This window comes from Rhinolophus sinicus, linkage group LG03, assembly GCF_036562045.2.
Source record: "Rhinolophus sinicus isolate RSC01 linkage group LG03, ASM3656204v1, whole genome shotgun sequence".
In the NCBI taxonomy this organism is placed as follows: Eukaryota; Metazoa; Chordata; class Mammalia; order Chiroptera; family Rhinolophidae; genus Rhinolophus; species Rhinolophus sinicus.
The window spans coordinates 8,314,369-8,602,726 of record NC_133753.1 but is presented as its reverse complement, the minus strand read 5'-3'; the positions used below and the strand labels follow the sequence as shown (position 1 = coordinate 8,602,726).

Sequence of the window (288,358 nt, the reverse complement as noted above, 5' to 3'; positions counted from 1 at the left end):
ATCCGCGCTTGCCAGCTCAGCCACCATCTTCTTGCTAGCCCCCATTTTTGCTGCTACCGTAGCCACGGCAGTTATATTAGTGGCCAATGGCTCACTGGTTTCAGCTGACGGCCAACTAGCCACAGCTGATGGCCATCCAATCACAGTTGATGGCCATTTACTACCTGAACCAGCACCTTTCCACGTGAGGCCGAGAGCCTGGAAACTCCACCCCTGGCTCTGTCCCCACAAAGCTTAGAGTTGGTGGAGAGGAGAAATGGACACCCCACCCCGCCCCTGCCCCAGAGATTCTCCAGAGAAATTGGGTGGAGGGTGCTGATGAGGGCCCCATTGCACCTGGGTAAGGGTTTAAACCATTCTACTTTAACTATTAAAAGGAAAGACGACCCCAGTGGCAATATTAGGGAATACCCAGGAGACTAACACTTGGTACATATTGGATGGCCATAAAGATTCAAAATAATTTATCCAAAGTGCTCAGAACATAATGGTGCCCTCAAATAATAGTAATTTGTAGGTACAATTATTACAAATAAAATGTGTTATCTTTTACCTCCAATTTTTCAGCTTACTTCTCTTCTCACTGTATAGTAACTCCTCAGAACGGGAAACTATCTCAGTCACTTCTGCACCCCCCCAGTGCTTCAACAAAGGCCTAGCACATAGTAGGTGCTCAGGACACATCCACCACAAACAGAAAAGGAGCACAGATTTCATGAAGACCATCATCTGCCTTCTGAGGGGAAACCTTGCTTTGATGAGAAGACATTTGCAGGCCCACAGTCCGGAATATATGCCCAGTTTCTCCAAAGCTCGTACCAAAAAATAATGTGACTCCCCTCTGGTCCCATATTTTCCAACCTGAGCTGTGAGGAACCCCAAGACATCACAGAGGGGCATCAATTACTCTTGAACCCAGGGGCAGAAGTCAAGCAGAGGGCAGGCCGAGCAGGCCTGGTTTAGGAAGCCCCACTCAGTGTCCTTCACTAGCAAAGCTTTGTTTAGTAGCTTGTTCATTGCAATGACAACGTAGGTATTAGTCAACAAAAAAAGCTCTTGGCTATAACTCAAAAACAAATAAATTAAAAAATTAAAAAAAACAAATGCATTTAAAAGAGAGCTCTTGGCTTCAATAATAATAATAAAACACATACTTCTACATTGTTGATATCCAATCACTTGATATCAGAGAGAAGAAAACAGAGATTCAGAAAGTGAGAGTGACATGACCAAGGTCACAAAGGAACAGACTTCCACCTAGAAGCCTTGTTCCACCACGCCACAGGATGGTCCCATGGAGTGCATCCATTTACATGTGAATTTTTTATATTGATTAGGATGGGTTAGGCTAAGCTGCAGTAACAAGCACTCCTCCAAACCTCAGGAACTTAACACAAAATTTGATTGCTCACTCACACAATCTCCAATGCATGTCTGGGTGATTCTCCAGGGCAGCCATCCTCCATGCAGTGACTCAGGATTCAGAATGCTTCTTTTGTGTGGCTCAACATTGGTCCTCTTCTATAACCCCCTCAGCCCAGTATGGGAGAGAAAGGAGAATCCATCACAAAAGAGCCCTTCCTTGAGTCAGCGACAATGGCACCTTTTCACTTCCACTCACACTTCATTGGCCAGAACCAGTCATGTGACCTTGCCTAACTGTATGAGTGCTACTGGGAAGTGTAGTCTTCATATGCCCAGGATGAAAAAAGAACCGGATATGGTATAGGCACTGCTCATTCTGACCAGGTGTGGGTTTTTATTCAGTCCTTAGAAGAGTAGAAAAACTTTGGGACCTGTAGTGAGAAAACCTGGGTTCATGTCCTGATTCCACCACTGTGTGACCGTGTGATCTCAGGCAAGTCAGTAGAACACCCTGAACCTCACGTTTCTCTCAAAAATGGGTGTAATAGTAATACCGCCCTTCTCTCAGGGATATTTTGAGGTTCAAAGGAGCTGAGGCATATGAAGTTGATTCAAAAATTATAATGTAGTCTATAAACATTGTTTATTCTAATTATTACCCAAAGGTTAGGCCCTTGTCAGAGCTAAGCCAGAGGAGTGCTAAGCCCAATTAAACCACATAGTTAACTCTCAAATGAGTTCACACTTGACAAAAAGAACCAGTGCACAGCAGGAAAGAAACCTACATTCCTATGGACGTCTGAGAAAGACCTGGAAGTGTATAGCCCACGAGAACTGCAAAGAACTGCAGAGACTCCTCCCTCCTCCTTCTCATAGTGCAGAGGAGGAGACTGAGCCCATCATTAAAACCTTGTCATTACAGATACAAATACCCATCTTAGGAAGATTGAATTAACCCTGATTTAAAAAAATAACCACTTGAGCCTTTCCCCATATATTCATCCTGGAGTTTCATGAAATGCTTAGCTGTAAGAAAAATGCAATTGTAAAAAACAAAACAGAACAAAAAAACCAAAAACATGGAGGGCATTCAGGGTTGTTGAGCATAAAATGAAATAGACATGCGTGTACCTTGTTGGTCGGCCTGAACATGAATCAGAACAATATTTTTAAATAGAGTTATGTCAATAGTAATACATCAGAAATCTTTAACCCAATAATTCCATACTGAGAAATTTATTTAAAACATACACAAACAGTTTTGCACATAGGTGGTCGCCATAACACTTTATATAATAGTGAAAATTTTTAAATTCTTTAAAAATATAACAATGGGAGACCAGTAAAGACTAAGTGGTAGAATATTATACAGCCATTCAAAGTAATAACAATAGAGAGTTTGTAATGAAATAAGATGTTTCTGATAAAATGTTATGAAAAAAATAGCATTTAACTACTTTCTTCAGTTTTAATGAGAAGCTGCTACGTTGCAGGCTAGGAACTGAGATAAAAAGTATTCATTTATTTCCTTACTTGTTCATTCAACAAAGATTTATTGACAGCCCAGTATGTGCCATGCATTCAGCTAGAAATGGGATAAAATATCACCTATTGACTTATCCATTCATTGAATGTGTTTGTTGGAGTCTTCCTAGACAGGCAGTGTGATAGACACTAGGAAGAAATTGAATCTAAGTATATAAATTATACCAATGTGTGGGCTGGCCCAGTGGCTCAGGTGGTTGGAGTGCTGTGCTCCTAATGCCCAGGTCGGTGGTTCGATTCCCACATGGGCCAGTGAGCTGCACCCTCTACAGCTAAGATTGTGAACAACAGCTCTCCCTGGAGCTGGGATGCCGTGAGCTGCCGTGTGCTGCTGCGGGCTGCTGAGTGCTGCCACGGGCTACCTTGTGCCACCATGAGTGACCGAGTGGGTGGCAGCCAGTGAGAGCTGCTGTGAGTGGCCAACAGATGACTAGATACCAACTACCTCGGGGGGGTAAGGGGCGCAAGGCTCATAATACCCGCATGGGCCAGGGAGCTGTGTTCTACACAACTAGACTGAGAAACAACGGCTTGAACTGAATTGGGGGGTGGGGGGAGGAAGGAGGGAGGAGGAGGAAGGGGAAAATAAATAAATAAATAAATAAATAAATAAATAAATAAATAAATAATACCAATGTGGGGAAAAAAAGACTGGAAGGAACCCACACTAAAATGTTTGTAGTGATTAACTCTAGGAATGGGATTCTGGATGATTTTGATTTTTTTCTTTATATCGTCCAAATTTTCTACAACAGACATTTATTGCTCTTGAAATCAGCAGGAAAAAAATGCTGAATAAAAGGGAAATGTTAAAACCAGAAGTGGGGCAGAGTTGTGAACATGAATTTGAAGAGAACGTATCGTAGGGAACAGTGAATTCAGAGGCAAACATTGTCCCCTGGCTCCAAAACTAAGTTCTGCTCGTCTCTACTTCCACCTTCTGACCCCAACCGCATTTGCTTCCTGAAGGTATGGGGTTCACCTTTCCCTCCAGGCTGAAGACACGTTTCTCTTAGAAACAGAAAGGTTGTGGAACTTCTAGTTAAATAGATCCTGATTTGAGCGCTAGCTCTGACACTTAATAATTGGAATACCTGGAAAAATTGTTTAAGCTGTCTGGGCCCTACTTCCTGATCTGTAAAATGGGGCTAATAATATCTACATTGTTAGCAGTTCATGATGGGTGGGGGATATGCCGTATGCAAGTCACCCAGTGCATATCTAAGAGATGTCCAGTACATGTTATTTCTCTCCTCTAATCACTTTCCATCCTCACCCACTCTGGGAAACACAGGAATTCTGATAATGATACTCTAAAATATCTTCAAGAATGGTAGACTAATGAGAAACCTTCCAAGGGTCCAGAGATCGGGTCCAGGCCTGACGACCATCTCCATGATGTCCTCAAAGGCCAGAGTCCATCTCTCTTTCTCCTCTACCAGCTTCAGGGGTGACTTCCTGGTCTCAAAACCATTCCTTTTTAAACCAACAGTTTTCCCAGTAACCTGAAGTTGCAAGCTGCTGTTTGTTTCTCACTGAGATGATGGCCAACACCAGCTGCAAGGGTACCTGGGAAAGTAATTTTCACGTCGCTACCTTGAACAGAATCTGAGGTGCGGTTTATAAGGACGAAGGGGGTAGTGCGTGGGCAACTGTGAATGCTGTGGTTTAATACTCTTCACCAGGAATGTTCCTCCAGGATTCTGGCCTAAAGAAATAATCCAGAAAGATTTTGTGCATAAAAATATTTATTGCTAAATTGTTTTTTAATAGTAAAAAGTTGAAGGCAACTTAGGTATCCAAAAAGAAGAGATTGGTTAATCAAGTTGTAAGGGACATTCACTCAATAAAATATTATGCAGCAACTAAAATTATTCTTAAGGAGAGTAGGAGGCAGCATGGAAAAATGCTTATGCTATTATGTTAAGTGAAAAAGCAGAGTATAACATCACTTCTGTTATATTACTAAAACTATGTAAAATATGTATGCATCTGGGAGAATACTGAAAGGGGCTACAGAAAAATGACAGTAACTCTAATGGGGTGGTCGTGTTGGGTATGAAAATTTTTGTTTCTTCATTTCAAAATGTTCTGCAATATTGTTAGATTAGTTTTTCCAATAAAAAAGGCTATACATAAAAAATTAAATTATCCCCAAAGCCTAGCAGAAAATACCATCAAATATTTGTCAGGCTCCTGGAGAAGTAGTTATTTCCTAAGCTTTGAAGCCAAAGAGAAAATTGCAAAAGAAAAGGCATGCAAGTCTGATGAAACAAAATAATAAAGATTAGGCCAAATGCAATCTTTAACCAATATACTTTATTTAGCAAAAGAAATCGTTTTAACAGGACACAAACTGATGGCAATGTTATTGTAACCCAGGGCCTTCTGGCAGGAGGAACTGGAATGACCTTTGTGGAAGGCAACTTGGCAAATCGCTCAAGAGCTGTAAGTAGGATCCCAGGTTTCAGCTGCTATGACCACCCTGGAGTCAGTACGCTGAAGACACAATTCAATAGAAGAAAGACCAAGCTACGTGCAGACAGATGTCCCTTGCAGTGTCTTCTAGAAATACAACTCTTGTAAAGCTTCTCATGATATGTCAGTAGCTTAGGGGGGCATGAACAATTGTCCACAGAATCCTTTTCAGCCTTTGGGTCTGAAGACAATGCCGCAAACTGGAAATGTGTTTTCTATAATAATAGATGTTGAAGAGTGGAATCCACAGGGCTGCATCGGCCACGTATTCAACAAGGTTTTATTGAGCACTTACTGTGTACTAAGGTGCTGCGGATAAGTGCAGGGCTCTGGAGGGTGTTTGAGGGAAACGTGACCAACTTAACACAGTCTGGTGTACACAATGGACTATGTATGTGTGTGCACGTGTGTATGACGAATGTGATGTAAGATGCATGTGGTGTGGAGGGTGTGTACAGGGGCTACCTGGGAATGTGCCAGGTAGAATTTGGGGTGATTGTTTTCCCCTCTGTTCAAAGTTTTCTTACAGCTGTTACATTGCTTTTAAAATACAATTTTAAACTTTCAAAATAAAATGATTCTGTTCTTGTTCTCTAAGCACAAGGAACTGAGAAAAGGTATGTGCCTAAATCATTAAAAAATGTAATCTTCATTCCCAAAGTTGGATGTTTAGACAGTTGAGAGCAAGGGCTGAGCCACCACCATGTGGAAAATGTGACTAGTGTTACTGAGGAGCTGAATTTTTTATTTTCTTTAATGTATTTAAATTAAAAAACTGAAGCAGTGTACAATATTTTTCTTTAAAGCTTTATTATACACGTTACATATACACATTAATTAAAACTAATTTTACCTGTTCCTTTTTCCTTTTGTATTTAGGCTACCAAAAATTATAAAACCACCTATGTCCCTTGCATTATATTTCTAGTGGACGGTGCAGTTCTAGATTTCAATCTTTAGTCATTTATGCTTTACAAAAATCTTTTCTAGTTTAGGCTTGTCTTTTTACTTTTCATGGAATCTTTTGCTAATCAGAACTTCAATATCTCTATGGCTTTGAGGTAGGGACAGATGTCCCAGAGATGACCCCCAAAATCACAAGCCTTGAAAGAAAGATTGATAACTCTGACTTCATCAAAATTTGATCTTAAATTTTATTCCAAAACTTTAGAATTTTTGCCTGTCATATTGAAATTTTTGATCCATGCTGTGAGGTAGGGATCTATCCCGTTTTTCCCATATAAATTTACCAGTTGATCTAGCCCCGTTTTTTACTGACCGATCCAACCTTCCCCCCACCCCCACTCTGCATGCCAACCAGTCCCATACCAAGTCTGCACAATGTGTTAATCTGTTTATGGTTATCTCTTCCATTCCTATGGTCTATTTGTCTATTCTTGTATATACACTACTTTACCTTAATTATATTCATGTTATAGTCTTAACATCTGCCAGGGAAAGTCACCCTGACTGCTGTTTTTGCTTTAGGAGAGTCTGCTATTCTTGGCCTTTGTATCTTTTGTATAAATTTTAAAATAAAGTATCAAATTTCTTTTCAAAAAAATAGAGAAAAAGCTAACTTCTGGAAATTTGATAGAATGGCATCAAATCAATAAATCAATTTGGAAAGAACTGATGTCTAAAAATATTAAATCTTCCTATCCACTCAGATGTTATGTCCCTCCATTTATTTAGATATTTTCAATGCTCTTCAACACATTTTTACAGTTTCCTACTTAGACTTGATCAATCCAAGATACCTTAATTTTTCTTCCCGCTGCAAATGGTATCTTTTTATTTCATCCTTGTTCATCGTTGATACATAGAAATGCACATCTTGCTTTTATATCTAGTGGCTTCGTCTGCGCAGGCTGCTGTAGCAGACTACCACAGACCAGCGGCTTAAACAATAGAAATGTATTTTCTCACAGTTCTGGAGGCTGAAGTCCAAGATCAAAGTGCAGCAGGTTTGGTTTCTGGTGAGAGCTTTCCCGTTGGACTGCAGACAACTGCCTTCTCCTTGTGTCCTCAAATTGCCTTTCCTGTGTGCATACATGGACAGAAATCGCTAGTGTTTTTCCTCTTCTTATAAGGACACCAATCCAGTCGGATCAGGACCCTGCCTTTATGACCTCATTTAATTTTAATTACTACTTTAAAGGCCCTGTCTCCAAATACAGTCACATTGGGGGTTAGAACTTCAACATATGAATGGGGGGAAGGGGGGCGATAGTTTTGTCCAAAACATATAGCAAACGTGCTAAACTCCCTTATTAATTCTGATAAATTTGTCCATAGATTCTTTTAGGTTCTCTATATGGACAAGAATATTATCTGTGAATAAGAATACTCCCGTTTCTTCAATATTTGTATTCTTTCTTTTTCTTACTTTCTGTATTGACTAAGACCTTGAGTGAATTTTAATGGGAGCAGTAATAGAAATTTTTGTCTTATTCTTGATTTTAAAGGGACAGATTTTAACATTTCACCATTGAGTAGGATGTTTGGTACAGGTTTTTGGCTGAAATTTTTTATCAGCTTAAGAAAATTCTCTTCATAGCTGCTAAGAGTTTCTACCATAAATCAAATTTAATCAAATGCTTTTTCTGCAAATATTAAGATGAGCATATGGCTTGTCTCCTTTAAGCTATTAAAATGAATTTTTCCAATATATTTTTTAGTGTTGATTCAGCCTCACATATCTGGAATACATCTAATTTAATCATGATTTATTTTCTTTTTTAAAATTTCTGGATCGGGCTCACTAATATTTTGTTTATTTGCATTTCTGCTTATAAATAATATTGACCTATAACTTTCCAAAACATAGCAGCTTACAGCAGTGAACATTTATTATCTCACAGCTCCTTTGGGTCAGGAATCTGAGCAGGCCTATGGCTGCAGTCTTTTCTGAAGGCTCAAGTAAAGGAAGATCTGCTTCCAAAGTCACTCACATGGAACTTATTCCTCACTGGCTGTGGCAGAGGTCTCCCTTAGTTTCCCTCATCAGAACCCTCCACTAACCTGCCTCAAATATGGCAGCCAGCTTTCCCCATAGCAAGCTATTCAAACAAGGGAAAGAACACATACCCAAGATGGAAGCCCCAGTCCTTTTTGTAACTTACTCTTGAAGGTGTCCTCCCATTACTTCTGCCGTATTGCATCTGTTAGCAGTGAGGCACTACACCCAGCCCGCTCTAGAGGAGGGATCACACAAGGGCGTGAATACCAACAGGCAGGCTCATTGGGCCCGTCTTGGAGGCTGACTACCACGAGGGGAAAAGGGGATCAATGGCCACCCCTTCCCCCCACTGTGCACGCTCACCAACAGCAGGGTCCCCCACTCTTCTCCCACCCCTGCTCTCAGCCACACAGCAAAGATCCTGGGTCTTAGTACCCCAACGGCATTCACTAGGTATGTGACTTGGAAAATCATTTAAACCCACTGTCTTTTCTGGGTAGAAACTACTTTGGTCTTTTGAAGAAGCACTTGAATGTGACAAATCAGCCTCAGGTCAGGTCTGAATAGAAAAGGCAGAGCAAAGGAATAAAGGAATGCTCTGCAGAAAGAAATGGGCTGGGGGTGGGGGGCGGCCAGGTGGCTCACTTGATTAGAGCACGAGCTCTCAACAACAAGGTTGCCGGTTCAATTCCCGTATGGGATGGTGAGCTGCGCCCCCTGCAACTAAAGATTGAAAACGGCTACTGGACTTGGAGCTGAGCTGCGCCCTCCACAACTAGATTGAAGGACAGTGACTTGGAGCTGATGGACCCTGGAGAAACACACTGTTCCCCAATATTCCCCAATTAAAAAAATGTTTCTTTTAAACGGACTGGGGGTTTTGTCCCTGAGAAGCAGAGGAGAAAAAAATGAGAGGTCTTATAAACAAGAATAACTAGTATCTAATTTTAAGTTCTTTAACAGATAAGCAACTCTGACTCAATAAAGTGTGACCCATTCAAAGGCCTTAGGAGGGTGTGTGTGTGTGTAAACCAAGGAAAGAGGCTGAGGTCCACGAGGGAGCCACGTGCATGTGAAGAAGAGACTCAATTTCTAAACTGGGACAACTCAGTCAAGGCAGCAGCTCGGAGCCTGACAGCAGCCCCCCTGAAGCCCCCCGGAAAACTTGAAGGGGGTACTGAGTTCACACAGAACATGGAAGGGGGCCTGGGCCAGTCTTTGTGGCTCTTCGGGGGCACAGAGTCCCAGCTGATACTGAGATGTTAGGGATATCACGCTTCAGTGTCTGAAGAAGGTGGCCTCTCACAGCTTGTTCCCTATTCAACAACCTTTCTGCAGTGAAAAGGAGAGACACGTGTGTCTCAGCATGTCTGAAGGAGTCTTCTTCCCCCCAAGAAGGAGGATCTAGGACCATAGAAGTACTTGGGAAGAAAGCGGAGGGTCTGGAGGGCCGAAGGAGATTCAAGTCATCTGTCAGGAGAAACCGAGTCCCTGATAGCTCCGTAGCCTGTTTCTGGCACCTTCTCGCCTCTCTTTCGGCTTTGGTTGTCGTGCACTCTTGGGTGCCTGCCGTTCTCTTCTTCTAAGACAAAGGTGGACTGGGCTGGCAGCCATCGAGTGGGGCACAGACACCCCAAGCTAGGGCCAGTTGGCCGCGCTCTGGAAATCCCAGCCTGCTGTCTTCAGGACAAGCAGGAGCCCCGTGGTAGGAAGCCTCAGGCTGGGCTCCCAGAGAGAGGGGGCTGATGCAATAATGGTGGTTGGGGAGCATTCTTGGAACGTCGCCGTTCCATCCGAGTCCTCAATTATGGCTGCCGGGGCTCCGTCTGAAGCCGTTCCAGGAGATGGCCTGCCTCGGTAATTGCCCCGTTTTATCTCAAGATGCAGAACTGGAGGCTGATCTCCCAGCCTTATGGAGTTACAACCAACGCGATGCTTTTTCCATTTGCATAATACAAATCTGAAACATACACATACATATATTTTGTCTTGAATTTGTGATCACGTACAAACCCCAGCCACTCCAGGAGGACTAGGCTAAGCTTCTAACTATTTTATAACCCAGGTTGTGCAACTCAGACCATCTGGGGTTTGTGGGGGGAGGGCTGTTTCAGTATTCCGGCAATTTCATGGGAACGTCCTTGAGGTATCAGGGGGTTTTCCCTACTCCAGCCACACACAATGGTGGAAGGTGGGTATGCTGGGGGCAGCCACCTCTCCCACCATGCCACAACGGTGCCACACAGGTCCCATGAGCTGACTTGTGACCTACACAGTGTCCCTCTTGAGCCCAGGACCTTATTATTGTTTCTTCCTTCTCTGCCACTTTGAAGGATTCGCAAATGCGAGAAACGGGGCCTGGGAACTGTGTTATGTAGCCCAGCACTTCCCAGTCATATTCCAAAATTGGGGTTCATATAGGATGCTAATTAGTGGACTTCAAGACAAAACAAATTGAAAGTTCTGATTAGATATTGGTTAAATTTTTTCCAAGCGTTTTTATCCTTTCCTGCAGGATGTCTCAGAGCCTTTCATACACCAAGGTGCCTTGTGAATTTCTAAGAGGGAGACTGTGGGGACAGAGCCCCAGAAAGCAGTTTCCAGGCTCTCGGCCTCATGTGGAAAGGTGCTGGCTCAGGTAGTAGATGGCCGTCAGCTGTAACCCTTGAGCCATTGGCCACTAATATAACTGCCACAGCTGCATTGGGGAGTGAAGTCGAGGAGAGTGGAGTCGGGTCTGTCGGTTGGCAGAAAAGCGGATAGCAGGTCGCACGTCATGTGAATCCAGCCTCCAGTGAGACTATAGTGGTATGACTCCCCTACCTATGGCTCCGTGGGTGTTCCTTTTTGGCCTAGCCACATCCTGCATTCTTATGTGGGGAGCGGGAGCTGAGACCCCGCAGGCTGCCCCGCATGACAGAGATCTAGTATGTAGCATTTCCCAAACTAAGGACCACAAAGCCCTTCCGTGGCAGGTGCAGTGGACATTTGTTTCTGCTTGCCCAGCATCCCTTCCCTCTTCTTCCAGTAACAGATTCTTCTTGTTCCCATGATGGTTTAGAAGGGACTGAATCTGAACCACTCCCATCTGCCTCATCACAAAAGTGGACAGGTGTTTCAGGTCTGGCCCCAAAGAGTCCTTCCTGAACGTTCTCTGCTGCTTCTATTTGGGAAGAAGTCCCCTTTTAGTCAGGGTTACTTAGCTGATAGGATGTGGACCTTGCGGCCGAGAGATACGACCCAGCAATATGACCAGGGTCTTTGGATCCAGCCATCCTTCCCCAGACTTGAGATTGGGTTTTGTTCCAAGGAGCAGGGAGAGCTGGCTGATACAGAGAATATCCTGTGGGCCAATATTGGAGAACATATCAGGGAATCCTGTGATGGGCAGGATGATGCTTCCAGCTACAGGAACAGAAACTTCTGCTGAGAATGGCTCCAGCAGTAAAGAACAGGGATTCTCATCCAAATAGAAGTCCCTGTGGGGTGGCCCCGGGGTTGGTGAACTCAGCTGCTCAATGATGCATCAAGAAATGGTTCCCTCCCAGTTTCCACTTTAAGAAGTGCCCCTTACACCAGTGCCTTAACCTTTCCAAGCTTTGTTTTTCTCATGAATAGGACGGAAGGAAGAGCAACCGTGTATGTTCCTCCCACACAGCGACGTCCACGTGCCTGTGTATTATCACCCTGGTCCCCGCTCGGATGTCTCCCATGCTGTTCACACATATCCAACCAGAACTCCCAGTTTTACCCCCAAAATTGATGCTGTTCCTCCTTCCATGTCAGTACATGGCTTGACTTTTTTAGGCCAAAACCTCAGAGTTACCTTTGACCCCTGTCCCTTTCTTTATCCATGCCCAACCCATTCCTGGGGTAAATTCCACATAGTCACGGTATATAATCCCTTTTTCATATTGCTAGGTTGGACAGTGATTGTTTTGTTGAGGATTTTGCATCCATATTCACAAGAGATATTAGTCTGTAGTTTTCTTATAATGTCTGTGTTTGGTTTTGGTATCAGAGTAATGGTGCCTCATAGAATGAGTTGGGAAGTGTTCTCTTCTTTGGAAAAAATTTGTGAAGAACTCAGTATCAATTTTTCTTTACATGTTTGGTGGAATTCACCATCTGAGTGAGTTTTTCTTTGTGGTGCATTTTTAAAGTACTACTTCACTATCTTTAGTTGGTAGAGGGCTATTCAGATTTTTCATTTCTTCTCGACTCAGTTTTGGTAGATGGTGTGTTTCTAGGAATTTGTCTGTTTCATGTGCATTATCTAATCTGTTGGCACAGTTATGCAGACTATACCCTTGTAATCCTTTTTATTTCTGTAAAGTCAGTTGGATGTCTCCTCTTTCCTTCCTGATTTTAGCCATTTGAGTTTTTCTCTTTTTTGTCCTTGTCAGTCTAGCTAAAGATATGGCAATTTTGTTGAATTTTTCAAAGACTCAACTTTTGATTGCCTTTATTTTTTTCTATTGTTGGTCTATTTATTTCCTCTCTGATATATATTAGTTCCTCCCTTCTGCTCGCTTTAGATTTATTTGCTCTTCTTTTTTCCAGTGAGTAAAGGTGGAAGATTAGGGAATTGATTTGAGATCTCTTTTCTTTTTTTAATATAGACATTTACAACTATAAATTTCCATGTCAGCACTACTTTAGCTGCATCTCCTATGTTTTGATATGTTGTATCTTTATTTTCATTAGTCTCAAGATATTTTCTAATTTCCCTTGTGATTTGTTCTTTGATCCACTGGTTATTTAGGAATAAGTTAATTTCCACATATTTGTGAATTTCCCTAATTTCCTTCTATTATTGATTTCCAATGCCATTCCATTATAGTCAGAGAACATACTTTGTATTACTCTAACCATTTTAAAATTTACTGAAGCTTGTTTTATGACCTACCAAAAGGTCTATTCTAGAGATTGTTCCATGCGTACAGAGAAGAATGCATATGTTGCTGCAGTTGGGTAGAGGGTTTTATGGGTATTTGTTTGATCTAGTTGATTTATAATGGTGTTCAAGCCTTCTACCATGTTTCCCCGAAAATAAGACCGGGTCTTATATCAATTTTTGCTCCAAGAGATGCATTAGGGCTTGTTTTCAGGGGATGTCTTAGTTTTTCATGTACAACAATCTACATTTATTCAAATACAGTCATGTCGTCTTCTTCTGGAACATCGTCATAACGTACTAAATGCGTCCGTCTGGCTGACGATCTTAACTGGAGCTTATTTTCGGGGAAATACGGTATATTCTTATTGCTCTTCTATTAGTAAAATTTCCACCTTAGGAGCAAGGTGGCATCTGGGGCCCCAGTGACCTTGGCCTGCCTCCCCTGGGTAGAGCTTCCACTGAGTCAGTGGGGGCTAACTGGAGGAAGACAGCCCCAGACTCCTCAGACCCTCTTGCCTGGAATAGAGCCTCTGCAGCACAGAGGTGGGAAAGACGAGAAATGCTGCTGGCCTGTCCCTCCTGAGGAGATACTGTAGCTTCAACTGGGAGCTGGAGAGAGAGGGAACCTGTGTCTTGGCTGCACTCACCCAGAGTGGAACTTCTGTCATGCTGGAGAGTGGAAAAGATGGAGTGGATTTCACATCCGGTGTCACAGGCCTAATAGATTTTCTTGAATGGCTGTTTTTTCACTTGCTATATGCCCTTAGAACAATTTCCAGAGATTTTTGTAGTTGCTTTTTAATCATTTTTATCAGTTATGATTATTTCATTGGCAAGAGTGTTTGCAGAGTCCCTCACACTGCCATTCCAGCTGTTTCTTCTCCCCTGGATTTTTGCAGCTTTCTTATAACCGGGCCCCCGATTTGCAACATTATTCTTTCACCCCTCTGCTACCCAGCAGCCAGAGTGACTCTCAAAAGACATAGATCATGTGGCTCCCTCGCTTATCACTTTTCAAAGGCTTCCCATGAATTTTAGAATATAAATGGCCTCCTAACTCCACTTCCGTATCATCAGGCTTCCTCCAGTGGAGACTCTGAAGCCTTGCCATCCTGTTTCCCACTTATTCTCCAGTACTTGGAACAACGCTGGACACACTGGAAGGGCTTAACATCTAGGTGAATTCAGCACTGGATTTCCTACTCCTTTTAGGATGTTTGAGACATGTGTTTGTTAATTTTATGTGTCACCTTGGCTAGGTTATGGTGCCCAATTGTTTAGTCAAACCCCAGTGTTGATGTTGCCGTGAAGGTATTTTTTGGCGTGATTAATACTTAAACCAGTAAACTTTCAGCAAAGCAGATTACCCTCCACAATGGGGGTGGGCCCCACCTAATCAGACGAGGGCCTTAAGAGCAAAACCTGAGGTTCCCTAATGAGGAGGAATTCTACCTCTAGGCTCCCTTTGGACTCAAGACTGTAGTATCAACTCTGGAATTTTCAGCTTGAGGGCCTGACTTGCAGATTTGGAACTTACAAGCCCCCACAATCCTATGAGCCAATTTCTTAAAATTAAAATAAATCTCTCAATAGATAGATAGATGACAGATAAATAGATATAGACGATAATATAGAGATACACACACACACAAACATATATATATATGTAAATACATGCACACGTTTATCTTACTGGTTCTGTTTCTCTGGAGCAGCCTGACTAATTCATTAAGGGTCAGTCTTGCTTAGGAGAGGACTGAGATTCTTTGAAGGCAGGAACCATAACATACCACTCCATCCATTTCTCTGTGTCCGCCCAGCACCTGGTGTGACACTGGACACACAAGAGCTCTTCCATGAGGACGTGACGAATGACAAATCAGCGAAGATCTCTGGGCCTCCTTGTATTTAGGCCCTTCACAGCTGTGCAAGAAAGGGAAAAAGAAAACCTATCTGTGCCCCAGGTTTCCAATCTGTTTCTTTTAAAACCAATGAAGTTTATGTTATACGGGAGCCTCTTAAAGAGAACAGGCTTTATCCCATTGAAATTGAGTCTGTAAATGCAAAACATTAAAAAAATAATGAATTGGTATTTGATATTCTTATATTTCAATATTCCTTTGATATTCCAATATGAAACTTAAACTGTTGGGGTTTTATGCATTCTTCGTTTTCCCTTTGATTTGGCACAACGCTTTGCTTTGAATATGTTTGCTTTAATCACTGGACCATGGAGCAGGAGGGGTGTGCATCTTGTTTGGGGAGGGGCTGGGGGGTGCAGCCATCTGGGCCCAGAAAATGACTGCTTTCTGCAAGTCACTGAATCTTCCTGCTGGAACCCGGCTGCAGGGGATTGCCAGGCCCACAGGGAGGGGCGGATTCTCCTGGCCTTGCTCCAAGGGGGACACTTGAGCCTCTACCTTACAGTTCAAAGGCGGAAAAGCAGAAAAAGCAGCTGCAGCAGGGCCCCTGGCAGGTGCCAGGACCAGAGACAAGTTCCCGGGACATCTGATTGGCAGCTGATCTGGAACAGAATTATGCTGAGTGCCTGCCTTCAAGTTCTGTGCAGGGGAGTAGGGAGGCGGGGTAGGAATATGGGTGAATCTATTAAGTTAGGCAGCCTGGTCCAAAGAGAAGGCATGACTTTGATGAGCACGGTGATGATGACAGTGACAGTGTCAGTGATGGAACAAGGGTAATGACATATGCGACAGTGGCCCGTATTTATTAAACACTAAACTGTACGCCAGGTACAGTGCCAAACTCAGGTACAGACTGTTTCATTCTACTTTCCACATAACTGTCTCCATTTGTATTCCCCAGAAGCAAACCCTGAGACCTGGTCTTGGGGGCAGCTGTTTGTTTGGAGGTTGTCCCAGGGGAAGCAAGTAAGGGATTGAGGAGCAGAGTGGGGCAGGAAGGTCAAGCTAACAAGTTAGTCCCCTCTACAGGCACTGGGACTCCAACTGGCTGGGGATTCCCTGGGAAATTAAAGACTGCACCTCAGAATTGTCCCATAAGAGGATGTGGAGGTGGGTGCGTTTGTCTACTGACCCCCACCCCCATGGATAAGGTTTCCCCCAGGGTAAGAACTCACCTGCAATTCTGAGTTGTAATTGCTGGCTAGGGACAAACCCTAGTGGTGACCGGGAGCCAGAGAATGCTCCCAGGCAGAGCAGCAGAGTGACCCAGTCCCTTGAGAAGGGGAACTGCCTTCGGCTGGAAATGGGCCACCACAGCTGCAGGTAAACTTGGACATGGGCTGACAAGACACGGGGCCAGGCCCCAACAGAATCTGCTACACTTTATTAAAAAAAAAGAAATTGTCATTAACCCCATTTGCCATTGATGAAATTTAGGATTAGAGAAGTGGCCAGATCTTGTCCAAGTCTGTCCGGTCTGGCAACGTACGTAAACCTCAGTGGGTGCTTACTACTGACGTGGTCCGAGTGTGGGGGAAACAGATATGATTAAGACACAGTCTGTGTCCCCAAGGATGTCCCCAAAGGTGTCGTGCAGGACGGAAGGAAGCAAACCCCCAGATACGAGTGACAAATATCACCGAAAATAAGCAAAGAAGTAACATTGGGGAAAGTGGAGGTTCTGAACCCTGCCTGTGGGAACAGCTCCCTGGAAGAGGAGGTGCCTGTTTTGGGGGGTATTTGTTGTACATAAATTTATTTATATGTAAAGCAGTCCTGTTTGTTAAAGAACAGTTAGAAAAGATCTACAAGCGAAACGCAGCTGGGACTCCGTCAGGCATGCCCTGACTTGGGCACAGCCCCTGCTGAGGTGCCCGTGTCCTCCCCAATCTGGGTGAGGACCTTTGGGCCGTCTGTGAAGTGGAACCGAGGGCCACAGAGGCCCCCCACACTTAAGATCAGGCCACCACATTTCTGAGCACAGGTCGTTCTCAGAGGGACCCCAGCCTGGGAGGCTGGCATGAGGGAAGCAGGCCGAGAGTTCCCCCAAAGGCCAACAACAAAGGAAGAGCAAGGATTACGCACGAGTCCTGATTTCCAGTCCTGGCACCTCCACTTTGACAGCCCCGTGACCCACCTGTGTTCTCACCATGCCTGGCCACCCAGCTCCCACTGCTCCACCCCAAAGGGCCTGCAGGCCCAGTACCAACTCAGCCCCCCACTGTACTGCTCAGGGCACCTGTGGGTGCAAGGACTAGAGTCCAACCCAAACTAATATGGGCCAAAAGAGGGTCAAACGGTGCCTGTAAATGAGTCCAAGGGTGGCTCCAGCCCTTGGCACAGGCTGACCTGGAGGAACCCAGCCTTCCATCTGGACTCTGCTCCCCATGTGTGGGCTCTCAGTCCACCAGTGCAGCCGAGCGGACAGCCTCCTTCCAGAAATTTCCAGCCGAAGAAAGACCTTTGGCCAAATGACCCAGTGGCCAAACTGTATCATGTGCCCACCCCTGCACTGTGGCCATGGCCAGAAAATTCCTGGGGTCCCTGGTGGGGTCAGTCCATGCTGAAATGTATGCACTGAGACTGGAGAGGGGCAGGTCCCCAAAAGAAACTCAGGTGCTGGTGCCAGGAGAAGGACGGATATGTCCTGGTCCCCAGAGGGGCTAGCTGGTGCTCCACAGGTAAAATGGTGGTGCTTTCAGGAGGCAATGCCCACCCTCACTCTTCCCTAGGGAGGGGAGGGGTGAGAAGTGAGCTTGTGGAGGTGTGTGTGTGTGTGTGTGTGTGTGTGTGTGTGTGTCCCTGGTAGCCTGTGGAACTGCGCCTGGGAGCATGTATGAGGGAGCGTGTGTGAGTGAACGGATGCGTGTGGGCTTAGTGTGGGGGTGTGAGTGCGTACCTGGGAGTGGGAGGTGCGGCCTGGTGGTGGTGGGAGTCTGGGAACGTGGGGGTGGGGGAGACTGAGAGAGGGAGTGGTCTGCGTGTGACTGCAAGTGCCCATGGCGGGTGGGGTCTGGCCAGCCAGGGGGACAGGAGGACACACACCAGGACGCCCTGCCACTGCCCCCTTTCCCTGAGGCCTCCAGAAGGCCTGGGGGTGGGGACTAGCAAGGGGAACCAATGTGGGACCAACAGGCTCCCCAAATGTTCCCATTAGACAGGCAAGAGGGGCCACGCTGCCCAAGGCTGCATGTGGGGAAGGACCTGGGCCATGGCCTGCTAAGGGGCTCATGGATGGAGACATGGCCCTTCTCAGGGAGCAGGCCCTGTGCCCACGTCTCCGTGACAGCGCCCCCGGGAGGGGAACCGGGTCATCACACATCCTATGCCAGAATGGGGACCCCGGAGCAGGCCATGCAGGGCTGGATCTCAGGGTCCCAGCCCTGAGGCCCCTGTTCAGTTAGTGCCACCACTTTTCCACATCCAAACCTTTCACTTTTCCACTGAGGGTTTCAGCCCCTGCCAGGAAGAGAAGCTCCAGCCCAAGTCCACCGCTGAGCTGGACACCCATCCTTTACTTCTTTTTAAATCGCGCCTCCCACGCCAGCGCGCTCCGCGAGTGTTTACAGGACAAAAGAAAAATCAAACAAACATTCTAGGAAAGGAATTTGGCTGGGGTTGGGGCAGGGGTCCCCAAGCCTTTGGCCTCCCAGAGAGTTTAGGAACACGCAGTGGGTGTGGAGGTGGGGAAACATTTGTGCTGGGGGGGGGTGCTGCACGTGACGGGGGGTGTGCACGTCAGGATGTGTGGCAGTACATGGAGGGGTGCAGGGAGGCTGGGGCAGTGGTCTTGGGACCAGACACCACCCTGAGCCCCCTGACCTGCTTCTCACAGCCCTGGGTCTGGACCCTAAATATGAGAGTGACACAGAAGGGCTGGGACGGACCACGGTGTGTGCTAGGCAGTCAGTTTACCCTGCTTGGCTCAAAACGAAAAGGATTCGGGGCAGCCTGAAAAGATATGGAAAATGCAATATAAAAATGACATGGAGAAACGTCCAAAGGGAAACAAATAAAGCCAGAGAAGCGAGAGGAAGCCCAGAGCCAGACCAGCAACAGGACAAGGTTGAGGTCCCAGACCCTTGGGCCGTGGTGGACTGCAGGCTGGGTTCGCACCTTCTGATGAGCCAACAGTCCTCAGAAGTCATTTCAGCAAGAACCGCAAAATAGGAAACAGATGGGACTGGGCAGCTCTGGGTGGGGGAGGGGAGGACTCAGGAGCCCGAGCTCCGCCCCCTTTGTTCCCCCCACCCCCGCAGCTGCCCTGAGCCAGCTCCTCAGACCCCCAGACTCCAGGTCTCACTGTCTGGAAACCTGTGTGCTGGTCAATTCAGTCTATATGCTCACAGCAAGCCCAGCTGGGGCCGGAGGCAGCCCAAGCTCTGCCTGGGACTGAGAAGAAAGAAAAATGTCCACCTTGGGTCCTCCTGGGACATACTGCCAGGTGCTAAACAGTGTCCTGATACATCTGACAGTATAAGAATTGCTTCTGGGGCTACTTCCCCGGCCTGTGAGGCCCCCTGTAGTGCCACGCCGCTGTCCATCCCACGAGATGGGCCCTGTGGTCAGAGGATATGGAGAGTGACAGTCCGGAGCTCAGTCCTGGCACTGCCACCTCTCTGAAGGGCTGTCCTTTGGGAAAGGAAGGGGCTAGTTCACTGTGTCCCCAAAACACGGAACTGAGACTGGGGCTGGGGGACAGCCTGGCAGGTAGCTGTGTCCACACGTCAGAGCTGCCCACAGACAAGAGGGCTCCCTTGTCACTGGGTGTCCAGCACCGCTGACCCGACGCGGCCCAGGGCCCAGGGGTTCCCACCCACCCTGAAACCCTGTGCACCCAGATCCCAAAGGGCTTCCCCCTCCAGCATCCCTCCACCTCCCCTTCCACTCCACACCTCGCGACACCCAGGCTGGAGCTCCCGGACTGGCTGCCCCGTCACGTGTGGCCTGTGAGGGCGTCTAGACCCTGTGTCACTCCTGAAAACACGGCCATGACTGTCACTACCAGGGACAGGGTGGAAAAGAGTTATTTTCCCCTGACTGCTGGACTTCCAATGGCCATCTCGCTTTTATGCACTTCCTACAGCATACACATCATTGACGGGAATTTTTCTCATTTAGTGGTTTGCGTTGTCAGCGGGTAAACTCTGATGCATAGCAAATGTCTCTGAGTTCACCAGTAATAACCCCCAGGAGACCACACTGAGGAAGTTATACGCTACCAAATAATAAAATACCTCCATTGACTTTCAGAAGCTTTGGACAGCAAAGAGAGACCGCCAGGGGACTCGGAAAACCTTCAGACAGGCTCTGTCTGGCTCGTCCAGCCTAATTCACAGTGACGTAGTACATCACGGGAAAGGGGTGTTGGGGCCAGGAGGCCAAGCACAGCTAGATTTCCTCGATATAAACTACCATCAACTGAAAGATTTAACAACAGTTCTGGAGGACAAAAATACACACAGATGTGTAATGTATCCTGACTTCAAACACGCTGGAAAGTAGGAGGAAAAGAAGGAACACCCATTTCACAGGAAGGAAATATGGTAGATGCCTGCCTCTTCGGACCTGCAAAATCTTCTTCTTCATCCCCTTTCCCTGGGGCATGCTTTGTAAAGCTTCAATGGCCATCCTGTAGTATGAATCACACACTCTAAAAAAGAAAGCGAGAAAGAAAGCTCCAAGTTCAACACATCAAAGGGCCCCAGGCAATGGAATCTGTCCCCTGAGCCTCTGTACTGCCCCCACCCCCGCACCCCAGAGCTCCCCAGCTCTGTCCATGTGTCCCTGGATGAAAACACTTCGGAAATTCAACGATGGGGAAGAAATTAACGACCCTTTTTGGAGCACCGGCCCTGTGTCGGGCACTTGCTAGGTGTTGACATGACCAGGCTAAATAAGACGCAACCCCTGCCCTCGGCGAGAGGAGATGGGAAGATGATTATAACTTACTGATTATAACTTGCCTCAGCTTCGGTGCTGGGCTCCATGCGTCTGCCATCCGATCTGGTCCTTGCAACAGCTCTGTGAGCTAGTGATTACACCCATCCTACTGATGAGGAAATAGAGGCTGGCTGACGCTAAGTCACCTCACCAAGCCCAGCACTGTAGCGGGCAACAAACAGTGGAGCCAGAATCTGAGCTCTGTGCAGAGCCTGTGTGTGCTCTCTGCCACCTCACGTAGCCCTTGCCCCATAACCTGCAACCCAGGGTGGAACTGCAGGTCCAGGATACTATCGTGCCCGACCTGCCTCCACCCCTCCACCCGCGGATCCCAACCTCCCAAATTATCAACCTCTCCAATCTGTCCACTTGTCTTAATTTCTACTGCCAAATGCTTAGACCAGTCCACCAGGGTCATGGTCACAGGAAGCCACCGTGACCTCCCAACAAGTCTCCGGCTTCCATTCTCACCCTCTAGGGTCCAATATCCACACGGCAGCCAGCATGGTCTTTGTAAAACACAAACCATACAATAGCACTCCCTGCTTAAAGCACTATAAAGGTTTCCCCTTGTCCTGAAGATAAAATGCCCCACTTATGAGGACCCAGGTGATCAACCCAACCTAATGTCAGACCCCTGGGCCACACTTCAGCACTTCTGCCTTCTGTCCATTTTTCCAAAGTGTGCACTTCTTTCTAGCCTCAGAGTCCTCGCACATGCTGTTCCCCGGCCTGGAATGCCATTCCCTTCCACGAACCAATGCCTCTTCATCTTGCTCAGAGGAGACGGAGGCAACCATGCCACCCCGTTACCTTCTTTCCCCGAACCCTGCTCTTTTCCTTAAAGCCCTTACCACAAACTAGAAGCATATTTTCTGTTCATTTCCTAAATGTTTGTCTCCTCTCCTGAGCCATAAGCTCCCTGACATCCGGAATTGGGTCTCTTTTGTTCCTGCTACGTCGCTCACACTGCACAGCGTTGGTGCCAAATACACGTACTAAGTGAATGTGTGAATTACTGAATAGGAGCAGCATTGCCGAGCACCACGGCGTGTCCCCCGCTGACCAGGACAAGGCTGAGTCCTTCCTTGTCACCATGTCTCAGGCAGCCGACCCCAACCGGGCAGACTTGGCGATGTGGATGGAATTCGGGTTAAACAAACTTTGCACATCCACACCATGGATGATACGCCTCAGTGATAAGAAGGAACAAACTTGGTTGGATCTCGACATGCATTCTGCCGAGTGCAAAAAGCCATTCTTAAGCGGTTACCTGCCATGTGGCTCCATTTATTGAACAGTCTCTATGTGACCCAGGTATAGAGACGTCGAAAAGAGAAGAGGCACCGGGGTTCAGAACCGGAGGGCGGGTGTGACGACGGAGGAGCGGCAGGACAGGGTCCCTTGAGGTGAGCAGTCTGGATCTGTCGTGGTGGTGGTTTTGACGAGTCTACGTATGGGACAAAACCTCATAGAACTATACACACAAGCGGACAAAAAATAAAACCACGTGAACGCAGGTAAACACGAGTGAAATCCAAGCAAAGCCTGTAGGCCAGGTCACTGTGTTGGGCTGAACAACGTGCTGGTTTTGATAACACACGAAGGTCACATGAGATGTCACCCCTGGGGGAAGCTGGGGGAGGGGCCTCCAGGCCACTCGGTACTCTTTTTGCAGTTTTCCATGAGTCTATCATTATTTCAAAATAAAGAGTTAAGAAAGGAAAAATACAAAAAGGAAAACGTATGTGCCAGCTGAGGCTCACAATCTCCGTGCCCGCCTGTCCTCCCGCCATCCTTGGGACGCCAGGTGACACCTACCCTGGGTGGCTACTTCTCTGCCGGGAGAACCGCAGATGACCCAGAGCCATGAACCCGCCCCGTTTCCTTTCTTAGCTCCCGTGGGTGGAAGGGCCTGGAACCCACAGGCCTGCGTCTCCAGCCGCGTCGGGTAACACACACACGTAAGACACACATGGTGTCTCAGTTTTGCACCAGATTTCGAGGGAGAACCTGCATGTCCCCAGTGTGATCTGAGGTTTAACAAGAAAAAGCGCTCGTCTGTTCAGCTGCTGCTCCTGCCCAAGGCCTGGCGGGCGCCCTGCTTCCACCTCTGCAAAGGGGCTTTCGGGGAGAGGGCCCCACACAAAGCCCACGCTGCAAATCTTCCTTGTGGAGCCAACCCTGACAATCTAGGGGTGAAGGCTCTTTACTTGGTTTGTTCCAAAGAGGCCGAACCTGTTATGGATCAACTGTGCCACCGGCCACAGGCAGAGAAACTGGTGGTTTTTGTTAAGGGAAGAAACCGAGCCAGTGTTGCTGGGTTAGACCATAAGATAGATACACAAGGAGGCTTGCTTGGGTTTGGCTCAGGGAGGCGATGGCAAGTCTGGTTTGAGTTCAGTCCAGACTCTGGAGGGGGGAAACAAAATAAAGAGAGAGAGAGGGAGAGAGGGAGGGAGGGAGGGAGGGAGGGAGGGAGGAAGGAAGGAAGGAAGGAAGGAAGGAAGGAAGGAAGGAAGGAAGGGGGGAAGGAAGGAAAAGAAAGTTCCCAACTCGTGGCCACGCAGTGCACAGGGAGTGCGTCTACACTAAGACAAGGTTGTGGACACGGTGATGTCTTAATCCTTGGCTACATCTGAGCACTGACTGTCTACACAGGCAAAGGGCTGGCAGAGGCCGGGGTCTCCGAGGAGAACGGGGACACATGGCCTGGTGTAGAGGAATGAGCACTGGATGAGGAGTCAATGAGGACCTGGTCTTGGCTCCGCCCCTGATTCACTGTGTGACCCAAAGTAACCCCTTCCCCTCCCTGGGCCTCAGTTTCTCCAGGTCCAAAGTGTCCTGACATCTGAGGCCCTCTTCAGAGCCTAGCATTGACCTACCCCAGGGCTTCTTAATCACAGCACTGGGGACACTCTGAGCCAGATCATACTTTGTTGGCGGGGAGGGTTGCAGCGGGGAGGGTTGCAGCGAGCACTGAAGGACGTTTAGCAGCATCGCTGGCCTCTACCCACGAGATGCCAGGAATAGCGCCCCCCACACAGTGTAATAACCAAAAATGGCTCCAGACCTTGCCCAGTGTTCCCCGGGGGTAAGATCACCCCTGTTGGAGAAGCACTGCCCTAGACTCATGGGCACTCAGATCAAGAAGGAGCGAGGAGTCCAGCCCCGCACCTGATGGAGGAGGCCCATCACCTTCTCCGTCAGACGCTCCTCCTTCCATCTCTGCTGCAACCTCTGCGTGGGAGCTCAGAGGCACATTCCTCCCCTGAAATGCGAGTAAGTCAGAAACACTGTACATGTGGGTGTGAGCCCTCCAAGGCTGTGCCATCTCCCCACAGACTTTATTGTGCCGAAAATCCCTACCTGGGATAAGAAATCGTCACAAACTACCTGGGACAGGTGGCCCAGGAAGTCCTGTATGTCAGCAAGAACACACCCTTGTTACGGGACCACTCCCAGCCCGAGTCCCACTCCCTCGCCCAGCTCCCTCTTTCTCCTTAGGGGTCTCTGTCACCTGGCTTGGAGTGAACACCACATTTCTGTGCCTCATTCATTGTCAGTCTGCTCCTTCAATGTCACCTCCATGAGTTGGGCTCTTTGCCTTGTTCACAGCTGTCTCCCAGCAACTCGACAGGGCTGCCCCCAGTAGATGCCAATACACCTGTCGCATGAGTGCAGGATGCTGAGTGAGTCTTCACTGAGGGACGTGGCAGATAGAAGGCGACAAAGTGACAAGGGAGGAGCCTGCCTGAGGCTTGAAGGCCCCCGGGAGCTGGTGTGGCGAGAATTGGGATAAAATAGACATTTAGAACGTTGACACTGGGCCGTAGGAGAAAATTAGTGAGCTCGCGTCAGCAGCAAACTTAGAGGTTACATGGGTCACCCTTACGCAGATGTGATAATCAACGTATTTATCGAGTGCTATGATAATGTAAATTACTACATTAAGCAATCTATACCTATATACAAATTTGAAGCACATTTGTTTGTGTGTGTGCACAAAGCAGATGACATTAATTATGGTAGAAATTGCTCAACAAGCCATTCTAAAACTTTGGCCGTGGATGGTTGGCGTTGAGCGATTGTTGGGTGACGCTTTGACATGGCTGCTGCTCACTGAGCCATGATTGACATGGGGCACCTCCTGTTTCCGTCTGCTCAGGCTGCTCTAATGAAATGCCACAGACTGGCTGGCTTAATCGCCAGACATTTATTTCTCACAGTTCTGGAGGCTGGAAGTCCAAGATCAAGGTGCCAGCACATTCAGCTCCTGGTGAGGCCTGTCTTCCTGGCTTGTGGGTGGCCGGCCGCCTTCTCACTGAGCGCGCACATGGCCCCTTCTCTGTGTGCGAGCAGAGAGAGAGCTCTGGGGTCTCCTCCTCTTCCTAAAAGGATACATCCCATCATGGAGGCTCCACCCTCATGACCTCATCTAAATCTAATTACCTCTCCAAGGCCCCGCCTCCTAATACCATCACAACAGATGGATTAGGGGAGACATAAACATTCCAAACAGAACACCCCCAAATTCTCCCAGTGGCCGGACCATTGAGAGCCCTTCACACCCTGACGCCGAGCCCCGTGCTGCAGCCAACAGTTGTACAGCAGCACCATTTGCATGACGGCCACATACCCGCCTGGACGCCGGACCCCGTCTGACCCTCCACGTCCATGACTTCATCCCCATCACAGACGCTTCACTCCAGACTAAAGCTCCCGGCCTGCGCCTTCCCTCAGCCTTTGCCCTGCTGTTCTCTCCTCTCAAATGCGTACACGTACTTTTACACGGAAAACTATTTGGGGTTTTCACTCAAAGGTTAATTTCTCCGTTCAACCTTCCTTGGCCACCCGCCCTAAAACATTCATGCCCCTGCTTGTGAGAGCCCACCCCTCTCCGCTGCCTCATTTACTCCCTGCACTTGTCCCCAGCTGGCATTCCACCCATTGTGAATGAATAAATAAGGAACAAAGTGGGGGAGACTCCTCTGGGCAGCCAAAGTGGACTCGATAAAGTGGCACATGACCTCCATCAGAAGGTCACTCGCCGAGAACTGTCAGGTCCACTCTAATGAAAATATCATAGGATTTAAAACGAAAGGGGAGGGACAGAGGAAAGGAACCTTCTTGAATGCCCAGCACCCTCTGTTTACTATCTCTTTAATTTCTCACAAGAACCTATGAGACAGGTATTTTCCCTCCCACGTTCCAGACGTAAAAACCGAGGCTCTGACGGTTGAAGCTCAAGGTCACAGAATCACTAAGCCCAGAACCAGAACCAACCTGAGGTCTGCCCAGCTCTGAAGCCCAGGTCCTCTCTGCACGGCTGCCACATCTAGGTGGCAACAAGAGCACAAGACAGAAACCAAACCCTCTAGGAGCCACAGCCTGGATCTCGGAGCGATCGGAGGGAGGTGGAGGCAAGGCCCTGACATTTGGGGGCCAGGAGCTTGCGTCCTCCCCACTGAAAGGAACCGAGGGCCCGTGCCCTCTCCATTCTCTTGCCCGTCAAGGCTGTCCGCTCCCATCAGGACGTGGCCTCTGACGTACAAAACCCAGGCCCTGCCTCAGGCTGCTCTCAGGTTTCTACAGCACAGTAAATCGGTGTGTTTTTATTTCTCCATCTGTAAACATCTCTCCATCTAATACGGTAACTGCTGTTTATACAGAGCTATAAAAACAGAGGTCAGCGCACAATAAGATTATAGTCTTACTTCAATACATCCAATCCATAATAAAATAAAATCTTACAAACGATCCCGAGGACCTGTTCGGGGGTTCTGTAAGAATTAATGTCTGTCGTATGTAAGGATTCTATTTGGGCATAATATTTTCCACAGCTGTCAGGACCGATTTAAAAGGCAATATCCTTTCGCTGGCCTTTGATTTAGACTCTGTTTATACCATGTGGAGGATTGTTAATTCTGCGACATCTGACTCGGGTGTCTGATTACACCACGGACACCGCCACGGGGACGACACATGATGCAGTGTGAGTTTGGGGCTGTGGCCCTGCTCTCACCAGGCCCCCGTCACTGATGAGGTGCGCCTGCGGGGATGGGACCCAGCAGAAGGAAATGAGACGTTTTATTTCCCAGGCAGCGTGGGCTGGTGGCAAGAACTTTGGCATGAGATGGAGAGGACGTGGTCCGACCATATGCTGGTGACGGGCCTTGGGTGAGTCACTTTTGCCTCTCGGTTGCCTCTCCAGTGAGTAGGTGGAGAACAAGCAAGGGCTGTACCTTTCAAGGTGTTATGGGCTGAATTGTGCGCCCCCCAAATTCCTATGTTGAAGGCCTAACCCCCATTGTGTCGGAATGGGACTATATCTGAAGATAAAGCCTTTAAAGAGGTGATGAAGTTAAGACGAGATCATATGGAGGGTTCTAATCCAGTCTGACTGGTGCCTTATAGGAAGAGGACACAGACACACAGAGCAGGACCAACTGAAGACACGGAGAACACGCCAAGGCCGCCGACAAGCCAAGGAGAGAGGACTCAGAAAAATACCAACCTATGCATTTCCAAGAGAAGCCTCCATGGGGACCGGGGGGGTAGCGTGTGAGGGGATAGGGCTTGTGAGCTCTTAGAAGGGAGGCCAGGTCAGATACCTCATGTGTGTGCATTCCCGGAGTTCAGCAAGAGTCACCGGTATGCTTTTTAAAAACATACAGAAGGTGCCAAAAAAAAAAATAAATATATATATATATATATACATTTTAAGAAAGGAAAAAACTGTATTAATTATAATACTCGCTATGCACAGATAACACAAGGTGAATACAAGTCACGTTTGACTTCTGCAATGACAAGAGGTGCTCAAAGCGGTTACCTTCAGCATCCAGACACTTCTGATTACGGCGAACTCCTGCTTGAGCATAGATAAGATTTCTTAAAATATGTATGTATTTTTCCGGCACCCCAGTATATTAAGTATCAGCCTTGCCATCTCACCTGCTTAACCGTCAGCACAAGCCAGCTGGGTAGCATTACCTCCCATTCTGTAGAGAGGAGTTTAAACCAGTCTGCCCAAGGTCACACAGCTAGAACTGGTAGAGGAGGCCCTGGACCAGCTCCCCTGTGGGTTCTGTCTCCACACCCCCACACCGATGGCAGTGAGAAGCAGGCCCCTAGCAGGTGCCTGCAGAGAGGCTGCAGGTAGGATGACGTGGGCCTTCATGGGGTTCTTATTTCTGCTCTATTCCTCTGGAGGTCACTGACTATCTCAGACTGGAAGGACCCCCAAAACCATCTGGTACACAGGGACACCGGCAAAGGGGGGTGGAATGGAAGCATTAGCAGGAAAATGGCTTGGTCATGGTCACAGAGCAAGCACAGGCCAGAGGTGAGCTTAGTCTCAGGTGCTCTGCCTCCCAGACACCACCCCTGTTTTCCTGCCCTGCTCATACCTGGCTGGAACCCATGTCACCCCTCACAGCTTCCTAGTTTGACCCCCATCTTGGGCCACACTGAATGCCAAGAGGCTCCATTCCAGCCAATTTCAGGTTGTCCAATCTTAGCCTCTCCCTCCGGCTGATGTCCACTCTTGAAAAGGTGTATTAGTCAGGGTTCTCCAGAGAAACAGAAGCAATGGAAGGATGGAAGGATGGAAGGATGGAAGGATGGATGGATATGGATGGATGGAGAGAGAGAGAGAGAGAGAGAGAGAGAGAGAGAGAGAGAGAGAGAGAGAGAGGATAGATAGATTTTAAGGAATTAGTAATTATGGAGACTAGCAAGTTAAAATCCACAGGGCAGGCTGGCCGGCTGGAGAACCAGGGAGAATGCCAAGGTTCAAGTTCAGCTGCTGTCTGCTGCAGAATTCCCTCTTGCTTAGGGGAGGTCAGTCTTTTGTTCCATTCAGGCCGTAAACTGATTAGATGAGGTCCACCCACATTAGAGAGGGCAATCTGCTTTACTCAAAGTCCCCCAATTTAAATGTCAATCTCATCCAAAAACACCCCCACAGAAACATCTAGAATAATGTTTGGTCATGTATCTGGACACTGCGGCCCAGCCTAGTAGACACATAAATTAACCGTCACAGAGGTGAGAATGTTTATGCAACAAGCAGCCTCTCAGATCCTTACACAGGGTCCTCCTGCTGCTCTGCTTCTCAGCAGCTGTGGGACCTGGGACAAGTCGCCTTGTGTGTCCGATGTCATGCCCTCCATTGGGGATGGGAGGAAGAGTCCTGCACCTTGAGTCTGGGGTGCACACTGAATGGGACAGTGTCCGTAAGAGCTGGGCAGAGAACTGGCACTCAGGGAAGCCCAGGAAATGTTCTCTCATGGTGACAGTGGCAACGGCAGCAGCGTGGCTCCCCTGGCTGTGGAGCCGAGGACCTGCTCTCACTCTCCTCTCCTGTGCCTCGCCTGCCAGTCCTCTCTGCCTCTGTCACACACCTGGCCTTTGCTGAGTCTTTAGCTTGACCCCTGCCCTCCTCCTCGGGGCAGGGCCACTGCTGTCTACCCTCTCCACTCGCTTCTGGGTGTCCCAGCCACGAGCTGGTGTAGCGGGCCCTTTGGAACCGCCCCTTGGCATCTGTCCATACGGCCACCAGCACAGCCCATCCTGGGGCTGATTTCCATTCCCCACCACACGTACACGGGCGTGAACACACACACAGTGCACCCAGCACATGCACACATAGGCACCCAACACACACATGTATGTACCCACCACACAAACAGGCACACACACTCTCCAGGACTGGGCAACTCTCCTGATTTGAAATGAGACTGTTTGGTGTGTAAAAATCTCTTCTGTCTGCAGGCTGACAGGAAAGCCAGTCACGTCCAGCTCTCTTACAGGGCCGTCGTCCTGGACTAAATTGTTCTAAACATTATACACTTTTGTTCCAAAATCGTTTACAGAGGCCACCACACTATGCCACATTCTGGGTGTGCGGAGACAACGCCGAGAACGTGTGACGTCCTCTTCTTGGCAGGGTGACATTACCTGCAGGGCTTATGTGGGTGAGGGGCCGACAGATGCCTGGCACAGAGCAGGGGCTGACGGCCCAGGCACGTCCCTTCCTCCCACAGTTACGGAGCCCCCACAAGTGTGCCAGGGGCTTCACTGACCCCTCTGAATACTTCCACCAGAGTGCAGTGTCCCAGCCATGAGCTGCCCTTGCACACGCCCCGTGGCTGTCCTGTCCCACCCCCACTGGTATTGGAGCCTTAACTCCAGGTGTGCTCATGACCCCTGGGAGTGTTTCTCTGCTGAGCCAGAGGGGGCTCCACTGCTCTGAGGGCAGCAACACCCTACCTCTGTGTCATTCGTCACCAAGTCCATGGAAGCCACTGGCTCCCCTGTGCCAGGCCCAGGGACACGAAGAGGCATCCCCATGGCCCTGTCCCCAGCAAGGAAAATGACAAGCAAACCCACTCAGCGGACCTCGTCCTCCCAGGGTTAGAGACGACACCTGTACACATGGCAAGAGTCACACAGAGCCCAAATACACACGCGCCACCTCCTTCCCACGCCTCAGGGAGCCCCTCCCGCCAGGCCAGGGGTCACGGCCACCCCCTAGCCAGCCCACCTAGCCCTGTCCCTCCTGCATCCCCACGGCACGCTTCCACACCTGAGCACCAGCCTACCAAGCTGGCTGGTGTTGGAGCTGAAGTTGAGGGAGAAGGGTACCTGAGAGTTCCTGGGAGCTGGGGCTGAGGCAGGGACAGTGGCCTGGCCACTGCTGCCCCCATCTTGGTCCCAGCCATTGTCTGTGGGCCTGGGGACAGGGAGGAATCACCTGCATTATTTAAATTGGTTTTTACTCCCATTCTTTCACTGGGTACATATAGTTGAACATGAATGTAAAATGAAAGTTATATAGTGTGACTCCCCTGTGAGTCCTGAAATCACAAGGCAGAGGGATGTGTTCTATGACCCGGATGTGGTTCCAGTGCATCTATGACGTGTTCTGTGATGTCTCTGTGCATAAATACGCACATCAAGAGCCTCAGTTGTGCAGCAGAGCTGTGTGGGCTGCGTTTATATAAAATGTCCACCTCAGGGAGCAAGGCAACCAGGACGGAAATGGAGGCCTGGAGGCCTGGCACCGCAGCCCAGCGCCCCTGCGCAGTGTGTGAGGCGCGTGTCACTTACCTCATCTGCGCCGCACAAGGAGCAGGTCACAGGAGGCCATCCTCAAGGCCTCTCCGGCTCTAACAGTCCCGCACAGATGGAATGTTCTGGGCTTTCTCTAGGCAGCAAGGTATCGTTGCAAAACTTTTCACAGGTAACTTCCTCTAGAACACTGCTGGAAACCATAGTGATGAGAGAGAGAGAGAGAGGGAGGGAGGGAGGGAGAACTCTGGGGCTTACCCCAGACTTGACTTAGGGCCTCAGAGGTGCACCACAGTGGGTAAGAACCTGGTCTCTGAAGTCAGACAGACCTGGCTTCTAATCCTGGCTCTGTTCCTCTCAGGCTGTGTGACCTCAGGAAAGTCATTCAACCTCTCTGGGCTTCATTTCCTTCATCTGCAAAATGGAACTGAGGACAATCGTACTGACCACAGAGGGTGGGCTGGAGGTGAAAACACACAAGAACTTACTGGCAAGCTGCAGAACAAATAGTAAGTGCTTCATACGTGTTTGTTGTCATTATTATTATTGAAATGTATTCCCGGGGAGCATATACACAGCCCCATCCCCAGCGGCCAGCCAGCCGCAGGGCCAAGCCACACACAGCAGCATTTTGCCTGTGAAAACATTTTGGTGCAATTTTCTGACCCGCGAAAATATTTTTACAGTGAAAACGCACGTCTGGCGTGGAGCTGCTCTGTCTCACCGGCTTGTTTAGCTTCTCGGGAAAATAAACAAAAGTGAATTTGTGGACACTAGGGGATGCACTCAAATCAAACAAATGTGGCACTTGCCAGCCACCAGCGTGCCCCCACCCCACAGCAGAGCAACAGAATCTCAGACCAGGTCACTCATGCCCGTCGCCTGAGAGGGCCCTGAGCACAGAATACAGCAGCCGGAGGGCACCCAGGACCGGGGCACTACCCACCTCTCGCTTATCACAGGAGGTGACAAAGCCCAGAGTGGGAAGGGGACCTGCCCAAGATCACACAGCAAGATTGTGCTGGCTTGTTTGTTCGTTTGTTGAGGTGTTTGACATTACTTATTGAACACACTAATTCTTTAAGGAAACCATTTCCATCACTGCTTTTACGGGTGGAAAATGCAGTCTGGGAAAATTGCCTGACACGGCCAATATCATCAGGCAGCAGGGTTCCAGCTTCCTTCCTCCCTCCCTCCTTTTCTTTCCTTCCTTCCTTCCTTCCTTCCTCCCTTCCTTCCTTCCTTCCTTCCTTCTTTCCTTCCTTCCTTTCTTCCTTCCTTCCTCTCTCTGCTTTTGGGAAAGCCTTCACTCTGCCCTAGATAACTATTTTCCAATTCACTTATTTGACTGGAAGGAGATAGAGAGCCAGTTTGGGGGCCTTTTGGCTGATTCTTAGCAAGTCTGTCCGACTTATCCAATGAGAGTTGAGTGTATCTATAGCCAGCTCACCCCAGAAGGCCCACGGGAAGCTGCCCTGGTTGATATCTAACCCCCGAGATACTCAGCAAAGAGGCACCCATAGAAACCACCGTCCTCAGTTTTTCCCAGCCAGAGGCCTCTCTCTCTGTGCCTCCAGTGTTTAAACATTTGGATGGGCCCAAACAGTAATCTTGGGGGGAACACAGGGCCCTGGAATAGAACACGCAGGGAGTCCCTTTCGCACAGAATGCCAACCGTGCTACATTTCTTTCTATGACCTGAGTGTGCGGCAGCCACCGTGCCAGGCAGGGCATGCAGCGAGCAGGCATGCTTGGCCTCTCCTTCCTGGCACACATGAGCCTCCAGCGAGCACACACAAGATGGCACCGTCCTCACTGGGACAACTGTATGCTGCGTGGACATGGACGTGGATGTTGGGGAGGCCTGGCTCGTCGGGGTGCAGGGAGGCCTCCTGGAGGAGGCGGCATCACAAGGATGAGGTAACAATTGACCAGGAAAGGGAGGGCATGGGGGAAAGTGTGCCAGGCTGGGGAACCTGCCTGGGCAAAAGCCTTGAGAAGGGAAGGCTTTGTGTTGACGAGTGACCAGACTGCCGAGCAGGGAGTGGGTGCCCAGAGCATAAGATGGGACAGGGCCAGCTCAGGCCAGGCCTCCACGCCTCGGCAAGGATTTGGGTCCTTCCATGAAGAGGGGCAGGGGACAGGGGGCTCGGAGGGTTCAGCAGGAGCCTGACTTTGTGAGAATTTGAGTTTTTACCATCAGGTAGAGAATGGCTTAGAGAAGGCAGGTCTGGAGGACAGGGGACCTTTCGTGGCTGTAAGAGTCACCCAGGCAAGAGGGAGGAGAGACTGGCCATGGCCTGGGAGAGGACAGACCTTCTTCCTTCCTAGGAAGTTCAGTCCCCAGGGCTTGGTGACCAGGCAGGGCTGATGGTCAAGAGAGGTAAGGATTCTGGGTGACGTTGGGTTTCTGCCTGGACGATGTGGGTGGAGCAGTGGAGGAAGGTAAGTCTGGGGGCCCCTAAAGTCCAGATTGTCCTCTTCTCTAGGATCAGGGAGCACAGACAGTTGCCGACCCTGGTGTGGAGTGGCACCCCAGCTCCTGTGGAACGACCAGCGGAGCCCAGAGGCACTGGAGAAGCACGTCCAGCTGTCACGTTAGGCTCCCTGTCCACAGCCACGCACTTCAACACCACGTACATGCAAGTCCCCGGGCACTTGGTAAATATAGGTTCTCCTGATGTGGGACTGGAGTAGGCCCAAGAATCTGCCTTCCACAGGCTGAAGCCATGGGTCCCTGACCACTCTGAGTAGCCAGGGGCCACACAAACTCTGCCCTGGCTCCGAGTCAGAGACTTGTGGGCCCCCTGCCTGGGGAGGACCAGCAGTGCAGTTACCACCCACCAGAGAGTTTTCCTGTCGCCTGTCCCCACCCTCGAAGGCAAGAAGAGCTCGACTTGTCTCTGCTGGTGCTATCCCCCGCTCTCCTGGGAGTCCTATGAGGTTGTCATTTGCATGCTTGGGACCATGTCCTCTGGACCACCAGTTGGTGTCTGCCATTTTCCTGCTCACCTGCTCTAGGACCCTGTGGTTTGGAAACACCGAGGTCCTGGAGACCTGCCAGGCCACCATCAGGGCCCAAGCAGGCCCGCCGCAGTGCAGCTGAAAGGGAGGGGCCAAGGAGTATCCAGGTGGACAGGCCCGGGGGGCACTAGGGTATGTGTGGGTCTGAGCCCAGAGAGGCCTGGGGGACCTGCACAGGAAGTGATCCTAGCGGAGGCCCTGGAGGTAAATGGGTACGTAGTTTTCCAGGGCGGCCATAACAAAGAACCACAAACTGGGTGTCTTGAAACAACAGCGATGCATTCTATCAATTCTGGAGGCTGGAACTCCGAAATCAAGGTGCCCTGTCAGCAGGGCACTGCTCCCTGAAGCTTCTCGGGAAGAATTCTTCCTTGTTTCTTCCAGCTTCTCGTGGCTCCTGACGATCCACAGATTGTGGCTGTATCACTCCACTCTCTATCTCCACCTTCACCTGGCTTTCTCCTCCCTGTGTCTGCACATGGTCTTCTTATTAGAACACCAGTCATAATTGATTAGGGCCCATCATCCTGACGACCTCATCTGAACTTGACTATACCTGCGAAGATCGTATTTCCCAATAAGGTCACAGTCACAGATATCTGGGGTCAGGACTTCAGAATGTCTTTGGATGGGACACAATTCAACCCCCAACAGGAGGGGACCCATGAGCGTGTGTAAAGTGAAGCAGGAGCCAGGAGCGTGCGCGGACCGCCCAGCAAGGTGGCCCTGTCCCTCGGGGCCCCTAACATGTGAGGACCGGCTAGATGTCTGCCCTCTCCGCAGCCACTCAGGCCGCCCAGCAGTGAAGTCCTTGCCTGGAAACTCTGCTCCATTGGCTATAAACTGTTTGTAAGGTTTTAAATAAACACCATAGCCCTTCTGAAGTCTGGTGGCTCACCGCTCACCCAGGGCTTTGGCAATTGTCAGCAAACTCCACCGCCCCAGGCCCTGAACACTAACCAATGGGCAGAGCCACCCACAGAGGCCAGTGGGGAGGGTCCTGGGGAGGCACTCAAGCCAGGGCACCTCCAACAGCCCTCTGAGGCCAAACCAGCTGTGGGGACACTGCTGCGCGGGCTGGGGAGGGGCGGGTTCCTCTCTGGCTCACATGTGGCCTGGGGAGTCGGAGCTCGGCGTGCGCCTGCCCTGCCAGCCTCAGTTTCCCCATGTTGTATAGGAAGGTCCAGTTCAGCCCCATATGGGGGTGCTCCAGTGAAAAGATTTTATCCCCTCAGGCAGCTGGGTCTATGAAGGGTCCCTTCCTTCACCATAATGGAAGTTGGGACCTGGGTTTCCCTATGGAGAAGACAGAAGGCACATGCCTTGCAGCTCCCAGCTGATGTCCCTTTACAACCAGAGTCACTCGCTGGAGGCCTGTGGGGGATAATTGGGCTCCCTAAAAGAGGGATTTAAGTGTTTTCTAATAGTAGCCAGTATTTTAAAATGGGAAATTTCATCCAGAAATCTGGATTGTGAGTTTTCCGTGAAAAATCACAGCTGGCAGCGTGGAGCCACGAGCATTCACCCTTGTGCTGCTGTGTCCTTCTAGCAAGTCGAGAAGATAGTGCGGTGTTTTGTGACCCATATCTGCATCCATGGGAAGTCAGAGATCAATTTAACAGGCAGTGCTTCAAAAAGACCGGTGACACATAAGGAATGACCTATTTTCTGGCCTCATAGGACTCTTAGCAGCCACCTGGCCTGCCCAGCATTCGAGTGAAGACCTCCTAGATGACAATCCACTGTACTTTTCCAGGGTCATGCTTCTGGATTGTTCTACCAGACAGCACCAACCAAAGTGGCTGCCTAGAGGTTGGATGGCGGACTCATGAGTCTCGAGCTGGAATCCCAGTGGCGCTCTCACCAGCTGTGAGGCCTCAGGCAAGCATAACCTGTCTCAGCCTCACGTCCTCATCTGTAAATAGCACCTACTGCTGGGGAAACAAGAGATTAGGTGAAGATGACTCCTGAAAACGATTAGCATGCTAACTGGCATCCGTTTTTGTTGTTGTTATGGTTGTTTTTCTTGCTATTGCTGTTGACAGACAACACCTGTCTTAGTTTGTTCTCCCAGAGGCAGACTCTGAGATCAGGAGGCAGTGTAGATTGTGGTTGTGAGAAGAAGGACCCAGGATACACCTTAGGGGCTGGGGAGACAAGACAGGGACAGGAAGGCAGCTGAGGAAGGGTGCATGGCCACGCTTGTTACCACTGTGGGCAACTGCCCCCCCCAATCCTGCTGGGGGCTCTGGAGACAATGCAGCCCACACACCTCAGAGCTTACACACCTCAGAGTTAAATACCTCAGAGCCCACACGCCTCAGAGCTGACATTCCCCAGAGTCCACACACCTCAGGGCTCACACACCTCAGAGCTTACACACCCCAGAGCTTACACACCCCAGAGCTTACACACCTCAGAGCTTACACACCTCAGAGCCCACACACCTCAGAGCTGACATTCCCCAGAGTCCACACACCTCAGGGCTCACACACCTCAGGGCTCACACACCTTGAGCTCACACACCTCAGAGCTTACACACCTTGAGCTCACACACCCCAGAGCTTACACACCTCAGAGCTCACATACCTCAGAGCTTACACACCTTGAGCTCACACACCTCAGAGCTTACACACCTTGAGCTCACACACCCCAGAGCTTACACACCTTGAGCTCACACACCCCAGAGCTCACATACCTCAGAGCTCACACACCCCAGAGCTTACACACCTTGAGCTCACACACCTCAGGGTCCACATACCTCAGCGCTTACACACCTCAGAGCTACTCAGCTACCTCCATGAGCATGGGAGCAGTAGCATTGATCAACCAACTCCAGCTGCTCATTGGTTGAGGGCTGCCACCAGAGGAGATTAATCTCCTGGTCCGCTGACCTGCATGAGGGAAGGAAGAGTGGCCCCACAGCCAGAGAAATTCTGGTGCCAGCAACTGGGAGATGAGTGGTGAGACCTGACACACTAAAGGTGAGGAGATTTGGGGGGGGGCAAGCCACCAATAATGTCTGCTAGAGCTCATGTTTCTCTTTTACACAGATGCAAAATTTGCATTGGATTCCATAATATGTCCATGTTTGTTTATAAAAATATATTGGATCAATCAATCAATCAATATTGGACCTTAAGAACTGAGTAAAACTGATATTATAAGAAAGTGCCTCATGTTTACACTGCAATTCTCCCTGGCAAGTGTACTCCCTGGCACACTGCTACACACACACACACACACACACACACACACACACTCTGAGACATCCATGACCCACCTTGGATATACCTTACTTCATTTGAATCTCACAACAATCTTGTGCATTAGGCACATATCCCCATTTCCCAGATGAGGAAACTGAGGTCTAGGGTCTCATGTGACTTGCTTAGACTTGTTTAGTCTGGTCAGTAGATAGAAAGTACAGGCCCTTCATCAGCAAGCCCACATAGAGCAAAGCTATGGAGACACCCCCTACAGACCCTACAGAGGGAAACAGCCTCTTAGAACCACAGGTCCCCTGGGAGGGAGGGGTGGTAGAATCAGGCTTGCATTTCAGAAGCATCATCATGGGAACTGTGCAGAGAAGGATCAGAAAAGACTGAACTGGGACGGGAGAGCAGTGGGGAGGATGCCGAGCCATGGCCCTGGCTGGGCTAAGGAAGAGAACCAAAACCAAGAGCTCCAACAGAAGAAGAATTGGTGGGACCTGGGGGTCACTGGCTGGGGGATGAGGAGAGGACGGAAGCGACAAGCAGGACTCCAGATTTCCGATTTGGACAACTGAATGGACGGTGGTGCTGTTTACTAAGCAGGGGAGGAGGAGAGGCTTTGGAGGGGCTGGGAGGATGATTAGTCCTCAATGAGTGGATGTTTAGGGACATTCAGGGGGACAGTCCAGGAGACGGATGGATATACGGGTCTGGGGTGAGGAGATCGGTCTGGACTGGAGACTTAGACCTGGGGAGCCACTGACACCCACAGTAACTATGGCCATGGGAGTAGAAGATACCATCCCAAGAGACTGAGGAAAGGCACAGGCGAGGGAAGGAGAGTGGAGCCCAGGGCAGAGCCTGAAGAGCCCCCACATCCAGTTGGCAGAGGATGAGCCGGCACGGATGACGTAGCTGTGGCCACAGAGGCAGAGGGAGAACCTGAAGAAAGAAGAACGTGGTGGCCAAGAGCACAATGTGAGGCTTCCACGGCCTCCCTGGGGCTGGCACGTGCTGGTTCCTCTAAGGAGACGCTCTTGGTTGACGAAATACATAGATGCCTTGCATTTCCTTAGTGCTTTGCGGCTTGCAAAGTTCTGTCACAGCTGTGGGCCCATTTGACCCTTAGAGGAGGCAAGCGAGACTGATTCCATGGTACAGGTCAAAAGCCTGAGGCTTCAAAAACTCCCACTGTCGGTGGAGAACTGAACTTGTAGGTGCTTCACAGAGTAATTTCTCTTCCCTTAATCCTGCTGTACACTTGGGCCTTTCTCTGGCTCCCCATGGCCCTGTCTGGCTCTGAGGGCAACTAATTAGTGCCCCAGGGTTAAGCACTTTCCCAGAGCCCCCTCTGCATCCCCCCCCCACATACACACACACACACTGCCTCTCAGACCCCTAAACACCAGGCTGGTTGCTTGCACCAAAAGGGGATATTTGGTGTGTGAGAGCTGATTGGTTTTTGACAAATCCAGCTTGGCCTCTTTTTAGCACCTACTCATCCCCCAGGGGCGGGAAACCTGATATTTTAATGATTTGCTCCAGACCCTTTGGGGGGTGGGGCGGAGATTTTGTGGAGCCAAATTCCCGATGGAGGCAGGCCTGGTAGATGTAATTAGCAGGTGAGGACTTGCTGGGCTGAGAAATCAGGTGCTGTCAGCGCACGGTGGGCTGTGCTGTTGTTCCACCTCCATTCCAGCCGTCTTCATCCCCAGAAGGGCAGGGATGGCCTTCCCAGGCCAGGGATGAGACAGACTTTAGGGGAGGTTGCTCTTTTGTCCTGTGACTGCACAAACGTTTCCCCTCTGCTCCTGTTTCTTTGACCCCCAACTTGCCTGTTCTCCCCCCAACCCTTTTTTTTTTTCCTAAAAAAAAAAAGTCTTCTTACATCCTTCTGATCCTTTCTTTGGATCACAGAATCTCAGAGGAGGAAGGAGGCTGAAGTTCCACCTCTTCATTTTATAAATGGAGAAGCTGAGGCTCAGGGAGGATGAAGGACTTACCCAAGGTCTCACGGTGAGTTAACAGGACCATGGCCATCATCACTGTCATCACCGCCATCCACACCGAACATTACTCCAAGAAGGATTCCATTAGCCACCACAAAATCTCGGGTCTCCAGCCTCCTTCCTTCGGGGTCCTCCTTCCCCGTCTTGCCCCTCTTCCTGCAGGCCTCCCACTCTCACGCCACCTCTTCCTCCCGATCATGCCTTCCCTATACCAAGAGATGACTTCTGTCATCTAGGATTTTCCCTCCAATTTCCTCTCCTACCCCTTCCCACTTATTTCTTATGTACACTCTCCTTTTCAAAATCCCTGTCTCTACTTCTTCCTTTTGCTTAGGGGATGGCTGACACAGAAGGATCCTGGAGAAGAACAATATGAAACATGGAGGATGGAGCAGGGGAAGCGGAAATGAAGAAAGGAGTATGTGGTATAAAGTAAAAGGGTTCCCGGCAAGCTGCTGCTTCAGCTCCACAGCCAGGTAGCTGGGCACCCAGAACAAGCCACTTCCCTCTCTGTGCCTCAGTCTCCCATTTAGAAAATGGTCTGCGGAGGGAAGGAAGGATTACGCTGGAAGACCTGAAAGCCCCATACAGCTCTCATATTGCACGATTCTCCGAGCATGAGAAGGGGGGAGGGAGAAGGAGGCCCCTAGTCCGGGCATTCCCTGAAGAGGGCAGAGGAATCGTTCATCCCAGGCCCCAGCCCCCAGAAGCTGTTCAGCCCCCAAAGCCTGGGCCGCATCTCCACGTCCCATGGCAGGCCACTCCTCTTCTGGATGCCTCTCACTGGAGCCTCCTTAGGTGGGGCCCGGGGGTTCACGCATGGGAGGTGCCACTGATCTCTGCAGGGACAGCCACACCCACCCCAGCGGCGCCACTCTCAGGCGGTACCCTCCTGGGTGAACTCCTGAGGTGCAAATCCCCAGCCTCCTCTCTTCCTAGCTACCACCTCTGCCATGCCCTCTTTCCCTTGGCCTTTGCATTGCAGCCTGACACTTTGAAATGAGGGGTGCAACTTCAGTGGGTTTGGCCAGAAAACACCCATCCATCACAGTCGCGTCTTTGGACTGAGAATGAAATTCACAAACCCTCCTCCAGAACCTCCCTGTAGGGAGGAAAACCGACTCCACTCCCCTCCCCAAAGTGATGAGCGAAGAGACATAGCTGATTTCCAGCCCACCGAGGGCCCCCATGAGTCCAGGGCAAGTGGCCCAGCCAAGGACTGAATTATGCCTGGCAGAGTGAATCTGACAACGCTGCCCAAGAAGACCCTTCCAGAGAACGGGGTGAGGAGGAGAGACCACAGCAACAACGACTACCATGGCACAAATTCAGTCACGGAACAACTGACCTTGCCGTGCCTGTCCAGCAACCAAGCCCAGCCTGGCCTGCAATTCTGGATGGCTCCAATGTTCAGGGTCCTTTGGGGAAAAGGAATCCAAGGTGGCCCCCAGATAAATGGGGCAGCCAATAGCAGTGCCCTGGGGGCGGGGCCAGCTGGCAGGGGATGTGTAATCATCTGTGAGGCACCAAATGCGACTTGTCGGGTGCCTGGCTCTGTGCTAAGCACTAGAACAACGATACTGTGGGGCTGTCATGGTCACGTTTTGCCAGAAGGTCATACAACTGGTGAGTGGCACGATCTGGGTTCGAACCCAGCCCTGCCAAGCTCCAAAGCGAGGCTATTCTCCAGTATGCCATATTGCCTCCATCTCGGACCATTCACCCCAACCAATCCACTCACCTTAGGGACACAAGAACCAAAGGTCTTGGCTAAGTAGCTTGTCCAAGGTCACCCAGCAAATGGATAGAGCCTAGTCTATGTGGCTCAAATGAAGGTGGTGGAGGGTCAGGAAGATGACATGAAGAAGGAAAGCTGGAGCCAGGTGACAGCTGGAACAGGCCAGCTGAGGAGCTCAGCCAGGGAGTGGGGAGCAGAGAGTAAAGGAGGAGAGAAGAGGAAGAAGCCTCGTGAGGAGGGCTGCGCAGGAGCTGAGCAGTCTTTGTCTGAAAATTCTGGCAGCTGCACAGGACAGGGATGGCAGGAAAGGAAGGCTGAAGACAGGCAGCCCCGCAGGAGCTATGAGAAAGGTCCAGGCAGTGCCAGGAGGACGAGCAGAGCCTCAGTGATGGTCATGGCAGGATGGCAGGAAAGGCATTTCTAAGGGAGGTGAGAGGGGAGGATGGGAGGGAGGGAGGGAGGGAACGAGGGGAAGGCGGCCTGATGGTCCTAGAGATGGCGTAAAGCAGGTCCATCAACCCAGCAAAGAAAATGGGAAACAATGGGTCTATTGGCCCAGGCTGGGTTGTGGAAAGCAGGGAAGGTATCGGGAAAATCAGACTGGGCTTAAAGTCAGGGCTGGAATGCAGATTTAGGAACCACCTGGCACATTCCCCATTCATTCATTCATTCATTCATTCATTCAATAAATACGTATTGAAAACCTCCTGTTTCATGCTCTGGCCTAGACACCGAGGGAGTGATGGTCCTCGCACTGCGGGAGCTCACACTGCCCCCTCCATGGGCACCAGGAATGACAAGCACAGAGTCCTCACCTTCTTCTCCTTCCTGTGATCCAAGATCCAGGACGCCCCCATCTCCATGCAGTCCCTGCATCTCCTTTGTTCCCTGTCTCCTTGTTCTGAGCGTCGCTCCCGGTCTCCTGGAGCGTTGCTCTGTTTGCCTCTGTGCACCACCTCCCGCTCTGGGCTGTGGGCAGCCCCACCACACAGGGCCCAGTGCCCCACAGGTGCTCAGATCACCTTGGTCATGACACCCAGTTATCTAATAAAGAGCCCACAGACCAATAACCATTAAACAGTCCCAAACTTTCAACTTTGGGGAAAAAAAAACAAATCAAGCAACTTAACTTCCCAAACTTGTGGACAAAGACAGCGCTTTGCGACCAGCTCCTCCATTTTGCTTTCTCATTCATTCAACAACAGACTGTGGCCACCCCGGGGTGACACAGAGAGGAATCTGACACCAGCCCTAGAGCAGCTCAGTGGGGCTCCAGGAATGCAAAGAATAAGACTGAGACACCATGATAGATCAGCATGGTGGGTGACCGAGGAAATGGTCAGTGCCAGCAACACCTGGAATCCAGGAAGGCTTCCCAGAGGAAGGGCTGCCTTGCGAGCTGGGCGGGGCCAGGCTGGTGGAGAGAGCGGACTGCTCTGTAGAGCAGAGATAGGGAGGTTGCAGCCATGACAGTGGGAGCATGTGGGAGGCTGGAGCGTGTGGATTTGCTGTTTTGAGGGTTTGGGGGCATCTGTCAACCTGTTCATAACTAAGGACCAATCTGGGCTATGAGGCTGATCGGACCCTGGGGTTTCCAAGTCAGGAGTCCTTCTGGGCCGCATTCCCAACCCTTAAAGTATCTGGCACTGGACTGTGGCCTTCCAGGGTCCAAGCTCTGCCTGGAACACCCTATTCCCACTGCTGCCCCAGAGTCCTGTCCAGACTCAGGGTTGACCTCCCTTCCAAGTGTCCCCCTAATTTAGCTTCTGCCCACTTCCCCCAGAATTCTTCTCTCTCTTTTCTAACTTTGGGACTCTTTTGACACCTTCCTTGGGGTACAAATTGTGTTGGGCTGGTCAGTCGAATGCTCAGGGGTTTCCTTCCCCCTGTAGGAGGCAACACAGCGCAGTGGATGACAGTGGGTTCTGGAGTCAGAACTCCTGGGCAAGGGAGGAACTGGAGAACTTCCTGGAGGAAGTGACCAAACTATGTCTTAAAGGGTGAACAGGAGTTTGCAAGATGAAGGATGGAGGAAAAACAGAAGTTCAGGCAGAGTAAATAGCACAGGCAAAAGGCTGGAAGCATGGAAACACTTGGCATAGTAGGTCACGGTAAGAAGCTGGGTGAGGCGGAGTGCAGGGTGCTTGGTTGAATAGGACGTGGAGTTCCTAGGGCTGGGCCGGGATGGATGCCTGTCTGGTGTCCGAGGAGGTAGAGACAGTCCCGCTCAGCCCCTCGAATGGCGTGCACACCAGAGGCTGCCAGCAGGTGTTGGCCGCACAGCCACCTGGATGACACACCTTTACCTGGCCCAACCCTCCAGAACAGCAAGGCGTCCATCTCCTGAAGAGATTTCTGACTGACCCTTCCAGTGAGGCGCTTTCTGGCGGGTTGCAGCTTAGCCCTCCTTCTCCCCTCCTTTCCCTGGGCTCCAAGTCTGCGATCCTATCAGCCGTCATTCTTGTTTTCTTCATTCATTCACTCACTGATCATTATCCTACGCTCTTCCGATGCTTCAGACAGGACGTCCATTTAATTTTGTAAAACTAAACAGCATGCTTAGTCCTTTCAGGACGCACTCTGAGCGTGATATGGCCTGGGGAATGTTTTTCAGAGCAGTGAAAAATTTAATTTTTTCCCCCAGCATCGAGATGTGTCAAACATAATTTATGCCTGGACATAATTCATCCCTAAAGATAAATATTGAAACCCAAGAGAGGAGAGACGGCTGCAGAATTTCCAGGGGCGGGTGGGGCGGGGGGAGGGAAAGGGGTCTCCCTTCCTGATCCCACCACTGGAGGGGTGAAAAAAGTGTAAACTAAACGAAAGGAAAGTAGCTAACTCCAGGTCTGGTCCCAGTCTCATTCGAGAACGGCTACAGACTTTTTTTTTTTTTTTTTTTTTTTTTACAGGCCTCTTTTGTGTCTGTTGAACTGTTGCTCTGTCTTGCATAAAATCTCTTGCAATAGAAGTCCTCAATTAAAGTCACCTGCTGGTCTTTGTCAGCTGAGCTTGACGCTGTCAAATCATGCAGAGCTCCTTAAGCCAATACAAGCCATTAGAGATCCGACAGGGCGGACAGGAGCCATCCATAATCAATTGATATCTTCCTCCGCCGGGGGGGCGGGGTCTCGGGGAGCCCCCTCCCCATTCACCTCATCCGCAGGGGCCCCTACCCCTGGATCTAATTAGGCTGAGGCTCAGCAGGGCCGAGGCAGCGCTGAAAGGCCATCAGTGGGCGAGCCCATTAATAACTCGCCAGTGCCCTGCGTATTGTAATTGTCAGGCTGCAATTTCCAGTAATCCTCCAATGCAAAAACCTAAATCGGGGCAGCTGATTGGAAATTCATACACCCATTTGAAAGAGAAAAACACAAGATGCGTGGGTTAAAGGGTCAAAGCATGCAAGTGTGTGTGTTGAGTGACAGACATTTTAGTACTAGCCTGGGACCATATTTTAAAAGGTCACTGAAAACTCTTGGCTTGGGCCCTCTGACAAACAATGAACGTTCCATATATTTATTTGCCATCTCTTTGTTTTTACAGCAAGCAGAATAAATGAGTGAAATGACGTTGTGCGGGCCTGCATATTGTCAGCACAGGTTATAAGTCATTATTAAACGCCATCAAATCAAACCAAACCCAGTCAAGGCAATGAGACTAAAAGTTATTTGCATTCCTTCTGTCATAAAAAATCATATCCCCTTACTCAAGACTTTCGTTTCTTTATTAAATGCAGCCACAGGAGTATTTCAGGTCTGGCAATATAAGCTCAGGAAAACCTTTCTCGGTATAACTCAGTGTAACAGCTTCGACCCGATTCCACTAAAAAGTCCCAGTTGAGCATATCTGGGCACTCAATCAAGACATACATATTACTTTTAAATAAGATTAGCCTTTATATTTTGCTGCTTAAGTTAAAACTTTTCATGTCATTCTCTACTTTTATGTAAACTCCCACATAATTCTGTTTTAGCAAAATACTTCAAACAAATTAAAAACCTCAAGTCGAATGTGTCCTTAACAAAAACTTTCTTAATGGCATCGCAATGTGTTTGCAGACACTAAAACACTTTTAAATAAGATGGATTTCCAGCCCATTTCCCTGCGTTTGTAACCACGGCTGTGCAGAATGCCTTTGGTTACAATGGCAAAAGCAGTTATCTGTGTTCCAAATAGTATCTGACTAATAACATACCAGTGACCCACAGCAACTGTGTCAAGAACCGTCTTCTCTTATCTGTGTCCAATTGGGTTCTACATTCATTGTGAAATGGAAAGTGAGCGGCGGGGACTATTTGGGCGAGGGGGTACTGGGAAGGCAGAGGGTAGGTGGGAAGGAGGGAAATGTGTCCCACGGCATGGCACTCATGGGCCATCATGGCGTTGTCCATCACAGTATCTTTCTGAGCGCAATGAATGGTTGGGAGGAGATGAGAGAGCCAGAGGAAACGATCGGACACTGCATCCATTCCTAATCCAAAAAAGATGTCGGGGTCGCTATGAAGAGTGTGGGGATGTGGAAAAGCAACTGTTTGGAAAAGTGAACTACAGTACAGGCCACTTCAGCGCCCATTTAGATCACTGGAGACATGCAAGGGAATGGGAGATTTGCCCGTGGTGTCTTCCTGTTTGCATCCACGCAGTGTATTCAGTGGTATCTTCAGCCCGAAGCAGAAGTGTGGCATTACTATACTCCCCACATCGTCTTTCACTCAGGTGCTTCCCACCTGCACACTATACCAGGGGCTTCCTGGCTTACGCCCAGATGTCCCACATATTATCTCACTGAGGCCGACAATATCCCTCCAAGACAGGTAGATGGTGATTCCTATCAAAAGGAAAGCTCCAAGAGGTGAGGAGATTTGTCTAACGTCACATCCATGATGTGGCAGGCAGAACTGTAAGACGGCCCCCAAGATTCCCACCCTTCGGTGTACTTGCCCTGTATAACACCTTCCCCTTGAGGGTGGGACAGAACCTGGGAAAAGGATGGGATGTCCCTGTTGTGGCCAGGGTACATTATATGGCAACAGAGAAAGGATTGTGCAGATGTAATTAAGGTCCCTAATCAGCTGACATTGGATTAATCAAAATGGATATTACCCTCGATGGGCCTGGCCTAATCAGGTGAACCCTTTACAAAAGGGTCCAAGCCTTCCCTGAAAAGGGAGACGGAAGTGGGAGAGCAGCTCTCCCGCTGGCCTTGCAGAAGCGAGCGGCCAGGAGGTCTGCCTCTTCAAGGAAATGAAATCGACCAACAACCACTTGAGCTTGGGTTCCTGAGTTGACTTCTTAATGCAGCCTGTGAGACCCTGGGTAGGGGGCCCAGCCAAGTTGTGCCCAGATTCCTGACCCACAGAAACTGTGAGGGAATGAATGTATGTGGTTGTGAGCCATCCAATTTCTGTGAATTTGTTGCGCAGCCACACAAAACAAATACCCAGGGCTAGTGATGAACTCGGGGCCTCCTGGCCACCAGCCAAGTGGGCTTGCCCCAACACGCACACTCTGCCCATAGTTCAACCCCATATATGGACTCCTTCCCAATATTTACAGTCAGAACATCAAATATAAGCTTACTTTTAAGTTGCTTTTAGCTTACCATTTTCTTCTCCTAAAATATATTCTTAAATATACTATTATAAAATTTACTTCTTGATTTGGCTTTCACTAGTAGTAGTATCTAAGAACTTTCTTATGATACAAAAAAAGAGACTACAAAACCTCTTCCTTTTTCATTTCAAAGGCCCTCAAACAGCAGAACACTTGACACCAATATGAAACTTTCTTGTTGAGCCCATAAAAGTTAGTACCTTATGAGAAAAGTCGTACCTTTAAAAACACCTGACTAAATATTTCATAAATGCAACACACAGCGAATTCCTACAGTAGATTCACTGGATTTACAACCATCAAACTATATTAAATTTACAATATCAAGATTTATCACCTATTAAATGGAGTCTCGTTTTAGTAATATCTCGCATTTGATCCCAAAGGATCTCAAATACTTTCGACCCTTCACCAGGGCACTCCACCGTAACTCATAACGAGGTAATCAAAACCCTCATTGTAATGCTGCCGCGGCCACATTTGGGGATTAGCTCACCTATCAAGGAAAGGTAGCCAGATCTGGGGCTGAAGGCAGCGGCTGCTGCACAGAAGAGCAGAAGTTGTACCAAAGCCCAGACCGCAGGGGAAATCCCACAGGGAACTGCAGATGTGGAGGTGGAGAGTCCTGACAGGTATCTGTCCCAGTTATTTTCAAATGTGAGATTCTGGCAGTAGAGCCCTTTCTTCCAACATAATGTCATAAGAAAGCTCAATAAATAGAACAGGTAAAATTGGAACAGCTCTGGCTGAAGCAGGAAGAGCTCCCTGCACCACGTCCCCGGTCCGGCCCATCAGCCTTCTGCAACGCACAGTGGGAGGCCCCGTTTCTGCTCCCCTGCTCCCGTGGTCCCTCACCTTGGCCACACATTAGGATTATCTGGCAACTCTTTAAAAATGCAGAGGCCCAGGCTCACCCCGAGATTCTGATTCTGCTGATTCTAACTCAGATTCAGTGGTCTGGTTGAGCCCCCATCTTATGTTTGCGGAACCCGAGACTCTGAGAGGGCAAGAGATTTGCTTAAGGAAGTACAAGTTTAAAACTACAACCCAGAAAAATATAGCCTGCTTTCGGAATGTTAGCAGGGATGTCATTATCCACATTGAAACTGTAAATCTGGGTTCAAATGGGAGTTAATTTTGAAGATTTATAGTGATCACTTACCGTAAATAATTCCTCAAAACCATTCCGGGCTTTATGACATGGACGAAGAACATGAGCCACATCGAAGAGTCCTCCCTGGACCCACCGTCTTAAGGATGGTCTATTGAAGAGACTGCAAACGTTCCAGGGCACCACAGACCAACCACACGATAGTGAGACATTCTGTAAGAACTGCTACTCACCCCTCAAAACCCACCTCAAGCACCACACCTTCAGTAAACACCCCCTTAAGCCCTTAGCCTTTTTCTACTGTGCCCAGATTAGTCCTTTATTGGAGGGGACACGGGACTGAAATTATTTAGTTATATATACACAATTATCCCACCATAATTTGAGGCTGGAATTCAGGGTCTGTGTTTTAGTCCTTTTCAGGAATGTCTTCAGCACCGCTGCATCTCTTTACTCATCTCTATAATGGGAATGGCAGCAGTACTGACTCTTATATGAAATGCAGGGGAAGTACTTAGAACAGTAAGTACTCAGTAAATGTTTTCTACCATTGTTACAGAAACTTGGCCATACCATCCTACCTGTCACTGGACTACACTGCCCGGCTTGTCTTCTTAGCAAGTATCATTCCCTAAAACGACCAGATTTAAGATCTGTCTCCCCAGCCCCCACTCCCACCCCTCGGGAATGTAAGCTTTCGTGAAGCTGATGGGCTTGTCTGTCTGACTGGTTCCTATTGACTCCACAGAGCCCAGAAGAGACTTGCCCATAGTGGATGGTGGATCACGTTCGTGGATGAATACACAGATGTTGAGCAAAAGAGCAAGAACATGACCTTGGCCTCTAGGAATTTAAGGTCATGACCAGCCACGATTCAAATCTCGATTACTTCTACATTCACAAATTATATTTCTGTGGCTTTGCATATTAACTATTAGTAGATCCCGTGGGCCAACTCCTTCACTGTATAGACAGGAGACTGAGGGTCCGGGAGGCCAATGGCTGCCAGGGAGAGGCAGATCAAGGCTGCCCTGTACGCAGGCTCCGAGCCCCAGCTGACCGGCTCCTGTCAGCATCCTTGCTTGGTACAGGAGGGTTAAAGTTGGATGGCCCTGGTGGCGTGTCGGGGACTCAGGAATTCCAGATGCCTAGAAATGCACAGACCACTCGTTGACAGTACCTCCCCTTTGTCAACAAAATTGGTTTGAGTGAGTTTTAGAAAGCCTAGATTTTCTATTTATAAACATAACCTCAAGTTGGAATTCTGGCTTGTTAAGAGGACTGATTCAGCCCTTTATTCCAAAATAGGTCAATGTAAGTAAAAATAACTAACCACCAAACAAAACACAAAGTGGCCTGACGGCTCTTAAAGAACTTAAAGCTCAAACACACTTTCCCATAAAAGCAACTTCTGTCCCACTGTGTCTGCCCACATTTGAGCCTGGGCTCTCAACAGGAGAAAACCAAGAACACAATGCCCCCTGTCACGTGAAGAGCCACTGCTGGCTGTCATCTCGCTTGTCTCCACAAAAACAGAGTGTGAAAACTGTGGCTGTGCCCACTTAACACGCTGGCACACGGGGACCCAGCAGCAAAAGCCAACACAAAGTTAAAAGCTGAGACTATAGAGTGCTACCTGCCTCCTTAAGCACCACCTTCTGCATCTAAGTCAGCTTCATGTCAAACACTTAGTGGCTGCTTAAAAAATACATTTTGGAGAGGTCCAAAATGGCGGAGTACATACACACTGTGCCTGCATTCATCCAGAACACATTAAAATTACAACTAAATTATAGAACAATCAACCTGGAGAACCATCTGAAGTCTAGCCAAACATGTAAGTCCTACAACTAAAAATATAAAGAAGCCATGTCGAGACAGGTAGGAGGGGTGGAGACGTGGAAAGAGGCCCAGACCTCCCTGTGGCGGTTGAGAATCAGGAGGGATATCTTAGCCGCCTTGGTTCCCCCAGGAGGAGCGAGGTACCCCAGCCCCCCACACCAGAGTACTGGTGCCAAGAGGAGCCCCCATAACATCTGGCTATAAAAAACAGTGGGGATTCCGACAATTCCAACAGTTCGGGTGGGCTGGAAGGCTGTGGGAAACCCAGACGTCCTCTTAAACGGCCCTCTCACAAACTGACTCGCTCGCAGGCACTCACCTTGGGCTCCAGCGGAGGGACAGTGACTCGAGGGGACTTGGAGACATACAGGGAGGGCAGAGTGCGGTGTGTGGCTTCAGAGGGAAGACTGGAAGATAGTTGGCATTTTCCTAGTGAGGGGCCTACCTACCAAGCAGCCAGCAGGCGGGCGCCATCTTTCTTGTGTTGAACCCGCCCCCTACGCTTACAATCTGAATCCAATTGGCCTCCTGAGCTCCTCTCTCTCCACCCTGCTGACTCACTGGGACCCCGCCCCACCCAACTCACACACAGCTGGAGGCACTTCATCCTTGAGCAGCCAGCCCTGCCCGCATTGCACTCTTTCTTGGAAAATTATTGGAGTCCACAGGCCCCAGGCAGGTGGTGTGCTCTTACTTTTGCTGAGTTGCTCCAGGCTCAGCACTGGCACCAAACCAGAATCTACATTAACCTGGTGACCACAACTCTTCCCTCTAGTGACTCACTGAGATCCTGCCTCACCCAACTCGCGTACCACACAAGGCTTTATCAGCGGTTGAATCTTAAGGGAGCCGGCAGGTGGCAGCAGGCCTCCAGGTGTCTTGCCTTTTTGTGGAGTTACCCCAGACCTGGTACTGGTGGCAGCCATCCTCGGTGGTTCACAGCATGGCCTCTCCCACGTGCCTCTAGGTGTAGCACAGTCAACTGGATTAAATGCTCCAATTAAAAAATATAGGAGGGGCCCGGCCCGGTGGCTCAGGCGGTTAGAGCTCCATGCTCCTAACTCCGAAGGCTGCCGGTTCGATTCCCACATGGGCCAGTGGGCTCTCAACTACAAGGTTGCCAGTTCAATTCCTCAAGTCCTGCAAGGGATGGTGGGCTCTGCCCCCTGCAACTAAGATTGAACATGGCACCTTAAGCTGCCTCCCGGATGGCTCAGTTGTTGGTTGGAGCGCGGGGCTCTCAATCACAAGGTTGCCAGTTCGATTCCTTGAGTCCCGCAAGGGATGGTGGGCAGCGCCCCCTGTAACTAAGATTGAACACGGCACCTTGAGCTGAGCTGCCTCCCGAATGGCTCAGTTGGTTGGAACGCATTTTCTCAACCACAAGGTTGCCGGTTGGACTCCCGCAAAGGATGGTGGGCTGTGCCCCCGCAACTAGCAACGACAACTGGACCTGGAGCTGAGTTGCGCCCTCCATGACTGAAAGGACAACAACTTGAAGCTGAATGGCACCCTCCATAACTAAGATTGAAAGGACAACAACTTGACTTGGAAAAAAGTCCTGGAAGTACACACTGTTCCCCAATAAAGTCCTGTTCCCCTTCCCCAATAAAAAAATCTAAAAAAAAAAAAAAAAAAATATATATATATATATATATATATATATATATATATATATATAGAGATAGAGAGAGAGAGAGAGAGAGAGAGAGAGAGAGAGAGAAGAGGGCTGAATGGATAAGAAAACAAAACCCTTACATATGCTGCCTACAAGAGACTCACTTCAGATTGAAAGACACACACAGACAAAGTAAAGGGATGGAAAAAGATATTTAATGAAAATGGAAATGGAAGAAAAAGAAGCTGTGGTAGCAATACTTAGACAAAATAGACTTTAAAACCAAGGCTATAAGAAGAGACAATGAAGGACTCAATAATCCCACTTCAGGGTATTGATCTGAAGAAAACGAATATGCTGCTTTGAGGGGACGTGTGCACCCAAATGTTCACTACAGCACTGTTTACAATGGCCAAGATATAGACGCAGCCTGGGTGTCCGTCAATGGAAAAATGGATAAAGAGGAGGTGGTACATACAAGTATATACAATGGAATATTGCTCGGCCATGGAAGGGAATGGGTTCTGGCCATCTGCAGGGGCATGGATGGACCTGGAGGGTGTTGTGCTGAGTTGAGTACATCAGACAGAGAAAGACAGATGCAATGTGATCTCGCTTATATGTGGAATCTAAGAACAAAATTAACAAACAAAACAGAAACTCCTAGATACAAAGAACATTTTGATGGTTGCCGATGGGAAGGGGTTTGGGGGTGTGGGTGAAAAATAAGGGGAAGGGCTTAAGTACAAATTGGTTGTTACACAGTAGTCATGAGCATGTAGGGTCCAGTATAAGGAATATAGTCAATAATATTGTAATAACTATGTATGGTGTCAGATGGGTACTAGATTTGTTAGGGTGATAGATAGAAGAGGGTTAGGGAAAAGGGTGAAAAAGGTGAAAGGATTAAAAAGTACAAATGGATAGTTACAAAACAGTCATGGGCATATAAGGCAAAGCACCGGGAATATAGTCAATAATACATTAATAACTATGTATAGTGCCAGGTGGGTACTAGACAGGGGATCACTTCTTACATTATATAAATGTCTAACCACTCTGCTGTACACCTGAAGTTAATACAATATTGAATGTCAACTGTAATTGGTAAATTTAAAAGTTGGGGAAAGGTAAAGCGGAGTAAGATCCAAATCTCCAGGTATAAAACAAGTAAGTCATGGGGATGTAATGCACAGCATGGGGAATATAGTCACTAATACTGTGACAGCACAGTGTGGTGTCAGATGGTCGCTGGGCTTCTCATGGTGATGACTTCTTTAGGTATAAATGTTGAACAACTATGGTGTACACCTGAAACTAATATAATATTGTATGTTAGCTATATTTCTCATTAAAATCTTTTTAAAAGAAAAAATAGAAGAAAAGATTGTCTAATGAAAAAAAGTATTTCGGACCAAGTAATATCAATGTGTTTGTTACAGCCCATCTCATCTCCTATAAGATCTGTGGCAACACTACCACAATGACTGTTCAAACGCTGTAACAGGACAGGATGGAATTAGGAAATAAGGAAAAGGGGAAATGAGAAACTACTAATACAAATACTGGGTTTTATTCCCAGAAAATATCTGTGGACTTGGTTGTGGCCTGTCTTCCCCAGTAGGATCCCCTAGGATGTAACCGCCTGAAACCAGGGCAAGAATTTCATGTTATTCACCACTCTGCCTCTTTTGTCTAGACATAGACAGTGATTCATAAATATTTAAGTGAATAGATGAACTAGAGGTCTGCTAGAAATCCGGCTCTGAGCTCCCTAGTAGCCAAAGCAAAAAGGGAAAAGATCAACTACAAGATTCAGTATCCACTCAAACCCAATCTTCGCAATGCACAGGCTCCTCCCGACATGCCTCTACCAGGTCTCCAACTCTACATGTACCAACTGTGCCAGACTGACCAGGAAACCCACCCTTCACCCAAGACTGACAACACTCAGGAGGGACTCAGTCCCATTCCCCTTGGTGAAGAAAACATTGTAAAAAGCAGTTTTCTTTCCTCTGCGCCACCCTCCCTCCCGCCCCAACTTCTGTGCTGACCCTGCACTTCGTCTGTCTCCTAAAGTGTCATTCACGTCTGCAGACAGCATATAGGGGACAGCCGCAATGACGTCAGACAGGCACTGAAAGTTTCTCCTGCAGCACAGCGGCATTTGGGACCCAGAACATGGAGTGTTCAGGACACAGTCCTTTGCATTCCAACAGCTCACAGACGTGGAGAGATGGTGACAATAGGGTGAGATGTGCTGTGAGCTGGGGAAGAGCCTGTGGTGGGGACCCAGGCTGAAGGGGGGGGGGGAGGCCTAGGGACTTGGCACAGGGCATGTCTGCAGGGAAGGGCGGTGTTGTGTAAGTAAGAGGTGAGGGGGAGGGCCGGGAGAGTTTTAGGCAGTCAACAGCACATATAAAGATCTCCCTAAAAGCAGCACATTTGGGATTACTGGGAGACAAGGCCCATCAACCCTCTGAGGGCAGCAAACTTCATGAATTGCGTCCTGCCCTAGGTCTGTCAGGGGCTAACACTTGGACATGCACGCAAAACTCATTTTGACATAAAACACATCTCAGTAAATGTTACTTTACGATTACTAATTGCAAGCCAAGACCACATAATCCAGAATCACCCACCATGAATGGGGAGCCAAAGTGACCCAGTGATTAGAAAACCATAGGGTTCCCTTCCAGTTGTTTATCAACTGCAGGGACAGCTGGTCGGTCACCTTCATGTGCCCTTGGGCCTGCTGGCTAATAGAGCAGTCGGCTGGGTTTCTGGCCAACATCAGAGATGCTGCTCACCAAATGCCCAAGACCATTGGTAGGGCAGGTCTTCAAGTGTGTTGCCCAGGATGCTGGTCCAGTCAAATCTATTGTGAAGGTATCTGTGGTCTGGTAAGTTTGGGAAATGCAGCCCTCCCTTAAAAAGCCCCAATGTGGGGCGGCCGGACGGCTCAGTTGGTTAGAGCACGAGCTCTGAACAACAGGGTTGCCAGTGCGATTCCCACATGGGCCAGTGAGCTGTGCCCTCCACAACTAGACTGAAGACAACCAGCTGCCGCTGAGCTTCTGCAGGGGCGGCTGGATGTCTCAGTTGGTTAGAGGGTGAGCTCTCAACAACAAGGTTGCCGGTTCAATTCCCGCATGGGATGGTGGGCTGTGGCCCTTGCAACTAAAGATTGAAAACGGCAACTGAACTTGGAGCTGAGCTGCGCCCTCCACAGCTAGATTGAAGGACAATGACTTGGAGCTGATGCTGGAAAAAACACACTGTTCCCCAATATTCTCCAACTAAAAACAAACAAAAAACAGCAAACATATTTTTTAAAAGTCCCAATGCAGTTTAGCATAATTAAGGACCTGAGAAGTCCTGCAAAGAATGCTTTCATTTTGTTTAACCCATGACTGCCCAAACTTAGATATCCATGGAACCCCTTTTTGCCTTATCACATCTATTTACCTCCAGCACTGACAGGAAAGTGGGGATGAGTGGGGAGCCTTACAAAGGAAAGGCAATGTTTGTTTGAAACAAATAAACAGGGAACGTTTGTGCTAGTAGCAGCTCATCAAAAATTTTTTCCTAAAATAGTTAGAAAAAGAATCTGAAGATACAAATAGCACCCTCATAGCAGTACATCACCACCTCCTAACTTCCTCGAGTCTCAGTTATGCACACACAAACCACCACCCTCTGTCCACCAACCGGGGAAAACTGGGACTAGGTGACAAGATCAAAAACATGGCCTTCACTTTGCAGGGAGAAAAAGCCACTACGGGCCATGCTTCTGCTGCAAAGCTGTGTGTGTACACACACACACACACACACACACACACTTTGGAATTGAAGTCCCAGCTTCACTCACTCATTTAGTCCTTTCTTTTCCAGTCCTGTTAGTGACACCTTAGACATACATTTTAATTATACCTTCATCTCAAAAAACCCACGTAAGTTAGAGAATTACTGAATAATGGTTAAACCTTTTCTATTTAGGTAGACATGGGTTCAAGGCCCAGCCCTCTTATTGTGATCTTGTTCAAGTTACTTCACTTCTCTAGGCCTCGGTGTTCTCACCTGTAAAATGGGATCGCAGTAACAATTAGCATTATTGGTTTGTGATGCGTAGGGCACTGCTCTCTCAGTGAATCCCAGTGACTCTGCTCCACACTGTGAAGGAAGGGTGTGAGGCTGAGTGGTTAGATGACTCCCCCAAAAACAGTGCTGGAGACCAGGTGGCCTGACTGCAGTTCTCAGTTTTAATCTCTATGTTTTAACTGCGTCCAAAAGGAGCCAGTTTCATAACTGCAGCAAGGCATAGATGGCGTAAGACGTATAAACTGTAGCACAGATCAGGCACCTAGCACATGCTTAATAATCTCAGCTCTTACAGGTCCAGGAGCGCTTGTCTGAAATCCTTGAAGCCAATGTGATTTGCAATTCAAAATTTTTCAAGAGAGAATTTTCAAGGGAGTAAAAAGACAACCCCACAGAATGAGGGAAAATGTTTGCAAATCACAATCTGCTAAGGGTTTAATATCCAGAATATGTAAAAAAACTCCTAAAACTCAACAACAACAATAAAACAAACAATCCAATTCAAAAATGGGCAAAGGACTCAACAGGTCTTTTTCCGAAGATAGACAAATGGCCAATTAGCACATGAAAAAAATGCTCAGCATCACTACTAATTAGGGAAACGCAGATCAAAACCACAGTGAGATGTCACCTCACACCCATTAGGACGGCTATGGTTAAAAAAAGCTATTACCAGGAAAACAAATGTTGGTGAGGATGTGGAGAAATTGGAATTCTTGTGCGTTGCTGGAGAATGTAAAATGGTGCAGCTGCTGTGGAAAACAGTTTGGCAGTTTCTCAAAATATTAAACATAGAATTACCGTATAATCTTAGTAATTCCACTTCTGGATATATAAACTAAAGAACTGAGAGGGGAATTCAAATACATACTGCACAGCCGTGTTTGCAAGAACCAAAAGGTGGAAGCAACCCAACATCAGCCGATGAACGGACGCAATATACAGTGGATTATTATAAAGCCTGAAAAAGGAACTTCTGACACATGGTGCAACATGGATGGACCTCGAAGACACTGTGTTCAGCGAAATAAATGAAATGAGCCAGATGTCAAAGGACAAATATTGTGATTCCAGTTATACGAGGCCCCTAGAAGAGGCAAATTCAGAGACAGAAAGCAGCCTGGGGGTGGGCAGGGACTGGCGCATGGTGGTGGGAGGGTGTTAGTATTTAATGGAGACAGAACTTCAGTTTGGCATGAAGAACAAGTTCTAGAAATGGATGGTGGTGGTGGTTACACAAGGTGAATGCACTTAATGTCACTATACTATACACTTAAAAATGGTTGTTTTATGTGTATTTTACCACAAAATAAAAAAGTAAAAGATGGAGGAGCAGTGGTTCACACACTGCCTTGTAGGCAGGTAGGTGAGGAAGCTGCTCCTGGCCTGCACATGTTGCCCGAGCACACCCCTTGCTCCTCATGTCTTTGCAAAAATCACACCTCAGCCCACAACTGAGCCGACTGTGAAGCGACACCTACCATTCCATCTAAACATGCATCATGTTTATGGAGCTACAGGAAGAAACAAACCCCACTTCCACCTGGATTCTTCTCAGGCGTATCAGGATCTGGACACTGAGATGCTTGGCCTGGCTGTGTTCTCTGCTGCTGGGCCTGGGAGGGCCGGGCAGGAAGAAGCTGAGGCACCCAGGCCTGGCCTGACCTAGCCAGTGACTTCTGGGCAGTACAACCAACACACAGGCATGGAGCGCTTAACCCAATTCCTCAGGATTAAAACACAAGGTCTGACAAGTACGCTCGTGCACTTACCCTAGAAAAAGTGCTACATACCTCACTGCTGAATGTCACTACGGTTACTTTCAAAGTCCTCCCCTTGGGAAGCTATGCACTGACTCCTGCGCCTACTCCACCCTTCAAAGCAATTCTGGAACTCTTTTTCTGGAATGGCCCTCAGAGCTGCCGTCGTATTACCCTTGATGTCCTGAATGTCATCAAAATGTCTTCCTTTCAATATTTCCTTTATCTTCGGGTAAAGAAAGAAGTCATTGGGGGCCAGATCAGGTGAGTAGGGAGGGTGTTCCAACACAGTTATTTGTTTCCTGGCTAAAAACTCCCTAACAGACAGTGCTGTGTGAGCTGGTGCATTGTCGTGATGCAAGAGCCATGAATTGTTGGTGAAAAGTTCAGGTCGTCTAACTTTTTCACACAGCCTTTTCAGCACGTTCAAATAGTAAACTTGGTTAACTAATTGTCCACTGGTACAAATTCATTATGAATAATCCCGCTGATATCAAAAAAGGTTAGCAACATCGTTGCAACAAGTTCACGAACTTAATTGTCAGGCCTTGCATATATACTTTTTTCTTCTTTAGTTTAAAGAAGTGAGAGGGAGGGAAAAGGAAGGGATTAATTTAAACTCTTCTAAAGGCAAACTAATTTTTTTTCTCGTTCTAAGAAATTTATACTTACCATCTTGTTTTCCCAGCCAAGTCATTCTATTAGTGCTTAGTTTACAGGTTACAAAAAGGTTGGGTCAAAGCTTGAAAAAAATAACATTCTTTCTTAACCAATAATTTGGAAGCGGGTCATAAAACCCTGGAAGCTAACATTCTGGCCACTTGATTTCAGAATAACCAAATTCTCTTAAGGAATGTGTCAAATCTATCATAAATAACCCAGGACCTGGATCATATCAATGTGGCAGAATTTCAGAAAAATAAACTGGGATTATTCAAATCTTGAAAAGAAAAAGACAATTGTTCCTATACTAACTCTAGAAGTAGATGTGAAGCAGAACTTGGTAAACAAGATTTCATCATGTTAAAATATGCATTTTCATACAACTGTGGAATTAAAAGTTTTAACGGTTTTAATGACTATTTATCACCCACTTGCACTGAATCAAATTGAGAAAAGAAAAAGATAAAAGGACACAAAATGAACAGACCATAACTTTATTGGAGATTTACTCAGCTACAATTATTACAAAAAAACGACTAAAGGTATAATTGTGACCCATAGGTGCAGACTGCAAGTTTCCGCAGCGCGCTTACTGTGTGAATGAGTTACATCGTGTTCCCTAAAAACAGCTGCAGCATGTGATGGTAAATACTGTATTGTCGATCAAATTACATGTTAGTTTTACATGATTTTAGTCATTCTCCTTCACTCTATTTACAGCAGAAAAGCCAGAAACGTTACTTCCTGTTCACCTTTGCATTTTTGCTATGCAACCTGCCGCTGCAGTGAACTCTGAACGCATCTATAAAATTGAAATTGTCTGTGGTTAACATCCAAATAAAAATAGACTAGGAAAAAAAAGCAATTAATGATTAAAATATATTTACAAGTTAGTTCTGCAAGGTCATTTTCACTGCTAGTGGAAAATACAATCATCTCAATGCAAATTTCCTAGATATTGCTACTGGCGTCTCCAACAACTTTTAAAATCATTTTAATATTCTTGGTCTTCGACATATCTTAAAAACTTTTCATGTACAATATAAAATAAAGAAATTTATTTGGAAATAATTAAATTCCTGAAAAGTAATCAGTGGTTGAAAAAATAGACCTATGTAAATGTAATTAAAATAACCATATAGGTAATAAACATGACATGAGTTTCTCTTCCACGGATAACACAAACTGGTTAAGGAGTCTTACCCTAATTTCAGATGCCGTTTAAATAAAAATATCCAGGTCTGTTTGGTGGTATAAATTTTGTATAAAGGGGTTAGATACCCTAACAGAGCAAGATATAAAGTTTTAAATCTGGGCCTTAAGACTAAACTGTGGTAGGTCTGGGTTTAGATTCTTCTGTCCTCTGCAGTCACCGTCTGATTTCAGGTGATGCTAAAAGAGCCGACTGATTGTGAATAATTGTATTTATGAACTGAACCAACAAAACCAAAGTAGCCTCAAGTCTCTTGCTTATTTAGGCAGGGTAATTTGAATCTTTCTGAGGGCAAGCTATTATTAAGAAAATAAAAATATTAGTATTTTAAAAAGATAATTACAGGAGTGTTAGAGGTCATTCTAAATTTAATTGTTTCACATAACGTAAAAGAAAGAAGAAAAAAAAGGTAACAAACACTTTTAAAACATAATTAAGAGTTCAGTTAACAAATCTTTGTCATACTTTCACAAACAGTAAAAATGCCACAGACAAAAATGACCTATTTAAGTTGTGCAAGTATGTGACACATTGCAGGCATTATAATTATCTTTTTCAAATTCGGTAAATCAAAACAGCAGCGAGGCCAAACCACATTTTTTCCTTTCAGTTAAGTATATTTTCCTTGAAATGAGGTAAAGCATGGTACCAAGTGCAATGGTCATCTGTGCTACATGAACAGGAGAGGGGGGACAAAAGCTATTACAAAACGCAGCATAGTTAGGACAGCTGAAAAGTGTGTTATAAAAGAAATTAAAAACATTTACAATGAAGGTTCACGCCACCTAACCTCCGCACAATCATCGTCAGGAATTGCTAGAGCTGCTTTCCAAGGCCCTTCCCCGCTCCTTCCTTCACGCGTGTGCCTGAAGCACGACACCTCCCACTAGGTAGGTGGTCCATTTGACATTCGGTCTCACATCGCAATCACAGCAACAAAAGGATGACACACACGGTTGGAAACTGGGGCGAAAGAGTGATTTCTTTTCCTTAATTAATGGATGAGAAACATTTCATTCAACAAGCTGAACTGGGGAAAACTTTACAGCATTAAACATCAGCAGCACAAGAGCGTTCATAACCGTTTCATAGTCTAACTCGTAGCTTTTATTTTTTCATGTAGGAACCAGGGGGTCAGAGAATGCTTCAAAGTGTGAGTCACAAAATAAAATCAGCTATATTTCTCCAGCCAAAAAAAAAAAAGTATGAAATAGCTAAAGTTTGCTGTTGATAAAACATTTTGAATGGTAGCAGGAAATTTGAACCCCTGAGAATGTATGACCTAATCATATCCAAGTCTGAACTTTTTAGTATTAACAAAAAATACTCTTCTTAAGGTTACAAAATATATTGAGGCATTTTTCTCCCAATGGGAATTTAACTGTGAAACAAACTGATTTTTGTGCCAGGAGGCGAGAGAATCCCTTAACACTGGGATCAGTGCCTTGGACACAATGCAAAGCCCTAAGCTCCTGGCATCAGGTAGTTTATAAATTATCAAGAGATCTGTGACACAATGGCATCACAAATCACCCTCCCTCACAAGTAAAATTCACATCCAGCCTTACTTGGTCATTGTTCACGCTTACAGTTATAGAATTCAAGAACTGCCTGGTTTTAACTTGCCAGATCTTACGTTGAGGTTTTTTTAAAAAAAAAACAAATAGAAATCTAAGGTTCCAAATCAGAATTCAGTATTTTAAAGACAAGGCCGCCCAAATTAATTTGCTCAAAAACTCATTTAATAACTCAGAGCTCAATTTAAGTTTAAGTTTGGAGACAACAAATAGCGTTGGAGAAGCTTAACAGCCCTTCACTCAGGTCTCCTTAGCAAGTGGAGCTGACAGTTTTCTGTATGACACGTGCAGAGGTGCTTCCCTGGGGGCGGGTGCTGCAGATAAAGCGAGAAGTACGTCTTGAACTTCAATTTAAACATAGTGCAGCATGTCATGAAGCGTCAAGTTCAGAATCATGTGCTGGAAAATATTAGACACCTCTGCTCAGCTTTCTTAAACTTCAAGCATAATTAATGGGGCAAATTGCAGCAAACCTCTACTGGTATGTTGGTGGGAGTGCAAAACCGACCCACAGCTTTTATAAAGGTAAATTAAGAGGTATTATAGGTACAGTGCAAAAAAAAAAAAAATTAAAATTTCAAGCATAATACATAAACATAGCACCAAACAGGGGAAAAAATGCATGCAAAAGAAAAGAAGAACTGAGGTATTTAAGTGAAGAGTGCCTATAGGTCTAATTAAAGAAACTTAGGCAAATGCCTAAAAATGTCTTTTTTTTTCCCAAAGATGGAAATAATGAGCTAGTTTATCTAAATTAATGAGCTAAATCACAGATGTATCAAAATTACGGCAGTTTATCGCAAACGTTAAACTTTCATGGCAATAACAGCACAGCTTTGGTAGGTGAAATACGCATGCAACACTGTGAAAAGTACAGTAAGAAATTTATGTGAGAAGACTAAGGGTAAAGGTGCTGGGTTCTGCTTCTTTAAATAAGTAACCAATCAATTATAAAATCTGCAGCATATTTTAGGTGTGATATGTCTAAAGTTTATTTTGTAAGAGAAACAGCCTACAGGGCAAAATTATTTGCCACAAACAATTTCCATCAGTGGCACTACCTAGCGGGAGGTTTTTAGTAAAATTGGGTATTTAGCTAAAGATCATTTTTATTGTGGTGTTTTAAAAAAAATCCAGACTCCATAATCTGGTTTTTAAAATGTCTTCAGTACACATATGACAGAAACTGTAATATCCTGTAATAAGTTAAGTTACAACTATACTAGTGAGTTGTAAATATCACACTGTCTCAACATCTAATGCATAATAAAATGAAGGGAATGTAAAACAGTTTGTTCCAAAAAGATAAGAAATTAAAGACCATCCACGAGGGTGTTACTTTTAAGGCAAGAACCTTTTTTATGCAAGACTGTGCGGCATGAGAAGACTAAAATCTGATTCACCAACATGCCAGCCAATGCGACTTAGAAACCTGTCCCTTACTATTAAGTGCAACAGCGACCGGGAACATCATCTTACACAATAGAACATGGAAAGAAAGGACGACACTGGCACACCTCTCCTCTCGGCAAACCGCACCATTCTATTCAGCTTACCGACTATGTGGGACTGGCACCACTGCACGGACATGGGGGATGGCAGGAGAACTCTAATACAATTCTAGGGACTGTGTGGTTTCAGCTCCGTGGCTTCCTAACACTAAGCAAAGGTGACAGAAATTAAACTAAAACAAACCAACATACAAACAAACAAAAACTCAATAATTATTTTGAACACTTGCTAAATGTCATCATTAAAGCACTCTTGTGATTTAAACAAAGCAGAAGTGAGGAAAGAAGACAAGATTGTGTTTGCGCAAAAAACTAAAACTACAATTAGTTCCAAAATTTTTATACATATGTTAAATGTTTTATTCTGCAATCTATCTTGTTATCAAACAAACTTTAAATTCTGCCTTCAATTCATTCCGCTCAGTATCAACTTTAAATCATCCTCTTCAATTTAAATATTTTCCACCTTAATTCTGCTTTTTGTAAATTTTAAAAAGGGTTTTCAGCTGTTAGGAACCTGAGGTTGATTAGCTTTGAGGCTTCGTAGGGCTCTTCTTGCTGCTGCTGATTTGGCGATCCTGTAACTTCGGCCAACACCTTTGAATTTCCCCTTTCCTACTACTTCCACGGTAACTCTGACCTTGCCATCGTAAGTTCTTTCAGCCGGGCTGTAAGGAGGCCAAACAGCTTGAATTAGAAGTCAGAAGTATTTATTATCATTGTCAGTCAGCACTGAGCGAGCAGTCAGCCGAGTCCCGGACACAAGCTGACACCACACAAAGGAAATGTGCACGGTGACTTTATCACACATCACCGACAGCATTTTAATCCAGCATCACTTTATAGAAACAAAGCCAGAAGTCAATCAGACTCCAAGTGGCAATTGCATAAGAGCACGCCCCAGTGTAAATATTTTCCAGAATCATTAGTTTATGGCATCTGTGAGACTCCCCCCCTCCCCTCCGGTTTTAAGTAAGTTAATTTTTTCCATGCACATTTTTGCTTACCTAAATTTGGCGGTTTCTGGCTCCATTTCAAGCAATTCTCGCACAGGGGAACGGGGCACATTTGCAGAAAATTTTTCTATAATCAAATGAAAGAATACTGTGAATAATATCCTTGAAGTTGCTTTTAATTTTGATTTTGCTGCTTTCGAAGGGGAGCCAACAGTACCTATTAGCGGCCGCATCATAGGATAGTACACCTGCCAGACCATCTCCAGTGACATCCCACTATCCATGTAAATGGCACCAGCAAGTGACTCAAAAATATCCCCCATGGCCTTTGGAACTTCAATATCCTCTTCCTTCTCTTCATCCTCCTCAGATCTCCGAAGCTATTACAGAGAGAAAAGTGACTCGTAAGCAAAAAGGCCATTTTTAAAGGCAGTCCACAGGGGCGTGTTTCTTTTCTTAGATATGACTTTTATTATATGTTTAACAAAGGTAACAATACCAACCATTTATGGCATGCCTACTACATTGTAACAAACATTACCTTATCTAAAAACACAAAGTATTTTCAAAAATTCCCTCCCATTTAACCTTCTATACCCAGCAAAGGGAAAAAGATTATTGCTAAACAAAAACAACTTTAACACAAAATTAGAAATAGTCAATAAATGTATTTTTAAAACTTTTAAAATTCCCTTGTTCTCAAAGAACTGCACGTTTAACAGTCCTACCCCCGGCATGGACAAGAACGGGGCAGAGTACTGATTAGCACAGCGCTGGGGAGGGTGTACGCTGCTCCGGGGAGTATAAACTGCCACTTTGGGGGCAGGAAATTCTATTTGGAAGATGTTTTCCTCCAAGTTCCCTTTTTATTAAACTACTGAATACATGTTAGCTATAGGCGAGACCTTGACACATAGCGAGTATTCAAATTAATAGAATAAAACCTTACATATGTATCAAAAGTCTTTCAAAAAATCCGTAATTCTTTGATGCAACAATCCATCTCTAGGAATTTAGCTTATGGAGGTAACTGGATATACAGGCATATTTATCACATCCATGTTTATTACGGTTGGTGCAAAAGTAATTGCGGTTTAAAAGGTTACAATTGCAAAAACTGCAATTACTTTAGCATCAACCTAATAAAAGACCTAACTACAAACAACTTAAATATCCAGCCACAAAAGACTATTTAAATACATTACATTACAGCTATGTATTGACTAACACACAGCTACTGAAAGACACAATGCCAATCAATACCAGGAAAGCCTTACACAATGTAGTAGCGAAAAGAGGAGGTTATAGTACATTATGCATAATATCATCCCATTTTATGTATGTTTACATCTACATACAATTAGCAATAATACATTACCAAATGTTAATTTTGGTTACTGCTGTGGTAGTATATTAGTGTAACTTTAATTAATTTTCTTTGTGTTTATTTGTATTTTCTAAAATAAACCAAAATTACTTGTGAAAGGGAAATAAAAAGAAGATAATTTCTGAACAGATTGTTTAGTCACACCAAGTTCTAACACATTTATAATGCTGACTACTGGAAAAATAAGGTAGCTATTGTTCATATTTCAGTTTTGAGGTAGGAAGGGATTTTAAAACTTATGAAGTTTAATTTGCTCCTTTTCGAGATGAGGAAACTGAGGCCCAGAAAGGTGGAGAGATTTTCTTAGATCAAGCAGTAAATTAGAAAAGCCAAACCATGCCATTTTCAGTTTTTGTTAACTTCTATACATATTTATATAAACAAAGGGAAGAATGAACAAAAACTAACAGAACCAGTATGTCCCACTATCATAAAAGGAGAATTGAAATCTAATTTTAGCAAATTCCTCAAATTCTAAGTTTAACTATTCCTACAGAATGAGGCTAGAATAATACTGAGTAGATATGAGATGGTTCTAATTCCTGGCCTCACTGCCAGCTGTGCTCCAGCCCAGACTGAGCCTTGGGAGAGCGGAGATGAAGGAGCACTGCCTAGTAACTTTCCTCGGCTCAGATTCGGTAGTTTCCACATGGGACACGTGGCCTCATGGCTAGATCTCAAAACCGAGAGTCTCAAAGTCAAGGAAATGCACCACACCCCCTACAATGCTTTGGTGCACTTAAAAAAAGGGAAGTTACAAATTGAAGAAAGAACGACTAAAATGGCTACCAGAGTTGTGAATAAATTCAACTCCTTGTAAGAGATCTACAAAAATAAGAAAAACAAAGGGAATCAGATGGGAAGAATAAGGAATGAGAGCGAGAGCGTTCTCCTGGGTACAAGGGATGCAGACAGATGTTAGTGAAGGATTGGGGGGGAGGGGGAAGATCTGCACAACAGCCTTCCCGACAAAACTGCAAAACACTTCACTAACACACTAGCATGAGCTCCACACCAGACAACCTTTGGCTGAACCTGCAGAAGCCTCTCCAGTCCAATGGTTAAAAATTTCAAAGTTTGGTTTTTAAATGAGATTTTCCCATTCCAAGCAGAAGCAAAGTACGTATTTGTGCTGCTTACCTGTGATATGAGCACATAGCACATATTTCGATCCATTTTGAAGCGGAGGCAGCAAGCAGCAGCCCTGCGGGGCTTTCCCTAAGGGCACGGCTGCCGGGGCCGGGGCCGCACTCCCTCGGCACGGCTAACTCTGGGCACCCGAGGTGGATGATGGCTCCTGGCACCTTCTCCTCAGGTGAACGACCACCCCACCCCACCGCAGTGCGGGCAGTAGGTGTAAAGGCCACCTGGAGACGCCGGCTCATCCCGTTCATCCCAGAGAACGTGCAGCGCACGTGTCCCGCTGGACAGCTGTGCAGCCAGAAGTGAGAACCCCCGTCCAACGGCTTAAACCCCGACTTGCACGTACTGCCAGGAGCACTAACCTCAGAATCCATTCCTTGCATCTCGTTCTTCTCCAGCTGGAACTGCACGAAGTCGTCGATGACGTGGAAGAGCTCAGGGGACACTGCTTTGAAGTACTTGTGGTACTCGTACTTCACGGCCAGGGACGCGAAGATGGTGTTGTTGACCAGCGCAGAGCGCAGGTCGGTCAGGACCCCCGGGGAGTGCTGCCGCGGGTCTTCGTAAAGGTGCTTGGTTATGAGGTAGTCCAAAATCGCATCCCCCAGGAATTCTAGGCGCTGGTAACAATCTGAGGGAGGAGCCAAAGTGGAGCCATGAGCTTGGGCAAAAACATTTCCACGGTTTCCACATAATAAATGACATAAAGGTCTGATCCCCAGAGCCACTTAAGAGACTTTTATTTGGGTTCATTTTCATATGCAGTCTTCAATGACAAAATTATCTGACGTATCATACTTACGGAAGCCTCTGGCAATTAAATTTTAATGGCAAATTAAGCACATTTCTTATACATAAATTGGGGTCATAAAATCTTTTAAGTGGCCCAAAGACCAATGCTTGTTAAGGAAAAAAACCTTTCCCAGGTAGTATCATTCTCACTGAACCCTTCTCCTCTGCTCTATCCTCACGTCTCCGTCACACGGCATCACTTCCGGGAAGCGGACCCTGCACAGATGCCTGCCACACGCGCTCCACTTTGCTGCCATCATTGCACACTGTCGCACTCACGTTCGGGAATGTGTGCGACACCATGCCTTGCCACGCCTTGGTTCTATCTGCCATACAAGGTGACAGGACAAGAAGACCCTCTTTTCAACGTGGATTAGAAATGTTGGATTTGACACAAACCAAGAGCTTGAGAAAGAAGACTTGTGGGAGTGAGCAGAGACGTTAGGCAAAAGCGGTCAATCATCAAAATGTGAAACGTTATCAGTACTAACCAGCACCTCAATTTTCTCAGAGTGATTAAAGAGCGTCATTCAAGTGAGGAAACTGAGGCAAGGACAGATGAAGTGACTTGTCCCGGCATCCCCAGTGAGGTAAGAGGCAGGGGCAGAGAGGGGCTAGAACACAGACGTCATTCCACAGCAACGGAAAACCGAGCCTCATGTCTTCTCCACCAAGAAAAAAGTAGGTTTTAGTTTCACCAGCATCTTTCCAGTCCAGAGTGAGATCACTTTTCACTGTTTGGTTTTACATTTTTCAGACCATCTTAACCTACATTGTTTTTCTTAAACTATGCTTTGGTATTCTGGATTCAAGCACTTGTTACTCTGATACAGAAAAACCATGCAGACTTTAGCTGCGTTTCAGAAGCTGAAGCGGATTTTAGCTTTTAGGCGCCTATTCTTCCTCCTAATCTAATGGGTCGGGAGCCTGTTAAAGAAGGGGAAGGAACACGGAGCACAATGCAAAGCAGAAGATGACAGGAAAGCCAGGGCAGGGACGGTGACACCTTCCGTGAAGTAGTTTCTTATCATCTAGTCCTCTTTAGATTTAAAAAGACCGTAAGAGAGAGGAGTCTTTTTGTTCACAAAGAACCATAAAAAGATGTGGAATACATCCAGACTATGCCAAAAAAATCAAGAACCAAAAGCAGCACTGAACAGGTATCAGAACGACACTGGGGTAGAATAAAACAGGAAAAACACAACAAAAGACTAAGGCTCAAACTTTTCCAATTATGCAGCTTACAAAATGATATACATGCGAGTACAGAAGATAGCTACCCTCCCAACTGTGATGGCAAGGAGCAGAGAACGCTCCCAAATAGATGAGGAAAAGAGGCTTGTTTCATTCTGCTTGTTTCCTCCCCCCACCATGCACAGGAGGCACTAAGCCTGTACATGCACAGGTCATTTCTTACAAGGCCAAAATAACGCGATTAACACACGAGCTCATTTTCAGAGGAGTGGAGTTGGGTCTGGGCTCCTTACCAGTAATAGTATTGTAGTGGTAGGAGGCGTGTGTAAACGCCTGCAAAAGGTAAGCCTTATTCTTGAATCTGTAGTTGATTTTCTTTTCAAAATTTTCAAAACCCGCTATCAGGTGATTCAGTGTTTTATCTGCGTCTGGATGATCAAACATACATCTTGGTGGAATCTTCAGACAACCGTACTCCAAGTCCTTCACCACCGGGGAGCGAGAGCTGGCTCCCGAGGCAGCAGCACGGCTCCCTGAAAGGGGCCTTTGTTGGCTGCTGGAATTCTCCCTCGGAGGGCACATGGCCTTTTCCCGATCAGTCCTTTTAATTACCGGGAGCACCTTCAGCCCCAGCGAGCAGAGGAAAAGCTGAGCAGCCCTCTCGCCACAGCTGGTTAAATAGCAGCCCAGCAGGGCTTCCACACAGTCGGCTATGCTTTTGTCAGCGATACACTGCTCGGTGTGCAGGTCGTAAGAAATGGACTGTTTGCCTGTATCAACCCCACAGTTCTCTTCCGACGGGTTCCAGAAGCCCACCACGAAGTCATCCTCCTCCACGGCTTTGCTGGGATCCAGATAGCACATTGCATCCCAAGAGCTATAGTCGAAGTCCTCCAAGTCGGGCGAGAACGGCATGCTACCTGCGGAGGCCTTTCTGGGCATCTTCCACTCATACGCAGAGTCAGCGGTTGAAAAAGGAGAGAGAGAAATTTTCTTCACGAAGGCTCCGGACCCCATCAGCATGTTGTCGATGAACTTGATGTGCTCCTGGTCGTACTCCAGGAGGTCGTCCTCGTCGTCGGCGTCCTCCCTGGGAGCCCTCCACAGCAGGGCCTCCTCCTCCTCGTCCTCCTCCTCCACGTCGTCCTCCAGCCTGCCATTAGCCAACATGCAGTCTTTTGTCTGCAACCGGGGGAATGGGGAAGGAGGGGAGACATAGCTGCTGTTTTTAAAAGGGTTTGAGACTCAATAAAAGCAAGGGTTATGGATAATTTCAAATGACAACCACAAATACTAAAAGGCAACTTTAAAATCATGGCCATTTGTTTTCAATTAACATAAAATAAGTTATTTAATCATATAAACAAAGTAAAACATGTTCTTTGAATGTTCATTTTCTAAGTTATAAAATGACCTTTATCCACTACGAAGCTTTAAGTAAAGGATTTTATACGTGGGCATAAAGTTAAAATTAATGTCCACAAGGCAAAACTTCAGCTAAGAATTCAAACGCTGGCAGGATACACAATGAGAGCTCTCATATGGCAATCACAGAGATCTTCGATTACGCTGACGAAGTTTTAAAATAGCTTCAAATTAATAAAATTAAATTCCAGATGTAGAAAAAGCATTATCTTTGCAATTAAGTAAGAGTATAACATGAAACCAGATAAAATTATTTTTTAAATCTTTTTATAAGAGTAAAAATGTAAACTAGAGTTTTATGATCAAGTTTTTGCCCCTATTTCTACTTCAAATCAAAGTATGTTTGCTGCAATGTAAAACTAAATTGTTTTGCTTGAAAACTAAAACTAAAAGTGATCACTGAATAAGCTATGAATTTGAGAAATTATGCTTTTCCCCGCCACTGAGCTACAGTAATCAGGGTAACAGATTATAGCATAACTGACAAAAATAGAAGAAAATTTAGACTAACATGAAACACAACAATCCAATTTCTGTCAGAAGATCTTTTCTAATTCCAATTTCTTTGGCAAAAGCTTATTTGTGAATGACAACCTTAATAATGGGCTAGGATTCAGTCATGATGTAACTTTTTTGCAATGCTAGCAAGATGCCAAATTTCTGTTGCACAATAAAACTGAAAAAAAAAACCAAAAAAAAAAACCCCACAGAAAAGAAGACTTTGCTTTGGAGGAAGAGACAGAGGATGTGCTTCAATTTTGATAGTTGACAACTTTCCAGAGCATTCTGACAAAAAGGTTTTCAATCTTTCTGTCAAGCACTTTTTAAATACTGCAAATATTTTCATTTTAAGCCAGACTCAAAAGAGATACACAGTGTATTTGTTTGAAAAGAAGAGCAGTGAGCCAAGCCATATACCTGTAACTATCTACATTTTTTTTTTTTAAGAAAAAAAGTTTATAAAACTTTTTCAAGAATTAAGAAGAACACCAAAAGAAATTAGTGGTAGACCTCGGAACTATTTCCTGTTAAAAATCTTACACTTTCACGTGGTAACATGAGATGTTTTGACTATCGTTTGGCCCTTAGGAAAAAAGGACCAAACTACAATTTAAAAAAATCAGACTGAATGAATTTTTTAATTAAAAAAATTCCTTATATATCTTTAGTTAAGATGCTAACATCAGGTAAAACTGGCAGAGTGCAAACAAAACAAAACAAAATAAACACACACACAATGGACTGCGTTTTATCACAAATAAGCTGTGTGATCTTGGGCAAAGTTCTTTAAGCCTCTAGGTTTCAGTTTCTTTATCTGCAAAATAGTGGGACTCTACCTCACTAAATGGTTTCTAAGAGCACTTCAAGCTCTTAAAAAAACAAAAACAAAAAATAAAAACAAAAACAAAACACCAGCATGAAACTCGTCTCTTACAGTGGACATGAGCATTAAACCTGAGTTCTTCCCACCGCCAGTATTTGTATGCAAAGGTTCCACTTACACCCATCTGCCTAGGAGCAGGGAGGGTAGAATAGGAATGGGACAAACATATGCTTTTCAGTATCATGTAAGGGCCAATTTCAACAAGTATAAATTATTCGGTGACAACACAAACAGTATTTTTAATGTATTTCAAGAACTAAAGTGCCAGGTATTCTGAAATGTCAAGAAAATAAGAACTTTGTGTTGTATCTTTTTAAAAAAGTGTTTTGATCAAAAGGACAAACCAATGTCAACTTCGTGCTAATTTTTAAGAGCCAATTATATTATGAAATAGTATTTGCAAGGCAAGATAATTGTTACTGGAATGTTTTTTGTAGAAATGAAATATTTTCTCCAAAGTTCTCAAAATCTACACATTTTTCTCTAAGGTTCTACCTAAATTAACAACAATGTAGTTTTTCTAACCCAACTTATATTAAAATATCTTCTTAATGCTTTTCTACATTAAGTTTAATTTCTGTAATAAGTCAAATACCACATGACTTAAAAATATACTCAATAAAGAGGTAAAAATCAAAACAGAGTCACAGAGCCTGGGACCTGAAACTAGGATGTCATGTCAGAAAGAAGAACACGCTGATTTAGAAAATATAACCTGTAAGAGAAACGGTATTCTCATTGTTGGCCTGAAGTGAAAATGAAGTAATAACGAGCCAGTTTCTCATTAATGAAAGAGAAATGTCCGAGAAATGAAACTGCGCCTGTCCCTCTAGGAGAGGTGCTGGAGGTTTCCAGCCAACCACGCACTCACAGCGCTCCGAGGCCCCCGAGGTGCCCTCTGGTGGCCTTCACGACAAGACAACATGAAGCAGCTCACATTTAGTCTTCTTAAATCATTGGCAATATTTTAACTCTTTCCAGAAAACTACAACACTTGTATACAGTGATTTATTAATATTATTATTTTTAGGTCACAGGAGGACAAACAATTCTGAGAAAACCCTGAGCTGCAAAAGCAAGATTTTACTGAAACTTCATTATTTCACAGGCAGACTGACGATCATAGGTCACTGAAGTCATTTCATTAAACAGAACTAAGGATCTACAAGAAATTATAATACACAACAGTAATGAGAAATGTTATGGGGTTTGGCTTTTTTTGGGGGGGTCACAACATGAGATACTCCTCTGCCTCTGGCTAAGGAAGATAACAGAAATTGTCCTCTAGCAGAATTGTAACATTGTTTCTGAATTCAATGAAAACACAGTCTATTCATAGTTACTAATTCAATATATCAAGTATCTATTATAAACATACCACAGAAAACAAAAAAATTAGTAGAAAATTCTCCCCCTCATCAAAAAGTAAGTCCTTCTAGTTACCAAAAACTTACCATTTCATCTTTCCCCCATTTATCTGTGCTACTTTTGTCTTGATTGACTACATAACCAGGCGGAAGCCAATTCACAGGCGGATCAAATATTGACACCACCATGCGGCTGGGCAATCCCTTCTTTTTTCCAAGCCGATACAGGTTACAGTTGCTGACCTTTCGCAGAAAAAAATTTATAAGACACTTAACATAAATGATTGCTGCTGGAATTATACAAGGCATATTAACATATTTTTACCTAAATGTTCTTCATATTACTAACTGGTCACCAATTATAAAGATTGCAGAGTTTTTCTACCTATTCATGATAGAAAATATTAAATTCCCATGTATTCTATATCCTTTAGTGTAGTTAGATGAATATGTCAGAACATTAAATGCAGATCAGAAAAAACGATGTATATAAATATGCAAATTCCTTATAAAGTCAGAGTAAACAGTTCAGACAATTTCAACCTTTTGAAAGCACAATATGATGATATAAACTGCAAATTGCTAATTGGGACGATCAGAGAACAGAATCCACACAAAAAGTCCAAGATGTCACAATATTCTCAATGAAATAAAGGGGGGAAACGCTATAAACTTTAGCTGTAAGTGAAAATTGGCATGGAACACAGCTAAAATAATTTTATATTTCTAGAACCTACGCCACAAATATGACTTCAATTGCAATGTTTTCTCAAACATTATTCCTTTGTTTTGGTTGGTATTTCAAGATATTTTTGTTTAACCATTTAAAAATGGAGCAAAAGGCAATAAAGAACAACTCCCTCCATGTTTATTTGCATAATAAAACTCTCGGGGTCTGTTTTTCCTAAGGCCCCCATCTCCTCTCTAATTTACTCAAATCACTGCATTTCCGTCTCGTTTTTTTCTGTGGAAACTAGGGTCTAGGACTGTCAATCTCATTTTCGTTTTCTAAAAACTGGGTTCCTTTGTATTTAAGCACAGGAGCCCCTTCTCCACCTAAGTCAATACCATGGAAGCAGCACCCATCACGGAAGCACTAGGTCAGGCATCCCTGAGAAGAGTCAGCGAGACAGACGAGTGGTTCCTGCAGGGGACTCAGCTGGGAGGGGAAGGGGTCTGCATGACACTCGCTACGTGCTAAAGGGCTTTCCCATGCCTTCTGAAAGTAACCACACAAACAGTAAATGCTAGTTTCCTTTTCATACCACGAGAACACATCACAGGTGCCAACAAGAGGATAAAGTGCAACAGAGACTCAAAAGGGATGGAAATCACACTCAAGATCACAGAAATGGATGGCAGGATGGAAAAAGAAGAACTAAGTAAGGACTCGTGTGAGGCTCCACATAGGACAGGCAGGAGTCACCAAGTAGAAATGGGGCGAGCGCCCTCAGAAAACGCACCAGCCGTGTGCGCGAGGAGTGGGGATGGAGAGGAGTGGGGCCTCAGCCTGGTTAGGGTACAGACCCATCTGGGCTGTGAGCACCAAAAGGCCTTCCACACCAGGCTGAGGGAGAGAGGATTTCTGTAGGAAACGGGAATCAAAGCTTCCTGAGCGGACGAGTGGATGAATTTTCAAAATATAAAATCATGTGTTTCTTACCTGACAGAGTATGTGGACCATTACTTTCCGCTCATTCTTAGCCTCTGATACTGTCTCCTGCAACAACCCCTGGGAGTCAGACTGCAACTATCACTCGTATGAACCCTACTCCCCCAAACCGGATCTAAGTCCTGAATTCTCAGTTATCTGAACGTTTCACTGAACATCCCACTTCATACTCCAAGAGGCCTAAGAACCCACCCCTAACCCTGATTCCTCCCTTTCTCTCTACCTCACCACAGGCATCGTCACTGCACCAACCTCCCGGGTTACACGGTTGCCATGACTGCATGACCTGGCTCCTGCCTCCCACCCAGACAGCGAAGGATATGGACTCTAGCCTCAGACAGCCCCGAATCTCCCGGAATAGCTGGATGACCTCACATGAGCTAGCTGAGCTCTAGGCAGCTCTCTCATCTGCAAAATGAGGACGTGTTATGTACCCCTCGGGCTCACCGAAAAGATTGAGAGAGAGGTCTGTAAAATGCTGTGTCGTGCTGGTGCTGACAGGGTAATAACATCAGAGGCAAGTCAGCGCGATGGTGAAGAAAGAGCAAGGTCTCTTAAGCCAGACTGGGCTCTGCCACCGACTAGCCATGTGACTGTGGGCAAGTTACCCCCTCCTGCCTAGGAGCCTCATCTAGAAAACTGGAGGGTAAAAGAGTAGTGTCTGGCTCGAGTAAGCACTTCGTCAGGGTGAGCTCAAGTTGGTATTTCCTGACTATCACCCCCCTCCCCGTCTTTTCTTCCCCGCCAGAACCCTAGTTGTACCCCATTTTCTGCTTAAGCTTACACTTCTTCAAAGGTCCAAGTAATTGCTCAGCTTGGTTTGGTTTTGCTTTTCAACTCAGGCTGCGTTCTGCTACCAGACTGACCACTGAAAACTACCACTGGATTAATCCTGAGGGACCTTCCGCCAGCAGCGCCTTCACGTCCAGCAGTGCGATGTGGGCTCCTCAGCCAGCACGGAGACCCTGCACAGAGCGGCACCAGCCGCCTGCTCGGACGTCTGTCCTCACGCATCCATCTGCACACTTCTGGGCTACCGCGGCCCACTCCCTGGCGCCGACTACTCATTTCGTGTCCACACTGCAAATGCACGGCTCCCACTAACACCTTCCCTGGTCACACGTGGTACCCGACCTGCCTGCTTAGGGTAATGAGCAGCTTTGGACCTTGTGACACCTCTTTTATTGTCATTTAAAGTTACGTTCCCTATGTTTCTCCCAAATCTTGATTCCACACTGAGTTTAGGAGCACGCCCTTTCTCTGGCCTACCCAGCACAGCTTGCTCGGGTCTCTAGGAGTCTCTCCTTACACTGCTGAGCCTCTGAGCTGGGGAAGGCCTGCTCTTCCCCTCCCTGACTCCAGAAAACTGTGAAGATGAGCGCTCCTTGACAGCCCCGTGTGATACCCGTCTGGAGGCCTTGCATGCCAGTACAGCACGCTCCCAAGGGAATGCCTAACTCATATATTAAGGCACAAGCTCCTGGAATAACTATGCTGTGTATTTCTTCACATCCTCCTCAGGAGCTAGCAGGGGCACACACGCTGACAAAGAGTTTCATTTGAACTGAAGTTGTATCAATAAATAAGGCACATACAGATCAGCTGGCCCCCCAAACCTGAGTGGTGCATCCGTGAAAAACAGCCTTGTATCAATGGGCTGGGTACGCTGTGGGCTTTAGCTGCACACGTCGGGTCGAGCAACCCCTCAGCGTGGTCCTTTCCCCATCCTCTGAAACTAGCCAATCCTTTAGATCACTTTTAGGCTCACGGAATGACTATTCGAACTGCTCAAACTAAAAGAACGACTTCTCACCTTTTTGCTTCTCATGTATGAAAGGCGGCCCTCGTGAGCATCAGGATAAGTGCAAAATAGATACGTGGTGATGGCATGCTTTAAAAAGGAGTCACCAAGCATTTCAAGCCGCTCCAGGTTAAACCCATCGCTGGCATTTGAAAGGGTCAAAGCCTGAAGAATAAGTCCAGGATTTGGGCCGAGAGTCCTCGAGGAATACCCAGGAGAAGGGCTCTGCTCAGAAGCCATGCTCTCCTTGAGCGCCGTAACAGCTTCTGTGGTACCAGGCATGGCGGCCACCATGGGACTTCCATCTGAGGTAGATTGGTTAGCATTTCCATCAAGGTATTTATTACTCAGTAGAGTACATTCATCGCTGGGCTTGGGCTGGTTCTCGTAATTGTATAAATTCTGAATGGGATATGAGGTAGTTGGTTGTACAGGTATTTCCTGCTTGTAGTAATTCAGCTGACTTCCTTGGCAAAAGTCTCTGTTAGCTAAATCGTAACTGCCATTGGCAAGACTTCTATTGTAAGAAAGACCATTAATTGCGGTCAGATCTGTTGAGACTTCCATGGGGAACTTCCCGGGTGCCTCACTGAGGAGCGCTCTGCAGGTCACAGGTATGTGGTCACGGGTTTCTCGCGAGGAGGTTCTGGTAGCACCCTGTTGTGCAGCATTTTCAGGGGTCGCAGCTGTGCTGTGCTTACAGTAATGATCGCTTTCAGCTGAAGAGCAGTTAGCAACTGAGATGAAAGATTTGCTGTCGATAGATTTTTTCCAACCGAAGTCTAAGTTAGGGTATCTGCAAAGACATTTTTGTAACTTTTCATCAGATCCTTCAAAAGGACTAGCTTAGGGCAAGAGCAATTTGAATAAAAAATATAAAGATTCTTATAAATATACTCCTACTTTAGAAGAAAAACAAGTTTCCAAGCACAACGCAAACGGTGACGTGGAGGGCGGCTCCCGGCCCTGCTTCAGCCCCTCCCCATAGTCCAGTCCAGTCTGGCGGTTGGGACACGGAGCCTGCCGGCGGCCTGCGGGACCTGGCCCAGGCCTTCTGGTTAACTAGCTGGGTACCTTCGGGCAATTCACATAACCTCGCTGTGCCTGAGCTTCCACACTTGGAAGAGGGGCTAACAACAATTCCTATTATTATATTTTAAAGTTCCTCAATCTCTAGAACCATCCCAGTCTTGCCAACTGGATAACCAGAATTAATTCGAGTGGTTAAACCAATAATTTTCTTAGAATGCAGAGACTATTTGTGGGAAGAAAATAATGAAGACAAAAAACATACTGAGGCACTTGCTTTGTAATATGTATTGGATTTTAGAAGAGGAAGCAGTTTTAAAATGTCAGCATAGTAACAAAGGACTGTTTGCATTTTCACTGTCATCACTGAGAGAGGGACGATTATTTTTGACCTTAGTATCTCATCTCCTTCTACAACTTTACAAAACTATAGGCCTCAATGACCCCAACATATAGATTTTCACTTGGGAATTAAAGGATGCATTTGTTTTCATGTATTAGACATGTTTTCTTTTTAAACTTTTAAGAGCCATTGTATATAAAATTAAGACCTGCACGTCATTCAGTTCTTTTCCAAATAGGATTTCATGGCCCATATTCTGTCTGGCCAATAACACAGGCATACCTAAAATCCACAGGAAGGGATCTGACTCCCACGCCAGCATCGCTGGCCGTCTGGGCTCTCAGCTCCTCCGCGGTCAAAAGGCAGTGAAGACGATAAAGTATGCTGGGGAGACAAACTGCTTTTCTCCACAGTGATGCTGGGATTGGGTGGATAGCACAAAGTTCTGGAACCAGTATCTTTGAATATGGAAAAATGTGGATAAATATAAAGCAAACACACAAAAGCATGAAAAACAAATTTAAGACCAATTTTACCAATGGATAAAGATAAAAATCGTAAGTACTACCAAAATCTTATTTTTAAAAACATTTTTTTAAATAATCCTTTAAGACCAAGCAGGATTTATCCTAGGATTTATAAGGATGATTTCATGATATAATTATTTCAATGGACCAAATATAAAAGCTAAATTGATGACTGCCAGATGGGAGGGCGTTGAAGGGCTGGGTGAAAAAGGTGAAGGGATTAAGAAGTACAAATTGGCAGTCACAAAACAGTCACGGGGATGTAAAGTACAGCACAGGGGATATAGTCAATATTGTACTAACTATGCACGGTGTCTGAGGGGTACTAGACTTACCAGGGCAATCACTTCGTAAGTTATATAAATGTCTAACCACTATGCTGTGTACCTGAAACTAATATAATATTGAACGTCACCTGTAATTTGAAAACTAAAAAAAAAAAAAAAATAATAATAATAATCCTCGAAGGCCAAATGGGACTTTTCTTAGGGTTTATAAGGGTGATTTCATGACATAATTGTATCAGTGGACCAAATATAAAAGCCAAACCTCTCATACTTAACCAAAAAGACATCAAATAAAAGTAAACACATAATATTAAATCAAAACAAAACCCAAGGCCCGGGCAATTTCCAAAATATTCACAAGTCACTTAGTTCAGCTGATAATATAAAACTCAAACTTATCTTTACAAATACTAAGTTATGCTAATATCCATTAACTCATTACCTGTTTGTTCTGCAGACTTTCCCATTTGGCTTTCCTCTTTTCAGCACTGCTTAAAGGAAGAGCTTTCCCCTTCTGATTCAAGTGGCGGGGTGTCAAAAGGTTCAGTCTATAAAAATTTCAAAATAATTTTATCAAACAGACAAAAACAAGTACACTGTCACAGTGATTCTCCAACTTCAGTGTGCATACAAACCACCTGAAGAGCTCACTTAACTGCAGAGCCCTGGGCCACACCCCGAGCAATTCTGTGTGCAAAGTACCTCCTGATTTCCCAGAGCTTACAGGTGGGCAGTGGACACAGTGACCATCTATGTGTGCTTACTGACCTCTGGAAAAATGCCTCAAAGTGAAACTGAAATGTCGTTTCTGAAACCCTTACCTTGAAGATGTGTGGTCCACATCCAGCAGTGGCTGGTTGAGATTGGTCAGGTCAAGGTTATACTTTGTTTTATAATATTCTGCAAAAGTTTCATACTCAGGGGATGGAAATTTACTCAGTGGGGTAAGATCAGTGTACACATCAGCTACATAAAATCTATGAGGCTGATCAAAATTTCGATATCTAAAAAAGAAAAATAATCAGTGACTTTTGGTTTAAATCAGCTATTCTCAAAACACAGCTGTTTTTAACATGGATATGCAAATTTTGATTTTAAAGTAAGTTCAAAAGATTAAAAATAAATAACATTAATGAAAACTTCAATTTCAAATAATATATTTCAAGTGGATTTGAGACAAGAACTAAATATTTGTATCAAATAAAAACTGACTAACTTACCATTCTCCCCTACTTTACTATTATTTTTTTCCTAAACATCTATACATTGATAACAACACATGAAAGCTAAATGGCACCTTTAAGAATCTATTAATTTTGTCAATATAAAACAGTATGGCAAACTTCCAATATCCAAATCGACAGACCCTTTGTGCATTACCAATGCTTAAACATGAAAGACACTTGCCACATGTCAAGTATTAGCTACATCACTGATGATAATGATAGTCTAACGAGAGCTAACATCTACAATATGGCTTTGAGGTGCAAAAAGAAAAACAAAATCAGAGAAAGACTGTACAGCCAGCACTCTAATTCTCTGAAAAGTACCTTTATTGAATTTTATTGCTAAAAATCTCCATCCCCTAAATTTTTACAAAATAAGAAAAGCATTCTGATTTACTATTTTCTTTGTAATTATAATATTACTCCTAGTAAAAAATTTGAGAAAGGAAATATTATTCATGATCCAATTCTGGAGGACGCTGGGGATTACCAGGATGGAGATTTTAAGAAGAAAGCCTGTAAACACCATTCAGATCACCTGACCTTCACAAAGTAAAATCCCTTCGCCTGCAGTGTTTAGGTTTGGTATTTTAAGGATGGAAACGGGAGAGAACAGGCCCACCAGGAAGGGAGACTGAAATTTTCCAGGAGGAACATCGATGACAAAATCACACACACCCACTTCCGTCCCCGAGTCAATAGTGAAGTCTTCTGAAACACAGTGTCATCACTACTTTGCTTTCTACTTCGATCCCTACCTTGGAATGATAACTGCATCCTGGTAATCTTCCAATTGAAAAACAAAGGGTGTTTCTTTTGAATACTTTGTACTGGGAATGCCTATGCGAGCTTCGGATTTCTCAATATCTTCCATGAATTTAAAGTCAATGTCCAAAGTGCTGGAGTCATTAACTTAGGGAAGAAAAAGACACTTTAGCTTGTTAAAATATTGCAATGCTGGGAAGATTCTTACGTAAGCTATATATTCATATGCATCTAATTTAGTTATCAAAGAAAGAGATGTCTGTGGTATATACAATAAGCTAGTTGTCAAGCACAACTTGCATTTTTTAGCTACTGTAAGTAAATGCTTCAGAGCTGGGGTCCTTCTTACCAACATTCAGAGGTAGAACACAGTAGGCTGAATCAGCGTCTGTGGGTTTAAATTCTAGTGCAGGTTTTTCAAGGCGAAGAATATGTGAGAATATATACTGGTGAAGTCTCGTAATCAACTCAAGCATTTGCAGAGACAATGTGAAACCAGACTTCTTCAACTCAATAGATATGGTAACCTCTCCAGAGCGAGTGTACACAGGAAAGTGCGGAATCTTAGCAAAAAGAAAAAGAAAGCACCCCCAAGGTTAACAGGTCGTTTATTTCTTTATAAATACTTAAGTTCAAAAGAGGAATGATGCTTTCTATCAGGAGACACTTCAATTTTTAAATATGAAACACACTGTGGTAACACAAGGCAGTTACTCTTAAGTAGTCTTTCCTTTTGAAAAAAATAATGTGTTTTTAACATAACTCATCATTATGAAGTATCTTACCTGAGGTATGGGTTTGGCTGTCAGTATTCCAAAGCATCTCGTGGTATCCTCAGGGGGATAAAGCTTCCGTCTTCTGAAGTTCAGTTCATCAGGTAATGGTGTCGTTAGAACCATTCCTATCACATACAGGTAACAGGGCTGGTCAGGTTTGGGATAGCTATCCCTCAGACATTCTGGAATCTGGAATTGGAAAGAAAAATTAGCATCAAGCTCAAGTATAGCCTCTTTTCCAGATGTTGACAAGAAAACAAATTTATTACTGGCTTTACTAAAAGCTGATGAGGAAAAGCTAAGAAAATAACGAAGGCATAAGACCTCTTAATTTCTGAGCAAGCATTTCTCAGGTCTGGGATAATGCTGTTGACTCTACACCTAACACCAAAATTATGCAAAACAAACACTGCAGGATCTTTAAAAACAAAACAAAACAAAACAAAAAAACTACTCATTTGATCTATTTCTTTTGACCAGGCACCTCTTTTCTTCGAGTTTTACTCACTATAGAATATGATAAAATAAATGTAGGTAAATTTTTAAAAATCCCACATAATACTATCACTCAAAGATAACCTGTATTCCATTTTGATATGCTATATCAACCTTTAGACTTTTTCCTAAGTATACATGTATATAAACATACACACATACATATTATTCATTACAAATGGAATCACACAACGAAGACGGCATCATCACCTGATTTTTATCTCCAGCTACTATAATAAGAATATCTTTCAGGGTCAATATGAATCAGTTTTATTTTTAATGGCTATCTCATTATATGAGGAAACCATAATTTAATTAATCTGAGACTGTTTCTAAACTTTCAATATACATACAATCCCACCCAACAGTCTTCAGTTTCTGAGGCTCAATGACATACATGATTGCATCTGTAGTTAAACGGCAGAGAAATGCTGGATAAGAGAGGGTTATAATTGACAGATAACCTTTATTAAGTATAGAATGTATCTATTAATTAAACAGGATGAAAAGCAGTACTATGCTTCTCAAACACGTTTTAGTGACAACGTCTATCATATGAAACTAGTCCAGTGATCTTTGGGATAAAATGTTAGAGCAGGAAAACTGGATATGAGGGAAAGAAGCATTTCAGGAAAATGGGTAACATTCACAATTTTTGAATAACGGACATGACTCTGAATCTTGAAAATGTTTAGCTCTGTGCAAAGTTTTCAAAAGTAGAAATGCAAAAAACTGCAAAAATAAAAGGACTGCACATTTAGGCTAATGAAAGCACACAGCAAAATTTTGCTTTTGTTTGCAGTTCTGATGAGGTAAAAGCATTAACAAATATTTTTAAATTAGGTACCTCAGCCCAGGGTGGCTAAGACTAGGAGTCAGACTCAGAGATGTTTCAGTGCACGAATGCCACAAAACGAGCTAAACATAACACAGGGAAATAACTGATTTTGCCTCCTAGTAGGCCACCTCCTAACTCCTGACAAATATCTGTACTGATACCTGCCAGTGCCCACCTCATCCTGAACGGACATCTTTTCACTTGCCTATTTTATCATACAAATCCTCTTTTGTCTTAGCCTCAAACAGAAGTAAAGCAAGTATCTTTACCACTACAGTGAATGAAACCAAGAACGTCTCTTCAAATGAAATAAACTCATTCTGGATAGACTGACAGATGACTCCCCCGAGAAGAAACACGAATGCAGTGTCTGAGGTGGGGAGGACACAGTGTCTGCACGAAGCGAAGGGGCTGCTCGAAGCTGTGCACGGGGGAAACGAGCTGAGGCCACAGCGCGGGCCACATCACCGGGGTCTGGGAAGCCAGAGGAATCCAGGTCTGATGCAGCAGGAAATAAAACGTCAGAAAGGCGCGTGTTGCCTTCAGTTCTAACCAATACTAACTGCTTTTGGGTAGCACTGTCTTCGTTTTGTGGAACCCGGTCTGCCTGGCACACTGGTCTCTTCCTCATCGTGTAAGTCAAGCTCTTCCTCATATTTAACGGTTTCTTTCCCGACTGGCATCAAATGGTCATCCAGTTCACCTAAAGAGAATTAACAAAAACAATCCAAATTTTGTCTCTCTGATGATTAATTAGTAAATAGAGAACAGCACTGTTAGAAGCAACTGGACGAGAAATGACAACCAAAGCATCTTTACTAATAAAAAAGGAATCAGATGTGACACTTAAGGCGAAGTCTACACATACGTTAGTATTCATATTTCAACGTGAGCGAGATTAAAACTCTAAGTTTCAAAAGTAAAAAACATCTAACCAGGAAAACAGCACATATCATCACTTCACAAAAGCCACAGAAAATGGATCTTCCCATTTTTAGAAAAATGGATTCATATGTACTAATACAGATTAATTTGAGAGACGGATACATTAAAACACACTCATGGTTCACAGTACGAGAGAAAACCTTTACATATTTAAAAGGGTCAGGATAGACAGTGGGAAATGACAGATGTTTGCAGTTCAGCTATGGAAAACCAAGCGCCCTGCATCCACACAGCAACCCGGTTACATCACACCCACACCCAGTCACCAGCGCACAGCGACGGCGAGGGCACAGCGGCACAAAACCCAGTGATCGCTAGTCCTCCATACGCTTGTTTCACATCTTTTTAACTTTATTTTTATTTGCATGTGCTTTTCAAACACTTACCAATTTTGTGCAGTTTTTCACAGCAAATGAGAGCTACCACTCTTTCAGCCAATCGTATACAGCTCATTGGTGGACCCTGAAAGTAACAAAGAACATTTCCATTGTATATACACCTAGCTATATTACCATTCAAACCTAAAACATCTACAAAACCTCTGCCCCAATCCCTTTAAAGTTAAAATTTACCAGAGCAAAGTTCTTTATTTTGAAAAATGTCAGCAAGTTAAAAAACAAAACAAAACCCTAATGTCCATATTTGAAATAGCCATCTTTAAAAAATCTTGCCCAGTAACAACTAAGTAAGTTATAACCAAGATTTGACAATTCTGGCTAATTTAAATTTCAGTAAGGCTTTAATGTATCTTATTTTCACTAATCTACAAATATGTAACCCCCCAAAAAAATAAAGCTGTATCAGGATGTGACTGTAACATATACGTTAATAGTACTGAAACTTGCTATGTACAATAGAAATTAGTTGTCTTGGAATGTCTGGAAATCAGCATTGGGACCAAGGACAGAAGTTACACAAAAGCAGATTTTTGAGTCGACAACAAAATAATTAGAGCAGCACAACTATACTTAATGAATTCTGTGTCACTGTCCATATGTAAGCCACAGCTGAAGATTCTGCCAGAAATGTTTACATTAATAAGATCGTAGAGGAAACTTCAGAGGTCATCTATTCCAATTCTAAGTGTCTGTAAGTTGTACAGTCTACTGAAGATTTGAACATGTAGTTGACTACAAAAGAGATTTATAAACCTGTTTTTTAAAATATTGTAAGCCAAATTTACCTATAAGTTGGCATAGACCTAGAGAAGCTGAAAAAAAAATCCATTAATGACAAATGTTAAAGGCACAATCATTTCTTTTTCTAAACTTACAACAATGGAGGCTCGAAGAGGTGAGTTAATTGGCAGATAAAGAGTTGAATAAAATGTACCATCAGGCAACTCTCGGGTTCTACATTTAGGAGCTAGATGAGTAAACGGATCACTTGGTAATCTAGCACAGTATCTGTGAAGAAAAAGAAATTCTGATGCTGAATCTACAACTGAGAAATAGATGAAAAAAATTTGTATTGATAGTCACATCCCAAAGTTTGATTTCTTATGTCCCTCTTCTCTTCTACTGGACCGGTACTTATATGTGTAGTTTGAACTTCATTGCTTCAAACTTTTAGTAAGATGGAACAGTGCTGTCTGCTAGAACTTTCTGTGATGATGTTCTGTACGTCCAACAGGGCAGCCACTGAGCACCTGAAATGTGGCGAGGGCAGCTAGGGAAACATTTTACTGTATTGAATTGTAATTCAAATGGAAATTGGAACGTAAATAGCCTCGTGTCTAGTGCTACCATACTGGACAGTGCAGAACATACTGTTCCTAACCAGTTAAGAGAACACATTGCCAGTGTTTGCTCCTTAATAATCTCACACGTGCCACCACTGGGGCCTGTGCCAGGCGGGCATCAGAAGAGGGTGGAAGGATAGCCCAGGACTGACAAAGGAGGGCGTGAGAACAAGATGACCCTGCAGCGCACAAGGAGCCCATCGCGGCAGGGCCAGAAGCCAGTGTTCAGGCAGCCAAGCCCGAGTCCGGAGGCTGCTGGGACACGAGGGTAACCCAGAGGGGCCAGGACGCATGGGAGGGCACTGGAATGGGGAGCAGCCCTGCAAGGTCAGGACATGCAAACATGGTGCCAGCCTTGCAGAGAAGGAGGCTGGCTACATACAGGGAGACTGAACATAAAAGTAAGTATCTGGAAGACAGTGAAAATCGTATTTCTCACTATTGAAGAAGTCAGGAACAAAGACGGGAAAAGAGGAAAGCTAGAATGAATCCCCTGGTGTCATACTAAAAACGGAGGTAACAATAGACAGGTAGTCAGATATAGAAATACATAGAGATATCAATGTGTATGTGAATATGCATATATTTTCTAGCGCCGTCTACTAAAGAGCCCAGTAGCAGCAATACTCCAGTGGCAATGATACCCCTAGCGTTCAGACCTTGGTTTTTAAACACCATTCATTCACCACTAAAAGAAAGCAGGGCCTTTTGGAGAAAAAGCCAATATCTAGGCTGGGGCAGGGACAATGTGAGTTGAGTCTAGAATGTCTCAGTACGCCATAAAATAAGGAAGTGTTCAAAGACTCATGATGACACGTTAAAAGTCATGGAAGCTAGCTTGCAGGGGGTCTCAACAGGCCAAATTTGAGATAATTTTAACATCAAAATAAATAAGTAATGATAGTAACAGATTATAACCCATTGAATAAAACTGGAGTCCACTAGTTCATATTGAATGGACAAATAAAAGGAATAAATAAAAAGCAAGAAAGCAAGAAAGAAAGCTCTTCCTTAGAGTAGAATGCTAACTACGAAATGCAGAAAGAAAAATGGAATTAGAACATCAGCATTCTGCAGAAATCACAGTGATAATCAATTCAGGCAAGAAATACCAACAGATATTTAAAGTAATGGGTGAAACTAGAGGGAATTTTATAGTCCAAAGTGTCTCCTCATGAAATTATTCACTAACTATAAAGGGGGGAAGGTAACTTTATGGTAGAGAAAGCTGGCAGACCTCACGGCAGTGATCAAAGTCACCACCACCAGTAAGAGCACAAATTGACATCAAGTGTCCCGAAAACATGAAACGAGAAGAACTCAGCATCACTTCTGTGAAATGCTGGCCAACCATGCATGACCTGGATCTAATCATGACAAGTATCTGATAAACCCAAATTGAGAGACAGGCTACAAAACAACGGGCCTGTCATCTTCTAAAAGCTTCAAGGTCATTAAATCCAAGGGAAGAGTGAAAAATGATTGGTTCCGGGAGGAAGGGGACGAGAGATGACGACACAATGGATCCAACCGTGATCCTCGACTGGATTCTTTCACTACAAAAGAACATTCTCATGAAACTCGAATGGGTCTCTCTGAAGTGTACGTGGGAGTTCTTTGTAGTATCCTTGCAACATTTTAAAGTTTGAAATTGTTTCAAAATAAAAAGTTAAAAAGAAAATCTCATGCTTGTTGCTCCTTTATATTGCCTCTGCGTGAAATTTATCTTGATATAGACATCACCCAGGTATGTATCTGCTTTTCTCAGTTCTTAGAAATGTTACTACCAACTCAGGACAGAAACAAATTAGAGCATACTCAAAAATACAAGTTAATTTATCATAATCTTAAATCATTGCTGATAGAAAACTCAACATTCCCCAATAGTCATGGCGCAAAACAAAGTTCAGAATTCAGAAAAACATTACTGAACTTTGTAAAATTAAATTAAATCTAATTAAAATAAACACACCTTCATTATATCGGCCTTGACAATGAGCACTAAATATTTATTACTGCACAATACTGCTTTTGGCTTTTGACCAAAAAGAAGAATAAATAGAAAAAGGCAACTTCTTTTCCTTCTGACATCAATATAGGCCATAAATGGAAAGATTGGTGACTGTTTGCAAAAGGTAAACAATACAATACTTACAAGTTTAGACTTAAATCTCGCAATACTCATAGGTTTCCCATGCAAAGGAGTTCCTACCGTACCTATTGATGTGTCCAATGGCCGTGTTGATTGTGACTCGTGGACCACCATCATCAGGCCTCAACACGTATGGTGGGAAAATGTCGTCATCATCCACAACAGGCTCAATGTCAGTCTCACCCGTATCAACTGACTTGGAACATTTGTTTCTCAAGATCTGAACATTTTACAAACAGAATTTATGATGAGGACAAATGCCTTCTTGGCCATATGCTGGTTGTCTACCTCTGTGCCTACAGAAAACACTCCCTTGACATGGAACCTCTCTCCTAACACGGCTCAATGCTCTAGACACCTGCTCCAGAACCTTCCTCCCAGCATCAATCATGTGGAGACACTCATTATACAGTGGCAAGGTTTACACTGTACTGTCCCTACATACACACACACACACACACACACACACACACACACACACGTGACAGTCTTTCATGAGTATAGGAACTATGTCATCACTCTCAAATTACTCCACAACTCAGTCAACTGTTACTACACTGTCCACACCAACAGTACACTTCCCAGGCACTCTTCCTCAATAATCCATCCAACCATTTTCACTATTTTATGGTGAGCTTTCACTTTGTAAAATACTGCTGGCTCTTTGTAATTATGTTCAACTTTTTAATTGCACACCCCTATTGAGACTGTTCTCTATACACAGAACTGTTTTTCTCTATTTCTATGCAGGTAAAAAAAAAGATTCTGCATTAATTTTTGCATCTTACCTTTTCAATAGCTTTGTACGTTTTAAGGTCTTCTTCAAAACTTTTTATTTTGTCTGTATCTGCTAACATTATATAGTTAGAGATCGGTGCCCTTGCTCTTCCCTTAGATTGAACGTAAGATCGATACTCTGTGGGCAAATCAAAGCGAACCACCAAGTTGCACTTTGGTATGTCAACACCTTCTTCCACAATACTTGTTGCAATAAGCAGGTTGGTCTCATGTGCTCGAAACTTCCTCAGTACCTGAAAAAAATCCACCAAAAAAAAAGGCAATCCTAATAAATTTTCCAAAGAAAACAATGTAATAAAAATAAGTGACAACTGTCATTTCTGCTACATACTCAGGGCATGCAAAGTCTTTAAAGGCCAGGCTAAAGAGGACATCAAACAAAATTCGAGATGCATGAAACTGTGAGTTAATGACAATTTTCAACTGCACATAACTTGAAAAATCAAAGTGCCTTTCAACTTTACAGAAGTGCCTGTGTACAAATCACAGAAAACGTTCAGATTGAAGGCGCCGGCTTCTTTAATGACCACAAGAGAATCTAACTCTAATCCCGCGTTGTGCAAGGGTCAACTGTATATTCCAGTGACTACAGCAGTTCCTAGTAGGTAAAAGTCACTTAAATATGTGAGGAAGCCAGGGACAAGGGCATCCGGGTGCAAAGCACAGGAATGGCTTGAAAGTTGAGTGAACAATCAAGTAAACATGTTTAACAAAAGTAATGACTCCACTTGACAGTAATGAATAATGAACTAGGGAAGAGAAATGAAGGGGGCTGAAGCACCTAACGTGCAGTTTATTATGGTATTTAAACGATCAATAAGAAAGAGCTAGTGTAAGTTCCAGAGCAGGTAGGTAATCTTCTTAAATTACCTCTTTTAGAGGTCCTTAACCATAAAGCACGGGTCTGTCTGAAGAATTACTTCTCGGGGAGCCTTAAAAAATTTACATGCTGAAATTATGTATCCAGTCCTTACCTCATTAATTCCACATTTATTGAATGAATAAATTATTTAATTAATCGATTCCAATTTTAAAACAATCTAACTCAACAAAGTGACGAGGTGAATCCACTTCTGCAGTCCTGCTGACATGCTGACCCCCATGATGGTGTTTTACGTGCGTGAGATGAGCCAACGTCGCTCCAAAGATGCCAAAATTCTTTCACTAAAATCCCTAATCACTTTGAATTAAAAATTACAAGCAAGGCATCACTTATTTTTTGGAATCTTGGGAATTTTCAATTTAAAAAATCAGAACTAATTAAAAAATAAAGTGAAAACTTTTTTCATACTAAATTTAAAATAACATTGTTTCCCAATCCAGGTTAAGTTACATAATGAAGTTAGATAATAAAGTAAGTTGGGTTTTACACAGATCAATCAGACTCTGACTATTGGACTCCCCAAACTTGGAATATTATCAAAAAGCTATGATGTAGAAAATGACATCAATGTGAATTATTCTGTTACTTTTAAGTTTAAATAACAAATTTTAAATGAAAAGTTTTTGTGTGTGAGCCAGAACACTAGATTAGGCTTTCGCGTCTTTAGAATGCTATTTCCTACATTAAACTCTTAAAAAGCATGAAAAACACTAAGCCAAAATCTTTATGAAAAACAAAACACTTTCTAGGAAAAACTTTCAGTTAGTTGCTTCAGCGTCATATGGAGTCGACAGGAGTTATGGTTACACATGCTGTTTTACTACAAAATGTAATTGTGTGTCATCAGTCCAACAAAGGAAAATGAAATGGTTGATAGCAGTTAAGACACAAAGTTGAGTTATCAGACAGCTATTCTAATTCTGAAATCATAAATCACTATACAGCTGCCTCGGAGGAGACGGCTACTCTAATTACAAGCAAGTATTCTGTACCAGAAGATGCTGAGGAGCGATGAAGAAAGGGAGTGCCTACAGGCAGAGCTGGTCTGCTATGTTCTGAAAATGGTCCCTGTACCATTATTTTAATGTAAGTTACCTCTTCCTGTTTTCTGAACTCCGCTTCCATCTGCTTGTTACGAGGCTGGTTCTTTCCGATGCCGTGTCCAGTTATGAAATTGCTGCTGATGTAAGCCAGCTCTGGATCTTGTTTGCCCGCTTCCTTTATCAATCTAAGAAAATTATATACATTTGGAAGTTAAGCATTGCTGAGGGAAAACAAATGTAAACCTTTGTTTGTAAGGTCTCCCTGAAAGTGGAAATACATGTATTTTTTGCCAACATACCTAACACAAAAGGGTCTTGGTATTTTTTTTCAACTGGCTTAAACAACAATCACTGCCACCCTGCACTGAGCAGATGTGTGGACCAAGTAGTACTCCTAACGCCAAATACAGGGTTTCTTTATACCAATGAATGAAATACTCATCGCACCTCAAACTTTCTAATTTGGCAGCGATGACTTAAGAGAAATGTGGCCCCGCAAGGGACAGAGCCAGGCAGAGAGAACCGTGGATTCCTCATGCGGATTCCTTCGGGCCACACACACTTCCCTGAAAGCTCACTGCCTTCTAGAAACGCACGCACACCTCGCGGCATCACTCACGGCCTTGTCCCGGTGGCCATGCTTCCACAGAAGAACTACCGAACACCCTGACAGCAAAGGGAGAACTTCTACAGCAAAAGAAACCTTCCTTCTCCCTCTACACGTAAAAAGCGAGTTCCAGCTGTGCGTGAAGAGGCGTGGTTAGCTCCTCCCACCTTACCCGACACCTTTATCACCCTTATGGATAAGTCGGAAGTGGAGCTCTAGACAAAGAAATGCCTGCATCTACTGATGACGATCTTCATGCCCAACACTTCCCTGTCCCTGTCCCCGGGCACTGAGCACAGTCCTGTGTAACAGAACACTGCCTGGACTTCAGCACAGCAATGCCTGAGTCCCCATCCCACCACGTGAGGAAAGAGAAAGACCCTCTTCCTGCCTGCTCCTCTCTGCATTAACTAGAACGCCGCCGTAACCTAAGGCTGGCCTTCTAGCTGAGAAATGGAAAAGAGCTACGGATGAGATCACATTACACGGGTACAGAAGGTTAACAGTTAGTGTTGCCATTACAGCTATTTTGGAAATATCCACATTCAAAAACTCAGCACACAGGATAAATGGTTCCACACCTGACGTAAGTGATTCCATATGGTTCTTCTGAAGTCATACAACATAGTATAAATTCCTAATAGAAAATTGCATTTTTAAGTCAAACCATTCTTCCCCTGTCCCTCCCTAAATACATGAAACAGACTAATATCAAAGAGCTGGAAGAAACCTTGAGTGGCCATCTAAAATATCTTCCTGTCTCCAGACAGCAAAACCCTGGCACGTCCAGGTTAATCTGAGACCTGTCTAAAATTCAAGTACTTAAAATGTTCAGAATCAGAAACTTCCTCAATATGTTCCAAGCTTGGTCTAGTTATTATAATAAACTTATGTCACTAACAGAAAGCTCTGTTACATGCAAATAGCATGTCCCAAAATCTAAAATATGAAATTCTTAGAATATGTACTTCTAAAATTTAGTTTATGTAAACAAGCACCAATTCGAATGCAACAGAGGTAACAAAAATGCATTTTGAGTTACTCTTAATTAGGCAAAGAATGTACTTTACTTTGCCAAAATGATGAATCTGGCAGACTTAATTAGCTGAGAAATGGAAGAAGCAGTAAATTTATTTCTCCTTAATGAAACTCGCATTAATACTGCAGAGAACAGAACAGACAACATGCATATTAATAAACAGTCTCTTATAAGCAATAATTAACTGCTATATACCTCGGCTGATAATGTTTAGAGAGAAAAAACGTATTTCTCTATCAGATGAATTGCAGGGATGCCTGAGCATGTGCAAACAAAGCCGCAGGCTTCCAGAGAAACGAAACAGGCCTACGTCGTCAGGGGCTTCCCAGTAGCCCAGACTGCTTGTCGATTTCATGGTACCCCAGAACTGGTAAGACAAAGTGTGACTTGTTTCTTTTGCCTCTTAACTGAATTTGTGTGAGTTATTTCACAAGCAAGCTGTCTGATAAACTATGCTGCTGTTCTCTAGTGCACAGAGCTTCTGAAACTATCTGCAGCAAAGAGCTGCAATTTCAAATCCATCAGAGACCACTGTCTTTGAAAATTAACTACTAACAAAATGAAACTTAAAAAGCATTATTGCTGTATTATATGCAGCAGACAAAACTAAGAGTTTCTGGATGCTTACCTTCAATCTCTGTACCTAACTCACCGCAGCTGGCATATCCCCACAGATCACATTGTGTGCAAATGCACGTAGCCTCCCCAGTTATTGGAAATAGCATGGCCCCAAACAGGAAATGTGTATGCTACAGTTCAAACACCAGTAAATGTACTATTGAAAACTGTGATTTGATCAAACGTGGTCATTTACACAGACCACCATAAGGGGAAAAAAATTCAAAGATACAAGCATTTATCATCTGATATGTCTGCCAGGTACTGACATATGTCATTAACAAGACGCTTAATAGTGTCCCTTATTCCTTATATTTTCTTATCAATGTGAGAAAAAATCAAATGTAATTCCTTTATGATCTTACTAAAAAACTATCACTGATAGTTATAATACACTGATACTGTATTCCCCAAACGTATGCATGAGAAATTAGCACCTAGTGTGGGTCAGGTGATAAAAGCCATTTTTATACTGTCGCTTATTAACAACCCAATGGGAGAGGGAGCTATTATTCTATTTTACAGATGGAGATGCTGAGGCTTTAAAAAGTAACTGTCACAAAATATACAACTAAAAAGTGGGTACAGATAAAAGGAACCAGGCCCCCTGGAGAAATGACTGACTTTTACAGCCAGAGCAGGGGAACCCCAAGAGCCTGACGCATCGTGGAGTGCCAGACAGGAAACGCTCCCAAATGAAAGGATGAGGGCATGTCAAGAGGGTTATCACTTTGTGAGGGTTATAAATGTCCAACTAGTACATTGTTTTGTACACCTGAAACAAACAAAAAAAGGGACACAGGAGCCAACTCAAAGCTCCCAATGGCCCAGGTGGAACAATCTGAGCAACAAAGCAGCGTAGCATTAGATTATAAGCCAAAGCACAAAATAAACAAACATGAGTCCATACTGATAAAAGAACATGATTCAATAAATATAAAATAAATAGGTAAATGGGATAAAAGAGACAGGTTTTCCTTAACAGAAGAATTTTAATAATATACATAAATATGCTCCTCTCCAGGAAAGTAGGTTAATCCCTCCCTCCCAGGATAAACTAGGCTTTGTGACTTGCTTCCAAAGAATAAAGAAAAGGGCAAAACAGTAACTTTACGGAGGAAAAGCCTGGCAAACACTATCATAACCATGTGATAAAAGTTTAACATCACCGTGATATTTCATGTTGAGACCATGACCCCTGATAAGATGTGATGGGAAAGACACCTCATCTCTGTGGTCGTCTTCCGAATTCTAAAAGCCCAGTCTAATTCTAAGAAAAACATCAGACAAATTCAAATTGAGAGGCATTCTATAAAATACCTGACTAGGACTCCTCAGGACTGTCAAGGTCATCAAAAACAGGGAAAGTCTGAAGAACTGTCACAGACCACAGGCGACTAGGGGAGACATGACAACTAAATGCAGTGTGGTACCCTGGATTAAAAGGACAGAGGACAGTAAGGGGGAAACTGGCAAAACTCAAATAAAGTCTGGAGTTTAGTGAATAGTAATACACCAATGTTAAGTTTCTTAGTTGTGACAAATGTCCCATGAGAACGTTAAGATGTTAGTAATACAAGAGATGGGGGAAACCAGGTAGGAGGGTATAGGGGAACTCTGTGATATATTTTCAACTTTTCTATAAACAAAAAGTTATTAGGGAAATGGGGGCAGGGCTAAGAAAGAGCATGTGAACCCAAGTTTGTCCATCGTCCATGTCACACAATACTTAGTAAATCACACAGTGAAAAGAGCACTGGACTTGGAGAGGGGAAGCTATTTTCTGCCAACTGATTATCAGTGTTATATTGGGAGGGTCACAAACTGACTCTTAGTTTCCTCATCTATAATACAGTAAAAATACCTACCTTCGCCCCTCATGGAGTGTTATAAAATTTTAAAATATAAAGATAAACCATAAAGCCCTGTATATAAGGCAAAAGGAAAACTATAAACCTAAGACTGCATACATGCTTAACATTGTATATAGAAGTAGCTGTGATTTAGTTTTTTAATTAGGAGAGGAGAAAATTGCCTGTGTATTACAATAGCTTATACTCCCATGAAACTGTTCACTGAAAAAGGGTCTTTCCTCCCATTAAATTGATGGAAGGAAAGAATCTGGATTTCAGGAAGTTTTTCTAAGCTTATTAAAAAGCTTAGTGGAACAAGACCTCTATTGTGTATTTAATTAGCTACTCATAAAGTCAACCCTCAAACCGCTCTTGCTTCATCATCCAACACTAAATTCCAGCCACATTTTATGAAAGTTGATCACAATTAATCTGATCCTTAAAGTCAACAGGAAGGACCTGATTGATTTTTGATAAACCTTTTCAGACTAATACTTCTGCAATGAAAACTGGCACACCTAAAAACTTACGTCAAGAGCAGCAAGGAAGACAATAAACCCCCATTTCTACTCTCCGAGCCCCAGAAAATGTATTTAATTCGTAAACCATCCTGTAAGGGGGCAGGGAGTACGTCTGTAACTAGGCTTAGAACTGCCAATATTAAACTCTTCTGACCGCTGAGATGCCTTTCCCCCATTCTAAGAAAGAATCCCACCAGACCCGCTCTCCCAGGTCTGTCTCCTGGCAGCCTTCCCACCGTAAAGCTCGGGCTTAGGGCTCTGTGGTGCCCAGGGGCACGATGAGTGCACAGTGGACTGGAAACTAGGAGGTAGGATGTCAGGATTCCTGAATTGTCTCTGCCACTGAGTAGCAATTTAACTCAGAGCAAATCACTTTTCCTCTGGAGCCCCTCTCTTTTTTATAAAAATAAGTGGGTTGGATTAGACAGTCAGTGACGTCCCTTTCTAACCTTAAACTTCTGATTTCAATGTAATTCACCACCTCAGGTTATGTTACTTTGTATTCATCGCAAGGACCAGGCCCAACGACTATGAAAATCACCAGACTGAAAACCACCAGATGACGACCCCAGAGTCCAATTTCTTGTTACTCAAGTAAGTTTTTAAAAATCCCAAACCAGTCAGAAGCAGTTTAGAAAAAAAATCCCAAATTACCTCAGGAAACAAAGCTTAATTTCTCCTCAGAGATCACTACTTGCAGAAAAGCCTCTTAGGGATCAACTTTGGCCAATTAATGGATCGCGTAGAAAAGTGAATTGTCTGAAGTACAAAATAAAAACCCTGTTTTTGGCCCTCATAAACAGAGCATCTATCTACAAACCAAAAGAACTAGACATTAGGTGACCATGTGACACCAATTTGAAGCATAGCTCCTTGGCTCTGTCTATATTCAGGAAAGAAACCTCTATTGAAAAGGGGGGTGAGTGAGAGAAAACCCACAACCTAATTTAGATTCACTCTCACCTTTGCCAATATTCTCCAAATGCTTCCCTAATATTTTTATTTTCTCCTGATTCAGAAAACTTTTAATATATAACCTGTGAACCAATCCAAATTGCAAATCCAGCTGTTGTAAACTTTTTTCCACTACAAATTTGCAAACTTGAATGGACATTTGTTAAGAGAAAAAAGGTAACAAAAAAATTAGCCACAATGACACCCAGACAAAACTCATCTGAAGATCACTTTCTGGAGAAAGCTTGGTGTGGGATGCTCACACAATGTCTACACAACCACATATTGATAAATATCTGAACTGAATCTAATAATTGAATACAAAACAAGGAATACTTTATTTTAACTTAATTTTTCTATGCCTGCTCTCTATTTTAGATGGATTAGAGTGGATTAGCATCCTTTAAGGAAAAACCAGTCAAAGCTAGCCTTATGGGGAAGCTACTGTACACACACATCCTCCCTGCCAACCCGTGAGACATTACACATGAACCTTACACTGATGGTGCCATGTGACGACACTTACACAACACTTCTGCCGGCTCTTAAAGCCATCACAGCGATCATTTCACAAAACCAAGTGCCTTGTTCTCCTACGGGAAGAGATGGTAATCCCAGAGGTTTACCTGTTTAAGACAACTGCTGTGTATCTTCTTTCCACAAAAATAATTCCGCATAAAATATTGGTAAATGGAGAAGGAAAATTTGTCTCTGGCTTCTCCTTTTCTTCAATTTCTTCATCCTCATCATCATCCTCAGAATCGCTCCAAGACACGTAATTATCCTGATTCCTGTTATTGTACCACTCAACGCTTTCAAACTGCTGTCGCTCATATGGTTTGTATTTGCGTAGGATTTCCAGCAGTTTGATTACTTTAGGAGTTACAAATTTCAGGTCAAGGGAGGCAGGTGAGAAGTGCTCTTCACATAGTGCATGGATTTTCCGTAGGAAAGTGTCTGTAAACAATAGAAATTTCCTGTGCAGCTCCTCTTGTTCGTGTTTGATGTATTTCTGCAGTTCTCTTACCATCATCCCAGCTACTTTATCTGCACACCAGGGTCCCAGAACTACCAACACCGCACGACAGTCTGACAGTATCTACAAAAAAATGCAAGAGCCAAACGCTAAATGATGATCATGTAGCATTTTCTGCTGGGGTTTCAGCTGTCTTCAGTCTGCCCTTCAAAATACATCTACCCCACCAATATCAACACTGGGGTTAATTCCCCAAGGTTGGGGGAGGGTCAGTGGTCTGTCTGTTCAAGTTCTACCTTTTCATATACCGGGGGTGCCAAAAAAATGTATACACATGATTTGTATTCATCTTTTGTTATTGGTATATATTGAGTATTACAATTTTAATACAGTTTTTTTTCCTTTCTTAAAATGTGTATACATTTTTTTGGCACCCTCTGTATATGTCCAGAACCATCCTTTTATTTGCCCCAGCAAAAAATTATCAAATGATAGAAATTAAAAGACGCAATTGTATAAAGTTAATAAAACTTAATTTTAGATCTGTGATTAGTTAGTTAGAAGTACAACTGAGTCATTTACTGCCAGGTAACTAGGAAAGGAATTATACAGCAGAGTCATTTTATAAGTCATTTTATTTTAGGTATCAAAGAGCAAGACAATTTTCCTTTAACTTTACGCCTAAACCTTACAACCCCGGCTCAGAACAGAATGGAAATCCATAGCTGGGCTATCACTAAGGAATCTTCTGCAGGCAAATGAAAGACACACTGGGTTGAACATGGACTTAAGAAAAATTCAAGGGCTGAGAAGTGTGTGGGTGTCTCTGGTTCAGAAAAAATCAGGAGAGAAATTGAGATGCAGATGCAACCCAGTGTGAACATTCACAAGGGTTGCCAACTCCTAGGACAAAGGTTCTTAAGTCTCAGTGCAACAGGATAACTGAGGGCTTGTCAATCTCAGCCGCGGAACCCCACCCTCAGATGTGCATTGCAACAAGTTCCAGGGGGGTCTGGGTGCACACTTCTGAGAACCACTATCCTAAGGGATCTCTTCTCAAAGCTGGATCGCATTCAGGGCTGACAAGTTCAGATCCAGTTATGCACCAGGAAGCAGCAGCAGAATTCCTTTAGCCCTAGGGTGTGAGCAGGAACTAACTCATCTGACCAAGAAATGAAAAAACTGGACTCACTTCTTTTATTTCAATAACCATGACATGAATCCTAACTCATCTCTTAAATCAGGGAGGTCCATACTTAATAATAGAAATGTCTGTCAGGTAATAGTAACCTCAACCTAACATATGTTCAATGAAGAATGTCCAAAGAGATAAGGAGGTAAGGCCTTAAGCTAACATATATAGAAAATAGCCTCATTAGAAGCATATGTTCCCTTCAATATTAAAAATAAACAGAAACCTTTTATTATACCTCCTATACTTACTTTGTATATGCTTACCTGTTTAGAAATTAAAGTAGAATCTCTTTCTTTCGAATGTACAGATATGTTACAGTCATTGATAAAATTAAGTGCTTCTTCTAATTCCATCAGCAGTCTCTCATAAAGCCCACTTCTGTCCGTAAATGGTCCACAGTCCACCACAATCTCACATGGCTGAGAAGTGTATCTTGAACATCAGAAACAAAAGTTGTCGACACTACAATCAATTCACTACAGAATTATGAGCCATTACACATCTAAACCATAAAAGAAACCTCTACATTTGGTTTGTACGCCCACTTGGCGTACAAGCCTTCCTGACACGGCGCTTGCTTTGCCGATACTCTGTTTGCCTGTTGAGGCTCAAGGAATGACTGCAGAAGGCTGATGGTCAAAGAATTTTGTGATTGCATAATTATCTCAGGTTTTCTATTTTATACTTTAGGTTCAGACTTTTACGCTTGCCCCTTAGGAACCATGTTGGTCAAAATACTCGAGAAACTCAATAGTGATTATTTCTCAGAAGCAGAAGTCAGGGATGGGGGGGAACGAGGCGGTGGGTAGATCACGGGGGAAAATGCCATCATTCAATTTATCCATTCCCATACTATTTGAAACTTTTAGCATTTGTAAATGTCAATTTTGTTTTTCATGTGTTTTTAACATATCCTAATTAAGAAAAGCTCCCCCCAACTTTCAATTAATTATGATATAATTCCTTGGATCTTTCATGCCTTTCATAAAATATGACAACCAGAATGGCACATAATATTCTAAAAGCACATACAATGATGAATGAAGGAAAAAAATACAGTAAAGACATACTTAAATACTACAGTTTTCATTATTCTCAACCAGAATTTATACTTAACCAAAGAATCATATTTAGAGAACTAGGTAATGCCAAATTCAACACATTACTAATCAGTTTTACTGAAATGCTCTAAGATGTAAATGCTTTACTTCGGAAGATGTCAGTAGTACAGGCCCACCATCCTCATTCAGGCCCAATAAAAGCAAAAGAACAGCCTGTTACTGCTACATCACAGGACACTCTGGGTCAGGACGTCAGAAAGGGCACGTCCTAAAGGTCATGAGGCCTGTATTTCATAGGCATTCGGACGCCTCATTTCCACGCCCCTGAAACGTTACCTTTTCCTCTCATTCTTCAAAGAGAAATTTCTCCAAATTCAACTAAATGACAGGCACACTGCAAGGTGTTTTCCATGTATCAATGTAATTAATCATCAAAGAATCCCCTGACTGTCAATGTCATTTTGGGGACAGTAAATGACTCACTTTAAGGCACACAGCTTACAATTAGTGGAGCGAGTATTCAAAACCCACGTCTGACTTAACTCCTGAGAAATCACTCTTCTCTATTTATTATTAATATCTATTCCAAGAACCACCACTAAGTAATCGCTAGCCTTATTAAAGAATACATCTACCAAGGATATAAAGGTATTTTAACATGAATTGAATTAGATTTATTTAAAAACCTAATTTATACAGGCTCCCTTCCACCAACTTAAACAAAAAAGAGAGACAGTGTGTGTGTGAGTGTGTGTGTGTTAATGAAACTCAAAATAGCAACCTCCTCAAAAAGAGACAAACCTAGAAATTATAAACATCTTTCTCAGAAAATTCACACCCATTTTCAAAAGTACAGGGTGTTTCCAATCGTTTTAAAGCACATTGTAAAACTGAATTCTCTTCATAATGTTCTTTCAAACCAAGCATGTGGGACATTTAGGTCAGAACGACAAAGCACACACACTGACAGAAAAGACCACGAATGTACGGTCCAAGCTCCCAGTCCTTGCCGCTATCAGCAAATACAAAGGGCCCGCGTTTATGCAATATCCTCTCTTAAGGCAGAAACACCTCCATCTGCTACTCTCTGTGGAAACAAGGTTAGATCTTTGCCTTCACTGTCCTGATGAAGAACTGTTAGCCTTGCTCATGCCTTTTAACAGTCATTTGTTCCCTTAAACAGGTACTATCTGCAAGGCTCCAACAAAGATACTGAAGGCTTAAACTCAGTTACAGCTCATCGCATCACAGCCAAGGCCTCTGAAGTGCATACCTGTCTAAGACCACCAAGTCAGTCGCAGTTTCAGCATTACTCTTAAGAATTTTCTCCAGTTTCTGAATCTTCTCTTCCAATTCCTCTGGATCACATTTCCCATTTAAAATGGAAGCAGTTAGTCCCAAAATACGAGGGCATGATGGACAACTTTCACAGAGCTAACATAATAAAAGATACTGACAGTGAGAAATTCATTTTGCAAAGGCATAAAAAGAGACATCACCATATTAAAACACGTCAAAAAGACTGACGAATACTAAAAGTATTACTTATGGTATTATTATAGCTTGTTTAAAAGATCCGTTTATCAAAAAGGCATATTTAAATACACTATGACATTATCCAATTCACTTGACAAAGTACGTAATTCATTTATTAATATTGTTTAAAATTTTATTACAGATAGAGATTATACATTATTTATTATAGTTTAGTATTCTAGATTATAGATATAAATTAACATTAATTTTATATTCATTCATTCATACACTGGAACCAAGTTCCCAAAACTGGTAACTAATGTTATTGTTTTGATATATAAAAACATGGCTTATACTCAGTAATTTGACATGAATTATTAAGACTAATAAAATCTAAAAACTTACCTTCATAATTTCTCGGTAGGGATGGTCTAGGATTGCAAGGTGACACTCATCAAACACCAAAAGGTTAATGTCTGATAGTGATAAGTAACCATTTTTCAAAACATTCAAGGCGACATAGCAAGTCATAACAAGAACCTAAAATAAAACCGACATCAAGATACAAACGTAGCATTCATCTGCCGATACACTTATATGAAAGGAGATTATGGTGCCATTGTACATACATGAAGACTAAAAAAATCCCTTAGTCAAAATTAAAACAAAAATTCTAAATGTCTGGAAGCTCATACTTTGGAACCAAGAAGTAGAATTAGGAAAACATAAAACAGATTAAGAGAAAAAATTCTCGATAATGGAAACCATGTTTTTATGACAAATCTATTAAATCTATTTCAGTGTTCAGGTTCCCACAGTCATATTTTGACAAATGAGACCTGTCAATTTAAATCACAAAACAATTCACACTACTTTTTCCCTTTTTTTCTGTTGAACTGACAAGGTTTCTGGAAGATGATACAAACTAAATGTTCTTTTTATAGCTTACCATTCTGTGGACCTCTGTATGCTTTTTTAACAAGGACTTTACCCAATATGGGAGGCATACTAGGAGACTACAGATGCTTATGGTTACTTAGGAAGCATCTCTTAACCATTTCAGATCCGCCAACACCAATACACAAGCCCCCAACGCATGCTGGCTACTTGGAAACGTGAAGTTAGAGGAAGTCTCTGGCAAGGACCCAAAGACCTCAACCAAGACATTATCTGCAGTTTCAAGACACTTAAGAGTAAATTTTCTCAACGCAGGTTATCTGCAAGTTGAAAATAGGTAGTAGAAATTTGTGCTTTTCAAGCACATAAGTCACACTATAAAACTGTTTCTTTCCTATGAAGTAAACAACACAAATTAGCAATTTAGGTGGTTTTAGGATGAAACTCACAGTGAGAAAGAGTCCATCACGGCTAGTTTCTAGATGACAAAGTACAGGAAAGTACGAGTTTTCAAACCTAACTCAGACAACCAAGGCAACAGGTCATCTCATAAACCAAGTCAAGAACTTGTAGGGCTTTATAGAGTGAAAGTCTCCACAAGTCTTACCTGGTGCTTAGCAAACTCTTGGTTCCATTTCTCTTTTGTCCAAGATGCATTTACTTCTAGGTCTGAGTACTCCCCAACCTTGAGATCTGAATGAGTTCTGACAGCTGACACTTGTTGAGCAACCTGGTTTGCTGATTACAAATATAAATTCCATGTAAATATGAGCAATCTTATGTAGTTGGCCCTCTGGACTACTAATGATTAAGACAGTTACGGAAACCCTTATTATTATATATTATTCCTAACCACCTGTTTGTTAGATAGCCCACTTAAAAATCACATTTCCAAGGTTATATCCTCCAAAATGTACTTGTCAGACTCACCACCCTGCCTTCTGCCGTTCACTTCAGAGAACCTTTTATCACCTTCCCTCTTTAGAGCTGATTTCCCCCAATCTAAGAACATAACTTCTAGGCTGGAATGGTAACTATTCCACGTCCACCCCTCCTGTTTTCTTCCATAAAATTAGATTGTTTCACCAAGAAACAAGACAGGCTAGTATGTACTTAAAGCACATGACAGCACACATGCTGAGACAATCTAAAAAAAAAGGAGAGGAGTGACATGGTTCTACTGGTACCCTCACAGCTCAGCTTCAAATTTTATACTTTTTATTTTAATATATAATCCCCAACACAGAAAAAACAGTATTTTAAACTATTAAGGAGCATCAACTTTCTTTCTACAGCTGAGGTAGCAAAATCATCAATCAAAAAGTTACCTATCTCATAATCAAGCACCTTTTGACATACACTGTGAAGCTAAAACATCAAAAACGAAAAGAACTGTAACAACTTAGATTATGTTCCAAAAGTCATCCATTCAAAAGCAATGCAGAATCAGAATTAAATGCAATTACACTGAGGAGAAAAGCTAACGTTTCACACCTGTGAAATAAAATGGCTAACATTTAAGAGACATACTATAAAGTTAAGAAATAAGACAAAGTTGTTATATTTCTGCTAGCAGAGCTTCCACAAGACATTACGTACACATCACACTCGCTACACTCGCAATAATTTTACCTAATGCCCATAGAGAAAATGTGCTCAACTATAAAATCCTATCTAGTCTCCTCCACGAAATCTGTAAAATAATTTTTTATTACCAGAGTTGACCAAGAACACCGTCCTCTTCCCATGTGTGCTGAAGTCTCCCCTGATCTGATAGGACAGCTCTTTAGTGAGTAGTACTGCAATAAACGTCTTCCCTGAGCCAGTGTTCAAACACACTATGGTATTATGATCCAGAGCTGCTTCAAGCAGTTCGACCTGGAAATACAGTGGAAAAGAAGATTACACACTTCTCACTGAAGTACAAAAGTTAGAAAATCGGATTTTGTTTGAATTCAGGAAATTTCACTGTTTTCTAAAATCTTCCTCCAATAAGTTTGCCAAAAACGATACTTTCTACATCTTTATATGAGAATCATCAGAGGCATTAAAGTGCCTGTTATATATAGCTGTGCTGCATAAACATATGTTGAAACACATTTACAGTTTAAGAACGATTTTTGCAGAGAGTGTTTCTCTAAAATTACACGAATGACTCAATTTACAGTAACTGTGATTCTGCCAGTTCATGGCTGTTCAAACCCATCTCCATTCTAACCCAGCTCATGAGGACAGACACATCCAAATGGCTGTTAAGGAACAACGGGGTTTTTAGAGGGGCAAAAATACGGAACTTCACAAATAAAACTATCAAACCAATTATCCAGCAGATGTTAGAAAAGAAAAGGACTATTAAGAACAAAGTATTTGGAATGAGAAAATTAATCAGAAGAGGAAAGCTTGAAAAGGTAAATGAGCTTTATAAGTTGTGTCAACTATATGCTAATTTATTCCATTTTAGTGAAAATGCTCCAGTATTAGTGTTCTCATTAGTACCTGATATTTTCTTGGCGTATAAATGTTATCATGAATTGCTTCTTGTTGCCATGGCAGTCCAAAGAAAGGACCCATTGGTGAGGAAGCAGGGGTCATGAGCTGCAGGCCTGCCATGCTGAGGGGTTGCAAAGCAGGGCTTTTCATTCATCCAGTGTTTCTTTCATTGCATTTTTGTTCTAGCACAGCTTACTACAAAAGGGAAAAAGAATACCATTACACAACCATGCAGGGTTAAAAACAAAAGAAAGCACAGAAACAAGAGAAACATCAGAATATCATTCCTAAGGGCCTTTTCAAACTCTTCCTATAATTGTTTTAGCTCTTTCTTGATCTAAGAGGATCGTTTTAAAAGTCAAGCATTCCATACTCTCCAACCCAGCAACCCTCCACCTAGAAACTTGTCTAAAAGAATCAGATAACTACTCGTATAGAAGACATAAGTACAAGAACATTTATTGCTACATTATTACTAACAAGACATAACTTTTAAATGTATTAATAAAAAAATTAGCTAAGTAAATTATGGTATGGCTATATAATAGAATACTTTGAATCCATTAAGATAATATATACGAGTATCAGTATTTACCTACATAGAACTGTGTCCGTAATATACATTTAAAAGGAAATATGTATAGTATGGTGCCTTTTAAGTATATGTATATATAAAACATGTATATATATGTATATATATATAAAAATATATTTCAAATACTATTTGTCAAGCCTATGATGCTATTATTGATAAAATGGACAACATGCAGAAGGTTCTTAGCACTGTGCCTACACGTAGGATTCAAATGCCTGCCAACATTTAGTCTCTTCTTCAAAAGACCAAGAACTCAGGCCTTTTTCTCAACAACCAAGCACAGATGATCAGATATCTAAATATGTATCTTTAAAATACACCATAGCCTAGATAAATTAAAACACAGCACACCATTCTGTGAAATGCAAGTTTTGTCATGGTATCTATACACTATTCTGTATTTCATGTATTCTTTCCCAAAGATAAATGTGATTATGTAAAATGACAAAATTAAAATTGGGTCCATCTAAAATTCCTAACCTGCAGAGAGGGTTAAGGTTTCAAAGTTCTACGTGAAAGTCCCCATCAGCTTTCCTGACTGTCAGCAGAATTTACTTGCTGGTAGAAGGGAATTTTCTCCCTGCACTGCTGTGGAGTGCTCATTGTTATTACTCTAGGAAACAGGAAAGAAAGAATACCGCTCTTTGTTCCCTGACAACAGAAACTCTGAATCCCCTGACAAATTAATTTATAACCATGGGACAACACAGTGACTTAAGTTGTTGCATCTAATGCAACAAGAAGTCTCAAGTGTAGTCCTTTTTCATGCACAGGCTGGACACCAAATTCGGATTCCAGAGATTAATTCAGTTGACCAGAATTCACCATCCAACTAATATAAATGTGATCTCTGCAGGAGTCAAGGACCTCGGCAAGGCAAGCGCATCTGGGCCGGGCTGTACAACCGTTCTCATTACCCTTCTTGGAGGAAGATGACAAGCAAAGCCATCTTCAGAGTACGATATGAAAATCTACCAAGTCATTAGTTTTGCTGGATCATTTCCCCAGCAACCACCGACTCGACAGCCACTCCCTTCACCCCACAGGAAGTGTTCACTCTTCTCAATCCTGCTGGCCCACAGGATGCACTCCCTCCGGTTCACCTTTCAAGCTGGTCACTCAACACAGTTGTCAAGAACCCGAAATAAGAACCTATTTCACCTAATTCCCTGAGATCCGCCAGATCACTGAAGGCCCAAGGCGGAGACCTGCAGGCACTTCCCACCTGGCCACTTTCACGTGAGCCCTCTATCCGTCTCCTTCCTTCCTAGAGGCTGCTTCCGATTTAGGATCATTTATCCGTAAGCCTGACCCCTCATTTCTCACCCAACCCAAATGCTAATCTAAGATCAATCATACATGGTAGAAGGTGTCAGGAAATCAGGCTAAATCCTGGTGGTAGATGGGAAAAAAAGAAGAGGGCAACAGTATAACTTCCCAAGTCCACCTTCGTCCACCTCCAGAGACGATGTACAGCCAGGAACCAGAAGCACCCATCCTCTTTACCACTATCACCATGTCACCATTTCTTCTCAGACACATGATGTTAGTCATAATTAATAACTCCAGAAAAAATTATCTAAAAAATAATGATCTATTTTTTAAAAGAGAACTGTAGTCTTCAAAAATATATCAGAAAATACAAAGAAAAACTATGAAAGCATTCCAGATTAAAGAAGACTATATAAAGAGACATGACGACTCAGAGCAGAGACTAACGTCAGACTGGACTCTGTACTGCAGAACCATGCCACAAAGGACATTCTGAAGCCCACTGAGAAAACCAGAAAACAGCATTGTTAACACGTTGCATACGGCAGGGTTGAAATCCCTCGTGAAGATTCTCGTGATCCGTACACAACGTGTTAAGTTCACTAAGTTCTAACTGCAGTACAGCTATGAGCTATGTAAGAGAACAGCCTTACTCTTGGGAAATCCACACTGAAGTGGTAAAGGCCATGATGTACGCAGCTTATTCTCAAGTGGTTCAGAAAAACAAACTACGTGTAGTGTAGACATACAGAGTGTGTGTGTGTGTGTGTGTGTGTGTGCAACTGATAAAGCAAATGGGGCAAAAGGGGTAAAGCACATATTCTTTGTTCCATTCTTAATCTTGCATCTTTTCTGTAAGACTGAGGCTATTTCCAAACAAAGAGTTTTAAAAAGTAAGTTTGACCACCGAGATGAGGAGTCCTTGAATATGTCTCGCACGTATCTGTATCACACACTGCACCAAACCACACCAGGACATGGCAAACATACGATGCAGGTTTGTGGAATGAAAATCATGTCCACGTGAGTGACATAAAAACCTTCCAACAGCCTCGTTGCCTCTCAGAAGTACTAGCACGTTGCATGCATTCAGAGAGCGAGACACACACCTTATTCTTTTACGGACACAAATGCTCCGTCAGAACAAGCTGTCTGTCTCATTCTCCTCGGCTCTTACGTTTCCTGATACAACGTCCCATACATACAGTTAAATAAGTATCTGATGAACTGAATCAGAGATTCATGATGTCCACACAATAACATACAGAACACATCACAGACAGTTCGAGAGATATTTCTATTTGGTTTGGAAATCCACAGCCACCCATTCCTACTCTCCTCGAGGGTGGTGCAGGAGAGAGGATTTGCAAGGACAGGGAGGACAGCAATTTAACCCTCCCCATTTTATTTTCCATAATGTCATAATATAAAATTAATTTTCATTCATTTAGTATACAGTGGCTGGCCCCAGTAATGTACTTCCTATTTAGGGAAATCAAACTCAAGATTTAAAAATTCAACGGGTAATCCAATAATGTGAAAACAGAAAAACCTATAATTTTGCCAATTCTTACTTTCTTTGGCATGTTGAAATAGATTTTTTTCCCCTTAACTTGGCCTTAATGAAAAGCTCTGAATCCCTGAAGGTGAGTAAAGTTCTACAGTTTCACAGATGAACTGACTACAGTTAACTGCTTTAGTAGCGCCAACAGTAACTCTACGTGACTTTTTCAATCACAGATTTTAAATTTCTGGTCAAACAACTTACACTCATAAAACTGGTGAGGTTGTTTCATAGCTTGCATATATTACTCACTTAGAAATAACTTTGTAAAACACACGAACGAACTATTTTCGTCTTTCCACATAGGATAAATTGCTGATTTACCGTTTTAATGTTTGACATCCCTGTGTTGCTGTTGTCTGAACTGCATTTTGACATTGTGATAGCAGTTTATTGGAAAAATCACAGCATGCCCAAGCTTCTGCTCTAAAAATAAATGCAAAAATAGCCAATTTTAAAATTCCTGTACTTAAACTGAATGCAAACACATCTATAAGAGTCCTACTGATATGAAGAGTTGAATAAAAGGCCATTATTTTTGTATTAAATTTTAAACAAAAGACATTTGAGTTATTTTAGGATACTAAGTGTTATCTAAAGCAAAGAACAAGAGAACGTAGTACAACAAGAGCGCGCCTAATTTCTAGAGATCTGGGAGAAAGAAAAAGAGAAAAGTTCAAAAAAAGATTTCAAAACAAATACAAGGAAATGAAACAAATAAACCCTAAAGATAGGGATTAGGAAAATTGAAAAGCATAAAAGTAAAAGGGTAAGTTATGTGTTGTTTCCTAAATTCACTTACACACACACAAAAATAATAAAGGTGAGTCACCAGAAGAGGTGACTTGGTTGAAAAATCCAAATCACCTGGTAATGAGTCTGCAATACGTGTATAAAATGTATGAGCAATTTCAATTTCTCAAAATGAAATTAAAAACACAAACTCAGAGAACAGTTAAATCCACACTATGAACTCTTACGGAATTCAGTAATAAAAAAAGAACTCAGGACCACAGTTCAACAACGTTAATATTGTGGAGAAATTTGAATTTAGGGGAGGTTCTCCTAATAGAGATTATAAACCAAAAACTAAGGAAGCATAAGGTACTGAGATGAAAGGCTTAATTTAATCAACAAGTGCGGATTCTGTTGGCCATGACACCTGATTCCACTTATGCTCGCTCACTGACTGCAATGCTTCTACTGGCACAAGCTCAGGAAGAACAAAGTGACAGTGGTCTCTTTTCACTTCTCTAAGTCCAGTCTAGTTGTTTACAGGACATTCCGCTGGAGGTTCAACTGTCTCATTTCACACACAAATTGCTTTGGCTAATAAGTTAACAAAGCAGAATGGGGAAACCTTAACACTATTTAAGTAGGTATATATTTACCTCAAAATGCTGATTCTAAGTTCTTTCAGTTTCCAAGTCTGTATTAATTCATACCCTAGGTAACCTAAAAGCAATCAGAGAGAATATTTTAGAACAAACAACTCATTTTTAAAAGCCAACTTTAAGAAATTTCCTACTTAACCAAATTTTCATATTTAACTTATCAGAGTAAGATCCCTGGTAAAATAATTTATCTTTTGGGAGTCAAGAAAACAGCACACATCTGAAAGAGCTGCCCTTTAAAATTTGTATTTATTATTTTCTAATACAACTGAAAAATTTAAAAAGTTGTTAGTACAATCCAGTAGATATAAGGGAGAATTCTTGGCAGTAAATTACATCCCCCCCCCCCCCCCAGTGAAATCTGGCTTTAAAACCACTTAAACACTATGGTAAGTTAGTATCATGCTTTACAGAAGCATACAAGTATCTCCCTCTCTATCAGTTTGTTGGTTCGTGTTTTCTGAAGATACCTCATACTCTGGCTTTTAATTCCATATATATTGCCACCAAGTAAGATGCAAATTCAATACACCACCATCGCACTCCACATTTTTTCTAATTCACATTCACCTCTTTTCCAGAAGCGCCATAACCAAAATAATAAGCTGATAATCCTTTACAATTCACTGCAACTCCACTATTTACAAAATAACTGATCTTATCCAAATCATTTCCCTGGATAATTCTGTATAGATGCATTAGCAAGTTAACATGCCAAGTCCAATGACAACTCATTTTAAATTCATAATACAGTGCAGTGCCAGTAGGGCACATTCTCTCATTCTGATGACCACAACTGAAATGACAAACAAGCACACTCCTGCTTGCTAGGCCCTTTTAAGATAACGCTGAAGAGATATTCCACATACCAGATATAATGTCAAGTTTTAGTATAAACTAAGAAACTTAACCCACATTAGCATCTAGCCCAGTACATGGCTGTACCCTTTCACACAAAGGCCTGTAACAACAGACGTAGCTAACCCTTTTGGTCTGAAGTTGAAAGGCATCTAGAGCTTCCTGGTGCACATTTTCCAAATTGGTAACAGAAAACTTCCAACTCATTCATGTTGTTGTGATGTGTCGCAGATTCTGACACTATTTTTACAGATATTATTGACCTGACTTCATTCCTACTCTTGTGAAGTCCAAAACATACAACTACCATAAAGTCCCACAGTGAACAAAAGAAAAAACATGAACACTGTAACCTTAAAACACGGCCAAAAGTGCTTCTGTAAGCTAACATATAAAACTGAGAAATGTCTGAAGAGTTTTTAGTTCCCAATGTTTGATGAGAAAAAAGTTGAGATGTTCTAAATTAAAATTACAGCAGCTAGAGGGAAAGAGAAAGAAGTTAGCCTGTGAGTAACTGAGCAGCTGACAAAAGACTGCTCACTCTCCTGCGTGTATGTTGGAATTTCGGATTAATTTCCAGGTGGCTATTTCCCAATTATTCTAAAGAGAGAACAGCGAGGCGCCTTCAAACCCCAGGAGCCTGCGCTTCGTGTTACACATGAACCACCCCACGTGCCTACCTGGCCAGGGCAGCACACACTTCTGCCTTGGACTCTGCTACCCCAGAAGCCCCACTTCACCTTCTCCCATCCCCTTTGTCTGCAGATAATGTAAATTCTTCCTGAGCAGCTTCCACCTTTCTCCCCACTACCTCCTGTATAAAAATGCTGTAAAACTCCTGGACAAAGGACATGTTTTCTTTTCTGTCTAGCCCTGTTGCTGGTGGTTTAGACACCATGCCCCACGACCCATCTTCTTTCTTGTTAACAATGGCTTAATAAACACTTTCTTTTAAAAAGACTTCTAGCCACTGACGTTAAATTTTTTTTGTTTAACCTAATAGAGGTGATCCAAGGCATTATTTTAACTCCAACCAAGCCTAAATTGCTCAATGCACCCTTGGCTCCAAATACGAAGTAACAGCTTTATATGGTTGTTTATATGCTTGTTGGTATAAGAGGAAATGAGAAACAAGAGGCTTAATTCTGCCAGTCGAACGTAAAGGGAAGACACTCCTCCATCCCTTTTTCACAGAATTCTTTCTCAACTCTTTTCAAATGTATGTGAATCTTTTTAAAACCTCAATAAACCGCTAGCCCATCTCACTTCTCAGGAATGTTTCCTAAGGACCAGAGAGCCATCTCTGAAATGTAATCAAGAAAGATAATGTCCAATATCCAAGTTTCCTAGGAAGAGATGGGTCTAACTTGTCACCTGTCAAAGCTCGCCATCAGTCATGACGATGTAAGAAAATTAGCAATGTTGTGTTGCAAACATGGCTGTAACGGGTTGTAACCACTTAGCTATGTAAAAGAAGAAAGATATAGACGCTTTCTTTCTGCCTTTGCCATCTCCTTAGGGCTAGCCTGTGATGCACACCACATTCTGGTTTAAAACTTTTCTTTCCTTCTACCTTTGTAGAGAGATTTTCTGGGTTGGGAGGAGATTTTGTTTTTAATTATATTTCCCCAACACTGGCTTTTAAAAAAAAAAAGTCCAATTCTCAAGTAGTAGTCATGCCAAATAACAAAATTCCACTTTTTGGAACTTAAATACTAGAGAAACCCTAAAATATACTGCCCAATTATACTGAGGAAAGGAGTTTTAAAAATAAAGACGGAGCTAAGTGGGCAAACACTTACTATATTAAAAAGAAATCTGCACATCAGAAGGATCCAAGTTATTTAAAAACGACTCCCACCAACCTCCCTTTTCAAAATTAAAGCTAGATACAGTCTCAACTGGTTTAAGCCACCTTCCTAAGTCAAATTAATGTCTCGCCTTTTAACACTTTCTGGTACACTGTGACTCCCTCCTCACACAGGCCCTCTGAACGCAGGAGGGGCACTGAGTGACGGCCACTCAGGGGACTTAGAAAGCAAAGTCTTTTTTTTTGTTTTGTTTTGTTTTAAGTCTCTTTCATTTAAAACCATCTGAATGCCAGCAAGGGTCCAGCGGCAGGAAGACCAAGGCTTATCAGACTCCACTACCACTCGCTACAGTCAGTGGTTTCCTTGCCTGGAACACCTGACTCATGAGGATTAAATAAGGTCATGAACGTATACCAAGCCTGGTGGAGAAAAGGTGCTTGCAACACAGAAAATTCTCACTAAATGGTCTTTTTTTAAAAAAACCACACTACCATTTCTATCTAGAGCCATGTTTTCAAACAATTCTTAAGACTATAATGAATTCCTTAAAGAAAGCCTGAACTGTTTTATTAATCCTAAAATTCAGTATAGAAAATGTATTCTCATATAAAGTACACAAGATTTTTTATACAGTATTTTAACCAGATGAACATGAAAAACCACAAACTCCAAACTACCCAGTCATTATGAATTTACAGTAGGATGAAATCCAAATTTAAATCATGAAATATGGTATGTAATATGAAATAAAATTAAATAGCTTTGTGTCCACTAGTTCTCTTTAAGAGCAAAAAACCAAAAAATACTATATGCCTTTTCTGTTTGGCTCCACAGACTGAAAACATTACTGAACTGTTTCTTAGGCAATGAAATGGTACACAAATGGGCAAGAAACCATCATCACCAAATGGACAAGTTTTCAAAATATAAAATATAAAAACAACCCCAAAATAGAAAATATCCAAAATTTCTAGAGTATATAAAATAAGGATTTCTCCCAAGGATTTATCAACTACTATTGGTGAATACAGATTATGAAAGGACTATGGTCAAACCAAATATTGAGACAAAAGGGACAATAACTTCAAGAATTTAAACACTGGTATCTTTAATTAGTTAAATATACAGCACAAGAGAAGAATTTCTAATTTTACTGTTGTCGTATCTGTCATTACTAATTAGAAATCCTTGCATATTAATCTAGCACACAAAAAACTTCATAGAGAAATGCTCCTCCCTTCAACATTACCATTTACAACAGCCCTTCCACTCACCCACCACCCCAAAATCTAAATGTCTAACAATGAAGGAGGGAACGGTTTGGTAAACCACGGTTCATTTTACATGATGCAATTCAATTGAGCCATTAAAAATGGTAACAGTTTATGATGAACGAAATGCTTATGTTACAGCATTCAATGAAAACAGCAGAACATTTTTATTTACAGTAAGATCATGATTATGTCTTCAAGTTAAAAAGTAAAGAAAAGGATGGAGGGAGAGAGAAAATACACTCGAAAATTAAAGATGTGATTACTACCAGGAGTGATTTCTTTTCCCTTGAAACTCTTCTGCATTTTAAAATTCCCTACAATTTGAACACTTTATTACTCTTAGAATTGGAAAAGAAACTTTAAAACTAAGAGTCATTTGTACAAAGACAATAGTTTAGAGATACGATTCCGTTTTAGGTATTGGGGAAAAAACAAACTTCTCCCTTCTTAAGCCATTAAATGTAGTAAATTTTACCCCAATTTCTGTAACTTAAACCACAAATTCACTAGCCTTCTTTTCTTGCACTACTCTACGAACTAAACAAATTTCTGGGTTTCTCTAAATCTGTAACATAAACATATTATGTTTACATTTCAATGTAATTATGCCTAAAATTAGATTTGTCCAAAATTGAAGTTGAATGCAGGTCAAATACCATTTTAACAAATCTCAGGAATCAAAATCTCCATATAAAAAGTATCTAGGCTGCCAGCCAATGGCCCACTTACTTGGAATACTTCTTAAAAAGACAACATTCCCACTCATCAAAATGGCATAGAAACCAGCCCCTCCTCTTCAGTTACCTACTGTGTTTCCCCAAAACTAAGACCTAGCCAGACCGTCAGCTCTAATGCGTCTTTTGGAGCAAAAATTAATATACGACCCGATGTTATTTTAATATAAGACCCGGTCTTGTTTTAATATAAGAATAGATATAATATAATATAATATAATATAATATAATATAATATAATATAATATAATAATATAATACTGGGTCTTATATTAATTTTTGCTCCCTAAGACACATTAGAGCTGATGATCCGGCTGGGTCTTATTTTCGGGGAAACACGGTATGATGACAGTTACCCTGCTGTTTTGTTTCAAGAGAGGTAAATACTTAACACACCACTAGCTCTCAAGGTGAATTTTAAGGTTAATGTTTGATTCCAGCTTTCTGTACTTGACTCAATAAAAACATTGTTCAACAAGTGCTAGAATTTTACTCAACTCACCACTATCTCTGCCTATCTTTTACATCAAGTAAGACCATCCATGAGGAAAAAGGGGCCACAATTTCTATGTCAAGTGATTTTAATACAGTATAACATGGACATTTTAATACCAAAGAGGGGTCAGTCCCGACAAAATGAGCCTAAGAGACTGCTGAGTATGATGGATGTTTAATCAATGTTGAGCCAGGAAAGCAAACATTAAAAGTTCCAGGCTGTGTGCAATATGAGTAACCCTAATGTTGTCTGCTTTTCCTAGAATACCATGACAGGTATACCCCAATCTTCACAGGGAAGCTTCTCCTTCTGGGGCCCCACCCCCAAGTTTTCCCTAAAAACCTCCATCATTTGACTGCACTCTGATCCATACACATGGGCTATCTATACCATCCAAACCAGGGCTTAATTATATCTTCTGTGCCTTATTAGATGTTCTTGCTATTGCTGTTCCCCCAACCCCAAACTTCTAAGATCTTTGAAATGAAAAATAATCTCATACTTGACTTACACTAAATTCAAGGAAAACTGGAAATATCCATAAATATATTTTCATTAATTATTCTATGTTGAGAATAAACCTAATTTATCTCACCTTAAATTAACATGTATCTTTTTGTAGGTCAAAGAAAAAAATTCAATTGAAATACTTCCTACGTTTTAAAGACTTTAAACAATCCAAATTATTTTGTTACGTTTAATGCCCCCATCGTGGTCCCCAACCCCTACAAAGAAAAGTTCAGGGCTGACCTGAAATTACCGACGCTAAAGAGGCGTCAATTTGTACAATGATGATTTTGAGATCACCCCACTACATTCTTCCTCCCACCCTAGTCCTTCCTGGTTAACTCCCAACCACTACAAAAGTGTCTTCTGTACTATGCAGCCTGTTCTGACACCGATAAAGACTAACTGGGACTTTACGCAAACAGAATCAGTTGGAAAGGTCCACGGGAGACGCCAGGGCTTATGCAAGTTCTCGCACTCTATGTAATCATGAGAACCCTACACAGGAGAACCCTATGGAAAAACTCTATGTACATAATAGAGCTCTGAGGTTCTACCTTCCCCTTCCTTCTTCTTCCTTTTCCTTCTATAAATACCCCTCCATCTTGGTGCGCAGGCCAGAGTGTGCACGTGGCTTGCCGTGTCCACAACAACTGGGTTGCAACCCTTTCGTTTCCCTGAATAAATCCTTCTTAGTGAGGAAACACCTAGTCGAGAACACTAACCTTGAAAACATTTCAACAACAATTTAAAGCTCTAATGTTTCAGGTACAACCGGGAAAATCCAAAGGCTTAAGTAATACTTCTCATCATTTTTTCATTGTAGAAACTATTTTCTTAGTTTAAAATCCAGATAAAACTCTATCCAATGACAACTAATAAATGTAGAAGGAATGACAGAAAGAAAATCACTATTTTTAACCATCACATTAGTAAAACTGAGGCAAGACGCATTAAATGGATGCTAAAACTATTGGGTGAAGGTTACAAAAAAATATTTACATCGTCTCAAAGTATTGCTGCAAAGATTACCTACTATTTCAAATGAAAATTACAATTTTTCACTGGAAAAACATGAGAGATACCACTTTACCTTAACTCAAGTGATAAAGTTAACATCACCAATAGAGACAAACTGACATGTATCTCCTAACGTGAACTGAGAAATATCACTTATGCAGTTTTCCCGACAAAAAAATGCAAAACCTGAATCTAATCATGGGAAAACATGAAACCCAAATCTGAGATTCACTTTACAAAACAACTGGCTTGTGCTCTTCAAAAATGTCAGCATCATAAAAGATAAACACTGAGAAGCTATTGTAAACTATAGGCAGAAAGAATAGGGCCGTGGGGACAGAGGGAGGAGGAAGGGAAGGGGGAGGCGCCGGGAGACAAAGGAGGGAGGAAATGAGGTCTCGCTTAAGAAAAGTTCAGTTACCAGAATGGCCAGAACCAGATTTCGGTGGCCGAGAGCAGATCCAGGATGCCATCTTGCCCCTCAAGGTGAACTTCAGCTAATTATAATGGATTATAATACCGTGTTTCCCCAAAAATAAGACCTAGCCGGACAATCAGCTCTAACGCATCTTTTGGAGCAAAAATTAATGTAAGATCCGGTCTTATTTTACTATAAGACCCAGTATAATATAATATAATATAATATAATATAATATAATATAATATAATATAATATAATACTGGGTCTTATATTAATTTTTGCTCCACAAGACGCATTAGAGCTGATTGTCCGGCTAGGTCTTATTTTGGGGGAAACACGGTATTATTAGCATTGTGGTTTAGCAAAATCTCCACCCCCTGTACCATGACAGTTCCGACCAAAGCCAAATAAAGAACAAGAGAATCCTACCTCCCAACAGGAAGGAAAGGTCAACAAAGACGCAGCTGGGAACGCCCGTAACACCACCCCTAAATCTTGACTATTTCCTGCCCTCATCTTGGAAATAATAAATTCCTAGGCTTCTCTGTTCTCCGGGGCAGGTGCTCTTCTCCCGCCCGGCCGCTCCCACCACCTTGGGAGTACACTGTCCTCCTTCTTTCAGTGACTTCACGGCCACTTGCCTTATGTGGTGCATCCTTGAATTCTTTCTGGCAGGGACACCAAGAACCTACTTTCCCGCAACACTATCAGAATTAAAAGAGCAAAGAGACAACTAACTGCAACGCACATTCCTGGACTGACTCTTGTATTAGGGAAGGAAAATGGCAATAAAAGACACTGGCATGAAGAGGGATCAGGACATGCCACCTCCCACTATGTCACTTTGGCATAAGGATTATTTTGAGCTGAAGGCAATACAGAAACAGTGGACACAGGAGGAATCCTCCGCCCTCTCCCTTTCTGCCTAAAAGCAGGCCATGAATTTCCCTTTGCGAAAGTGCTCCCCTCCCACCCCCCAGTACCAGGAAGAGGAGACGACGCCCATCACTGGACACCCCATGGCCAAAACTCTATTAATGCTGAGATATAATATTTGGCTATCAGCAGAAGACAGAAAAGCAGAACTTAGCCAAACAAACCTAACCAAAACAACCCCTACCTTCCATTAGTTTCCCTCCAAGGTTTACCTGCCACAACTGACCACCCCTACAAGTCCAGACTGCTTTTCCTTTGTCTGGTCACTTTTCCACAATTTATCACCCTGTATTAAAATGGGATTTGAGCTCTCAAGCTTAACTACTTCTTTGGGTTTTCACTTCTTCTTGTGACTGACCTTTGTGCACGCACAATAACCTTTTCTCTCGGTAATCTGTCTTTTGTAAGCCTAATTCACAGTCCCCATCCACTGACCTAGAGCACAGAGGAAAAGTTTTTCTTCCCTCCCCACAGGAACACTGGTGAAATTTGAATATCATTATCAACGTTAAATTCCCTGAATTTATTAAGTGTATTGTGGTTGTGTACAAGAATGTTCTTGTTCTTAGAAAATATACTTCGAATATTTAGTAGTGAAGAGTATAATGCCTGCAACTTATTCTCAAAATGTTCAGGAAAATAACAATGATATGCAGAGAGAGAAGACAAATGTGCTAAAATGTTAACTATTGGTAAATGTAGGGAATTCTATTCCTCAACTTGTAAGTTTGAAGTATTTTAAAACATAAAGTTAAAAACAAAACTCTATTAAATACTGATATATAGTATTTGGCTATCAGTAGAATACAGAAAAACAGAACTTACCCAATTTTATTTCAGAATAGTATAAAAAGTAATATTTAAGTATAAAAAGGTTTTTAATTCACTTAAAAACCTTTGTTCTACCTCCTACCCCTTAAATTATTCATTCATTTATTCGACAAATGTTTACTGAGCAGATATCCGTAATGCAAATTTGTGCTATGGAGAAAGCGAGAACGGGACCTGAGTACCAGCAGCACTAGTCAGGGAGAGGGAGGCACAGAGCACGGGGGACAGCACGTAGAACAGCATTAACAGACACGAGGCAGGTCAAGTTGAGGAAACTTCCAGCAGCGTGCTGGAGCACTTGTCTACAGAAGGGTGAAACAGTGAAACGTAGATAAGCAGGAGCTAGATCGCACAGGGCCTTATGTACAGCTGTACAGCAGTTTGAACCCAGTCCTGTCGGCTTCAAGCCACATGCGGGCCTCTGCTTGTTTATTCTCAGTACATATACCAAGGGTTCTCACCTAATTAACCTCAGTCCAAGAACCGCTAACTCCATATCCAAGGCCCACAGATAGGAACCTCGAAATACAACAAGGAAGAGACTGCCCCTGTTTGCGCGCCGGCAGTCCCTTGCCCCAGGAACCACCCACACACAGACCCCAACCCTGGAAGAACCAATCAGTATGGTCAGTGGCGCCATCAACGCGGATGTGCTATCCTTGCCTGCCTACTACACATTTCCACTTGAGAGATCCACACTTAGTAGCTGCCAAGGACTTCCGGTGTGCAAACAGGGACAGTTCCAGGCAAACCAGTATGAGTAGAGGCAGTGTTTGTAACCAAGAAAAGGAATGTCTTCTCTACAGGAAAGAGGAACATTTGTTACCTGCAAGACCTTGGACTAATGGCCTCGCCTTCTGAGTCTCAGCCTCATTTCTATAACAGGACCTACAAAGCTGTGGGCCCCTGGCTCCTCTTGCTCTCCCCTTACATAATCCACAACACATTCATTTAATTAGCAAGTCAAATATGCAAATCACTAAAAAAATTGATAGGCTGTTGGTGTGGAAAAACAACTGCAGGTATTGGAGGGAGCAGCTCAGACACTGCAAGAGCTTTACAAAACTACACTCTGAGGCCTCAGCTTGAAGGTCAAGGAAGAGTATGTTACTTTCTTACCAAATTTTGGGACTACAAAGAATGGGAAGAGAACCAAAACTACAACTGCAGACTCTCATCTTTCAGAATATTTATACCCTTAAAAAAAAAAAAAAAAAAAAGGAAGGAACCCATAGGACAAAAGTGGCAGCTACATATCCTGCAAGCTAGTATGTTTTTAACATCCTGTACTGCCTGAACGTGAGCAAAGCCACCAGGACGCCCAATGTGTACTTCAGAATTTTCCACATCTGCTTACACCTTATTGCAGAGATTCAAGTCTGGCATCTCTACGGGATCTACTCAGTAAGTGAACTGTCTGAATGGCAAACAGACACCGTTACACTCACAGGATGCAACACTAAAAGTGTAAGTATGAGGTGTGATAAAAAACTATACTGAATGTTTAAATAAAAAAAGTTTATTACAGAAAAGACACATTGCCATTAATCCTCCTCAAAATACTCCATCTCACTTTAAACACACTTATCCCATCATTCTTGCCACTTTCTGAAGCAGTTCTGGAAGTCCTCTTTCGTGAGTGTCTTTAGTTGTGCTGTCGTGGCTGCCTCCTGAATTGATTCAAAACGTTTACCTTTCATTGTCATTTTGATTGGGGAAGAGCCAGAAGTCACACAGTGTCAGATCCGGTGAATAATGTTTTTGTTTAACAAAAATTGTCATACCAGAAGTGATATGTGACACAGAGCCTTTCCTATTGTGATCAAAACATACAGTGAATGCTGCTGCCGAGTGCCACCCAACAGAAAGGCAGGGATCTTCAATACGGGAAGCAGTGCCTCAAACCTGAGTAAGTGTGTGACAAGTTTCAACTTGTTCAGTGCAGTCAGTCGGGTGTGAGCTATGGTTGAGAGGTGTGTTTTAAAGTGTGCCGTAAATCATCCTGCATCATGACAACACTCCATGTCACACATTGCTTCTGGTACAGCAATTTCTGTCAAATAAAAACATTATAGTGTGTCCTCATCCACCTTATTCACCAGATCTGACACTGTGGGACTTCTGGCTCTTCCCCAAAGTCAAAATGACTCAGGACATGGAGGCAGCCACGACAGCGCAACTAAAGACACTCACAAAAGAGGACTTCCAGAGCTGCTTCAGAAAGTGGCAAGAATGATGGCAAAGTGTGTTCAAAGGAAGAAGTATTTTGAGTACGTGTCTTTTACAGTAATAATTTTTTTTTATTTAAACATTCATTGTATTGTTTGATCACACCTTGTATATATTTGCTATTTGCCAGACTCACCCTCTTGCCAAGGACTAACAACAAGCATCAATGTGAGAAAAAAAACAAAGGAGCACTCGTGGGCTCAAAGCATCGTGCAGCTCTAGGTATGAGAAAGATAATGAATTACACCAGCACAGCCAGACGGCTCAAAACCATCAATGGATTCCCTTAGCACTTAGGACAAAAATCCCAAATCTTTACTGTGTATGTCCCTGCATCTCTCTCTCTCTCTGACTGGGCTTGTGTAACTCCACCACCTCCCCCCAGTCACAGGCTCTCTCAGAACCGCCACCAAGCTCTTTCCTACCCCACAGCCTCTGCCCATACCATCGCCTGGCTAACTGCTCCTCACCTGCAGGTCTCAGCTCCAGTGTCACTTTTTCAGAAATAGTTTCAGCAAATGACAGTAAATCCGCATATTCGGAACCAACTGGGGTGCCAGGAAGAAGCAGGAACTCTGCATAAATAAACAAATACTGACAATTCTCACCACTGATAGCTGACCCTTAAGTGGAGGCCATATGAATACTGATCGTCCCCCCACCCCAAAATGTTAAGATACTTCTATATTATACTTCACTTATTTTTATTTTTACTATTACTTAGAAACAATCCTTCAAAGACTAACAAAGAATATATTAAATTATAATTCACTAGTTGGATTAATCCAAAGTAAATTTTGGTCAAAGATAAAAAATTTAGCTTCCAATCTAATTACAGATTTTAAATACTTTTGAATATAATTAGTTTTCAGGGAACTAACTTTGTCTACGTAACTCATGCTTCTGCTTAACTTCTAAGAGCATAAAAAACCTAATTTAGCTGGCAATTAACCACTGTTTATTCTTCCATACACCACAACAAAGAGTATTCTTTATATTACTTAATGATCTCTTAGAAAGTTTAATTTTTCCAAATGGAATAAAGTTTTATGTGATTAATTTTAGTATCAATTATTTCTTAGTGGCCATTCAAGGAAATACTTTAGATGAAGTGGACAAATTCCTTGGGGAAAAAACACAATTTACCGAAGTTAACATCTAAAGAAAGAGAATATCTGAAGAAGCCTATAGCTTTTAAAGCAAATGGATTTTTAAGAATTGACTATTAAAAACTCCAAGCCCAGGCAACTTCACTAGTGAATTCTTCTAGCTATTGAAAGGATATCTCCAATCTGAAAAACAAACTCTTCAAAAGGACAGAAATGAGAGAATACTTCTCAGCTCTTTCCATGAGATCAGCATAAACTTGACACCAAAACCTGACAAGGACATTACAGAAAAGTAAAGTTACAGACCTATCTCTCAAACAAAAAATGTAAATATCCTGAACAAAATATTAGCAAACTAAATCCAGAAATATATAAAAAGGAAAATGCATCATGACCAGCTGTGGGTTGTCAAAGGAATGCAAAGATGGCTTAACATTTCAAAAAAAAAATCAATTTATTACGACTTAGTATAAAGCTACAATAATTAAGACAGTGTGGGTGCTGGCACAAGAATAGACAATGAAACACAATAAAATATGGAAGCCCATATATCAGGTTAACTAATGGCAAAAAACAATACTGTATAGTACAGGAGGGAAGAGAATGGTCTTCCAAATAAAAGCTAGGTTGAGTATCCAGATGGAAAAAGTAAATCTTGATTCCCGCCTCACATCACACACAAAAATCAATGCCAGTTAGATTATAGATCTAAACGTACAAAGTCAAACAATAAAGTTATTAGAACAAAAACATAGGCCAATACTTCCATGTCCTTGGAGTGAGCAGCAATTTCTTAGAAAAAATATAAAAACACTAATCAGAAAGAGAAAAAACTGACAAACTGGACTTCATCAAAATTAGATCTTCTGTTCATTAAATGATCTGATTAAGAGAGTGAAAAGGCAAGCCAGAGTAGGAGACATATAAACTCCTACAAATCAATAAGAAAAACAAGCAACTAGAGAATGGGCAAAAAGGATTTCACAACACAGGACATTAAAATGTTCAATAAACTTCATAAGCAATTAGAGTAATACAAACTAAACCACAACGAGCTATTACCACATGCCCACCAGAATAGCTAAAATGAAGACAACAGACGATATCAAGTGTGGGAGAGAATGTGGAGCTTAGAGAACGTTCATATATTGCCGGGAGAATCGTAAACTGGAAGTATCTGCTGCAGCTGAATATATACATAACTTGTATCCCAAGTACTTCCATTCCTAAGTGTATACCCAACTGAAATATGTACATACTCCCAAAAATATGCACTAGAATGTTCACAACCATAAATTCACAAAAGCCCAATGTCCCCCAACAATGTAATACCCAATACTGACATGTCCATATAAGAGGGCTAGATGATGCAACAAAATGTTAACTGAAAGAAAACCAACACAAAAGCCCACCACAAAATCACACTGTATGATTTCTACTCTATAAAGTTAAAAATAAGAAAAACTACTTAAGTGGTATGGTGATTACTCTTTCGGGGGTACCTGGGAGGAGGCATTGAGAGGAGCTTATAAAATACTGGGCAGGGTCAGGATCGCAGAGGAGAATATGATACTGAATGTCTATTGAAAAAATAAAATAATGGGCATATTTGCTCCTTGAGTTGGGCACTGGTTACAGGTGTGCGCACTTTGTGTCTCCTTAAGATTTATGCACTTTGCTGTATATGAAGTGAATTTGATTTCATTTAAAGATTATTTTAAAAGAGAAGAAAACAATCCTTAGCATAACGTATAAAAATTCTTCATTTACCATTTACTCCCAGAGTAAGAGGGGAAGGGAGAAATTTTACCTTTTTTGAGCACTTAAATTCCATTATCTGGGGGCAGCCAGTTAGCTCAGTTGGTTAGAACGCGGTGCTCTTAACAACAAGGTTGCCGGTTCGATCCCTGCATGGGCCACTGTGAGCTGCGCCCTCCACAACTAGATTAAAACAACTACTTGACTTGGAGCTGATGGGTCCTGGAAAAACACACTCAAAAAAAAAAAAAAGAAAAGAAAGAATTCATGGGGTGGCCGCTTAGCTCAGTTGGTTAGAGCGTGGTGCTAATAACACCAAGGTTGCCGGTTCAATCCCCACACGGGCCACTGTGAACTGTGCCCTCCTTAAAAAAATTCCATTATCTGGTTTAATATTTTTCTCACAACAACACTAAGTATCAACTCCATTTTATAGAAATTTAAAATAACTTACCCAAAGCCATTTGACTAATAAATGGGAGAGGTGGAATTCTACTTAAAATTTTGTCTGACTTCAAACTTTTATTTCCACAACATGTAATACACTCTGGTCTCAAAGGAGGTATCTATTTACACTGATCTGCCAGTCAAAATAAGCTGCACATCTGGATATGTTCCTTTTGATGTCACCAAGGGGTTGAAAAGAGTGGCCCCAATTCAGATTAACAGCAGCAAAACAGCGGAGTATTTTATTTTCAACTGAATCTCCATCTAAGTAAATATTGCTGTCATTGTAAAGCCTTAGCAACTGAAATGAACTCTGTCCACTGACTTTTCTCTTGGCCTTTCTAGTCTAGGGACATAGGTACTCAATAAATACACAGTAACTAACTATATGTCTCACCATTTTTTCCAGGATTTTTATTCCACTCAGCCAAAGACTTACTGCTTGATACAAACACTACATAATGACTTCTTTCTCTAGTGAAAAGTGCTACTTTAAGAGAGATTATCATAAAGGGGGTTCAGACACAGTGAAATGAACTAGCTAAATTAACAATGGAAACTACAATGTCCTGTGTAACTTTGTCTGCACTCAATACAGACAACACAGGTAAGCATGCTGCCAGAGCATTTGCTGCTGAGGCAAGACACAGATTTCATACATGTTAACATGTATGTATAGGTGTGTGTTATGTGAGTATATGTTTGTGTGCATGCTAAAGAAACTTTAAGAAAATTATTTTCCTATCGTTAGCCAAAGAATGGACCCAACTTATATATGTAAAACAACTTCTGGAATTCCCCTAATGTTCAGAAATGGGAAAAGCTAGAGGTTTATAAAAATTCAGTGTAAAAACAATATTCTCCTTCAGAATTCTCTTCTTATGTCAATGGAAAGGTTTTACAGAAGTATTCAAAAAGGAAAGCACCATTTGGCAATGCCTTACTTCACATATTCTATTGAAGAAGGGTTGCAAACTAAAATCTACATATTATATTATATAAGCAATAAAGAATTACTCCTTTTAAGATACTAATACAGTAGTATGTAGAAATTACAGCTTGCCTTAACTCCAGTTCAATTTACATACCGCAGCATTGAAATGTCTAATTTAGGTTGTCCTAGTACTAGTTCATATATTTTTTATCAACAAAATCCTGTATTTTCCTTAAAACACCCAAAACTGTATTTGGTCAAAGATTAATAAGCCACTTAAATTTATTATACAGAATAAAGATTTAGAAATTGGGTATTTTATTTCTTCTCAGTGTTTAGCTAAACAAGACTGAAAAAGGCTAGGTAATCTCAGTACAGTGTTATACACAAAGTAAAGGCTTTTAAAATTACACTCCGGGTGCCTGCCTGTTAGGCACCTTCCGTCTCACTAATGGTACCAGGCCTCTCAATGGGTTGCTTGAGCGTCATCGTTTTGACTTCAGTTTGTCAGATTCTCAATCCATTAACAAACATTTACCAAGCTGTACCAGATGCAGAGATAGAGGATGAAAGACCCAATTGTCTGAAAGATTCTGTCATCCAGTCAAGGAAAAATCTGCCTTTATCTACTTTTTAAGGCTATTTCCCAGAGTTTTCATCTTACTTTTCCTGCTCAGAACATCTCACAATTCATCATGTACTTTCTTTTGGTCACTATACATACAAACTTGAAGGCACAGCAAATAGCAGTCTCTCTTTTCCACGTCTCCTGTTTAGTTTAGATCCTCAGCTTGAAACGGAGAGGTCCCGGACTGATATGGGTGCTTCAAAGACTACACACTATAAGACAGCCTGAAGGCGTGTAAATCTTCTCATTTTACTAGTGAGAAAATTAAAGCTAAGTCTAGAAAGGCCAAGGTGGCCTTCCCGTAACACCTGGCTAGTTATTTACAAGTGAAACTAAACTAGCACACAGGTTTCCTAACCACTCATTATTTTCCACTGTTCATTCGGTTCCACCAATCACACGGAACTCATGCCTCAACTATCCGGCATTCTGTTGCTGTTCCTTAGTTAAACCTATTTCTTTATATGTGTAGACATAGCCTAAAAATCAAGTATCTATGGATAGCGTTAGGGGGAGTCCCTGTACCTCCTATAATTTTATACAAGATTATGAATATGTACATTTGGGGGGGGGTGTAAGATTCATATCTTTCATCAAATCAGTAGTCTCCAAAAAATAAAAACCACTGGCCCATAGCAAGTGCATCTGACACATAGATAAAAAGTTCAAACTGGTTCAAAATAGAGATTCAAGAATGATGCATTTATTCATGCATAATAGAAGAATAACCTAATGGTATTTGGGGAAAGTTAGCAATATTTAACGCACTATTACACTTGGTATCACTAAAACAGTTGGACCAGTGGATCCAGTATAGAGAGAGAATTCTTGATATAGAAAACTAGTCTATGGACTATTGCTCTCAAAGCCCTCTTTTCTTTTTCGTCTCCCATTATAGATATATTCGACATACATCTCAATAATAATTTGTGAGGAAATAACTGTAATATAATCTAATCACATTGCGACTAGCATAATTTTCTCTAGCATACATATTTAAATTAAAAACATCAGCCAAATTTTATCAAATGGTAGTTATGTGCCAGAATTAGGTTAAGAGCTTAATAAACTATTTTTTTTCTCACAACTTCAAGTGGGTACTATTATGACCCGTTTACCAATGATGAAGCTGAGACTCGAAGGGGCTGCCATACACTCATGTTCCTCAGCTATAAACTGGAGGAATCTGAATATGAACACTGGTCTCTCTGACACCAAATGCTTGTTCTTAAAGATCCCTATGGCGTTATAATAAAATATTCATATTTAATTTTGCAAAGTTGAAAAAGCTTAAAATTCCACTACTTGAAGCTACCCAGGAGTGAAGGCCGTGCAGCAGGATGCCTAAGAGGAGAGGCCATTCAAGTCTTTGGGGCCATGGTGCTCATCTTGCCCTCCTAGGCTGTTGCCAATAAAAGGAAGACAGAAATCCTGGAATCTCAAAAAATCAAAGAAGTCTACTGCCTTTCTTTCCCCCTTCAAAAAGGGTTATTGATCGAACTCCTTAATCAAAGAAGCTTTCTACATCATTTCAAGATCAGTTTTTAAATTGAGATCCTCCTCAAAAAATTTTAATTAAGATCCTCTCTTGATTTGCTGACATATTCAACCCCTCAAAGAATTTCCAATTGTGTTTTTAAAATCCCTACTTTATTGCACACATTGAGCTGTCAACTAAGAAAGAACCACCACAACTCTCAGGGTTAGCCTGCGTCAACAATGAGCCTAAAATACCAGTAACAACACCCCCAATTTTTACAGCCCTTTTCATCTATGAAGCTCTTAACACCTGTCTTGGTCTGCAATGTTTCTAGGCACCTGATCATCTGCCCACTGTATGGAGAACCAGGCGGCAAGATCTGTCCAAAATCAAAACAGTAACGATCTTTTTCAGAGCTTAACATACAAGCAATGTTATTCTCTATAAACCTGTGTTAGCTTCTAAGCACTTCAAAAGTGAATATAAACTAACTTGTGCACTCAACAAATCTGAGCACTCTCTGTACGCCAGGCACTGCTCTATTCTATCCTTACTCTTCTATAAACCTTAACAGTCATTTAATGTCACTACGAGCTTCAAAAATCAAAACACTAAAACCAAAATTTAAGTCTTTCATGTTTCATTTCTAGTAAGTCTTACTGGCATCCTCAGACAATGTTTTCTTGTGGCATCTTTTAGTCACATATTTAGAATGCAGAGAATCTTTACTTATTAAAGGGGAACCAACAACTCATCGACAATTTTAAATAAATAGGAAAGCCATTTTGTACTCAGAACTTATTTTAACAAAGGTCTTCCTACATGACTGAAAATTTCAATTTCATCAGCTAGACCTCAAAAATACAGGTGCCCCTCAAAAGACACAGCTCTGCATATATGCGGATTTTTTTCAATAACCAGTACTGTTTTCTATCTATGGCTGGGAGTCTGTGGATGAAGAGGGCTGACTCTATACATTAATCTACACCATTTTATACAGGGACTTGAGCACCCAAGGATTTTGATATTTGTGGGGGCCCTGGAATGAATCCACCTCGGATAGCAAGGGGCAACCTAAGTTTTGGGGGAGTCAAAAGGTATTAGATTTTTGACTGAGTGGGGGTCAGCGCCCCTTAACCCCCACATTGTTCAAGGGTCAACTGTAATGCTTTCTCTCTGTACTCATCCACTAAGTATATACCACCACCCAAGCAGTCTTACTTTTTAGGCCAACACACATTCCCAAAGACTAGCAGAGAGAATTTAGAAAATCCTAACTATCTATACTGTCCAGAAAAGAGATAATCTGTGAATGAATTGTCATTTGGCATCTGTCAAAAGCCTCAATGAGACAAATGAAATTCCAGGGATGTCATCTGAAAGATAAATTAACTAAACTCTAATAAATCAAGTCACCAGAACAATGTCCACCTGTTATTAAAGTTTTTCTATTATGCCTGAGGCTTTTATCTGGTTTCTCTACAATGGCATGTGAAAAATGTTTATCATTTGTAAAATGTAAAACATTTTTTCATATATTGTTAATGTCATTTCATGTAAGAATTCAGACAATTACTTATTCTTCAGACAAAAGTCTGCTACTCCTGATTAACCGGTATATTTCCTCCCATTAATCAATGCCTACTATGATTTGTAGTTTCCTCTTTTGCTTTGACTAATAAATTAAAAATAAAAATAAAAAGCTTTATTTACATGCAAATGGCTGAGCTATCCTTGCCCTAAGCTTCTCATTGCATTCCCTCCAGCCCCCTCCCCTCTACCTTTACTATTTGCACTATCCTCTCAAACACCTGTCTATTATTACAAGACCAAGTCAAATCCTCTCTCAAAGACAAATAATAAAACGTATACATCCATTGGGCTTTTAGCATGAGCTAAACTCTTGAATGTCCAAAAAGCAGAACACAAGATAAACAAGACAAATCACTTGGCTCCATTACGATTTACACAAGTTAAACACGGACCTTACCAGTACCTTCCTCCAGCATCCAAAAGAGCACAACACAGCTCTGTGATGGATCCACTGAAGGAATTCAGTTATTTGAATATCCACTTGCCAGACACTGATAGGAACATAAAAATGAGTCAATCCTGGGCCTCAAGGAGATTAAAGTCCTTTATTGACATAGAAGGAACTATTTGTAGGAAAGTGTATATAACTGTCTGAATAGCCCTGAGAAAACTCATATTGCAATAAATTCTGAGTCTAGTGCTCTGACGATCAAGAAACAACCTGACCACTTCTGGCCATGTACCCAAAAGGGAAAGCAGGGACTCAAACAGGTATTTGTACACTTAGGTTCATAGCAGCATTCTTCACAAAGCTAAAAGGTGGAAGCAACCCAGGTGCTCACCTATGAAAGACTGGATAAATAAAATGTGGTTTATACACACACAACGAACTACTATTTAGCCTTTAAAAGGAAGGAAATCCTGACACATGCTACAGCATGAATAAATCCTGAATGAATGACCCCTGAAGATGCTAAGTGAAACATGCCCAGTCCCAAAAGGACCAATATTGTATAATTGCACTTATGTGAGCTTCCAAGAGCAGTCAGATTCACAGAAAAGAAAAAGTAGAATGCAGGTTGCCTGGGGCTGGGAGGAGGGCGAAAGGGAAGGCTGTGTTAATGGGCACAGAGTTTCAGTTAAGGAAGATGAAAAAGTTCTGGAGATGGATGATGATGATGGTTGCACAACAATGTGTGTACTTAAGTATCACAAAACTGTACACTTAAAAGTGGTTAAAATAATAAATGTTATGTATATTTTACCACAAAAAAAGGGGAAAAATCTGAACTATTCGGATAGAGATCACCTGAACATTTAAGGTTTCACAATTTCATTCATTCAACAAGTGTTAACTAAGGACTTAACTCAGGTTATACAGGTTTTTCCCCGAAAATCCACTTGGGAACAGCAATGCTACTCAACGAAAAGAGCACACATGCAAGGACTCTGAAATCAAACCATGACAATCCTGGCTCTGCCACTTCTACACCCATAACCTGAGGCAATCATCTCTGAGTCTTAGTTTCCTTGCATGTAAAATAAGGACAATACCTCGGTCACAATGAGGATTAAACGAGAATGTATATAAAAGCACCTGCAACATCTTGGCACATAAGGAGGCACTTCTTATTCATAAATGCTCCCCTTCTCTCCTTTGCCACAAGTAATGACCACAGGATGTTAAAATCACAAGTGAGAGACTGTGCAATACCTACTTTCTCAAATGAAGCAAGCATCTCACATGTCAGACAGTGGCAGGGAATAAGTATCTCAAAGCCATAAAAATCATCCTTCCTAGAAGGTGGCACTACGCTTCCAGCACTACCCACTACATAACACCACAAAATCACTATCAAATGAGATCATGAGCCACATCAAAATAAAACGCCTTCTAAAACCAAGACAATAAACTCAGCAATCGCAAAGCAATCTCACTATGCAATTCATACACGGGGCCACAAGCATTATACAGAAGACAGAACTTAATTAATCTTTATTGACGAGATAGTAGCATAAAAAGTAGAGCAAGCCCTTACTAAAATAATTGCAGGAAAAGAAAGACTTTTCTCCCCAAATTAAATTTAACTAATACATCTTTTCTTAAAATGCCATGAATAAATCTGTAAACCAACGTTACCATTTAAATGCTTATTTCGTGACATATTAAAAGCAATCATTAGTGTTTCTAATCTACAAAGTTTTATAAAATATGGCGGAAGATGAAGTTTTGAAAATAACTGTGTATAGATATGGCATATATTACATATAATATACACGTGCCACAGGTAGCTAGTGTTAAAGACAACACTTGGCAAAATAAACTGATTATTCCAGAACCTAGTTCCTAAAGATATTAGTAATACTAAAGTTATTATTCACTAGCAGCCTCATTCAGAATCATGTACCATCATCCATCCTGTAATAAATTATTGGATCTCTTGGTAAGATCGGTTTTTTTATTTAGAAAATGTAATGTTTATACCAATACAGTTCCAATTTAGTTAACCTTTGATTAAAACACATTGAAAATATACCATTTTCCAAGTTACTTAACTCCTTACTTCTGCCTTTTTCCAATCACTGAGTTGCTGCACTTGAAAACTAAGCAACAAGAAGACAACTGAAAATCAGAACTGTAAAAATTCAGAAAATTCAAAGCACCTCAAGAAGCACACACTTTAAAGTACTACTCTTTAATTAGATGAATGTTTTTAAACCGCGCTAGTCATAAGAACACTCAGACGTATACGGATCAGTAACGCGTCCCTTTTAAGCACGACTTTCTTCACAAAAGCACTGACGGAACACTATCGAGCGAGGATTCCCCACTCATCCCTGTTTCTGCAAATCTTCAGGCTGTTAAAGACACTCTACGTGGATTGTTAGCTCTGTATTGCGGGCAAAGCCATTGGGGCAGCTCAGCTTTTCCAGGTAATCTACATAAATCTGATGTGCTGACTTAAAACATACACTGATTTCCCAAAGATTAAAAACCCTTTGCAGGATCCAGACGTTCTGGCACAAAAAGATGGGAAGGGTGGAAAGATGGCCTCGGCCACCCGCCCCCTGGGACCCAGACCTGGTCACCTGCCAATAAACATGAACAATCCTCCCAATCCTCCCCAGGAGGGCCCCGAAGGCTCGCGCTTTCCTGCCAGCACGCGCAGCCCGGCTTCCTCCCCTCCCCGCTCTCTCGAAGGTGCCCACTGAGGCCCCGCGCGGCGGCCCCCACCACCACCGGTCCCCAGGATGCTCCCGAGCCCCCGCTGCAGATCCCGCACCACTCCGTGCGCGTCCCCGGACCTGTCAAAGCCCTGGGGCAGGGCCAAGCGGTGAGGGCGCGCTCCCCGCCGCGTGCGGAGGCGCCCGCGACCCATCCAGTGCCGGAGCGCCCGCACAAAGTCCCTCCAAAGCGGCGAATCAGGAGCGGCGCCAGGGTCGGGGGAGGCGCAGAGCCCCGCGGGTGGACGCCGGCCCCGCAGGCCGCGCCGCTCGGGAACCTGAAGAGGCCGCGCCATCTGCTCGAGTCGTCTCCCTCCCCCGCCCCCGCGAGCCAGGCCGGAGCGCGGGCCCAGGGCCGGGACGCCCACGCGGGCCCGGGCACCGCGGCGGGCGCGAGGCCGGGCGGAGCCGCTCCCCGCCCCGAACACAAAGCGGCTCCGCGGGAGCCCGCCTCACCTGCAGCACGGGGCGCCGCGGGCCTTCGAGAACCATCGGACCCCGCTCCGACGCGCGCGTCACAGCCCAGGCCTCCCGGTGCTGCCCGGCGCCGCCGCCGCCGCCGCCATTTCCTCCCGCTCGCCGTCGCCTCGTCCCCGCTGTCAGGTTACTCCATTCACCTGGGCCTGGAGCAGCCTGTGCCGCGCCGCGCCTCCGCCTCGACCCCTCCCGCCGGCGCCTGCGGAGACTGCGCAGCGCCCGGCTCGTCCGCAGCCCGCGCACGGCCCGCGGCAACGGCGCACCGCTGCTTGGAGAATCCCACCGGCGCCCGCGCCGCCCCCTCCGCGCCCCCACGCTCCGCTCGTCCCGCACCGGCATGAGAGCGAGCCTGTGATTGGACAGAGTGTGGCGGTGAAAGGTTAATCCCGGCCCCCCAGCCACTCAGGAGCCAGGAGACAGCGGACGCGGCGGCGGAGGCCAAGGCGGCGTTTGCGGCCCAGCTTTTGGCCGGGACCGGGCGTTCGACCGCCGCGGCCCTGCGCCTTTGCGACCCGCGTGGGCCTGCGCGCCGGGGTTGCGGACACTCGCTTAACTTGGCAGAACCTCTTGGCTCTTGGAATTCGTCCGCCTCCATTGTGGCCCTTTCTGGCACCCACCGCCCTCTAAACGTGGCCCTGCCCCACAGCTGTAATTGTTCTCTGGAGGGTTCGGCGTCCTTTTTCCACTTCCCAGCCCCTTTTTAAAGGACCTTGCCACTCGCCTGCTTTTGCTCCGCATTAGTGGTGCGGGGCCCAGCGCATTAGGGGAGACGACAGACCCCACCTCCGTCCCCACACCCGGAGCTGGGATAACCAAATAACTGAGACGGGGACAGTGGCCCCACTTATGTAAATTGCTCATTTGCATAGGTTGCAACCGTGTACCTTACCTCACAGCTGTGAATTAAAATATGGAGGCCAAGTAAGTGGCTGGCTTAAAGAAAATCCTATTAATTTATGTCAAAACGTAGACATCTCTTCCAGAGGACTCACCTGACAGGTTTACTCCAGAGGTCGGGTAACGGCAACCATGCTTCTGCTCAAGAGTTAGCACTTAGCACCTACTATGTGCTAGACACTGACTAGGGCTGCACTGTTAATACAGCGGCCACCAGCCTTATGTGGCTCCTGAGCACTTAGAATATGGCTACTCTCAGTTGAGATGTGCTGGTCGAACTCAGACGTGTGTGTTCTTTACCAGAAAAGAATGTAAAACATCTAATAATTATATCGGTTACATGTTGAAGGGGTATTATTTTTAATGTATTGAAATAAATAGTAGTTTCATTTTATTTTTTTAATGTGAGTGCTGAATGAATTTTCATGTGTCATGTGGCTCGCATTATATAATATTACTGTTGGACAGGCTGGTGTAAATAAGCCCGTGATCTTCATGTGGACCCTGTGAGGGAGGTGCTGTAATTGCTGCCCCCAACACACGTACACACCATTAAAATGAAAACCTCCAGCAAGTAAACTAATAAATGAACAACTGAGATTTGAACCCAGGTATTCTGCCTTGGAGCTGATGTGCTCAGTCGTTACTGTGCTCAAATTTTGATCATATACTTACTGTAAATTGGCTTGCAGGTTTCACTTAAACATAGAATGTTCGTGGGTAAAAGGAGGAAATAGTCAGAATGCTCTTGGCACACTTCCACAGAAAATGTTTCTTATATTGCAAGCACAGTGGGAAATAGATCTCTCCAGTAATATACAGAAACGCTTTGGAGCCATAATCCTTTATGAGAGGATGGCATCTCAGGACGGGAACAGGTATTGGGGTCCACTAGCAGTGGGAATTTGTGGGCAGGTAACACTTTCAGCCCCTCCTGCTAGCCTCCCAATCTGTCAAAACTAGCTGGGCTTCTCCATCCGCAGGTTTCTCTGATTTTCATCAATTTAAACTTTTTTAAAAAATAAATAAGCACATATATACTCTGTGGCTTGTCCATCAGAAGCCATTAAAAAGTATACAGTAAAAATTATCTCTCCCCGGACACCTGTCCCCATGCCCAAACATGTACCCACTATTTTTTGCTCATTCTTCTAGAGCAATTCTTTATGCATGTACGAGCCCAGACGTTCCTCAATTTACAAAAATAGTGGCGTGCCATACACATTGACTATGCCTTGCTTTTTATTACAGAATATATCAAGAAGATATGTGTATAGCAATATATACAGAGCTCCTTGCCTTTTTTTTTTTTTCCAATTCCCACAACATTTTATTGCAGGGCTATGCCATAATTTATTTAACCAATTCTCTATTGATGGACAGTTAGACTTCGTCTTTTGCAATTAAACATTGATCCACTTGGAACTGATTGCATACGAGGGGTGTGGTATGGATGGATTTTTTTTTTCCAGATGGCTACACAGTTTGCTGTTTATTGGCCATTTGTTGAAGAGTTCACTTCTAGACTATATTGTGTTCCCATGGTATATCTATTCATCCTCCAGTTGCTGGTTTATTTTAAATCTGGAGACATAAAATCTTGTAAGGGATAGTGTTTCATACTTTGTTTAGATCACTAGACATCTTAGAGCTAATATTTCAGCCCATATTAAGCAGCAGTACAGTTCCATGTGGTATGCATTTTCTGTGGGCTAATTTTTATTTTCCCTTTGCCCTGATTATATTCCACAATTTGTTTCATTTTTATTTTTATTTTTGGTAGAACAAGCCAAAATATAAATATACCTTTGTTTAAGACTCTCTGTTTGCAAGTAACAGAAACCAATCTTAACCAAAAGGGAAGAATTTATCATAAGGATGTAGGAGTTTCTCACAAAAGCCAGGGGCAGAAATACAGCTGCATCATAGCTAGGGCCTACAACCAGTAATTGAAAAGCTTCCAGGAACCCAAAAGATACTCTTCGTGTCCTTCTGTGACATTTTTCCTTTGTTACCTGCTTCATCTGTGTATCTCTCTCTACTAACTTGTTCTCTCTGCTTTACAACTGACTCAGAAGAATACAGCCACCTCATGTTGATCTAGGAAGTCAGGCCAGTGTCGGGGTGTGAGCCCAGAAAGGGAAGGAAGGACAGCCATTCTGTAAAGTCAGGTGACTGATTATACAGGGGGGCTACACAAAGGAAAAACTATTGAGGATAATAGCAGCCAGCTTTCTCACTTTTGGAGAAGGGGTTACAAATACAAAAAGAAGAAAAGCAAGAAGGCTTGTGTGATTGGATGGGAATTAGAGGTGTTGATGTGAATTCAAGGTTTTTCAATATATATATATATATCTATAAAATAAATACAAATGTAAAAGTATCATATAGATGAGCCTAGAACATCTTGTGCCCGAGAGTATGAAAATGCTCAAAGAATGATGAAGACAATTCAAAAAGAGAAAGCAGTCGTCTTGAAGGGCCTCCGGCTGGCCAATCTGAGACAACTTTTGAGCATCAAAATAAATTATGACAATACAATATAGCCCATGAATATGGATATATCTATGAATCCACACTGACCTTTTTAACAAATAAATAAATCAAAAGAAGAGACAGCTCTTCCTTTGAGTAGAATTCAACTAATAAATTTGGAAGGAATAATGGAATTGGAAAATCACTATTTGGCAACCATCGGCCAAGAAATATCAATGTTTACTAAATCTAGTGGGTAAAAGTTAGACAAGGAATGAGATAGTAATATAGTTTCAAAGCATGTCCCCATAAAATTATTATTTAAAAAAACGAGAACTTTACAAAAGAGAATCTAGCAGATACACCACCTTACTCAAGTATTCAAAGTTAACTGTCACACAAGGGGTCACAGACAAACTCCCCAAGGCCCCAAGGCCACATGGTGCATCTATAATGTGGGATTTATTGGGGAAAGCTTACATGCAGAGAAGTGGGAGAGTGAACACTGTCCTTTTAACTTTCATTATTACACAACATAGGCCAAGCACAGCTCTTGACCAGGGCCAACGTTCCAGCAAGACAAAGCCTGCCTCTGCCAGCAACCAGGTAGGTGTACAACAGACAGAGACAGAGCCCAAGACAGAAGTGGGCCCCATCCCCACACCGCATTACGTATTTATATGTTGGCCTAATTAGGGGTGGAGAATTTCTAGTTTCTCTAAATAATAAGAACTACGACAAAGGAACTGCTATGATGGCAGATGCATATGGATGGATATTGGGCCACAAAAGAAGGGGAGCCTAACAGTCCAAGGGGGTCAAAGAAGTTCTTCATAAGTAAGGAAACCACGTAAGCTGAGACCTAAAGTGCTAGTGAACAAGTAAAGGGTAGGGAACTTCCATGCAGAAGGCCCAGGATGCCCAAAGCCCAGAGCCAAGGAGCTGTGGAGGCTCATTCAAAGAACTGAAAGAAACCCAGTGTTGACCCAACCATAGAGCAAGAGATGAGACAGGAAAATGACACCAGAACGGAAAGAACTTGTGTATCATGTTAAGGATTTGCTGTTTCATCTCAAAGACGAAGAAGCCATACAAAGGTTTTTAAGCCACAGATAATGTGATCAGATATACATTTTTAAAAGTGAACTCCAGCCCGTGAGAAGAACAAAATTAAAGTGTTCATTTGCAACAGTGTAAAAGATACGGTAGCTTTGAGAAGGATAGTCAAGGGGAGAGGAGGATAGTCAAGGGGAGAGAGATATAGCTGATTTAGATATATTAGGAGGGTAAAAATGTGACTGTTTTACTCTCCTCTTTTATAGTTCCAGTTTCAAGTCCACCAAGACTATTTTCTAGAAAGTAGCAGGTACAATTGGCGTAGAACATTGCCAGGCATCAGAGTTTTACAATCTGACCAATGGGTCTTATTAAATGTAATTAAGATGAGGCGTCTTTACCGCAAGGCAAAACTTCTTTTGTTGTTATTTTGCTCTGTAACAAAATATTAAAGCAGCTAACCATGAATCTTAATCTTCTCAAATAGCATTTTCAGTTAGAATAAAATGTAGAGAAAAACAAATACGCCAGTCAGGCACATTCAGTACCGCTTTTACTGTCCCAGATTATATCATGCCTCTCTTGAGACTTGAGTAAAATTAACTCAATATTTCGTGGCATCTCTTTTTGGAGGGTGATTTTTAATTCAATCATGTTTTTTCCCCTCACATCAGTACTGAATCCCTGAGGCTTGTTTAATTTAGAACTAAAGAACCCTGACCTTCAAACGATACGGTATTTTACAAGGGCAAGTTATCTAAAACTACTTTCTGCTTTTCCCAGTATTCTGACTAGCTCTCCTATGGAGTTTCAGTATCCTTTCACTCCTACAGGGGAAAATAAAACAACAGAAAAGATTACAGCCATGTGGTAAGCATATCAGTGTCACAGTATTTGATTGACTTTTCCCCGCAATTGGAATAAAACAATTTTCCCGTAACTTAGCATCAGCTTTTTCATTTGGAAAAAGAGTGTAATCTTAATTTATATTGAATTGTTACGCAGTAAACAACATTCAGGCAGCATTACTACTTATGCTAAACACAGTTTTAAAGAAGCTTGGCAGTAACAAAACCAAGTTTGCCTAGGTTTTTTTAAATGCAGTTAAACAAATCTATAGACTTTTAAATTGGTTTTAAGTAGCTTTATTGTCCATTCCTTCTCTCCTCACTACATTCACCACCCCATTCATTTTCCTAGACAAATGAAACTTCCTGTCACTTTTTTCTTAGTTCTCATACTCCAGATATCCTTCCATCCAATTCTCTTCCGCATGTTGCATGAGGCAAGAAAATGAGAATAAGGCAACTGCCAGGGTAGCTCCCTGCTATGGCCTGAATATTTATGCCCCCCTCCCCCCCTCCACCCTCCCAATTTCTGTTGAAAATATATTGAAATCCCAAGGTGATGGTGTTTGGAGGTGGAGCTTTGGGGAAATGATTAGGTCGTGAAGGTGGGGCCCTCATGAATGGGATTAGTGCCCTTTCTTCCTTTTAACATAAAAAGATACATATTCTTTACTTAAACTATACCAGGAGATACCAAATTTCAAGATAATGCTATCATACCTCCCCAAACAATAGAAACTTTATTTTCTATTTTTCAGAGAGTTCTAATTGTAGGCTCTGCTGTACCAATGCTTATCTCTGCTTTAAAGATTTTAACTCTAAAGTGGGGACCAGCTCTGGGAGAAAATATGAAATAGGCTTATACTCAAGGGGCGAGCAGAGCAACAAGACAGAAGGAACCTGGGCCTGGACAACATAGACATCCTGCCTGCCTCGGGACTGTTACATAAGAGAGAAATAAAATACAGCCATTGTCCTTTTGGGTTTCTTTGTTGCAGCAGCTTAGACTAATAATGGTCCCAAATCTCTCCCCAGCCAGGAAAGGAAGCTGTTGCTTACTGAGGGTACCAGGTCTCCATGTTCCAGGATGTCTCTCTTTCAGATTCTAATGGCAGCTCCTGGCGCAGGAGCTCACCCGAGGAGACATATATAAATCCGTATTTTTCCACCAGCTTTTCACACTGCATGCCTTTGCCAGAGCCAGAAGTCATGTGTCAGACATGCATCCCAAGTCTGTTGCCTCATTTTTGACTATAGTCACCATGGTGGGCAAGCCTCGGGGCTTCATGCACTAAGCACGTATTGAGCACTTACAATTTACCGGAAGCTGCGTTGGGAGATGTGGATAGAATAAAGAACGGGAGATAGTCCTTGCCCTCAAAGAGCTTACAGTGGAGCAGGTGCTACAGACAAATAGCAAGTGGTGACTAGATGTGGTCTAGTGGGGAGGAGCTCAGGTTGCTAAAGGGGCACAGGGGAGGGGTGCGGGACTCCCTGTTGGCAGAGATGCACGACAGAGGCAAGTTCCCTGGGGAACTGAACCCGCTCATTGTGCAAAGCACCGACCACAGGGCCTCATACATAGTGGGTACTCAGCAAATGCTAGCTGTCAATTTTTAAAAGAAATTGTTTCCATTTTCAAACAATCACCAACTTACAGAAGACTCATGAATACAAAAAACTTTCTGGGACATTTGAGAAGAAGAAGTCCCAGAGAGCTTGCTTGCCCCTTCTGCCACGTGAGGACACAGCCAGAAGTCCACAGTCTGCCACCTAGAGGAGAGCCTTCACCAGAATCTGACCCTGCGGACAGCCTGATTTTGGACTTCCAACCTCCGGAACTGTGAGAAATACATTTCTTTTATTAATGCCAGTCTGTAATATTTTGTTATAGCAGCCTGGACAGACTGAGACACTCTCTATGTACGTCTAGTATCTGGGTGCACTTTGGCATGCTGTATATATTAGCTTGCTAGGGCTGCCATAACAAAATACTGCAGACTGGGTGGTTTAAACAATAGAAATGTATTTCCTCCCAGTTCTGGAGGCTGGCAGTCCAGGATCAAGGTGCTGGCAGGCTTGGATTCTTCTGAGGCCTCGCTCCTTGGCTTACAGACGGTCACCTTCTCCCTGTGTTTTCACATGGTCTTTCCTCTGTGCCGCCACATCCCTCACGTCTCTTTCTGTGGGTCCAAATTTCCTCTTCTTGTAAAGACACCAGTCATACTGGATTAGGACCCACCCACATTTACTCATTTTACCTTAATCAGCTCTTTAAAAGCCCTATCTCCAAATACAGTCGTCTTCTAAAGTCCTGGAAGTTAGGGGTTCGACGGATGAATCTTGCAAAGACACAATCCAGTCTGTAACACTATACAATGCTTCCACCATCAATGGGGTCACAGGATGCATGTAACTCACCCCCGGAATACCATCCCAATCTCAACACTGGTGGAAGCCATTTCCCTCGTTTGTTCACTGTCTAATTAGGGCCTTCCCTCTTAAGTAATAATTCAGAGGGCGGAAAAGAGGCCATTAAGTGTGAATTCCATGAAATCTCCTTAACTTCAAGATTCATCTTTTTCCAGATCTAGGATCATCTCTCTCTATTTCCTGTACCAATTGCTTCTAGACCGATTTTTCTAACAGAGATGTGATTGGATCATTCTGTAATCACAATCTTCATTTGCACCCCAGGCAAAATTTCTAGTGTGTCATTCAAGGTCCACTGTAACCCAGCTTCTACATGGTTTCTGGCCTCATGTCCTGTCCCCTCCTTGGTTTTCCCACAGCAACGTCACCCAATTGTAGCACTGATCACATTGCATTTCTTCTTCTCTCTGCCTCCTCACCTTCACCGCCAGCCCACTGCCCCCACTAAGCAGAGCTGCTCGAGGGCACCACAGTGGTATTTGTGTCTTACTCCTCTCTGTGTCTCAGCATGCACGTGTAGCAAAAATAAAAAGAAAGAAAGGAGGGAGGAAGGATGGGGGAAGGAGAGAGGACAAAAAGCAATCTTCCTATGATTCCCTATGTCTTAAAACATATATTTACTCATCATGCCATTAGTATGAAGAGACTTGTCTCTGTTTAAAGTTTCACTACAAACATCTCTTTCATGCAATTTCAAGACAAGTTATACAGTACACTGATTACACAGAAGGCAGTGGCCCGTGCTTTGGTGTAGGGCACAGTAACTGCCTTGTCTGTCCTGGCACAGCACACATTTTCCTCAGTGGGAATTCTCTTCCCCATGACCCGACCGCTGACAGTCTAGTTCGGTGGGTCTGCCAATCACAGACCCTACCCCTAACCTCGGAGCTGGACATTGGGCATGTGAAGGCTGCAGCATTTATGGTTCCCCCTTCTCCTGGCCACATGACCTCAGCCTGTCCAATCAGAAACCTTCTTAGCACTTTCTGCCCAGAGTTAGTGAAGATGAATCTCTTTGCTTCACTGGTCAGGATGTTGTGAACATGGTCCTGGAAGCTGCTGGCACCATGTTCCCTAAGTGTAGAGAGAGCCCATTCCAGAAGAAGCAAGTGATGGCAATGAGCAGAAAGGCAGAAATGAGAGAGATGGAGGCAGGCAGTGGAAGAAGAGGAATAAGAGAGAGAGCCACTGAGATTAATCAAACATATCTTGCTTAAGTCTGATTCAAGGTGTCCCTAAAGCCAGCTTCACCCCTTCTTGTCTCCATTATTTCTTAAGCTACTTGACATCCTTATTCTTGCAAGTGAAGTAATTATAAACAAAAGTAAGCTAGACTTGCCATTGATTCTTGGCAAGTTCCTACACACTGTGGTCGTGGGACAGTATATCTAACGGGAAAGAGGCCAGGCTCTGTAGTCAGATAATCTAGATCAGAATCCAGCTCCATTTCTTACTAGGTCACCTGACTTCAGTTCCCTCCTCCGTAAAGTGGGACTAACAAGAGTACCCATGACCTGGGGTTCAGAGAAGTCAATGAAATAACGTACATAAAGTGATTAGCACATAATCAGCATTCCATAAGTTGTAGTTCTTATGAATGACATGTAGCAGGAATAGCTGAAATCAATTAAACAAGAGTATCAACAAATATGTGAACACGCCGTAACTATAGGGGTTCTCTACTCTTATCACCCTGAGCTGGGCACTCTGGGGAATGAGGACACAGCATGTGGTCTATGGTCTCAAGATGCTAACAGTCCCACAGGGAAAAAGAGTTTCAAAATGTATGAGATGTCACAAGGTAAGCCAAGATTATTTGCCAAAGAAGAATTTGTACATAGGAATTTAAAAGAAGAAAAGTTTGCTTCACCATCAGTGAGAGACGATGACTAGATTGTAAAGAGCAGGTGGGATTTGCAGAGGTGGAGAAGAGTCTGCACTTGAATTTCCAGGGATGGGCAACGAGTGTTGCAAAATTAAGGAGCTGGACGTTAGGAAACTGCAAATCCAAACCACAGTGAGATACCACTTCATACCCATGAGGATAATTTTTATCAAAAAGAGAAAGAAAAAGGAAATAATGAGCATTGGCAAGGATGCAGAGAAATAGGAACCCTTGTGCATTGCTGGTGAGAATATAAAATGGGGCAGCCACTGTGGAAACCAGTTTGGTGGTCCCTCCAAGTTAAACACAGAGATGCCGTCTGATCCAGCAATCCCCCTTCTCGGTGTATACCTAAAAGAAACTAAAGCAAGGGCTCGAACAGATAGTTACACACCAATATTCACAGCAGCATTATTCACAGTAGCCAAGAGGTGGATACAACCCAAATGTCCATGGACAGAAACGGGTAAACAGAATGTAGTATATATACACAATAGAATATTATTTAGCCTTAAACGGGAAGGAAATTCTGATCCATACTACAGTCTGGATAAACATTATGCTAAGTGAAAAAGCCAGTCACAAAAAAGGAAAAAATAGTGTATGATTCCACTTACGGGGGCACCTGAAACAGGCAAATTCATAGAGCTGACCGTGACACTGAAGTTCCCGGGGTGGAGGGAGAGGAAAAGGGGGAGTTATTATTTAATGGGTACAGTTTCTGTTTGGGATGATGGTAAGTTCTGGAAATGGGTTGTACACTTAAAAAGAGTTACCCTTTTATGTTAAAAAAAAAAAAAAAAAAAAAGTAAGGATGTCAAAAGTACCAAGGGTTGGTTTGTGGAGGGACAAGTTGACCAGTTTGGCTTTAGGAGAAGGTTCCTGAAGGGCTGGATGCCAACACTTGTGTGAAGAGAGACCTACTCAGGAGACCGAGGGAGATCACCTAGAACCTAAGAACTTATAATTACAACAACGATTCCCAGTGGTTATGAGAGCAGGGACGTTTTTTTATTTTTTCAGCTAGAGACCCTGGTAAGTAGACTGAGGGTGCATCAAAAACCACCATCTCAGTGACTACTGCAGAGAGCAGCCTGTGTGGCACAGAGCGGGAGATAAGAATGAGACCTGACTGTGGAGGAAGTTAACTGGAAATTCAAAAAGCTAACTAGGAAGAGTAGATTGCATCTTCCCTCCTGCCTACCCACCGTCGGAGCTAAGTGCTTTCCTCTGTGCCATGTTTCCGCTGCCTTACTCCACAGCGTCTGCACAACCCCCCTGGCCAATACGGCAGTAACGATTGCTATCCCATTGTACAGATGAGGTATTTGAAATCTAAAGAGGACTTTTGAGTGTGCCCAAGTTTAGACAGCCGATAGGTGGGGAAATCGGGTTTCACCTTCTGAGGGCCCGTCGCTATCTGCCTTAAAACTGCCTGAGCCTGAATCGGTGCTGCCAGCAAGGCTGTGGTCCCGTGTCTTGTCACAGTCAAACTGTTTTCTTAGGTAATTGTTTATTACAGCTTGTCTGCATTGATCAATTTTGGGGGGTGGCAATGTACAAAACCAAAGCTAGCTACCTTAATTGACCAAGGGATTTTGTTGGAAGGATACTTGAATCCCACAATATAGCCTTAGCCCTGTTTTTTTCAGAGGGAGAGCTGAATAACCGAGGGGGGGGGGGCAGGAAGTAGGAGGCATGTAAGATTCAGCATCAGAAGCGCAAGCTCCATCTCTGCATTCAGCTACTTATGTAACTCAAACCCACAAGTCCAAGTTCAAAATTCCAAATGCCAGAAAGAATCTGATTGGCCCAGCTGAGGTCACTCTCAGACCAAGTGAAAGACAATACACGAGGGCTGTCAGGAGTCTCCACTGTGGGCAGGGTGCCTTGGGTTCCTGCAGCTGCTGTACAAATCTACCACACACCTCGTGGCGTCAAACAACAGAAATGGATTCTTTTACAGTTCTGGAGGTCACAAGTCTGGAATCAGTTTCATCGGGCTGAAGCCAAGGTGTTGGTAGAGGTGCTTCCTTCCGGAAGCTCAGAGGGCAGAATCCATTTCCTCACCTTTTTCTGCTTCTACTGGCTGCCAGTATTCTTTAGCTTGTGGCCCCTTCCTCCATCTTCAAAGCACATCACTCTTCTTCCAACATAACGTCACCTCGTATGTAGTCAAATCTCTCTCTGTCTCCCTCTTACAAGGATACTCATAAACACCTTTAGTGTTTACTCAGATAATCCAGGATAATCAAAATCCTTAATCTCACCTGCAAAGTCCCTTTTACCACAGAAAGTAACATTTATAGGTTGGAGGGATTAGGACACCGATGTCTTTGGGGGCCATTATTCAGCTGCCCCCAGTGGGGTAGGAAATTTTCAGATAAGGACAGGTGGACAAACAATCTCAAAGACATCCAAGGCTACCCATTACTGTGATAGCAACTGATGGCATCAAGTGACTACTAGACCCCAAGCGCTATGCTAAATACCTTGCAAGCATTCATTGATTCCATCTTCGTGCTGCTTTAAGAGTAGATATTAATGTTATCTCAATTTTGTAAATAAAAATGAAGATGCAGGGCCGGCCCAGTGGCTCAGGCGGTTAGAGCTCCATGCTCCTAACTCCGAAGGCTGCCGGTTCGATTCCCACATGGGCCAGTGGGCTCTCAACCACAAGGTTGCCAGTTCAATTCCTCGACTCCCACAAGGGATGGTAGGCAGCGCCCCCTGCAACTAAGATTGAACACAGCACCTTGAGTTGACTGCCACTGAGCTCCTGGATGGCTCAGTTGGTTGGAGTGCATCCTCTCAACCACAAGGTTGCCGGGTTCGACTCCCGCAAGGGATGGTGGGCTGTGCCCCCTGCAACTAGCAACGGCAACTGGACCTGGAGCTGAGCTGCGCCCTCCACAACTAAGACTGAAAGGACAACAACTTGAAGCTGAACAGCCCCTCCACAACTAAGAATGAAAGGACAACAACTTGACTTGGAGAAAAGGCCTGGAAGTACACACTGTTCCCCAATAAAGTCCTGTTCCCCTTCCCCAATAAAATCTTAAAAAGAAAAATGAAGATGCAATAGATAAGGGGCACAGAGTATCAATGAGAGACTCATTAGAAATGGGACATGGCCATACTCCCGTTAGAAGTGGATTGGGGGTTTAAACCTAAGACTGATTGACTCTAGGGCTTGAGTCAGCAGGTTTTCCATCACGAGGGGATGCTCCCAAAAGAGCCAACCTGCACCGTTTCCAGGTTCCCTGACATACGGAGGCCTAACGGACACTGGGAGATGTGTCAAGGCAAATTCTAAAGTTGGCAAAGCTTGTCTTCAACAGTCTTTATGGTTTTTTTCTCCTCTCTGACAACCTTTCCTCACTACTTCATGCTGCTTCACGGTAAATTTGGTCCTTCTTCCAGATTTCCCTTCCCCAAATAGAAATATAGGCTCCAGACCCACCCCATTTAGTTAAGGTGACCATATAATTTATTGTCCAAACCTGGGCAATAGTAAAATGACACACTATTAAAAATAACATCAGGACAGCACACACATAAACTGGCACTGTCCCAGGCAAGCTGGATACATAGTCATCCCAGATTTACGTATTCTGCAACATATATCCTTGGGGCGCCATTTGCAGACAGCTTATTGAAAGCAAGGAGTAAATAAGATACTGTAAGGTGTTAATAGCTAATAATGACTTATTATCCCTCTCCGGGGTGTGTATTAGTATTCTGGAAGAGATTTCTGGAATCACAATGATTTAACTCCCAAATGAAAAATCACAAATGATATTATTTCCAGGATGGAGAGAGCCTGGGGACAAAGTGTGTGTTGGAGGTGGGGACTAGAAGAAGGAGCCAGGAATATTTCAGGTGGAGGGCTTTCTAGACTCCTCGTAGAAACCGTCACATCAGTAGAAACCACCTATGCATATCCCCAAGGCTAGCCTTAGGTTCTGCCACCTTGGCTGTTGGTTGTCTGATGGCCTTAACTGCAAGTTGCCATGGATCTCAGCAGTAGACCAGAGAGGAAGGGACCAAGAGTAGGAACAAGATGGGGGTCAGGGTCTGGAAGACTAATGCACTTGTAAGCTGGAGTCAGCAAGGCTCCCTGGATCCAGAAGAGATTGGCGGGTCTGAGCTTGGTCCAAGAACACTCAGTCTGTTGGGCAGGGCCTGGTGGCAGATGAGGTTCTCAGACAGCATCATGACTTCACATTAATTTTCCAGTTTGTGATAAGATTCCATCTGATAAGTGCAGACATTTGGATAATAGTTTTGGGCTCCAAGGAATGAGCTAGAAAAGGCTGAACAAAGTATCTGTGTTTCAGCCTAATCAGCGGGACCCAGGGCTGTTCTTGAATCTCCGCCTAGAGAACCAGGGACAACCAAGAACTTGGGTAGTAGCCCAGAACCACAGTTTGGGCAAACAAGGCCGGAGTGCGGAGGAAAATAGCAAAGTGGTGGTCAAACAAAGGCTGTTTGACCAGCCACCAAGCTTAGAGCATCAGTAGTTACGGCAGGGCAGGCAGGTCCCCAGTATCCCACTCCCACAGTGTCCAGTCTTGCACGTGGAGGGGAAGAAAATTTTCTTTTTACCTTCTGAGCTCTTGCTGTAACCCCTGTGATAAAAGACACATTAACAAGAGACTAACAAATAGTCCATTAACATGTGCGGCACACAGCACGTGTGAGAAACCTTCAACCAAAAGTATCTCAAAATGGTGGCTTACAATTCCTGGTATATAGCATTTTCAACAAAGAGCAACAATACATTTATAGAGAAATGACAGGGCAAAGGAAAGCAGTCTTAGGCTTTCAAGGTAGGGAAACTTGGAAGGTGGGAAGGCAAACATATGGGAGGAAACTCACAGGAACCGGATTTGTTTGCAGATTCCCCTGGTGCTATCTCTGGGCTGATAAGAATGTCTTCTTTCCTCCTCCTACAGAGAGGAGGCCTTTCACACAGGAGATTTATCGCCTGCTTGCAGGAAGAAAATGGAGGGGCAGAGTGTTTTTCTTGTGCCTGCTGTTTCTTAAGTGCCTTTAATTCAAAATAATCAATATGTCAGAGTAACGTATTTTGAGGTGACATATTCTGATTTCCTTCACAGTATAGGAGGCTTCCACACAGCCTAGCTTTCTGCAGGACAGAGTGGTCAGAAGTACCCAGCACCTAGCACCCAGAATCTTCTTCTGGTGGTGTCATGATGCCTCCAATGAATTCTTCTCCATGAATGGCTTTCCCCAGCACCTAGAGGATAGATTTCCAGTGTGTTCCCCAGCATGGCGCCACAGCAACTGCTCTGCCCTCCAGTAAGCCCTCTGATCGTGTCTGGCTCTTAGCCCTCAGCATTCTTTATACCTGCAATTTCTATATTCTTGGAGTTCTCTTTTACTTAATAGTCAATCTCTCGTGACACCAATCCCTGTTATAGTTAACAATTCTTTACATTAAAATTTTCTCCTTCACATTTCCCTGTGGTTCTGTCTCCTCATTGAACCCTGGTTAATGCAGTGTGTCGACAGAGCCCCAGCATGTACTGAAATGGGGAGAGTGGTCAGCATGTGTAGCACTGTCCAGTCTCCATTCATCTGATTCTATTAGTGGGGGTCCTTCAACTTGGTTCACAGGCCCCAAGAAGCCTTTGAATCGAATTCAGGGTGTTCATGTGTCAGGATGAGAAAAAAAAATTACATCTTTCTTTTGACTAACGTCGAACTGAAATTTAGCACCTTCTTTACTTATGAATGGCCACAGTAGGATTAATAGAGCCTGTGACTTTGACAGCAGACGGAACCACAGATACTTTTATATCACATTCCAGTTGTAGCTATCTGAAAAATTTGTGTATGCTCATCATGACTTTGACGTGTATAGTAATTAGACCTGCGGCCATATTTGTTATTGATGCAATAATAAGAAGCACAGTTGCAACTATTTCACAATTATTTTTTAATGTAAACGCTTTTGAGACTATGTTTGAGAATTCTGAGAAGTTTCATCAGACTGACAAAAGGGTATATGGCACAGAAAAGGTTAAGGACCCCTGCTCTATAATGATAGACGTTTTAGCCAGGCACATGGATAACCAGCTAAATGCTTCATTTCCCAGAATCCCTTGTAGCTAGTGTGGCCGTGAGACCAGGATTCGGCTAATGAGATGTGAAAAGAAATGTGTGCAACTTCTGGGTCATACTCCTAAAATTAAAGGAAGATGTCCTTCCCTCCCCTCCTTTTTTCTCCCCTAGTCAGGGGCCGGACTAGGGACACAGTGGTGGGCAACTGTAGCCATCACTTTAGACAAGGTGATAGAAGCTGCATGTTGAAGACGACAAAGCTACATGGTAGAAGGAACTCGGAATCCCAATAGCATGGAACCTAAACTCTTAGGTGGGAAACGTGACCTTGGATCTTGTTTAAATCACTGGCATTTTGGGTTTTGTTCCAGTAGCTGAGTCAATAGCCTAACACGAAAAGCCTGTGGAGTCTGCAGAAAGTCTGAACACTATTAGAAACGGAACCCAAATTATTTGGGATGAAACCTGCCCTCTTTGATGAATTTATTTAGCTGAGAAAGCTGCTCTGGAAAGGGAGACTCAGGTGGCTTAACTGCAGCTGCCTCTGGTCGGCAGCAGCTTGGCCTTTGTTCATTGTGGATTCCAGCATGTCTAAGTGTCTGCCAAGGAGCCATCCTACCTACCCCTTGGCTGGACCATTTGAGCAATTTCCAAGTATGATGCACATTATATTGAATCCAAAAGAAGGGATTTTAAAGAGGATTTAATTATATTTATTGTTCCATCCATCTACCCATCCACCCATCCATCCGTTCATTTAAGCATTCATTCTTCAACAAAGGGCTTTGGAGCACACTGGTCATGTTCTAAGATTTCCCTGGAGACTAGAGACATAATGACAAATGAGTCCTAGTGTCTGACTTTGGGAAACTGTCAGTCTAGTGTGAGGGCAGGAGATGGAGGGAAACGAGGTCTAGTAATATCCCAATGCTTTGCAGTTGCTTCACGGGGTGACCTTGAATAGTCTAAGTTACAAAGGCTCTGATTTAAAGGTTCATGAGCTTAAATGCAATAAAACAATTTTTCTCATGATCTCAGGTATTTTGCTTAATGTGAAAAAATCCAATTATATAGACTTCCTAAAGGTTACCAATGAATATGAATACCTGAAAAAACATCAGCAGAAGATGACGTAATTTTTGAGATAAATAAGAATAGTACCAATAGTAGCAGTACCAATAAATAATATAGATAGAACGTGTTTTATGTGTCATTTACTGGGCCAACAGGTGGACCATAATCCAATGCCTGATGACCCCTTCTCTGAGTGTCCTGTCTTGGTTAAAGATGTTATCCAAATCCAGTGAGCAGCCTCGTGCTGGCCATTCCAAAGGTGAACTTGAACTCCCTCTTGTGATTCTGTTTCCTCCTCTTTATACTGTCACTGCCCTGGTTCTGATCCTCTGTTTCTCTTTGCAATTCATTACAATATCTTCCTAACCAGTCTCTCTGACCTCCAGTCTTAACCTGCTACAAGCTACCCTCCTCTTTCCTTCCAGATGACTCTCTTGTTTCTGCCTCACTTCAAAGCTCTCAATGGCTCCCCAGTGTCTGCAAAGTTTTCACCCTGGAGCTCAAGGTGCTGCAACCGCTGCTCCCTGCTTATATAACTTCTTGCTCCACCATGGCACTAAGCTTTAGTCACGCCAGCCTACCCTGTTTCCTATACCCGTGATGAAATTTCACACCTCTATGCAGCTGTTCATGCTGTTCCTCTTGCCCGAAATGCCCTTCCTCTCTTTCTGTGCCTTGAGAAATCCTACCATCCTTCAGTGTTTATCTCAACCATCTCCTCCTTTGCGAGGTCACCGTGTTCTGAGACCCGGTGCCCCACAGTTCCAGCTCCCAGTATGCAGCAGAATGACCATCTGCCTTCTCTCTACTTTCAAGAAACATCACAAATATTTTTATTCTAGCACCTACCACAGGGCAGAGTCTTTACTCGCGTATCCTTTTCAATTACTAGATAGCAGTCACTTGTGGATTTTCCCAGTTCAGGACATGCTATCAGACCCATTTTAGGCAGAGCTACTGCAAACGAATGATTTGGTCCGGGGTAGAACCATCACCTCTGACCATGTCCTTTCACTGTCTTGAAACGCTGGGCAGCCCCAGGAAAAGTAAGAACACACGGCGTCTCCTTAGCTTGCCTCTGAGCTTCCATTTCTCTACCCAGCTCTCCAAAACTGTCCACAAGTCCCTTTCCCTCGTCATTTCATTGCATCCTACGCCGATGCTTGCGGCTTTAGGTAAAGCAGATTTCATCCTTTCACACCCTGAAACCTCAGCTTCTGAGGAAGCACGATCAGCAAGTGTCAGCCTGGGTGAGGGGCTGCCTTAAAACTGTTCTTAAAACCTAGGAGATCCCGAGGGCAGCAGCCTCATGTTAATTATGCTTATGTCCCTCGGAGTCCAGCAAAATGCCCTGAGCACGACATCGTTTACGAAACTCCTGAATTAAATTCATTACGAAAGGAAACAATGATCCACAAAGTCCAAAACCCGGAGCTATCCAATTCAAAGTATTTACAGTAGATGGAGCTATGTATTTCACTGTGATCTGCTCTGTATTTCATACATCATGTGAAGTTATTAACATTTTGGCAGCTAGTATACTTTTTTCTCAGCTATATTAAAAGCCATGGGACTCACTCGCCCTGTTTATCCTTATTAGCTTGAAATTGTTAGAAAATGTTATCAAAAAGTTTCCCTAAACATTATAGTGTGATTAAAATCAACTGGTACAAATAACAGACATTATTGAAAACCAGAGATGAACCCAAATGGTATCACGGACTTTGGGTGACAATAATGTGTCAATGTAGGTTCATTAGTTGTAACCCAAGTACCCCCATGGAGGGGGACGTTAAAAATGGGGGAGGCTGTGCATGTGGTGGGAGCAGGGGATGCATGGGAAATCTCTATTTTTTCCTCAGCATTGCTGTGAATCTAAAACTGCTCTAAAAAAATAAAGTCTTAAAGGAAAACAGCCAGAGATATAATGACTTCAGAGCTATAAAGGCCCCAGTACATGAATTAATTGTACCTCTATGTCAAGTCTCATGACATTTCTGTCCAGGGCCAGAGAGAATTGTCGTGTCGAAATGCTGCTGTCTCTCTAGAACATTCAAGGTGTCAGGACATTTCAAAGGTTATAGCAGTGGCTTAAAAGTCTGAAAATGAGGACCAGTGGATAGGAGGGGGTTGAGTTCTAAAACAAGTTAATTGGAGCTTTAAGACTGTTGTTTAAGAGGAAAATAAATACGGATGGTTTTCTAATAGTATCATGGACATTTGTCCTTGGGTTATTGCTTAGATATTTTCACAGGCAGTAGCTCATTTCAATCCTCACAGTGTGGGTATCATTATTTCCATTTCACATTTGAGGGAACTGAGGCCTGGAAAAGTCGAGACTTACCTGAGTGAGGTCCCTGGGAGATCTGACCCCTGGATGCAGGTAGCAAGGGGAGCGTTGCTGTCTGGTTTTCCTTGTGCGGCAGGATGAGGGCCTTAGATCAAAGTCCTGGCGGCCTCTTTTCTCCATGTGGGTCTTCGTGAGCCCTGTCTGAGAGCAGCTATGGATCCATGACCCAGTTCACATTTTCTCGGGGGCTAGTTCTGGGGGCACAGAAGGCAGGCTGATGTAATGGTAAGTCTGGTGGCCCCAGCTTTAGTCTACTCTGTTGGGCAGCACGGGAATGACGCCATTTTTTCCAACCTTAACCTTCTCGTGGGAGGGCCGCCTACCTCCTGGGATATCGTGAGAGTTTTATGATCACGTCATGGTCTCTAGTCTAGCACCTGGGAGAGCGCTCACAAAACGGTTGCTGTGTCCCGTATGCATCGTTTTCCTCTCCAGCTACTCATGAGCTCCTTCAGAGGACGAACTTGGTCTTAGTCATATATATCACCGACACGCAGCAGGCCTTCTGTACAAGTGCTCAAAGCACAAGCTGCCCACATCCGGCCCAGCCCGACAGCCAGGACTTAGGCACGTGTCACCGAGGCTGCTAACTGCCTGTCCCGTCTACATCCCTCACCCTGTTGGTGGTTCATTTAGTAGAGTGTTCACCCAAAGGACACCTTTCCTGACCCTCTAGCAGCTCGGGCAATGAGATGAAAGCTGATGTGTTGTGCAATTCTTCTGACAATCTTAATGGCGGACAGCCTCTTCTTCCATTCTGCAGCCCAGCACACGCACGGATGGGTGGTTTGCATGGCAGACACCATTTCGGACCACAAGGGCAAGGATGGCAGTCCAGGGACAATGAAGCCAGAACACTGGGAGCGGTGCAGAAGGGCAGGGAAGCTGGCGGGCCAACCCCTCTCTTGAGACACAAAAACAAAACTTGTATGGTGTTTAAGCCAATGCATTTGTGGGTTTTCTGTCAGAGGCAGCTGAAATTAATCCTAAATATTATGACAATTAATGGAAAGAAGACTGTCGCTCCTTCTTCACAGTTGAGCTTTTTATGGCATAGCCAGCCACCCTGTCCAAAATAAGACGTAAGCCACCATGTTGAAACATGACCAGGCACAGCTAGTTACAAGCTTTGGAGAGCCACGTGCTCTATTATGTTATCCGCCCTCCCCCCACCTTTTAAATGTGAGCTGATAGTTTGATGTGTTTTCACCCTGTATTTTCTCCTTTCCCCCATTCCAGCAGGGAGCAGGCAGACTCTGCAGGTTTATGAAGGGCCTCCTGGTACCTGTGTTCAAAACATCAAAAATGCAGACACTGGGCGGTGAACATACGGTGTGATATATATAGATGATGATACACCTGAAGTCTATGGAACTTTACTAACAATTGTCACCCCGATAAAATTTAATTAAGAGACAAATGCAAAGACAGCAGGGTGAGAGGATGACAGGCAGTGTTGGGGTCAGGGACAGAGGTGGAAGCCGTGACAGACCAGTCTGGGGGCTCCACAGGAGGCCAGCGGGAATGGCCTCAGGATGCACTGGGACCTGAGACTCCAAAACCCACCAGAGGTTCTCAAGCCTCACCTGTGACCCAGCCGCAGAGCAGCGAGGGGGCCCCGGGGGCTGGGCCGTCCCCAGTAGTGGCAGATGGTCAGTCATCCCCGGGGCACTCCCCATACCATGGGACCAAGGACCCTTGGCCGTGGAGAGGGCAGAGACATCTAACAGGCATCTCAACTCAACCTGCTCAAGTTCAAACTCCAACCTGTTCCTTCCATGTCTCCCCCATGGGAGCCCCTAGCACCTCCATCCTTCCAGCTGCTAGGGCCAAACCTTGGAGCCTTTTCTGATCCTTCTCGTTCTCTCACACCCCACACCCCATCCATTAGCAAACCCAGAAACTCTGCTTGCAAAATACATGCAAATCCAATCAGTGCTCACAGCCTGGTCTGTGCCATTGTCATCTCTTTCCCGCACAGTTGCAATGGCCTCCTAGACGGCCTCTATGCTCTGCCCTTCTTCTCCAGTCTATTCTCATCATGGCAGCCAGGGTTAGCCTGCTAAAAGGCTAGTCAACATGTGCTCAAAACCCGCCAGTAGATCCCCGCTCACTCAGGGTAAAGGCCAAAGTCCTTACAATGGCCCCCAAAGTCCTTCCTGACCTGCAGTTCTTTCCACTCCACTCCTACCTCTCCCTTCCTCACTCACTGTGCTTTAGCCACACTGGGTTCTTTATTGTCCTTAAAAACACCAGCCATGACCCCAGCTCAGTGCCTTTGCACTCGCTGCTCCCTTTGCTGGGAAAGTTGTTCTCCCAGATATTCCAGTGACTTGTCCCTGTATCTCTTCCAGGGCTTTAGTCTAATATCTCCCCCTCAAAGAGGACTTTCCAGCCTAGTCTAGTAACATTGTATCATCTCTCCACCAACACCAGTCGGGTCCTCCTTCCCTGGTCCTCATAGCATCTACATATTTCACTTACCTTGTTTCTGTCTCTCCCCACTGGAATGTAAGCTCTGTGAGTACAAGGACTTTGGTTTCATTTATAACTGTTCTCAGCGACCAGAACTGTGCCTGCCATTTATTACACAGACGTGCAATAAATACTTGCGGCGCGGCCTTTTATTTGCCTTGCCTCCTTCCTTGGCTCACTCTTGCTGCCTTGGGATTGCACTCGCCCCCTCAGTGATGCACATAAGCCCGACTCGGGCTCTGTTCTGCGGAACCCAGGTAACTGCAGTACCTTGCGGTAGGTCACACTGCTGGTAAGAGACAGATCTGGGATTCAAACCCAGGCACCCAGGCGGCAGTGTAACTCTACTACTATTCTCATCACTACTACTACTGCTGTTGCTGCTACTACACTACTGCTACTACTACAAGTACAATTGCTATTAATACTACTACTATCACTACTGCTATTACTACTATGATTACCAGTATCACTACGACCACTGTTACTCCTGTATTATTACTACTACTACTACTGCTATTAATACTATTACTATCACTACTATTACTACTATGATTACCACTATCACTACGACCACTGTTACTCCTGTATTATTACTACTACTATTGCTATTAATACTATTACTATCACTACTATTGCTACTATGATTACCACTATCACTACTACCACTGTTACTCCTGTATTATTAATACTACTATTGCTATTAATACTATTACTATCACTACTATTGCTACTATGATTACCACTAGCACTACTACCACTGTTACTCCTGTATTATTACTAATACTATTGCTATTAATACTACTACTATCACTACTATTACTACTATGATTACCACTATCACTACTACCACTGTTACTCCTGTATTATTACTAATACTATTGCTATTAATACTATTACTATCACTACTATTACTACTATGATTACCACTATCACGACTACCACTGCTACTCCTGTATTATTACTAATACTATTGCTATTAATACTATTACTATCACTACTATTACTACTATGATTACCACTATCACTACTACCACTGTTACTCCTGTATTATTACTACTATTGCTATTAATACTACTACTAATACTGCTGGTAACTACTACTAATACACTACTACACATTACTATTACTACCACTGCTGTCACTATTAATACTATTACTATCACAACTACTACTAATACTAATATTAGTATTGCTTCTTCTTGGAGCTTCACATGCAAACGCTCAAGGCAGGTTAATAGTTAAAAAGCGTACATTCCTTACAATCTCTACAACCAGTTGGCTTCACTTTTACCCTGGCAACAGTACTCTCTGTTGGGACAAAGGAAAGTGTAATTTCTGGTTGTCAGAGGCACACATGGAAATAAGAAGTATCAATGAGACGGTTCAGTTCATGAAATTTAGACTCAAAAATTTTCTTAGGAATACATGTAATTTTACAAGACCATTCATCATAGCACCAAGCCTAAAATTCCTTAATAGAAAACAGTCAAATAACAAATACTCCAGTTAATTTCCCACAGGTATAAATTATGCAAATACTCATTTATATATTCATTTACAATAATCAATAAATAAGAGTGCATTCATACAATTTTTTACAAAGATCCCTTTTTACAAAGCTACAGCTATGTATACACTAAATAGACAAAATAATCCTTGTACTACAAAATAACATTTCACTTTTTTTCAATAGTTCTCAGAGCTCTCAGTAAAAAATGTCACACATTGTCCATTAAGTCCTGCCATGACATGAAAAGAAACTGTAGCCTCAAATCTGATAAACATATTACAGACCTTGAAAAAGTGAACACCTATCATCACCCAGTACAATGTGCTCTGAACAAATTGCTGTTTCCAGGTTTAGTAATTTGTCCCGATGATGTACAGTAGGAAACAACCATTTTTTCACTTGTACCATTTGGCTTTGGCTGATATTACCAGCACCATCGCAAGTGATGCAGGCAGTTATCTTATGGTGCAATTTCAAGGTCAAAGGGCTGGTCTCTTCACGGTACCCCTCCCACACCACGTACCGCGCCCACCCCAGGGACATGCCACACAAACAGGCCAGCCTTTGGCTTACGGGATCCCATGCTAGAAGGCAAACAGCCTGATTCTGAGTGGAATTTCTGTGCCTATGTATCTGAGCCTGCTGGGGGAACAAGGGGACAAGACGGGAGGAGTAGACAGGTCCAGTGAATGACAGTTATTTATTCCCGCAGCTGAACTTCTCCACCTGAAAGAAATTCTCCTGGACAACTGACCCCGACGCTGACTTAAGCCCACTTCAGTTCTGGGAGCCCTAGGAGGCAGCTCTCCCACATTCTACTCCTAACTTTCATCCCCACACCTTCAATGGACTACCTTTTATTTTACCAAACCTTTTCCGGAGGCACCTTTTTCAGCTAAGAAAGCCAGAAGCAATGCTGTAAGCTCTGGAATTCACTTAACAAATACAGAGGTACACTTACAGAGGCACACTAACTGAGATTTTAAAGGAATAATCTAATTTGCCTCCCTTTGGATGTTTCAATCTAGACTTTTCAAAGGAGGTCTTTCAACCCAGAGAGGTAAATGAATTATTCAAGGTGTCACAGCAAGTGAGTCACAGCCAGGATGTGGGTTCCTGATTCCCCAGCCAGCTTGTCCTACTTTGGAACAGAGTCAACCCTCTAGGTACAGACACTCCCAGAGTTTCCTTTTCAGAAAATGTCCCAAACCTTGCATGACATTTAGGAATACAGGCATTTTTCTGGCCATCCTTTCTCATAGCACAATATTGCAGAAAACACGTTCTCATCGCCTTTTGGTGGGACTAAAACAAGTGGTAGCTGTTGCAAATGGAATCAAAGTATCAAAATGTTTTCTATTTGTTTTGGCAACCATGCAAAAATCATGACTTTAAAACTTAAAACAGAAAAAAATAATGATCCCTATCTCTCATCCAAGTAATCCGTGTTCTCTATCCCTGTTTTAATTGTGCTCAGCTCCGTACCATGAAATAAATGAATTTGTTATCTGAAGGAGAAAGCCTAACTCCCTACTCTGAAAAGCCTAGGTAAGGGGTGGAGCTGGGGGCTGGATGCAGAGTTAACTGAAGTCACTGAAATCTTCAATGTTCCACACAGATTTTATAGTTAACTGCCTTTGAGAGGCATTATGGTTGCAAATTCGCAACCAAAGGCTGAAACATGAATTTGGCCTCCTTCATCATTTCTAGGCAAGTACGAAGGAGACATTCAGCAGTTCTGATACGGGGTTGGGGGTCAAAGTGTGCAGAAACTTGGGAAGAAGAGGAAGGACGTGAGGTGGGGAAATGCCACGTGACTCATGAAGTCTGCCACCTTGCCCACTTCGAGAATTTCCACCCACGCCTTGCCAACTAGGCCAAAGTCACCAAGAATCAGAATCTCATTCGAACATAACTTTATGTTCTAAGTAGTGACGTCTAGGGTGAAAATCAGCATCTGAAAATGAGTCGTGTTCCAGGTTCTGCCACATACTCTGTGACCTTGTTCTTTTTCCTTCCTGCGCTTTGGTTTCCTGTCTGGAATAAGGACCTCCCACGACTGTAAGGGTCAGAGGAGTGAATGGGTGCACAATAGTTTCAACTTCCTGTTGTAAAAGGCATGAGTGAGATTTGAGGCAGAGCAGCTGGCTAGACAGCGGTGGGTTGGAGAGAGGTTGGAGGAAACTATGGGAAAATAAGTGTCAAGAAAGGAGGGATATTCAAAGCCAGAGAGGAGGGAAATGGAAACCGTGGAGGTACTGAGCATTTTACAGCATCAGAACAATGCTGCAAGGAGGTATAATTCAATCAACAAATATGTGCAGAGTGTCAACTTTGCACAGAAGACGCTCAAAGAGGTTAATTTGCTCAAGACCATCCAGATATCTGGTGACGAAGGTGGGCTTCAGACCTAGATCTGGCCAACTCCCAACCCTGACCTTTTTCCCTATCCGTTAATACCTCCCAGAGAAGGAGGGATTAACTTTTTAAAAAATGGGTTCAGTTAAAGAGAGCCCCGCTGGATGACAGCTAGACTTAACTTAACATCCGAGTGTCAGAGATTTTGCAAAGTTAGCAGTGGGATCAGAGCCATCGATTGTGGAGCTGTGTGTGCATTTAAAGACAACGTGGTCAAACAGCACAAAATACTGGTTGTCTTCTTCCCATAAACAAGAATGTTTTTTGGCTTATTGATGCCACAGCCCAGGGCTGGGAAGAACTGCTTACCTGGTGTGTTTTCATCAAGGTTCTCAGAACAAGTTGTGAACAGAAATTAAGTCGGTCTTCCCAGCACTCTGGGGTCTGGCAATTCCAGAACAGTCAGAGGCATTCCAGGTGCTGACTCTCGGAGGAGCAGGAGCTCTGAGTGCCCAGGCCTTCGTCCAATTACTCGACCAAGCTCGCCCCTAGCCTGGTCCTGTGCACAATGGCAGGTAGAGAAGTGACAAGGCCTGAAGATCACTGTCACGCTCTTAAAATTCAGAGCATGAGGGCCAAGGGCTCACTGAAGCCATGGTCTGCACTGATGGAAATGGGAAATTCAAGGCATGACCCACGCAAAGCCCGTGCTTCTCATGCACCAGGCTCATATCCCTGCGCTGCTTGCTGTCATTCCTCAAGAAAATGCCTGACAAGAGTCAAGCAGATCTGTGGAGTTCAGCACCCTGGGAAGAAGTTACGTCTCATTTCTTGGCTCCCTGACACTGACTAACAGTTAAGGCGAACTCTGCAGCAATTTTCAGCAAATGAGCATGATATCAGCCATGCCAGCTCTCAGCCTTCAACCTCCCACCCCAGCCCCTGGACCCTGTCATCAGAGCAGCCCTGCTCACCAGCTGGATGGACCCGAGGAAGGGCCCACTGTGGGGGTTCCAGGCAGCAGCGCAAGCCCAAAACATTAAATCTTCCTCTGCGGCAGTTTCAGTGGAGATTATGCAACGTCAGGGAAATAAATAGCGCATCTGGGCCGGACCAGCTTTATGTGCTCTTGTTGCTGGCAAGAGCATCACTGAGAAGGTTCTGAGAAGCCACGCTGGCTCGGAGCTCCGACACGGCCGGCCCACGTCGGGGCTTTGGGTCATTGGGCAGAGATCCCTGAGGAAGGTCTCCAAGCAGGGAGGGCAGAGAGACCACATCTCAAAACTCCGGTGGGGTTGCTGGAGTCCTTCTGGATGCCTGAGCAAAACCGAGCTTGCGTGAAAGAGGTGATGTCACATGACCACACTCCGATGACCTAACTGCAGAGGGAAGAGTTCTCACCAAAGAAGCCATGACAGATTCTGACACTAAGACACATTCTCCACTCGTTTGCTCTGACTTGTGCTTGAGAAACTGGCTTGATGGCGTCCTGAGTCCTTGGTGAGGATGGAGCACAGATTAGCTGCGGTGGCTGGAGGCTGCAGTTTTGTAGAAAGGCTAAGTGGGAATCAAGATCTCCACCCCGAGGGCACTGACTAGCAGTGTGACTGGTCATCTCTCCCTCCTGATCTTCAGTTTTCGCATTTCTCAAGCGAGGTGCTGGACCCTTACATGATCCCTAAGGCTATCGAACAAAAGGAATCTAGAATTTATGAAGATGAACTATACAGGCAGCCTCGAAATGCTGCCTCCTACCAGTTCTCCCCTTACAAAGAGCAGGCCAGCACCACACGCGGACAGAATTCGGGGAACTATGCTGAACGCCAGAAAGGGAGATGCAGCACGTGTGCTGGGTGGCTGTCGAGGGGACAGTGAGGATGTCCTCTTTGGTTCCCCGTCCTGGTGGGAGCCCATCTCCCCACAGAGACTGGGTTTGGCTAGAGGACAAGCTTGCCAGGCCCAAACAGCCAACCAACAGAGGGGCCACCCTGTTTGTGCTCTGGCTAACACCAGGGTGGATTACTGGTTTCCGAATGAAGTGAGGGTGGCAGAGGAAACCTAGAAACCGGATGACTCCATAGACAGGAGCTTGTGGGGAGGTCAAGGATCTAAGTTTTGTGGGGAGAGGGGTGAATAAGAAGGAGAAGGAAGAATAACCGTTTTAATCGTGGCATTCCAGCAGCGCCTCTGCACGTGACTGCAGCCTCTCCTGCACCGCATTAGAGGAAGGCACCCTGCAGACCACATTCGGCGGGATGGACATCACCACACCCCAGTTGGACTCAGGGCAAGTTCACAATCAAGTCCACAGAGCACTGGGCCGCCGAACAAGTGGTGAGAAAGCTCAAATGGGACCTGGGGTTCAAGACGGTGGATTGAACACACGGGCTCATTTCTTCCCTGGTAAAACCCCATGAACACAAAGGTAAAGGAATGGAAGTTGTGCAGTCATGATGACGAAGGCATGGCGAGGAGACACCAGCAGGCAAGGAACGACAACCCATTTACGGCAGGGGCAGAGCTGCTGGAGGAGTGGGCCGGGGGTAGGAATCCTGACACCACACCCCTGCAGAGGCATGCCACTGAGCCGTCAGCAGCAGCAGTCCCACTGTGTGGAGAAATTAAAGGACCCCAACCCGGGGACACCAGGCCCAGCCAGGCAGGAGCCATTCAGTGAATCTGAATGCTGACTGCGATGAGCCTCACTGCTCAGAGGTCAGGACTCGGGCACTGGGGTGTGTGCTGGGACTTCTGGGTGTGTACGGCCCTCCAGTCTGTGCACTGCACAAAGGCGCCTGGCTGAGGGTAATTGGGAGTTAAAATCTAGCCCTTGCTCTGCTCCTCAAGCCTTATCCTCGCTCAGGGCTGCATCATCCTGAAGGAATGGGCAATAGGTACCCTCTGCCAGGCAAGCCAAGTGCCCATTGGATGACTTTTGCCCAGAGAGGGACACCTTTTGCCAAGTCATCCACCCAGAGGGGAAGCCTGTTTTTGAAACTGCACAAGGGCACAGCAGAGGCTAGTAGCAGCCTTGTGTATGTTCCTCTTTCCCAGGCAGGAGAGAAGTGGAAATGTCTCTAAAGAAAGGAAACGAACCCTAGAGAAAAGACCTGCAAATATGGGTATGTGGGGTCCTCCCATGAAGAGTCCAGGTGCCCACTTGGTGACCCTACAGAAAAGCCCACCAAGATGACACACAGAGCTTCCAGCCATCTTTTAGATGCACGACTATTAAACGCGAGCGGATCCACAGGGTCACCAGATATTTGAAGAAAACTTGTGACACAAAAGACACTGAGACTAACCGAGAGAAAGGAAACTTACAGGAAAGAAAGGTAATACAGGGAGGACAAAAGAACTTCCCAAAACCCTACTCGCGTGAACAGCCACAGGGAGATCAGACCTGCACCCGTGAAACAAGAACAGGACACTACAAAACAGAAACAAGAGAGAGAACAACAAAACTGATTTGGAAATTAAAAATTAAAAAAAAACACAAAAAACATTCAGCAGGGATATTGAGAAGATAAAGCTGAATAACTTCCTGGAAGCAGACAGAAAATAAATAAATAAATAAATAGAGTCGAGAAACAGAAAAGATGAAAAATATCACAGGGTTATTAATCTGTGAGATCCAACATTGGAACAACAGGCAGTCCAGAAAGAAAGAAGGTGAACAATTACAGGAAAACTTAAGACATTTTCCATGAGACCCCAGCATGAGGTAAACCATCAAGGGTACACCACCATCAAGACAGTTCAGCACCTAACAACGAAGGGATATTAAAGTGTCTCCTGGGAGGGGGAGAAACCCAAGCCACACCTAAAGCCTTGGGAATCAGAATGGCACCAGAATCTCAACAACCCCATTGGGGTGTGGGGAGAGGGCATTATTTCCCACCTGCAATTTTTTACCTAGCTACGTTGGGAAAGGGCAGAATAAAGACATTTTAAGTTATGCAAAAACCTCAAAATATTTACAACATTTACTTCCCATGTTCCTTTTCTTAGGAAGTTACTAAAGAATGTGCCACACCTACAAAAAATCAAATCAAGGGGGAAAAATTTGACAAGAAAGCACACGACTTGACTCAGGAGCAGAGTCCTTTCGCACCCACACTGAATAGAGATGCACCAAATAATATAACTAACTGTACTGGAAAAACAAAGTGGGGGATGGGTAAGAGCAACAGCCTCATCTACCACAAGAGCAAGTAACTAGATGCTTCGAAATTAATTTAAAAAATTAAAGTATAATCATGTTATATAGAAATGCAAAGGTAAATATTAGAAGAAACACCTAAGAATTGAAAATGTTACTTCCAGGGAGCAAGACTCAGGGGGCTGCTAGTTTTCATTTAAAAACTTGTGTGTTTGTTTCTTATGAAACTATGAACATGTATTACTTGGATAAGAGTTTAAAATAAACGCTTAAAAAAATAAAAATAAAAAAAACAAGCCATGGGGTGGTTTGTCCTGCAGGTTTCTATATCCATCTTTTATAACCAGAGTCTTCCATATAAGCCCATACTCAAATGAGAATTATTTTTCTTAAAAAAAAAAAAAAAATCAGTTTGCTGCCAACCTGAACCAAATGACTTTTAGGCATTTTGCCAGTGGATGGTTTTATACAATATTACAGGTTGTAATGAGTGAGAGAAGAAGCCTGCAGAGATTTTTCTGAATAAAGTCTAGACCCGTAAATGAAATGATTAACGTTTGGGTCAGCTCTTCTCTGGCTCTTAAAGCATCCAATTTGGGCAAGCACTGCATGGTGTCCAGAGTTCTAAAATATCACACACATAATTTTTATTATCTGTATCTTTGAGCTTTCAGTGATGCCAGGGCACTCATTAATTAGCTCATTTTCCATGGGACACTTGGCCTTCAAGATGGACTCACTCCAAGCTCCCAACAGCTTTCGGCTGGGAAGGCTTAGATTTGTTCCAGGCGAGAAGGCAGTCTGTATTCAGAGTGGGTTAGAGGCCAGATTTTGGCTGTCATCGGCTCAAATGTGTTATGTAAATTCTTTTGGCCATGCTGGAATTCTGTAAACTTGAACCTCACTGCTTGGAATAAGCAAGTCCTCGGCTTGCTGATAGAGAAACGTGATTCCTGGAGTGAGAACAATGCTGGTATGTCAACTAACAAACAGCTGTCGAGGGTCCCCCAGAACTAATAGGGGATGCACTTGGAAGTGATTAAAACTTCCTCACGGGAAAGATACAAGAACAAAACAAAGGTCTAAAAATTCTGGTTTTGTTTAAAGGAGGTCACTTTTATCTAATCATTTTATCTTTTTAGGACATCCATGGGTGCAATGGAAATTCCCTGAAAGAGGTGGCAGCTCTGGAATGGGCACCGGATGGGTGGTCTGGGTGTGCTTGCCAAGTCTGCTCCTGGTGGGCTGGGTGCCCTCGGTTAATCCACTCTGCCTCTCTGGGTTCAGCTGGCCCTGAGGGCCCCTCCTGACCTAACAGTTTGTAATTTTGTAAGTTGTCACATGCCCTCTGGGGGAGGACAATGGGAGAGGAAGCACTGCACCTCCGACCTACACCTCTGAAGGAAACAGGGAGCGGAGGGAGCCCAGGGCAGAAGATAGAAGGGCGGGTGGATGCCTCTGTTTCTCACAAACCACCCACCTGTTCTGCTCTACTTCTCAGGATGCTTTCCGGAAAGCCTTTTCAAGAAACCCACTGTGCAGGACCACAAAGCCTGCCCACGCCGAGACTGCATTCTGACGCAGGTGGACACAAAGGCTTTCTCAGGGCAGGATCCCACTGGGCTGCTTCCAGCCTTAACATCCGCTGGAGCCTGTTCTTAGCCCAGCCTCTTCTGCAACCCTCAGGCTTTTAAGGGCTTTTTGCAGTGCTCGGTGGGGCCTTTGGGATTGGCACAGATGCCTCAGGAGCCAGCAATGGAAGGCAGGGGGCTGCTGAGGCAAAGTGGGAGGGACCCCACGCCTGCCCTGTGTCAGCCAGAGCTAAGCTTTTAATCTATCATTAAAAGAATTCATTTAAAAGGAGGGTTCCATTGGTGAAAATCACCACTTTACCTCAATTCAATCAATGCAAAAGTAAATTTAAAAAGCATCCCACCCTCCTACTCAAAAACAAAAAACTAGGGTGAAAAAAAGTGCATTGCAGCTCACGACACAACTTTCACTTTCCTCCTTGGATTTTGCCATTCCCAGACATCCTTTCCCGGAGCTGGCAGCTGTGTGCTGCTCAGATGTCCCCCTAGACCACACAGGGGCGTGGACACCAGGCACCTTTACCCAAACATCCCCTCCTGGATAAAAACGTGGCAGTTTTCTTCCCAGTGAAGGTTCTGCCTGGGGCATCCACCCTCTTTCTCGTCAGGAGGACCCTCACCTGAGAGGTAAGTAACTTGGACCTTAAAAACCTGCATATGGGTTAAAACCCGGGTTATAGCTAAATACTAGTAACTGACAAAGCAAGGCACGCGAGAACAAAGCCCACCCAAGGATCTGGCATACCCCTGAGTGTTGAGTACGCAGCCAGAGATAAAGCATGCTAAGACACACAGGAGGAAAAGGAAACATGAAAACAAAGCGGCGAGTCCAAGTTTCCTGGTAGGTCCTCGACTGTCTGCAGAGGTGCTCTGTCCAGAACCTGAAATAAAATGAAGTATAAAGACTCCCACCCCGTCAGGGCCAGGTCTTTTTATTACGCAGACACACGCATCAGAGTCTGTTCACGTCCAGCTGTGGGAAGAGCAGCAAGCAGTATACCAGGAGCCAGAGGAAGAGGATAAAATACATCATGTCCGGCTGCTGGACAAACTGTGTCAGCGAGTCACTCTGCAGACTATGGCTCTCTGGCAGTGTGGCTTCTCCGGAGTGGTTGGCCTTCCTGCAGAAGGAAGACACAGGCAAGGCAGTGACAAGCAGGTCCCCAGTTTAGAGGACCCCACTCGCTCCCCGTACTCCAACCTCACTGCCCAACTGGAGAGCTGAGGGCTGCCCAGAGAGGCGTCCAAGAGGCCTCACATTGCATGTAGACCCAAGGGGGCGGGGGTGGAGTCCAGGCAGCCCTGTGAGCTTTTACACATACTCAGTTCCTCTCCACAACACGAAGAGGGAGGAGCTGTTAGCCCATTCCACAGATGGGCACATTGAGACTCATGGGGTGGAGTGGCTTGCCCCAGGTCAACAATTACTTTGTGATAGAGCCGGACTCTGGGCCAGGTCTAACTGCCAGTTTAGGCACCTGCCTTTCCTCCACTGCATCCTTACTGCAGAGTTAGATACTGAGCTCTATCATGAGTGAGTGACAGAGGGGACTTGATAAGTCATCTAAAGGAACAGACAGTTCCCAGACTACAGATCACTTAAAAACAGCCATCAGAAACAAAGACACATCCTACCACCACCAAATTTGGTTTTTAGCTTTGGAATATAACCTTCAAAATAATTACTAGATTTGGTTTTGGTCAGATTTATCTTTCTTCTTTTATTTGACAGAAGGTAGCATTAAAATGACATTTAGCTTTTGCCTGGCAGATAAAACCCAGAAGGGAGCTGTGTGGAGACCAACCACAGCTCCAAATTTCCACCAAGGAAAGGGTTGAGGGCCATAATCTGATTGGAAGGGGGGGTGGGGACCTCTGCTTGAAGCTGTATTTATAGAAGCCGAGCGTGTAAGCTTCTTCGTGTTATCTGGGGCATGTGATGGAGATTGAGAAGCGAAACCCACTTCATCCCCAGACTCTGTCCTGACCCAGTGACAGGCTAGGCCAAGAATGGAGGAAACATTTGCCTTGTTCTAGAAACTGAGTAATTCACAGGCAGATAACGGGCAACTGACAGAATTTCTTTCTCTTTCTTAAATCTGTTTTTACAGAAAACTTATACGGTTTTTTATTGAAATAATAAATGCTTGAAAACATGGAAAGTACGACTGCATTTCTCAGCCTTGCAGGTTCAATTTTCAAAGTCTTTATCTCATAAAAGCTAAAAGCACTATTTTCCTATGAGTATGTCAAGCCTAATGGAAACCTTGAATTAATATTTCTATTTTATGGCAGGGGAGGGAAACAGGTCTTGCTTCTTTGTAAGGAGGCAGAGAGGTAGAGTTCTAGGGATTACACCCTTGGGTGCTGGGCAATATTCAGACAGAGGTTTCCCACTCCAATAATTTAAGTCCTTCTCAGCCAATTGAAATCTGTGGCAAATATTAAAAAAAAAAAAAAAATCGGTAAAATTAAGTGATTCAGTAACTTTCACAGGGATAGGGGCACCTCAGACTTGTCAGTTTTAGAGATTTCTCTGGTTTCCTATGTCCTAACTGGGCACTTGTGCAGTGGTTCAGCAATCTGAGCCTAGGTCACCTAGTTCTCCAACAGTAAGAAATACTTTCATAGCCATCCTGGCATGTCTGCATTCCCTCTTCATGTCTGCTCTGATGCCATAAAACTGTAAAATCAGCTCAGTGAGCTTCTGAGTATTGTACCTGCATTGGCGACACAGAATGAACACGGTTGTCAGGCACTGTAGCATTTAGGTCACACTCAGTATCACGTCACTACCTCCTGCCTGGCTCTTCCTGGGACAGCCAGCTTATGCCACCGCGTTATTTAAACGCAGCTGCATAACCCAGACCCGTCCTGAAACTGGGTCATTTTCTGTTCATTAATATCCACTTTCCCTACCCACTCATACGCAATTTACATTCATTTTCCTTGGAACAGGTATTTTCTTGCATTATCTCAGACTCTTAGTCCTGATATCAACAAAACATAGCTGGAGAATCGCCACCCCCAGAAAGTAGGCTGCATAATTAAAAAGGAAAATATTTTTTAAACCCCACACAACTTGGAGTAGAGTAAGGCCACCAACCTGTTTAACATTCGGTTTCTTCTCTCATCCACATCAGCTGCGTTCCTCAATTGAACATAGCTAAAATGATCCTACAGTGAAATTTATAAACAAAACCCCCGCAACCCAATTAGTAAAGATGAAATCTCTGAAACAGAAAATAAAACAATTTTAAATATACAAAGCCGAGCATGTCATGCTTTTTTCAACATTGCAAACATCTAGTTCCCAAGTCAAACTGGTAAACAACATTCTACATTTTCCTACCCTCTCCCCCGTTGCCCCACTGGTCGCCCCTCCACCCACCACCTGAATCAGAGCTGTGGACTGTGGTGTTTTGGGTCCCAACACCTCCAGAGCTAAGTAGTTGCTAATGTAAAGCAGACCCTCCACGTCTGCTGCACATCTATCTTTGAACATGATCTTTCTGGGGGGGGGTGCAGGGGTGGGGGGTGGGGGGTCTTGGATGCGCTGTTGTTGTACTTTTTTTTAATATAACAAAGAGGCCTGCGGGCTTTAAAATCATCACTTTATTTATATCCCCTATCTGCCAAACTGGACATCCACCTGGGCTGTGCTTAACGACAAGGTTTCAATTCGCTTGTCTTCTATCCAAAAGTCTAGTTGCTGCACGTCAGTAATTTCAAAGCTCTGGGCTGGGGAGGAGGAAGGGTGGAAAGGAACTGATTAGCAGGGGTGCACGGAAGAAGAAGAAATTCACATACTAACCGATTCCAAAGACCTATTAGAATGTCGTCGAATGTAAATGCTGGAGTCACTGTGGCTAGTCCTGAAAAAGAAACACACGTTTTGAATTGGTGCCACCAACAGCTCCTGGTGGCTCAGTGGGGCTCACCCTCCTCCTGAGGCTTCCACATGTGGACTTGGGCAAACTAAGTTTTCCGACCCAGGGATGGAAATGAGACATTTTACCCAATATGCCCACTTGGGCTGGAGTGCGCTCACATGCAGGAGGAGGGCTATTAGAGAGACAAGCTGGGCCCTCATCAACAAGAAACAACAGTGAGAAAGAATGCTAAATAGAAAGCAGTCCACGTATTCTTGAAAGTCATAGGATTTCACGGCGGGAAGGATCTCTTTTTCCAAGCATCCCTAAGTCTGGGGACTCACCGGACTTCCTCTGCTAGCTAAGGTCAGACCTGGGCCGAGATCTGGTATCCTGACTCCCTTTCCAGTGCTCTGTCCTGTGCACAATGCTTCTGTCCGCTTGTCTAGTTCTCTGGTGTACCACCTCGTCTCCTCTCATGCATGAGGCAGCTAATTTCTGCCTATGTTTTTTGAGGCTGACGTGGAATGGGTCTCTAACTTTCTAATAAAGCTGGCTCACCCAGGCAGGGCTGAGGCAAACAAGACCCAGCCAGAGGCCTGGGCTGTCATCCTGGCTCCTGGTTGATTAACTGGCAACCGTAGCCAAGTATTCTGTCTTTAATCAGTTTTCCTCATCTATAAAATGGGTGGTCATTCCTACCCCCTACTTCACGGAGTTGGTGGGGATAACAGTGGACTGTAGGTCAGTGTCCCATCTTGCTGCTCACCAGGAAAAAGAGGTATTGGGTGTTGATGTGGCCTGGTACAGACATGGCCATCTCAGCTCCCTCCAGGGAAACCTACTATGTGGCATTCTGGGAGCCAGAAAAAAGGCATTTGACGCAGAGTTTATTCATCCCCAGGGAATTCATCATTGGCAGCCTTGGTTTTCCTGCTCACTGCTGTCCTGAAAACTTCTCTTGCTTTCGGCACATTTCCAACTAAGAGTTATTGGGCACCTACTATGTGCCAGGTACTGGGCCAGGCCTTGTCCTCAATGCAAAGCCTGTGCTAGTTTTTCCTGGCTGGTTATCACAGCACAGAAATGAAACAAAATGCACCCACAAAGAAAAAGAGCCCCAGCTGACTAGAAGCCAGCAGTGTCCATAAGAGCAGACTCAGCACACTGGGAGCACTTGGAGACGCAGGGCACTCTTTCCCTCTGTGTTTGTAGTATTTTCTAGTGAAAAGCACATCCCTGTGAGGAGAGGACTCTCGTGTTTTCCTCTCCCCTCTTTTCCAGCATGCTTTCTGTAAGGTGGTTTTGTGTTACAGTATAACCAACATGAGATTGATTGCATCCTGAACTTCATTCTCTCGGCAAGCGCTATCAAGAGCCTACTGTGCGCCAGGCACTAAGGACAGCAGACTGAGAGCGTACATTCACTCAGTCAATCACCCAAAGCATCTGCACTGAATGCCAATTGCAAGCCAGGGGCCGTGCTAAATGCTGCGGTCAGGTAATGCGCCCTCCCCACCTCCAGGAAGCTGGCTCACCATCTAGGGGGAGAGCAGATGATAAACACATCTGTACACAAATGATTATAGAAATTACTGTTTTGATAAGAGTAGAGGCTATAAGAACATATAAAGGGGGTTTAAAAACAGCTTGGAGGAATCCAAGAAGGCTGCTTGGAGGAAGTGCTACTGAAGCTGAGACTTGAGGGAGCGAGGCAGGAGGCAGGCAGGGGACAGAGGGTCCTCAAAGGTGAAGGAGCTTAGATGAGGGCTAGGCATTCAAGGACAACTACGGCCAGCGTGCCTGGCTTGCTGGGGGTGGGAGGAGAGGGTGACTAAAGGTGACGAGATGAAGCTGAGAGACAGGTAACAAGCCATGCAGCAGGCTCTGGAACAACGGGCCTTTCTGCCTAGACCAGTGTGAAGCCACAGGTGGTGACAGAGTCAAGGTACAGCTGGAGGAAACATCCCAGTTCTGGGAAGAGAGATGTCCAAGCCTCAGTCCCATTCAATAGCCTTGGGCCAGGTAATGACTTTGAACTCAGTTTTCACCAGTGTACAAGCCAGTGATGGCACCTCCCACACTGCAGGGAGCAGGTGAGATGGCCTGGCACACAGGAGGGGCCCAGGGGTCCTCATTCATTCACACAAGCACAGCTCTGCTTGCTGTTGGCATGCAGCTTTCACTTGGGCTGAACTGCTTCACAGTAATTCCAGCTTTGCCTGAGGTGAGCTGGGGAGGACAAGCTGGGAAGGTAATTGCTGCCTGCTCTGTGCAGGGAGATCAGAGTAAAACCTTCGGTCAGCCAGGCCTCTCCTTCCCACATTCGCTGAGATAACGGTCTCCTTTTCAATATTTCGCCTTCTTTGTTTACCTCCACAGGGATGGGTTTTGCTGGTACTTCTTGATGGAGTACATATCCAAGATGCTGGCTTCCCCCCAAGGCTCCCGTGTCTCCCCACATGCTCTTACACCCCACAAATATTTACTGAGGTGCCTGCTGTGTGCCAGCTGCTTGCTCAGGCTGTTTCTTTCACCTGGGATGCCTTCTCTCTCCCTCTCCCAAATCCAGATCCCACTTATCCCTTGACTCTCAATGCAAATGATATCTCAGCCCCACGTCCCCCACCTCAGGCTGTCCTGATCCTCCTCTCCACCTGCCTCTGAGGTCCAAAACATGAAATCCCCACTCGCCTCTTAACAACTAAGGTGTCCCACCTACTCCTGGTAGAATTCGTGGAGCATGTCTTATCTGTCTCTAGCTCTGAAGCCCTGGGGCATGCAGCTGTGCCTGAATCACTGCTAGGGCTGACCTCTTCTGAGGCCCCCAAGTCTAGCAAACTCCATCACAGAGTGGCTACTCAGAGATTACTGAGTATTCACGTGCTTAGGGAGAAGCTGAGCAGTCTGGCGTAACAGCCAAGGAGCCCTCCCTGAGTTGTGCTGGAGTAGATGACAGCCCTGAGCCATCTGCCCGTAAGTGCTCGCTGGCATTTAGCACAGGGTCCAGCTACACGCTAAGACACCGATGGCTGCTGGACAATCACGTCAGAGGCAGGGAGAGGGGCTCTGCAGTCATGGGCGAAGTTGGCAGTGCCTTCCGCTGTGCCTTGGCCCTCGGCGCCCAGGCTTCCGACGACTGTCCCTTTGTCCCCCACAGCCCAGGTACGGAAGCAAGGCAGAGCAGAGATGGAAAGCTGGGCATCTGCCAGTTCCTTCTTGGCTCTCCCTGTATGGGCTTCTCCCCAAATGCGTATCTCAACAATTTCCCTCTGCAGCCACTGGCTCACCCACCACAGGCAAGGAGGGGTCATGAAAAGAATGTGGACCGTGGAGTCCGACCGGCCTGAGTCCAAGACCCCAGCTATGCCATCTCCTAAGCTGAGAGGTGCCCCCGAGCTCCCTTGTCTGCCACAATGTGTACAACCCCACCTACCTGCCTGTGGGGGTGCCCACGAGAATTACCGCGGAAGCCTATGGGTAACGCCTGCACACGTGGGCCGTGAAATCAGTGAGTACCGCGATGAGGAGTGCTAATGGGAGACACCAGGGCCTTCTGAAATTCAGCAGTTAAATATTCTCCCTGGGACAAGTCTGGCTTCTCTGGTGGCCTTAGTGTGACAAAGCGGTTAGGTGCTAAGTTTCCTGTAGGTCAGCTGAAGTTCAGGGTCCTCCCTGAGATAAAGGCACCATTCTTACTTCTTTGGAACCGAACCCAGGGGTGAAGCCATAGTAAAGTCCAAATTCCATGTGACAGCAAGAAAAGGTCCCCTCAGCACATAACGCAGCAAATCCCTTCCAATTCTGTAAGATGCTAATAAACGCCTAAGTTTGATCTCTAACTAGCCCACCCAGTGGTTATCTGGAGGCCGGGGGCGGCTGGCAAAGTCTCCACGTCCACTGCTTCTCACACCCCACACCCAGTGCCTGTGGTCCAGCCATTCCTCTGCTCACTGCTAGTTCCCACCCAGGGGTACTTTGGGTGAGGAAAGAAGACGAGCTTCACGTCTTCCTGTTTTGCTGCAATTGAGCAGGTCCGGTAACGGCAAGGTCAGGGGTGGGGGGAGACTCAGGGGCAGAGAATGAGGATAAAGATGTGTTTCCGATTCTGGCAAATGACCAACTTACCAGATGAATTTTGTATGAATCTGTGTTTCCCCTGCTGTCTGTCAGCCCAACCCCTGCAACCCCCATCACACCCGAAACTGACAATGGAATGAGTTTAGAGAGTAACGCTCTAGCTGGGCCTCTGGGGTGAGAAGAAAGTAATAAAATACCTGGAAAGGACTCTGTTGTCACCAGTGTCTTCTTCCAGGTCATTTGAGGATCGAACAGTCCCGGGTGCTACGAATATTGAACTTTCTACGTGGTCCATATGTTTCCTTTTTTCCTTTTTTTTACTGCTGGTCGATTCTTCCATTACCTTTTCTTCTATAGGGTTTGCTAAGTTTTCCGAGTTTGGGGGCTCCTGGGGCTTAAAGACAAAACAACCAAATACGAGTTAGCGTTTCATGCTGAGAGGACGAGTGAGTGACACCACCCAGCAGTGCTCCGCTCCACCTCGATCCCGAGGCCCAGCTAGGGCGTCCCGTCTAAGTCTGCGTCTCCCATGAGCTCCTTCCAGCTGAGCCCACCTTGGAACAGAAGCCCACCCCAACTCCTGCCCCCTGTGCAGAGTTCAAATGCTCCAGATGGGTACAGTGGAAATAGCACAGGGTTTAGAGTCAGTAGGATCTGTTTTAAAATCCTGGATGAAATCAGCTATCTGACCTTGAGCAACTGACTTCGTCTCGCTGGCCCTCAGTTTCCTTGTCCTTCAAATGGGTATAATAACTATCAACCTCTTTCCACAATACCACAATGTTTCCTCTAAAGGATGTCTCTTACAGTAGGCAATGGTTGGACTCTTCACACAACTGCCATCCGCTTAAACAGAGAAACGAATCCTGGAAGCCAGGTGGACCCAAGGGTGTTTGGAGAGGTACACACATACAGGTAAACGTACAGCTGATGGGATGGCATGCACTGCGCCTTTGGCTGAGGGTGGATCGTAGTGCACCTCTAGTGTTTATTTGATAAGAAAGATTCTTTGACCACTGTCCACACCAGGCCCTGTGAAACCCAGTAGCAATGTTCCCGCGTGAAACCGAGAAGCGTGGGAATTGTTGCGGCCACTCTCAAGAATTCCTTCAGGGGCTAGAAGAACCGGCTGAACAGGTGTCAGACTTAAAGGATACAGTGGCCAGGCAGGTGCACCCACAGAACAAAGCCCTGTGCAGGAATTAAAAGCTTTCTCAGCAATTTGAGACTCTAGTCCCTCTTCCTTCACCCACAGTATTTTTCCTGAAGAAACGAGGACATTTTTTTTTTTAAAGACTAGAAAAAGAACTTGCCATTTTCTAGTCTCTTTTTAAAAGGAGGGCCAGGAATCAGAGCAATGCTCTGTCCCACGTCGTCTTGTCTGCCAGGAAGCAAGACACGCAGACCTCACCTGTCATTCCGAGCTGTACCCCCTCCCTCCGCTCACCCACAGGGATCAATGCCAGGGCTCCACTGGGGAGCCAATCGCAAGCGGGCACCTGCTCGTAGTACAGGTGAGAGCCAGAGGAAGCAGATCAGAGCCCAGAGAAGTAGCTAGCGCCAGTGTCGCTCCCACACTGTGCCCCCCAGAATGCAAGCTTTCACACCCAGCTCAGTGTGAGATGGATTCAAATCTAGCTCTGCCCATCCCATTCCCAGCCCTGGCTCTTTCAAGCCCCCCCACCACATCACCTGTCCACATGCTGGACACATGCAGGTGTACAACCTACTTTTAGCAATGATTGGAAGGGAAGCAGAAGAGAATGAAGTGCCACGTCTGTGATTCTGCAGGCCGCATTCAATCAGCCGGGGAGAGGGACCGAGTCCCTAAGGAGCCATTTCAAATAACACAGAGGGGCAGACACGCAACTCAGCCTCTCTTCCCATCACCTACACACCCAGTCCCTTCTTTTGTCCTCAAAGAGCTTTTTTGCCAATAACAATCCACAGTATCACTCCAGTTGCTGTCATGGTCCCCCCCCCGGGGATCTCAAGACCAGATCTCACTAAGAGACATTTCTAACCCTGCCGGATCTTGGGGTCTCCTGCAGGAAGCGCCTTCTGGGGCAGGGCTGGTTTCTGGCAAGCCAGCAGACAGCAGGTGGGAGGTGGGTGGGCAGTCGGGACTGGGTTCCTTTACGTGGTGCACAAGGGGAAGATGGCAGGCGGGCCCCTGGCACCTGTGGAACCATCAGTCCTCTTCTCCACCCAAAGGTGGACACAGAGTGAGTGCCCCCACCCCAACGGGCCAATTGGCCCTGTCACGCTTGCCTCCTAAGCTGTTACCACCTGAGAATTCTGCTCCCCACAGTGTTCCAGGCAGCGATTCCCCATTGTCCAGAGTTGGCAAACCAATAAAAGCAAGCTGCCACTTCTGGCCTCTCTAAATCCTGAAGGTCTTGTAAGGCTTCTCTGAGTCCCCATTCTCCTGTATGCTTCCTGGGCTGTAAACCTCCTCTGGGCCCCTCCCTCAGCCCTGACTCTCTACGGCCATGAGCCAGAGCATCGTCATTTATCTTGGTGTTTAATTTACCCTACCTTCGCCTTGCGCCCCCCAAATCATCATGCAATACTACATCCTTTATTCCTGCATCAGGCTGGTCTCTAGAGTCCAAAGAATAAAACACAAATGCTCACTTTCTCCTGGGAGAGAAAATCACAACCCACAAAACCAGGCTAAACACTCAAGGAGATAAGGTTGAAAATATCACTGGCTACAGATGAGAGAGCAAGTGCTGTGCCTGGGGAGGAAGCTGGGATGGCTCCTGCGAGGAGCTGCCAATTGCATGGGGCTTTGAAGGTGAAAAACTGCTTGCCAAGTGCAGGATGGGCAAGGGCGTTCCAGGTGGCGGGACCAGATCAAGCACAGCCTGGAGGCAGAGGAGAGGGTGTAACTGGGAGCCAGAGAGGAGGCTGGTGTGGCTGGAGGGGAGGTAGAGAAGGGGGTCCTGAGGGATGGGCAGCCAGGTTGGAGACGAAAGAGTCTCAAAGATCATGCTAAGGAATGTGGACTTTATGCTGGAGTTAGGAGCAGGGGAGTGATAAGATGAGATCTATGTTTTAGGATCCACTGCCAGTTGTGGAGGGGACTGCCCTGGGGAGGAGAGACGGGAGAGATGGGAAGAGACAATGGCATGGCCAGCAGTAGTCAGTGACCTGCCACAGCTGATGGCTGTCCTTAGCAGGACCCTGCACTTTCCCACCTTGGTTCCCGTGCCCAGGCTGCGACTTCCACCCAGAACTCCCTCCCCAGCTCCAGAGGCCCTGACACATGCAGCCTTTATGGATCTGGTTGGGGGCCTTCCTCTGGTGAACTCCCGAATCTCTTTGCTGGGCCCCATCTCTTATGTCTGATGCCACATTCCCTCCTAGCGCAGTGACCGGGGACATGGGCTTCCCAGCATCAAACACCAGAGGCAGGATCTCCTTTTTGCTCCTTTCTCCCTGCTGGTCCCTGCACACTGCCTCTCACAGGCTGGACCGAGCGTGCAGGTGAGCTCACCTGGGGTCCCTTCCCTCCCAGGCTGTCTCCCCCTGGGCACCCTGTCTGCCCCGCACCTGCAGGGGCCCAGTCACTGTGGTTTTGGATCCACTCCTGGATTCCCTGTGCTGCGATGCGAGGTCTTATTAACAGGGGGCCTGAGGAGGGCCCTCCCCTCTGCGTCCCTGCAGCATCACACCAGGACCCCATACCTCCCACTGCTCACTACAGTGACCCCTCTTGAGCTGCTGGGCCAGGTGAAATGGGAACCCCAAGTGGCAGATAAGTGTGTGCCCAGCTGCTTGAGCTCAAAAGTCCGTGTCTCCCTCCCACCTCCCACCATCCCCCCCCACTTCAAACCACTGGGGGCAAAAAATAGTGCAGAACAGGCAAAAGGCCTTTAAAAATCAAGACTGGAGTCAAAGGTGAGGTCTCCCTTTGGTTTTCCTAGGCTAGTACAGGAGGTGGGGCCTATGATTCACTAAATGCATCCCAAGTGTAGCTATGATTACTATTTAAAATTATCACTGCTACTACTATGCTAGACCCTCACACATGACCTTGTTTGACCCTCTTGGCAACCCTGTGGGCAGAGACAGGATTGGGGGAGGCCAGTGAGGTGCTCAGGGTGCAAAGTTTACGGAGCGATCCCTCTCGGGCGCCAGTCTTGCCCTTGCCAGAGCATGAGTGAGCACTTCCTTGAATGTGGGCCCTGGGATGCCTATGAGGGGAGCTTCCGGGTCCCTAATTTAGGAAGGACGGAGCTGTGCTATAGAGAAGAGCAGAATTCCCCATGCAGGGCAATCACATACCTGGGGGTTCTCCCCAGGGGCACTGTCTTCAGCCTCCCTTTGCTGCTGGTCCTCTTGGGAGGCTGGGGGAGCAGGTTCCGAGGCTGGTTTGGCACCCTCTGCACCTCTGTCCAGACAGGGCTCCTGGACGCTGGCCTGGGAGAGGTCCGTGCCCAGCCCTGAGAAGCTGCAGCTGCTGTGCGAGGCTTCCGCCTCCTCCTCCTCCTCCTCCCTGGGCGCCGGCTCACACAAGTAGCCCTCCGCTCCTTCGAAGTCCATCTCTTCGTTTTTCAAATCATCCGTGCCTTCCGCATAAGCCTCCAAAACCGCAGCCAGGGGAACCTCGTAGTGTGGGTAGTAGAAAAGGTCGTGGGGGATGACGGAAATCTTGGAGAGGGGTGGGGAGGGTTTGAAATCCAGCCCTTCGTCGCTGTGACTCCCAAGTGTCTCCAAGCTGACACTGCTGCTTGGCAGGTCGGAAGGCCATCCCCCGCCAAGCCCCTGGGAGCCTTCAGCCTCCCCTTTCTCCTCGCCATGTCGCCGATGTGGGGACTTGCGCTTTGCCTTTTCATAGACCTCTGTCTTTTTACCCACCGGTGCCTCCTCTGGGGACAAACAACAGCCTTGGTCGTCATCTTCAGGATCCTGGTGAGGCTCGTGCGTGCCAGGCTTCCCTGGGGGCTCATCTGAATCTTCCTTTTGGTGGGCAGATTTACCTTTCTTTTTACCCAGTTTCTCAGCGTGCTCCTCCAAAACCACATCCTCGGCAGGTTTTTTCTCAGGAGACGAAGGAACCTCAGTGAAAGCCTGGCTGGTCGAGGCGAAATCTACTAGGTCACTGTTAAATTTAGAGGCTTTTAATGGTATGCCTTCGAAATAATCTTCCTCATCCATAGCTTCTGCAGTCAGCAGCTTGACCTTGATCTCCAAGGTATCAGCCTTAACAGTATCCTCTCCAAGGCGTGACAGGGGACTACTGGCTGGCTGCTGCTGGCTGCCGTGGCTGGCTGCCCTCTCCACTGCCCCATTCCAGGAGGGAGAACTCTGGGCAGTCTGAGAATTATCGATCTTACCATCTGCCAAGGAAACATCACTGAGGGCTTCGTCAGAGGCTACTTCCGGGATCTTTGGGGCTTCCTGTGTTGGTTTTTCCTCGGCAACCTCAACCGCCACGATGTGTCCATCTTGCTTCAGCAATTCCTTTGTCCCTCTTGGGCTCCCTTCAAAGCCTAAGTCTTGACCGTAGAAAGTATCCTTACTGCAGGAAGCGTCCCTGTAGGAGTCAGCTTCAAAGTGCACAGTTTTCTTGATTGGCAGAGAGATGGACTTCCGGTTGTCCTTTCTGGATAAGATGGAAGATTCTGGAGATGGTTCACTGATATGGCTGGCCTTACCTGGGACCTCTTGGAGGACCTGGTCGATAATCTGGTGTATGACCTCGGTGGAGGTGTCTGACAGCGTACGGCTAGCAACGCCACCCAGGCAGGACTCCTTCATGCTCTCGGGCTTGTCACAGACAAAGACTTTGGAGGGTGGTGGGTGGCTGGTTTCATGGTTAACGGTGTAGGCACGTTCCCCATTTTCGGTCAGAAAGAAGACTGTGCTCTCCTGTTCAGAAGGTGTTTCTTTGATGCGGACAAAGGTGGATTCAATCGGGGCTTCTTTATCTGAATCCTCAAAATCGTCCTGCAAAGAAACAGAAAGAAACATAAAAACAGAAGGGCATTTGAGTACAATGTGCATTCCCCTCTCAGAAAATAAAAACCAAAGAAGACAGAGCTGCTTCAGGACTAACACCAAGTGCACTGAGTAACAGGTAGATGGTTGAAGACTGTTGCTCCTGCTGAAGTGTGAAAACACCAGAGAAATTAAAAACACTTTTTTTTTTTTTTTAAAGCTAGGGACGCAAACAAAGCTCAATAAACTAAATAAACGCTAGAGAAGGCCGAGCTCTCGCTACGTGAGTGCAGACTGTCTTCATCCCTGAGGGCCACCGCCTAGTCTGGGTGTGGACAGGAGGAGAGCTGACCTACCCGAGAAGGAAAAATCAGCCAAATCGCCATTGGTTGTGTGGGCTGGTGTGGGAGACTGAACGTAGAAGGGCCCCAAACATCAAAACCAATTCTCATATGCTAATGCTCTCACATGGGGACTTTTGTTGAGTAAGAGGCAGCTGTGGGCAGGGCTGAAAAGCAGACAGTGACCTTGGTATTACAGTGCTTGGCTCCCAGTGCACTGGTAGAGACAGTGGGCTGAACTCATCCGAAAATTATGTGAAACCAGAGAGCTGAAACTAAATAAAACTGCGACATATCCCTTATCAGCTCCTGAGAAGGCCAAAATAATCAGCTCATTGTAAGTCCTTGTTTTGGAAAGTGCTACATTCTCGGAGGAAAAAAATATCACCTACCTCAAGCTCTAGTGTTTATTTATATGTCAGATCTGGCATAAAATAAAAAAAAATTCAAGGAGCCAAGAAGCAGGAGAATGAGACCCATATCAAGAGAAACAACAGTCGTTAGAAGTAGACCCAAATATGACCCCGGATTAGAACTAGCAAATAAAGACTCTGAAATAACTATTTAACCTACATTACAAAAAATACAAAGGTAGTTGTTTGGGATGAAGGGAAATGATCACAGATGGAAGACTGGATTTGAAGGAGGGAATGAACAGTACATGAAATGGTAAATATGTGGTCAATATAAAAAAACTATTTAAAAAATTTTCTTAAGAAGCCTCCTGACTGTTTAAAGCAAAAGTAATAACTAATATTGGGGATTAAAACATATGTAGAAGTGAATTAAGTAACACTAATAGAACAAAGGACCGGAGAGGAAGTGAGCAGAATTAAATTGTTGCATAAATAAAAATACAAAATATGCATTTCACTTGAAGTGACATAGTAATTCAAGGTAGATTGTAATATGTTCAAGATGATGATTAGAATCCCTAGAGCAACATTAAAAGGATAAAAACCAGGAGAAACAGCTAAAAAGCCAATAGAAGAGCTAAAATGGGAACCAAAGAATAATAGAATAATCCAAAAAAAGTTAGGAAGGAAGGACAGAGGAGCACAGCACTGATAAGAGCAACGGAAAACAATAATCAAGATGGTAGATGAAATCTCTGTGAGTGGACGAAGAACATACTCATTAAATGACACACTAATTCTTGTCAGAATGGATAAAGAGACCTGACTATATACTGCTTGTAAGAGACGTGTTTAAATATTAGCACAGACACACACTGAGCGGAAAAAGACATATTATTGCCAACATCATGAGAAAGCTGGTATAACTATATGCCTATCAGACAAAGTATACTGCAAGACAAAGAAATTACATAAAAACAAAACAATCTAGTTATGAGGAAGATACAACAGTCCTAAATGTGTAATGTGTATGCATTTATAGCATAGCTTCAACAGACAGACAGCAAAAACTGACAGAACTAAGAAGAGAAATAAATCCACAATCGTAAGTTGGAGATGTTTCACATTTCTCCCTCACACTAAGTGATAGGAAAAGCAGAAAAAAGTATCAGTCTGTTTACAGAATATGAGAACAGCACATTAACCGAGCCAACCTTATCGATATTTAAAGAATGTTAATTCCTTCACCACATAAGACACATTCTTTTCAAGCGCATGTGGTACATTTAACCAAAATAAGCCGTATGTTAAGCCATAAAGCTCGGCACAGAGTGTGCTACATGGATGGCCAGGACTTAATGAATGTTTATTGAAATGAACTAAACGCAGCTGTATTGTTAAAGAACAGTTCAGTGGGTGTCTAGATTAGCTGGGACTTGTCACCTGTAGTCCCCTGGGGATTGGAAGGGACTGTTCTGTAGTGATGCATCGTGTTGTTCTATGAATCAAGATGACTTTCTCCAGGTATCATATGTTGCTCAGCTTCTCAGTCCCCTGCCCCAGTCTCTGACCCCAGCACTGGGGAGACGCACAGGTCAGATGTGCAGAATCAAGGCTGTGACCCTGACTCGCACAAATACATACGTTTTAGTTGACTTCAAACTCTGCCTACATCTTAAAGGCTTTGGGTTAATAAAAGCCCTTGGTGCCTAGTGTCTCAGAATTTAGTAACGGGCTAGGAAAATTAAAAACATTGTTATATGATATTATATGTTATATTGTATAATATTATATAAGATACACATATTAATAATATGCTATTACTGTAAAATAATAACAATCACCACCATTTGCTAAGCAGCCGCCGTTGTTTCAGGCCCCCGGACTAGGTACCTTATGTATCTGTTTATTCTACACACAACTCTGAAATGTGGGGACTATTTCCATGTCACGGATGATACCTCATACAGACACGAATCAGAGGTTAAGTAAGCAGCTTGAGGTCACACAGCTCAAGCGGCAGAGCTGACATTCCAGCCCAAGGAATTCCTGCTTCGAAGGTGAGCTGTGGTGCAGGAACAGATGGGAAACACACACACACACACACACACACACACACACACACACACACGTAGGAACTGGGATGAAAGCCCCAGCATGGAGGACGCAGGCTGAGCTGTACCAAATGGGTCTCAGTTTCAGCCACATGTTGTAAGGGATGTAAGAGCCTGAACTTCGGAACCACAGAGACCTGGGGTCACAGAGCTCTGTGCTTGGTGGCTGCGTGACCCTGGAGAGGGCTTAAAGCCTCTGAGCGCCCATAGTCTCATCTACAAAATGAGGATAATCAGCTGAGCCATGTTGGACCATAGAAATGGCAGTCAGCCCAGAGACATACAGGACAGGTACCTGACCAGCCTCCAGCTAAAAGAACAGGCCCGATCTCCCGGTGAGCATTTAGTTCCTTATACTTATTTTTTTCTGTCTATTACTGATAACTATTTGAAATTATAATGTGTTTACTGACTTATTAACTGTTTTCTCTATCAGAACAAAGCTTCACAAGGTCAGGGACCTCATCTGTCTAGTTTATGTTGAGACACGCACCCCCTCCCCGCCGAGCCAGCAGTAGGTGTTCAGTAAGTTACCAATGAATTTGATAAAGGGCTGTTGTTGTTGCTGTCATTATTATTATCATTTCAGGATTGTGCATGGGTTGGGTGAAGGTTCAATGGAGCCATGACAACCTCTAAAAGGTCTGATTATGATCCAAAAAAAAAAGAAAGAAAGAAAGGAAGGAAGGAAGGAAGGAAGGAAGGAAGGAAGGAAGGAAGGAAGGAAGGAAGGAAGGAAGGAAGGAAAATCTGGCACCATGTACCTCTGGGGTTCTGAAAATAAAAAGGCATGTTTTGACTGGTCATTGTCTTTTACAATTTTTCACACTCTGATAAAATCTGGCAGACAGCTAAAACGCTCCCTCTGGCATCTAAAAATCAAGTAGCCAATCCATATTACCAGTGAGCATCTTTCATAATCTTAATAAAGTTTGGTATGGGAAGAAGTCTGCGAGAGGTACAGCTAATTTCTAACTTGCTTTCAAACGTAATACACATTATATATAATTTTGAAATTAAAATGTGGCAAGGTAACGCTCAAGGGACATGAGATCAAGTTTTGATTATTGCGGCTCGTCACACAGAACACAGCCCGACTCCCAGCTTCGTCTGATGGCCAGGTGATAGAAATGTACAGTTTCTGAATTAAAGGTAAGAAAAACGAACGTACGGCTTCCAACTCCGGGAAATGTTCTAGAAACTGTGCCACGTAAGTCACAATAGACTGCTCATCCGGTGTGTCAACCATGATGTCTGTTAAAAGAGACACAGGCGTTAGAAGGAAGCATGAACACGCAATCCTTAAGTGGGATCATGGGATGCTCGACAGTGAAGGATCCCTCAGACCATGGAGGTTTCTTTCTCTGTATTTTACACTTGAGGAAATGTAGGCCCAGAGAGGGGAATCATTTGACTGAAGTCTCACAACTGGCTGATGAATAGAGGAGCTGAGACGTAGAATCCAGGACCCCTTATTCCTAAGACTGTTCACTTTTCGGCCTTAGTCTCTCCCCTGTAAGCAGTCAGCTCCATCAGTGAGACTGCTGAACCACTGCTGGAGGGAATCCCAAATTAGCCTAACCCACACAAAGCAATTTGACAGCATAGCTAAGTGCCTTCAAAGGTGTGTCCTTTTCAACTCTGTCATTCTGCTGATGGGACCCGGTCTTGAAAGGAGCAATCTGAGAAGCACACTCAGCTTTATTCAGTAAGTTGTTCACTGCAGTGGTGTGTATGAATATGACTATTTCTGAAACAACCTCAGTGCCCACCTGTAATAGAAGAGCTAAGTAAACTTTGGTTTGCCCATGAGAGAGGCCATTATGCAGCCAATAAAAACATACAATGAAGACATTATAGCAACAAGCAAAATGCTTATGTCATAATTATAATGTTAAGTTTTAAAAAGTAAGAGCCAAAACTATACATACACCGATTGATCCCACACATGTAAATAATTGTAATGAGATGCACAGAAAAATACTAGAAACATGGTCTCAGTGGTAGGAATACAGGAGATATAAAAATGTCTTCATTAGATGTTTCTGCATTTTCCATATTTTCTACCTGGACAGCATGTGTTGCATGTGTAATAAAAATTATTAAAAAGGAAGAGAGAGAGAACCACCGCTACCTTCTGGCTCTAGGAGCCGGGGGATGTGAAGTGCATCGTGGGCGACGCTGAACGCCTTCTCTAGGTTTTCCCGCATGGAGTCCTCCAAGGCCTGCTTCATGTCCACCAGGCTAGGGTCGATGGCCTTGATCACAGCCAGGAAAGCCAGCCCACTTCTCCAGCTGCCCGCAAAGTCCTGCACCGCCACACCATACCTGAGGAGAAGCACCAGGGGCGGCCAGAATGCAGCTCAGGAACCACAGTCAATGATGAGGTCAGCACGCGTCAGCCTCACGGGCCTCGGGTGGGGCCAGGAGCTGCTGACCTCACAAGGCGAGGATGTGCTGGGCCCTGAGCCCCGGGGATGCTGCACTGTACCACTCATAGTTCCATTTCCGGACAAAATAGAAGTGGAAGTTAGGGGTCCTACAAGGAGGCAAACTAGGACCTTGTGTTCCCCAATTCCCAGCTGTATAAAGGAGCAATTTTGTACACTGTTCCTATATCAGTGATACTCAAAACACAGCAAGCAAGAATGTGCTATGCAATAAAACGGAGCCAGGAAGGCCCAAGTTCACACCTGACTGCCCCCTCGGTACTTCCTGTGCTGTGGCCTTGGGTAGGTCATGGATCCCTCCATGCCTCAAACTCCTCGATGATTAAAGGCATCACCCGGCTGTGACCGCTCGGGGGCCGTAGAGGAGAACGTCAGGTTGAACTCACGAGAACAACTATGTCACGTGGACAATCCAATGTGCAATGTAGGCAGCACACGGAAGCCACTCACTAAGTAACTGGTAGCTAATATCATTATCAATAGAAATAGCATTAAACATGTAAATGTGAGGGGAAAAATTAGCGAATCCTGCCAGGCACTCATTTCCTTTAGAATCCATCCCCTGAGGCCCCCACCAGTCTCTCCACCGTGGTCACTGAACTCTCGCCAAAAAAACAAAACATTTTTTTGTTTAAATCAGTTAAGATTCATGAGAAGCTACAGAAGCAGAGCGCCCCTGTATTCCCTTCACCAGCTTGCGTCAGTAGAGCGTCGTACATCACCAGAGCGTGTGATCTACTTCAGGACTCTGACATTGGTACAAGAGTATGAATGAAACACAGACCTTATTCGGATCTCACCAGTTTGATTTTCATGGGGGTGGTATATGGTACCGTGACATTTTATCAGCAGTACAGAGTCCTGTAGCCACCATCGCAATGGAGAGACAGAACTGCTCCATCACCCCAAAGACACCTCCTCTTCCTCAGGCACCCTAACTCCTGGCAATCAGCTTTCTTTTGGTTGATCTCTTTTAAACAACATGTAATGATTACTCACATTAATCAATTCTGTCAGGGTCCACCCCTCAATCAAAACTCCAAACATGCAGCCTCTCTTCCATCTTTTATTCCCATACACTGCGGGGAAGGGGTCTGATGTTTGGTAAGTGCTTTTTCTGTGCTGGTTCTGCGCCAGGCACTGTCATAGGGCTTATGTCATTTCATCCTAATTATCCCGTAAAGCACCAAATGACAAGTTATCATCTTGCAGATGTGGCTGGAGGGGAAGTGATTCACCAGGCTCTCACCCAGTCTGTACGTGGCAGAAGTGAGATGGCCCCGAGTTGGTGCTGACCTGGCTTTCTGCCCAGGGGTTGTCAGCCGCTGCCAGAAAAAGACCTGATACCAACGTGCTGGCAAGGTCCCTGCTGGCACAGGGTCCAACAGGAGGCCAGAGACTCCCTTACAGTTCCCCGGTCTTGGTTTTAGAAAAGCCAGACCAACCTCTGATATGTTACAGCCTTTCTGTCATTAGTTTTCAAGTAGATACAGACCGAAAGACACCCGGCTACTTAACAATAAATATGTACGTGTTATTAGGATCCAAGAGACAGCCCCACTTTGGGGTGTAACGTGTGGAAGCCCCTCTGGTTTGTATTCAGAGCCTCTCATCAGTTTTCTGCAAACCAAACATTCTGCGAATACAGTTTTCTGTGCACAAAAACTGAAACAGGTACCGCGTTCCCTGTCCTGACAGTCCACACAAAGCGACGGGCACATAACTTAATCAGCGTGCATGCCCCTTTCCTTCGCCCACCCCAGGGAGCGTCCTTCCTCTGCCTGGCAACAGCTCGGGGTGGGGGACGGCACTGTGGCTTACTTCCTCGTCTTCCTCTGCACCCACGCCAGCAGGGCCCTGATGGTCTTCCTCTGGTCTTTCACTGATATCGCCGTGCTCCTCTCTGTGGTGGGTGTGGGTGGGAAGGAGGAGTCTGAGTCTGTGCCCCATGAGCCAGGTGACAGGCTGGAAGATGGAGAGATTCTGCTGAGGTTGCCCGTGAGCTCCTTAATCTGGAAGGAAAACAGCATTTCAGACCCCAGAGACAGACCCATCTGACCCATGGCCACAGGGATTCCGGCCCGAGGGACCACCTCGTGCAGAATTGGTTCTCCAGATAGGGAGAAACCCCTTCCCGATGGCCATGTGTCAGGCGACAGGGCAGTACTCATGATGGCCTGACCGTTTCACATGGCTTATGGTGTCTGCAATGACACTCCACAAGCAACGTCAGCTCTTCCTGGGGCCTCTATAGCTCGCTGGCCAGACTCTGGACACCATATTCTATTTCAAAAAACGGGCATTTTCGAAGATGAAATGTCAGCTCCCTCCTTCCTATTCAGGGAAAAGAACTTGAGCACAGTTTTCTATGCTGCCTTCATATTCCAGCCACAGATGCTGTCCTTCCTCTGTAAAATGTGCATGTCCAAATAGAGGCTGACACTGGAACAATGTAAAAAGAAGGTCTCCCCTGTTCCCTACGCCTCTTCCTAGAGCTACGTGTCATACAGGCTCTTTAATCCTCTCAGATGAACACGAGTCATTTTAGGAAAGAAACTTTACCAAGTTCAATTGTTCATCAAAAGTATTTCCCCGGTTCTTGTGACACTTTGGAATACAACTATTTTTTCCAAGTAAACACTGAACTCTTTAAGTCCCAAGAGGATGGATATACCCTTCTGCAGAAAAGAGCTCCCACTACTTTTAAAATCACAGGGGCTCAGCTCTCCAGCAACCAGATTCTTCCGGTTCTTTTTCAGGAAGCAGAACAAGCAAAATCTGTCAGAAACTAAATCTCACTGTTGCCCTTGCTTTGGCCCCACTCTGTTCTGTTGGCCCTAAGCAGATGCAAGGAGGTCGTTACCGTGTGTTAACGGAAAGGAAATGATTTTACCTGGAAAAACAGGATTATGTTCCATATCAGCCCAAGAACCAAAGAGGGGTTGCCATCTGCTATTTCTGCTGCGTCGATGCTAACTAGTTTTACCTGCAGAAAAGCAATTTATGAATTTAATGGAGTGGCCACGTAGACTGAAACAGGCTGTCTTCTGATGCCTTTGTGGGCCTGTTTCTCTTTCTCACCTGTACCATTTGGTGCCAACACTCAGGGGCCCCAGCATGCAAACGTGTGCATAACCGTGTTTAATAGACACATGTATAGTACTTATCATGCACAGACACTATTCTAAGCTCCTTACAAGTATTCACTCAGTTCGTCCTCACAACTCACAACGTTGGGATTTCCATTACACCTATATTTCAGGTGAGGAAATTCCACAGAGGTCAAATGTAATGTGCCCAGGGTCATGTACTAGTCAGGCCTCAGTCATTCTTTTCTAAGGACAGATGGTCAGTGCCCACTAGGTCTGTCTGCATGCTGCACTAACACCACCGAACCTGCAGATTGAACAAGTCTTTGGACAAACACAGAGCACTGGTGTCAGAGTTCCTGGGCCATGATGGGAAATTAGCCATTGCTATCTAGAAACATCGTGTTGGGATAAGGCTGATACTCAGAGTTTCTGCATCGTTACAAAATATCCTATGCTTGCTTAAAATGGGCCTGTCGGAGAAACCCTTAGGAGATTACCTACTTATTTAACTAGGTTCTGACCACAGGATGGTGTTCTTGGAGAATCCCTAAGGCCCTGGTTCTCAGAGTGTGGCCCCAGTGTTGATCTCCTGGGAACTCCTTAGAAATGCAAATTCTCCAGTAGACCCACTGAGGCAGCAACTTTGGGGCAGTAATCTGCATTTTAACCAGCCTCAGGTTTGAGAACCACTGCCCTAAGTCATTTTATCCTGCAAACAAAATCTGAATATAGAGATCAGGGGTCTGCAAACTTGATAAGGGGACAGAGAGTAAATATTTAAGACTTTGCAGGACACAGAAATCTCTGTCACTTTTTCTTTGTTCTTTACAACCCTTTTATAAATGTAAAATCGATCCTTCAGGGGAAGAGAGGAGAAAGAAAAGGATATCAAGGTAGGCTTTCAAATCCACCCTGTAAAATTCAGCAGGGAGATTTGGGGGGAAAAACACCAGGCCTCATATGAATACTCCGTTCTCCCTCTCCCTGAGGGCTTTTAAAATGTTTGTCACTGTTCTCTGATCCTATCAGTTGTCAGGAGTTCCTGACAACACCAGTCTGCAGGGCCTGGGCATATTAACGGAGGGAGACTGACTCCAGAGTTTTCTGGCTCAGGGCATTTTGCAAGCTGATGCCAAGAGTATAATTCAGGCAGCACGAGCTCATCACGGACAGGCTGGAGCCAGGAAGGAAGTTGTCGATTCTGTGAATCACACAGCAGATCAAATTCAGGTCCAATATTCTGTCCACATTCATCAAGGCCACACGTGCCACATGATGCATCACCTACGATGCGTGTCCTGCTGGACTCCGGGCCTCTGCTCTGACCGCCCCCTCCGTTTCGGTGGCTCAAGGAACACATCCCAGGACAGGGACCTGGAGCGGTTAGTCAAGTTCGTCATCCAGGCTTCACTCCCTCCCACCTGGAGGAAGCCCATTCTGAGCTGAGGTTCATAGAAAGTGTTTCAAAGTGAGAAAATGCCAGAGCTGCCTTGGAGGGATGCAACGAACAGGATGGTGCAGCATCCAGGACGGAACGCCTGGCTGAGGGTAGGCAGTGACTGCAGGGGGTCCAAGTCCCCAGGGAGCAGATATTCACAATGACCTTGCCTTGGGTGCCTAGTCCACTGCTGGGTTCTCCATGGTGAACAGACAATGCAATAGCCAGACATCAGTCAGAAGCTTCTGGGATGTCGTCTCCTTCTTCCTCTTCCCCCTCAGTTGTTTTTGCCACACTGATAACATGGGGACCAAGTGGTTTATGGGAATGTTCCTTCTCCCCCTCTGGAGGCCACATCGAGCATGGGGCAGCAATAATGGTCATTACAGTAATGCCAAGTGGAGCCCAACTTCCTGCTGAGTGGTTTTCATGGGTTAGTTTATTTAATGCTCATAATACACCCATTTCATAGATGAGAAAGCTGAGGCTCAGAGGTGAGAGGCCATAGTTGGTCCTGTGGGGCAGCCAGTCTCTGTCATTGGAGTGAACATTATGCTGCTGGAGAGAGAGGAAAGGATACAGGCCGGCCACACCCGACAGCATCTGAATCCTGGAGCAAACAGGACCTGACTGCTGCCCCTCCCGGCACCTGCTTGGCACTGATCACCCAGTTCTGGGACATTGTTTTGCTCAGGAGAGACACTGTGGCCTATCCGCCCTCGAGCTGGGCCAGTAGGACACGAAGGGGCCAGGAAAGGCCCACGAGTGGTTTGTGGATTCTGGGAGTGGGACAGAGACTGTCTCTGAAATGCATTTCCTCCTCTCTCACTCACCTGTGCTCACTCCCCACCCCCAGCCCGACATGGGGCCATTTACGTCTCACCTGCCTGGCAAATGGGCCACAAAGCTGACATAACACATCTACATTTGGAATATTTCCAGATTTTAAAACAAAAAAATAGAGAAGGGAGCTGTAACGTGTTGTTGTACCACAGGTACCTACTGCAGACAGTTTGGGAACCATTTAAGGATGGGTAAGAGAGGGTCAGGCCTTCAGTGTGTGACACTGCCACACCTGTGCTGGGCCAGTCCCACCTGGAGTGCCCGCCCACCCGGAGCCCCCGGGCCCGCAAGACCACTGCTCCTCGTCATGCCCCTGTGACGAACAGTGTGATGTCTATGTGAGTCTCTCCTGCCAGACTCTGAGCTTCTTAAAGGCACAGACATACTTCTAACACAGCCATGTGTCCCCAGCACGGAGCGCAGTCCCAGGCCCACGGAAGACACTCAGGAACTGTGCCCCACAGGACTGTCGGAAGCAAACCTCCGACCTACCTGGCGATTGTGACAAATGCAGTGGGAGAGTTTTGCCGACATCACAGGCCCATGGGGCAGCGGACAGAGCAGGAAGGAAGTCAGGGGCCAACAAGCTGCCGGTGAGAGTAATAAATATCCTGGGCAGTTGCTCCAAGGCCCCGCTATGCTATCACGGAAACCACGCCCCTTTGGAATTCAGGTGCAGACGCGGCTCTGAAGAGCCATGTGTGGTGTTCCCTGTAGCAGTGGACCATGGAGGCGGGGGAAGTAGCAGCCTCGGGTAACGGAGCCCTTGCTCTGCCAGCACGTGGCTGAAGGCTGCCTGGATTGGGCACATTTAATCCTCAACGACTCTCGGAGGCAGGCGTGGTTCTCATCACCTGTTTTGAGGCTCAGAGAGTCCACGTCATCTTCCAGGATTGGAAGATGTGGCAGCTGTGCCCCAGGACCTCTGCCATGAACTGCCACGTGGGAGCTGAGGATGGTGGTAAGACCTACCGCCGGGGGCCAGCCGTGGTCACGAATACAGGACGTGCTTTGTTAAAGAACATCTTTATTCAGATATGTTCACATTCCATTCAACTCACCCATTTCAAGTACAGAAGTGAATGATTTTTAGTGTATTCACAGATGTGCACAAGCGTCCCCAGTCAATTTCAGAACCTTTTATTACCTCACAAAGAGACGCCACATTCTTTGGCTATCCTGCTCCCTAATCCCCGTCAACCCTACGCAACCGTTAGTCCCCTCGCAGACTCTAGAGCTGGCCCTGTCCCGGACGTTTCATAGGAATAGAATCACAGAATAAGTGGTCCTTCGTGTCTGGCATCTTTTATGATATCTTCAAGGTTTGTCCACGTTGTAGCCTGTACTTGGTTCTTTTTCATGGCTGAGTAACAGTCCATCTCATGAATATACGGTATGTTGTTTATCCACTCGTCCGCTGATGGGTATTTGGGTTGTTCCCACCTTTTGACTGTTAGGAATGATGCCACTAGGAATTGTGCTGTGCTTTTTGGCTGGCACCATCTGAACTCTCTCCTGCGTCTGGGGCTTTCCCCACAATTTGGGAGGGAGAGCCCACCTCTGTCTTCAAAACCCAAAAGTGCTTTCCCCTCCTCCTCTTGGCAGCTGGACGTGGGTGGGGACCCCAGCTTGGCAGCCCAGACCATTGAAATGGCATGTGCGACACTGAGTACATTCCAGGGCTGTGGTGGGGGCAGTGACGTCCTTCTCTCAGAGGCAGTGGGGACAGGGCAGTGGTAGCCATGCCCACACAGATCCTTGGATTGGGAAGGTGGGGGACTCTGCAGTGGTCCCAGCACCTGGCATCTCTGGGTTCCATCACCAATTTGCAGCTTTTACGTGACTCTGTGTATTACTCGACACCCTTTCCACAAATTCCTTTTCTGCTCATATCAGCCAATCTCAGCTGCTGTTGCTTCCTACCAAGAACCCCAAGTGAATTGCACTTTATGATGAAGTTTTACCGTATATGCAGACACGTCGGGCAAACGGGGGTGTTTTTTACCCCGATTCACCGCTGAAGCTTAATGGAAGCGAGTATTGGAAGTTACATCCCTCTTAGGCCATCCGTTCCCATTTTTGAAGGACGTGAAGCAGAGTTCAAAACACAGAAAAAGCTAATTGAAGTCTAGAAAGTTACATCAAAGAGGGGAGAATTTTGTAATTTTTCCTGGCTCATTTAGCGCCCCCTTTCCGCTTTGCTTCTCCCATATTCTGAGTTGTATGAGAAAGGTTTACACTCTGACATGCTCACTGTACTTTTATTCAAAGGTAGGAAACAGAAAGTGTCAGCTAAGTCCTAAAGATCTGACCGCCAGTCAACTGTCCCGCCCTTCCCACAACTAAGTGTCCATTGGAGTGTTTGTCCTGATGGGGGATGGGAGGGGAGCAGGGCGTCAAGGGCTGTGTTGCCGACTGATGGATTAGCTGAGTGACTTGTGTTAAATTGAAACTTAATGTGACCATTTTAGCAGGATTCTCTTTACATGCTTGTCTTGAGACCAGCACTGAACTTCAAATAATGTCCTTTTCGTTATAGGAAGGGCCTGCGTGAAAAAGATGTGTGTTTCGAATACTTACATTGCTATCTTCCAAAAACTTAAGTGCTTTCGCTATGTTGTTCAACCGAAAAATACGGTGGGACGAGGATTTGTACTCATGCAGCTGTAACACAAAACAGAGCAAAACCAGAAGTTAAACCAACACAGACCCTCCGCTCCCTGTGGTGCCGGCGGGTTTGCTTATCTTCTTTCCCGGTTTTACTTTAATCTCCAGAGAAAGAAAGGCACTCGCAGCTGAAACCCAGCCCTTATTTATGGTTCCCGGGACTTCACTCAGTCGAGTTGGTGAACGGGGGACTCAGGGGTTAAACAAGGGACAGATTTGTCAGGTTTTTCTCTCTGACCCAGCTCCTGGCTTTTGATAGTTTTCCCTCCTCCAGAGCCCTCAGTGACATGTTCTCGCAGAGCTGATGGTTCCTGTCAGGGCAGGGAGTCTCCGCTGGGAGCATCACCACACAGCTGCTAAATCATCTGCTGTCCCTCCCTGGGGCCACAGATGTTCCTGCTGCCTCAAGCTCTGAGAACAGTTATCCCAGGTCAGAGGGACAGGGAGACGGAGACAGGCTGAGAGACAGGCAGAGAGGCAGGGAGGAGAGAGACAGACAGTGGGACAGAGATACAGACACAGAGAGGGAGAAAGAGAAAGAGACAGACAGACAGAGACAGGCAGAGAGACAGGGAGGAGAGAGACAGACAGTGGGAAAGAAAGAGAGATACAGAGAGACAGACACAGAGAGAGGGGGACAGGGAGAGATATTAAGACAGAAAAAGACAGAGAGAGAAAAAGAGACAGACAGACAGGTACAGAGAGAAAGACAAAGAGATAGAGACAGAGACAGACAGGCAGACATGGAGAGAGGGCGGGAGAGGGAGATGCACCTGGAGAAGCCACAACTCTCATATCATTAGTCGTCACACTGGAAGCACCGTCAGGACAAACATCTGGAATTGAAGCTGCTGATGCTCCCCTAGGTGGTGGTTTACATTACAAGGCAAACCAGTGGGTGTCAGTCCCGCCTGGTGCGCACTGCGGAGGCCAAGCTCATGGGCCCCGGTTGCACCTGTGTGTTAGCTTTGGCGGGTCCCTTAGGCAAATCTAACACTGACTCTAGAGCAGGGTTTCTCACCTCAACCTGACTGGCATTTTGGCCAGATCATCACACCCCACCCCAGGGGACACTTGGCAATGTCTAGGAACATGTCTGGTTGTCAAACCTGGGGATACGACTGGCATCCAGTGGGTAGAGACAAAGGACGCTGTCAAACATCCTGCAAAGAACAAGCATCCTGCCGCCCACCATGAAGAAGGATCGGACCCAGAGCAACAGAGCTGAGGTTGAGAAGTCCTGCTCTGTGAAGGGGGGAGAGAACCACCGTGCACACAGCAAACACACACAACGCGAAGAGGCTTGGCTAAAGTCAAAGTGAAATGAATCTCAAGGTCAAATGGTTCAATTCAATTTCAGTCATACTTATAAGAAGGTTCTTACTTATAAGAAGCCACCAGTTCTACTTTCAGCCTTGGGATCGATGATAGAATTTGGTTGTAAGATGCCTTTTCCCTCCATCATTCTGGTTAATAAAATGGCTGGCTAGCTAAACTATAATGTTCTAGTTCTAATCTTTAGCCGTAACAGACTCACAGGGAACACTGGAGTTTTTATTCATTTACTGACTAAAGTATATTTGCTTAAAAAAAAAAAAAAAAAAAGATGCTGCTTAGTATCTTTTTATCTTAGTACACGTGATTTTATCAGACTCAGTCACTGAGAAAGGAATGTCACCCTTCAATTTGTCATAGGATTTACGTATGACCAGGTATATACACAGAACTGTATTGCAAAGAAACCATCAGCACTGTTTTCCTTTGTGTTTGGTTTTTTCCTGACCCTTCTGTGACATACGTACCAGATTTCGCCCAGACAGGACTTCTAACAAAGCCATTAGGATTTTTCCATCTTGTATATCAACGAACAAATCTTTAACTTCTAGAGGTGGGTCGCACTATGGAAGAACGAGAAAATAAGCAGCTGATTAGTGATCACCTTATTTGACACCTGTGCAACCCAGAGAGCTACGTCGGAGCTGCAGGTTTCACGTAAGAGGAAACGTCCCGACAAGCACATCTGTCTACAGGCAGCAAAGCCCGTCCAGGGAGGGAGCAAGCCCGTCCCCTGCAGGGCATAGCCAGGCAGTGGGTCACTGAGGAGCTGTGGAGGAAACAGCGTCAAGGGCACCATTGAACAAGTGACCCCTGGGGACCCTTCTAACCTGTGATCTGACCCCAGAATCACACATTACATCCAGGTTTCTCCTTGAGGGGAGAAAGAAATGACGTGCCTTGGTCACAGCCTTCCTAGAAGCAGGGCTCACATGAAATGACCTGGGTACAAGCCCTTCACCCCAGTCTGGGGACCCCAAGGCTCAGAGGCTGGGCGACTGGCCCAGTGTTTGGACAAGTCAGCTCTTTGGTACAGTTCTAATTCCTCATTGGGACACACTGGCTGACCCTAAGTACAGCCTGGGTCCAAACTGTGATGCATGACCCTGGGTCAGTTACCCTCTGGGCCTCAGTCCAGATGTTGGCAGGGCTCCCCCATCTCCAACACTGCTCAGTCTCCACATGTGCACCTTCCTGAGGTGCCAGTTGTCACTTCATTAATATTTAATCCAAGTCTGGAGAGGGGGCACCCTTGGCAGCGGAAGCCGAGAAGGTGGCTGGTATGTACAACTTGTTGGGAGACAGCAAAGGGGGGATAGACACTCAACTGGCCTATTGAATGCTGGGTGGTTGGGTGAGGGGAGACTCTTCTTCTACCCCCAAGTTTGTAGGTCTGTGACGAACTCAAAGTTTGCGATGCTGATTTATATGTACAGTGTTTCCCTGAAAATAAGACCTAAACGGACAATCAGCTCTAATGCGTCTTTTGGAGCAAAAATTAATACAAGACCCGGTATTATTTTACTATAATATAAGACTGGGTATAATAGTATAGTATAGTATAGTATAGTATAGTATAGTATAGTATAGTATAGTATAGTATAATATAATACAATACCGGGTCTCATATTAATTTTTGCTCCCAAAGATGCATTAGAGCTGATTGTCTGGCTAGGTCTTATTTTCAGGGAAACACGGTATATGTTGATGAATGTTTATATGTTTAGGTACAGAAGTAATACATACTCATTGTAACAAGTCACACTAGTTAAAATTGTAGAAAAATTTTAATCAATGGAATGTCACTGATGGTTTCATCTATAAAAGTCAGGTTTCCTGAGATAAACCAGCATTATTTTAAGATGTACCTTTCACTTGTTCCACCAAGAAGCAAAGGGCTAAGACACACCTGACTTCAAAGCCAGGCTTTACCCTCAACAGGAACTTGGCCTTGGGCATTTTCCTTAACCTCCCTGGGTCTGAGTGTCTTTGGCTCCAAGGTCAGGTTAGGAATCTGACCTACCTCAGAGGACGGGAGCTAAAATGAAATGAGATCACGCAGGTAAAGTGCCTGCCATAGCACCTTCCTTCCCAGATTACTATGAAGGGGCTTCCTTCCTGCAGGGTCTTGGGGTGCCCTCTTTAGCCAGGCATTTCATCCAGGGGGGTGTATGCTTCATAGCTGTATGTGCTGAAAGGGAGAGGTCTTTAGCTAGGGCCTCTCTGCAGGTAATGGCCCTTGAAGCATCCTCCCTCCACCCCACTTGATTCTCTTCCTGGGTTCCCTGGGTCAGCAAATGGCACCCTCAGCCCCAGCTCACCTAGGCTCTTCCCTCTCCCTGGGGGAAAAAGCACCTCTCCACACAGGATCTGGAGTGTGGAGGGACTTGGGTGGGAAGAGCTGGAAGCCACCCCAGGTTTCCTCTCTGACCCAAGCCCTGGAGAGGTCTGCTGTCTAGGAACCAACACCACCGTACCCACCAAGAGTTTGGCTGGACATGGCCTGGAGTCCCCGGGGCTGGCGGGAACTTGTCAGTCAGATGCTCCAGTGCATGCATCTGCAAACTGGGTTTCGCAGAACCCTCAACTTCAGCAGAGCAGCGTCAGGGTGGCTTACGGGGGCCCAGGGACGTCACACAAGAGGCTGACCCACTGCACCTCCTTCATCATTGAGGCTCAGCTCTTATGGGCCTTTGTTTAGGGTTCCAGATAAGACTGCTTGAAGAAAGGTGTCTGTTGACTAAAGCTTGATAATAAGTCTTTTATGCAGTACGGTTAGGACTGCAACAGACTCTTAGGGAATAGGGCCTAGAAATGTGCCTTTTTAATAAGCCCTTACCCCAGCATGAATTTTCTGTTTACCTTTCAGTACTGGGGCCTTGAGCAACATCAGAACAGTTAGACTGGGCCTTGCTCCTGGGTACAATGAAGGGGGTGTTCACAGAGGAGACAGGATTAATGGGGGTGGGGGTGGGGGTGGGGTGGTGGTGGTGGCAGCTGTAACCAGCCCGAGACCCACGGATAAGGCAAGTCTTGGAAACTCAGTGGAGCTGTGGCCCAGGCACCCTTTTCCTCCGGGAAGGCCTCCTTCCCGGGATAGCCTTGGAGGGTCCGTGTTTTCTTTTTTTCATTAAGGAAGGTGGCATTTCCTTAGCCCTTATACGAGGCCCCCGACCCCCTGTGAGTCAACATGCAGGACGATTCCACCCACAGGTGCACAGAAAGAGGCTTTGCTTCAAGGGCAACGGAGACTTTGAACCAAAAAGGCAAGTTATTTTCTTTGCCAACTCCCACAGCTCCTTGGGCACATTCCAGGCCTAGCACAAGAGCATCAGGTTACAGAGACTCTTACGGAAATCTTACCCAGCTAATGCGCGGCAGAAATCGCCAGACCTGAACAAAACAGCCCCTGATAGATGGACTAACACAATTTCCAGTTACCAGCCCCAACCGTGGCCAACCCCTGCATTCGACTTGAACCTGGAGAATCACTTCCATTGACAGTGTCTGCACGAACCTCAGCAGCAGCGCTGGCACAGGGAGCCCTGGCTGCAGTCCATCCTGCGAGATGGCAGCAGGAGAAACTGAAACCGCTCCAGTGAAAACACTCCTGGGGCCCCAAACGTTCCGTGGGCTTCATGGGATCGGTATGGCCGAGTAAACAGCACCCCCAGGGCTTTCTTCATGATCTAACTCCTTCGGTAAATTAAGGAATTTTTCCAGAAGCCAGAGGCTCAGTAAATATTTCTGACAGCCTTCAAATTGCAGTTAAGCCCAATTCCCCAAGGAGTTCCTGGGTTTCCTTTACATGAAAGGTTGTTCTTGAAAGTCTCGAGGTTGGTAACGTGGCTGTTAATTTTGCCCTGTTTATTAGGCATCAGTTTTAGGTGCTATCTGATTTATCTTCAGAGTGGGTGCTACCCACCTGCCTTGCAGAAGGAGCTGAGCATGGCCGAGGAGAACAGCCTTGATATAATAAATGCTAACAGAGGCTCATTTGCTGTGGTGAGGGAGTGCATGGGTTTTTGCTGCATTACCCTCTGTACTTCCCTGTATTTGTTTCTTAATTTAAAAAAAATAAAAGAAAGAATGAAAGAAAGAAAGACACCATGGCTACCCTCTGTCCACCAGGAAGAATTTCCAGCTAACCTGACACACATCAGAAATTAATTTAGGAGTTCAGTGAACTCAGGTTTGGGAAACGGTTTTCCTTTTTTCCAGAAATAACACTTTATGAGCCCTGCCGAAAATGCACCAAGAGTCAAAACAACTGGCAAATGATTTATAACTTCATCCGTGATATGTAGTCTTTCCCCTGAAGAGTTCAGGAGCCTCCTGGGCCCAGTGTAACCCATTCTACAGGCGGGGAACAGAGGTGTGGGTGGCCAAGTGCTGCTCGGGACATGTCACAGGCCTAAAGGTCAAGTGTGCATATTCAAATTTTGGTCCAGAGCTCCACTTCTTAAAAACCACATTTATTCTCTCTGCTTTCTAACCATTTCAATAATTTCCTCTAAGAACCTTCATTTGGGTTAACTTAAAGGGAGGTAAATAGTTACTCTTGTACTATTTAAGCAGGTAGGAGCGAAAATATATCTCAAGTGGAGTGCTTGAATACCACTGGGTTTACCAAGCAATGAGAAGGGCAGTTGGGTCTATTTGGAGCACCACATAGCGGAATTTCAGAAGCAAGAAGTGGAGTGAAATGAATCTTCATAAGTCAGCTTTCTTATAAAGAGAAAAATAATCTCTCTTCCCCGAGCCCAGAGCAACACAGAATGTTCTGGGTCAAGGGCTAACCTAGCATGGCAGGAGGGCTGGGATTTCTCACTGGGGCTGTTCCTGCACTTCCCATTGTCTGCGTCTCAGGAGGAGCTTCTGTTTTCTGGTGTGCGTGCCTGAGAAGCTTGCAGACAAAATGCAGTTCAAATCTGCAGGACCAGAGGATGATACATAGAAAGAAAAAGGGGAAACGAAGGAGAAGCCAAGAAAGGGCCTCCTTCTGGTTGTGGGATTGCAGGAAGGCATTAGCCTCTGTTTCCTCATTCATAACGGGGGAAAGAGGGTAATGAGGGTTGTCGTGGGGATTAGAGCAGACCTGTGATGCACTGAGTAGGGTGCCTGGTGCCCCAAAGGGGCAGGTAATATATTGACCAATGGCAACATTATGTGATTAATCACGGGATCTGGTTTTTGTTTTTAATTTATTTTTAAAATTTATTGGGGTGACAATTGTTAGTAAAATTACATAGATTTCAGGTGTACAATTCTGTGTTACATCATCTATAAATCCCATTGTGTGTTCACCACCCAGAGTCAGTTCTCCTTCCATCACCATATATTTGGGGATCTGGTTTTGTTAAAAGGTGTCAAGAGTTCTTGCATAAATCAATGCAAACACCTCCCAATGGCTCTTAACTGACAGCCCCCCTCCCTCCCCCACCCTCTGGAAATCACAATCGCCCTCGCTTCCTGTCCATGGAAGTGTTTGGGCTGCTCAACAATGAATGAATGTCTTCCAGCTTTTGCTCATCGTTCCTATTTAAAGAGAGACCACTCTCTCCTGGCCCAACTAGATGGACAACCCCAGGAGGACATAACTGTGTCTTACGCTCCCTTGTGTTCCGAGCCCTGAGCTTGATACCGGCAGTGAGAATGCACTCAAGAGAGGTTTAAATGAACGAACGAAAACAGTACCACCACCACCAGAAAACACAGAGCCAGCACGTCCCCCTACTGTGCTACTGAACCGTTCACTCACTTATGGACGAACCCCCCCAGTTACCAAAACCCCACGTACGCTGCTTACCTTCTCTAGATGCAGGTTTATCCATCGAGTGAAGGTCCTCTTCTGCACATTTTCCCTCTCAACTGGAAACAAAGAAATGCCATTAGCTGAACGAAAGGAAATCGGGGAAAAATCCCGCCCTCCACTTCCCAAGGGGGATTCCAGGTAGATGGAGACAGCCCTGGAGGGTCCACGTGTGAACAGGAAGGGAGTTGGCAAGGGGTTCAGTGGCACCTAGAATCCATTTTCCCCAGTGCCCTTCCTTCACCCCCGAGCATCTGAAATCGATTAAATACCCACGAAATCAGACACACAGAACAGAATGTTGTATGCAACCTAATATGAGCATTAGGGCATTCGACTCTCCAGCTTAAGAAGAGTCAAGTGGAAGATACAAATGAAAACCACGAGGTGCCTGGCTGCAGAGATGGAGCTGCAGTGACGGGGCACGGGGCAAGGGGAGGTCAGTGGTAAGGAATTGGGATGGAGCTCTGGAGGGTGCCCGAGTGTGGTGGGCAGGATGTGACACTCCTGGGTTGGACCCTTAGCCCTGTCATCTCCCAGCTTTGTGTCCTTGGGTCAGTCCCTTCCCCATGTCTGATCTGCTCACTTCCAGGCTGCCTTAAGATACCTGCCATCCTGCAAGTCAATTCAGCACAGTTCCTGGCACAACAGCTACTCTTTTTTTTTTCTTTGCCGCTGTTATTTTGAGACCCAGGAGACATCTAACGCCCGTCAGGACGGGCGAGCTCTGTGGGCAGCTGCTGAGTCAGAGCCCCCATGAACCAGGACGACACAAACGAGACACAGATTTCTTCTCCCAGGGGACAGCATTTCCCAAACAGGTTTCTTATGAAAGCTCTTTCCTTTTCAAGTTACTGCCATCTACCTAGCACTAATGGTGTCCTGGCACCTCGTTTCCATTCATCTTTGAACCTGACAACACCGCCTGCAGAGTAGAAACTATTATTTTACAGGTGAACAAAATGGGACTCAGAGAGGTACCATGACTTGCCCAGGGCACCTGCTGGAGAGATGCACAGCTGGGTATCACCCCCAGGTCTGTCTGTCCCCCATCAGCAGCCTGGAAAGGGAAGGTCTGGGTTTGAATCCCAGTTCTTCCAATTACGGCAAAGACATCTGCAATAGTGATGCTAATGATTAAAAACTATGTACCGAGCACTGGCTGTGGCAGGAACCCATCTAGGCACTTTACCTGCATTCACTAACCCTACTGCCACCCTCAGAGGCAGGGACTATTATAACCCTCAGGTGGGAAAACTCGGGTACTTGCTCAAAGTCACACAGGTACTGAGATCATTGCTCCTGTTCCACAGATGAAGAAAATGAGGGTCAAAAAGCAAATACGCAGCAAAGTTGGGACTCGGATTCTGTGCTTTTCCCTCCTGAGCTCTGTGGCATTAGCTGGCTTGGTGTCCTAGGACCCGGAGGGCGTTTTTGCACTGGGTGGCGGTGCCAGTGCTGGGGTTGGGTGCTGGGTGCACCGGGCAGCAGCCCCGAAGCTCAAGCCGCTAGGCCTCTGAGGAAGAAATGTCAGCACCAGATGACTCCCGAAATACCAAATTCTGGATTTCAACATGTTGGAAGAACACATCACAGAGGCTTAAAACCATTTCACGTTTCTTTAGCAATCAGAAAATGAGAGGCAATTTATCTCCTGGGGGAGAAAAAAAGGCTACAGTTTTCTGTAACAACTATAGGTCTTTCTTCCTCTCGGCCTCATTATTGGGTAGATAGTGGTGCCCGTAAATCAAATTTTAATATTGTGCCTCTCAATCTTTTTAATTGAAGAGCCAGCAGACAGTAATTATGTTTTATATGACTGCTTTTCTCTCATTTTCCTCCTTTCCGTAAGGGAAGGTCCCTGGCAAGTAGGCATTAAGGATTAAATATCTAATTCCAGTCAACTGTTTCGTGGGTAAGGAGAGGAGGGTGACAGGAAAAGAAGTTGAGAGAAATGCGGTGGGAGGGGGGCATTTGCTGAGGGCCACGAGTTATGGAGTCTCAGAGCTTCCCACAAGATTGAAGAGTACACTCTCCCCATTGGAGAGCTTTCTGCAGCTTTTTCTATAACGTGGGTGTGCCACAGTTTACCTACCATCCCTACTCATGGTCACTTCCCAGTTTTACAGTGTAATCAACCGTGCAGCCACCAGCACCCTTGTACAAGCATGCTGGTATGGGATTCTTTATGCAAAACACGCAGGAATACATTTCTCATGCTTGACAACTAAAAGTGGAACTGCTGGGTCTTAGTGGTAGGCACATTTAAAATTTTAATAGCTACTTCCAAATTGCCCTCCCAAAAGGCTGCCCCAGTTTATACTTTCACCCCCCACCTGTCTTTAAACAAGTTTATGGGGATTGTAAAGTATTTACACACACATTCAAACACTCAGGCTGGTTTCACCATATGGCTTCAGAGAGAGCAACGTATGAAACAGAAGTGCATTCAGTGAAAGCCTGAGAGAACCCGGGTTAGGCTGTTGGTTTAACTGTGTGGAAAGGTGTAAACGAGGAAGTGGGTGTCTGTTAGTCTATATATACCCCATCCATTCATCCATCCACCCATCCACCCATCCACCCATCCATCCATCCATCCACCCACCCACCCACCCATCCATCTATATACCCAACTTTCCATTAACGATGTACCCATTCATCCATCCATGCTCCCCTCCCATTTGATACTTATTGAGTGATTATTACATGCTAGGAACTGTGCCAGACCCGGGGGCAAAACCAGAGATAAACAATTAAGCATTCCCAGAATCTGCACTCCCCGGAGTCACAGCCAAGTCGGAGAGACAACATGGACTCCACGAACCACACGTGCAAAGAGAAATGAATTAGAAATTTCTAGAGCTGATGAGATGGGAAGAGGTGATTACAGGCCCCGTGGGGTGTTGCTCCAGGGGTCCTAAGAGGACCCCACGGCAGAAGCAGGACACGAAGGGACTCCTGAAGGCAAGCACAACATTCTAGCCCTGCCCTGACCCAAAGCCAACACCCGGGAGGCTTCACTTCCATTCCAGCCACAGCCAGTGGGCAAATCTGAGCACAAATCGGCTTCGACAGCAAAGCTGACCCACGGGAAGATAAGGTGGTGACCTAAGATACCCGGAGATAGTGAGACTAAATCACAGATGAGTCCCAAACTGAAATCGGGTATGGAGACCAGATTTCCTGGACGTGAATCTGGGACACATCACTCAATACACAGGAGAGAGAGAGAGAGAGAGAGAGAGAGAGAGAGAGAGAGAGAGAGAGAGAGACTGAGAATTTAACCTGCCCCAGAACATCCACTTGAGAGCCTCACACCATTAGCCGCGTGACCTTGAGCAAGTTCATAACTTTCAAAATACTTTTGCCTCAGTGTCCCCTCTAAGGAAGGAGGAGAGCTGTGCTTCCCTCCCAGGCACGCCGTGAAGATTCGATGGCATCAGCCCAAAAGGCGTCCCCAATAGCTGTTCCATAAGGCTCACTTTCCCTGGCAGCCAAGGTCCCACGGCACACCCTGGACAGGGGCTATTTTGTTTGTCTGGTGTCTGGACATAAAGGTCTGATGCTTTCATGGTTTTTCTCCATTTCAAAATACCCACCCCCATCCTGCAGGCCTTTTCTACTTCTGGCCTGCCAAGACTCCATAAACTTTATATAGTTTCCATAAATCCAACGGCCCCTTTTTTCCACCGCACCTATCACGTTGTAAAGGTGTAGGAAACCATTTCTCTGGAAGGGTCTGGCCTTCTCACGCAGTGTTTGTGGGGCCCAGTGTGGGTTTACTGGGCAACAACAGAGTAATGACAGTGCTGTAAAATCACCATGCCTGGCTGGCCAGGCTGCCCAAGTGCCGGGCCAGAGTGGAGGAGAACGACCCAGAACTCCAGGGACAGAGACAGAAGGGGAGACGCAGCCCTCAGGCTCAACTCTACCTTCTCAATTCCCCAGGCATGGCTGTGGCCCCTGCTTTTCCAAAAACAGACAACGTGAAAATGAGACGTGTGACATTCCTCTTTTCTCCAGGCCACCAGTGGATGTTGGGAGCCACAGACAGAGGGACACAGCTCTGGGAGTTCAAAGATTCATTATACTCATGGCCTTCTTTCCTTCTGCCCACGTTCCCCTCAAACCTCAATCCTATGTAACATTTCCTCTATAATATTTCTGCTCTTCCCCGCCCATGAGAAGAATTTAATGGCTTTATCTATTTCTAAAAATTGTGCACTCATTATAAACAATTAAGACCATACAGGAAAGCATAGAGAAATATAGCCAAAATCTCTTGAAATCTCATTATATCCAGAGCTCACCACTAATGACATTTTATTGACCATCCTTCCAGAGCCACACACACACACACACACACACACACACACACACACACACACAGCACTAGTGCGTGTAGATAGATACCACTGTACACAATTGCAATGTGATTAGTAAATGACTCGGCATTTCTCAAAGCATGGCCCATGGATCACTAACATGAGGAGCTTCTGGGGTGACAGTTAACACGATAATTCCTGGCCCCTGTCCAGGATGTCTCTGAGGCCCAAGGCATTTTAACCTGCTTGGCGGGTGACCACGGTGCACAGTTTGAGAACCTGGGTCTTAATGGGGAAGGGACAACTAGCACAGTTCTTTGTTTATCTTCGGGCAGAGTAGAGAATGCAATGGGAATGTCACCTGGCACAGGAGAAAGGGCGGGCAGTCTGGAGCCAGTGGATGGGGCTGGCGGACCAGAGGATGGGGACACGAATACCACTCCCAGGCGTGCTGCCATTACGTGTGATATCGCTTACTGAACCTGGGCCAAAAACAAGTCATTTCTTTGCTTTCTTTATCCAAAGGGCTCTTCCTGATCTTGCCTTTAGTCCCTAAATTCATACAGTTGGGAGGGCTCTGATTCTTCTGAGAGATGAATCAGAATTTACCTCGGAGGGCTGAATTCCCGCAGGGGAGACTTATCTTGTGACGTCCATCTAGACTGGTGAGTGGGGAACATTTGTTTCCAGGTTCATAGGTGCTGCCTGGGCGGGAGGAGGGAGGCAGATGGGACAGCCCCACCTGTGACCTCATCTCTAAGCCACAGGCACAGGAGGCTGAGCAGCGCCGTCTGGGTGGTGCAGACCGCCAGGCAGTCCACCTGACCTGCCACCGCGACAGACTCCGGGTGAGCTCCAGCACCGCTCGGGGACAAAAGGCTCACTTCCCCTCCATCACCATAGCTGATGTACAGGAGAAGAGATGCAACTCAGGGGGCCCACCCCATTGAGAACCTGTGAAGGCCTTGAAAGTAGCAGCCGGGGCCTGGCAGCAGCTGGGGCCTGGCAGCAGTGGCCACCACTTCCCATGCACAACCACCAAAAGGAGTTACAATGCTACCTCTTCTGCAAGCCTACGGACATTCCTGTAAAGCTGGTCTAACACTGCCTACATTCACAGATGAGGAGCCTGAGGCACAGGGAGTTTAAGTAGCTTGGCCACTCAGTGGGAGATCGGGATTTGAACCTGGGCTCCAGGGTGACACTGCCTCGTGTGCCTCCCACACGTTTGCAGGGTCCTCCTGGTAGCCTCTGTCGGTTTCTCACACGAATCCCCTGGGAGCTCCGCTCCTCAGCCAGGCTGGGGGCTCAGTGCCCCGTCTCTAGGCACTACGCCTGCCTTTCCGACTGCCCTCACCCCTGTCCCCATGCTGAGGACTGTACAGGTTGGAGCCCTCAAGGCCTAGCTCTCAGCCAGGGGTGCTCAACCAGGGGTGACTCTGTCCCCAGAGGACATTTGGTAGAGGCTGGAGACATTTTTTATCATCATCATTGAGGGGGTGTTCTACTGGCATCTAGTGGGTAGAGGCGATGGCTGCTGCTCAACACTCTACCCACGACAACCGCTGCTAAACATAGAGTGACCCGACCCCGAATGTCAGCTGTGCCAGGGGTGAAAAACCCTCCAGAGAACCTGTGCAACCACCCCAGGTTGCTCCTATCTCAGCTTTGCTCCCACGACAAACACAGAAAAGTTTCAGCAAACAAGAGAGCTCTCCTCTGAGTGACCTCGAACAAGGGAGGTTCTGCTCTCAGGGCCTCGGTTCACCCATCTGTACAATGGGAATCATTGTACCAAATTCCTCGTGAGGCTCAAATGCATTCAAGCTGTCTTTACCACACCACATGCAGGCAGCTGACAAAGAGTCCACCAACCGGACTGTCACCGGCCCACACATGGGCACCTACCGCCCATGGACAGTGCCCAGAGCAGCCAGCATTCGGGTGGCCCCTGTATGTCCCTCCAGCCTTCGATCGCTGAACCCCAGGAGCCGAGGCCGCTCCAAGAAGGGGCCCATGTCGTCTGGATGCAGCGGGGCCCCTGCCCGGTGGTTTCACTCCTTCCCCCGTCTTTCAACACCTCCCAGAAACACAACCTCATTACATGGCCCCATGCTGGTTCACTTGAGAAATAAAACTCAGAAACAAATTAAACGGCAATTTCTTTTCAAACAGGAGAGGGGCCAGGCTTCAGGAGTACCAGGCCGACGTCCTTTGGTTCCGACTCCTGGGGGCCACTTCCCCCCATCGGCTCTGGCAGTATTAAAGCCGAGGCCTCCATGTGGTTTGCACCAGCCGTGATTTTGCATTTAATTTCCTTTGTTTTCCCTTCCCAAATGTTTGCTCTGACCCAAGTCCCTTTTATCGAGACTTTGGTAATAAAATGCAAAACCCTCTTTGGGACCACAGGCCAAGCGGCACTCAACTCCTACAAATAAGTGAGCAGAGAAGTGGCGGTTAGAGCTGGCAGAGCCCTCCCACCCTCTCTGGCTCCTCCATGGCCTTCTGTCCTTTGTCCTTTGTGCAAGCTGGAGATGTGCCGAGGGGCATCAGGACAGAGAGGGAGTATGTAACCTTACTGTTCGAGCCGGCACAAACCGGTGGTCTCCCCCATCTGTGCCCATTGAGACTCAAATAAAACTGCCAAGCTCATTCTAACTGGGGACTTAAATCCAATTCTCTCACAGGTCCCAGAGGCCACCAATTAACATACCACGTTCTGCACTGCTGTGCCCCTGCCTCTCAGCTGTTCCAAAACACATAACCCAGGGCTCCAAAGGGCTAGTCCCAATTACACACCAAATTAAGTTTTAAGCTCTCTCTATATAGGGCTGGTGCCTGTAACTAAAATAAAAAATAAACCCACTCTAGTTTTTTCTGAGAGTGATTCTGTCTAACCTCAGTGCTAAACCTCAGCCCACCTTGATTTATGACAGATGACGCCAGCCAGCCATAAAAACCCAACCTTAGGAAAAGGGATTTTAACATCCACCCACATGGCAGACCAGGGTGATATGACGCATCCAGGCCGACTGCCCTGATATGAACAGCTGAAATGGAAACGGGGATGTAAGTGTGTCATACAGGTCATTCACACACCCATCCAGGCAGCAGACATCGGTGAGTACGCTCACCCAGCGATAATAAGATGTGGACCTGGTCCCTCGTGGGCTTCCTCTGCCAGATTCCAGAAGGAAGGATGGAGAGGGGGAGTGAGGGAAGGAGAGAAAGAGGAAAGGGAAAGGAGATAGAAAAATATTCTCTTCGCATACCATGAAGTCTCAGCTCATGGACCCCTGACACCACGATCCCTGGGGGACCAAACTTTCTATTGGGGGTCACTATTTTTTTGTAATTTTTCTTTTTATACTAGTGTTTTTGTGAAAGTATTCTGGCTTCTGAATACAAATTTGAATAACTTCTAAAGCAGTGTTTTCCAAACCGAATCCTACAGAGTACTAGTTCTAAAACACTTCTCAAAAGAGGACCTCAACATGCCTGGGAAATACTGCATATTTCTCCTCTCATGGATATTTATGATCAGTATATTAAAGGCTCTGATAAGTTCTGCAATACAGAAATTGGTTTAAGGTGGTCTCAACTAAGCTCACTTGAAGCAAGACTCACTTTCTGTGTAAAACTAATCACAACTTCCTTGTAGAATCCTGCTTTGGAAATACAAAGAGATGTTCATTAATGGGGGAAGATGTCCCCACTGGGTCCTCACAGCCAGTGAGTTAGGCAGCCACACTTTCTGTGACAGAGAATACCACGTATTCACCAAACTTTATGTTTCCTTTTCCTCTTGGGCACACAGCCAAACTACATTTCCCAGCTTCCCTTGCAGGTGGCAGGGGGCCGGTGGAATGTGGGTGGGCAGAAGGTGTGCCACTGTCCTCCATGCCTGTGACCACTACACAGATGCAACACAAGGGGCGCAGAAGAAGACAGAGGCACAAGAGGGTAGGAGTCTGGACTCTCCAGTCTCCTCTTGGACAAGGATCACCCCGTAGAGATGCCCCAGGAGGAATAGCATTGTTGAACCCTTGGGTAAGTGAGAAATACATCTTCACTGAGTTAACCCACAGTCATTTTGGGGTTGTTGCTACAGCAGTTGCCCATCCTGGCTAATACCTGTGGATTGAGAACCCGAATGTGAGGGAGGAAGGGAGGAAGGAGAAAGTCAACATTTATGAAGCCTCTTCCAGGCAGTGAGAATCACTTGACATCCGCCATTTAAGCCTCATGGCAACCTCAACAGGCAAGAAATGGTGCTTCCTGGGTGGATGCGGAAATTGTCTCTGAAGTGGCGTGCCTTGGCACGTGGACGTATAGCTCAGAGAAGAATCTAGCCTAGTCCCTGCGAGCCAAGACCCTCTCCATGGCATCACGCTGGGCTGGCTGAACCCCTGCAAAGCAAATTTTATTGACGAACCCTCATGAAGAATCTGTCTCACGCCCAGGTTAGCTCAACTGCAGAATAAAGGCTGACCTGGTGTTTTGTCTCCTAGGAACAGGGCTTACCAGGCCTAACAAGAAGAATTAGCCCAACCTCCTGGATTCAGCTATTTTCTAAAAAGAACATTAAAAACACTCAACTTCATACAAATGACCTTGATTTGCATTTTGGTTTGAAGTACATCTGTCTGATAAAACGCCTCACTCACCCTTTGAATACCAATGATTTTATGTACATGCGAAGGCCAATCGGCTGCAAGAACCACTAGTAGTAGGGTGACCAACTGTCCCAGTTAGCCCAGGACTGAGGGCTGAAGGGGATCCGAGAACACAGGACATTCAGTGCCAACGCGGGGAAAGTCCCATGCAAACCGGGATGAATTGGGCATTCTAGCTAGTACACCCAGGGTGTGTCCAGGAGAACAGGCCCTGCAGGCATAGCAGCTGGGAGGGGCAGAAGGCCCCGATCCACCTGGGCAAAAGACAGTGAAAAGCAAGGAGGTTAATATTTGCAAGGTGGTTAATATTTTCAAGGTGATTAATATTTGCAAGGGATAAAACAAACTGTGAAATTCCCATTTACAACTTCTACCTGCCAACAAAAAGTGACACCAGCATGAATTTCAATTCCTACTCTGAGCAGGAGAAATAATAACTGGAAACTGTGATGGGGAAAGGTAAGAGGTGTCAAATTCTCCTGGAGCTTGAAGTGTCACCAGCATTTCACATTAATTAGCATGAGAGGCCAGAGGTTGCCTAAGCCTGAGCCCAGGGACCGAGCTGTGCCAAGATGGCAAAAATGAACGCTTTACGCACCACTGGTTCCTTTGTGAAATGCATTTGTTTGAAAACAGACAAAAGTTACCTACATATGCAAACCATCCAAATGGACACACTCATGCATGCCCGTGTGTATGCTTGTATAGACACAAGCACACATGCGCATACACACACAAACACACACCCCTCACCGTAACATGGTTCACCTTCAACCCTCTTCAGGACACTGAGTCCTCAGGGTCACTGGTGAGATTTATCATTACAAGGTCTCCCTTATGCCGCAGCCACAGTGGTTCAGACCTCAAGGGCTGCACTCTGACATTGAGGTCAAGGTCGGATCATTGTCACTGGGTGGAAACTCTATAGAATGGCAAATTCAGTTTTGTAATCTTAAACACTCCACTGAGACTCGCCCCGTGATTCTCAACCTTGGCTGCACATGACAGTCACCTGGGGAAACTTTAAAAAAATATGCCTAGGTTCCATTCCAGACTAATTGAATCTGAATCCCCAAGGGCTGGGGCCCAGGCCTCTGCATTTTTTTAAAGCTCCCCAGGTGATTCTGGCACGGAGCCAGGGCTGAGAACCACTGCTCTAGGCCAGGAGTTGGCAAATTTTTCCCGTCAAGGGTCAGATAGTAAATATTTTAGACTTTGTGGGCCATATGGTCTCTAGCGACTAGTCAACTCTGCAGTTGTGATGGAAAGCAGCCAACACAACACATAAATGGGCACGACTGTGTTCCAATAAAACTTTATTTATAAGAACAGGCGGTGGGCCACAGTTTGCCCAGCCCTGCTCTAGATTCCACAAGCAACAAGCACCACTGCCGGATGTAAGCCGCCATTCTTGATCTTACTGGTGGCCGTACCCCTCATGGCTCAATTTTTAACATTCAGTTTCAGGCTTCACAAGCAGGGGTTTGGTTGTACTCTGCTCACTGTCATAAGAAAATCAAACAGCGGTGGCAGGATGGATGGGGCAGCAGCGTGTGTGGGAAATAAAACAGAAAACTGAGTGTTCGGTGCCTGTAAGTCAGAGAAATCCACTTGGATTTTCTCCTCCCATCACCAACACCAGTAAGAAAAGTCACATTTGGACAGGCAACCAGGCTTTCAAGTAATTCTTGCCTTTGTTTTCCTTCGTCAGCAACTGGAACTTTTTCAAGTTAAGTCATATCACCTACTCTTCTCCCTCCTCATCCCCTACTGAATGTCCCCTTTGTCTGGCGAATCCAAGGGGACATGGAAAAGAAAACCAACCCCAAACAATCATCCTTGATCTCTGTTTCTTCTTCTTTTGTAATGTTTAAATGGAAACAGTTTTGAAAAAAATCAAACATGGCTCCTTATAAGTAAAAGTTCCCAGGAGATCAAATTTTGTTCAAGGAGAGTAATCTTCTCCCCCATTTTCTTAGCACCACAAGGAACCCAGAATTATTCTGCCCATCAGAACACTCGACAATCCAGTTTACTGATTGGAGAAGCCCTTAAATACTGAGAGTAGCTCCCATCCAACACTGCCATCAAGGCAGTCATCCAGAGTCTGCTTGAATGCCTCCTGGACGAGGCGCTCAGTACCTCTCCAAAATCAGCTTTGAATATCTCAAAGCGTGTCTTGTGGAAAAGAGGAAAGTTCAGTGGGTACAACTAGGGCCAACAGTTAGGAGTCAGGGGATGACAGCTTTCAGTTCTACCTACCACACCCTGACTTTTGGGTTCAGTGGGACCCCTGTACTTTTCCTAAGGTAAATGCAACGTTTTAGCTTAATCGTGATCCTGTGGGTTTCTGTTGGTTACAATTAAAAGCATCCTCACTAATTTCTTCAACAAGCAACCACAAATGAAGAAAGAGAGACGAAAGAAAACCTATATTTTAAAAAAGGCTTCAGGGACACCAACCAATTGCAATGCATGGTCCTTATTTGGATCCCAACTCAACAAACTGTTTTAGAACAATAATTGTATTCTAAAGGTTCAAAAACATAACTAAATAAATTCTTGGAAAAAGATAAAATGTCAAAATTGGGGCGAGAAGAAATATGGGATTTAAATACATCAATAAATATTTTAAAAAGCAATTTAAAAAAAATAAATATTTTTAAAATAAAAATTTTAAAAATAAATATTTTTAACAACAAACAGTCCTTGATCATTCCTGATTCCCATTTTACAGATCCACTAACCAAGTCAGGAACAAGTCGTCAGGTCACCCATCTAGTAAGCAACAGAGCCAGGTTTCTCACCCAGGCCTGGCCCCAAAGCCTACGGCGTCCTAACCATGACACAGTACTGACTCCTAACCTTACCCCTGAGGGGAACACCACATGTCACAGCTGACTCACAGACTTCCCAGTAAACCAGGACGGAAATCATTAGCAAAACTATTCTTATCCCTTCCAATTTAGGTCACTACCTTCTGCAACACCGCCTGCCACCTTGGTGGGTCCCCCTGCAGGTGGATGCAAACTTTCGGATATTGTGTTATTTGCAAGGTCACATATTTTAGTCGGTTCTCCCCTGTACACAACAACATCTGGAAGGGAAGAACCCTATCTTTAAGGTCGAAAAGCTATAAAAGGGCTTACTTGTGGGAGACGGCCTGAAGGTGGGGAGAGCTGGGCTAGGGGACTACTACTTTTACTATCTGCTGGTCAGTGTATTTTATTTTTAAAACTATGTGCATATGTTGGATAGAAACTTTAAGTTTTAATTTTAAAAACTGCTATGTACTCCACTCTGTGCATGATGCAATATTTCTGATCTATTATCCTCAATACCATCAAGGGGGAATATTTACAAATGTAATGTCTGACAAAGGAATTTTCTGTTTATAAAACTAACACCTATAACAGAAAAAACTGGAACATACAATTAAAAAAAAAAGTCACATGGATTAAATTTATTCCTAGACAGCTTATTTCCTTCCATTCTTTCTTTTACATGTTTGTTTGTTTGGTTTGGTTTTTGTTTTGTTATTGCTTGTTTTAACGTAATTCTGATCATACTATGTATACTACGTGGTGTCCTATGTGCTGGGCACTGGTGCTGGCCTGCCTAGTCTCTTTTCTCACCTTTCCTAAATGCTAGTAATTTATTATTATTATTATTTATCCTGCTCCTTCTCCATCACTGTACATTAGCTGTGTTGGGTGAGGAGGGCAGACAGCGTGTCTGTTAGCTTACAGGCACAGGAACCACACATATTCAAGCCTGATGAAGAAACTGGCATCGCCCTTCATGATCCTGGATTTGGAGCCCTGGCTGTGACAACAGAGTGAAACACTGTGACTTTCCCCTGGGAAAGAAGGTGAATGAATCCTGATATGGAAGGAAGGTCGGGGATGGATGTTGGGTAGCTAACGGTGGGACTATGGCGGACACTGCTGGCTGCCTCCCCGTATCCATTCTTCCCTTCTTCTCAACTAACAGAACCCGAATTTTGAGTCAGCAATCTGCCCAATTTAAAAATGGTCATTTCCCAGCCTCCCCTGCAGTTAGGGGGTGACACAGCTTGGCCAATGAAGTGCACGTGGAAGTCAGGAGGCGGGGCTTCCAGGAGCGCTCTGAAACGGGGAGGAGGGAGTACGGGCGTGCGCCCCCTTTTTCTTTTCCTTTAACCCTCGGTTTCCTGTAACGGAACTGTGAGGTTAGAAAACCCAGCAGCCGCTGCGAAGAATGACTGAGCAGTAAAGAGAAGCAGCCGGTTCCTCGAGGGCCCTGCTCAGCCCCAGACTTGGCAGGAGGCTGCTTAGCTCCGGGCTTCAGTGTATGAGAGAAATAAATCCTCTTTGATGAAGTCACTGTAAGTTGGGTTGTTGTTACTTGCAGCTGAATAGAGTCCTAACTGACGAGATACACATCTTCTTGCTAAAATACACCCATCATTTGTGTGGGTGAACAGAACGCGTACTCAACCATACCCCCACTGCTGGATAGGCTAGTTCAAAAAACATTTTTTTTGCCTGCTCTTAATACGTCAGTATAGCACTTTATGTTAGGTCCTAACATTTCTATAGCACTTTACAGTCTGCAAAACACTTTCCCCTCTATGCTTTCATGAAGCCAGCGGAAAATGATGCAAAATGACACGGCGCAGCAGCCAAATTACAGGCAACGAGCTCGCTCTCCGTGGGCCTCTCTCTCCGTTATGTTCCCCCAACATCTAAGTTCTGCTCAGAAACACCTTCCAATGCCTCTCTCGGGTCCTCCCTTCCAAGATGACCAAGAAAAGCAGGAACAGTGGTCGTGCCAAAAAGGTCGTGCCGCGGCCATGTGCTGCCCACGCGGCGCACCAACTGCGCCCGATCGCGCCCAAGGGCAGGGCCGTGACGTCCGCCAGGAGAGGCGCAGGGTTATTTCCCCGCGAGCGTCTCCGCCGCCCGTGTGCTTCCCAGGCTGTGAGCACAACTACATCACTGTGAGTCGTGCCATTCACGCAAGGTCGTCAGGAGGCGTTCCGCGACACCCCACCCGCATTTAGACCTGCGGGTGCCGCCCCACGACCTCCGCCAAAGCCCATGTAAGGAGCCAAGTCCTTAAGAACTGAAGAAATAGTCTGTAGGATAAAAATAAAATGGAAATTACACTTTAAAAAAATCCAACTTCAGTAAATAGTGGTTGCTGAGCCCAACCGAGAAATGAAAAACAACTCCAAATCATGAAGAGCTTGGGTCGTGCCATCCAGGCTCTCAAACCCTGCAGATTAGCCCCACTGGAGGTCACTCTGGGAGGCCAGGAAGCCCATCTCTAACTGCAGGGCGCAAGGAACGAATGAATGCAAGGGATGAAAGCATAAGCAAGGGTTCGTAAATACTGTATATTGCTTGGGGCCTCTGGACAACACGCAGGCATTGGACAAAAGCCTCAGAGACAATGAGATAAACGTTTGTGTGTGTCGGGGGGTGGGCTGGTGGAGCAGCAGGGAAACTGGGAAGGAGATGTATTAGAAAAGGTGGCAAACATTGTGAGATCTTGAAAAGGCATTAGGAGATGGCTGGCTCTTAACGACAATACAGGAAACCTGTTGCAGGGACCACCTGGAACCAAACATCACCCTCTCTAACCTCTAGGTTTCCTGAGCGCACGTTTTATTTCCCATGGGGTACATGCATTCAGTGTATGCAGGCAATGCTCCCATGTGGGAGGGGGAGGGGAGAGCACCGAAGGGCCAAAGACAACGTCCATCTTAGTTCTCAGATGATGATGGTAAAACCACCAGCCGCCATGTTGCACTCTGAAAAGGCTGGGTGCCTCTGCCCTGGCAGATGGGTCGGTTTTGCAGATGGGTTCCAATCATTCTGGCTGTAAAGTGAATCTCGTACGCTCACTGAGCGAGCCTATAAAATCAGAGATGTAGTGAAAAGACTCTTCCTCCATGCAAGTGGTCTTTGCACACATTTAAACACGTTTGTTTCTTACTTGTCCAATTCTGAATGTCTTCAATTTTATAAATACAACTCACTTATCATGGAACAAGGAGGACATAGTGTCAAAATCACAAAAATCATCTCTAACCCTTGACTGTGAAAACCAGGAACCAGTACTTATTAAATTCTGGGTACTGTGCTAAGCACTTGTGAGGTGGGTATTAATATCTCTATTTCACAGGTGAGGGCACTGAGGCTCAGACAGGTGAGGGGATGTAGTGGTCAGGATCACACAGAACAACAACAAAAAAGAATCCCAAATGCCTTGGCAGATTGGCTCTAATTCCTGGAGCGAGCCGTGTCACAGAATTGTTGGGCCTTTGTTGGTGAACAGCCCCCCCTCCCACCATTCAGTCGGTTTTTTCATAAGCAGCAGCTGGAACCCTTCCAGGCCTGGTGTTTTTCTGAGACACATCCCTTTACTTTTGCTTCTTTTCAAAGCTGCAGGCCCAGGTTCTAAACGCGGGTCCAAGGGCAGAGCCAGGCCGGGTCTCTTCACGCAGAGAAGAGTTTTCTGCCCTTGACGACTGCAGAGGGGGATTAGTGAGGCAAAGCCCAACTTGATTGAAAAATACCTTCCCTCCAGGCTGCTTTATGGCGTCGTGCCTCTTCCTTGCAGCTCTCTCTGAGTCTGGCACCAAGACCGGTGGATCCAGGGTGGTCCTTCTCTCCAAGGGGCCAGAAATTACCAAAGGAGCGTGGGGAGGTTGCTGAGCAAGCCATCTCAAGTAGAGCAGCAACTTACTAATTAAAAAGTCAAAAAACGGGGGCGGCCGGTTGGCTCAGTTGGTTAGAGCGCAGTGCTCATAACACCAACGTTGCCGGTTCGATTCCCACATGGGCCAGTGAGCTGCGCCCTCCACAACTAGATTGAAGGACAATGACTTGACTTGGAGCTTATGGGTCCTGGAAAAACACACTGTTTCCCAATATTCTCCAATAAAAATTAAAAACAAACAAAAAAACCGTCCAAAAACAAACACGGCCAACTGTAAGGGGTTGAGGCGTTGTGGTTCCACCATACACTAGCTCTGTGACAGTGGGCAAGGTGCTGCCCTCTGTCCTCATCTGTAAAGTGGTGGAGGGGACAGCCTACAGCACTATGGGGTTGACATGAGGATGAAATAATTGATGTGTTTACAAAATGCTTAGCACCTGACACTAGGCGGTGACAGCAGATGGGCGAGCCCCGGTGCTGTGCCCCAGTGGGCACACTTATTCATCAGACCAGCCAAAGCCGCTTCCCACCATCACGTCTGAGTGGTACAGAATTTGGCGTTGCCCAAAGACAGGTCTGGCCTTTGCCTTCGGCTTCTGGGAGGTCATCTATGTCATACCTGCTAGAAGTGTCTTTGTTTAGGGAAGGTGCTAAACATTGGATCTTATTATGGGGCTGGCCACTCCAAAGAGACCAACCATGGGACTATAAACAATGGTATAAATGGAGCCACTTAAATGGTGCCGTGCCAGAGGAGCTGCCTTGCACTTCAGTATGCCTTCGTTGCCAAGATAACAAGAAAACAGCTGACATGACTACTGGACTGATGACTACCTCACTGAAAATCAAAAACCTTGTTTAGAATTAGCATCACTATAGTGGCTTACCTGCACCAATAGAAATGCCCTCCTTCTACTGCTATAATTGTTCCCCTGGCCCTTTCTCATACGTACCCCTTGCCTCTGCCTCTGAATTGGAAGGCGACTTGGGCTTCTGCCTGAATCCATGCTTCCCGAACAGCTATTTTGATTGATCTCAATAAATGCTTCTTGCCTCTCACTTTGAAAGGTTTTTTTATTTTTAGGTTAGCATGACTTATGGTGGGGGTTGTGGGCCACACAGCATCCGCAGGTTGGAGACTGAGTTCAGCCACGTGGGCAATCCATCAGTCAATCATGCCTACACAATGAGGCCCCAGTAAAAACTCTGGACACCGAAGCTCAAGCACGCTTCCCTAGTGGGTAACACCCTGTGTCAACTGTCACACGTCGGTGCCAGGAGGGTGACATGAGTGTAACCGCTTTCAGTGAGTGCTGTGTATTTCTAAGGAATTATCCAACCTGAGGGTGGCTTGGGAACCCCTGAACTTGCAGTTGGTGTCAGAAACGAGGGCCGTCTTCTGTGGAGACACTTCCCTCAACCTTTGGTGAGCGAACTCCAGGCAACTTCCCCAACACAAACCCTCCTGAGCTTCCTGCCTACTGTGATCCCCAACCACCCAAACCAGAAAGGACAAGGGGACAGAGGAAGGGAGCTCGTGCCCACACTAAGTGGAGTGCTTTCCAGATGTAATTTCATGGGGGCTTCAGTTTACACATCCGTAAAACGGGACCCACAGTGCTTACCTCTCGTGGTTGTGAGTTGCCCAAGGTCTCACAGCAAGGCAGCAAGAGCACAGGACAAACTCTCCAGCCCAAGCCTTTCACAAACAGTTGTCACACTGCCCCCCAGGGGACTGAGGTCAGCGTGGGGGTGAGACAGGCTCGCCTTCCGAAGGAGGTCTCACTTCCACGGAAAATGCCATTTTATATATTTTAATCATCACAGTTATTAATATGGATCCAGTCTCACCTACATGCTGGACACACACAGGACAGTGTCACCTAACTTGCCTGGCCATGGCATAAGAATCACCTGGGATGCTCATTAACACGGCTTCCTAGTGCCAGGCCTGACTGACAGGAGCCTGGAAGCTGCGTGACTGGCATCCCACTGTGGCTGCCTCTCTCCTGGGGCAGACGGACATGCTGTCAAGATCACTGAAAGGGCCTGGCAGTATCGCTGTTGGGCAAGTCACAAGTTCTGGGCTTTTGTTTCCCGATCTGTGCACTGGGGGTAATCATAGCTGTCCCTTCTCACTTGTGGTGTGGCTGTGAGGATGACATACCTGGGACAGGCCCAGCACCATGACCCAGGAGCCAATCATCCCTGAAGGGCACCAGCATACGGCACTTACTGTGCATGCAGTAGGGCCGCCAGTGCTGCTACAAGGCTTGTTAGGCAACACAAGTGGGTACCAAAGCGTTTGCTGATGGGCAATTTCTTCTTTGAGAAACACTAGATGTACACAGACAGACGCACACCACACACGTGCACGATCAAAGCTAAACAGAGCCACGTGACGCGCGCGCACACACACAAATTTGCGTGTGCATACCTCAAACATCTACCAGACCCTGTGAGGACATGTGAGAAGACAGCCATCTGCATGCCAAGAAGAGAGGCCTCCAGAGAACCAAACCTGCCAGCACTGCAACCTTGGACTTCCTGCCTCCAGTACTGTAGGAAAATACATCTCTGTTGTTTAAGGGCCTCAGTCCGGGAACTTGGTTACTGCAGGCCTGGCGATCTATTAGGTTGGTGGAAAAGAAATTATGGTTTAAAAGGTAAAAAATAACTGCAAAAACCGCAATTACTTTTGCACCAACCTAATCATATACACTCTCCTTCACTACTTCACAAGAGCCCACAAGACTATCCCTCCCAGGCCCATGTCCACAAACGAGCTTCAGGCCACATTTACTATAGTCTTTATATATTTTGTAACCACGTAACAGGTATGAAACTGTGCTATTGTATTTACTAGGTTCCATCTTTTTTTGTGTGTGTGTGTCACTGACAAGTTTTTAAGTGTTGTCCCTGTTACAGACCGAATGCTTGGTCCCCCCACAAATCTGCATCTAATCCCCAACGTGATGGTGTTAGGAGGTGGGCCTTTGGGAGGTGGTTAGGTCAGAAAGGCAGAGCCCTCGTGACTGGAATTAGTGTCCTTATGAAAGAGACCCCAGAGAGCTCCCCTGCCCCTTCCACCATGTAAGGACACAGTGAAAAGATGACCGACTGTGAGCCAGGAGAGGACCCTCACCAGACACCAAACTGGCTGGCACCCTGATCTCAGACGTCCAGCCTCCAGAACTGTGAGATACATTCCTGTTTATCAGTCACCCAGTCTGCAGGGTTTTGTTCTAGCAGCCTGGACTTAATAAGACGTGCCCCGCCCCCCCCCCTTTTTTTAATTACTGCGGTGATTTTTTAGGAGGACGTATGTCATGCTGTAGCAGAACTGACTATACTCTTCTAAGCACTTCTTCACTTAAATGAATTCTTTTCACCTTGCTTCTCTTAACCCTGTGAGGCAGATACTATTATCCCCATTTTATAAATGAGGACACGGCAGCACAGAGAGGTTAAGTAAATTGCCTAGAGTCACACAGCTAAAGGTGGGCAGAACTGTAATTTGAACCCAGGCAATCTGGCCCCAGAGCCGAGGTTCTTGCCCACTGAGATGTACTGTGGTCATATGGGTGGATCCGTGGGAACAATGCCCCCACACTGTCTTCCCCAAGGTCACCCTCTACTGAGTCCCCCCACCACCCAGTCTTCTGTACCCAGTCAGGAAGGACTTCAGGACACTCCCACATCATTTTAAACCCACTTCTATTCACAAAAGAGCACAATCTGATCAAACTCATGAATGTTTAATAGAAAGGAACTCTCCCTGTTTTGTCAGTGACAACAACGAATCTTGTCTGAGGAAATTGCAACCAGTGGCTTTGTGGTTCAACGATAATTGCAGAGCTTAACTCTTAGAAAACGTTTTCTTTATGAACACATTTTCCTCCTGTGAAAAGGCCAGCTTCCTGGAGCACATCCCACCTGCTGTGGCCAAGTGCTCCAGGCCCCACACCTCTGCTCAACCACCTCTTAGATGTTCACTCAAGGCATTTAAATGACCAGAGAGAAGATCAGGTACCTCCCGGGCTCGAAGTCCCTGAATTTATTCATTTAAAAATGAAACCGAACAACACACTGGACACACAACGTGTGTCTGTGCTGGCACAGGACAGAAACTGCCGAATACAGGGTCCCAGGCAGTACCTGCCGGGCAAACAGACACAGGAAGCTGTGGAGAAGGCCTCTGTTGGGGACAGGCCACCAGCCTGGGAACTTCCGGGTGGGGACTGGAGACGGAGCAGGACCTCGCGGATCTGAGGGAGACCACAATCAGGGCTGGGGGACAAGGCATTCCACATAAAGGGATGGTGAACGTGAAGGCTGGAAGGCGACGAATAATAAATAGTATGTCCTGAGACTTGTTAAACCCAAACTCCTGGGCAGGGAGAAGTGGGACATAAACAGGTAGGGGAAGGAGGGGTGCTCAGTGAGAGAGCCTCGAGCCACCCAAGGGGTTGCCCTGAACCAAATACACAATGAGGCCATTATTCCCCTGGATTGCTAAATTGAGAACCTGCAATCTTTCATCCTGGGTTGCAGTTTAAACAAGTTAGAATTTGAGAAGGAAACCTAAGGCAGAGGCAAGAGTAAAATAGGTGATTTATACTTGGTTCATCCAATGAAACCATCGTCGGGGGCCTGCAGCCAGTTGCATCTAGACGAGGAACTACTTGTTACTGTTTTCATTCATTTTCCCTCTTTATCCTCTAAGAGTAATGAATTTGAAGTCATTCTCTCGGGTGTGACAGATGCCAACTGTAAACAAAGGTGTCTCTTCGTTGCCAAAGACCCAGCAACAGCCATTTAATAGAATATCTATGTGCTTAAGTGTTAAAATGTTCTAACTGCACCTCATTAGTTCAAATTAATCTCTTTCAATTAACTTGCATGACGTAAGGGGGTAGGCAGTGGAGCAGGGAGCCAACACATCTGGAGGCGGGCAGTGAGCAGGGAGAGCTCAGGAACACCATCTTGTTTCACTCTTGCACCAATGAAGCAAACTCCCTCTTTTGGAGACTGCCGCGTTGGCGCCTGTCCCTGCCACGGGCTATGAGGGGCAGGGAGCTACCATGGTCCAACATGACCCCACATCCTGGGCCAGGACACAGCCACATCCTGCTATCCCCGGAGTTAAGGGCAGAAAGGTTTCTGCAGGGATGAAATCTCCAGCTCTCCCCCATTCTTTCCCATAAAGTACCCCCCCACCCCCAAAAAGAGCAAAGGGCCAAAGAGGCAGACCTGTCCAAGATGGCAGCCGTTGGCCCTGCATGGCCTTTGGAGTCCGGCAGAAGTTGGTGCCTTTCTTAGCACCATCACCTGTGGTCAAGGACAAACTGCTGTGTTGATATCCTAACCCCTAGTACTTAAGAACTGACCCGACTTGGAGACAGGGTCTTCAAAGAGGTAATTACGTTACAATGACGTCATTAGGCTGGGCCCTAATCCAATTGACTGGTGTCTTTAAATACACACAGAGGGAAGACCATGTGAAGATACCGGGAGAAGACAGCCATCGACAAGCCAAGGAGAGAAGCTGGAACACATCCTTCCTTCACAGCCCTTGGAAGGAAGCAGTCCTGCTGACACTTTGATCTGGGACTTCCGGCCTCCAGAACTGGGAGGAAATAAATTTCTACTGTTGAAACACCAGTCTGTGATACTTTCTTATGGCCTTAGCAAACTAACAGACTCTCTAAATTCACTCTTTCTACCCGTGGAATTACTAACACAAACTCTGTGGCCCTGGGTTGCGGGGGGGTGTTGTGATAAGAATTACAAATTAGACACACAAGGTGACAGTGACATCAGCATTCTTCGGTGGTAGGTACTCTATGTTCTAAAATTATAGTGTCCCAAAAGCTGCAGAAGTTTCTAGGCCCTTTGTTAGTCCTGCAAGGAAACCCCAGATTTCCTTGACAACAGTGTTCTAAAAGGCAATGACATGTTTCCATCTTTCCTTAACAGCCTGTTCTAATCTCAAGGGCTGGTGAAAAGCCAACTGGGTCTCTGTGCATGAGGGACTAAGAAGCTTCCAGGTATTGGCTCATCCCAAGGGAAGAGGGAATGGAAGTGTGTAGGGTTCAGCGGATGCCCCCAAAGGGCCCAGTGTGGAGGGAAGGGGGGGTCCCAAGCACGGTGTGGTACCCCGTGGCTGACATAACAAGAGCTGGCCGGGAACCCTCGGCCAAGGGGCCTGTAGGAAAGAGAGCAGGAGCCAAAACAGAGAGTGTTGGTAGGAAACCTCTGTGAGGAAACAGAGTGTGGGGACTGGTACTGCAGCCCCGGATAACAGAGTGCAGTGTGTGTGTGTGTGTGTGTGTGTGTGTGTGTGTAGTAGTATATACTTGTATGTGTGTATGTGGTGTGTGAATGTGTAGTGTGTGTGATAATTGTGGTGTATGCATGTATGTGCGTGCTGTGTGTGGATGTTTAGGTCTGTACAGTGTGTGTATTCGTGTGTGGTGAGTTTGGGGCTATGATGTGTGTCTGATGTACATGTGTATGGTATGTATGTGTTTATGTAGTAGCTCTGTCTTCGTTTGTGTGGCTGTGACGTGTGGGTATTTGTGTGTGGTGTGGTGTGTGTGTGTGTGTGTGTGTGTGTGTGTGTGTTCAGCGGGTTGCTGTAAGACCTGGAGGCTGAAGCAATCGGCAGGCCTGCCAACCTGGGCTGGGGGAGGAGCTGGCCAGACAGCACCTCCTGTGGGCAGGAATGGAGAGAGGTGACACGTGTATGTTTGTTGTGACACAGGACAAAACTGGAGAGCTCCGATGCTGGCCAGACGCTGGCCACCGCCCCCCCACCGCCCCCCCCCCCCGACACACACACCAGGCTTGACCTCAGGAGCAAGAACAGGGAGGAAATGCCTCACCTCTGGACAAGGCTGGCTGCGGCCAGAACGTGTACTTGACAAGGATGTGGGAGGACACCCCACCCCCACCTCTGCCCAGGCCCCCCTGGGGTTTCAAGAAACATTTGGGAGGAAATGAAAGGCTGTAGTTCCCACAGAGCCATTGAGAGCAGGCCAGAAAAACAATCTTGATTTGTTTGGGGATCCTGTTTTTAATGCCTGGCTGGTGGGGCAGAGAAAGGAGTTTCTTACGGGGTTCTCACCACCGCCCCTCCCGGGAGTGAGCTCCCTGAAGACCACGGGAGGCCTTACTCCTTTGGGCCAGCCAATGGCCAGGGCAGAGAGCTCTTCAGAACTGTGTGTCAATTGTTCAGCTAATGAAGGATAAAAGCAGAGTCTAATCGCAAACCAAGGTCTCCTCACTGGGGACTCCTCATGTGCAAACACGCGGCCCCTGGGTTATCCAGCTGCACCGTCCTTTCCTCTCCCCCCTCCCACCCCACCCCGCAGGGCCCTTTGCTATACGTCTTTGCAGCTCCCTAACCTGCCTGCTCACTGTGCCCCCAGGCCTTTGCATGTGCTGTTCACACTGCCTGGAGCACCATCCCTGCACTTCAGCACCTACTTTCAAATTCCCCTGGATGCTCAACCCGTTCATCCTCAGATAGGACAGGCACCTCTTCTCTGCCTCCCCACCATGGCAGCACCCAAGATTCTATGTAGAATGACTTCCTCACCATTCCTGTTTTGCTGCCCATCGTGGGTGCCTGGCATTCAGGGAGCACGTCGTCCCTTCATTCACTCAGTCTTGCATCTATTCATTAAAGGAATGAATCAACGCACAAATCAAATTAACGAATTAAGTGTTTGCAGGAAGAGTCAAACACTACATTACCTACTATGAGTAGAGTCCAAAAATTAGACATATCCCCAGTCTTCCAGGGTCTCATGATATTGTCACACAATAAGATAAACGTATGGGGAAAACGACTAATATCATGCAGTCTGTGCCATGTGTCAAATCAATGGTAAACATAATATAGATTGTGGGGCGAGACGGGGTAGGGGAAAGATCTTTGGATGCTGAAGAGACCATGGGAGGCTTTCTGGAGGAGGCAGCTTTGAGTCAGGTCTTGAGCGACTACATGACCCAGTTTATCCCTAGACCAAAGGTAATACAGTTGATTCTCACTATTCACAGTTATGTTCTAGAAAGTCACCACAAACACTGAATTAGCAAATACTGAACCGTTGCTACTAGGGGAAATAAGGTTAGGTTCCTGTGAACCTCAGGTCACAACATTTTTATCATATCTTACATACCTTGTTTTATGCATGTTTCTGTCTACAGATACCTTATTTAATATATGCTGTTGACTCATTGACAATGAACTCACGGCCAACAGCACCATAACTCATGCCTGAATGAAGCTTATCTAACGCATGTATTTTCTCCATGAGGGACATCACAGTCTTCTTGCACTTTAGCACCATGTGTGGGGGCCACTGGAAACAGCAAACTCACCAACAAGAGGCAACACCATGCTACAAATGTGGCACTAACTAACCTCAAAGAGGACACTTGTGTACAATATGAGCGCTGACACAAGAAGACAGATCGTCACTTTGTTCCATCTCAGCTGGGAACGTGTGCACAAGATGACTCAAATTTTTTGCCACCCTGTGCATGTCTGTGGATGACCGTGAGAGGACCTCGAGTATTTATTTGGGGTTTACAACTAACTCTAGCGAGTAGGTGACCTGAAAATATGCAACCTGTGAATAACGAGCATTGACTGTAATTCACAGCAACCTCTTCTCCCCTTTCAAGTTTGAGAATGACCAAGGTTTTGGGGACCTGTGCCTTTGCAGGGAGACCCAGTGGAGCACATCATTGCTGCTCGGCAGGGTGGCTCTTCCAACCCGGGGCATCCTAGGCAGCCTGCAGGTGTGCTGGCTCCTCCCATCGCCCCTGAAGGCATGTGTGCCCCAGACATCTCGGGGATCCCCACAGCCCATCTTCCACCCGCGGCAAGAACGTGACAGTCATCACCATCCTCTCACCGCCCTGGCCTCCGAGAGCATCCATCGACTTCTCTCTGAGAAGGAATGACTCCTGACAACCTGCAAGCAGCTCCCTCTCCCAGATGCTTTCCTGGGAATTTCTCCTCCGAGCAGCAGCTGAGCCCAGGGCTCAGGGCTCAGGAGAGCCGGAATCAAAAGCTGGGATGACAGGCGCTGGGGCTGGGCCAGCATCCGCGTCTGCATTCCCAAAGTCCCATAACATCAATCTGACCTCTCCACGTGTCTCCGCACATCGTGTGGGGCGTCAGCCATCAAGTGTCATCACCTGCTCAAAAGCATTAAAGCCATTCTCAGAGTCGGGCTCTGGGGGCTCTCGAAGTTGACATGTTCCCAGAGCCCTGTACTGCCCTATGGTTAGCTCAGATTTGAGCCTGGCTACTGAACACTCAGCTTCTCCCCAGCTGTTCTGCTCACCAGAAGAGCAAGCTGCCTCCCTCCACCAAAGACAAACAAATATATTCCGGTGACCAGAGGACAGCTCAGCAAGCTACGACCTGAAAACTAATCGAGCACAAGCAGAGAGTCAGCCAAGAGATATCCGCTTGGCATTTATTAAACGCCTCCTAAAAACAGAGACCATTTCTTGAGCACTTGCTGTGTGCCAGGCAGGGACTGTGCTACGTGCTTTAGCGACAGCACCTTATTGACTCTTACTAAGTTCAAGGTGTGCGCCATTCTTTTTCCCATTCTCCATTGAGGAGGCAGACAGGCGTGAGGACTCAGAGAATACGCCCCAGGTCACACAGCTTGTCCTTCTGGGAGGCGGCACGTAAAGCCAGGCCTGGACCTCAGAGTCCAGCTCTTACCCACCTCACAGTGAGTGCCGCTCTGGGTTTGGTCTGCAGTAGCCGAACCAACTGCCTAGTGGACACGTGGCTCATTGGGACAGGCACCCAGCAGGCCAGAATGACCCAGATACTGATGAGAGAATGGAGCAGCCACAGACCTCCAGAGAACGGGCTCGGATGTGGCCCAAGAAAAGGAGATGGAAGAATCTGCTCATTTCCCCCCAAATGCAGAATTTCAGCAACAAAAGCCGTAACATTTATGTGGCACTTAGAACAACTGAATATCTGAGTTGGAAGGAAGGCGACAGAGCTGTGGACTGAATGTTTATGTCCCCAAACATTCATCTTTTGAAACCTAACCGTCAATGTGATGATGTTAGGAGGTGAGGCCTTTGGGAAGTGGTTAGGTCATGAGGGTGGAGCCTCCATGACGGGGAGTAGCGCCCTAATAAAAGGGGCCTCAGAGAGCTTCCTAGTGAGGACACAGGGAGCAGACGCCATCAGGGAACCAGGAGCGGGTCCTCACCAGACACCAAATCTGCTGAAGCCCTGACCTTGGACGTCCAGCCTCCAGAGCTGAGAGACGTACATTTCTGTTTTTCATAAGCCACTCAGTCTATGGCGCTTTGTTACAGCAGCCGGAACTGACCGAGACAGACAGGCTTTGCAGAACCTGGAATAGCCACAAGTGACAAGGTGGGGTACCGAGAGAAGAAAGGAGAACTGGAGGGCACGTCATATAAGCTGAGCCTCAATTTCCTGGACAACAGGATAAACTGCCTTGCCCACCTCGTGGGGTTGTTGTGAGTACTGAAAGAGTCCGTGCCTGTGAAGAGCTCAGACAAATGGCCAGCAGAGCAAATGACGAGGAAGTGTTGGTTCAGTGTCACTGTCGCCACCATCACTATGGCCTTAGATTCTACAAGTCCAGATTAAACACCACCATTCCCACTGGGGCCGTTTGCAAAAGAAACCTGTTACTGACTGAGCCAGGCAGGTGCCAGCCTTACACTTGGCATTCGACACACCTGCACCTTATTTTAAGCAATCTTCACCCCAGCCTGGTGTGCAGTGGCGGGAGAACTGTGACTTCCGGGTCAGACCTGGATTCTGGGACCCACACTTCCACTCAGCAGCTGTACAACCCTGGGACGGTCCCTTAAAAGGCCCTATCTTTACACTCGGAATCACAAGTCTACTATGCTGGGTCTGAGAAGGGGCTCATTAAAGGACCAGTACTTTTACAAGGCCACAGAGGCTCAGAGAGGTTGAAATTACATTCCTAGAAAATTCAGGAGGAAAGAATCACACTCAGGCTTGCCAGGGTTCCTGCAGGTCAGCTTGGTGCTTCTGTGAGCATGTTTGGAAGAAACACAATGTGATGGGTCATTTTATGTGTTGACTTCACTAAGCCATGCACCCAGATATTTAGTCAAACGTTATTCTGGATGTTTCTAAGAAGGTGTTTTTTGGATGAGATAATCTTTAAATCAGAGGACTCTGAATAAAGCAGACTGCCCTCCATAATGTGGGTGGGCCCCATCCAATCAGTTGATGGCCTAAATAAAACAAAAACTGAGTTCTACCGAGCAAGGAAGAGTTCTGCCAGCAGATGGCCTCTGGATTTGAACTGCAAGCTCTTCCCTCGGTCTCCAACCTGCTGGCCTACCCTGCAGATTTTGGACTCACCAGCCTCCATAACTGTGTAAGCCAATTCTCTCTCTCTCTCTCTCTCTCTCTCTCTCTCTCTCTCTCTCTCTCTCTCCCCACACACACACCTTGTTGGTTCTATTTCTCTGGAGAACACTGACTAATACACACAGGTATGAACTGTGGCACGTGTGAGTGTGGGAAAGGGGAGGAGAAAGGCCCTGCCTGTGAATCAGACCTCCTGTCTGCAATAATTTGCAATTGCTCCAACCATATCAATGTCTCATTTTCACTTCGCAGTGAATCATACTCCGAGCAGCTGGCGGGGATCAGAAGGAACAAGGTATTCTTTTCATGCTCAGACCCCGCACCGTCGAATATTTACCTTCCAGGAGCCTGAAGTAGGCAGGAGGGGGAAGGGGGCCTCCCCATGACACTCTCCAGCCTTGAGGAGAAAGAACATTCTGATTTAATGAATTTGAGACCGGATATAATCAGATTTTCTCTATAGCAACAGCCCCACAACACAATCCTCTTGGCAGCTGCAAGCAACGAGCAGCCATCTCCTGGTGAAACCCATCTCACAGGCAGGCCACAGGAGAAGCTGCACTGAACGCATGAGACACCAGAGCCTTGCATGGGGCAGCCACATCTAGGCCTCACCTCTAGACCAGAACAAAGTGGGAATAAGCAAGAAGTGCTACAGCCCTTTGATCCGGCAGCTTATGGATGTTCGTGTAAAAATATGCTTCCCTCCATTGGTACATCTACCGAAAGGTGGTCAGATGGCCTGACCCAGATGGGAACTGAAAGGGCTTTATCCCAGCTCCTGACTCAGGATAAAGGCTATAGTGCTTTGTGTTCATATCTTGCCTTTCAACTTATCAAAGGGCTTGTGCTCATGGTCCCAATGGATAATAACGTGGTCTCTTGACAGCAGTCGACAGGTTCTGTCAACCTGAGCCCCTGCTAGGCTCCCCTCCTGGACCCCAAGCCCGGCTGCCTGCCTACAAAAGGTTCGCACTCCCTCCTAAGTGTGGAGACATTTCCTGAGAGCTGATTGCAGCTCCTCGCCCCTGTATCCAGGTGTGGTCCTGTGACAGATGCAGGACCAATGCAATGGGGTGGAAGGATGTGTGTCATTCCGGCCTGGCCATTCACCCTCCCATGGGCTCCTGCCCTTTCTCCCATTTGTGATAGATCCATAAGAATCACACTGATTCTGCCCTCCCTATGCTCATGGCTGCATCTTGGGAATGTAATAACCTTGAGGATCTTAGCCTGCCACTAGGGCAGGCGGAGAGGGGAGAGCACTTAAATGGGAGGGCAGATTTGCTCTCTAAATACTGCCTTTGCCCTCACCTACCTGGTCTCCACTCTGACTACACACCTTAGGTCAATAATAATAACAACGATACTAATAATACTACGACCTCTCACTGTGGGCCCGAGCCAGCCCTACAATAAAATGACTGCACGCAATCCTCGCAAACCTTTCCAAGACCCCGCCTGACCCACTTTCCATCCAGTCAAGCCTGCACCCAGAATCTCACGCCTGCTGGGTCACTCTACACTCAGCTGTCCAATGTTGAAGGCTCAGCCCCGTCCGTTGTTAAACAGAGAACAGATCCTTTACTCACATGGTTTGGAAGTTGTTTTACCTCCAACTGGTCTTGTGCCATCCTGTATTGCGATTCTTATTATTTCCCGACTATTATCATTTTTCTTCCCCACGTTCACTGTCCAGTCCCTGCCCCCTGCTGCCTTTTTTTTTTTTTTTTTGCTCCAACCTGCTTCCTCCTGCAAATGCGTACCCATCAGATCGTTCATACCCATAGCCCTCCCTCCCTCCCTCCTCTGGTCACTCTTTTCATCGCTCTTCTTGAAAAGACCGGCTTTCTTTACTTTCCCCCCATCAGAACCTACACTTACAAACTTCCCAGGGCTACGTGGCATCCAGGACCATGAAATCAGCGGGTATTTTAATTGCCACCCCTGCCCAAGCTTTGCCGTCACAGACTCACAGTTAGGTGTCATCATGTCATCGTGTGGTCAGCAGCAAACACACCCTTGGGAGCTGCCTGCCTCTCTACCCAGCAGCAGCTGCCAGGTGTCATGCCCGGTAATGTTCCTGGGCATGTGGCCTTGGTCACTGGTTGGGAGGGAAGCTTGCTGCGAGCTGCAGGGAGCTGGTCACTCCCAGCATTGACCCTCAGAAGGACGTCTCTAAACCGTGTGCAGCTCTTGGCAGAGGAGACCCTGCTGCCTTCTTTCTCCTGGGGGTGTCTTACAGTATATTGTGGGAGAATGTCTTGTTCATGTAACAAATATTTACTGACCTCTCCTGTGGGCCAGACAGTGGTCTAGGCCCCAGGGAGACAGCAAAGATGGGGACCTTACAGACGACACAGGCAAAAGTCCCAGGCGCAGGGCACTTGCAGTCTGGTACAGAGAGGTCAACTACCAATGGGATGAACATGTAAACTGTCCAGCCTGATAGTTGGGGGTAAGGGCTGAAGAGAAAAACAAGAAATGAAACGGGAATGGGGGTGGAGATGGCGGGTGGAGCGGGGATGGGTGGACAGTGCTGATTTTCATTTCCCTCCAATTTAACTTTAAATCAGCAGTTCTCAATCTGGGCTGATTTTGCCCCCTGGGCACAAATGGCAATTCCTAGACACATTTGATTGTTACAATTGAGAAGGGTTTGCTACTGGCATCTAGTGGGCAGAGCCCAGGATGCTGCTAAACATCCCACAGTGCATAGGACGGCCCCCACGACTTACAAGTATCCAGCCCAACGTGTCCACAGGACCGAGGTCCAGACATCCTGATTTAAATATAGTGGCTTGGGAAGGTGTCATGTCATGCGGGAGACCCGGCTCGCTGCGCCATGTGTCGTGCAGGGAGGCCTGCGGGGTCTCTGCTCCCGCTCCCCACACAAGAACGCAGGATATGGTGAGGCCAAAAAGGAACACCCATGGAGCCATAGGTAGGGGAGTCATACCACTATATTCTCTCTGGCGGCACTATACTCTCACTGGAGGCTGGATCCACACTGTCCGCAAACCGCCATCCACACTTGCCAGCCCAGCCGCCATCTCCTTGCTAGCCCCCATTCTTTCTCTCTCTCCTCTCCTCTGCTAGCGTAGCCACAGCAGTTATATTAGTGGCCAATGGCTCACTGGTTACAGCTGACGGCCAACTAGCCACAGCTGATGGCCATGCAATCACAGTTGATAGCCATTTACTACCTGAGCCAGCACCTGTCTATGTGAGGCTGAGAGCCTGGAAACTACTTTCTGGGGCTCTGCCCCCACAGAAGGCCTCGCTGAAAAGGTGACATTTCAGTAAATACCTGAGGGAGACAAGGGGTGGCAGACTTACATGATCTCTCTCTCTCACACACACACAAGAACACACGATTACACACATAACACAACTCTGACAGATATCACTTCATATGTACCTTTTCGGTGAGTCCCATCTCTACATCCCTGTGTCTAGCTCAGTACCACCAACACCTGGGATGTTTAGGACAAGGAAATAGGACAAGGAAATAAGCACAGGAATGAGAAGGCACTGTTGTGTGAGATGGCAGGACAGACAGAAGCAGAGTGAGGGGTTCATGCCGGGGCCATGGGCCAGCGGGCATGTGGGTACTCAATCCCTCTAAACACTCCAGGAATTGCTGCGTCTCCCCCTGGAAGCATCTCCCATTAAGAGACCTAGGAGGCCGAGAGGGCAACCAGGTGCCATGTGTGGCCTTTGTTTGGATCCTGACTTGAACAACAAGGGCAAAAGGCACAGCCTTAGATGTCAGATTTCTGGTGAATTTCCATGGTGGCTTTGCGAGCATGTCCGGGGCCGAGGAGGTGCAAGTTCACACCCCACCTATGACCCCTTTGAATCATTTGCAGGTACAGCACTGGGTTTAGACAACCATTGGGACACGGCTGTTCCAAGTCCCACCGGTTCTAGATAACGACAGCTTATCTCTTGATGATCTAAATTCCTTTCGATGGAAATCTCTGTACACTCACTTCCCTTCTGATGCTTCAGATAGAAAGTGGCAGGCACGCTGGTCCAGCAGATCAGGGCAGGGTTGAGAGCAGACCAGGCTAATCGAGAGCAGAGAAACAGGAACTGACAAAATGAAATGAGGGCACAGGAGAGATGAGGGCACAGCACAGAGAATGAGGTTGGGGGACAGTCAGGCAGACCTCCCTCAAATCCAGAATGATGAATCAGCAAGAGATTATTTAGTCATTCACTCAACAAGCCTGGAGCACTCACTCCAGGCCCAGCACTGTGTTCGACACAAGGCATAACAGGAGGAAAACGCATCATCCCCACCCACCAGGAGCTCACAGGTTAAAAACTAATAAGCGCTCACTATGGTCTCTGGTGGCTGTAAACTCCTAACGTTCTTGATTGGGGTGAATCAAGGACGGCTCCCTGAGGAGGGGCTGGCTGCCTGGCAGCACCAAGCTTTAAAGGATACGTAGGTGCTTTCCCAGGCCGTCCTCTGCATTAATCTGAAACTCCCTGCATCAGCAGGGGACCACTGGAGGCAAGAAACTCTTGGCTTTGCAAAGATCAAATGGTCTCTCTGCTCAGAGAACTCCATCAGGACCCAGGGGAAATTAGATGGCAGGATTTCATGCTCAACACGTGTACTGTATTAGTACCCAGAGCCAGAATCAAGTCTACCATGGGGAAGCATATCTGAGATTTCTTGTAATCTGCCATGACAGCATTTCTTGGCTTGAAATTAAGATGGTCCCATTCAATTCCATACTTAGCTGAAGTCTTTCTGTCTACATAAGGCAGTTTGGAAGCAAGTTATAGAAATTCTGACTTCGAACGCTCAGCGATCCTTTGTAACAACATGCTGTTTTCCTGCACACAGATGGGCTACTCAACACCGGCAGATGAAGGGGGAGAGAGAAGGGGGCAGACGTGTGCTCCACTATCCCCCAACTGCTCCCCGCTCATCTGCTGTGGGTCATACCTTCTGGACTTTGTGTGTCCCTGGTCATGGTTAGTAATTTTCCTCAGAGTATCAGCTGCATGAGGTGAGAATATGTGAACTGGATTCTGAAAGATGAACAGGAGTTCCCCAGGCACAGTTGTTGAAGAGAATGTCCAGAGGACAGCGTGTGCAAAATGCATGAGCAGTTTGGCTTTGCAGGAGCATACAATGGGCAGAAGGCAAATACCAGATCTTGAACAGTTTTTCTTGCACTGACATTTGGACTTCTAGAGAACCATGGAGTTGATTTTTAAGAACACGACTCTCGCAGCATATGGAGAGGAGAGTGGAGTGGGAAGCAGGTACAGGTCAAACAGCCAGTTCGGAAACTGCATCAAACCAGGCACGCATGATGGGAGCTTGGACAGGAGCAGGAGCTGTGGGGTGGGGTGGGGTGGGAAGGGTCAGATCTGAGGAAAGGCCCAATGATTTGTTCAGACTCGACCATGAGGCAGCGAGGCATGAGGTGGGGTAGGCTTACACGGGCAGCTGAGTCCAGTATGCAGGGGCCAGGCAGGCACTAAAGCAGCCCCTGGGATGAGGGTGGGCAGGATCCAACAGGGGCAGAGTTAGACCTGATTTCCACAGGCATTTTCTGCCTCAGCGCTGGAAACTTTTACTTTCCTCCTGATCAGGGGCAGCCAGCCATACAGAAAAGAACAGGTCCTGAAGGGAAAAACAGTGGTAATTTCTAACAAGCTCTCTGCTCCATCTTGGCTTGAAGCCCTCACTTTAGCAGAACTAGCCCATTCATTGTCGGAGCAGAAATGGAAAAATGACAGAAGCAGACTGGCAGAGGGATCTCTGATCGCAGGTGGAGCCTATGCCCTTTTTGTGCACAGGACACAGAGGACCAGGGGAGGCAGAGCGACCCCCCCCCCCGAGGTCACAGAGCACAGTGGGGCTGAAGCAATTCTCGGGGATTCAGCTCCAGCACTGTTTTCTGTTTCATGATGAGAGAGAGAGAGAGACAGAGAATATGAATCTGAACCCAGGAAGGCAGGGCCAACAGTGTAAACAGTGTAACTTCTTTTGTGTTGTTACACAGGGCTTAGTAAACAACTGAATGACTTGTAAAAGATGCCTTCCTTCTCTGAAGACACAGGACAGGTTCCACAAAGTCCAATAGAGGAAAAGATTAATTACGACTGGAGGATCTAAGAAGGTCTTTTAGAAGAGCGGACATTTGAGCAGGGTATTAAATAGAGTAAGCTCTTGGGTGGGTGGGCGGGCAGGTGGAGTGTCAGGGACATGCACAGGTAACTGGATTCCTGGAATAAGGCAGAATCTCTGGGGTATGTGGCTACGGTACAGGCTCCACGGTGCTGTCCATCATCCACCAGTGCCTGTGGCAGGCACTGCTAATCAACCACCACACTCTTTCCCACCGACCCCAGACTTGACCTTAAAATCCTTCTGCACTGAGCACGCCAGGCAGACACTAACAATTGATCCACGTGGGACCACATGGTAAAGTCTATGCCTGATCTCTGTTCTGTGTGGGGAGGGGAAGAGGAGAGGAGGAGGCTTGGGTGCCAGACGCCAGGCTGAAACACTTCTTCCTCTGGCTATCTGATGCTGTTACGGAACTCACGTTAACTGTTGTAGGTGTGACCACGCTTTTTAAAGAGTCCTTACCTTTTAAAAATATACTAAAATCTTTAGGGATGAAATGCTACAATGTCTGAAACCTACTTTAAAATAGTGAGTCCCAGATAGTGAGGGGGGAGAACGGAGAGGGCAGTTGTAATATCCACACCCGAAAATATTACTCATCCATAAAAATGAAGCACTAATACCTGCTACCATATGGATGAACTTAGATAACATTATGCAAAACGAAAAAGAAAGCCAGACACAAAAGGCAACGTATTGTATGAATGATTCCATTTATATGAAATGTCTGGAAGAGGTAAATCCATAGAGACAGAAGGTAGATTAGTGGTTTCCAGGAATCAGGAGAGAGGGGGATAGGGAGTAATTGCTAATGAGTGTGGGGTATCCTTTTGGGGTGATGAAAATGTTCTGGAACTAGACAGGGGTGATGGTTGTGAATACTAAATCTGCTGAATTGTAAACGTTAGTTAATTTTATGCATTTTAGTTAAAAAAATAAAAAGTTGTCTCCCAAAATAAAATTGTTGCTTCTCCAAATAAAAATAATAATAAAATAACATACACAGGCGTTCAATAAGTAAAGACAGAGTCCTCGAGGTGGAGGGAACATGAAGTTGAAAGGCCCAGCCCTCACAGAAGGTCCTTTAGGGTCACTGGGGTCTCACACATCAGCAGCCAGTGCCAGCCTCTGCTTGCTAGGTGACCTCACAGAAAGTTTGCACACGATTCTGCTGACAGCAGATACCTACCGTAAAAGGCACGTCTATGATTTGAAAGGAAGAGTGAACTAACAAAAAAAGCCCAGCGGTGTTACGTAAGCTGTCCCCAGCTCATGGCCCCCACGGCTATAGAATTTTGCTGCCAGGATCCTAGCCCTGGCCTAAGCTGCCTCCTGGCGCTGCACCTTCCCGTGGACACTGTTCTACCGCGAATAGGCAAAAGCGGGAAGAGGTGGTTCTGACAGGCTTTCACAAACCAGGAAAATCCTATGGACTTGGTCTGTGTCCATGCAAATAAAGAAAAACCTTTCTTCTCTGGCCACAAACCCTCTCGGATGGGCAGTGTCCCTGTAACCTCTCAGCCCAGCCCTGTGGTCAGTCTCCACCGAAACTGTGTGTGTCACACAAACCAGAGGGCCAGGCAGGTCGGGCCTGCCTCTACCTGCCCACCCTCCTTGGCACAGGTCTGAAGCCTGGGCGTCTCTAGGGGGCTGGAGCCACACTGTTCACTGACTCAGAGAAGAAGAGAATCTGTGGCGCCCTCATTTCTGGAATGCAGGGAATGTGGCAGAATTCATAGAAGGCCTGTACACACTGCTGGGTCCCATGCCCACGCTTTCTGACGCAGGAGTCTTGCGAGGGCCTGACATCCTGCATTTCCAACAAGTTTCCAGGGGATGCTGCCGGCCTATGAACCACACTTTGAGAACCTCTACTTCACCAGCTTAGCATGCTAAGACTTTCATAAAGCTCAGACAACACCGTAGCGCCCAGAGAAATTCTGGGTCTTTCATGGGATCCGAGAGCTCCCGACTCATGTCCAAAGTCACCCAGCTCTCTCCACAGGCGCCCGTGTATCTGGAGAACACAGGGGCTCTTAGCCAGCTCTAAAGCAGCATTTTCCCTTGTTGATCAGCCCACCATGATTAAACGTCAGGATTCTTGGTGCACATTTAAATATCACCTACCAGTTTACAAAAGTGTTTCCGGTCCATTAACTTAAGTGTCCTGTCAATGACACTGACTCAGGGCAGGTCTGATGCCCATTTTGTGGCAGAGAAATCAGGCTTGTGGAGACAGTAACTTTTCTAAGATCTTATAACTAAATAATAGTGGAGCCTGGAGGAAGGCCTCCGCCCCTAAACCCTGTTTCAACACCACCATAGCAGCGTCCCCCATAGAAGCTTTGTCTTCTAAGGCTGCAGCCTTACTCACCCACAGCCCCCAGTCTTAGAGGACAGCTGTGACCCAGAGTTGCAACAGCTACAATCTGGCTGGCCCAGAGGTCAAAGGAGCCCAAGGAAGGCATCTAATTAAGTCTGGGGACCAGAAGAGGTTTCTTGAAGGAGACAAGAACGTTGAAAGCGAGTTAATCAGAGTAAGACAGCAGGGCTGGATAGGGAACAGTGTTTTAGGCAGAGGGAATAGTCAACGCTAAGGCCTCGAGGCAAGAGAGAGCGGAAATACTTGAACAACTGAAACTAGAGCAGCTGGAGCACAGGGTTCTGCCAGGTGACCAAGGATGAGGCCAACAAGACTGGCAGATTCTGTGCTTAACGGTTTTAAGGCCCATGAAAAAATTTGAGCTCATCTCACACATCACTGGTAGGAATGTAAATTGGTACTGCTTAGGAAAATTGTTTAGATGCGTCTACAAAAATGAAATGTACATCAATCCTTTGATTTAGCAAGTCCATCTCTGAGTATAACTCAGAAGAAAAAGTGCTTACGTCCATACGTTTTACTTGTCAAATGAGTAAAATCACACAGGGGGTGACACAGAGCTAAAACAAGAGGGATGCCATTTTGCAGTGGCTGGCCCGTGTGGGGCTAGCATCCTCGCATGCAACCCTCACAGAATAAATGTTCACAGGCGCAGAAGAAATGATACCCAACAGCTGAGGCATAAAACATTTCAGGGCACATGTTCCACTCTCCGGGAGAATATCTTTTAGGGATTATAGCTTCAAAATAATGTAACCTTCAGAAAAGAAAAGCTACGTAGTTAATCCTCTCATTAAAAAGAAGTTGCCTCAAATCCAAGGCTGTTCTCGGCTCTTGCAGTTATAAAAACTCCATGGAGGGGGTCTGCTAGATGGTCAAGGGCTCCGGGCAAGTAGGCCGGCGCTGGCCCCCTGGGGTGTCCTCAAGACATTCTAGGTCCTCGGGGACCACTCCCCACCCCCACCTTTCAGCATCCTGGCACCTCATCATATTCTGTCAGCAAAGAAATAGCTTCATTATAGAGAGCTTCTCCTTATCGTCTGTAGAGCCCTCTACAGTGTGCAAAGCACCTCATGTATGATAGATTATATAGTGCAGTTAAGGATCTTGAGATGGAAAGATGTTCCTGCATCCTCTGCGTGGGCCAGAAGTAATCACAGGGTCTTCACAAAGGGAAGCAGATGGAGCTTTGCCCCAGAAGACAGAGGAGAAGAAGCCACTGAGGGAAGCAGAATCAGAGATAGAAGATGAGATGCTGTCTTTGAGGCCACAAGCCAAGGGACACAAGTGGCCTCTAAAAGCTAGAAAAGATAAGGAAACGAAGCCTCTAGAAGGAAGGGACAGGGGTACCTCGTACCTTGGCAGTGAGATCGCATGGCACTTCTGTGTTGTTTGAAACCACTAAGTTTGTGCTAATCTGGTATAGCGGCCGTAAGAAACTAACACACTTCCTTATGACGCTGTGAAGTACTGAATGTCGGAACAGCCTTACCGTTCATAGAGTTTCCCACGCCCACCCAGGGGCCTGGCACACAGTAGGGCTCCATCAGTACTGGTTGTATGGAAGGGAGCATGTGGTGGTGAGAAGCACAGGTGTTAGCGACAGACACACAGACATACCTGGGTAAAATTCTCACCCACTTCTCAGTTGGGTGACCTCGGGCAAGCTAACCGTTCTGAGCCTATGTCCTCATCTGCAAAACAGGTATTGTTCTCCCACATTTGTTTTGTTTTGTTTTGCTCAGATTCTACAAGCTCAGGAGGGAGGTGTTCAGCATAAGGCCAGTCTGCGTGGCCCAGGAATAATGATGCAGAGCAACGAGGATTGCTAAGGACGTGCACTGCACACGCCGGCCGTAGAGATCTCAGGAAGACATGCTTCGAAAGCCTGTAGCTCTCTGAACTATTAGCTATCGATGCTGTAGTTCTCGTTATTATTAATATCCTCCTAGCCACCTACTAGGCTTTGACCTGACCAAGCTCCTTTGGAAATCTTAATTTCCAAAACAATGAGAACAATGACAAAAGAAACCCCCTGGGAAAAGGCTGTAGCTGGCTGGAGTGGATCGAGGGCTGCGACAGTGTCTTAGTTACTGACGACAACATTTAATAGCTGAGCAGGAGGCGTGGCACTTCCTGTCTGTCTGGGGCGTGGCTGGCCATCCAGGAAACCACCTGCTACAAGGCGGTGCTCAACACGAGCCAAGCAGCCTAGGACGGACCATGGACGGCTCTGTAAACAGATTCCTCCTCCTCCCGCCCAGGCGAATCTGCATCCTCCAGCTCCTAAGCTCCTGCGCTTCTCAGAGCTGACTAATGCCTGGGACTGCATGCTGCCTACGCCAGGAACAAAAAACCCAGGGACCCGCATCCTCTCTGGAAATGTCACTGGCCACAGTGGCCACCTCTCATCCCCAGAGGCTCCCAGTCACAGGCATGGCCAGGGTTGATGACTTTTGCAAATAAACATCAACCCCACCAGAATGCTGGTGAGGTGGAGTGAGATGGTCTTAGCAAATCCAGCTGGGAAATGCGTCACCCTCCTGAAAAAGTAATCTGGTCTCACCCCACCCAGAGCCCCGGAAATAAATTCTCGTAGCCTGTGACCCAGTATGTCTACATCTCGGTGTTTGTCCTAAAAGATCATCAGAAACGGACAAGAATGAGTGTGCAAGTTCATCAGAGTGGGATGTGTCAAAAATAGAGAAAAACTGGAAAGGAACTGAATGGTAAATAGTAACTAAATAAATCATAGGGAGAATTCTTATGCAGTCCTCCAAAATGATATTTATCCAACGTTTAAGACATGGGAAAATTCTGAGATCATAATACAAAAGGAAAAAAGGTAGGGTCCAAACTTATATATACACGATCAACTGAAACTGCTAATGGCTATGACAAGCATTTACTGAGTGCTTACTGTGTGCCTGGCACTGAACCAGGGCTTGACATGCATTCACGTGATGTCTTTTAACCTCACTGCAATCCTGTGAAGAAGGTCTGAGTTTAGGCCCATTTCACAGATGAAGGTATTGAGGCCTGGAGAGAATAAGACACTAATTCAAGACCCCTCAGCCTGTAAGCAGTGACACTGGGACCAGAATGCAAGTCTCAGTGACTGTGTGTTATACCATTTACATTAAAACCATCAACGCATTTACAGAGAAAAAGCCTGAAAAGCAAATGTATCAACACGTTAATGGTAGTCATTTCTGGCTGGTTCCATTTGGCATGACTTTTATTTTCTACTTTATATTTTGGGTATTTTCCAAATTTTACACAGTGGACATGCACTGTAAAACCAGAAATGATGCTATTTTTAAAAGCCTCAGGGAGTTCATTACCTCGCCTACAATGGTTTAAAATAACAACACAAACAAGACCAGTAATGAGAGGAGACCTGGCCTCCTGGGATTCTCCCCGCCCCCACCCCCGGAGCAGTCTGAGCAAAGCCTGACTGTCTTACACATTGATTTCCTTCCTAGGAGACCATGCCCTTCACCTCAAATAGCTTCAGGACAAAAGCCCAAGAACAGCTCTCCCCTCCCTTGCTCTCAGGGGGCAGAGGGGACCCTCTAGCTGCACCTGCTCTCTGGATTCCCCGGCTGGTGGCACGGCAGGTTGGGGTCACTGTGCTTGTGTCCCCCCACTAAAAACATGAACTTTCTCAGGAGCCAGGATTTCCTGGGAGCTGGAGAAAAATCATCAAGGATTAACACAAACAAGCTGAGAAAGGGCAGGCCTGTGAGAGCACAGGATGCCCATGGGGGAGTGGAGACAGGAGGCCCTAACTCTGTGCGTCTCCAAGGACATGGCTAATTCATTCAGTCCCAGCTCAGCCAACCAGCCATCGAACGTGATCAGATGGAGGCAACCAAGTAGCAGGAAAAAGAAGCAGGTGAGTGACACAGGGCAGAATGCAATTGTGCCCATGGCCTTTCTTGGCCATGAGAACAAATATAAATGAACTTGGGAGGTGATTAGACAGGAAAAAACATAAAAATGACGATAATTATGTTAGAGTGAATGGGCTTGAAGATACTCTCTTTCCCCCTTTTCCCCAAGCTTTCTCTAATTTGTTTTTAAATCAAGTCAAATAAACACATATGTTCCTGAAGCCCTCTTAGGAGCTGGCCAGGCTCCGTTCTTCACTGTTCTCTCTGGACCCAAGGCCAGGAGCAGTTTCCTAGTGACTCTGAGTGCCTGGCCCCTCGGGCAGGAGGGACCCCCAGCAGAGCCGGGACAGCACTGCCCCCCTCTCGGCCCTATCTGGTGTATAAGATGAAATGAATCTGTGGCATTGACAAAGCCTGGGGCTGAGCTGTCCCTGTAAGGCTGAGAATGGGGTCCAGGCCCCTTCCTCCCTCCTCGGGGCCATCAGACAAACCTGTGGCCTCTAGAAACCTGATGTTCAAAATAAGAAAGGAAGCAGAAGAAAGAAGAAAAGAAGAAAAGCTCCCTGCCTCCCCCCTCAGTCCCTCACCTAACGCTCCAGCTAAAGCTTACTTAGTGCCAGCAGAGAAGGTGCCCGTCCCATGCCTGGCTCGGACTGGGCATGAGCTGCAGACTAGGAAGCAGGTGCTGCCCACACCGTCACTGAGGACACACCAGTGGGACGATGAGGACAGGGGGAGGGGGAAGCAAGGAGTCTGGCCCCGGAGGGCTGCCCCACTCTGTAGGCAACCCCTCCACACCCACCTCCCCCCAAACAGCCAGGAGAGTGTGGTCAGCCCGTCCGCCGAGGAACCTGAAATCAACAGGTAGGATTCATCCATCTTTCTAGAGGTGTTTGCTGAGCATCTATTATGTGCCAGGCACTGGACGCAGCTAGTGACGAGCAAGATGCATGGCCTCTGCTTGCCACGGGGAAATAGGCATTAATCAAGAAAACGCAACCATAGAATTATAAACCATGATTGATGTAATGAAGAAGCAAGCTAGGCTCTGGGAGACAACCCCAGGATGCCTCTGGAAGGAGAGCAGCTAGCGTGCCCATTTGGCATGCGTGCAGTAGGCCATGCACACAGCGGATGGTCAGGGCCCTAGGCTGGGTTAACCCGAGCCCACTGGCATCCAGGTGGAGTGAGCAGCAAGACGCAGGAGACAGACCTGCGTCCACGTGCCAGCTCCCCTCCCTCGGAAGGGACAGCCCTTCCTAGCAGCATGATCTTGGGCAAGCTACTTCTTGGTCTGTAACAACATACAGAATAGGACACCTCACTTTAAAATGCTGAGCTGACAAACAGGATGCAGTCCCCCGTGCTACTTCCTGTCTATTTGCATATCCCCACCCACCAACTCATCCCCCACCTGGGAGGCTGATCCCTCCCCAGGCTGCATCCCTCCTGGGCACCCTGTCCTCTGGCCACCTGCTGGGCTCGTCGGCCAATGGGAGATGCTGGCAGGACAATGGGGCAGGGAGGGGTCAGATGACCACTCACCCTGGCCTCCCAGCTGTGGTTTCAGCCAGGGCTGCCTTCATCAACCTCAGCCCACAGCTCCTGCCGGGGACCCCTTCACCAGGCTCTGGCTTTTTGGGGTTCCTACAACTCCACCCCCTCTCTTTGCCTATATAAGAGCTCCTTGAGGCTGTGAGTCCTGAGTACAGCACCTCCTTTCTGGGGGCCCTTCTCCCGCCCCTACCTCTATAAATAGCCCTTTGTTAGACCCTGCAGATGTACCCCATGAGTTTCCTGCTGGGCTTCTGACTGACAAGGCCCCTTGATAAACTCAATCCATTCTGGTCATGATTGCAGGGTGGAAGACACTGCCCTTGGGAAAAATGTGTTCAGGCTGCAACGCTCACAAGCTGGTTAGTTGAACCTAATCTGAGAGGTTGGTAGGTGGAAAGGACGCAGGAGGCTGCAGAACAATCAGCTGAGAGGTGAGAGCTATCATTTACTCAGCAAACCACTCACCTCCTGCATGCCAGGTACTGTGCCGGGCTCTGAAGGTAGAGGGGTGACTAACAGACGGCCTTCGCTCTTGGGAACGGCCCAGCAGAGGTGACAGATGTATAAACAAGTGACGGGGGCACCATGGGATAAGTACAGTAAGAACCCAGAAGAGCAAGCGGGGGAGCTATTAGTCTGCATAGGGGTGGTGTCAGGAGAGGCTCTCAGAAGTGACGTTGAGCTGGGCCTCTTTGGATGTGTCGGAGTTTGCTGGCAGAAGGAGCATCAGGGCAGAGAAAAATATAAGCAAAGACGAGGAGAGGAGAGGCCTGGCGGGGCAAAGGTCAGTGTTCTCACGTTGACCAAAGGACCAGGCCACTTCAAGTGACAGCTGGCCAGGACAGAAGAGCAACCCACACACAAATCCGACCTCAGGACCTCTGCACTTGCGGTTTCCTCTGCCCAAAGTACCTTTCACGCAAATCTTTGTATAGCAGCTACTTCTCACTGTTCGTCTCCTCAGAGGCTTCCTCTTACCTCACACAGCTTCCGGTATAAGTTTCTTGTTGCTGCTGTAACAAATCACCACAAACGTGGTGGCTTAACACGACACAAATTTATCCTATGGGTCTGGAGGTCAGAACTCTGAAATGAGTCTCATGGGCCACAAATCAAGGCTTTACTCTTTCCGGAGGTTCTCGGGGGGAAATCCGTTTTCCTTTCCCAGCTTTCAGAGACCACGCACATTCCCTGGCTGGTGGTCTCCTTCCATCTGCAAAGCCAGCAGCGGCTGTTCAAGTCTTTATCAAGTTCCATCACTCTGACCTCCTGCCTCCCTCTTTCCCTTAGAAGGACCCTTGTGACTACACGGGGCCCAGCTGGATAATCCAGGATAATCCCTCATCTCAGGATCCTGTCTGCAGCGAAAAGTCACATAGCTGCCGGGTCCAGGGATTAGAAAGCGGACATTTTGGAGAGCCCTAGGCTGGGTTAACCCGAGCCCACTGGCATCCAGGTGGAGTGAGCAGCAAGACGCAGGAGACAGACCTGCGTCCACGTGCCAGCTCCCCTCCCTCGGAAGGGACAGCCCTTCCTAGCAGCATGATCTTGGGCAAGCTACTTCTTGGTCTGTAACAACATACAGAACAGGACACTTCACCTTAAAGTGCTGGGTTGACAAACAGGATGCAGTCCCTGAGTTATTTCCTGTCCATTTGCATATCCCCTCCCACCAACTCATCCCCCACCTGGGAGGCTGATCCCTCCCCAGGCTGCATCCCTCCTGGGCACCCTGTCCTCTGGCCACCTGCTGGGCTCGGCCAATGGGAGATGCTGGCAGGACAATGGGGCAGGGAGGGGTCAGATGACCACTCACCCTGGCCTCCCAGCTGTGGTTTCAGCCAGGGCTGCTTTCATCAACATCAACCCACAGCTCCTGCTGGGGACCCCCTCACCAGGTTCTGGCTTTTTGGGGTTCCTACAACTCCACCCCCTCTCTTTACCTATATAAGAGCTCTCTGCGGCTGTGAGTCCTGAGTACAGCACCTCCTTTCTGGGGGCCCTTCTCCCACCCCTACCTCTATAAATAGCCCTTTGTTAGACCCTGCAGATGTACCCCATGAGTTTCCTGCTGGGCTTCTGACTGACAAGGCCCCTTGATAAACTCAATCCATTCTGGTCATGATTGCAGGGGTGGAAGACACTGCCCTTGGGAAAAATGTGTTCAGGCTGCAACGCTCACAAGCTAGTTAGTTGAATCTAATCTGAGAGGTTGGTAGGTGGAAAGGACGCAGAAGGCTTCAGAACAATCAGCTGAGAGGTGAGAACTATCATTTACTCAGCAAACCACTCACCTCCTGCATGACAGTTACTGTGCCGGACTCGAAAGGCAGAGGGGTGACTAAGAGACGGCCTTCGCTCTTGGGAACGGCCCCGCAGAGGTGACAGATGTATAAACAAGTGACGGGGGCACCATGGGATAAGTACAGTAAGAACCCAGAAGAGCAAGCGGGGGAGCTATTAGTCTGCATAGGGGTGGTGTCAGGAGAGGCTCTCAGAAGTGACGTTGAGCTGGGCCTCTTTGGATGTGTCGGAGTTTGCTGGCAGAAGGAGCATCAGGGCAGAGAGAAAAATATAAGCAAAGACGAGGAGAGGAGAGGCCTGGCGGGGCAAAGGTCAGTGTTCTCACGTTGACCAAAGGACCAGGCCACTTCAAGTGACAGCTGGCCAGGACAGAAGAGCAACCCACACACAAATCCGACCTCAGGACCTCTGCACTTGCGGTTTCCTCTGCCCAAAGTACCTTTCGCGCAAATCTTTGTATAGCAGCTATTTCTCACTGTTCGTCTCCTCAGAGGCTTCCTCTTACCTCACACAGCTTCCTGTATAAGTTTCTTGTTGCTGCTGTAACAAATCACCACAAACGTGGTGGCTTAACACAACACAAATTTATCCTATGGGTCTGGAGGTCAGAACTCTGAAATGAGTCTCATGGGCCACAAATCAAGGCTTTACTCTTTCCGGAGGTTCTCGGGGGGAAATCCGTTTTCCTTTCCCAGCTTTCAGAGACCACGCACATTCCCTGGCTGGTGGTCTCCTTCCATCTGCAAAGCCAGCAGCGGCTGTTCAAGTCTTTATCAAGTTCCATCACTCTGACCGCCTGCCTCCCTCTTTCCCTTAGAAGGACCCTTGTGACTACACGGGGCCCAGCTGGATAATCCAGGATAATCCCCTCATCTCAGGATCCTGTCTGCAGCGAAAAGTCACATAGCTGCCGGGTCCAGGGATTAGAAAGGGGACATTTTGGAGAGCCAATATTCTGACTGTGACCTTCCCCTCTTCCTCACCCATCACTCTTCTTCCCCTATACCCATCTTTACTTTCCTCTAAGCAATTCTAACATCCAGATTTTGACTATTTGCGTGCTGCTTATGGCGTATCTTCCCCACTAGCATTTGAAGCTCTGGGGGAGGGGGATCTTGTCTGTCCGGCCCACCTTGTGTTCCCAGCATCCAGAACAGTGTCTGCACATAACAGATGCCCAATAAAGATGCACTGGAAGGGAGAGGGGGCAGGCAGGTGAGGCCCACTGACAGTCGAGCTCCCACAGGCCTCCCACCCTGTCCCGCCCCTGGAAGGTAGCAGTTTTGAAACGCTTGCACCTTGCCTGACTCTGGCCTCACACGGGTAACAGTCACTGAATCCAGACTCCTCACGCAGCTGCCAAAGTTTCTGTCCTAGAATAGTCACCTTCTGAGCCAAGGGAGGAGGGGCATGGTCAGGGATCACTGGGCAGAGGGAGGAGCCAGCCCAGGCCGAGGGCTCGTGGATGAGGAGCCAGCTGGGTGAGTGAGGATTGGACCCGGGTGGGTACAGAGGGTGGGGGCCAAGGACAGATGGCACTGGGCACAACTGTGGAGGGAGGATGGGGGGGCTCAAAAGTCTGGGGCTGGAATGCTGGGGGCTCTGGCATCCATAGGCACAGAAGGAGTGGCCCTCAGCAAGCAGGAAGCAGGGCCCTGGCCCCATCCTGGGCTGGAGGGAACTCCTGTCCACGGGCTTGGGGCAGCCAGCTCCTGGGAAGAGGAAACTGACTTACCCACTCCCAGCCAAGGCCCAATTTTCATTTTGCACTGGACTCCACAAATAATGTAGCTGGCCCTGGTTCAAACGCAGACTGTCAAAGAAACTTCTGAGATAAGCTAGCCCTGGGACAGTAAATCCTTCATGCCTGTGAAACACTGCCAATCCAGCACCATGGCAGACATTGCTAATCAAATGCAGCTTGCCATCCCACTGACTAGGCCCCAACCCTTACCGAGGCAGCCACAACCAATCGATCAGAACAGGCAGCCAAGTCCAACCCTTCATTTTATGTTTGAAGAACAGGCCTAGGGTGATCTGCTGAGAACCACAGTGCACGGAGCTCAGCCCTCCAGTTGGCTAACTTTTAGGTTTCCCAGGCAGCCTTTGTCAAATGATGAACTCTGAAAGCAGACCGCTGGACAGCCAATACTCCTTTCGTAACGTGATTTGTTCTTGAGTTTTAATAAGTTGCATTTCCATCCAGTAGGTGAAAATGGAGAGACAGAAAACTCTAGTTGGCGGCTGTATCTGTGGGGAAGGCAGGACTGTGGGCAGGGCTCAAAAGAACACTTCAGGGCTGCCGTGCACCAGGTCCCGGAATGCTGAAACCTCATTCTTTCAAAACTTTGGTTTTCTTATTGGTAAAAACTCAACATATTGTTTGTAGAAAAATTAGGAAATACACATAAGTGAAAAGAGGAAAATACCAGATGCCCACTGGCAGCCTGGGGTCCATCCAGGAGCTTTTAAATGCAGCAAATATTCCTCTCTCCTGTGAGTGTGGGAGTTACAGAGAAAAGGCACTGACTGCACTCAGAAGTGACGATGAGGGAGCTCAGACCCCTCCTCCCACCCTGAGGAACTGGGCACTGACCACGTGGGCACAGGGCCCTGTTTGGAGGCAGGACTCAGGCGAAGGGCACTGTGGGTCCTGAGAGCAGAGCAGACCCCCAGCATGGGCGCAGAGGAGGCCACAGAGCCTGTAAGGGCCACGGCCAGGATGGGTCGAACGGAGAACAGGCCGCTGCCACTAGGTGCCAGGCGCGTCCTGAGCAGGTCTAACCAGGCCTGGCGTTAGGCCCGTGATATGGGGGAACGACAAAACAGAAGCTCTGAGAGATCACACAGCTGGCAAGTGGCAGGGCTGAGATTCCCATCACCCTGTAAACTCACTGTCAATGACACTCCCTCACATGCATAATTATTCTGAAGTCCAACAGTTGAATAGAAAGTGGAACAATCGCCATGACCTCATCTAGATTCCCAATGGTCACACCCCACTCTCCATCGTCACCATCTTTTCCCTTTGCCTGGAAGCCCTCCGCCCTCCCCCCAGCCTGTTTCTCTACTGGGCTACTTTTCTTTCAAAGGGGCAGCCATCTTAGGAATCTCATGGCCCCATGTAACACATCTCCCCACCTGTCCCGCTGTCCTGTCCTGACATGCCCACAGCTGTCCCTGCACGAAGCTGTGGGCATCTGCAGCACACCGAGAGAGCCCAGGTCTGCCCTGCACTGCCTGGGCTCAAACCCCAGTCCACTTCTCGCTGACAGTGTGACCTTGGACAAGTCCCTAATCCTCTCAGTGGTTCAGGCTGCCCCTCTGCCACACGGGGATGACACACAAAGAGGGACTGAGCTCAGTGCCTGCTACAGTGTCAACTTAGTGGTGGTACTAGCATACCGTGTTCCCCCGAAAATAAGCCCGGGTCTTATATTAGATTTGCTCCAAAAGACTAATTAGAGCTTATGTTCAGGGAATGTCATCCTGAAAAATCATGCTAGGGCTCATTTTCCGGTTAGGTCTTATTTTTGGGGAAACACAGTAGTACCCAGCACAGCACCCAGCACAGTGCCCAGAACCATACCCAGCACAGTACCTAGCATAGTACCCAACAGAGTGCCCAGAACCGTACCCAGCATAGTACCTAGCATAGTACCCAGCACAGTGCCCAGAACCGTACCCAGCATACTGTGTTTCCCAGAACATAAGACGAGGTCTTATATTAATTTTTGCTCCAAAAGACACTTTAGGGCTTATGTTCAGGGGATGTCATCCTGAAAAATCATGCTAGGGGCTCATTTGCCAGTTAGGTCTGATTTTTTCAGGGAAACATGGTACTAGTAGCTCGGTCCCGTGGGCCTATCAGAGTTGTGTTGAGTAAATATGGTTGGGTGACTGGATCTTCAAAGCATGTCCTCTCTTTATGGTGTTTTCTGGAGTGCCCACTCAGCCCAGACTTGAATAATCAGAGGCCTTTTATAGAAAACACAGGGGGAGTAATAAAATAGTTACCATAGGGAAACTGAGTGCCCAGGGATTACATATATATTATCTCATTTAATTTTCATAACAAGCAAGAGAGGAATGAGTTACTGTGCCCATTTTACAGATAGAAAACTATGACCCAAAGAGGTTACAGACGGGTCCAAGGCCTCAGAGCAAAAACATGACAAAAGTGGGAGTTGTAGCGGAGACTATTGATTACCTTCCCCATCCCAAATATCCATTCTCTCTTTCCTTCATAGAAACATAACCTCCTGTTCTTAGGTGGGCACCACAGACTTTATTTGTTAGCCTCCCTTTCAATTCATTGTAACTATGTGACCAAGTGCTGGCCAATAAGATACAAGCAGAAATGTTATAATGCAGTTTCTTGAAATGTCCATTAACAGAGCTAGCATTCATCCCTGACCCTTTTTTACCCCAACCCCTTGACCTTTCTTTATTATCTCTTCCTCATTCCTGCTGCCTGAAACGTAATGTAATGGCTGGAGCCCCGGCAGCCGTCTTGGACCATGAGGTCACAAGCTACACAGGTGGATGGCAGTGCAATGAGCTAGAGGCAGTCCAGGTCCCTCATATTTTGTGGTGCACAGTTGCCATACCAGCTTCGGACTTCCTGTGCAGAAATGCCTACCTGTTTACAACACTGTTATTTGGGGCTTTCTGTAACTCACAGCCAACCCTAACCAAGGCTGATTCAGCGTTATCCCCAGGTCTGTCCCTCCCAGAGGTGGAGAAAGCAAAGGCAGGCCAGCTAGTGTGCTCCCGGGGGGGCTCTGGGCTTGGTGCCTACTGGGGGCCAGAGTGACGGAGTGATTGTCAGACTCCTACCTGTCGCCCTCCCTACAGGTCTCACTTTACTAGGCTTGAAAGAAGTCTGTAAAGTCTCATTTACAAGGTAAATCTATGCCTGGGGCTCAGTGGGATTCCTGTGGCTTTTATGAGGAAGAGATTTCAAAGATCAGTTTAGAAAGTACTTACTTGCATCAGTAGTCACAGAACCAAAAAAGGCCACTTTTGTGCAGTCCTGTTTAAATGGACACACCAGTATCATGGAAACAACTGTGATAAGGTGATTCTCAGCTCATTAGTGGTCTCCTCTCTCTCTCTCTCTCTCTCTCTCTCTCTCTCTCTCTCTCTGTCTCTCTCTCTCTCTTTCTCTCTCGCTCTCTCAGATTTATTGAGGTATAACTTACATACAGTAAAGTTCACCCTTCCTTGTACAGTTGTGTGAGCTTTGATGAATAAAGTCATATAACCACCACATTCAAGATACAGAATATTTTATCACCCCAAAAAGTTCCTTTGTGCCCCATTGTAGCCAATCCTCTTCCCTACTCCTCGGCCCCTGGCAATCACAGATCCATTGTGTTTTTTTTTCCTGATAATTTTGCCTTTTTCAGAATGTCATATAAATGAAATTGTACATAGAGCTTTAGAATCTGGCTTTCTTCACTTGGCATGTGTTTGAGGTCCTTCCGTGTTTTGTGCGCTAGTGGTTCTTTCTTTCCTATTGCTGACTGGTATTCCGCTGTCTGGAGACACCACAATCTGTGTATCCACTCACCACAAGGACATTTGGATACTACCGTGAATAAAACCGCTATATATATACAATTTTAATAGTTTTTTCCTTTCTTAAAATGTGTATAGAAACAGAGGGTGCCAAAAAATCTTAACACATTTTAAGAAAGGAAAACTGTATTAAAATTGTAATACTCAATATACACCAATAACAAAAGATGAATACAAGTCACGTTTGACTTCTGCAATGACAAGACGTGCTCAAAGTGGTTTCCATCAGCGTCCAGACTCTTCTGATTACGGTGAACTACTGCTTGAGCAACGCTGACCACTTGTATATATTTTTGGGGCACCCCCATTATGTGTGTGTGTGTGTACACACACACTCCCATATAGTTGTGTGTGGACATGTTTCATTTCTTTTGGTAAATACCCAAACAGGAGGGGACTACCCAGGTCGAATGGTAGCATATGTTTCGCTTTATAAGAAACTCCCACGCTTTCCCGAAGCGGCAGTACCATTTCACAATACTACCCGAGCATTCCAGTTGCTCCACGGCCTTGCCAGCACATGTACCGGACCGTGGTACAGTCATCGCATTCTAGACTGTCCTCTCTCCCATGATGTCAGTTATCACCCTAGCCTAGCCCACCTGACCACCACCATCACCCCCTGTTCCCCGCCGGTTCCTGCCTACAGCCCTTTCTCTCTTCTCCCACTTTTCCCCCAACAGGTTTTGCAACCCCCTCCCCAGCCTTAACCACAAAGCACAAAGAGGAGCGTGTTTTCTCTCGCAGCCTTATGGACAGAGAGATCTGCCTGAGTGTGAGCTGATGGACCCCACTCCACCTGCACCAGGTGACTGCTGCAGTGGGTCCTCTCCAGGCACCACAACTTCTCTCGTCCTGTCTGCCACCCCTGGAGAGAAAGAGCCACTGGTCCAGAGACCCCAGAGAAGAGGGGGGTCAGTGGTACAAATAGATGGGAACGTCAGAGACAGGAATGTGACCCTTTACCCACCAGCGCCATCTCCCCGCAAACACACAATCTGTGTAAGGAAGAAAGAAGCATTCCACCAGGCTAAGGGAACCTTGGGTCTAACACTTGGCCCAAGTGTAAACCAGGAGGACCCATGACAGGTGAGCACGTACTTTTTTTGCTCATAAAGGTACATCTACACCTGCAAAGGAGGACAGAAGAGCTGGCAGAAGCAAACATCACATGGACATGTTGCATATAAATGAGTAACGGCTACAGGTGTGGAAAATATGAATTCATATGAAAAGACCAGAGGGGATGACAAAAGTGACAGTGGCAGTTATGTTAGGGTGGTGGCATAAAAATATGGCTAGACAACTTTCTTAACCGTAAAAAAACAAAGTCAGTAATGCCACAGATGTAACCCAGGGGGTGCCGCTGTGAGTCACACCGAGTACTGTGCCTAGTACTGCATGTACATTACTCATCAGGAGAGTGATCAGGAAACCAGCCCAGCGGGCGGGGGCTCGCCCTCCACTCATGGCTTCTGCGCCACGTGAGGGCTGTTTCCAGGCAGAACGCTGTTCAAGGGCAGGGCCAACCCTTCCATGCCGCCTTCCTCGTCCTCTGTTACACAGTGGCCCCCTCCCTCATCACCACCACCAGCCAAAAGTGCCCCACCCACACACACCCATCACCGTTGTAAACTCTTTAATGCCAGACCTTCTAGATCTGAGCCCACCTGCAGCTCAAACAGACAGCCCAGTGTGGGATCCACAGCCACTGGAGAGACGATTCCGGAAGCACACCAGCCCCAGTTGCTCAGAGGCCACTGGTTTCCCTGCACCAGGTATACACCGTCACATCCAGGTCTCCGACCCTCACCACTGCCGCCCAGGACAGGACAGGGCAGCATCGCCCTATGTGACGTGAGGCCAGCGGATGAGCAGGGACAGCTCAGTGGATTCTGCAGTGTAACATCACCAGCAAACTTTGCTAACAAGCATCGCCCACGGCGGGGCATGCCAACAACTGCTGTCCAATAGGAGGGTGACATGTCAGCGACACAATGCCGAAAAGGGGGTGAATGCATGTACAGCTCCACCAGGTGTGGGGGCTCGATGGACATCCTCGTAGCCCTCAACCCCACGAGCAGGGCAAGAGTCTCCTCCACCTTACAGATGAGGCATCTGAGACTCCAAAAGGTGAAATAACTTGTCCCGTGGACCGGTACTGCTAGGACAGGTGAGTTTCTTCCCTGCGACAGAGTCAGGGTCAGGCAGGAGTCCCCCTGGAGAGTCTTAGGGACAAACATGGGGCAAGTAATTCAGAAGGGAGCTTGGGCTCAAAGACATGGCATAGGAACACGAGCCCCGGAAAGTCTGTAAATTTCATCAAAAGGTCCTTAGAAAGCACAGCCTAACCTAGTCCTGTTGAATCAAAATAAAATGCGAGCCACACAGGTAATGGGATATTTTCTAGTAGCCATATTATAGAACGTCATATGAAACAGGTGAAATTCATTTTAATAATATATTGTATGTAACGTACTCTATCCAAACTGTTTTCATTTCAACATGTAAGCGATATTTAAAAACTGTTAATGAGATGTTTCATGTTCTTTTTTCATAGTAAGTCTTCAATATTCGTGTCTATTTTACACTCACAGAACAGCTCAATATGGACAAGTCCTCAGTAGCCACAGGGGCCTGGCAGCTACCGTAATGAACAGTGCAAGTCTAACCCCTCAGTTCACACAACAGGTCAAATAGGGGGCCAAATGAGGCCAGAGCCACACACTTGTCAATCACAGTGCCACACTCAATTTTGCTGGGGGACTGGTGTGACTCAGTGGAAGGAGCACAGGAGCAAGAAAGATCCAAAGCCAAATTCTGACCCTGCCACTAAGTAGCTGTGTGACTGTGGATCTTGTACTTGACCTCTCTGTGCTTCGATTCCCTTTTTGAAAAATGAAGATAATCCCCCTACTCATACAGCTGTGAGAATTATATACAAAATACCCAACAGAGTGCTTGGCATACAGTAGGCATTCACTATGGGGACACGATGGTGATACAGGTGGTAAATATATAGCCATCATCACCCACTTCGTCACCTACATTTTCATCATCCCCAACCCAGAAAAATCATGCTCGAAGGGAGCGGTCCCTCTTCTCTAGGGGGCAGATCTGCCTAGACTGGGACAGGCGCAGGAAAAGGAAACGAGAGAGACCGGCATAGGGAGAGGAGGGAACACACACACAGGGCACTAGAACCACAGACATGCTGCACCCCAAAGCACACAGAGGAGTAAAACGGAAGGCCCCAACTCCACGGGCCGGGCTCAGAGCCAGCCCGTGCACCACCAGTGGGGGGAGTGCCTCTTCAGAGCTGAGTCTACTTGAAAAGAGGCAAATCATAACCTTTTGGTCCCTCTGATCATGGCCCAGAGCCCCAGTTTATCGCTTGGCTGAGTGGGACAAGTCCAGAAGCTCTACCTCAGGTCCAAGGACATGCTCGTCCTCACCCAGGGCAGTGCTCAGGAGCTCCAGGTCTGGCACAGCCCCTAACACCGCCTCAGCCTCTGGGCGAGTACCTTCCTCTGCAAGGAGTGTTCCTCGCCCCCTCCCATCTGGCTAACTCCCATTTATTCTCATTTCAACTTCAAATGTCACCTCCTGTGAAAAGCCTTCCATGGCACCTGGTGCAGGGTTCCCTCACTGGACACTCTCGAAACTGTCCACCATCACAGACAGTCATTATAGCCCAATGGGACGGTGGGAACTGACTCCCCGCCAGGGAGCAGGGACTAGGTCTGTATCTCCCTGGTGCCTGGGAGAGCACCTGGCATCAAGCAGACGCTCGAGACATAGCTGTTGGAAGTTGCAGTGGCATGAAGTTAAATCAGGAACCAGAAGGGCTCTGGTCGGTTTGACTTGGAGAGAAAACAGGCAGTACTTTGGAAAAGAGAAATCAAAGTTACAGCATCTGCAGCTGATACATGAAGTCATCCTCCGTGGAACGACCCCAAAGGGTCAGGCATGACTGCATCACTTTGCTGGATTCTTCCAACAACTGGAGAGTCCTCAGTTATAATGGACACAATTCACAGAATGACTCCGTATTACATCAACTATTGATTCCCAAGGGCCTCAAAGCTGGAGCTTCACATCAAAGAGTCCTTTGAGAGAGGGGCACATGTTTGTGTATGACAGTGGCGACAGCTGTTTGGAGAAGCAGTGTCCCCATTTCCTTTATCTACACGTTACCCTACTTGTCCTCAAATGGGTGGTACCACTCCCAGGTAGACATGTTGGGGAGATTCTGAGCATCACATGATTGGCATTTTGTGGGCTCAACCCAGGTTGCTAAACCTCCTGGAACACGTGGAACATCTCAGTCAGGGAAGACCATCCTGTGCAAAGGCCAGTAGTGCCCCCTCATACTCACACACCGAGGAATGCTGGCCGCAGCCAGCCTAGGCCATGTCCCCAGGGTGAAGTGGCAGAAGAGAGACAATGAGTCAAAAAGGTCACGTCATTACTAATGAGGACCCACGAACACCGCCCCCCTCCAGGCTCTTTCCCTCCCAGGCCGGACCAGCACCTTCTGCACACTCCAGCACAAGCCTGTCTCTGCACTTTGGCTCCTACAACTTCCTCATTCACCTGGAGGCCCTCCCCGCGCCCCCAAACTCACCTACCTCAATCCCCACCCAACAGCAGGCCCTGCTCATGGCACCTTGCTGGGATGGCTCAACTCATCTGCAAAGGATTCCAGGCCTCCAACTGGACAATTCACTTAGTGATTCTCAGCTACTGTCCTGTGGTCTCCAGTGTGACCCCGCATGTGGACACCAAACCTGACCTCAAAATACTGACTAAGTGGTCGATTCATTCACATCATTCACTCAGTTGAACCCCTCCTAAAATATCGACCACCATACCAAAAACAGTCCTCTTTCTTCTTTAGATAAAGTAGAAAGGTCCCAATGAGTGTTGGGCACTCGTCCTTCCTGACTTCATTGAATCAACAAACAACCCCGGGGCAGGGGGCTCACTGCTACTGCTAAAGTCACATTACGGAGAGAAGAGACCCACGCTCCACAGGGACACGTAATTTGGCTACGATTCCTCAGTGACAGAGTGAAGGAGCTGAAATTCAGGTCCACATCTGGCTTCACACGCTTTCTCTCTCCTCTGCCAACAGGCAGCCAGCCTCTCCTTTCTCTGGTTTTGTTCTTATTGATCAACTGTGTTTACTCGATCAGGGCTGCGGGATAAAAAGGCATCGTTTCAGGGCAACTGGAGTGCCACATTTGGATCCGGTCTCTACTGGAATCTCCTGGAGTGTCCTATTCATCCCTCCACCCCAGCACCCAGCATTTGGGGAGGACTCAATAGCTGTTATTCGGGTCGGCCCGGTGGCTCAGGCAGTTGGAGCTCCGTGCTCCTAACTCCGAAGGCTGCTGGTTCGATTCCCACGTGGGCCAGTGGGCTCTCAACCACAAGGTTGCCAATTTAATGCCTCGAGTCCCGCAAGGGATGGTGGACAGCGCCCCCTGCAACTAAGATTGAACACAGCACCTTGAGCTGAGCTGCCTCCCGGATGGCTCAGTTGGTTGGAGCGCATCCTCTCAACCACAAGGTTGCCGGTTGGATTCCTCGAGTCCTGCAAGGGATGGTGGGCTGCGCCCCCTTCAACTAGCAATGGCAACTGGACCTGGAGCTGAGCTGCGCCCTCTACAACTAAGACTAAAAGGACAACAACTTGACTTGGAAAAAAGTCCTGGAGGTACACACTGTTCCCCAATAGAGTCCTGTTCCCCTTCCCTAATAATAAAAAAAAGCTGTTATTTGACCGAACAGCCAGGCTTCAAGTGGGTGAATCCATTTCTAAAGCAGGTAAAGAACTCCCCCCCCGCCCCCAGGCAGGCCTCAGCCCTCTGAAAATAAGGCTGGGCGGCCACACATGCAGCAAGCATTCCCTGCTGTTGTCACCACAAGCACGTCCTACCTGTCATGTGCTTTGAGTCGAGGTGTAGAAAACAAGGTCCCTGTCATCCTACAGGAAGCTCTCTGTATTCCTACATTCCAAAAGGGCCAGATAATAAACATTTTTGGTTTGGGGGTACTTCTCCGTCACAACTAAATTGCCGCTATAGTGCAGAGCAGCCGTGGACAACATACAAACAAATGGGCATGGCTGTGTTCCAATAAAACTTTATTCACAAAACCAGGCAGCGGGCCAGATTTGGCCCACAAACTAAATTTGCCACTCCTTGCTCCAACAGAAAGAATTAGTAAAATAAAAGGAGACAGAGCAGCGAGGGAGAAAAAAATGGCAAAAAATCTTTAAAACCACACGTGTGGCTTTTAATGCTGCTTCTAATTCCTTCTGCAACAAGCTACCAGTTTAAAAAAAAAAAAGAAAAAAAAAAGGTACAGAGAGGGGCTGGGGAATAAGAAAAGGTTTCTATGGGAACAAGGAGTTTACTTTTAATGGTTCAACCAGTAAAAAGACAATTACTTTATTTTTCTCTCTTCCCCTCTGAAGCAGTGCAGGCATGACCTACGGCTTGTCGGGCAGGACTCTGCCCAGGGCCTCAGCTGTTCCAGTCAAAAATTAAATGCCAGAGTGTTCCAGAGGTCAGGGAGGGCAGTGAATGAGATCTGGGCCTCTTAGCACAGGGCTACTCCCCAGAGGGCTGGGTCCGGTCAGAAACTCCGCCTCCCCCTGAGAACAAACAGCGCTGCTCTAATGGAGTCCAGGCCAGCCAGAGCCCTCGCCACTAACAAGTGATCCTGGGGTGAAACCTCTCCCTAGGTCTGTCTCCAGCTGGACCGAGGGCCTCCTTCTCTGTGCTGACAAATATTTTAGGTGATGGGCTTCTGGTGTACCCGGCCCCGAACACTCTTGTTCCTGGGTACAAATGTGCAGGGGTGAAGGCAGGAACCCCACCTTTCTGGGCACCTTGCACTCTGCTCAGCTAGTTCAGAGCAGGGGTCCCACACCTTCCCAGCTTGTCACAGAAACCGTAATTGACCAGAATAAACCAAGAACGCACAGCATTTACTGATGTGTAGTTTTATAGCAACGCTTGTGAAGTGCAACCTTTTCTACACAGGACACTTAGTGGGAGTGAGTCTCCAGCACTTGCCAATGGAAAGAATCCAGGAATGAGGCCAGCTGTGCTCAGTGGTGCCCAGAGTCCCACACCGGCTGCCCACCCATGTGTGCCAGGGACCGGAACGCGGTGGCTTCACGTGGGATGCTCTGTCCTTACACCACTCCTTACACAACCTTCCAGGGGGCCCATTAGAGCCTAATAGTCCAATTTTCTCATTTTGTAAATGAAGAAACTGAGGTACAGTGTGTGTGTGTGGGGGGGAGATTTCCTAGATTCCCACAGCAAGTTAGCAAGAAAGGCAGGACCCAGACCCAGTCCTTCGGCTGCCGTCCTGGTTGTGGCCTCTCCAGCTGCACAATCTGTCCCACCTGACCAGGCCGCTGGAGAAGAACCACACCCCTGTTAGGGATGGAGCAGGACTGGAACCGGCCTTTTGTCAGCGTTAACTCAAAGCTTGTGCTTTGCCTCAGCTGGGGGCCTGAAGGAAGTTCTGCATGATGAGTCATCCCTTAGAACTAACTAAGCGCACAGCCCCAGGCAAGGCCCTAATAGGCAGCAAGTTCCTGGAGGACATGAAAACTCTGCATTTGATTTTCTTTGGTTTTTATCCAGAAACACTTGTGGTGCCCTCCAAGAGCCAAGGGAGGCAGAAGCAGGAAAGAGTTCTCCTTGGCTGGCTCCTCTTTTCTGGGTGCTGGATAAGTGACCGGGGACTAGCCTGATCCCACGGGGGTGTACCCAGGAGGCCTGGGGCCGGGCAGTGGAAATAGGAACTGGGAGAGGAGGGTGCTGGGTGCAGGGAGTGAGTGGGTAGCTGGGGACAGGAGGCTGGTGTGGCACCCCCAATCAGACCACGGCATGCAAGGTAAGGGGCTTGGACTCGATCCTCGAAGCCAGCGCAGCCCAACCTTTTTCACATCATGGCATTTGTGGACAATGGTGCTATTTGTCCTGGGGGAGGGGGGGCGGGCAGAACTGCCCTAAGGCCACGGGTTAGCCATGGAGACCTGATGCAGGACTTAGCAGGACGGGTGTTGGGTGGCTGGCTGGTGGGCTACAAGGCCCCACACCGGAAAGAGGTCACTAGGGAGTCCGGGCTAGCTCGAGGAGAGCCTGTGCCTGGGTCCAGCCAGTGGAATGCGAGGAGGAAGTGGATCACTCGGCAAAGGCTGACCTGTTCTGCCCTGAGCTCGCCTTCGGGCCATCTCCACCACTTTCCTTAGTTCTAGCCAATGACAAGTACATGCAGTCGAATTTCTGCTCAGCCCTCAAGGTCCACTCCTAACAACCCCTCCTCTGACAGGCCTTCCCAGCTCTCAGCCGTGAGGCTACCCGCAAGTTTACATGATTCACAGAGTGAGTGCATGGGTGCAGTCTGACCTGAGCTCAAATCCCAGCTCCACTTACAAGTCCATGACCTTGGGTCAGTCATTTCACCTCTCCACTTCTAAAACAAGCACCTCCCTCAAAGGCTTGTGGAAAACAAGAAAGGAAACAGTTACCGCGGGGCACACAGGCTCTTCTCCATCAGGTGTGGCCGATCATCCCACAAGCCCCAGAGCGCAGTTCCTATTTGCTGACCCTGGGCGGTCCTGCTTCATAACAAATCCTAAGGGACCCACTGAGGCGGGGTGGGGTGCTGCTCAGGGACCCCCACCACCACCTGGCTCCCCCAGAGAGGCAGTTGGAACAGCCTTACGTCTGCCTAGTCCCGCCTACCTCCATCTACCTCCAGCTCTGGGTGCTCCAGAACCAGGAGGTCAAGGTTCACAGCATCAGACCCAACAGGCGCCAGTGTGACAGGAGACAGCACCAAACGGCACTGATGTGTGTGCTGCCAGAAGCAGAAAATTCCAGCCCTGGGCTGGCTGGGTGACCACAATGGCTTCACGCTCCTTCAAGGCAGGGACAAGAACCAGCTTTACCTTCCATGATATCTGCACGATGCTATATGCTTAGCACACGTTTGCTAAAGGGAACGGAAAAGGCCTGTGAAATTTTTTGGGGGGAGGGGAGCTGGAGGCTTTTTACAGGAACAGGAGCATCTTCTTGACACCCCTCTTTGACCAACACTCAAGTGACCCCAGAACTAGTGGAGCATTCAGCTGGACCCTAAGGCCAAGTGAAAGAGGGAGCGGGAACAGCCAAAGTAGTCTTGTCATCAGAAAGGCACCGGAGCCCTTGCCGCCCACAGCCAGGCAGAGAACATGGCACAGACCCATTACACAACTGCCTGTCCTCGATTGTGTCCCACATGTCTCCAAGGAAGCAGGGGCCACCAGGTGGAGGCTGCCAATATCCTGCAATTCCACTTTCTCCTCTCTGAAAAGGCCAACAGCTTGGGCCACCGCTGTTTCCTCGCAAGGGACAATGTGAGGATGGCCCCCGCAGCCTTTTTTCCAGAGGGTCATCCATGCCCTGTGCCAGAGAGCACTTCATTTACAAATACTCTGATGAGCCATCACAGTGAACATAGCAACAGGGACTTATCTGCCCATGTCAATACAGCAAGGTGCGTGACACGCCTCCTGGGAGAGGCCATGCTTTCTGCCTGGCTCACCTAACCTCAAACACAGGCCAAGAGGTCCTCATTCCAACTTTCCCTGGGGGATGGTCTGGCGCCATCACAATTGTATCTGCATGGGCTCCAGAATTCCACAGTTCAGGACCATAGATAAAGGCTTCAGATGAGTGACTGAGCAGAAGTCAATATACCGTATCTCCAAGTTAATGCAAACATATAGAGAAAGATATAAAGATATAGGTATGTTCCTGAACCATTCTTCCCTGACATGCTGTGTCCTCATGACTGACCCTGGAAGCACCTGGTCCCACCCAGGACCACGAGAGTCCAACTTTCTGAAAAGAATCAGGAGTGCCTGAGCAAGACAGCAGCCACCGTCTGCACACAAGGGCTGGGACTCCTCAATCCCTACGATTGCAGATTCATGAAATCCCTCTGCACCCAGCCTCCCATCACTTACGACAACTGTGACTACCTGTGCTCAACGTAAGCTCACAGCTTAACAAACAACCCTTCTGCCTGGACTCCTCATGCCTCCTTAACTACCACCCACACCAAGTTCCCATGAACAAGGCCCCCGCCCGTGGCCCGCAGAGCTGATTATCCAGACTGTCCAGGGCCAGCCGACAACCACCAGCTGGTCTGGGCAGATGCTCTCTGCATGGGGGGGGTGGGGTGCCTTCTAGACTTGGCTCTTTGGTTGGGACTTCCTGAGTACCACGGAGACAAGGAGAGAGAATGTCTGTTAAGCATCCAGTCAAGAGACAGGGAAGCCAAGGGAAACATGGAGCGCGAGAGAGAAGACAGATTGCTGCCCCTCCCTCCTCTCCCAGCATCTTCTACGTGATGATGCAGGGCTGGCGTCCCCCCAGGACTAACAGCTTCATTCATTCACAATAGCCCCAAACGGCAAACAACCCAAATGTCTCTCACCAATGAACAGATCAACTGTGGTAAGACCATAGGATGGAATGGTGGTCAGCTTATTGCAAAGGAACTACGCACTGCCTGGGTCCACGGCTTGGAGCTGACACGGATGCATATTCTGGGCACAACAGGTCTTTTTCAGATAATTAAAATGTGCCCAAACTGGACTGGTGTGATATTTGCACAACTCGGTAGATTTACTAAAAAGTACTGAATTGCAAACTTACAACAGGTGAATTTTATGATGTGATGTGCATATTCTACCTCAGTTGTTCTATCACTTCTCCCCCCAAAAGGAAGTACTGATACAGTACTTCCAACATACCGTGGAACAAGAGGCCAGTTTAAAAGAATATATACTGTTCAATTCAATGTCATATGAAGTTCTAGAGGCAAAACTACAGTAATAAAGATCAGAACAGTAGTTGCCTTGTATGTGTTGGGGGCTGTCAGTACTGGGAAGGGAGATGATGCCCCATCCAGGACACTGGAAATCTTTTACATCTTCTTGACCTGGGTGATGGTTACACGGCTGTATCCATATGTAAAAATCTGTTGGGCTTGCACTTAAGATTAATGCATTTTATATACATATATGTAATCATATGTAAGCTATATATATACTACATATACATACATTTAAAAGTTTACTTTTTTAAACAGAAAAACCTTTGATGCGCAAACTGTAACTGGCATTGCCTAAAAGTCAGGACAGTTCACTGGGAGCTAAGAAGCAGGATCCCACTCAGTGAACTCCTACCTAACCTTCAGGACCCATCTTAAATTATCCCCATGTAATGAAGCCTTTTCTCACAGTTTCAGGTGTACCTAACTGCTCACATTGTTGAGCATCCCTTCACAAAAGTTGATCTCCTTTACCCTGGGAGCTGCTCCTAAAGGAATATAGGAAATTGTTACACCTAGAATTGGTTAGTATGTGTTTGTTAAACACCCAATCACACACACAGAGGCACACGTGTGTGTGTGTGTGTGTGCACGCGCCCTGAAGCCCAAACCAGATGCCATCTCAGCAAAAGATACTAATGCCCACCCCCAAATAGGCTGTCAGTTCTAGGGTAACAGGATCCAGGCACGAGACTTATTATCAAAAGGGATCATTTTCAGCCTCTCCAGCTGGATCCTCCTTTTACACAAATCACAACCAGAAGAGAGCAGGGGAGTCCAGAGCAAACCGTTTCCAGTGGCCACCGCACTAGGCTCCCTCTCCACTTCAGGTCACCTTTGCCTGCACTGTCCTTGCCCAACCTAGGGGTGGAGCAGGTCCACGTGGGATCCCAGGAAACATTCCACCCAGTGTAATGTTTAAACTTGACTGTTAGGCCACCCCCTAGACTGCACCCCGCCTGCTAGGGCTCCCTGACTGCAGCAGTAAAGGCATAGCAACTGCTGGGGGTGGGGCCACCCACAGCCCTGTCACTGCTCTGTCCGGGCCTCCCAGCCCTCTCTGAGCGGCCCCAGCCTTGGAATCTCTAGAAACCCAAGTTTCTCCTACAGAAATTTCCCCTGCCCAGGCCCATGTACTTTAAGAGAGGGCGGAAGTGGAACTCTGTCCAGTTCTGCAAACTTCACATGTGAAAAGAGATAGGCTGGTAATATACCTTCAAAGAAAAGCAGCTTCTGGGTTGGGGCTAATTGTGGGTTAGTTTTTCCCTTTAAATATTTTTGTGCTAAGTTTCCACAATGAATAGACTCCTTTGAAAGATAAATACACTTCATCTGTGGCGGAAGCCACCCCTAACCCTTGTCAGACGCGCCAGCACCTTGAGTTTCTTTTTCACATGGTCGCAGGCGGAGCTGCTCTCCCTCTCGCCAGTTTAGCTCTGGCGCCAGGAGAGGAGCAGCGTCCAGAGGAAAGCTGCCGACCTGGTCTGGATACCCTCCTGACCCCATTGATCCTGCGCCCCTGACCCTTTCTCCCCGGACTAGCCCCTGAGGCGCCGTCCCCATTCAAATCCCTAGCCTCAGAGGTACTTAGGAAGTGTGCGAGTTCACACACACGCACACGTAGTCGCACTTTCTCCTCCCCTCCATGACCTGGGCCACCGCCCCCAAGAGCCCACGTACAAACTTCTCCAGACTCGCAGCTGTGGCTGGAGGGGAGTCGTGACGTCCCCGTAAAGAAAATGGGACCCCCACCTACACACGTGTGCCGCCCTACCCCCTGAGCGATCTGGTCTGGGCCAGCGATGCTGGGGTTTGGGGGCGGGTGTCTCAACGCCATCCCCCCCCCCCAAGTGACAGGAACGGGGTTAGGATGGGGCAAGGGGCGGCGCGGGTCGGAGTTGCTGAGTGTGGGAGCAGCTCCCGGAGCGACCCCGACCTGGTGTTCCTTTCCGGGGAGGCTGAGGCGCGTTACCTTGCAGGTTCTGGACTCGGATGTCGCTGATCTGTCCGATGAGCTCCTCACGTTGGAACCAGTCCCATTCCAGCGCAGCCATGAAGCGCGGGCGGGAGGGCCGGGGCGCCGGGCCGGGCGCGGGCGGCGGGCGCTGGGAGCCTGGCGGGCGGGCGCGCGAGCGGCACGCACCCGGCGAGGGCGCCGCGGAGCGGGAGGAGCCGCGGGCGCGGGCGGGGCGCGGGCGGGGCGGGCGCGCAGTCGGGCCGCCCCGCCGCGGGCCGGCAGCTGGCGGGCGCGGGGCGACGGGTGCTGGGCGCCCGGCTCGCGCTCACTCCCCCATCCGGGGGCGGGGGCCCTGGGGGTCGAGGGGAGGGGCGGGGAGGGAGGCTGGAGTCGGGCCGGTTTCTTTTTTTCCGGGGTGTTTGTTGGGTGGATTGTTTGGTTGCAAACGGGCAGTGATGAGGCGCGAGGTCCCGGCCCCCAGATTGTGATGTCTCAAGGGGCGGTGGGCCGTGTGACGCAACTGGGGGGTGGGGGAGGTGAGCCCGCGGGTCCCCGGACCTGATCCCGGAGGGAAGGTTCCCCCCTGTCCTGGGGACAACCCTCTCGTACACATACACCCTTCTTAGCAAGTCCCCTGCCCCCCTGCGCAATTCCAAGAGGCAACCCCCTGCGGGGGGGAGGGTCTGAGCGGTGCCCATCGCCGCTGTGGGCACCTCCAGGAATGGCGAGGGCCTGGGTAGGGGGCAAATGAGTGTGGAAATGGAGTTAGGGGGAGGTTCTCCTCTGTCTCCATGTTGCGGGTGGGAGGGAGGAGGGCCAAGGTAAGAAGGACCTCTTTCCTGGGTTTGGATATTAGAGATTCCTTTTCTGCCGGGATTCAGATGAAACATGGCCCCAGGTTTTGAGGAGGAGCAAGAAGCAGCCCACTGCCTGGGAGCTGGGGTACCCCGGGGAGTCCTGGGCCACCTAACCGCCAAATGGCCCTCTGAGGCTTTACTGAAAATGAGTGTGGGCCTTTCCGGTGGTGTGTGTGTATGTTTCTTGACTGTTTCTTTTCACTCTTAAAGAGTTCCAGGATCTTATCTTGTTTGGAGCTCCCAGCATACCTCAGGCAGAGTGCTGTATTGGTTTTACAAACATGGAAAAAGTGAGTCTCTGGAATTTGCCCAAAGCTGAGGAAGGAGTTAGGGTCCTCAGCCCTCAGCTCAGTATTGTGACCCTTTCCAGTGACCACATGCACACACACACACACACACACACACACACACACACACGACGGCTTATATATGGGATAATTCAGGAAGAAAAAAACAGCCAGGGCTCACTGAGCGTTTAAACATGGGCTGTGTTCACGTTACTGTAATACTAGCAACCCTGGTGGATGGGCTCCTCCCTCACAGCTATGGAGCTGACTGCTGAGCAGACCCTACACCCTTGAAGCAGGACCCTGAGTCTACCCTCAGGTAGATTCCTGGGGGCAGAGGGGATGGACAGCCAGCAAACGAGGAAACGATAATTACAGATGCCAGTGAGTTGAGAAAATCAACTTGGGGTAAGTAACTGGGATGGGGATAGGGGTCAGGAGAGGGCTGTGAGGACTGGCCTTGGAGCTGAGCTCGAAGAATGAAGGGAGCCTCTGCTGGGACAACCGTGTGGGCAGGGGTCAGTGGGAACAGGACCTGGGTGACTCCTTGTGTACTACCCTCTTGTAAGTACCGGGGCACAGCCAGGGACAGGCCTTCACTGCTCCTGTGAGCTGATGCTCCGGTGGGAAGTTTATCCAGAGGATGACCAGGCACAAGGTGTAGGGCTCTAGATTGCCTGTTCTTTCTCTTCATTCACCACTTGCCGTGTTTCCCACCATGAACACATATTTTCACAACCAGACAGAAAACCATTATGTTCTTTTTTAATTTCTCCAGGCCCCTTCCAGGAGTCCCCAGCCTGCTCCAGCTGTCCTCATCTGCAGGTCTGGAAGCCTGATGGAGGCCCCGTGGAGCCACTGAGGGCTCCTGGGTGCTTGGGAGCATGCCCCTGAACTTGAGGCGGGAGCTGCCTTCTCCCCGATTGATTTGAAAGCGTGCGGTCATTTCACACTCCAGGAAGCAGCGTCTGCTTCTCTGTCCTGCAGACCAGGGTGCTGGTAGTCAGGCGTTACCTGATTTTGTCCCATCTGTAGTCATCTCCTGTTTTAACACTTCAATTTATTTTCCATAATTGCTATGGGGTGAAGTTGGGCTGAAAATTATTTTCTTTCCAAAGCAAAGAGCCAAGAGAATCAGCCTTCCTCTCCATGAAGAGATGGGTCTGAGGGAACAGAAGGTTTTGAACCATGTGGTGTGGATGTGAGCTGCAGGGATGGGCCATTTTTCACGACACAGAGATGACTGCTCCTGTGATGGAACACTGCATCTTTGGGGAACGTTGCATAAGCAGTAACATCTCCCTGGCAGCGAGGGGCCACGATCACCATGGATTGAATCCAAACTGTGTAGCAGACATTGGAAGAACTTTTCTTTTCATCAAAGTGGAAAGGGAATTTTAGGTGGTTTTCGAAACGGAGTAAGAGCCTGAGTCAGCACTGAGCAGGAGTCTGGCCTCTGAAAGGTACTTGATATCCATTGAACTATGTGTCACTATCGCCCCTCTTCCCTTTAGAATCTCTGGGCTCTGGCCCTCCCTGATCGGTCCCTGTGCCATCTTGTTGCCCTTCAATCCAAGTTTTATACTTTTTGATTCAGTGACACTGAACAGCTGCAGGTCCTGGCTATACCCAGTCACCTCCAGGCCCCAGCTCATTCTGTTCCCTTTTAAATGCCCTTCCCTTCTCATGCTCCCTGCACTTCACCCTCACCTTGCTTATTGCTACTCAGTCATGTCCTGAAGAGACCCATCTCGAACACTCCAGGCCCAGCTGATGCCGGTTTTATACAATTCCCATAATATTCACTACAATCTCCTAACAGCCCATGAACCCTGCTATCCTGTTTCCACGTTGCATTGTAATTATGTTTACTTGACAGTTTCCTGTCCATAAACTGTGAGCTACTTAAGAACAAGAACTGTGTGTCAGTAATTTCTCTACCTGCGTACCTAGCACAGAGTCTGGCACAGAGCGAGGTCTCAATATGGAGTGAACGGATGGATGAATGACTCATTACAGGCCTCAACTCAGAAAGCAGGAACCAGATGACAGTTGAACCCATGTCCTGGGCCCAAATAAACTTCTGGGGAGGCGATCAAAAAAGAAAAAGTTTGCACGTTGGCATTGGGCAGAAAACCTGCTGTTGGCCAACAGGCAGGAACCAGGCTGTGATACGCTTCTTTCTCGGGCATGTATAGCCTCCTAGGTCTGGAGTTCTGGCTTGGAGGGGGCATTTGACTTCCAAGGGGGGTTAGCTTATTTGCCCTCTTGCATGAATGGACAGTACTATTTTTCTTTTGCACTTTTATTTTGGAGAAGAAAAAGTACTCTGCCTGAAGGCTTGGCTTCCTGGGAGTTTCCAGAAACAGAGTTTCTAGAAGTTGCCCAATTCTGTTAGAATCCTTGTCATTGTTTCAACCGCCTCCTGCCAATGGAAAGGAAGAGAATCACAGAGAATTCTTGGTCTGAAACTTGGAGATCATCGAATCCAGCATCCCTCCCCATGTGAGGACTTCTAAAACATCCGGCCTTTCCTGCCTCTGCTTGTGCGGACGGGTGACAGCAGGCGGATAAACTAGACAGAAGGTTTGTGTCTTACCTCCCAGACTCCCTTTGGGAAAGAATAAGAACAACAAACATAACCCCAGGGCACCCTCCCAGCCACTTCCAGGAGAGGAGTGTGATGGGGACTTCCCACAATGGGAAGCTGCTTTCTCTGATCACTGCCGTGACCCCTATGTATGCACAGCCCTTTAGGGTTTGGGCAGCCCTTCCTCAGCCAGTGCTCATCTGGTCTTTACAGCAACCTCGTCAGGCCAACTAGGCGGGGATCATTTTTAGATGAGGCTTAAAGCTGCTTAATAACTAGCCAAGGTCACAGAGTAAGGCCAAACCTGACTTCATCCTGTCGTCCTCACTGCCCACCCACATCAATCCCAAATATGGCTGGACTTATGCTACGGACCAGACTAATACAGCGACTTGGCAGCAGTCACATCTACCTGTGTATTGTCATGTTTATGTATCATTTTTGTAAAAGTCTTGGCGCCATTAAAATCATAGCCCTCATTAGCATATAAAAACTGCTAGGAATTTCAAAGTAAATCCAGTTAAGAGATTGTCCTTCAAACAGACCAAGAACATCTCCTGGGCAGGGGATTTGCATTATGATGTCACAAGGCTGCACTGTAGTCTCATATATTCACTTAACAAACATTGATTGAATGCCCACCCATGGCCTGGCCCTGTGCTAGGACAAGACCCAAACTCTGTGTGTGAGGAGGGGCCCGGGCTCAAGAGTTTGGACTTTGTTGTAACGACAGAGAGGAGCTTTTAGAGGACCAGAACGGGTCGGATTATCCCTTTAGTTGTAGATGGAGAAAAAATCAGAGGTGTAGGCAGGAGTTCGGGAGACCTCACTGATCTCAGTGACACAGGTGTGAGATGGTGGTGGCCTACACCAGAGCAGCAGCCGTGAGATGTATTCTCTTGTCAGTTAGACAGTGGAATGGGCAGTTCTTGGTGGCTGGCTAAGGAATTCTGCAGCTACTGCCTACGTGCTTCTCCTTCCAGTGCTTGAGCCCATGTCTCTTATACCCGCATCACTGCAAACTCCCCAAGAATGCCTCGTAAGCAAGGCTGCGTAATTCATCCATGTATCACCAGAGCCCAGTGCCATGCTGGACACATACTAGGTGCTCAATAAATGTCAGTTGCATGTGTGAGGAAACAAATTATATTTAACCTTCACCAAGCAGTGATCTAAAATCTCTTTGAGCCCCAGGCTCCTCAACAGAGTCGGGGGCTCTTCCATGCCTGGGGAATGCCAGGTGACTGCCTGTCTGCTGATTCTTTCCCTGCTAAATTCTCACTTGAATGCTACTTGCCTCCAGGAACACTGTAGGATATGATGCAAAGGCTGGTGGCAGAGAGGGATTCAGAGAAACAGAAGGAATCCAGGCTCAAGCGAAAGGATGGAGGACATGTGGTGTACTGGACAGGGGGGCAGACAGTGGAGGTTCGAGCTGTGTGAACTTAGGCAAGTTCTTAACCTCTCTGGGCCTTTGTGCTTTCATCTGTAAAATGGGACCCACAGTCCCTACTTGGCAGGATTGCTGTGAGATCAAAGATATGCGTATAGCGAAGAGATAGTTCAGTAAGATTCAGATCATTTCTATGGATAAAACGAAGTGCACTCAGAAGAAAAACTGCCCTGAACGTGGGAGATTACCTGTAATGCATAATAATAATGTATTCTCTGGGATTTTATTAATTTTTTTGGTGTGTGGAGGTGTTGATGGGTGGTTTCTAAAAAAAAAAAAAAATCCTGCTTTACTAAATAGACAGCACCGGATGTCCCAATTTCCACAAATAAAACCCTTCATTTCTTCCAGGTTTGAATAGTCAAAGGCTGCTCCCCTGGAGATGGCTCTGCTAATTTTTTTTTTCAGGCATTAGAACACTATTTAAGGAGTGTACATTTCCTTGTAAAGCAAATGATAAAAACTTCTCCCCTACGAAGTGAGAGATATTGGCAAGGTGAAGACGTGGGGAGAGACAGGATGCTACAGAGGGAGAGAAAACACCCCATATGAGGTGTTTGCAACAACATGGCCAAAATAGCTGTATACTTTCTTAAACATTTTGGAATCAAAAGCAAAATTTGCTGATGATAATCCCAGAAAGGATGGTTTGAAAACCACATCTTGGTGCATAACTAAATAAATAAATAAAACTCCTGGGTCAGCCCTACGAGCTGGCATTCCCCACACAAGCAAGTCAATTTCAACAAATTTCCTGCGCATCTCATGTCTGCTGTGCAGCTAACATTTACCAAGGATTGTGTCAAGTGCTTTGCATTATCTCATTTAATTCCCTCAACAACGCTTTGAAGGAGGTACTGTTATCATCCTGATCTTACTGCTGAGAAAGCTAAAACAAAAGGTCAGTAACGTCCCCAAGGTAGCACAGTCTCCTAGGTGAGCAGAGAAGGGACTTGACCCCAGATATTGTGCAGAAACCAAGTCTGATCTTTCTGCTCCATGTCAGCAGCTTTTGACCTTTTGGAACTGATCGAAGTTGCTAAGTGGAACAGCTCAGGTTGGAGATTCACTGGGAAATAAGTCAGCCAGTCGTTGGCCTTAGGTGATTGAGACCATTAGGGACAAGCTTTCACTGGTAGGTCAGGAACAAAAAAATCTCTCTGTTGCTCTCTGCAGGGAGGTTTCTTATGTTTGTGTGAAATGCTGGCAGGCGATTCCATTTCTGACACCTGAGCATCTCAAATGGCAGCATATTTCTTTGTGAAGAACCCTCAGTGTGGCTCTGCTGGAAAAGTAGGTATGTTTTGTGTTGTTCTGATGGATTTGAACTTGTAGATTTCAAAGGAGATAAGGCAAAGGCCTTTATCCAGGCCAGCAACAAGTCCTGTCAATTTTGTTTGCTCTCCACATCCATCCTCAGCAGCCAGTGTCCAAAGACGGTCTCCATCAACCCTTCCTTCGGGTACATGCGTGCTGCTCTTCACATGAAGAGGCAGAGTCAGATTTCCCTTCCCTTGAACCCAGGCTGGACTTCATGACTTGCTTGACCAAGACAATCTGATGGAAGTGACGTTCTGGGGCCTCAGAGGCTGGGTCATCCAAAGGCTTACAGCTCCTGTCCTGACCTTTTGGAATGCTTACTCTGGGGGGAGCCGGCTACCATTTAATCTGAAATTGCCATGCTGTGAGGAAGCCAAGCTCGTCATGGAGGGTGGTGGAGGAGGAGAGTGAGAGAGAGAGAGCGCGCACAAGGGCGCCCAGCTTCTCCAGCCGTTCCAGCCCAGACACCAGGCATGAGTTAAAAAAACAAACAAACAAACAAACAAAACCCCGTCTTGAACAAGAGCTCATTTTCAGCCCAGTAGAGCTTGAATGACTCAAGCTCCAACTACTATCTGACTGCAACTGCATGAGGGACCCCAAGAGAGAACCTCCCGGCAGAGCCCAATCAACCCCAAACTTGTGGGAGAAAATTGCATTGCTGTTTTAAGCCATGAAGTTGCGATATGCAGAGCCTGATAACCAGAATGCCACCCTTTGTCTCCTTCTCTGCTGGCATCCTGGTCCAGGCCACCACCATCTCTCCCTTAGACGCGCTCCAGCCCTGCCTGCCAGTTTCCCTACTCCTGTGACGGTCTGCAGCCTCTCAGCCCAACCTGTTCCCCACACAGCCCACGGAGTGATCTTAAATGTCACCAGAGCCTGTCATTCCCTGGTTTCCCGTCACACTTTTCCTGAAAACCAGCCTCCTTACCACAGTCGCAGGGATCTCTCTACAGGTGTCACTTCTACCATAATGCACCTCCCCCCCATTCAAGCCACCTGCTCCCTTCGGTGCCTCAAAGAGTTGCTGTACATGCAAACCCCACAACCCAGCAATTCCATCACTTGTCTATATCGAACAGAACCGTACACACATATCCCTCAAATGCTGTGTTCAAGGGTATTCACAGCAGCGTTGTTAACAGCCAAATCAACCGTGTCCATCAGAATGGATAGATAATGGAATTCATCCACGAGAATGAAAGAACAGCACAGAGGTGTCTCAAAACCATAATGTGGAGTGAAAGAAGCCAGAAAAAAGCATACTGCAAGATTCCACCAGTAAAAAGTTCAAAATCTATGAAGTTCCAGACGAAGAAGTTCAAAGACGCGTCTCTCTGTGGCGATAGAAGTCAGAATGGTGGGCGGCCTTGTAGGGAAGCTGACCCGCCAAGTGGATGGGAAGGGACTGAAGGGGGTCCTCTGGGGTGCTGGTCACGATTCGTGTCTTACATGGGTCTGGTTACATGAGTGTTTATTCACTATGTCATAGTTCATCAATTTGCACACTTTTCTGGGTATGTGTTCAATAAAGTGTTAAAAAAAATAAAAGTGTGCCCTGCCTCCTGCCATACAGCTTTTACACAAACTCTGTGCTCCCCCTGGAATTCTCCACCCTCTCTTAGTCTTCCCCTGGTTGACTCCTACCAGCTGTTCAGCTCTAGCTCAGACCTTCCTTTATCAGGGAACCGTTTCTCTGTTGTATCAGTCAGTCTTGGCTGTGCAACAAACCACCCAAAAATGTATTGGCTTGCAGGAACAATCACCAGTTGGCTATGGCTGCCAGTTTGTGTAGGCCTTGTGCTGGTGTCCCCTGGGTCCGCTCATGCATCTGCAGTTAGTTGGCACCTTGGCTGGCTGGATGCTCTAGGGTGACCTCCCATGTGTGGCAGTCGGCACACTTGGTGGGGCCACCTCAGTCTTCCTCCATGTGGCCTCTCTAGCAGGCTTGCTTAGGTTCGTCACATCATGGTCTCAGGATTGCAAGGGTCACAAAAGAGGGCAAGGCTCAATGCACAAGTGCTTCTTAAGCCTCTATTGGTGTCACATTTGCTAAGGTCCATTGGCCAAAGCAAGTCTCACAGACAAGTTCAGATTTAAGATGTGAAGAAATAAACTCCACTTCTGGATGGGAGGAATCATGATGGCCGTGTCATCTGAACGGGCCACAACCCCTGCCCTACCCCCGCCGCACACAGAGAACAGCGTCCCTGTAAACACGCTCACCCCTCCCTGAGCCCACTGCAATGCACTGTGTACAGAGTTGTTCCTTACTTTCCTGTCCCACTTCCCTGTAACTATACAGGGAGGGGCTGGTGTGTGTTCACCAGGCCCAGCACAGGGGCTGGGACATAATGTGGACTAATACGGATTTGGAGAAGGAAGTAGAAAGAAGAGAAGGAAAAAAAGGAATGGAGGGTGGAAGGCGGGAGGGAGGGAAGGAGGAGAGAGGGAGATTCTCAAGAGGGGAAGGGACTTCCAAGGTCACACAGCAACTTAGGGCAGCCTGGGACTCCCGACTGAGGCAATGTCCTTTCTGTCATGCCCTGTCCTTCCTGAGAGCTTTCCCAGCCCTTCCTTCCCACTTCCATGTCCACCTTCCAACTGGGGCTTGTGTCGAGCACAGGGCAATGAGACCAGTTACCGAGACAGCCAGCTCCCCAGGCTGAGAAGGGAGAGGACACGGCGTGAGATCTGTTCCCTAATAAACCTGTCACACGGCTGTGCCCGCCTTAGAATTACGCGTCAGTGGAAAGTGCTGGATTCATTTGGGTGTGCTGGTTACCTTTAACCTACACCTTGGAGGCGGTGTTTGAAGTAGCACAATCAGGAAGCACAGTGAGTTTCAAACATGGCTTTGCTAAATCGGCATCAGAGGGTTTGTCTAACTAGCGTAAGAGAGGCTGCAAACCCTTTCTCATTGGTAAAATGAGCCGTGTGCAAACGTGGGGCTAGTGACTGAGCCCTCCCAGGTCCTTCCTGTCTGCACCAATCAAGTTCAAGAATCCTGCGAGCCCAGTGGCCTCACACCTTCGGAGGAGCACTCAGGCCACAGCTCCAACTGGACCCATGTCGCCCACAGCCCTCGGTCTGCTGTCCTCGCTCAGGGCACTGCCCCCACTTGGGGTCCCGCCTTCAGAAGAGGGCTGCCTCAGAGGGACACTGTCCTGCAGGCTGCTTGTCAGATCCCTCAGAGGAGAGCAAGTGGTCCTTGCTGTGTCCCTACTATGTGCCAGGAACAATGCTTTTTATGTTTGTTGAATATTATCACAGTGAGTGGATAACCAAATGGTGATACATCCAGACACTGAAATATTATTTGGTGCTAAAAAAGTAAATGAGCCACCAGACCGTGAAAAGACAGGAGGAAGACTTAATGCGTTGTTACTAAGTGAAAGAAGCCAGTCTGAAAGGGCTCCATACGGTATGATTGCAATTCTATGACATCTCAAAACTATGGAGACAGGAAAGAGATCAGTTATCTCTAGAGGTTGGGGGGAGCGAAGGGGGAACATGTGATGCACAGAGGGTGTTTCAGGCAGTGAAAGTCCTCCACTTGGCACTACAGTGACGGACACGTGTCATTGTACATTCGCCCAAAGCCATGGAATGTACAGCACCAAGAGTGAACAATGGACCTTGGTAAAGGTGGTATGTAATATGGAATCATCCATTATAGTAAATGCACCACTCTGGGTGGGGGGGTGTTGCTAGTCAGGGAAGCTGTGCGTGCAAGGGTAGGGGATACGTAGGAACTCTCTGTACTTTCCACTTAATTGCTCTGTGAACCTAAAACGGCTTTAAAAAATAAAGTCTGAATAAACAACAACTCTCTAGGACCCCATAATCCCCATTCACAAAGGCAGAAGAGGAGTGGGTAAGTCCCATCCCCGGGCCTCACAGTAAGGAGGAGGTGGAGCTGGGATTTGAACCGAGGCTGTTCTGTCAGACTACACACCATGACACCCTGCAGCCTCCTTCCTGTATCCGAAATTGGAAGCCTGTGGGAAATGGGCTAAGGTGGCTGAGATTAGAAGGGACCTATAGATATCTCTGTCTCCCCTGCTTCATACCTTCCATGGCCCCATCGCTGGAGATCCATCCACCCCTGCTCTGAATCAGGCCCTCTAGCCTTACCTCTCTTCTCCCGATACACCAAGCTCTCCAGGACTACACCTGGCAGTTTCACACTCAGCATCTTTGCTCACCTGGCTCGCCCTCTGCTGTCCTTCCCCCCCACCCCCACCCCCCGGCCGCCACTCACCAACTGAATACCTACTTATCTTTCAAGACTCAACGTAGGCCTCACCACCTCTATAGAGAGAGTGAGACAGGATAGTCTGCACCCTTTGGGACAGACCGCCTTGGGGTCTACCCTCACTTTGCTGTGTGGCCTTGGACAAGTGACTCAACTTCTCTGAACCTCAGTTTTTCCTCCTGTACAAAGTAGACAATGATGCTTACCTCGTGGTTGTTGTATGGATTACAGGAAACACACACCAAGTATCTGACACGGCTTCTGCCGTATAACAGGTGTTCCAAAAATAGTATTTATTTTTAGGAAGTTTTTCCTGTCCCATTTCCCCAGTAAATCGGACTCTCCATGTATCCCTGGACATGTGCCATCCATGTGCTTTAACCTGCAGTAAGAAACCCATTCTTATCTCACTACCCTGGACTTCCTTTTCACGAGCTGGCATGATTTATTTGTTTCTGTTCCTTTTCTCTCTCCCTGCTGCCCCTGGTGCTGCACCCCCTCAGGTACAGCTGCTTGGGGGGCAGGGATCTTGTCTGCCTTGCTCATCGCTGGATTCCAGTGCTCAGAATAAAGCCTGGCACTTAGTGGGCCCTCCATTAAAGTTGGTTGGGGAGATGAATGAATGAATGAATGAATGAATCCATGCCCATCTCCTGCACTAGTATTACTTCTCAACCTGTCCCCAGCTCTCAGCACCTTGACTGGCACGGCTCTTCAGCTCTGTCTGTGGCATGAGTGATCCTATCAATACTTTGTTTTTGCTCTTGTAAGATACAACAATATAACCAATGCATCAGATCAACATGAATGGAGCTTTCCATGGGACTCAAACAGGACAGATGAGTACTGTAGGACCATTCTCTTTCTCCCTTCCTTGCTTGCTAGAAACCTAGCCATGTCTCCCCAGCCATGGTGAGTTCTAGGTAAAGAGACGGACAGCACTTGCAGCCCAGGAGGACTGGGCCTCCACTCAAATGTCCAACTTCACTTTGCTTTTAGAAGGTGCAATTCACATGCACCCCAATTTGTTTGGCTGTTGAAAATGTACACGGTTATGAAATAGCTCACGAGAGAACATCCCATGAGGGGGATTTGTGGGTGGGGGAGGGATTATCATGCTTCCCAGAGTTTCTAGGTGAGGCCTCAGTGCCAGAAAAATCTGTAATCCTACTCCTGACCCACAGCCCTGTACAAAAGAGTGGACTCTTCTTGCCATTGGATGTCTTTGCCAGGAGGACCTTGGGTCCAGTGCAGTGACAGAGGCCGGCCACTCTGTCAAAAAGGCTGGCTCCCTCCCACACACTTGTGCCTAATTTGGGAAGGAGAGGAATGAAGACACTTTTCAGAAAAAAATGACCTTTTCCAAGGAGGCCATATGGACAAACTTTGGTAATACCTCTCCTTGGTAAGCGGGGAGGATGTGTCTTTTGAGCCAGTCATTTTCAACATGTGCTGGAAACACTGTGGGTGGCGGTGAGAGAGAGAGAACTCTGACTGGTCTGTTCAGTCAAATATTTATGAAGTTCCCAGGAAGTGCCAGACATTGGGCCAGGCCCTGGGGATACAGTAACGACCAATATGAAGGCCCTGCCCTCACTGAGCCCCCACTCTCTGAGGGAAGCCTGATTGAACAAAGACATACACACTCAATACAATGTTGGGTGGCAATAGTGCAAGGAAGAAATGAAAAGGGCCAGAGGATGGAGAGGAGTGGGGATTCTGACCAACGCGTGGAATGGAAGGCTCCAGGAAACCCAGATGTCCTCTCTAACATCCAATGCACAGACTCTCTCACCCTCAAGCACTCCCCCTAGGCTCTGATGGAGGGATGGTGACTTGGGAGGTGTTGGATGCATTGGGGGCGGTTGGGGGTGCAAATTGAGGTGTGTGGCTTCAGGACAGGGCTGGAAAACAGTCACCATTTTCCCTATGTGGGGTCCTTCTCCCATGCAGCTGGCAGGTGGGTGCCATCTTGCTTACCCACACCCAGGCTAAATCTGAATCTGATTGGCCTGGTGAGCTCCACTGCTCCACCCTGCTGATTTACTGGGAACCCACTCTATCCAACACCCCCCAATGCTGGAGATACTTTCTCTTGAGCAGCCACCCCTGCCCACATTGCACTCTTTCTTGGAAAACTATTAGAACATTACATCCTGTAGTATTCAGGCAGAACTATTTTATTCTCCATTTTTATTAAGGCTGTGAGATGATGGTCAACAATAGATTCCCGCATTCTAGAGTGGATATCAGACCATTAGGTAGAACTTGCAAAGGAGGTAGCTGGCAACTGACTTTGTGGGCTCTGTCTGCTCGTTCACTAGAACACCAAGGGGAAGCCTGGAGACTGGAAGATTCTTTCAATGAATTGGTACCTGTATGCTGAGCCCCTTCAAACTCCCCACCCCTAACTCCTCCTCCAAGCAGGGAGCGGTGGGTAGTGCTTTTCTCTCATCCAACTCTAGTTGGGAGAGGCTTGGAGGGACCTCAGAGAGTGTGTCATGTGTCTTCCACAGCTTCAGAAACACAGTGGGCTGGTGTGTGACTCACCCTTTAAAAATCTCAAGGGCTTTAGGAGGTTGGTTGGAGTGGCTTTAGCAACAGAGGGGTCAGCACAACTGTACCAGTGTTGAAATGATGTAGGACTGACCGCTCCCCAGGCAGCCCAATGCGCCCGCTCCTTTGCTCCCTGTATCAGGCCCTGGCCAAGGGAAGAGACGCTTTAACTTTGAATGACGTTAGGAGTTTTTGTTATTACACTGAATGAACATAATATTTATTAAAACGAGACCAGGACACCACTGTGACCATAGGATTATCATTAGTAGTAGCATTACCGAGAGTGAACAGATGAGCCATGAGGATTGCCCAAGGTTTCATCAAAGGGCAGGGACTACCCCCAAGAGCATGTTTGCAAAAGACTGTGGAAGGGGTGGTATGGATGCTTCGTAATTACCTTCAAGCTCTGTCCTGTGATGGAACAGTTACAGGCCTTCCAGCAGGCCAATGAGGTCAGTCCTGTTTTTCTTACAGATGAAGAAACAGGCACAGGGTGTTGAGAGGGCAGATTGGAAGTAGTGGTGAGGGGCTCGTGGCAGCTCCAGAATGTCAATGTAGGACAGGTTGATGGGTCTCCCTCGAGTGCAGGGGGAGATAGAGATTTGGATTTAAGCTGTTCCCATGACAAGCAGGCTGTTTCCCCACTGGATTGATGTCTATGTGGAGTGGCTTGGGGTGGGGGGAGGTGGTGGAGATTTCCCCCTGACCTGCAAAGCTGGACGTGAGGCTCCCACTGGGTGAGACCTGAGGCAGTGCTACAGTCCTGGGGTGGGTCTGGGTACTTAGACCTTGCACTTGGGTTGGAGATGCCAGGAGGAATTTAAGAGATGCTAAAGATTGGAAATACACCCCAAAGTGGGGTGGGAAGAAAGACGGTAGGAAGATGCCCAGATTTCTGCTTTTGGAAAAAAGCAAGTTTTACGCAGGTGGGGAGAAAAAGCCAAACAGCCATGTGTCAGGAAGCCTCAAAGAAACAGAGGGAATGAGGCATCTAGAAACAGGAGCCCCTGGGAAATAGAACGTATGTATCTTTGTCATCTGCAATGCCCAGAAGAGCATGGGCGGGGCTGGAGGGGACGGCGCACAGTGGGAAAACCTTAGTCCGGAACAGCTGCTCAGCACCCTCTTCTCATGGGACCAGTTGCCTCCTAGCTCCCCTGCCTAGCTGTGTCACCCTGGGAAGTGCCACTCTAGCCTTTGGACACCTTTCAGATGTTTACACAGGTTCGGAGAGGAAACCAGAGGCCCATCCCTACAATCTCACCACCCCCAGGGCTGCTTTGGGCCCCTTTACAGCACAAGGGACAACTCCTCCCCGCCATCTCACCTGTTTGGCCTGGACTCCAGGAAACGACCTATAAAATGACCTATCTAAAAGATAGCCCTTATTTGTTTAACATTTTACTGGCCCCACCTGGCTCCAGTGATATTTACAAATCAGCCATTATAGGGCTGAGCCTCCAGCATCTACTACAATTTATACATCAGCCTCCCCGACTAGAGGAGAACAACTGAACCCATACAGCCCTGTGGTGTGGAAGGCACAGATTTTGGGCAAACCAGCAGCCCCAGCTGTGCTGATTACTGTGGGCCCCCGGGGAAGTCACACTTCCTTCTGACAGTTTTCCCTTCTGTGAAATGGGCATGTGATTCTCACCTTCCTACGGACCTTAGAAGGTGGTTGTGAAGACCAAATGGGATAGAGGTGGGGCTTTACAACTGGTGAAGTACATACACGGGTAAAGACATAGATATTATTCTAAACCTATAAATAGCTCCCTCTCTTTTTAGTCGTTTATGATGGTCCATGTGTCGATGTAAGTGGATTCTGCACTGTGTGTGGTTGTGGGACCAGAGCACAGTAGGGAGGTGTTCTCTGGACCCTCCTGGTTAGCCGGTCCCCAGAGGCCAGGTAAGAGGAGGTGGCTGGGCCAGCATAAGTCACACTCAGGGCAGATCTGACTCACGTTCTCCTGCAATGCTCAGACACCCCAAGGGTGGCTGTTACATGCGAAATGCCTTGTCCAGTCAAGCTGGGATTTAAAGCCTGCTCCCCTGAGGACCCAGGCTCCTTCCTCTAACACCCGCCCACACACACACACCCCTTTCCAGCATGGACAGCATCCCCTCCCCAGTTACTGTGTGAAGGATGACACCACAACAGGTGGAGAACACACCGCTGCAATCCAAAAGCGTAGTGTTCAAGAATCAGCCTCCACAGATAATTTTTCAGGTGACTGACAGCTTTTTAAAAAGCTTAACCACCTTTTAAGTCTTTTTTAGTTAAACAAACTTTCTAAATGATATCACACATGCCTCTACTGCCTCAATAGAATACAGGCAACCCTCAAGTTTATAATAAACTTGATTTCCCATGCAAAGATACCGTACAGAAATAACATCAACCAAATCTGATTTCTCCACAGAAACAATTTCATAATGATGGACTATGTCCCTCACCAAGGATCCGAGTCCCAATTTTTAAAGAGAATAAACAGAAATGGTCAAATTTCATTACCCATTAATTAATGTAATTAGTTGGTATAGCTCTAATACCTAAAGCAGTGCCTGACACCTAGTAGATGCTCAATAAACCTTTGTTGAATTAATGAAGGGACAAATATATACTAGATGACATAAGTCTATAAAATAAAATATAACAATCAATCACATTTGTTTACTAGATCTCCCAGGAGAGGGGCTGGGTACCAGGGAATCCCGAGAAATAAGATGTGCAGGGTCTGGAGAAGTTAGCTGAGGCCTGGGATTGAGGGACAGGGAACTGTGTACAAGAGCAGGACTACCTAATTTCAGATTTTCTATTTCTTCCTGAGTCACTTTTAATAGGATGTGCTTATCAAGGTATTGGTTCATTTCATCTAAGTTGTCAGATTTATTGGCATAACGCTATTCATTATTATCCATCTAACGTTTGTAGCATCTGTAGCAATGCTCCCTCTTTCATTCCTGGTATTTGTAAGTGGTGTGTTATCTTTTACCCCCTATTTCCACCTTCCACCCCCCACGCCCGCACTCCAGTTCAAGCCATTGTTTCTCAGTCTAGTTGTGTAGGACACAGCTCCCTGGCCCATGCTGGTGTTATGAGCCTTGTGCTCATGGGTAAAAGTGCTAAATAAAATATAAAAATGTTAAATAAAGAAGGATCAGTAATAGTGCCGTTTTCATCCATACTGTGGCCTGAAGCAAAAGAAAAAATTGGAATTCTGATCTTGTAGTTATTTTAAAATTTGACGTTTTGTTTCTCACAGTTCTTTTTGCATTAATTTTGATTTTTTAAAATATCGCATCAAAACTCCGTATTTATTTTGATTACAGAGTTTCTTGGTGTCCACTTAAATTTTGCATCCAAGGGGAGTGCCTCACTTGCCTTACCCTAGTCCTGGTCTTGGTTCTATCAGTTATTGATAGAGTAATTGCTAAAATGTCCAACTATGATTGTGGATCTGCCTATTTCTACAACAACATGGATGGACCTAGAGGGTATTGTGTAGAGTGTAGCAAGTCAGACAGCGACAGACAAATGTCACATGATTTCACTTATAAGTGGAATCTAAAGAACAAAATAAACAAACAAATGAAACAAACAAACTCATAGATACAGAGAACATTTTGATGGTTGCCAGATGGGGGTGGGTTTGGGGTGGGTGAAAAGGGGAAGGGATTAAGAAGTACAAATTTGTCATAACACAGTAGTCATGGGGACGTAGGGTACAGCATAAGGAATATAGTCAATAATATTGTAGTAACTGTGTATGGTGTCAGACAGGTACTAGATTTGTTGTGGTCATAGATGGGAAGGGGTTGGGGACAGGGTGAAAAAGGCGAAGAGACTAAGAAGTACAAACTGGTAGTTATAAAATAGTCATGGGCACGTAAAGTAAAACATAGGGAATACAATCAATAATACGGCAATAACTCTGTATAGTGCCAGGTGGGTACTGTTGAATAACTATGATGTACACCTGAAACTAATATAATAATGTATGTTAGCTATATTTGAATGAAAAATTTTTTTTAAAAATAAGAGTAAATGACTGATAGACTCACTTGTGAATAAAGTACCTGAATTTCAGTTCAGAAGTCTCTTTTGTTAACTCCTTGGCGGTAGTGTGATGTAATGAAATGGAGGTGGGCCACAGAGTCATGACCTAAGCTCAAATCCTGGCTTCGTGGATTTGGGCAATGTACCTCACCGCTCTGGACTCAGTGTCCTCACCTGTAAAACGGAGTTGATATGAAACTCCAGATTGTTGCAAGAATAAGAGGACGTAATGTAGTGACAGTGCGTCGTACAGCCTTGGTGCATAGTAGGTGCTCAGCACAAATTCCCTTCCCTTCCCTATATATTCTTTCCCTCCTGCCTGGAGGGCAGCTGTCTGTTGACTTAAGGTACCTCAGATAATTACGTGAGGACGTTTCTAGATATTAATACATACTGAGACAATTTACTCTTTGATTTTTCTTCCATCATGCATGTTCTAACAAATTGTTCTAAAGGCATCAAAGATTCTTCTACTCAATATGGCAAACACTTATCCTGTGCGTCCACTTTGTATTATGCACGTAGGATGAGTGTCTGAGAGCATACCACACAATAAGTAGCAGGATCTGGTGTAGGCGTTGGTCAGGTCCATCCATTTACTCTCAGGAGACCATGTAAGGCAGGAGGCACCATGGCCTGACTTCTTTACGGGCAGCTTTTGGGCAGATGTGTGGATGACTCACCTGCCTTGGGTGAAGTGTGGCCTCTAGCAGACTAAGCATCATCCAGCTGCCATCTGCTGAACAGCTGGCCGACTCAGCAAACACCAGACCTCCCAGCTTCTAGCCTTGGAGCCACTCTCCCTCGCATCTGTCTCCTTCACCACCCCACCCCTGAAAAGTTAATTTAAAATCAAGCAGGGCTAGGCAGTTGCTCTTCCTGGAGTGCTTTTAGGAATTATCACGGATTCTGTTCAAAGTGTATGATGTTCCTAAACTGACAGGATCAGGGGATTAAAATTCTATACTTTCTAGAAGACAGGCTTTCACACTCTTGAGAAGAGAGAAGCTTGGCTGGGTGGAGGAGAGTTCAAATGCTGTAACATCCGGCAGGCATCTTCAAAGGCCGGCACACTGCCCGTTCCTTGTCCAGTCATTTATTCAATCATTCATTCATGCACATTTATTTATTCCTTCAATTGTTTGTTCACTCATTAAGCAAGTATTTCTTGAGCACCTATTATGTGTCAGACATCGAGCCAGGTTCTGGGGTTGCTGAGTGTGGTAACCCAGCTTTGCCTGCTCAGTCCCCAGTCCCCATTCTTTTGACATCACTGCTCTGGTTTTATTCAGGGGATAGCCCCACCCAATGGATACAGCTTTGGTGGGGCTGTCATCCAGGGGGGCCTGTCTTTTTGTGGCCCAAGAGTTTTCCCCTGAAATTTGAATATTGAGCAGTGTGACCTGAAGATGACAAAGGGTTTTGCTCTTTTGTAGCCCTAGCACCTAAAAAAATCTCCTTATGTCCCTGCCACCTGACTCCCTAGCGCTCCCTTACCCCTTTCTGAATTGAATCCAGTCTTCAATTTTTATGGGAATTCTTTACGCTTTCCCTATCAATTCTGTTTTTGCTTAAGTAAACCAGTGTTTATTTCTGTTGCTAGCAACCCCAGAACCCTAACATATGCTCTGCCCTCCAGCATCTCACAGTCTAGTGGGAGAGACAAGTAAACAAATGAATTGAGTTCAGGATACTCTGGTCACGAACTACTGGGGGCTCTGGGAGCCCAGAGAAAGGTCCCTGATTCATTTCTTAGCCTCAGTTCTCTTTAACCAAAGAGCTCTGCAAGCCACTCCCAGGTGTCCTGGTTACCCAATGCTGTGTGTAACAAACCATCCACAGCTTTGTACCTTAAAATACTGATACATCCTTATCTCTCATGGTTCCCTGATTTGACTGGGTTCGGCTGGTTGGTTCTTGCTTGGGTCTTTCATGCTGTTTGCATGTCAGAATTTGGCTGGGATTGGACTTATCTGAAGACTTCACCCAGCAGATGTTCAAGCTGGCACACACAGCATGATGGTTGTCAGCGGGGAGAGCAGTCAACGGGAGCACCCAAACATGGGCTGTCCCTGTGGGGACTTCTTACAGCATGGTGGCTGGGTTCTGAGAGAGATCATTCCTAGATCAACCCAAAAGACCCCAGTAGAGGCCACCTGGCTTCTTATGACCTAGACTTAGAGGTCCCAGAATATCACAATGCCACCTTCTATTGGTCAAGTAAGTCACTAAGGCTAGCCCAGATTCAAAGACAAGGGAATTAGATGCCACGTCCTGATGAGAGAGTAGAAAAGTCACACCACAGAAGACCACATGGGACAACAGGAGATACCGCTAAGGCCACCTTTGGAAAATAGACCTGTCTTACCAGTAGTCTTCCTAGAACATTCCTTGGGTCACTAACATGCCTCCAATTAGTGGCAGATGCTTGGTGTTTGGTCTTGAGTCTCTCCCAGATGTCAGAAGTGACTCATTACTTTAGAAATACCAGTCCTCAACGTCTCTCAGCATCATCAGGAAACTTTGTACCAGTGTCAGCCCAAATCTCAAAGTTTAGATCCATGCTCTTTCTATACGTTACTCTCCTACCATTGCTGTCAGACAGGGAGTATTACCAATGAGGAAACGAGCTCAAATAAATTAAATTTCTTATTCTAGTCACTTGCTAGAGATTTGAACCCAGGTCTTAGGGCCCCTGTTGCCTGAATGGACTTCCCTAGAAGATACTTTTCATTGCTATGGAAACTGGAAGGGCTCAGGGTTAAGACTCAGACACTTTGACTTAGGGTGGGTGCTCCATAAATATTGGTTGAATAAAAGCATGATGAATGAATGAACTAATGAATGAATGAACAACTTGGCATTATTCTCAGGACACCTACTGGATCTCTGAAAACTCCATCGCACCTCTTATTATTCTCCCATCACTTAATTTCCTGCAGTTCAGGTAGGTGAAATTCAGGTTTGCTTCAGATCCAGACTGCCAGGAGGAGAATGAGCAGTCCTCACCTTCCTGTCCCTCTAGTGCAGGGGTGTCCAAACTTTTTTCAACGTTTTTCACCAAGGGCCATATGTGGTAAAATACACAAACAGCTGGGCCACTCACTCGAGGTGAAGTACGTATTGCCTCATCTGGTTTATTTAAGTAAAGTAAATATATTTTTGGAATTTGCTGCGGGCCAATTAACAATGGATCATGGGCCGCAGTTGGCCCGTGGGCCGCAGTTTGGACATCCCTGCTCTAGTGCATAGTGGCGCTCTGTTAGGGTACCCGCCGCCCTCCCTCTCTCCCTCTCTCCCAGCGTTCTGCATCTTCCTCGCTCCTCTGAATAGATGAAGCCCCTCCGGCACTGTGCTTGGACTAAGAATACGGACACGGACACCATTTCTTGAACATGCCACATCTGTTTCCAAGGCTGTGATAACTAGAGGCTGACCTCACGGATTACTCCCAGTATATCCCCAGGGCCTTGAACTGCGTCTGACCCGCAGGACAGTGGTGCGGAAGTGTTTATTAATAAATAAACAACTGCACAAATGTTCCGAGCGAATGCTGTTGGAAAGCACGCAAGTGTTCCAGTTCAGTGAAAAACAAACATTTGGCTTCAGCTTGGGGTTCATTCCTCCTTGGCTTCTGGGTCAATTCAGTTCAGGGTTCTGTTGAGGAATGTGGGGTTTTGCCTGAGCTGGGCTGGGTTGCCTTCCGAGGTCTGAGAGCTGTTAGCCCAAGATGGGTGCCTTTATCAAGGGCAGAGAGGTGTCCGGGAAGGTTTTCTTTTGGGAAGCCCCCATGGTCTAGGCACCGGGACAAATCCATGTGGTCCTGAGACTGCAGAGGAGGCATGCTGCAGGGCCTACGCACATCTCCGGCCTAGGCATGACCTTGATCGCAAGACCCTTGCTAGCTAGCAGCTGCGCTGGTGCTGGCCTCAGGCTGGCCTCAGACAATGCACAATGTGTGCTCGCTGCCACAAGCGCTCCATTGAGCTGCCAGTGGGCCCGGGAGGCGGGTCGGGAGGGAACTGCTGTTAGGACTCTTTGTTCAGGGGCTCATGGGGGGGGGGGGCAGCTGCTTAGCTGCCCACATAAGTATGCAAAGCCTCCCTAACCCTGGCCATAGAAAAAGCCCACCTGGTCACCCCAGAACCAGAACCAGAATCGCCGCCACAAAGGAGAGGTCTGGGGAAAAGGGACAGACCCAGGCTACTCCTCTGTTGGGGGAAGGACGGCACACGTGTGACCTCATTCCAGACCTGCAGTCCAGGTCCAGCTAGCCTAGCCTTGAAGTCTCTGTTTTCAAGTGGGGAAATTGAGGCTCAGGGAAGCCAGAGTGCTTGGCCAGGGCCACAGGAGGGTGGCGATCCTGAGAAGCACCAGAAAGCCCCAAACCAACAGGAGCACATGGAGAGCCACGAAGCTGGCGATCATGGTGGATACTTCCGTTTGGGCGGGAAAACAAGGTTGTATGTGCTTCTGGTGGGAGCCATGCCAGAGGTGGGCCAGTAATGGAAAGAATGTGGGCTTTGGATCCCAACAGTCCCGGGCTCAAATCCTGGCTCTGCGTGGCCCTGGGCAGGTTGTCTAACCTCTCTGTGCTTGGTTATAATATTAAGTGGGTGCAAAAGTAATTGCGGTTTAAAAGGTCAAAAATAATTGCAAAAACCACAATCACTTTTGCACCAACCTAAGAGCACCTACCTCACAAGCTGCTTGTGAGGATTAAATAAGAGAGTACATGCCCAGCCCATACACAGAGCCACGCCCCCCCTTTTTTGGTTGTCATTGCTGTTGTCCAGGTCACATGGGACTGACACAGGGACCCTCGGAACTGTGACATTTGTGGGCCTCAACACAGCTGGGCCTGGCATCTCCCTGGCAGAAGAGTTGGACTTGAACAGGCTTTCTCACCCTCAGAATGATTGAGGTTTTTTGGGTCAAATAGTTCTTTGTGGTGGGGCGTCCTGTGCACTGTAGGATGTTTAGCAGCCCCCTGACCTGGACTCACCAGATGCCAGTAGCACCCCCTTGCCAGCTGTGATGACCAAAACTGTGTTCAGACATTGCCACGTGTTCCCTGGAGCAGGTGAGTCTGTGGTCTTTGCCTTTCAGAGCAGGTGGGGGAAAGCAGCACCTACCTGTGCCTGCTGCTCTTCTGGGGACTGCAGGTGGCCTGACCCTGCTCACCAGGACCCCATCCTCAGATTGGAAACATTCAGTCAGCATTCACACAAGAAACATATTCTGCAAGCACTCATGGAGTACGTTCTCCATGCCAGACCATAGTGTCTTGAGGTCCAAATTGTAACATCACCCCGTCCAGGAAACGGTCCAGATTTCCCCAGGTTAAGGCCCTTCCTCTGTGCTTATAAACATCACCTTCCCTGGCCTCCCTACAGCCCTTGGAGATGGTTTTTACAGATGAAGGATTCGAGGCTTAGTAAGAGATGGGGAATGACTTGCCCAAAGTCATGCTGCAACTTCGGACCAGGTGTCTTGCCAATGGGGCTCAGAGTTTAGACAATTCCATTTGCAGGTGCTGTCGATGGCATGTTAGCTGCACTAGGCAGTCAACCCTGGATGCCAGGGGAGAGGCAGCCCTGCTGGAAGGCCAGGATCTAGGCTATGCAGTGCAGTAGAAGGAGCAGACCTGGGATAAAATAGAACCCCAGCTCTGATGGTTATTGCCTGTGTGGCCTCTGAGCCTTGCCTTTCAGATCTGTAAAATGGGGATAATTACACCTAACTCAGAGGGCTCCTGTGAGGTTAAAGCACCTGGCACACAGTAGGTGCCCCGTAAAAGCAGTTGTGATGACGACTGCTGCTATCATCCCTAAGGATGCAGGAAGTAGTTGTCACACAGGGCTGCCAGGTAGACCTGGCCTGGGGAGCCTGCAAACACCAGCTCCCTGGGCCTGCTGCAGGGCTAGAGTCTGGCCTCCCTCCTGGGTGGTGCCTGGGGCAGGGGCCACACTCAGAGTGGCAGGTGTTTGTGCTCTGCGTGGGTGGAGATGTCAGTGCTTCCTCTGCAGAGTCTGGAGGAGGTGTCCCAGCTACCTTGGCACCACTGGTGTCCCAGCAGGAGTGGCCCCAGCCCATCTGGCACCTCCACTGGCCAGTTTGACAGATCCGTCCGGCTAAGGAGCTGCTCACAAAGACAGTTCTGAGCTGGCTCCTTTTCTAGGTGAATCCTTTTGTGTTGGCCGAGGGGCACATCCGGCCAAGGACGGGCCTGCTTGGTTCAGCTGGGTTCAGCCTTCCGTTTCTCTAACTTAACTCTAGCGTCTCTCGTCTCAGGGAATAAAAATAGAGAGCACTCTGCACGAATTAGCTGACTTAGTATCTGAAACACGCCTACTGACTTTCTGGCCCCAGGAGAGTAAAAGGTGGCTCTGAGTAGCAGACTGACAACGGCCTCCACGGTCACCTGCCCTCCTGGCAGTGCTGCTGGGGCACTTCAAAGGGGTCTGTGCCCGGGAACAGATTTTCCTCAGCTGAGAAGCTCTTCCGCCACAGAAAGGGGAAGTGGTCATCTCTCTCCAAGTCCCTTTCAGCCTGTATGTAATATGCTCGCCATGCAGCAGCCATGAGCCTGGGCTTCAGGCACTCAGAGAAGCTTCGAGAAGGGAAAACGTCCACCTAGAGAGAATGTCCACTAGAAACAGTGACCCTCTCTCGTGCCCCGGGCACTTCCACAGAAGGCAAGGGTGGTAATGGGTTCCTTGTCCACTTGCTCTGATGGCAGGATGGCCAGTCGGGAAGTAGCCTTGACTCTTCTCATGCTGTTTAATGAAACAAGCAAATGTGTCCTGGGGCTACCCTGACCCGAGGGGTGACCTGCATGTGATGTCTGGTTTTCCAGGTGCGAGGGGCTGGTTCATCAGCCATCAACTTCCAACTGCAATCAAGCAGTGACTTGCTGAATTGGAAGGAGACAGAGAAGGCAGGGACCCAGTAGTCTCCAGCGCCCTCATTTCAGGTCTGTAGCGCCTCCCACTGGGACCCCAGCACTGACATCTGATTATCGCCCTGGCTGGTCTCTAACACTCAGCCACCCGGTCTGTGCATAAATGAAGGAAGGACCATTTGTTTGAGCCAGAGCACGGAGCAGAGGGTGAAGGGAGAGACTGAGTGGCAGGTCCTCTCCGAGCACTGTGACTAGCTCAGTGTGCATCACGATTTCCGCCCCCTTAAACTGGGTAAGGAGTGTGTCTGCCTCATGGGGTTGTAGTAAGGCTTCAAGGAGTTGGAAAACATTCACTATCTATCTCCGCTCTCTTCTTGATGACAGGCTGGGTTCTAGTCACAATCAGCTGACAGCATCCAGGAAGTCCTGTCACTGCTCTGAGCTTGGGGAGGTTGGACTAGCCAGGCTCCAAGTCCCTCCGTCCCTCCAAGTCCTGGAACCGACACTCCTCTCCACAGGAAGGAAGCGTGGGCCAGTAGGAGCTGGCAGAGGATCCCAGCTCTGCCCCCTCGCCTGCCCCACCATCCTTCCAATCTCCCTTCCTCATCGTCCCTTGCAGGATTCACTCAACAAAGGAGGTCCTGAAATCCAGTGGATGCTCCATAAATGGAAGTCCTTTTCATTTCCTTCTTATTTCCCCTCCCTCTCTCTTCTGCCCTCTGGTCTGTTATCTTTGCTCTTAGTTTGCCTCAAGTGACTGTCACGCATGGTGTCATATGGGGTCTCTGGTCCTGCTCCCCACATAAGAACACAGGACACGGTGAGGCCAAAAAGGAACACCCACGGAGCCATAGATAGGGGAGTCATACCACTATAGTCTTGCTAATGGTTGGGTTGGAAACACAGGAAGAAGGAGCCACACGGTCCGCAACCTGCTGTCCACTTCTCTGCCAACCAACCAACCCCTTGCTAACTGCAATCCGCTCTTGCTAGCTCAGCCACGATCTTCTTGCTAGCCCCCATTTGCTGCTGGGTAGCCACAGCAGTTATATTAATGGCCAATGGCTCACTGGTTACAGCTGACGGCCAACTAGCCACAGCTGATGGCCATCTCATCACAGTTCATGGCCATTTACTACCTGAGCCAGTACCTGTCTATGTGAGGCCGAGAGCCTGGAAACTGCACTCCTGGCTCTGTTTGCACAGTGACATAAATAATATATGACCTTTCACCCCAGTGCTTATCAGTCGTTAGGCAGATTATTTCAGGTGGTAAGAATAATAAATATTACTTGCAAATATGTCATCTTTACTTTGAAAAGGTTTTTTAAAAACCCACTATTATTAGAATTTCCCCAGGGGCTAAAACCACATTCATTCCATCATAATGGGGTTGGGGGGTGTTTGCCACCTAGGAGACAATTATTGTTGTCACAACTGGAGGGCATGCTACAGGCATTGAGTGGGCAGAGACTGGGACTGGTATTGCAGCTAAACATCCTAAACACACAGGACAGCTTTCCAACAACAAAGAATGAGCTGGCTTCAAATGTCAACAGTCTAGGGCTGAAAAACCCTGGTCTGAAACAGCAGCCACAAGGGATGCCAGCAGCTCCATGGTAAGGAACGGCCACTGCTAAACTACCAGGGCTCTACACCACCCCACTTCTGGGATGATCTGGAGAGAAAAGTGTGTATCTTCTGCGTCTGGGAAACAGAAGTTCTGAGCAAGCAAAGCCCTCTGCATCTCTCCCTGAACATTTCAGGACCTGCAGGCAGCAGGAAGAGCTGGGCTTAGAAGTCAGAGGCCAGCCTAGGTGTTACTGCTCAGCCCTCTTGCTGTGTGCCCCTGGGCAGGCCAGGCCACTCAACGTCTCTGAACCTAAGTAGAGCCATGTCGGTCAGTGCTTTCCAAAGAGGAGGGTGATTCTGGAAGCCCACAGGTGATGATGGCCCAGGGATTGTTGCTTAGGTAACAGCAGACCACAATAAGAAACAATTCTTCCCTTTTCAATCCCCTTCCAAGCCTCTGGGTGAATCAAGGACAGAGACTGTGCTTGATGCCGCAAGGGCAGCCCTGAGCCCTGAGACAGGGGACTGACGGCGCCGAACACTTGCTTCTTCAACTGTGCTCCCTCCCTCTGTCACCCAGAGTGGGCAGGCGCCAGGTTCAGAGCCATGACAGGCAGGCTGGGCTCACTGTCAAATTCTTTGTTATGGCTGAAGTCTTTTCACCACAGGTGCTACTGGTTTCCCATTTGTGGTAGTGAAGTCGTTTTCTTTGCAAATGAATTATAGTCAAGTCACCAAGGAGACATAAAGAAACATACTTAGTAAATAGCAGCATGGGTGATACATGGAAATGACAAGTTTGTGATGAACGCCCAAGATCCCTGGGGTTTGGACAGTGAGAGGCGGAGGCTCTGTGCTTGTCCTTCAGCTTCCTCACGAGAATGGGGACTGGCAATCTCTCCCTCCCTGGGCAGTTAGGCTGGGGTAACAAGCAAGCAGCCTGGGGCAGGGGCAAGCACTTGTCCCTTGTCCACTACATGCCTACAAGGCTGTTGTCCCTGTGACGACCTTCAGTGTGGTCAGTCCACTGTCTCAGGGCTCAGGGCTGCACGTGCATGCTTACGCCGTCATCATTGCAGGCTGGGGCAAGTAAGAGAGCTAGCGCTGCCATCCCCCCACCCCTTATCTCATTTAATTTCACAGTATACCTATAAAGAACACCTTATCTACCAACGTCTTATCATAAGGATTCTGAGTTAGAGAGAGGCAGTCCAGGTCGAAGGCTGCATAACTTGTAAATAATAAAGTCAGAATTCAAAGCCAGCATACCAAAGTCTGAGCTTTTCCCACCACACCACCTCCAGCCCTGACCATCTGTGATCACACTGAGCAGCAGAGTAAGGCTGAGAGTCACCAGCTGGGGCCACAGGTCAGGAGGGCTACTTAGAGCCTCACCAAGCTCTTTACCTCCATATACACACATGGGATGAAGCAGACTCTTCCCTACAGACCCCTTTGCTATTTCCAGCACATGTGTTGCTCCGGGCACTCTTGTTCTGAAAGAAACCCTGGCTTTGGAGCACTGGGCTCCAATCCCAGCTCAGTTACTTTCTGGCTGTGGGACTAAAGAAGGATTCAGCAAAGAAGTAACTTACATCACTGACGAACAGGTATAATTCCAAGGTGAATGTTGGTTGATATTTTCATTTACCCGAATTAGCGGGACAAAAAGAAAACAACAAACTCATATATCAGAACTTCACTCTTTCATCAGTGATGACAGACACTTTGCTGAACGGGATAGTTTTCAAATTCCGGAAGTGTGTTTTCTCAATTTTTTGTGCTGTTCACAGTGTAACGGCTGCAGGTGAAATGTATTTTTAACTTTCACCTTATTAGGAAACATTTCGGAAGATTTAAAAATGGTTAAAAGGGAGAGATCCAAGATGGCAGAGTAGATAAACACTGTGCCTGCATTCTTCCGTACACATTAAAATTACAACTAAATTATAGAACAATCAACCGGGAGAACCATCTGAAGTCTAGCCGAACAGAAGTCCTACAACTGAAAATAGAAAGAAGAAGCTGCATGGAAACTGGTAGGAAGGGTGGAGACACAGAACAAGTCCCCAACCTCCCTGTGGTGGTTGAGAATCAGGAGGGATATCTCGACCGCATTGGTTTCCCCTGGAGGAGTGAGGGACCCCAGCCCCCAACACCAGGACCCCCAACCCAGAGTACTGGTGCCAGGAAGAGGAGCCCCCACAACATCTGGCTGTGAAAAACAGCAGGGATTTCAACTGTTCGGGTGGGACGGAAGGCTGTGGGAAACCCAGACATCCTCTTAAACAGCCCGCGCACAGACTCACTCGCTCCCAGGGACTTACCTTGGGCACCAGCAGAGGGACGGTGGCTGGGGGACCTCAGAGACATACGGGGGAAAGACTGAGGCATGTGGCTTCCAGGGGAGGACGGGAGGACAGTCGGCATTTTCCCTGTGTGGGTCTTCCTCCTGCACAGCTGCAGGCAGGTTCCATCTTGCTTATGTTGAGCCTGCCCCCACCCCCAGGCCAAATCTGAATCTGATTGGTCTGGTGAGCTCTGCTGCTCTGCCCTGCTGACTCAGCTGGAACCCTGCTTCATCCATGTCGCACACTGCCAGAGGCACTTTCTCCATGAGCAGCCAGCCCCTCCTGCATTACACTTTTTCTTGGAAAACTATCAGATGGGCCCCAGGCGGGTGACAACTGGCCTCAAGAGGCTCTGAGACTTGCTGAGTTGCTCTAGGATCAGCACTGGCACCAAATCAGAATCTACATTAACCTGGTAACCACAACTCTTGCCTCTCTAGTGACTCTCTGAGACTCTGCTTCACCAAACTCACATACCACATGAAGCTTTATCAGTGGCTGAAGCTTAAGGGAGCTGGCAGGTGGCAGCAGACCTCTAGGTGTTCCTTTTTTTGTGGAGTTACCCCAGGCCTGGTACTGCTGGCAGCTGCCCTCAGTTCTCAGTGTAGCCTCTCCCATGCACCTCCAGGTTTAGCACAGGCAGCAAAGAACTGCAGATCGCTCTGTAGCTCCTACCAGGTAGGCTTTGGCAAGTCATAGGCAGCGACTGCACCAGAACCTCTCCCAAGAGGTCCCACTGTATGTATATTCTATATATACAATGAAATATTGCTTGGAGGTTGGCTTTAGACCACAGCAGAGCACTGCCCAATTATCCCCATAAGTAGCACACACAAAGGGTGGTCTCAACCAATAGGCACCACAGCCCAATGGGGCAAATCCCACTCAGTGGGGTAAGCCTCTTGCACAACAGTCTATAAGCTGTGGACTTGGCCAAACCCCACAACCAGTCAGCCTAAGGGTCAATTCCACCCACTGATGTGCCAATAGCAATCAAGTCTCAACTATAACAGGAGACCACACACTAAACAAAATGGAGGCAAGCAACCTACCAGAGACAGAGTTCAAAACAATGGTTATAAGGATGCTCAAGGAACTTAGTGAGAACTTCAACAGAGAGCTTGCAAGCATTAAAAATGACATAGAAACCATTAAAAAGAACCAATCAGAAGTGAAGAATACAATAACTGAAATGAAGAATGCAAGGAATCACCAGCAGAGCAGATGAAGCAAAGGTTTGAATCACCAATTTGGAAGACAAGGTAGCAGAAAACACCCAATTGTAATAGCAAAAAGAAAAAAGAATCCCCCCCTCCCCCAAAAAAAAAAAATGAGGATAGTTTAAGAGACCTCTGGGACAACATCAAGTGTAACAACATTCGTATCATAGGGGTACCAGGAGGAGAAGAGAAAAAGCAAGAGATTAAGAACCTACATAAGAAATAATGACTGAAAACTTCCCTATCTTGGTGAAGGAAATATGCGTAGACACACAAGTCCAGGAAGTGCACAGTCCCTCTACACAGGATGAACCCAAACAGGCCCACACCTTGACACATTATAATTAAAATGGCAAAGGTTAAAGACAAAGAGAGAATCCTAAAACCAGCAAAAGAAAGGCAACTGTAGTAATTTATAAGGGAGCTCCCATAAGACTGTCAGCTGATTTCTCAACAGAAACTTTGCAGGCCAGAAGGGACTGGCACAATATATTCAACGTGATGAAAAACAAGGACCTACAATGAAGGGTACTCTACCCAACAAAGCTATCATTTAAAATTAAAGGACTGGTAAAGAGCTTCCCAGACAAGAAAAAGCTAAAGGAGTTTATCCCCAAGGAAAGTTAGAGGGACTTCTTTACAAGGAAAATTAGAGGGACTTCTTTAAGATGGGGGGAAAAAAATATCTAAATTATAAATAATATAATGGCAATAGCTACATATCATACCAACAATTACTTTCTATGTAAATAGATTAAATGCTCCAATCAAAAGACATAGGAGGGCTGAATGGATAAGAAAACAATACCCTTACATATTCTGCCTACAAGAGACTCACTTCAGATTGAAAGACACACACAGAGGAGAGTAAAGGAATGGAAAAAGATATTTCATGAAAATGGAAATGGAAAAAAATCTGGAGTAGCAATACTTATACCAGACAAAATAGACTTTAAAACAAAGGCTATAAGAAGAGACAATGAAGGACCCAGTAATCCCCCTTCAGTGTATTTATTTATCTGAAGAAACCCAAAACACTACTTCAAGGGGATGTGTACATCCATATGTTCATTGCAGCATTG

The 288,358-nt window shown here is 46.2% G+C and overlaps 2 protein-coding genes and 1 long non-coding RNA gene across 24 annotated transcripts; 1 reads left to right on the top strand and 2 right to left on the bottom strand.

The window, feature by feature from the left end:
* Positions 1-58,367: 58,367 nt before the first annotated feature.
* Positions 58,368-130,844, bottom strand: DICER1 (dicer 1, ribonuclease III). Of its 13 annotated transcripts, none has more exons than XM_074326984.1 (30): positions 130,520-130,684; positions 119,259-119,363; positions 107,669-107,732; positions 106,602-106,703; positions 102,853-103,041; positions 102,072-102,234; positions 100,964-101,094; positions 99,865-99,999; positions 99,257-99,417; positions 97,186-97,354; positions 95,378-95,850; positions 89,212-89,344; positions 87,224-87,466; positions 86,501-86,655; positions 83,816-83,948; positions 82,929-83,004; positions 82,161-82,300; positions 80,274-80,453; positions 79,838-80,051; positions 79,482-79,635; positions 78,319-78,501; positions 77,940-78,045; positions 76,966-77,141; positions 75,324-76,107; positions 71,926-72,081; positions 67,956-68,844; positions 66,039-66,307; positions 63,364-63,526; positions 63,198-63,273; positions 58,368-62,858 (listed from the first exon to the last, which is right to left on the bottom strand). In XM_074326984.1, the coding sequence occupies exons 5-30, from the start codon at positions 102,994-102,996 to the stop codon at positions 62,693-62,695; spliced, it is 5,772 nt and encodes a 1,923-aa protein (XP_074183085.1). In that variant the 5' UTR covers positions 102,997-103,041; positions 106,602-106,703; positions 107,669-107,732; positions 119,259-119,363; positions 130,520-130,684; the 3' UTR covers positions 58,368-62,692. The 13 variants fall into 13 exon arrangements, with proteins under 13 accessions (XP_074183085.1, XP_074183081.1, XP_074183084.1 ...); XM_074326980.1 differs by having other exon boundaries at positions 130,359-130,666; XM_074326983.1 differs by lacking the exon at positions 119,259-119,363 and having other exon boundaries at positions 130,359-130,666.
* Positions 130,845-159,433: 28,589 nt separating this feature from the next.
* On the bottom strand, positions 159,434-258,026 carry CLMN (calmin). Of its 4 annotated transcripts, none has more exons than XM_074326977.1 (13): positions 257,819-258,025; positions 195,934-195,995; positions 190,592-190,687; positions 188,703-188,786; positions 183,643-183,735; positions 182,571-182,761; positions 180,434-180,627; positions 179,471-179,553; positions 173,833-175,497; positions 169,737-169,933; positions 165,402-165,462; positions 164,694-164,764; positions 159,434-162,708 (listed from the first exon to the last, which is right to left on the bottom strand). In XM_074326977.1, the coding sequence occupies exons 1-13, from the start codon at positions 257,934-257,936 to the stop codon at positions 162,540-162,542; spliced, it is 3,084 nt and encodes a 1,027-aa protein (XP_074183078.1). In that variant the 5' UTR covers positions 257,937-258,025; the 3' UTR covers positions 159,434-162,539. The 4 variants fall into 4 exon arrangements, with proteins under 4 accessions (XP_074183078.1, XP_019601785.2, XP_074183079.1 ...); XM_019746226.2 differs by having other exon boundaries at positions 257,855-258,025; XM_074326978.1 differs by lacking the exon at positions 159,434-162,708 and adding an exon at positions 164,062-164,307 and having other exon boundaries at positions 257,819-258,026.
* A 193-nt stretch (positions 258,027-258,219) lies between these two features.
* LOC109454983 (uncharacterized) lies at positions 258,220-265,889 on the top strand. Of its 7 annotated transcripts, none has more exons than XR_012494544.1 (4): positions 258,220-258,986; positions 259,240-260,446; positions 260,863-261,569; positions 264,203-265,889. It is a non-coding gene; the product is annotated as an uncharacterized LOC109454983 (long non-coding RNA). The 7 variants fall into 7 exon arrangements; XR_012494545.1 differs by having other exon boundaries at positions 258,220-259,391; positions 260,102-260,446; XR_012494541.1 differs by having other exon boundaries at positions 258,220-259,391; positions 259,762-260,446.
* Positions 265,890-288,358: the final 22,469 nt, after the last annotated feature.

Excerpts from the sequence above, each read along its gene's own strand:
- DICER1 (XM_019746130.2), bottom strand. The coding sequence starts at position 130,718 with ATGCCGGTGCGGGACGAGCGGAGCGTGGGGGCGCGGAGGGGGCGGCGC. Across the intron at positions 80,052-80,273 it reads CAGCCAAACCCATACCTCAG|ATTCCGCACTTTCCTGTGTA; the intron begins GTAAGATACTTC and ends CTTTTTGCTAAG. Across the intron at positions 79,636-79,837 it reads TGTTCTACCTCTGAATGTTG|TTAATGACTCCAGCACTTTG; the intron begins GTAAGAAGGACC and ends TTCTTCCCTAAG.
- CLMN (XM_074326977.1), bottom strand. The coding sequence starts at position 257,936 with ATGGCTGCGCTGGAATGGGACTGGTTCCAACGTGAGGAGCTCATCGGA. Across the intron at positions 179,554-180,433 it reads CCGGCTCCTAGAGCCAGAAG|ACATCATGGTTGACACACCG; the intron begins GTAGCGGTGGTT and ends CTCTTTTAACAG. Across the intron at positions 162,709-164,693 it reads AGAAACCGAATGTTAAACAG|GAAGGCCAACCACTCCGGAG; the intron begins GTTGGTGGCCTT and ends TTCCTTCTGCAG.